The sequence below is a fragment of the Agelaius tricolor genome, unplaced genomic scaffold (assembly GCF_023055355.1).
Source record: "Agelaius tricolor isolate 1412-34295 unplaced genomic scaffold, bAgeTri1.0.p SCAF_38, whole genome shotgun sequence".
Lineage (NCBI taxonomy): Eukaryota > Metazoa > Chordata > Aves > Passeriformes > Icteridae > Agelaius > Agelaius tricolor.
In genome coordinates this window covers 3819404-4031047 of record NW_027269298.1, presented here as the reverse complement: position 1 = coordinate 4031047, position 211644 = coordinate 3819404, and the positions used below count along the sequence as shown (strand labels likewise).

At 51.8% G+C, this 211644-nt stretch overlaps 8 protein-coding genes and 3 long non-coding RNA genes across 32 annotated transcripts; 5 read left to right on the top strand and 6 right to left on the bottom strand.

Annotated features, from left to right (window-relative positions):
• The first annotated feature begins 2135 nt into the window (after window positions 1–2135).
• On the top strand, window positions 2136–14370 carry TRAF1 (TNF receptor associated factor 1). 3 transcript variants are annotated; one of them, XM_071454090.1, is made up of 12 exons: window positions 2136–2645; window positions 2690–2749; window positions 4105–4324; window positions 4949–5033; window positions 6753–6851; window positions 7785–7946; window positions 10207–10278; window positions 10858–10923; window positions 11126–11530; window positions 12001–12178; window positions 12724–12872; window positions 13849–14370. In XM_071454090.1, the coding sequence occupies exons 1-12, from the start codon at window positions 2267–2269 to the stop codon at window positions 14062–14064; spliced, it is 2091 nt and encodes a 696-aa protein (XP_071310191.1). In that variant the 5' UTR covers window positions 2136–2266; the 3' UTR covers window positions 14065–14370. The 3 variants fall into 3 exon arrangements, with proteins under 3 accessions (XP_071310191.1, XP_071310193.1, XP_071310192.1); XM_071454092.1 differs by having other exon boundaries at window positions 2536–2638; window positions 2724–2749; XM_071454091.1 differs by having other exon boundaries at window positions 2559–2638; window positions 2703–2749.
• A 686-nt stretch (window positions 14371–15056) lies between these two features.
• Window positions 15057–17448, bottom strand: LOC139603252 (uncharacterized). The gene is made up of 2 exons (XR_011683629.1): window positions 16440–17448; window positions 15057–15618 (listed from the first exon to the last, which is right to left on the bottom strand). It is a non-coding gene; the product is annotated as an uncharacterized lncRNA (long non-coding RNA).
• An 8-nt stretch (window positions 17449–17456) lies between these two features.
• PHF19 (PHD finger protein 19) lies at window positions 17457–25606 on the top strand. Of its 4 annotated transcripts, XM_071453904.1 has the most exons (16): window positions 17457–17630; window positions 17720–17747; window positions 19144–19329; window positions 19601–19682; window positions 19786–19881; window positions 19967–20067; window positions 20180–20328; window positions 20843–20938; window positions 21219–21287; window positions 21643–21763; window positions 22165–22232; window positions 22478–22648; window positions 22746–22827; window positions 23054–23139; window positions 23242–23337; window positions 23627–25606. In XM_071453904.1, the coding sequence occupies exons 1-16, from the start codon at window positions 17578–17580 to the stop codon at window positions 23964–23966; spliced, it is 1824 nt and encodes a 607-aa protein (XP_071310005.1). In that variant the 5' UTR covers window positions 17457–17577; the 3' UTR covers window positions 23967–25606. The 4 variants fall into 4 exon arrangements, with proteins under 4 accessions (XP_071310005.1, XP_071310004.1, XP_071310003.1 ...); XM_071453903.1 differs by lacking the exon at window positions 17720–17747 and having other exon boundaries at window positions 17464–17537; XM_071453902.1 differs by lacking the exons at window positions 17457–17630; window positions 17720–17747 and adding an exon at window positions 17905–18030.
• On the bottom strand, window positions 25436–34383 carry LOC139603251 (protein CutA homolog). Its single transcript, XM_071453905.1, has 6 exons — window positions 34234–34383; window positions 31774–31922; window positions 29074–29133; window positions 27740–27785; window positions 27326–27375; window positions 25436–26882 (listed from the first exon to the last, which is right to left on the bottom strand). The coding sequence occupies exons 1-6, from the start codon at window positions 34312–34314 to the stop codon at window positions 26780–26782; spliced, it is 489 nt and encodes a 162-aa protein (XP_071310006.1). The 5' UTR covers window positions 34315–34383; the 3' UTR covers window positions 25436–26779.
• A 1107-nt stretch (window positions 34384–35490) lies between these two features.
• On the top strand, window positions 35491–42718 carry PSMD5 (proteasome 26S subunit, non-ATPase 5). Its single transcript, XM_071453888.1, has 10 exons — window positions 35491–35697; window positions 35870–36014; window positions 36558–36671; window positions 37460–37588; window positions 38238–38347; window positions 38700–38842; window positions 39277–39468; window positions 39655–39764; window positions 40211–40351; window positions 40845–42718. Exons 1-10 carry the CDS (start codon window positions 35525–35527, stop codon window positions 41100–41102), a joined length of 1515 nt encoding a protein of 504 aa, XP_071309989.1. The 5' UTR covers window positions 35491–35524; the 3' UTR covers window positions 41103–42718.
• Window positions 42719–43616: 898 nt separating this feature from the next.
• Window positions 43617–45234, bottom strand: B3GALT9 (beta-1,3-galactosyltransferase 9). The gene is made up of 2 exons (XM_071453939.1): window positions 45229–45234; window positions 43617–44717 (listed from the first exon to the last, which is right to left on the bottom strand). The coding sequence occupies exons 1-2, from the start codon at window positions 45232–45234 to the stop codon at window positions 43617–43619; spliced, it is 1107 nt and encodes a 368-aa protein (XP_071310040.1).
• A 6030-nt stretch (window positions 45235–51264) lies between these two features.
• On the top strand, window positions 51265–133063 carry KCNT1 (potassium sodium-activated channel subfamily T member 1). 12 transcript variants are annotated; one of them, XM_071454175.1, is made up of 32 exons: window positions 51265–52146; window positions 64552–64731; window positions 106138–106217; window positions 107729–107828; window positions 109533–109589; window positions 109876–109924; window positions 110072–110131; window positions 110842–110916; window positions 111261–111344; window positions 111748–111842; window positions 112693–112873; window positions 112951–113115; window positions 113787–113923; window positions 114823–114886; window positions 115253–115361; window positions 115507–115615; window positions 116531–116680; window positions 117485–117723; window positions 119462–119672; window positions 120688–120793; window positions 120876–121048; window positions 121245–121316; window positions 121585–121719; window positions 121937–122048; window positions 122301–122402; window positions 122473–122556; window positions 123419–123547; window positions 123871–123891; window positions 124680–124983; window positions 126554–126616; window positions 129077–129161; window positions 129554–133063. In XM_071454175.1, exons 1-32 carry the CDS (start codon window positions 52025–52027, stop codon window positions 129672–129674), a joined length of 3774 nt encoding a protein of 1257 aa, XP_071310276.1. In that variant the 5' UTR covers window positions 51265–52024; the 3' UTR covers window positions 129675–133063. The 12 variants fall into 12 exon arrangements, with proteins under 12 accessions (XP_071310276.1, XP_071310277.1, XP_071310279.1 ...); XM_071454176.1 differs by having other exon boundaries at window positions 51278–52146; window positions 119456–119672; window positions 124686–124983; XM_071454177.1 differs by having other exon boundaries at window positions 51279–52146; window positions 119456–119672; window positions 124704–124983.
• A 418-nt stretch (window positions 133064–133481) lies between these two features.
• LOC139603377 (uncharacterized) lies at window positions 133482–134778 on the bottom strand. The gene is made up of 2 exons (XR_011683666.1): window positions 134612–134778; window positions 133482–133946 (listed from the first exon to the last, which is right to left on the bottom strand). It is a non-coding gene; the product is annotated as an uncharacterized lncRNA (long non-coding RNA).
• Window positions 134779–137478: 2700 nt separating this feature from the next.
• CAMSAP1 (calmodulin regulated spectrin associated protein 1) lies at window positions 137479–170687 on the bottom strand. 5 transcript variants are annotated; one of them, XM_071454422.1, is made up of 19 exons: window positions 170261–170686; window positions 161221–161383; window positions 152589–152851; window positions 152241–152402; window positions 151518–151598; window positions 150538–150570; window positions 147250–147391; window positions 146149–146288; window positions 145951–146047; window positions 145354–145531; window positions 144672–144766; window positions 144239–144323; window positions 141444–143877; window positions 140618–140754; window positions 140321–140529; window positions 140134–140236; window positions 139692–139807; window positions 139308–139426; window positions 137479–139012 (listed from the first exon to the last, which is right to left on the bottom strand). In XM_071454422.1, the coding sequence occupies exons 1-19, from the start codon at window positions 170351–170353 to the stop codon at window positions 138710–138712; spliced, it is 4953 nt and encodes a 1650-aa protein (XP_071310523.1). In that variant the 5' UTR covers window positions 170354–170686; the 3' UTR covers window positions 137479–138709. The 5 variants fall into 5 exon arrangements, with proteins under 5 accessions (XP_071310523.1, XP_071310524.1, XP_071310527.1 ...); XM_071454423.1 differs by lacking the exon at window positions 170261–170686 and adding an exon at window positions 169680–169887; XM_071454426.1 differs by lacking the exon at window positions 170261–170686 and adding an exon at window positions 162015–162211.
• A 15772-nt stretch (window positions 170688–186459) lies between these two features.
• Window positions 186460–189672, top strand: LOC139603375 (uncharacterized). Its single transcript, XR_011683665.1, has 3 exons — window positions 186460–188152; window positions 188822–189227; window positions 189581–189672. It is a non-coding gene; the product is annotated as an uncharacterized lncRNA (long non-coding RNA).
• A 446-nt stretch (window positions 189673–190118) lies between these two features.
• UBAC1 (UBA domain containing 1) lies at window positions 190119–205367 on the bottom strand. 2 transcript variants are annotated; one of them, XM_071454172.1, is made up of 10 exons: window positions 204970–205367; window positions 201109–201229; window positions 200800–200873; window positions 199985–200092; window positions 199335–199452; window positions 198580–198688; window positions 197186–197417; window positions 195875–195961; window positions 195055–195193; window positions 190119–194387 (listed from the first exon to the last, which is right to left on the bottom strand). In XM_071454172.1, the coding sequence occupies exons 1-10, from the start codon at window positions 205105–205107 to the stop codon at window positions 194272–194274; spliced, it is 1242 nt and encodes a 413-aa protein (XP_071310273.1). In that variant the 5' UTR covers window positions 205108–205367; the 3' UTR covers window positions 190119–194271. The 2 variants fall into 2 exon arrangements, with proteins under 2 accessions (XP_071310273.1, XP_071310274.1); XM_071454173.1 differs by having other exon boundaries at window positions 199335–199437.
• Window positions 205368–211644: the final 6277 nt, after the last annotated feature.

Sequence of the window (211644 nt, the reverse complement as noted above, 5' to 3'; positions counted from 1 at the left end):
CTTGTAGGAAACCATCAAGGCCACTGTGATAGAGAGAAACACTTTTCATTTTCTCTCTGCTCTTCAGGGCGATTCCTTGGCTTGGCTTGTGGAAAATACTTAATGAGTGATTGAAATAAGCAACACACATAAATATATACATAAATTAAGTGTCTATTTTTGGGTGCTTTTCTGCTGTCAAATGCTGGAGAGGTGTTCCAGAGCATCTATTCTTTGGAGGAAAAAATTCCTATGATAATTCTGTCTTGCAGAGAATATGATCTGGGAAAAATCCTGAGGCAGAGCAGGGATGAGGAAATTAAAATTGATTCCTGATGTCTCTTTGAGAGTTACAGTCCAGATTTATGGAACCTAGTGGGAAACTTCCCTGCTCTTGTAGTGAGGGCTGGGCTGGTCCTTGGGGTATCACCATAACAAAGCAGAGCTACAACTGGTAGTAGGCACAGACAGATAAAACTGAAACATGTAAAAAGATTTAATTAGAGACAGGAGGTTGAATTGTGGCAAAGCTGTTGAGTTCACCGAGGATAACAATAATCAGATTTAATGATTCTTCTTTTTCTAATCTTGAATTGGTAGAACCTCCCAGACACTGTGTTCCATTCAGAAAATAAGTAATAGTGTGGAAGTTACAGACTCCTTCACATCAGAGCTCTGACCTGGCAGAAACCTTGACTTGAAGCACTGAGCTCCAGTTCCTAGGAGAACTGAATCTCATGGGCACTGGATTTGCTTTTACTAGCAAATTTTCCTTCCTGTGTTTTACTAATTTTTCAGGTTTTTCTAGAACATGTGCACAGTTCCAGCTAATTTATACTAATTGAAAATCATGTTTTCATCAAAGGAGACATCCCTATCTTAAACATCTCTCTGAAATGCAATTCTCCTTTTGACTACAGTCTTTAAAACATGGAGCATCTGAACCTAAATTCCATTTGCAATGTCCTAGGAAATTTGTAGAATTAAAAGTCTCAACACCTTGGCTTGTTTTTAAAAGGTGATATTAAATATAGGAATATATTCCCTTATGCACTTTTCCCCTAGGGTATAAAATGGTCATTCCCCCTAAATAGTAACACAGTGCCCTGCAATGCTGAGCACTGCTGGAATGGCTCTACAGTAAAACTAAGCTTCAAATTTTAATCTCTCTCTGAGCCACATCCTGTTTTCAGTTAACTGATCTCATATGGGGGAAATTTACCACAGGAAATCTCTCTAGTTTGGAAAGTACCAAAACCTTATCTTTAGTTTCTTTGTGTAATTCAGCACCTTTGGAGACAGGGGTGCAGCAGAATCACAGAAACTTTCAAAAAGTCTCAAAGCCAGAGGAAAGGAGTGAGGTAAGGGCACAGGGAAGAGGTGGAGCTGCCACTTCATCCCTGAACCTGACCCTGTGATCATTCTAAAATTAACGTCTTACACCTCTTTGTACCCCCAAAGTTGGAAAAACCACATCCAGAAATCTTTCAGTTTCTGAAAGAGGTTTTAACTCACATCCTGGCAGAAACCGCCTGAGCCAAATTAACTTAGGATGAATTTTAACAACCCAAACAAGGGCAAATGTGTCAGACCAAGGCCTCACTGGGGCTGTGTCACACTTTCCTCTTAGCTTTGAGTTAACACCCAGCCCTGATGATCTGAACTGCAGATCTCCATCAGATCAGCCCAGAGAGGAGGGAAGTGGAGCTGAGGTGTCTGTTGTGTCTGTCTGTGCACTCCCAGCAGGGGAAGGTGCCAGACTCAGGCAAACGCTGTGTGAGGAATCCCTCAGCAGCCGCACACCCACAGAAGCTGCGCGGGTGCCTCCTGCCAGGGCAGCGGTGCACAGCCAGCCAAGCACCCAGGGAAACACCTCTGCTTTTCATTGTCGGTGCTCAGCAGGGCCTCACCCCCGGGGATATTCCCCACAAGGAAGGGTGAACAGATTTGCATGTACAACTCTTTTTCTGACTGAATCCTTTGTCAGAACTAGAGAGGGTGGCAGGCCGTGCCAGGGCTGAAGAGAATCTCCTGCTGATAATGAAACTTTGCTTTGTAGAATCTCCCCTGCACTCTAAGAAGGCTTTGCAGCCATTGCTGAGCTCCTGTGTTTCCCTGCTGTGCCATCCCGGGCTGCGTTGGCGGCTGAGCCCCAGCGGGGCTGCCCCGCCGAGGTTTCCCGGAGGCTCCGGCGGCTCGGGGCTCCCGCACCGGGCAGGGGCTGCCCCGAGCAGCCGGGGCCGTGCGGGGATGTCGGGCTCGGGGCGGGCAGGGCTGTCAGGGCACCATGGCACACCCGGCACGGCTGCGCTTGCAGGACCCGGCCGCCACATTCTCCATTTCGGCGGCCCGGGGGAATTCGCGCCCGGCGGGGCCTTTGCCCTGGCAGTTCCCGTGCCCGCGGCCGGGACGGCGCCGCTGCCCCGAGCAGGGGAAGCTCCGCTCCCGCCGGCCCCGGGGCGCGGCTCGGGCTCCCCGCTCCTCCCGGCCGGAGCGAGGCAGCATCGCCGACAGCCGGCCCAGCCCCCGGCCGCGGCCCCGGTACCGCAGTGAGAGCCCGGTACCCGCGGTGAGAGCCCCGGTATCTGCGGTGAGAGCCCCGGTACCCGCAGTGAGAGACCCGGTATTCCCGCTGAGAGGACCCGGTACCCGCGGTGAGAGCCCCGGTACCGCGGTGAGCGGCCCCGGAATCCCCGGTGACCGGCCCCAGTACCCGCGGTGAGCGGCCCGGTACCCGCGGTGAGCGCCTGCCAGGGCCCGGCGGGCTCAGGTACGGGAGAGGCGGGGATGCGGGGAGAGATGGAGGGGAGCGGGAGGGATTGAGAGGAGCGGGAGGGATGGAGGGGAGCGGGAGGGATGGAGAGCACCGGGAGGGATGGAGAGCACCGGGAGGGATGGAGGGGCGCGGGCCCCGCTGCGGGGAACGGCCCGCGGCCCCCGGACACACGGGCCCGGTGCCCGAACCGCGCCCCGGGAGCGCCCGGAGGGCAGCGGGGGCTGGCCGGGGCTCCTGGCCGCTCTCGGCTCCAGAGCCGGGGTGGGCTCCGTGCCGGGGCCGCGCTCCGCGGGCCGGGGGAGCCGTGAGCGCCCCGTCCCCCCGGCACCGCTGGAACCCCTTCGGTTCCATGGCGTTTGTGCTGCCGGCTCTAACTCAGGGCTCTGGCAGGCCGGGCAGCCCCTGCGGTCACTGCCGAGCTCCCGCTCCGATGCTGCAGAGGGAATTGGCCGAGCCACGCCATGGAAAACGCTGCTGGCTCCCAGACAGAGCCTCCAGCCCGGGCTGTGCCCTGCCCATCACGGCGGTCACACCGCCAGCCCGGCCTGCCCACGGCAGCCTGCAGTCATTTATTTTCAGATTTCTCAGTCAGCGTGACAGCTGGTAATACTGAAACAGGTTATGGTGCATCAGTGCTGTCATGGCAGGAAAAAAAAGCCTTAATGAAGGGGTTATTATAATCAAACTGCACCGGTTCCCTGGGTGAAAACCTTCCTTGGACTTTCCAAAAAACACCAGAATCAATTTTGGCTGCATTTCCAAAAATATCCCACGGCACAGCAAACCAAACCGAACTGAATGTGCACAACACCTTGGCACATGTGGCTCCAGGTGGGCCTGGCCAGAGCACAGCATCAAGGGCTTGTGGCCTTGGGATTTCCTTTGTCATTTCACCACAAGTCTTATGACTTCGGGAAAGTCACTGTCAACACACCAGCTGCTCAGTTCCTGTGTGTATGAAGTGAAATCACGAATTTTGAGAATTGATGTGGTTGGGGATTTACTCTGCAGAAACAATCCTGTGCGATGAGGACTGACAGGACTGTAGCTCATCTTTCTATAAGCTAAAAACTCTTGAAAGAAAACCCCAACCCGCCCTTTTTAGGACACTTTTAGGTCTATTTTTGTGTTGTGTTTGAGGGAAATTTTAAAGGTGCACAGTAATTTCCTGCTGGTGGCAGGTCAAACCCCACTGTGACATTTGGCCGCGCCTGTCACTGCAGACCCAGCTGAGCACAGCGAGGTGACTGCTCAGCCCTGGGGCTGCTCGGGGGCTCTGCTGCATCCTCCCACATCCCAGTGAGTGTGTGCTGTGTTGGAACACCTGGATTTTCTCTCCTCTCGGCCAGAGCTCGCTGAGATGGCTGAGAGCAGCCCCAGGAGCCTGCAGGACCCCCCCAGCTCTGCCCCCGATGAGAACGAGTTCCCCTTTGGATACCCCACCAGCATCTGTGAGGACGTGCCTGGGCAGAAGTTCCTGTGCAGCAACTGCCACAACATCCTGAAGAAAGCCCTGCAGACACTGTGTGGGCACAGGTACTGCTCTGCCTGCCTCACCTGGATCGTCAGGTAAGTGCTGGGCTGTGCCCAGGGGCTCCCTGGCCTGCTGGCATTCCCTGCTGCCAGGAATCTCCATGGGGGCTGCAGGATATTCCCTGCCTCCTCCTGGTTCGGCCATGGGAGTCTCTGAGGCCTGAGGGAGCTTTTCTGTCTGTGATAAAATCTGATTTAACCTTGAAGGCTTCCTTGGCACTTCACAGCCCTTTGATAAAGGATGCTATGGGGTTTTGGTGAATATAATGTCATATATATCTGTATCTGTCTGGACAACGTGGGCATTTTCTGTGTTTTAAAAGACTTCAGTTTTCACATTCTCTTTCCTACTTGGAGTTTTTGAATCATTCATGGGATAAATAGCTTTACATCTTTATTCCTATTTATGGTTCAGGCTGCCCTTCTTTTCCTGCAATACAGATAAGATTAATGGGCATAGTCCTGATCTTGAACAACAGAAGAGCAAAACTTTTTTGACACCGGTGTTTTTTCAAGAATTGGCCTTTAGTGAGCAAGGACTATGGATTCTGAGTGGAAATCACAATTTTCATGGGTTTATTTGTGGCAGTGCCTATACAGAGACCTCCTAAACTGCAGTGCACCGTGGGATTGGTATTTATTTATTTTTTCTTTTACCAGAAACAATAAAAATGCAATTTGCCAGAAATGTAAAGAGGAAGATCCCAACACTTTAGGTGAGGAAAGCCTATTGGCAGAAGACAGGGTAAGTTGTAGTTCACAGATCATTAATTTATCAATAACCATTCTCTGTAGTCATCGTTGGACTGGAGCTCTGAAGGGAATAATATAAAATGCAATAGCAGCTGATAGTACACATTTTAACTTAAGCTTTAATAACTTGGATTTCCCAGAGTTTTTGATTTTAAAAAGTGTAATGGCAGCCTCAGGACTTTCCAAATCCAGGTTCTGCAATGTAAAATCCCAAACCCTTCCATATGATTAACTTTTTATTGTCTCCAAGTAAGTGGTGCTTTCCTACTTGTAATAATGTGTCTTAACTGTTACTTATTATCCTCAGGAAGTATTTTAATGGATTTTCCAACCTCATGGTTTCTTGTACCCTTCAAACATGAAGCCGAACATAATAATTGATACAAACTATGCCCTGGCCAATGTTTCATCTGTAATCTAATGGTGCAGATCTCTTCTTGTGTGATTTTCCTGGCAAATTGCTGTGTTGTTCTGTATCCCAAATGCAAAGTGGGCCCTAAGGCCCAGTCCCAGCCTGTCCTTTCCCCTCCTCTCTGATTACACGCAGGGATATCAACAGACACATAATTTGTCTACATTTTTGGGGGGAAATGAAAACAAACAGGCAGCTAACAGTGGCATAAGAGCCAAAGTTTAGAAAGCAGCAAAATAATGGATCTGCTGCTGATGCTGAACTTGGTGATATCCCAGAAAAAAAAACCCCAACTAATTCTCAGTTCTGGAATGAATTTCCCAATGACAGATTTCCTGCACAAATGGGTGCAGCTGAGCCCTTCTGAACTTTGCCTGTCAGTTTGGGGTTTCTCTGCTGTGGGGTTCTCCCCATGTCCTGGGGGTTTCTGCAGGTGTGGTTTGGGAACTGAGCCCACCCGGGGCTGCGGATCATTCCCCACAGATGCTGGGTGGATTTTCAGGAGCTTTGAGATGTGTTTGTAAATACTTTCCTGCCTCTATTTGTAAAGCTTTCCCCTCCCAGTCCTTGCTCTGTGTTATTCCGTGTGGAATCTGCATTTCCCTGCACTGTGTTTACCTGCAGACCACCCCAAAATGCCTTTAACTGCGGCAGGGCTTCTTCCCGCGCCAGGATCCCTATTTCAGTGCGAGGTGTAATATTAAAGCGAGCAGTACTTCATCATTACATAACAATTGTACAATTCCTCGTGTTAGAATAACACAGTAATCTCTGTAGTGCAAAGAGCAAACCCCTCTCCCATCTGGTTCAGATTTTTTTAGCACTCGGTGCCTGCTAAATGGAAGCAGCCCGGATCTGAGCAGTGCTCTCGGTGCAGAGACTCCCAAGTGCTCGCTGCAGCACGTTTAGGAGGTGTTAATGACCCCGATAATGAAATGCATTCATTAAGGGACCCCACAGGCAGGGTCCTGTCGGCACATGGCTGCATGTGAAATATTTCAGGCTCCTGTGAAAAGAAATGCAAAATAAAAGCTGTAGTCGGGCTTATTTTCGGTAAATTAATATCGTGTCAAATAAATTATTTTTGAGTGCTAAGAAATAAATTATTTCATAATTATTTGGGCTTCTACTACACTAAGATTAACTGGGCAGGTTGCAGAGTTTTATGCAATACAGTAATTTTTTTAAAAATTAAAGATTTATTAAGGTGTGGATTTCTACCACCCTGTTCCTATTCCAAGGATGCATCCAAAAGTGCTTTCTGACCAATGTTTTTTTATTACTTTGTTTTCTTTCCAGGCTTTTGGTGATGCTGCCATTAATAAAGAGATTTCTGAGCTCAGAGTCCACTGTGTGACCCCTGGATGCAGCTGGTCTGGTATCATGAAAGATTTTGAAGTATGTTCAAAGAGAGTTTATTCAGATGAATGTGGGGTGGGGACAGAGAGGCAGTGAAACCAGGGTATCAGCAGACACAAATTAATGCAATTAATTAGAATCAGTGTCACTATTGTGATTTATACCAATGTTTTTGTCTAAAAAATATGCCATTAATCTATGGAGATTAATGTGCCATTAATCTATCCCTGCCCATGGCAGGGGGTTGGGACTGGTTGATTTTTAAGGTTTCTTCCAACCCGAATCATTCTGTGCTTCTGTGATTAACTTTAGTGGGGCTTTGGCCAAATCCAGAACATTCTGAATGAAACTCACATTGCACAAACTTAAATCAGCTTGATATTTTATCCAGTGGTTCCTTGTTATTTAAATGCAAGGCTGCTACAAGCAGGTGGTGACAGGGTAGTTCAGTCTCCAGGACACTGTTCAGGCAATGTCCTTGGCATGTTTTATTGGAGAAATAATTCCCTCCTCTGTCAATGTATTGATTGTATTCATCATTCTTTTCAGACTGATCTCAAATGCCTCAGTTAAAATGTTTATTTTAATGGGCAAGATTTGGCAAATCTGAGTAATGAATACAAGGGAGAGAGCTGGGACCAGGATCATGTTGTTTTTAAGCAAAAGCCCTAAGGGGCTTTTTAAGGGAGACCTCATGTTTGAATTTACCAAATGTAGTTTGCTTTTGGTTTTGGTTTTGAGATTTTTTCAAAATTAATAATTAACCAAAAAAAGCCCCGGTAAAGCTGGTGAATTTTTCACCAGTAATCTCAGTAACTCTGTGGGGTGGGACTTTACCCAAGCTTAGAAGAAATGCAGATCAGAGCCCTGGGCTGCCAGGACAGAGACTATTTATAGATAAATGTGAATATCTATTTATAGATAAATGTGAATGAGCACTTCACAGGTTGCTTTATAACTTTGTACTTCCAGGAGCATCAGAGTTTATGTGAATATGCTTTGATCCCCTGTCACACTGGCTGTGGGCACGTGGTGATGAGGAGGAAGCTGGCAGATCACTTGGAAAATGGATGTGTCAATAATGTGACAGTGTGTCAGCAGTGCCAGTGCAGCCTGGCTAGCTCTGAGTGCCAGGTGAGAACATTTCTCTCTCAAATAAAGGCTTTTTATTGATGCTTTCAATGATCTGTGGTGCCGTTTTCCCATCCTGATTCCGTTGCACTCAGGGAATATTTAATTTTCCTGAGTTTGATCATTTTCCCACACAAGCTTTGGGGGGAAATGGATGTGATAATGTGCTGGGGATGTGACAAAGGGCCCTGGTGCTCCCCTGGCTTTGGGCAGCCCAGGTTTCAGCTCCTGCCTCAAAATGAGTCCTGGTGTGAGGCAAGAGAAAACCAGAAAAGCACAGACAGCAGCAGGAGGGGATCTTGAAAGTGGCTGAAGTTTGTTCAGACTAAAACTACCCACAAATGTGTAGGGCAGGATTCTGTCAGATATTATTTCTATTAGATCTGACCAGGTGCAAATCTCCAAATTATCAGCAGTGTCCACAGACCAGGAAAATCTCACCCTGAATCTACCACAAGTATCTCAGTGCCCATTCAAACATATCTGCTTTGTATTTTTTTTTTTATGTTATTTGCTCAAAACAATGAATATTGTTCCCTCCAAATGATTTCAAGAGGATAATTGCCAGCCTTGCAGTTGGGCATGGTGATTAAAGACCCACAGGAGAGGAGGGCTCTGAATATTTCAGAGATGTAAATAGTTCTGAGTGTCCAAAGTGTCACAAATTGGTGCCTTTCAAACACTGAGCTGAGAGCTTTGCAAGGAATATGAGTCCTCCTGGGGTAGGAATGGGCTGCTCTGCTAAAATCTGCTCCTTGGGCAGTCCTGGCTGCTGAGAATTTTAAACTTTCTGTGCTGAAGGGCCACAGACTCACAAGCAAATTCTGTATTTGACCTGAGGCCGTGGAGAAGGCTTCCAAAATAGATTGCTAGCACTGGGATTCCGGGTGTGGAGTTGGATTAAAGTGTGGGATATCTCAGGGCGGGAAACAAGCGCCTTCAATCCCGACAGAGGAACAAGTACCTTCTGCCTCAACAGAGGTAGAAAAAAGAAGCCAAACCAGCATTGCTCATCCTTTAGTGACCTGCAGAGAGAGGAGAACCCAGAGCCAGGCTCACCCTGCCGGTGCTAAACCCAAATCTGAGAGCACCAGGAGGTGGCAACAGGGATTGCTGCCAGCCCTGCTGGGCTGGGGCTGCAGGGGAGCCTGAGCCCGGCCCCTCCTCTGCCCGGAGCTCCTTTCCTCCCACTCAGCCACCACCTCTCTGATATTTTGGTTGGGAAACCTTGGTAACCGAGCCGGGGGTTGGCCTTGAGGTGGGGCTTTTTCTCGGCCTCCTTTAGTCCGTGTAGAATTCATTATCTGCTTTAATGAATTGGCACCGGGATCAGCATTGTGATTATTTGTGGGTATTCTGTGTGCCCACAACCCTCTGGGAGAAAATAGTAAATTTTGGGTGCTGCTCTTGCTCTCTTCATTTTATTCATTCAGTTTAAGGTCTGGTGATTTTTTTTGTATTGCTCTATTTTTAAATAAACTTCTCTCCTCTGAAGGAGAGTCCCTCTCCCCCTCAAGAAATCGGTGAGCTGGAGGAGTAAAAGAGCAGAAATGAGTAAGATCACTGGCAAGATAAAAAGTGTTAAAAAATGAGTTAGAGAGTGAGAAAACCCCGTGGCTGCATTTCTGAGAACTGAAAGGGAAACCTCAGAACTGGTGTGCAGAGGAGCTTGTGAGGATGAAAGCCACCCCCTGTGCAGAGTGAGGGGAAAGCTGGCAGTTGCTGTGTGAAATACAGATATTACAGAGCCAGGGGCAGGGATCACTTCACCCTTCCTGCAGGCAGAAAAGGCAGGAAGCTCCTGCGAGTGTGGTGCATTTTCTGTAGCACATCACGAGGGAGAATTTGGATTCCAGCCTCCAAAGTGCTCATGGCAGGATGCAAGAAGGGTCTGCACGTTGAGCAAAGTGTGTGGAGTCAATGCAGGAAGAGTTCATATCTGAGTTATATTTGAATTTGAATTTATATTAGAGTTTCCTGTGCTGTAACCTGTTTATGTTCATATATATTTATATATATATATATATATATATATATATCTGTATATATTTGAATTTCCTGTTCTGCTGGTCATTGTTGCTTCCTGTTCTGTAACCCCTTGCTTGTCACTGCACGTGTGTGAGTGCACATTTTTGTGTGTGTGCACATAACTTGAACCTGGCAACACCTGCACATTGCCAATCTTGCATCCAATATCCCAGGGTGACCTTTAATTCAATAATTAAATAAGGTACTGATTTTTTTTTCCTTGTTTTAATGACAGGAGCATTCATGTGAAGGCAGTTTATGCAAGGAACAAAAACCTGTGCAAACAGAAACAGCATCAAAGGAAAAGGTGGGTGGAAGATAAAGGAGTGCAATGCAGCTTTATTTCAATTAATAAAATTATCTCTTGTTCATTTAGATTAAATAAACACCTGAGAACATCTTCAGATCCAGCAGTTGTTTCTGGCTGCTCTTTACATCCCAGCAAACCCTGCTGACTGCCTTCCCTCCCCTGCTCCCACAATTACCTTCAATAATTATCCTCCCAATTAACCTTGTAAAATGGGCAAATATTTGTTTCCTCTCATAGCTTGAGTGAGAGCCACCTGACCAGGAGGTGCTGTACAGCATTGCCAGCATCTTTGTGAGGAATTGGCTGCTCCCTGTGCTCATTAAATTGTGTTCTGTCATTCTGAGCTCTGGGAGATGGGCACCTCACTGCCAGGCTTGTGCAGGACACTTGCTCTCACCACACTCTGAATTGATTTACCATCCATTTCCAAAGCAGCTTGGGCACTGGAAGCTGTGGAATTACCTTGACTTGAATTAATCTGAGCTATAGCTGCTGGGTTTGTGGCTTTTGTAGGGAAATAAAAGAATTCCCTTCAATTGGTTTTGATTATTCCCTCTGCTTTTTTTTTTCCAACAGAGCCACTCTACATCCTCAGCCAGCAAGGATGGCTGTTGTTTTTCTGAAGTTGGCTGTGCATTTAGGGTGAGTGAAACAGGTCCCTTCAGGATGCTCCAAACCCTAGTTTGGACAATCCCTTCAGGGAGGTGTCTCCCAGAACAGAATCAGCACTTCTGCTGCCAGGTGATGGAGCTGCACCCGCACCCTGCAGTTCTCCATCTCCCAAGGGGCTGAAGGGTGGCTGGGGTGGCCATGGAGGGGGCAGTGACAGCTTTGTCTCTTCCAGGGAAGCAAAGAGAAGATCCAGGAGCACGAAAAATCCGCGGTGGGAGCCCACATGCTGCTCCTGCTGCAGCACATGAGGCACCTGCAGGGATCCCTGTGCCCCAAGGGCTTCTCCCCACGGCCAGAGCTGAGCTTGAAAAGTGCAGGGAAAAGCACCTGTGAGCTGCAGATGCCAGCAGAGCCAGAGCTGGACTGTTTCCCTGCTTCCTCTGTCCCTGGGGATGAGTCTGTCCTGCAGCAGCTCGTGAGGGAGAAGGTGATTTCTGAGCTGGAAAATAAGCTGCACGTGTTTGAGAACATTGTGGCAGTGCTCAACAAGGAGGTGGAGAGCTCTAATTTGGAAATCCTGGCCTTCAGGAGACAGAGTGAGCTGGACCAGAACATCATACGGGGCCTTGAGCTGAAGGTAAAAATGACAGCAGGGATTGTCTGGGTGCTTGTTCTGTACACAAGAAATGCTGGCACACATCAGGGAGCTGGGCTAGGGACCAGAACAGGAGTCTGAGCTGGGCAGGGCTCAGTTCTGGACACATATTCAGGATCCTTTTGTTGTTTGATCCATTTTCAAACGTGGATCTCTAATATTTGTTCTCTAAATCCACGCTTAGGTAGTGAGATAGTCCTGAGAGTGTTGAGTGTTAGTTTGCCTGATCAGACTGTGAGCAGGCAGCAGAGCTGTTTAATTGCCTGATCCTCTCACAGCAACATTTTGCCTGGAGGCCCAAACAACATCTCTGGGTATGTTTTGACATATTGCTGTCACTTAGAAAGGAATCAAAGCAGAGCTCCCAGAACATGAGGACTCCAGAAGGATGCAGCCACCCCTGCAGCACAGCCTGGAGCAGGGGGAGGCTGAGGACTGGATTTTTCTCCCAGATTGCAGAGCTGCACCAGTGCCTGATGCAGAAGGATGCAGGCCTGAGCAGCCTGCACAAGAGCCTGCTGTTCTCTGAGCAAGCCTCCTACGATGGCATCTTCCTCTGGAAAATCACTGAGGTGGGCAGGAAGCTCCAGGACTCTGTGACTGGCAGGACAGTCAGTTTGTACTCCCCAGGTAAGCACAGGATGGAGATGTGTGTTCACAAACCCCAACCCTTCTGAATCCCCCCCACCCATTTCTCCAAAACTCTGCTCCTTTCTGCTCGTGCCACAGCTCCTTAAGCCAAGCTGCTGTTTGTGCAGAGATCTGTAATCCAGGGCATGGGATGTGCTTTTCCAGAGGGCTGTGCTTTAGTCTGGGCTCTCATCCTGCCCTTGGTCCCCAGCACAGCTGCCTGCAGTGGCTCCATCCCTCCCAGCCCTCAGCTGGGACCACGTGGCTGCAGCTCCTTCCCATGTGGGAAGTAACTGGTTTAGGTAAATTACACTTGTGTGGCTAATAACAGGTCATTTTCACCAAGGTTTGAGGCACTAAAAGGATTCCAACCACTGGGTTTTCATTGCTTGTAATCTCCAGGGGGTGCTGATTTGTCTGTTCCCCTTTCTGTGAGAGCAAACCACGTCTGTCACACATTGCCTTTTCCCATATGCCAGAACACACATTATGCCTTATTTCCCCCCCCCGAAACAGCTCTACTAATGAAGAGTTCTGATTTTCAGCTTTCTACACTGCAAAGTATGGCTACAAGGTGTGTCTGAGGGTGTACCTGAACGGGGATGGCACAGGGAAAGGAACCCACATGTCCCTGTTCTTCGTTGTCATGAAAGGAGATTACGACGCTTTGCTCCCGTGGCCCTTCAGGCACAAGGTAAGAAGGGAAACCTTCCCACATCTGATCCCAGCCAAAGGTGACTCTTTCCCTGGAGTTTTCTGGAAGCTGAGTGCTTTTCCACGTCCCTTTCCAAAGGTGAGGAGCTGCCCTGCAGCCCTGGGTAGTGATTTGTCTCTGACTGGAGTCCCTTGCAGGGAAAGCTGCTCCTGCTGATATTCCAGACTTTGCCAGGCAGGATTTTCACCACCAGAACGTGGTGTTTGGAATATTCCAAACACCTGATTTGGTGCCTAAAGGCATCACAAGGGTGAGGTGAGAGTTCCACTTACAGAGGTGCCACAGATGTCTGATGTGATCCTGGGCTGATTTTTCCCCTAAGTGTGATCTGATAATGGCAACAATGGTTAGGAAAGCAGTGAAACCATGGCAGGGCCTGACCTGTGCTCTGGCACTTGCCTTTGTGGGGTAATGATTCTGTAAACCTTTCCTATAAATACTTTTACTGCCAGCTAACAGCCAAAAAAAATAGAAATCAAAATTCCCAATCCTCACTGTATTAAAAGATTGTTACAGATCTTTTATATTTCAAGCTATAGAACAGTGAGTAAATAAAAGGGGTAATGAGGTGGGGATATTTAGGTTGTATCCTTTACATATTTGTGCATGGGCAGCTGAGCTGTTTCTTCTGATTCCAAAGCACAAAAACAGAATAAATGCAATGACTGTAACCAAACCCAGGGGCTGTTCAAGTTGTCAGGAGAGAGACACTTTGGACTGTGCAGTTCTCTACCAAGGAATAATTCCTTACTTGATTAATTTAATTTCATTTTATGGGTAGCAAAGTTTTAAAAACTTCATCTGGGCGTTCACATGAACCGACCTTGCAGGTTGGAAACCTTTGTTACAGTTTGTATTTAACTATCAATGGAGCATCCAGCTGCTTTTGCAGCACTTCTGTCCCTGGTTTGTTTTCCACCCCAGTAACTCCTCACTGCCACATTCTGTTTTTCAGGTGACGTTTATGCTGCTTGACCAAAACAACAGGGAGCACGTAATCGATGCCTTTCGCCCAGACCTGGCTTCTGCTTCCTTCCAGAGGCCAGTGAATGAGATGAACGTGGCCAGTGGCTGCCCCCTGTTCCTGCCCCTGGCCAAGCTGCAGTCCCCCAAACACGCCTACGTGAGGGAGGACACGCTTTTCCTCAAGTGCATCATAGAGACAAATTAGCAGCTCCTGAAGCGTGGCTGGCCTTTAAAATAATTAGCTGTGATAAAACATGGCGTTTCAAAAACACCCACCCCATAAACAAATGTTTATCAAAGTTTGTTTGGGAAGGAACTGGATATTCTGTGTATTTTCCTCTATTCCACCTTTCAAATGTTCTTTCAGGGGTAGAGTGCTGGAGTAATTTACCTAAACAGATTATGCTTTTCCTCTCTGTGTCACTTTGACAAGTGCTGTATTTATTACAATCATTGATATTTTTCTTATGATTTTATTTATTTCCTAAATAAAACTCACTAACTTAAGAAAGGCTTGGTGTTTTATTTCACTGTCAGATAGGAAATTGAGCAGCTTGGAGATGTTACAGAAACAGCTGAGCTGTGCTACGCTTTTCCTTCCTTGCTGTTTCCTTTCCTTCTTTCTGGGAAAGGGAGATCCTTTTGGAAATGCCCAGAACATCTCTCTCTATTTCCCTCAAACCTGCCTGGCTGGGAGAGCACTTCCAGGCTCTTCAACAGAGCCCACAGAGAGAGCTCAGTTTGAAAAAAAGACGGATATGGATCAAATCCATGCTAAATAAACAAACAGACACGAAACCCGATGCCCAGAGCTCCTCCTTTCAAAGGCACAGCCGGCAGAGAGCAGCCAGACCTCAGCCTGATCTGCTCTGACTGAGAGCACCCCAGGCTCTCTCCCGAGGGCATTTCCAGCCCTGGAGGGGCTCCAGGAGCCCGGGCTGCCCTGCGAGGCCCGGCCGGAGCCGGAGGAATCCGCGGTTCCCCTTCCCAGGCCCGGGGCTCCGCTCCCAGCCCGGCCCTTCCCGATTTTCCTCTCCCAGACCCTCAGCAGCAGAAGCGTCTCGATGAGGAAGCGGCCGGCGCTGAAAGGAGCTGGAATCGGGGCCGTATCAAGAGTTCTCTGATCCAGCAAATCGTTTCTGTGTGATTTTGTCTGGATCAAAGCAAACGAGGCAGAAAAATCACGGAGACTTTGAGGGAGTTAAATCAGCAGCATTTATTCTGTGTTTAATGGCCAGGTTGGCAAAGAGTCAAAATGCTCCTACCGCTAAGATGGTCTGAAATAGTCAAGGACAAGGTTTGGAGGGATTTTTAAATTTTTTTTTTAATGGACTAATAAAGCTAAAAAAAAAACCCACCAGGCAATTTTTTGGCTTATAAACCCTTGTTCAGCCCAGAGAAAGAACTCCAACCTTGCACACGATGGCTTGAACTGGTTGTGTTGGTCACTCAGGTGGCTCCAGTGGGGTCGGGACCCTGTGAACAGAGGGAAGAGGGGAATGACCAACTTGTGGGAGCCGCTCCTATGGCCAGGGCTGTCCCATGGAACCGGCTGCTCCTCCGGCTGGAAGCGGCCCCTGGGAGCCGCTCTGGGTCGCCCATCCTGGGAGCCCCCGGGGCCAGCGAGAGCCGCTCCCGCAGCTCCGATCCCCGCGCCAGGCCTGGAGCTCCCGGGAGCTCCGTGTTTGGGTTTCCATTCAATATTCCTCGGCTTCGGTCTCCAAGGCTACACGCCAACATCCAACCCCTCCTCCAACTCCTGTTTTCAAAGAAAGAAAAACACTGTGAAAAGAGGCTGCAGCGATTTCTGGGCAGTTTTCAAAGCAGAGGCAGCGCTGGGAGCTGCTCGCCCCGCTCTCCCCAGGCTCTGCTCCAGCCCGGGCCGAGATTCCCGGGTGCTCCATCCCCGTGAAAGAGGGAAAGCACCTCCCCTCGGCCAGGGCAGGGTGTGGGGGAGCGAGCAAAAGGTTTTAAGGAAAAAAAATTGGGAGTTTGGAGTAGGTATCTACACGGGGCTTCATTCAAATCCTTCTGCAAAAGCTGGGTGTTTTGGGAATTCCATAGCCCTGCCCTGGAGCTGGGCTGGCCCCACTCGCTGGCGAGGAGGGCGTGGGGCTGCTGCCCTCAGCTTTGGCCGCTTTTGGGGCTCTCGTTCATTTCTGTTCCCGTGCTCACAGAATAATCTGCTTTTACCGGCCGGGTGCTCCTGCCCTGCCCCATCATGGACAGCGGGGCAGCCTCGGGTGCCGAACCAGTGTCCAGCTGCTCCAGCTGCTGCGACAGCCCCAGCACCTGCCAGGGACCGCCATCCCGCAGTGCCACAGAAATGGGATACCAGGGCATAGCCAGGCGGGTGTGCAGAGGAGGAAGAGGAGGATGAAGAGAAGGAAAGAGGAGAAAGAAAGATGAGGAGGAAGAGGAGAAGAAGGGCAGCACCCAGTAGCTCACTGCAGGCTTGCTGGATGCTGTGACAGAAGCACCTGCAAAGAAACCAGAGTTAAATCTGCTTTATGTTGCTGTAATTATGTTACTAGAAAATACAGAATACATCTCAAATTCTGGGTGGTTTTTTTTTTCCACTTTTGTTGGAGACTTTTGTCCCAACGCGATGTTCCCGTGCTCTCTCTCCGTGTGGAAGGGTTTCAGTCAGGTTCTCCCTGCGTTCACCCCCGGCGAGCTCGATCCAGCTCTGATTTCCGTGTCACTCCATCCGCATTCCTGCGGCGAGCGCCCAGCACGCTGCGAACACCGCCCGGGGGGCCGGGAGGAGGGAGCTGCTCCTCCGGTGCCCCCGGGACAGGCTGCGACAGGAACGCTGGCCCGGGAGCGCAGCAGTCCCGGGCATTCCGGGCAAAGGCAGCAGCCCCGGGGCACGGAGCGAGGAGCGGGGCTCCTCCGAGGGCTGTGGGTTATTTTAGACCCGAGGTGACTCACACGGATCCCGGTGTGACTCACGGGGAGCTGGGGCCCGGGGCTGCTCAGGGGCACGGCACACTTGGCACACGCGGCTTTTCTCACGCAGCCCCGCACAGGGAGCAGCGGGGCGGCCGTGCCCGACCCGCGGCTCAGGGAATCGCCTTTCCCGACCCCTCCGCAGGTGCAGCGCTCTGACACCAGTGTTTTATGGAAAAGTTTGATTAAATAAATGAGTCCCGAGTGCCGGGTGCCGAAAGGGAGGCTCAGCCCGGGCCGTGCCGCTCTCCCCTGGCGCTCGAGCTTTGTGACACGTCTGAGCCCCCGCTCCCGGGGCCGCATCCATCACGGGCAGGAAAAGCCGAACGGGCTCTGCTTGGCCCAGACCCCGCACTGGGAATCGGCTCTCCTATGGCCCGAGCAGCCTGGAAAACATTGCTTTTCCAGCATCGCTTTCCAACAAACACCGAATCCTACAGATTTCTTCTTGGCACCGACCGAAGCATTTTTACAGCGACTGATTTTTCTCTGTGAGATTCAGAGAAAGGCTGAAAGGCTGCTCCCGTTTCCAGGAATCCCGGCGAGCACAGGTCGTTCCCTCTCGGGGCAATGCTGCGCAGGCACTGCCCGCATCCCACCCCCTGCCCGCCCCCGGCCCCGGGGCACCGGGGGAAGCCCTTCCCCGGCCGCAGCCACGGCTCGAGGGGACAGGCGGGGACGTCCCGCGTGTGGCAGAGGGTGACGGTGCCTCTCCACGGGCGGTGGGTGCGTGGCCGACCCTGGGTGCCCCGTCCCGGCCCCGGCGATGCCGCCTGCGCTCTCCGGAGCACCGGGATGTGCGGAGCCGGGATGCGCCCTGCCGGCCCGGCCCGCTCGGTTCCTATCGATGCCAGTCCATGCCGATCGGTCGGTGCCAGTCCGGTCGCTGCCGGTCCGTGTCACGCCAGTGGGTCGGTGCCAGTCCGGTCCGGTCCGGTTCGGTCCGTGCCGTGCCGGTCGGTGCCGCTGTGTGCCGTGCCGTGCCGGTCCGTGCCGTGCGGTGCCGGTGGGTGCCGCGGGGATGCGCTGCGCTGCGGTGGGACCGGACCCGTGGGAGGCGGCGGGGGCGGCCCCGCTAATTGCATAACCGGGACGTCAATGCCGGCGGGAGCGCGGGGGAAGCGCGGGAAGATGGCGCCCCGCGCCCGGCCCCCGCCGCGCCCCGCAGCGCCCCGGGCCCGCGCCCCCAGCGCCCGCTGAGCGCGCCGGGGGCACCGCGGTAAGGGCGGCACCGGCCCCGCCGCGGGCACCGCGCGGGACGGGCGGGACGGGCGGGACGGGCGGGCGGAGGCGCCGCGGCCGCCTTTGAATGAGCCAATGGCGGCGGGGCCGCGGCCGCCGCTCGGGGCTGCCCGCGGCCACCCCCGGCAGGTGCCACCGGGGCGCGGGGGACCCGGCCGGACGGTGCCGCCGCTCGGTACCGGAGCGGCGTGGGCGCTCCCGCACGTGTCCGCGGGGCCGGGGGGGAGAGCGGCGGGAGCCCCGGGAGGGCAGCGGCGGGGGCGGAGGGAAGCGCGGGGCTCTGCGGGAGCCCCGGGGGCGCGGAGCGGAGCCACGGCCGCGCTCGGACGCGCTCCCACGCGGGGACCCGGCGGTGCCGCGGCTGGGGAGCGCCGGGCTCTGCCGGGAGCGGGATCGCTCTGCCCGTCCCGGGGCTCCCGGCGAGCGGGAGAGTCCTCACGGATGGCAGGGCCGGGCAGGGCGGGCTCGTGTCGCGATCCGCGGCGCCGGGACACGCGTGGTGCCGTGAGGCCACACGTGTGGCCGTGACGGGAGCGCCAAGGGGAGAAAAGTCCCTTTCAAGTCGTTTCCGTGGTGTCCTTGGGGATCGCAGCTCTGCTCTGGGTGGTTTCTCTGCCTCCTGCACCCCAAACCTCGTGGCGGTGACATTTGGCCGCCTGGGTTCGCTCGCTGTGGGTGGTGCTGGCACATCCCTGCTCCCGCAGCTGTCCCGCTGCTTTGGGAGCCCGCAAAACTGCGCGGAAATCGTGATTTTAAAATCACAGTACATTTAAAGCTTTTATTCCTTATGTGCCCCTTCCCAAAAGGGAACCACGCGGACGCGTCTCGCTGCTGTAGGAGCCTGTTGGGGGTTAAATCCCTCTTGTTCACCAGCAGCAAAGATTTTGGCTGCTCCCTGGATTTCGCGGAAAGGAACGGTCTCAGCGGCTCTGCTTTGCAGCGTCCTGAGCCCCTGCTGGTGGGGCTGAGCCGCCTCCGGCCTCGGTCCTGCCAGGCAGAACGCTCGGGGATGCTGCGCCCGGCCGATGCCGTGCCGGGAGGGCGGGTGACAGCGGGTGACAGCGTGTGACAGCGTGTGTGTCCCCTGCAGGCTGTGCCGATGGAGGGCACGGAGCTGAGCCCGCTGATCCGGGATGTGTACGCGGCCGCCGGCCGGGTCCCGCAGGCAGCGCGGAGGGGCAGCGGCTGCCCGGAGCTGATGGTGCGGCTGAGCGAGGGGCAGTACGTGCTGTGCCGCTGGACAGACGGGCTCTACTACCTCGGCAAGATCAAGAGGGTAACGTGGGCACCCCCGGGCAGCGGGAGAGCCCGAGGAGGCGCCGGTGCCAGCGGAGCCGGTGCCGTTCCCCGGCTCAGCTCGTGGTTCAGGGGGTGCTGGCCTGGGCTGCAGTGTGTCCTTGGGCGTTTTGGGTTGGCATCCTGCCCCGGGGTGTCGCACCCCAAACCCGAGTGCCCGCAGCCCCGAGGGACGGGATCAGGCACCAGGGAAAGCAGGGAAGTGCTGGGAATGGCAGCTGACCCACAACCGTTCTGCTCTCCTCTGGCAGGTGAGCGGCTCCAAGCAGAGCTGCCTGGTCACATTCGAGGATAACTCCAAGTACTGGGTCCTCTGGAAGGACATCCAACATGGTGAGTGTTGCCCCAGCCCCCCTTTCCCGCTGCAGGACCCTGCCCGGCAGCGCGGGGACGCGGCTGTGCCACCGCTGTCACCGCTGTCACCCTGCTCCCACAGCCGGCGTCCCCGGGGAGGAGCCCAAGTGCAGCATCTGCCTGGGGAAGAAGTCGGGCCCCAGGAACGAAATCCTCATCTGCGGGAAGTGCGGGCTGGGTGAGTGCGGGTGTCCCCACCCCGGGCCCTGCCGTGCCCGCCCGGGCGAGCCCAGCCCCGCGGGCTGATGCCGGCCTCTCCGCAGGTTACCACCAGCAGTGCCACATCCCGGTGGCGAGCGGCGGCGAGGGCCCGCTGGGGACGCCGTGGTTCTGCCGCCGCTGCATTTTCGCGCTGGCCGTGCGGGTGAGTGCGGCTGCCCCGCGCTCCCGGCTCCGTGCGCGGCCCCTGCCCCGCACAGGGGACAGGACGGGGTCCCGGGGCGGCCCTGCTGACCCCAGCCCTGCCTCTCCCGCAGAAAGGGGGTGCCCTGAAGAAAGGAGCCATCGCCAGGACGCTGCAAGCCGTGAAGATGGTGCTGTCCTACAACCCCGAGCTGCTGGAGTGGGACTCCCCACACCGCACCAACCAGCAGCAGTGCTACTGCTACTGCGGGGGGCCCGGAGAGTAAGGGCAGCCTGAGTGTCTCCAATGCCTTTGTGGGGACAGCAAGGGCAGCCTGAATGTCACCATTGCCTCTGTGGGGACAGCAAGGGCAGCCTGAGTGTCACCAGTGCCTTTGTGGGGACAGCAAGGGCAGCCTGAGTGACACCAATGGCTTTGTGGGGACAGCAAGGGCAGCCTGAGTGTCACCATTGCCTTTGTGGGGACAGCAAGGGCAGCCTGAGTGTCACCATTGGTTTGTGGGGACAGTAAGGGCAGCCTGAGTGTCACCAATGGCTTTGTGAGGAAAGGAAGATGGGGTCAGGGTGGGGATGTTTGATCCCAGGCTCGCAGGGCACTGCCCTGGGGCCAGCAGCTCTGCTCCCCATGCTGCCTCTGCCCTCTGGGTCTCTGTTGGCACAGAAACATGAGTTAGGGACACGCTTTTTCCCCCTGGCTGGGGGTCTGTGTCTGGAGGGGGACTGGGGCAGTGGCTGCCACACGCTGCCCTCACTGTCACCGTTCTGTCCCTGCCCAGGTGGTACCTGAAGATGCTGCAGTGCCACCGCTGCCGGCAGTGGTTCCACGAGGCCTGCACCCAGTGCCTCAGCGACCCCATGATGTTTGGGGACAGGTATGGCCCTGCTGGGTATGGCTGGGGTGGCTCCAGGGGGGACCCATGGGCACACCTCAGCTTGGTGTCCCTGACACATCTGACACTGCCATGGATCAGGTGGCCCTGTCCCACAGAGCCCCACTCTCCATGGCCTTGCTGTCACCATTGTCCCTGTCCCACAGAGCCCCACTCCCCCTGGCCTTGCTGTCACCATTGTCCCTGTCCCAGCTGTCCCATCCCTGGGCCCTGCATGGCTGTGGATGTTCCTCACCCCCAGCCTGTCCCTGGTGTTTTGCAGGTTCTATGTGTTCTTCTGCTCTGTGTGCAACCAGGGACCAGAGTACATCAAGCGCCTGCCCCTGAGATGGTGAGAAACGGGCTCTGCCTCCTCTGGGATGTGCCCTGGTGGCTCTGGGACACTGGGATGTGCCCAGGTGGCTCTGGAGCACCAGGATGTGCCCAGGTGGCTCTGGGACACTGGGCTGGCTGATCCCTGCAGTGCTCAGCTGCCGGCCATGTCCCACCTCTCCCCGAAGCTCAAGGGATGCTGTCATGGCTGTGGTGTCTGCTGTGATGCACCTCTGGGCTGGGCTGCTTCCCCTGTGAGGTGTGGGAAGGTTCCAGTGGTGGTTTGGGAGGATCTGGGAGCTGTAGTGGCACTGGCAGAACAGGGCATGGTGGTGGCACCAGGGCTGCTGACCCTGTGCCCCTCTTTGCTGCAGGGTGGACATCGTCCATCTCGCCCTCTACAACCTGGGCGTGCAGAGCAAGAAGAAATACTTTGACTTCGAGGAAATCTTGGCCTTTGTGAACCACCACTGGGACCCTCTGCAGCTTGGGAAGGTACAAACACACCTTGGGTTGGGCTGGAGAGCAGCCATGGGAGTGAGAAATGTCACCCCAGCTTGTGCAGCACTCAGCACGACAGCTCCTGCTCCAGAGGAGTTTCATAATCCCCTTCCTCTGCGCTGGGATTTTCCTCGGTGGAGTGTCAGACCTGACACCTTTCCCGGTGGGAGCTGGAGCTGGGGGAAGCACTCACATCACAAAACCTGTCCCGGGGCAGGACGGGGCCCTCCCCGAGGGTGGCACTGCCAGACCCGGGTGGCTCCGGCCGCTCCCTCCGCCCCTCCCTCGCTGCCCGGCCTCGGGCAGGAGCCGAAAGCGGAGTTCGGGTTCCCCCGTCTGTTTGGATTTTGCATGAGCAGGGCGGGCACTGAGCCCTGCGTGCCCCTGTCCCGCAGCTCACGGGAACCCCGGTCTCGGAGCGCGGCCCCCACCTCCTGAACGCCCTCAACAGCTACAAGAGCAGGTGAGAGCCGGGCGGGATGGGCAGGGAGGATGCGGGATGGGCAGGGAGGATGCGGGATGGGCAGGGAGGATGCGGGATGGCTCAGGATGGATGCGGGATGGCACAGATGGATGCGGGATGGCTCAGGATGGATGCAGGATGGCTCAGGACGGATGCGGGATGGCACAGGATGGATGTGGGATGCTCCCGTGCCAGCCCCGCTGAGGGCTGAGGGCTCTGCTCCCTCCCCTCCCGTCCGCGCCCAGGTTTCTGTGCGGGAAGGAGATCAAAAAGAAGAAATGCATCTTCCGCCTGCGGATCCGCGTCCCCCCGAACCCCCCCAGCAAGGTGCTGCCGGAGAAAGCCCCCGGCGAGGGCGAGAGCGGCTCCTGCGAGCTGAAGAAGAGGGGGAAAAGCAAATACGCCCATAAGGACAGGTGAGCGGCCCCGCTGGCCCCGCGGCAGCAGCAGCAGCAGCCCCCAGCCCCTGCCCCTGCCCGAGCGCCCCTCACTCCCGGCCTGTCCCGTTCGCAGCCTCCTGCCGCGGCAGCTCCAGCAGCAGAAGCGAGCGCGGCGCAAGAGGGCCAAGTTCCTGCTGGAGGATGCCATTCCCAGCGTGAGTGCTTCGCCCCCTCCTCTCCGCCCAGCCCTGGGCTGCCCGCAGCTTTGAGAGCTCCTGTCCTCGCTTCGGGCGGTGTCTCAGCCCTGCCGCCTCCAGGGCAGCATTAACTCCCCGCTCCTTTGGGAAGGATCGGGGTGGCCCCGGGCAGGGGGTGCCAGCCGCGGGGTGTGGGCAGCACCCCTGTGCCAGGCAGTGAGGACTGAGCTTGTTTTTGTGACAGAGCGACTTCACCTCGGCCTGGAGCACCAACCACCACCTGGCCAGCATCTTTGACTTCACGTTGGACGAGATCCAGAGCCTGAAAAGGTCTGTGCAGCCAGAGCAGGGCTGTGGGGGGCACGGGTGCTGCTTGTGCCAGGCTGGGGGCGATTCTGCATCCCAGCCTGTCCCATCCCACCCCATCCACAGTGCCAGCTCAGGACAGACGTTCCTATCAGATGTGGACTCCACGGATGCCACCAGCACCTCAGGCTCGGCCACCACGAGCCTCTCCTACGAGTCCAGGTGAGGACTGTGCCCCTTGGCCCCTTCTGGAGGAATCCTGGTGGCATGGCCAGGGGGGTGAGGGCCTGTGTGTCCCCTCTTCATGTCCCACCCTGGGAGCTTTCCCTGCCTGTGCCCCAAAACGGGCTGGGGGTGCCAGAGTGGCGCTTGCAGGGGTGCAGGATCGGAGCCGTCAGTCCTTGCTGTGCTCCCCCAAATGGGAGGGAGCTTTCCTGGCTCCCTCCAGAAGCCAGCCCGGTGGACACATTCTGGGTGCCGCCCTCACTCTGCCCTGTGCCCTCCCCGGCAGCCGCAGGACCGTGGGCAGCCGCAAGCGCAAGCTGGCAGTGCCCGCCTACGCCTCGGGGGCCAAGAGGAGAGGAGCGGGCGAGCGGGGCGGGCAGCGCCCCGAGGGCAGCGAGGCCCCGGCCGGCCCCGACCGCCCCGACGACGGCATCGACAGCCACACCTTCGAGAGCATCAGCGAGGACGACTCCTCGCTGTCCCACCTCAAGTCCTCCATCAGCAGCTACTTCGGGGCGGCGGGCCGGCTGGTGTGCGGGGAGAAGTACCAGGTGCTGGCGCGGCGGGTGACGCTGGAGGGCAAGGTGCAGTACCTGGTGGAGTGGGAAGGCACCACCCCGTACTGAGCCCCGCCAGCCCCCGAACCTCTCCCGGAGCCAGAGCAGAGGAGACCGGGCTGCTGGGGAAGCCCGAGGCACAGGAGAGGCGCCGGTCCCTCCCCGCGGGTGGAGGCAGCGCCCAGGCCGGCAGGGCTGCCCAGGAGTGAAACCTGAAGCCCTGTTTTTTTTAAATGTTAACGATTTTTAGTTCCTTGGCTGTGTTTATGCAGAGCGTGGCCCCGCCGTGCCCTGCTGATGCTCACAGAGCACTGAGGGGGTCCGGCCCTTCCAGAAGGGTCCCCCTGGCACAGCTGGAGCAGCTGCTCGGGGGGCACCCACCCCCTGCTCACACAGAGGGACCTCGGCCTGTGCCTGGCACAGCCTGACCGAGCAGCCTCGAGGGGCTCCTGCTGCCCAAACACCAACCCCTCCTCATCCTGGGCTCCCAGAGCTGCTCGTCCCTGTGCCCACGGGAAACTGGGGACAGCTCCCGGGCTTTTCCACCTCATCCTGAATCCATTCATTGAAGGAATGTGGTTTGCTTTATATGGGAGGAAAATGCCCCAAACCCAGCCCAGGTGTGGCTGCTGCAGCCGTGGGCAGATGGGCTCTCACCCCACAGCCTGGACTGAGTGTGCTGCTGCACCAGCTTCATCTCCCTGCTCTGACAATCATGATCTTGGAAGAGATCATCCAAAAAAATCCTCCTTTGCCTTAAAACCACCATGGGCACTGCACAGAGCAGAGCCCAAGGCCTTTGTTTCTACAGGAATCTTCACCCCAAATGTGCCAAACCAGCAGACAAACCAAAAAAGGCTGAGGAGGACAGGGGGGCAGGGGCTGGACTGGGGTCCCTGTGTCCATCCCTGTGGCCTCCTGGCTGTGCCTCTCTCGTAGTGCTGATGTTTGTGAGCACTGGGCTTGATTTGTCTGCAGGAGAGAAGGAGCAGCCCCTCCTTTAAGAAAGCAATACTGCCAGCTTGGGCAGGAGCAGGGCAGTTGGCTTTTTGAAAAAGATTCCAGTATCAGATAGATGTGTTAGATTTTTATCCTTTAGAGAGACAGAGAGATATTTTTAATGTCCTCCTCCTCTCTCCCATCCCACTGTGGCTGTCCCAGGGGATGGAGGTTGGGCCATGCTGGGCTGTGGGGTCCTGCCCTACCTGTGCTTGTGGGATCTCATCCAGAGCAGTGTCCCTGTCCCTTTGGGAGAGGAGCTGCCAGGTCCCCCCATCCCGGGCAGGGAGGGGTCCAGCAGCTGGAGAACTGCCTGTCCTGCCTTAGCTTTGTCCTTGAAGGATCACTTCAAATATTTCCCTTTCTTAGTGCCTATGGAGCCCTTCCAAGGGGCTGCCAAGAGCTGTGCCAGGGCTGAGCAGGGTTGTGCCAGTGGGAGCACCCACAGGACCTGGCCCTGGCTCCTCTCTGCTCCCTCTCTGTTCCCTCTCCTCCTCTCCTGGCTTCTTGCAGAGAATTGAATGTGGAGCCTTTAAAAGTATTTTTGTTGCAGAGTATATTTTGCATTCGCTGTAATAGAGATTATAACAACTCTGTGCACCTTCTGATTTCTGAGTTCAGGTTGCTGCTTGTAAGCACCTCTCGTTATACCCGAGTTGTAATTAATATGTCTGATGTACAATTAAAAAGGGAGGGTTTTTTCAAAGTCACTGGTTTTCTGTACTGTGAGGATTATTGGGTTGGGGTGCCCAGTGCCCAGCACGGGTTGTGCTTCTGGGCTGTGTTCTGTGCCAGGTGAGGTGTGCAAGCCCAGGACAGGCCTTTCCTCCTGCCCAGGTAAGAAACTCCCGTTCATTCCCTTCCCAGTCACATAAATACCCCAAAAATGTCCCTTCACTTGTGTCCCAGAAACCACGAACATGAGGATCCTTTTACAAAGCCCAGCTCAGGTGGGGTAGGGACACAGAGCCAGGGCAGTGCCATGGTCCTGCTGGCACCTGGGCTCCCCAGCCTGGCCCACCCAGCTCTCCCAGCTCCCTGGGACAGCGAGAGCGGAATCCTAAGGGGCTTTGCTGGGGTTTGCTGGGGTTTGTTGGTGTTTGCTGGGCTTTGCTGGGGTTTGCCAGGGTTTGCTGGGGTTTGTTGGGGTTTGCTGGGTTTTTCTGGGCTTTGCTGGGCTTTGCTGAGGTTTGCTGGGTTTTGCTGGGTTTTGCTGGGTTTTGCTGGGTTTTTCTGGGTTTCTATGGGCTTCTCTGGGCTTTGCTGTGTTTTTCTGGGTTTTTCTGGGCTTTGCTGGGCTTTGCTGTGTTTTTCTGGGTTTTTCTGGGTTTCTCTGGGTTTCTCTGGGCTTTGCTGGGCTTTGCTGTGTTTTTCTGGGTTTCTCTGGGCTTCTCTGGGCTTTGCTGGGCTTTGCTGTGTTTTTCTGGGTTTCTCTGGGTTTCTCTGGGCTTTGCTGGGTTTTGCAGCTTCCCCGGGCCCTGCAGGGCTGAGCCGCCAGGGGAGGGCAGTGCCCGGTCCGTCCTGCGGCCCCGGCCAGGGCACATCGGGCAGGATGCTGGGGGTCAGGGCCGGCGGTGGGGACACACGGCACTGCCAGGCCACGGCTCCCGGCTGGAATTCGCTGCTGACAGCCCGAGGCAGCCCCGAGCGTCCTGACAGGGGCATCTCCGCATCCTCACGCACAGCTTTGGGTGCAGGCAGCTCTTCCCCAGCTCCTCCCGCGCCGGCTCCGCGCTGCCCAGCGCTCCGGGGCAGGCAGAGCAGCGGAGCTTTCCCAGTTCCCGAGCTCCCGTGTCACAGCAAACCCCAGAAGATAAAAGCTGCCTCGGCGCGGCTCCCCAGAAATGAGCCGCTCCCCAAAAATGAGCAGCACTTCGTGCCTCTCAGTGCCGTGGGACGCTCTCCTCCATCCACCGGAGGTAGGCAGGGTTCCCTTGGTCGATGGGCAGGCTGATGATCTCGGGGATTTCAAAGGGATGGATGGATCTAAAGTGGAAACAGGCGCGGAGGAGGAGCGCAGTCAGGAAGCCGCTCCAGCCCTGCCCGGCCCTCCCGCACTTCAAAGCCCCCGCGGGTCCTTTTTGCCACGTGGGAATTTCGCTGTGAGTTCGGGTTTTACCGCAGACTGCCGGGGCCTGGCCCCAAGCTGAGAGCGGCCCCCGCTCGGGAGCTGCAGGAAATCCTGTCAGGGAATGATAACCCCGCGAGGAGGAGAATCCCTCCTCCAATCCAGCCCAGCAGTTGGTATTTCTGCCACCTTTTCCTTTTTGCTGGTGCCATCTCTGGGGTTTTCTGGCTCGTGAGATACAGCAGGAGCACTTAACCCCTCCTGGGTGGGATGGGGCTCAAGGAACCCCCAAAGCTGGAGCAGGAGGTGACAGCCTACCTTGGATGGGACACCCCGTGCTCCCCTGGAGCCAGAGCCTCACCTGACGTAGTTGGACAATTCCCCTATTTTGGACGTCCTTGTTTTCACCAACTGTGGAGAGAAAAAAACCAGAACAAACCCAAGGGAGATGTGAAGGGATGGAGGGGTCCTGGTGTGCAGCTCCACTGTCCCCACCCAGCACAGCCAGGGTGTGACAGGAGCTCCCCAGCACAGCCAGGGTGTGACAGGAGCTCTCCATACATGGCCGAAGTGTGACAGGAGCTGTCCCAGCACAGCCAAGGTGTGACAGGAGCTCTCCATACATGGCCAAGTTGTGGTTTGCCCAGTGAGGTGTGCAAGGGGATGATCCCAAACCCAGTAGGTTGGTGCCACCCTCCCCAAACCTCCCTGCAGCCCCTTTCAGATGGGGCATTTTGCAACAGGGATTGTTGTGATGTAGGGAATGATCACTTACTAGCAGTATTTCAGTGGATTCTTCCAGTTCCCCTTTCCAGAAATACCTGGATTTAAAAGAAAAGCAGCATCAGCAAATCCAGCTCTGCTGCAGCCATGCCAACGCTCGGGTTCCTTTCCCTGCTTGGTGCTTTTTGCACGAGGCCATTTCTTTACAAAGTGGCTCAAGAAGCATTGCTGGCCCCAAAACTGCTGAGCAGATTGAGTGAGCACCCCAGATTTATGGACAGGAGCCTCCTGCAGAGGATTTGCCCAGGGGGACTGGCAGGGCAGATTGGCTGGGCCCTGCCTGCAGGGAGGCTGAGCTTTCCTCCTCTCTTTCCCTGCAGGAGAGGAGCTGCACTTCTCATGAGTCAGATGTGACCTTTGAAAACATTTCCGCTGCCAGGAGCTGTCCTGATCTCATCTGCCTGCAGGGGAGGGCTCCGGGCAGGGCAGGATCCTGGAGCAGGATCCAGCTGGAGCTGCAGGAGCAGCTCTGCTCTGCCCCTCTGGGCTTGTAGGACATGATGGATCAGGGGAAGAAGGGAGTTACTGGGTTTGCTCTCTGGGTTTGTAGGAAATGATGGATTAGGGGAAGAAGGGCATTGCTGGGTTTGCCCCTGTGGGTTTGTATAAAAGGATGGATTAAGGGAAGAAGGGAGTTACTGGGTTTGCCTCTCAGGGTTTGTATAAAAGGATGGATTAGGGGAAGAAGGGAGTTACTGGGTTTGCTCTCTGGGTTTGTAGGAAATTATGGATTAGGGGAAGAAGGGCGTTTGTGGGTTTGCCCTCAGGTGGGATATGGGTTTGCACTGTGGGATCCCCTCCTGAGGGAAGCTGGGGTGGGATCTGCTCCTCACTTCTGCCAGGGGGTTTCTAGGAGGAAAAGCTGTTTTGGGGCTTTGCTCTTGAGCCTCTCCAACAAGTGCAGTCCCTTTGCATGGACAGCTGAGGACACCTGCAGAGCAGGGCTGGGCCTGGTCCAAGGTCAAACCTGCTGTTCTTCCTGCCTGAAAAAGCTGCTGCATTTTGCAAAAGCCTTTTCTGCTCCCTATTTGGCTGCTTTTTAGAGTCTCTACTAACAGGCACCACGTCCTCAGGACCACAAACCCTAAATTGCTGGATGTCTGTGTAGCCAAGCACCCAATAAATGAACGAGCCCCAGGGGCAGTCAGAGCATCTGCCCCCCTCATGAGCTCTGAGCACAGTGAGGCTCATCCCCACCATCTGCAACAACAAACACACCCAGCAGCCCTGGGAACCGAGCTCTGTGTCCATGCCCTCCTTCCCTCCCTCCCTCCCTCCCTCCCTGCAGGTTTGCTGCTCCCTCGGGGAATGCCCAGCACTACTCACAGGGCCGAGCTCTTGGGCAGGATGCTCACACAGGCAGCCAGCCTCTTATCCATGATGGCCCTGGGGGACACAGGAGGGCACTCAGAGCCAGCCCAGCCCACAGCTCACCCCCAGCCTTGGGGACGTTCCCTTGGCAGCTTTGACACTGGAGACACTGAATTTTGGGTTACTTATTACCCTGAGAAAACAAAGGTGAACTTTGGCTAGAGAGAGTCCAGATCAGGCCCTCCTGGGAGGGTTGTGGGACCCTCCCTGTGCTCAGGAGGGACTTTGGGGGTTGCTCCTGGCCTGGAGGACCCTGCCCAGTGCCAGCCCCTCTGGCTGTGGGGTCACCAGGGCAGGGGCTGGAATGTGGGACCACAAAAACCCAGCCTGGGTTTGTCTGCCCCTGTCCAACTGTGCCCCTTCCTCCAAGAGCAGCCTAAATGTGCATCTTAAATTAAAAACATCAAGGCTTTTCAACCCAAAATATCCTAGAAAGCTGAAGGCCAGACAGATTCCCTCCCTTGGGCTGCCTCCAGAGCTGAGGGCTGGTTTGTTATTGCAGAGCTGCTCAGGAAGAAGTGACCCCTCAGAGATTACAGAGCACTGAAGCAATCTCAGGGAGGAGTTTTAGAAGCAAGGGGGCAAATGTTGTGCTTGGTGACCAGAGCAGAGTCTGGCCCCTCTCACAGAGGTGGCAGCTGTCCCTCCAGGCAGGGCACCAGTGACCCCACCCTTGGTTTGCTTCTGCACTGGTGTGGGGAGACCATGGTGGGGAGAGGAGCACCCCGGGAGGCTCAGGGCTGTTTGCTCCCACCATGTGCAGGCAGTTCCAGGCATTCAACGCTCCTGGAGCATCTTGAGTTAATCTTTAGAGCAACAAAGTGCAGCAGCACGAGCAGAGCCACCCCTGCTGTGCCTGTCATGTCACACATGGCACAAATCAGTCTGGATTTGCTGCCTGCAACTTGCAGTTCCTTTAGCACAGGAACCTTTTGGTTTCAGTGCTCTGTCCCAATAAATTGAGATCCTGAGATCCTGAACTTGGTCCCAGCAGGCTGAGCAGCAACAAGAGGCCACCAGGGGAACAGAGAACATTGTGAGAAGCTGAATGTGATCTGTGGAAAATGTCTGCATAATACATGATAGCTTTGGGTTGGGTACTTAATTGTGTGTTTCTTTGCCCTGAAGTGAGACAGATGAAATATTAATAAGCAGAAAAGCAAAGAAAATGATAACACAAATCTAAGGCAGCAGTGGGGGCTGGCGGGGTGCTGGGCAAGTTGGGTGAGGTGCAGTGGCCAAGGGGCTCAGCTCCTCCCAGGACAGGCAAGAAGGTCTTGAGATGCTGAATTCTACCTGCAGCTCTTCTGCTTTCCCAAAGCTTGAACCCTTTTTTGTGGGGTGGAAAATTTCCTTGCAGACTGATCCATCTGAGTGAGGGCTCCACTGAGCAGTGCAAAGGAAGAACAAACACAGGAAAAGGAGTGGGGGAAAATGAGTGTAGAAGCCCTGTGTCATCCCCTGCAATCAGGGCTCAGTGCTCCCGGTTCCAGAACAAAGGAACAATTACTCCACCAGTAAAACCACAACCAAAGTACACATATCTCAGCACGGGGGAGTGATTTATCTCCTCTCCCTTCCCTGCAAGATGAGGAACAAAGAGTGGAAAGCATTTGCAAAGCTGTTAAGATGAGGCATTTTCAGGAACTGAGGCTCTTTTCACCAGGTACAGTTGCTCCTTTTTTTTATAGGAGACATCGAGCAGAGCAGACATAATTCTATTTGAATTTCTCAACACAGTTGCAGTATTTAAGGTGACACAAACTCCCTTTCAGTAGCCTGTCAGTTCCTGAGCATGTCTGGGAGCCCTTTGCTGAGATGGAGGGGTTTTGGCAGCAGCAGGAAAACAGCACAGGAGGTGTTGCAGGAAACTTCATGGTCCATCATAAACACTTCCCCAGGCAACACGGGTTCAGTTCTTTGAACAGACCATCCATTGAGGCAGGGACTGACAGATGTGTGAAAAGAACTCTGCATGCAAAATATCACCCTAAGTGTCTCATATATTAAAAAAGAAGAAGGGAAAAAATGGAGGAAAAGCCCTCATTCCCTGAAGTTTGCCTGGTGAGCAGAGTGGTGCCTCAGAAGTGTTTGTTGTGGACCCTTTTTCCTTTATTTTCATGTCAGAGCACTGTGCTTGGTCTCTCTCTATAAATATCCCCCCTGGCATTTTGTTGTCTAGAGAGGAATAAAGACTGTGGCAGACCAGAGAACATCAGGTTGGAGCTTAATCCATCTGAGAACCCAGAAATTCAGGGCCATGAAAACGGGTCTCAAAGATGCAAGGCAGTGACATGCACGGAGAATTGTTTGCTGTTTCCATGGCATTGACTTCAGAGGCAAATGTCAGCTTTCCTTGGGACAGAGCAGCTCTTGGCAAGGGCTTGTGGTGCACTCAGTGGAAAGGAGCATGGATGGGGTGAATCCCAGAATGGTTTGGGTTGGGAGGGACCCTAAATCTTATGTCACTGCCACGGTCAGGACACCTTCCTCTATCCCAGTTTGCTCCCATCCCAATGTCCACCCTGGCCTCCAACCCTGCCAGGGATGGGGCAGCCCCAGCTGCTCTGGGCACCCTGAATTGCCAAGGCCAGAGGAGAAATTCAGCTCCGTTGCAGCCCCTGCAGCAGCCAGGCAGGGGCGGCGTGGCCGTACCTGGCGATGTCCCTGGCGATGTGCTCGTTGAGGCAGGTGACAAAAACCACCGAGTGCGTCCCTGGGACGTAGCTGCCCGTGAGAGCCGAGTGCAGCTGCAGAGCCAGGCCCCGGAGCAGGGGGTGCAGGAGCACCAGCAGCGCCAGCACCTCGGAGAGAACACCAGGGGTGGTGGGAGGTGAAATATTGCACTTGGGAAAACAGCACTCGCATTGTCTGGGGCTGGAGGGACATTCCTCAGCACTGCAGGAACCGGTTAAATTCAATTAACTAATTAATTAATTGAATTAATTCAGTTTAACCGGTGAAATTGGGTTAAGGTGAGGGTGCTCAGGTGAGTGCATCAAGGTGAGTGCTGCTAGGGGGATATAAATGGAGTGCTGCTGGAAGACTCTGGGGGCTAAAAATACAGCTGAAAGTAGCTGCAATGGAGTAATTTGCCTCAAAAGGCAACCTCTGGCATTGTGCTGAGCGTTTACCAGGGCCCTGAGGTTAAAGGAGCTCTGTGTGACTGGGGAGAAAATGCAGAATTCAGCAAGTGTGGGGGTGCCCCTCCTAGAGAGCCAATCTCATGCTCAGGGCAGGAGAGGGGCACTTTTGAGGCTGTATCAGCCCAGGCCTCGACTGTGGGAGGTCACCCCCAGACTCGTGGGGGTTCCAGACTCCACCACCCAACCACAGCAGCCAGGACTGGTTTTCTGCAGGAGAATAAGGAGGTAAGACGTGGAATGGGGAGGTTAATCTGGAGTGCTGAGGAGCAGCTGAAGGATGGTGCCACTCTGGGCTGCAGCAGTGCCTTCCCTTTGTCTTTTGTTTGGTTTTTGACATAAACAGCATCTGGCCCTGGTTCAGCTGCAGTGATTTAAAAAAATGCAAAGAATATATTCCTTTTCCCCCCTTATTTCCACCCTCCTTTTTCCTCTGAAAAACCTGCCATTACAGCACTAATGTAGAAATCTCTCCTTTTATTTTTTCTTTTTTTTTAAATTGAATTAAAAATCTCTCTTGTCACCACAAAGCCAGGAGCTCCTTCCTATTTGGAAAATGACTGATTGCTGTATTGCTTGTCTCCTCTTTCCCAATCCATTTGTGAAAATATTCTTTATTACCACAAGACTTCTCATCATAATTTTTAGAGCTCCTTCTGTGCTCCTTTTTTCCCACTAAGCCATTTAACAAATATTATACAACAAATCCCAGAAGCTACTTGGTGAGTTACAAGCCAAACAGAGATGTGCTGGTGTACCTATTTTTCCAGATTAAAATGTAATCATGCTCCTTGCTCGGAGAAAAAAAACAAACATCCAACCTGTTCAGCCTGATGATCATTAATCTTCTTGTAAGATGTACGTGCATGTGATGAGGAAATCCCCAGGATCATTTGTGATTGAATATTAGTACAAACATGAACACTACCCTGTTTTTTTTTTCTGGTGTTTCCCCCCCTTTTTTTTTTTATGAAAAGGAAGATTTCCCACCCCTTTTTTTCCAGAATAATTGCATTTGCTAAGGGATGGTGCAAAAAGGAGTGAAACATCAGGATTCCTGGCCGATAAACCAATTAAACTCATGATTGCCAAAATACTGAAGTGAAAAAACTGAAAACACCCCTGTGAGGATTTTTAAGAAGTTCACTGAAAAGCACAAAATGCCAGTTTAGTGCAGAGAGACTCAGATTTCTGTAACACTTCTTCTGGCTTTGGTGAGCTATAAACAGCTTTAGGTTTAGAATCACCCTGCCAGAACTTTTTGCCTAGTTTTGATGAGCTTCCATTAAAAATCCCCGACTGAACACAACTTGTGGCAACGCTGAGTGTAAAAAAACCTGAACGTTTGCTTTTCTCCCAGCAGATACAGGGAGTCCCCCCCTCCTGCAGGATGGCTTTGGGAGAGCTTTGCTAACAGAGGCACAGACAGATATTGCCATGGTTGCTTGGCATGGGTTGGTGTCTGTTGTGCTCCTCGGGGAGTGTCCCGTGTCCTGCATCCCCATCCATGTGTCCATCCCAGAACCACGTCCATCCTCAATCCACCCCTGTGTCCATCCCAGCCCTGTGTCCATTCCATTCCTCTGTCCATCCCATCGCCGTGACTGTCCGTCCCTGTGTCCATCCACCCCCATGTCCCTCCCCGTGTCCGTCCATCCGTCCATCCCCGTGTCCATCCATCCCCATGTCCGTCTATCCGTCCATCCCCATCCCCATGTCTGTCCATCCCTGTGTCTGTCCATCCATCCATCCATCCCCGTGTCCATCCATCCCCATGTCCGTCTATCCGTCCATCCATCCCCATGTCCATCCGTCCCCATGTCCGTCCATCCATCTGTCCATCCCCATGTCCATCCGTCCGTCCATCCCCATGTCCATCCGTCCCCATGTCCGTCCATCCATCCGTCCATCCCCGTGTCCGTCCATCCCCACGTCCCTCCCCGTGTCCGTCCGTCCGTCCCCCCGCACTCACCAGCAGCGCGGTGCCGCGCCCGGGCCGGGGCCAGCCCTGTGCGGCGGGGGGCAGCGGGCAGCGCTGCCTCGGCCCCTCCATGCCCGCCGGCCCCTCCACCCGCTGTGCCCGAGCCGGGAGCGCCGCCGGACAGCGCCACCGGCTCCTCCTCCTCCTCCTGTCCTTCCTCCCGGCCGGGCCCGCCCGCTGCGGGCCAGGACAGCGCCGTGTCCCCTCCTGCCACCGCCGCCGCTGCACCTGCCGGCCTGGGGGGACAAATATTGGCACCACAAAGTGGGCACAGACCCCCGAGCTGGTGCCCAAGTTTCCAGGCTGTCCCTCCAGTGCCAGCCCCGGAGCCCTCCCAGCGCCGTCCCGGTGCTCTGAGACGCGCTGACCCCATTTATCCCCTTTGCTTCTATTTCCCTGTCTATAAAATTGTTATTTCCTCAGATTTCATCTGTTTGGGGCTCTCTGGATAGAAACCGCCGGGCAGGGGATGAGTCCCGGCGGTGTTTGTACCCAAAATCTCCTGGGGGCAGAGCCGAGCGCCGTTTGTCCCACGCTGTAACTTTATTGTCCCCCGTGTAACTTTTTACTGTCGCCCTGTCTGTCCCCAAGATCTCTCACAGTTCCCTCCTCGCCAGCCCGCAGGACCCCCCTGTCTGTCACAGATTTATCTGGGGGATGGAATCCTGCGCAGAGCTGGAGGCACAAAGTTACAGGAGTTATCTGACAGCATCGGTTTGTTTGTAAAAGGTGAGAAAATGAGGGGGTGACACGTTCTCCGCACCGGGAGCCGTCCCGGGCAGACACCGGGATGGGGCCGGCTGTTCCTGCGCTCTCGGGATCAGCGCTTTCCCTTCCCGAACCACATAAACGCCGTTTATCGCAGTTTTGCCAAAAAAACGGCGACGCCGTGCACCGACCCCCGTCCCCGCTCAGGGGATGGAGACCGGCCATGCCGACGGGACCCCGCCCCCTTCTCATTACCGGGACCCCGCCCCCTTCTCATTACCGGGACCCCGCCCCCTTCTCATTACCGGGACCCCGCCCCCTTCTCATTACCGGGACCCCGCCCCCTTCTCATTACCGGGACCCCGCCCCCTCAGCGCACAGCCAATAGGGCGGAGCCAGGGGGGCGTGGCGCGCGGACATTTTGTTTACATTTTGCCAGACGCAAAGGGCGCCCTTAGCAACGGCGCGGCGGTTGCTATGGGCGACCCGAATTCTCGCGATATGCCCGCCCGGCGGTCGCTACGGGCGACGCGACTTCTCGCGAGACTCGCGGGAGAGGGCGGAGGCGGCCAAGATGGCGGAGGCGGCGGCGGAGCTGCTGGAGCGGGCGGCGCGGCGGGACGCGGCGCTGGAGGAGCTGCGGGCCCTGCGGGTCGCCGTGCAGGCCGTGCCGCTCGCCGCCCTCCGCTCCCGCCTCGCCGAGCACCACCTGAGGGCGCTCTTTGGCCTCCTCGCTGTCAATGACCGGTGAGCTCTGGCGCGGTGCCCCGGGCCTGCCCGGCCCCGCTGCTGTTCTCCCGGAGCGGGGTGGGGGGGTCCTGCCGCCTCCCCGGCTCATTCCTGGCCGTCTTTCGGGGCGGGAGGTGGCACAGTGATGCTCCTCTCCTCAAGGGCTCGCTTTTCTCTCCGTCCCGCCCAGGGAACAGGTGTCCGTGTGTGTTTCCATCCTGGAGAGGCTCCTGCAGGCCCTGGACCCCCTTTACGTGATCCAGAGCCTCAGGGAAGAGCTGCAGAAGGGCCTTTTCCACCCCGATGACTCCGTGAAGATCCTCACCATGTCCCAGGTACAGGCTTTCCTCCAGGAGATGGGTTTGTCCCCATCTGCTCTTTCCTGCCTTTGTGATAAAAGCAGGAATTGTGTCCTGCACTTGTGCCATTTGGGATAATTACTGTGCACTATGTATAATGCTTTGTGATATGTCAATAATAATGTCCAAAACTATGTCCTGACAAAAGCAGGTTGTGATTAAAATTTCTGCCACATGTCCTGGTTAAAGCTTTCCAGGCCAGCAGGTGATGGAAGAATTAAAATCAACAACATTTTGATATTCAGGATACTTTACACTATTGTGGAAACACCAATCAGGCTGTGGGAGCTCGACACTTGCTGCATTAAATTCAAAGGAGAGGATTGTGGGATGTTGTGGTTTGGGGTGGATTTCTAGAAGTTCAGCTAAGAGCAGCTGCTCAGTGTTGTCCAATTGAGTTTTGATCCAAAAACCTCAAAAATTGTGACTCTGGTTTCTGTTCATCTGTTCCAGTGCTTGAGTATCCTTGGAGTGGGAAGGAATTTGTTCTCATGTTGTTTTCTGTGTCTCTTTGATCAGGTTGGGAGGATTGTTGAGGACTCAGCTGCTGTCCCAGAGATTCTGCACAGCCCTGAGCTGATACAGCAAATCATAAACTGCATTGGTGGGGAGAAAATAGCAGTGGCCAAAGAGGTAAAGGTGCCTTTATTGTCCCATTCCTCTGCCAGCTGAGGTGGTTGGGTGGCAGTAAAAATGAGCTGTCATCAGTGAAAAGTGAATTAGAATTGTCTAGCTGTGGTTAAGTAGTTGATAAAGAACTAATACCATATAATCTTGGATTTTCTTCTCTGTGTGATTTGTTCCTTTTTAATAATGTGAAAAACGCCAATCACTTGTTTTTAAAATTTTAAAAGTTTAATAGTAATAAAATGGTGATAAAAATAGTAATACAATTAGAGTAATAATAAATTGGACAATTTGAATTAGGACAATATGAGACAACAGAAACAAAGAGTTACAGACGGCAGCACAAGCCTGAAAAAGGCCCCACGTTAACAGAGGATTAACCCTTAAAAGCAATAACCTGTTGCATATTCACACATCTCATAAATTATGCATAAATTCCATTCAAATACAGGATTCTGTCTGGGCAGTGTCAGCTTCTTCCTCTGAATCCTGACGGGAAGAAGTTCATTTCTCCTGATAATGGAGCAATAAATTCTCTTTCTCTGAGAGATTCAGGTGTGCTGTGGCTGCTATCTCACTGCCAGTCCTTTCTTTAGAAAAAAGTACCCTACATAGCATAGTTTCTATTTTAACATTTTGTTATAACCTAAAACTATATTTAACACACTACTTTAGAGAATTATTACAGCATTACTTTCTAACACAACACGTATAATATTCACTTTAATATTTGTGAAAAGCCAATCATAAAACAGGCATTTTTCACAATAACAAGCTCCTGTTTTTGCTTGCAGGCCATCAAATCTCTGTCCAGGATAGCCCAGAGCCAGGAGGGGCTGGAGGCTCTGTTTGGGAGCAGCTTGCTGGGTGACCTGAGGAGGGTCATGGCCACCAGCGATGTCGTTCGCTACAGGGTCTATGAGGTACAGGGCACCTCCTCTGCTGCTCCTGCTCTCAGCCTGGCTTTTACTGCTTTTACATCATTGTTTCTCACTGATTCACCCGCTTTCCTTCATGTCTGTGTTGTACTCAAACTAGAAAGGAGTAGGGAGATGACATCATGAGAGCCCCCATGCTGCAAGAACTTCTCTTTCTCATTTCTTGGTGTAAAAGTGTGAATTGCTGTTCATTTTCTAATTTGTGGTGCCTAAGGCATCGGAAGGGCTACACAGAATCACTAAAGGCACCAGAAAGTATTTGTTTCTCTGAAAATAGAAGTAAAATAGTTAACTGTAGCCTCTTGATTTATTGATGTGAAGTGCTGCTAAGAGCTTTGGAGAGATGCCAGCTGTCAGTCTTGAGACGTTTGGCAAAGGAGGAATAACACAATTTAATCATTCTAGAGCTTAATGGGGATAGCACAGGAGGAGCTGATTGTGAATAGAGATCAAATGCATGTGCTGGAAACTTGGAACTCTTTATGAAGTTGCTTCAGGCAGACATTTGGGTTAATGATAAAAATGTGATTAATTCCATATTTAATATATGTAAGGGTAATTAGCACAGAAGATGTATTTGGCTGTTGCAGTGAATTATAATGTTTTTATAAACTGTCCTTTTGCTTTTATTTAGTTAATTGTGGAGATTTCATCAGTGTCAGCAGAGTCTCTGAATTACTGTGCCAGCAGTGGGTTAGTGTCTGAGTTAATTGGGGAGCTGACTGGAGAGGATGTGCTGGTCAGGTATGTTGGTGAGTTTGCTAAGGACATTTCCACCATTGTTAAATCTCTAACAAATGTATTTGTGTGTGTTTCTGTAAAAAGAAAAACGCTGTACCTGCCTCTCCTTAAACTGTCTTGGGTGTCAAATAGTTCATACCTTAATGGAGTGATAATTACCGTGTGTAGCTGCAGCAGAAACACTTCAAGCCCTTTCCCAGATCTAAAGAGATGAATGAGCTGAACTATTGGGATCATTTGGGTTTCTTTGCTAGGCTTGTGTCTTATGGGTGTGGTTTCTTTTTCTTAATCACTGAGTGCTTCAAGCCCCACTCAAACAAACCAAAATCCCTGGGGTTTTTTTTTGGTGTTGCAGGGCCACGTGCATCGAGATGGTGACAGCGCTGGCCCACAGCCCCCAGGGCCGGCAGTACCTGGCCCAGCAGGGAGTGATCGACAGGATCTCCAACATCATCCTGGGGGCACAGTCTGACCCCTTCTCCAGCTTCTACCTGCCAGGTGCCACCTGAATTCCTCCTTGCCAGGCTTTGCTGCTTGGGTTAAATTGGCAGCACTGCCAAGCCTCTCTGCTGAAAGCTCAGGGGAAATTTTGGAAATTAGATTGTCCCTCAGCACTTTTTAAATATCCAGTATTGTACATATCCAGTCTGAAGGATGTTCCTCAGTAAGATCTGGGCAGGCTGTGCTGTAGCTTTAAAGTTTGTGTTATTGTAGCCTTTTTTAGGAGTACAAACATAATGAATTAAGCAACAGTCAAAATATTTGGCTTGTTGCTTAGTTCTGTCTTTATTTTGAGCTTTTTACCAACACTATTCAGCCTTAATACCACATGTTTAGGAACAAATCAGTCTCACATTAATGTACATTTAATTTTGCCACTGCTGAAGTTGTTGTTTTCCCACTCAATGCTTTTTTTGGTCTTGTTTTCTCAGGATTTGTTAAATTTTTTGGCAATCTGGCTGTTGTGGACAGTCCCCAGCAGATCTGTGAGCGCTACCCTGTCTTTATGGAAAAAGTCTTTGAAATGGCAGAAAGTCAGGATCCAACCATGATTGGAGTGGCTGTGGACACACTGGGAATCCTGGGATCAAATGTGGAAGGCAAACAGGTTTTACAGAAAACCAGTTAGTATCTTCTTTATTTAATAATACTTGATAATATAAGAGTGAATTGGTTTGGGGTGATACAGAAAGGAATTGAAAAAAATATTCACTTACCTAATGAATAAATTTATAATGTAACTGTTGGGTAACTATTCCTGTAGAGATCTGGCTGAATTAATTAAAAGCACTTTGTTTTTGTTTTGAAAGGAAGTAGATTTCAAAATCTCTTAAGCAAAATAGGGCACCAGGCCAAGAATGCCCCCACTGAGTTACGGCTCCGGTGCTTGGATGCCATTTCATCCCTGCTTTACTTGCCTGTAAGTTGGGCTTTTTGTCTTTGGTTTTTCTTTAAATCTCCAAGAATGAAATCCTCACACACCTGAGTAACTGTGAGAGACATTTTGCAGCCTCTAGGTTGGGTGGCAGTGGTGCTTTCAGTGTTCTGAGCCATTGATTTACTGGTTTGGCATTGCCTGATTGGTTTGCTAAAGGTTTGGGTTTGTTTGTAAGGTGCCAGGTGTTCTGAAATGTTAATAAAAGGTGAAGTCAAGATTTCATTGATGAGGGGGTGAGAGTAAGCAGGTTCATATCCTTGTGCTCAGAGGGATAGGGGCAAACTGCTCCAGTCCCTGTGGTCTTTGGATCCAGGGAACTGAGTTAAGAGTGTAGCACTAAAGGGGTGATTAAACCATTTGAACACATCCCAAAAACCTGAAAGCTTTTCATAATCCTAATCAAACTCTCATTTTTGTGATTTATGCAGCCAGACCAGCAGACAGAAGACCTTTTAAGAATGACTGAATCCTGGTTCACATCCTTGTCCAGTCAGCCCCTGGAGCTGTTCAGGAGCATCAGCACTCAGCCATTCCCTGATCTCCACTGTGGGGCTCTACGGGTGTTTACTGTGAGTGCTTTTGGTTTGAAACATCAGGGGGGGACTTGTGGTGCCATTCAGTCTCAGATTTATTTATTTCTTTAAAGTGAAGGAATTCAGCTTCTAGTTGAAGTGGTCAGAAAAAGTCCTTTTTCCTCAGGCCCCACTTGGCTTCCCCATTTAAATGATGCAGCAGACAGATCATGTCTGTAATGCTAATTTTTTAATAAATTGGAGGGGGGGGGGAAAAAAGGCAAGAGCTGTGCTCTAAGGTGCTGCCTCTCTAGCAGAGGCACTGCTGTGATAATTCCCTCAAAACTTTGAAGATAAGCACTGAGCTCTACTTGTTCTCCAGTGTTAAACCCTGCTGCTTGATTTGAGTGGTGGTTTCTTACTTAATTTCTTACTTAATGTTTCTTACTTAATTTCTCCTGTTCCTTGTCCCTGTACTAAAACCCTACTGTGTAACTGCTTTTTCAAAAACGTTCCCCCCACCTCTCACATCTTTTGTCTTCCTGTTCAGGCCATTGCAAATCAACCATGGGCCCAGAAGCTGATGCTGAGCAGCCCAGGGTTTGTGGAGTACGTTATGGACAGATCTGTGGAGCCTGACAAAGCTTCAAAGGATGCAAAATACGAACTGGTGAAGGCCCTGGTGAACTCCAAAACCATTGCAGAGATCTTTGGCAATCAGTACTACCTGAGGCTCAGGGCTTACCTGCTCGAGGGCCCCTATTATGTTAAAGCAGCTTCTACTACAGCTGTGGAAGGAGCAGAATAATGTCCTTGGTGTCTGGGGTGCCCCTCTTGCAGAACACAGTCCTGGCACAGGTGTTGAGGTACAAGGTGTAAAAACTCTCCACACTGGAGGTGTCTCTTTAAAGGAGTGTGAAGATATTTTGACTCTATTTGGAGTGAGTCAGGAGAGTAAATTAAAGGTTGTTTGGTATTTCCCCCTAAAATGTCATGGCAGAAGTTCCCTGTGTGCTTCATGAGGCAGGTAACCCAGGTGAGCACTTAGCAGCTGCTGACTGTGTTTTATTTGGCAGAATTTATCAGTGTTTGTTTAAATTGTTCTTGGGTCTGGATTTTCTATTGTGTTTTATCAGTAGGTTACAGTTCAGTTAAAAAAAAAAAAAAAACACCAAAACACCTCAAGGTTTGTAACCTCAGATGCTGCCATAATTTATATTCTTTTTTAATTCCTTTTTTTACCTGCCAGAGTTGGCACTTGCATGGAACTCTGTGTTCTGTCAGAATCCTGTTGCTGAGTAAGTGACACTGTCCACATGAGGGAGTATGGACTGGATTCTCTTGTTTTCAACTTGCTGGATGTGAGTCTTGCTGGAATAAATAATCCTAAATATTGTTTACATTTTCTGCTGAGGATTTAAAAAGAAAAAAAAAGAAGTTTTTAGCCCTTTTAAAAACAAATCATTGCACTCTGTAGGGATCAAACCCACCAGGGAGCTCTGTGTCCCTGGTTGGCCGTGCTGTGGGGTGGCAGCTCAGTTTAGTGGCTGGAGCACTACAAGGCTTCTTCAGAACCAAATCTTGAATTGTTTACACTATTTTTTAACAGAGATAGAATTTTTTAAAGTGTTGAAGAAATGTGGTATTTTAGTTACCTGAGTTAGATCATTGAAAGGGATAAGAACACGGAGCTCTTGTGTGAAGGGAGTGGATGAAGTGGGAGTATGGAAATGTGGCATCTTAGGAAGTTGGAATCTTCTTTTGCAGACGTCAGAGCTGTGGCAGGGAATCAGGAGTGGCTGGGCACTCCATGGCATGTGGTGTGTCTTTGCCCATAAACAGACCACAGGCTGCTTCCTATCAAAGCTTTGTATTCTTTTCGTTGAGGCAGAGCAGAATAAAACAAGAAATTACTGCTCTGGGGCTTCTTTTAGTCAAGTGTGACTGTGGGGAGTCCTGCCCCCGTGTCCCTGTGCTGCCAGGGGAAGCAGCAGGGTCTGTCCTGCAGGAACTGTGGCATTGCCTGCCAAAAATTGCTGCCAGGAGAGCTCAGAGGAGCTGGGGGAGATCCCTTTGTGTTTGCTAAGCTGTCTAAATGCAGGTGAGGTGCCTTGTTGCCCAAGATGTCCCTGAGTTGTCATCCTGCATCCCAATGCTGCTGCTTTTACCCTAAATGTGCCCAATAAAGATCTGCCAGTGAGAAATGCACTGCAGTGTCTCATGGAGCTTCATGGATCCTGCATCCAGCAAACACATGAAAGCACTAAAAAGGAAATAAAGGAATGTACAAGTCCTTAGCTTGCTCTTGTTCTGGGCAGTTCAGCTCTGTTATTTTAGGTGGCTTTGTGTGCTGGTGCCTCTGTACGAGCCATATGCTGAAATGTCAGTAAAAGAAATCAATATATAAACCTGTTCTGCAATTCATGAGCCTCTTCCATGTGTGTTTTCAGCTGGTGCTTTTGAAGGCTACTCTGTGTGCTGAGTATTTAGCATCTGCTTTGCATGGTACATTTGCCAAAGACAATATTTTAGAATGTGCAGAGATGCCAAACAAGGGGATTTTTTTTATGTATACACATATGCTTTATTTTGTTGAGCTTTGAGCTCAGAGTTGATTGATTAATTGATCACTTTCCCCTTATTACTCAGAGGCAGTTCCCTGGCCATGCTGTACATTGCCATATGGATTACATGCTGCTGCTGTATCTGATATAAATGACAATTTTGAAGTGTGTTGTTTTTGTCACCCCCCCTTAAAGTAACAGGTGGAAATAATTGAGGAAAACCACAAAATGGAATGCTGGAGAACTGAGGTAACATGCTGAACATTTGGTTTAAAAAACCCAAAAATCCCAAACCAAACCTTGTAATTTGATGGATGTTAACAAACAGCATTACTTGAGGAATTTCCATGATGGCTCAGTGTCTGTTCCTGCTGGAGCTGCTCTGTTTCTCTCTGAACCAGCCTGCTCAAAATCAGCTCCTTTTGTGGATGGAAAGCTTCCCCTTTGTTCCAGAATTCTTTGGAAGTAGGTGATGCCTCACTCATATAAAAAAGGAGTTTTGAAGACTCAAAAATCTGAAAAACCTTGGATATAGACAAGTCTGTTGGAATACTCTTTTTTACTTCCATGCATGCACTTGTAGGTACTTAGAGAGGCAGAGGACATCCAGTTCTGCTCTGTCACACTGTAACAGTGAGAATTCATTTGCTGCTGAAGGGAAAAGAGCAAACTTTGGGAGGGCATCCTTTGTACTGAGTGTTAACAGGATAACATAGCTGATGAAAGAAAATCCAGCCTCTTCTTGCAGGAGTTAAACATTAATTGACAAAATGAAGGAGCTCATTTTTTATCCTATCCAAGTTGAACTGTTTGAACTTATCAATGTAGGTCAGAACCTTGCAGGACACCAGGCTGTAGTAGGTTTCCAGTAAGGAACAATCCTCCCCATCGCTCGTTTCCTTCCAGTCCTTAAATAGCTCGTCCTCTCTCATGTCAGAAGAGGTGAAAATGAATTTATAGCAGCAGGGGTTGTAGCTGATGTGCCTGTCCCCAGCGAAGCGGGAGCTGTGCCTGGCACTGATGCCAGCCCTCTTGGCACAGATCCCTACAAAGGCAGCGGGGGGCAGTGCCAGGGGCACCTCCCTGGCAGCCACGAAAACCTTGCGAGCCACGTCCTGGGACATGAGGAAAGCGCTGCCGTGGCAGAAATCCGGGTAGAACTCCTGGGGGTACTGATGGACGGGGACAAAGCCGGGGCTCTGGGGGTCCCTGTCAGGCACTGCACGGTGAACCACCCTGCCCAGGTAGATGTCCTCCTGCTGGGTTAGGCTCAGCAGGTACCCAGCCAGGCTGGCAACACCCACAAACACGTCCTGGGCTGTGTGAAGGATGTACCTGGCACGGGGACAGGAAATCACCGTCCACTCCACGCTCATCAGCATCTTCTGTGTCTGTGTCTGGGGGGAATCGATGAAACTGCCTTCAATCATGTCTCTGTGCCTTTGAGCCTCCTCCTGGATCTCCAGCTGGGTGCTTGCTGAGGCTGCCTTCCCCACAGCAAACACAGTGAGCACACTGTAACCCCTGGAGGCCGAGCTGTTGCCCCAGGTCTGCCTGATGGCGTCGCGCCTTGTCCTGTTCTCCGGGCTGCTGCAGACAACAATGAGCAGAAATATCTCCTGGTTGGAGCAGGTCACTGCACTGCTGCTGCTGTAAGAGAGGTTGGCCTTCAGAGGCTCCAGATCCAGCTGCCTGGCCCTGTCCCTGATCTCCAGAGCCTTTGCATCGGTGTAAGAGAGAGGCAGGGAGTGCAGGAAGTATTGCTCCAGTAAATCTGCCCCAAAGAGCAGCACGTGGAAGAGCAGCACATTGCAGAGGATGAAGCACCACTGGTGTGTGCGGAGCCTGCAGAGCGTCAGCTGGGGAACAGCAACGTGGACACTGAATTCTGCTGCCTCTCAACCCAGGGGATTTCCCTCAGTTTACAATATAGCCATGCAAAGCAATCACAGCCCCTAGACCGTGGTCTTTGTATTATGAGTGAGGCTTTTTTTCTCCTAGAAACTTAAGAAATCTACTGGAGGCACAGTGAGATCCCAAACTGAGAAGGATGTTACCGTGTTGGAAGCTCCTCTCTGTGCATCCATGTGTGGAAATACTGAAATATAACTTGCTATGAATAATTTTTGACTATTTTTAACCTGTTACTGAAGGCTTGAGGTGCCCCTTAATATGTCCTTGAAGGAGAACTTTTGCTATTTGGCCTGACACTGCCCTATGAGAGCTGTCAGGGTTAGAATGCAGAGGGAAAGGCCGGGTTGGATGGGGCTTGGAACAACGTGGGAAAGTAGAAGGGAGTGGAATGCAATGATCTTTAAGGTCCCTTCCACCCCCAATCCTGTGAAAGCTGTGAGGGGCTGCAGCACTTACCTGCATGGTGCTGGGAGCTGTCCCTGCAGCAGGGGCTCTCAGGGCAGTGTCTCCTGGCTCTGGCTGTATCTGGGTCTGCAGGATCCAGTTACTGCCCAGTACCTGCAGCCTGTGGCTTCCACCTCACCTGCCTGGGCACGGGAAAGATGATCCCCAAGGCTGATCATGTTGCAGGCACATAAAACACAAAGCTAACAAAACCCTGGCCTTGCCCTTCTTTAATTTCTGGCACTCTGAGGAATAAGTGAAGCAAATGCTGGGGCTCACTTGCTCAGAGGAACCCCTGGTACTGCTGAGTCTGTCCTTGACCTGCTGGCCCTGGGGCTTGTGTTTGTCACAGCTGTGCCATTGTGCTGTTGGTCCCCCAGTCTGGGGCAGTGCTGGGCTCTCTGCATCTCCTGAGCTGGAGCTTTGGGATGGGAACTTGTGGGTTTGCCTCGTGTGGGGTGGTGGAGGCCACCCCGGGGCCGTGGGTGCTGCTGGGCCCTGGGGCTCTCCTGGGCAGGCTCTGCCTTGGGCTGCTCCGTGTGTTGCTGTTGGCTCAGCCCTGGCTGTGCTGGAGCCACGGGGGCTGGGGAGCCACAGGGGCCTGGAAGTGCTGCAGGGGGAAGTGCCAAAGACACCACAAACAGGATGGAGCTGTCAGCAGGGGACAGTTGGCTTTGGCAGTGGGGCTGGGGAGCACTGAGGGGAGAGGGGCTTTGGGATCCCAGCAGGGCAGGGCAGGGTTGGGTGCTGGCAATGCTGCTGTTTGAGGGGAGGGTTGGGGTGCTCAGCCTTGTGGGAACTCCAGCCTCCTTGGGAGAGCAGGGAGATCATGGTTTCTTTTAATTCTGAGATTTCTCAGAGGTCAGGGTGCATTTCTGTTCTGCATCCTTGGGTGAAAGGAGAGCACAGCACTGCTCTGGTTTGTCTTGGCTGGACCATTGCAAGGCTCCCTGCAGCATCCTCAGGGCAGCCTGGATTAGCCCAATGTCCCAGGGATATGGAGAAGAGCTTTGATTTCTGCCTTGAGGGGTCCAGGGTTAATCCCCAGCTCTGGCTGAGCTGCTCAGCTCTCCCAGCTGTGTTGATAGAGGGAACAGAGGAATTACAGAAGAAGCCAGGTTCCCAAAATCTGCTCACAGTTTAGAAGTGTATCTTACCCCACTGAAAAACCCCAAAACACTCACACTGTGCAAGTCCCAGCGTGGATTTCTGCTTCAGGCTCTCCAAAAAGAGGGAAAACTTCCCCAGGGCTCATGTGTCAGCTGGGCCACAGCTTCATCCAGCCCAGCCTCACACTCTGCAGTCCTCACAGAAGTTGTGCTTTGAAGCTGGGTGAGCTGTCAGCACGGGAAGTGTCAGTTAAATGTGTGCCCTGAAATAAAAGGCTAATAAGGGAATTTTTTTTAATGTACAATAATTCAGCTCTGCAACTCCAGATACCCATTCTGGGGGGAAAAAAAATCCTTCTTTGAAGATATTCTGTCTCCAGCTGAATAATTTAATTAGCAAATAAATACCAGCGTTTGAAACCTCTTACATTAAAAATGGAATATCTTTAGAATAATAAAATAATAGTAATAATAAGCCCCACGTGTGTATCATCCCTGCTGCAATTAGGCCCAGCGTGGTGCTGGCAGCCCTGCTGAAGCCATTCCTTTAGCACTGCTCTGTGGTGGCAGCAGCACCTTTGATACCCAATATATAAAATTAACACTCCCCAACCCCAGCCAGGGCACAGGCAGCTCCTGGATGTGGGTTTTTATTTTTCCACAGAGCCTGGTGGAGTCCCACTGGGAGAAAGCTGAGGAGCAGCAAGGCAAGGACTGCTGAGGGGGAAAATGAGGGAGTCCCTGAGCTCCAGGAGGTTTGCCTGGGGGTGATCCCTCCATCACCTCTAGCCCCAGGTTTCAGGCAAACACAACACCAGCAGCTCATGTGTGACCTTATCTCACTTTTCAGGAGGGTGAAGTGAAGCTCGTTTGGGGAATCTTCACTCCCAGGGAGATCCAGGAGTTTCCTGGAGAGGAATGAATGCAGGACCCTGGAATGGCTGCAGTCAGGTCAGTGGGGATGGGAACCCTGTTCCTAAGCTGCACTGAGACCCTGCATAGTCCTGGGAGTGTAAATTAGGCAGTCAACCAGGAGAGCAGATTTTCCTGAGCCACAGGGCTGGAATTTGCTGTCTGTGAGATGTTTTCACATTTTCATTAAATTTTATGTCCATGAAAAACCTCATTACAGGAGCAGGGACGTAACACTGAGCAGCTTGAGCTGCCCTAAAGCTGTGAGTGCTCAGACTGAAGGATGTTTGTGTTTGATTTTTTGGAGAGCACTTATTTTGTGATACCCAAAGGTCAAAGCAGAGCTGCCAGGAGGGTGGTGGGAGAAGCTGTTGAGCAGGAGGAGCTCAGGGCAGGCAGTGGGTGCTGCAGGGGAGCAGCCCAACCTGCAGCTCCTTAAAACATCTCCTAAAGCCTCCTGGCTTCCCTCCCAGTGCTGGGAACATTTGGAAGGGGGAGCAGAGCCTGGCTTCCCTCAGCTCTGCTCCACTTCACTTTGTGAAAATGCGAAGGCTTTGGATGACGCAGCGTTCTCAGGAGATGGAGCAGGAGAGGGGGGATGGATGGGACTGATGGATGGGGAAAATCCAGAGAAAATCAGGTTTCCCAATATGAATTTGTTCAAATGTGAAAGCTTGAGCTCAGCCTGCCCTAGATGCTCTTCTGGGCATCCTCTCTGTGCCCACCATGGTGCCCATGATGCTCTCAGGCTCTTCCCAAAGCCAGCTTGATCCCCACAGGCAGGTTTGCAAATTTTCACTTGCTGCCTCCTGCTCCAGGGCCAGCTCAGAACCCCTCTAGGAACCCCCCTGGCACAACATCCCTTTCCACAAGGCGTTCCCTGTGCTCTCAAGGATTCACTTGTCTGATTCTAGGGCTCAGAGATGCCCCTTGTCAGCCCAGCAGTCCCCAGCCAGGATGCTCTGGGAGCACCAAGCACTCCCAGGTTTCCAGAGTGTTTTGGATGCTGCACAAAGGATCCCCTTTATTCCAACCTGCCTTTTGCAGCTTCACCAGCACACACAGTCCTGAGAGCACGAGGGGCTGCAGAGGGACCTGTCTGGTTTTTAATAACAGCATCAGTTGCAATAAATAGAGATGGCTGTTTAGGTCTTAGTCACCTAATAGCAATGTTTGTGCTTGAAGACATGATTCAGCTCTTGCAGGCAGTTCTTCACCTCACATTCTCCATGGGGTTTGGGAAATGATGGAAGAAGAGGCTTTGTAAGAGTTCTACAGTGTGTGTTTCACTTGTCACTTGATATTTAATGTCCCTTTGGGCATTAAATAAAAGTAGGAAGCTGAAAACCGAGCCAGCAAACCTGAGCACTGACACAGCAGACAAACATCTCTGTGGCTCCCAATGTGCAGATGAAGGTGTCTTTGCTTCTGATTTAATGGCTCAGTTGATGAGACTAAATCTATGTCTTTATAGCCAAGCTTCCTGCATTCTTCTTTTTGTTTTGCATACATCAGTCTAGGAGTTACAGAGCTCTCTCCTTTTTTATGGTAAGTTTGATTATTCCTTCTTGAGATTACTGACAGCTTTGACAATTCCCTACCTCTGCATTCCTGGGTAACATTCCCGGGCAACGACAGCCTCAGCCCCCTGTGTGTTCTGCAAGTGCTGCACTCAGCCTCGGGAACGCTGAGGAGTTTAACAAGAGCTGAGTGGAAAGAGCAGAACTTGTGTGAAACGCTGAGTTGTGAGGCCACAGGGCCGAGCAGGTTCCCCAAGTGCTCTCCCTGCCAAGATGTCAACTTGACACTAAAGCTGCTTACTTTGCAGTGGGCCTGAAGTTTCCTTGTTGTTATTAATTCTCAGACTGTGCCATGTGAGTTGCTTTTTTGATGTTTTTTTGGTGCTTTTTGCCTTGTCCTTTCATTCCCTGCAGGCTGTATCTGTGCCTGGCAAATGGAGATTCTCATGAAATTCATTTGACACGCACAACATCCGCAGCGTCGGAGTCTCGGCGCGGGCTCTGCTCTGATTAAATTCACTCCACGCTCTGACAACATTTCCAGCTGGGAGCAGATCTGGTGTTGCTGTTCCTGACGCCTGTGGCTGCTCTGCCCTGCACTGGGCATTTCTCCTGGGGGAAATGGGAGAAGTTTCAGCTGGAGCATTTCTCCTGGGCACCTCCTCGCCCTGGGGTGATGCACCCAAAAAGGCCAAGCTTGCCCAAGGTCGTGGGGGGAAACAGGAGCTGGATGCAGCTCCTGGGGCTCAAGTGATGCCCCAGCCCACCCTCTCCAGGTGCTGGATGGATCCAGCTGTGCTCCCGGTGGTGCCCCAGGGCTGGGAAGGGGCTGCAGCCCCCCAGGCACGGCCGAGGCTCCCGCTGGTGGGGCTGTGCCCATCGCCCTCCTGGCAGGGTTATCAGGGGGTGCAGCCGGACAGGGACCCCCCTGACACGAACCCCTGGAGCCCTGTGCATCGCTGGACACGATGATGTGCTCTGTGCATGACGACTTTCTCTCGCTCCTGCCTCTGACTCATCCCACTGGTGCCTCCCACAGGTTTATTTATTGTTCTCCAAGACGCAGGAACAGCAGAGTTGAGTCTCCCTGCCCTGTGCCAGGCCCCTCCTCGGGCAGCTGGGCTGGGATCTGTCAGAGCAGCCTTCAGCAGGGCCTTCCCCTGCTCCCAGCCCTGGAGGTTCTCAGACAGGGGCTTTGCCTTCCCTGGGAGCCCCCCTGTGCTGCCCCCCGAGCCTGGAGAGCAGAGAGCAGAGAGCTCTGTGTTCACACACAGCTCCCAGCTGTGGAAACAGCACTCGGGGTGTGCTGCTCATCCCCTGCCCGGGCAGAGAGCAGCTCCTGCTGAGAGAGTGCTCTCCTGCTCAGGGGCTGGCAGAACCAGCCCCACTCTGCCATTCAAACTCCAGCATTTGGATGGGGATGTCCTCTTCTTCTGGCTCTTTCTCTTTCATTTTTCATTTCTCTCAGCATCTGACTGTTTTAAATAATTCCTCCCCCACGCCTGTGTTATCACCCAGCATGTCAATACGCTGCTGTGCCACCCACCCCTCTCCTCGCCGAGCTGCACGTTGACACTTTGCACCAGATAATGTGAGGCAATTAGTGAATGGAGAATAACCTTCCCACTTCAAAGCAGGATGGGCTGGGAAGCATCACACGGGTGGATTGCACGGGGAGCATTAATTGCTTTTCTCTCCAGTGACTCCTGGTGTAGGAGAGTCCATATGGAGAGAGAGGAGGAGGAAGGGATGCTGCGGGAGAAACAAAGTCTGCGGTGCTGGGGAGAAGCGCAAAGCCCAGCGCATCCGAGCGGGGGCACTTCCCTCTGATCCGGGGGCTGTGGCACGGCGGGGGCTGCGGATCCGCCCCGTCCCGTGGATCCCACGGGCCCGTGCGAGGGTGGGGGACCCGGGCTCAGCGGGTCGGAGGGAAACCAAAGCTCTGTGAGCAGCGGGACCCCAGCATGGCTGGTGTCACCTTGCCCGGGTGGCACTGAAGCGCTCGGGTGACTGAGGTGGCGCTCTGCACAAAGCACGAGGGGCTGTGCGGCCGCTGTGGGAGCAGTTCCTTTATTGGGGTATCTGCTCACCAGCGCAGCGCCGGGATCCCAAAAATGGCACCACAGCGAGTTCCCCAGTGCCCACACAACGGCCTGGGCTCGGAGAGAGGAACGAAGAAAAAGGCAAAAAGGAGAGGAGTGGAGCCGAGCGGGGGCAGAACGCGCTGCCTGTGCCGGGGGCGCTCAGTGGAAACCTGCTCGGAGCCGCTCACATCTGCGAGGGGACGCGGCTTTGGGGCACTTCACATTTGGCCACATCATTGCTGGTGGCACCTCCTGGCACATGGGGCTGAACTTGGCCGGGAGGCACCTTGGAGCCCATCCCGTTAACCCTTTCCTGGAGGCGGCCGGCTCGTTTCCAGGCTGCCCGCGCTGTGCCTGGCTCGGGGCCATTCCCCAGCGGGGCCGTGTTTTTGCAGCAGGGCCCCCCGGGAGGATCAACGCTGCCGGCCCGGCCGCGCAGCACGGCACAGGAATGGCCGGGGCTTGGCCGCGCTGTTGGCTTTCGGCACAACCCCGAGCGAGGCGCAGCAGCGCTCAACACAAATATTTGTGTGGGTAGTGGAAAAAAAAAAATCCGACCAAATAAAAAAAAAAAAAGAGGAAATAAAAAAGAAAAGAAAGGAAAGAAAAAGAGGAGAAGAGAGGAGAAAGGAAAGGAAGAAAGGAAAGGAAAAAGGGGAAGGGAGGAGAAAGGAAAGGGAAAATGACGGGGAAACGATAGGGGAAAAGGAGAGAAAAAGGAAAATAAAGCAAGCAAGCCGCCCGAAGGTCGTGCTGACAGAGGCCAGAGGCGAAGGGACGCGGCCCGGGTTGCTGTCCCAGCCCGGGGGTGGCGGGGGCCGGGGCGCGGCCGGCGGAGGCAGCTCCGGGGGAGGAGGCGAGCGCGGCCGCCGGTGCGCGTTGGGCGGAGCCCGGCCCCGCCCGGTGCGGCCCCGCCCCGCCGGCCCCGCCCTTCCCCGCCCATCCCCGCTCATCCCGCACCTGTTGCCGCCCGCTCCCCGCCGCGCTCCCCGCGGAGCCGCCCGGCCCCGGCATGCGGAGCTCCCGAGCGGCCCGCGGGCTGCCGCGGCGGCGGCTGCGGGGCGCGCCGTGATGGGCGGCGGGCAGCGGCCCCGGCAGCGGCACCGGGACGGCGGCGCTGGCTCTGCCCGCGGCCGGCAGCCCCCGGCCCGCGCCCCCGGCTCTGCCCCGCCTCGGCGCTCCGATGCCGTTCTCGGGCGAGGAGCGGAGCCTGCAGGGGATCTACAAACCGGCCGAGGGGCGGCCCGTGCGCTCCGAGTGCTACACCAACCGCTCCTTCGTCTACGACGATGGCAGCGCCCACAGGTACCGGGGCTGGGGAGGGTCCCCGGGGCTGCCGCCGTGGGGAGCAGCGGGGCCGCTGCAGCGCGGAGCTCCTGGGGCAGCCGGGGCAGCCCCTTCCCTTCCCGGGGCAGCCCCTTCCCTTCCCGGGGCAGCCCCTTCCCCTCCCGGGGCAGCCGGAGCAGCCCCTTCCCCTCCCGGGGCAGCCCCTTCCCCTCCCGGGGCAGCCCCTTCAGTTCCCGGGGCGGGCGGGGCGGCCGGTGGGACCCCCGTGCCCCGTCCCCGCCGCTCTCCCCGTGCCCCGAGCCTGCAGCAAAGTTTCTGCGGCACTCGCAGCCCCGGCCGGGTCCCTGTGGATGCCCCTGGGGGCAGCGCCTCCGGAATGAGCAGTCGGGAGCTGCCTGGGGATGGGGAAGGGGCGCTTGGAGACCCCCGAGCAGTCCCATCCCTGTGGGAAGAGGGTCCGGGCTGATCCCTCCGGGGGGTGAGGGTGAGGCGGGGCTCGGCTGGGCCCTGGAGCCACCCCAAGGCCAAGGGGCACCCAGGGAAAGGCTGCATTCCTGTGGGTGCTGCCCAGCCCCTGCTCCATTTCTGGGCTGGTTTTGTGCCAAAGTTGCCGTGTCCAGTGTGAGGGAGGGGCTGCTGTGGGGAGGGGAAGAGCTGCTTGGGATCAGGGGGGCTCAGTGCCGCCGTCCTCTTGTGCCTGGCAGCAGCACCTGTTCCTCACAAGTGGTCCTTGCCAAAGTATCCCCGTTTTTCCTGAAAAAATGCTGTGTACTATCATTGTTCTGGTTAAATTTACTCGTGTGGCTCTTCTGACTGTCACACTCATCCCGTGCCAGCTGAAGTGTGCAGATGAGTCGTGTGTATCCATTTGTGTTTGCCAGATTAGGACCTTAGCTGGGTTTGTGCCCTGGGCTGCCCAGCTGGGATTTTTTATGCCTTCATCTGCTCGCCATGATTTAGGGAAATGATCTTTTATTACTAAAAACCTAAATGAAAAAAGAAGGAACACCCTGTTCTTTAACTCTCAGTACATTGCCACTGAGGTGGGAAATTAATAAAATAATTGAATGTTGTTTTTTTAGGGTTAAGACCCTCATTACTTTCTCTCTGTCAGTGACACACTGTCCAAGGCTCCGTGGTGCCTCAGGACCCCCATTCTGGGTGACACCGTTGGGTTATTTTGGGCACAGCAGGGTGGCTGCAGAGCACAGCGCTTTCCCCAGCCCTCAAACTGCCTCATTTTGCAGCTGTGCTTGATGTGTCTGCAGAAATGCCACCCTTGAGGGGGTTCTTGTGTCTGTGAAGATCAGGGATGGGGTTGGAGACAGCAGCTCCTGGAGATTTCCAACCTCAGCATTAGGGGAAGATGAGGAGTTGCTCCTCATTACTGACACCACAGCCCTGCTAGGGATGATTTATCCTCACCTAATGCACTACAAAATCCTTGCCCAGAGATCCTCCTGCCTGTCTCTTTCAATCTGGACAGAGGAACTTTGTTTCCTAATTATTGCTCTGCAGCTCGATGTGTTCCTAACCCCCTCAGGCTCCGGAGAGGTTGAAATGCCATTGCTTGTCTTGCCTGCCCTTGTGCTCAGCCCTTTGCTGCCCTTCTGGAGATATTAAACAATCTGCCTGGAGCCCTCAGGACCCTGCAGCTTCCCCAGCTCCAGCTCGGAGCAGACTGGTGTCTGATGCACTTTTCCAGAGCTGATCAGCTGGAGAAGCAGCAGAGGATTGTTAGAGATGGGCTGAAGAGAAAGGGCAGAGCAGGCAATGAGCACCATTAGACCAGCCCAGGGGGCCCTGCCTGCTCTGCTCTTTGCTTTCCTCCTCTGCAGCTTGGGCTGGGGGCACAAATCCTGTCCCAAATGGTCACCCACGTTTAACCACCTGCTGCCTCCCAGCCCCTGCCTGCTGCAAGGGCTTCTCCCTCACCTCCCATGGGTTCCCCTCCTCTCCAGGTGGGGTTTGTGCACAGCCCCAGGGCGGAGCAGGGCTCTGCAGCCCAACACCATCTCCTTGTGTGCTTGCAGGTGTGAGGGCAGACAGGCAGAGCTGTCACAGAGATGTGTGTGAGGGATGTGAGAGCCAGGGTAGAGCAGCAAAGATGCAGAACACATCCACTGAACCTTCTGCTGAGTGCTCAGGGGACCTCAGCTGGGCTGACCCTGCTGAAATAAGTGGGAAACTCAATTATCCCTTCACTTAGCAAATCTAGAGCTGGCTTAAAAGCTGTTAAAGAGAAATTCAGTCTGCTCGGTTTCCTGAGAGTGGAGAAGTGCATGGAAATGTCTGTGAGCTTCCTCCTGGCCCTCTCCATAAAGGGACAATGATCCCGAAAGTCCCTCCCAGGTGGAAAGCAAAGGGTTAATTGTAAAAGCACTTGAGAGTTTGCTTGGAGAGGAAATACACATTTCTGGCGCCCAGAGGGTACAAAGAGCCTAAATTTCCCTGTCCTACGTCGTGGGAAATGTGGGTGAATGTTTGCACAAGGATCCGGCCTGTCACTTCGGGGAACTCAGGATTTCCCCCGCCTGCCCATGTACGGGCACGGTGATGGATGGGCAGCCAGATGGAAGAACTCACACAAAAATATCCTGCCCGAGGCCGGGGGCCGGCGGGAGAGGCAGGGATGGGCGGGAGCAGGTTCAGATTTCCGTCCTCCTGCTCCCATGGCTCGGCTGAGCGGGAGCGGCTGGAGGGAGCGCCCGGGGCTGCCTGGAGCTGCTGCTGGGGGGCCCATGGCTCTGCCCTAGACGTACGTGCCTTTTCTCCTGCCTGCTCTTCGGGGGGATCTGTGGTGGCTGCTGCTGTTTGCAGGCCGTGGGAGCGGGGGTTTGGGCGCTGTGCCGGGGGTTTGGGAGCGGGGCGTGCAGGGGAGGGGAGTCCTGGCTGCCCCGGTGCAGAGAGGCTGAGCTTAGGGCTGGACAGAGCAAACTGCCAGCCTCGGGGTGTTCCTGGGGGATGGCAGCTCCAGGGGGCTCTGCCCGGTCACACCTGGCTGGGACAGGGCTTTTGGCCCTAAAATTCACAGCAGGATTTGGAGAAGTGGCAGCCAGGTTAAGAATGCCCCTAAGGCACCTTCTGCCACTCTGGTTAAAGCCTCTGCCTGAGTCCAAGGGCAGGAGAAAAGAAAAAAAAGCACTGATTAAATGGGATTCTTGCTAAGTGTGAGCACTCATCCAGGTCCAGAATGGCTCTCCTGCTCATCTTTTGATGAATCCAAGGAACTGTCTCAGTTTAGCACAAGGATGGTCCCTGCAGCTGACAGCCTGTTGTTGTCTCTTAAGTTTTCAATTTTCTGCAAAATGGATGAGAAGATGCTTCTTTGGCAGAGCTTGCACTGACCCAGGCTCTGTAGCTAATTAGTAATCAATTCCTCCAGGCGTGATTACTAGCTTGGACATTTGTCAGCTTCCAGAAAGTCAGCCATGTGGATTGCAGCAGCAACTGTTGCTTTGGCTGCCCATGGGCATCTGGGCCTTGCTGTTCCAGGAGAAATTGCAATGGGGAGCTCTAAAACACAGGGCCAAACATCCTGTGTGTTCAGGGTGTTTATGTGGCAGAGATGAGATGGAATTCTGCTCTTGTTCCCTTCAGATGGGTAGGAAAGGGAAGTGGGAGGCTCTGGACTGCTGCAGGGGAGCAGCCACCAGCACACCTGGCTCAGTGGGAAGAGGTTTTGGGAGCCTTCCCCACCATTCTGTCCATAAAAGGAGCCCCAGTGTGCTGAATGTCCTCCTCAGGAGCTGCCCTTGGGCTCTGGCATGGCCATGTCACCCTTCACTGGAGAACAGCAAAGTAGGTCACTGCCTGTGCTCAGGGCTCTTTCTGCTCTGCAAAAATATTTACAGCATCGCTCTGGATCCTGCCCGTCCTGCAGCAGCGACCTCTCCCTGACCCCACGCCTCGTTCCCGAGTGCTGCACGCAATTTGTTTTGGAGCCTTGAGCGTTTCTCTTGCATCCCTGCCAGGCTGGGCTGGAGTGGGGAACATCTCATTCATCCTTCTCATGAATCAGCCAGGCCAGGAGCCAGGAGAGCTCCGAGCTCAGGTGCCCCTGCCCTGCTGTCCCCTGGCAGCGCCTGGTGACACAAACTGCAGCAGGGGAGCTCTGGAGGGAGCTGGGGGAGGAATTGTTCCCTGTGAGGGTGGGGAGGGTGCCCAGAGCAGCCCCTGGGTCCCTGGCAGTGCCCAAGGCCAGGCTGGATGGGGCTGGAGCAGCCTGGCACAGTGGGAGGTGTCCCTGCCCTTGGGAATGAGGGGATTTAGGGTCTTTCCAGCCCAAACCATTGTGGCAGGGACAGAGGGCAGGAGGGCTGGAGGCTGTGCCAGTGGCTGTGCCAGCCTGGTGGATTCCCTGAGCATTCGCCTGCTCCCTCCTGAAGCCATTGGCACTTTCTGCTCCCACAAGGGATGGGAGCCCTGTGCTGTGACAGGACATGCTGCTGCTCCTCTGAGCTGCTGCCTTCCCTGAGCTCTGGCAGCTCCTGTGATGCTCCTGCTCCCTGGTTGTCCTCTCTGGCTTTATCTGCTTTTCATCACGTCCCTCTCCAGGCTGGAGACTCCTCCTGGTCTATTTGGCCTTGCCTTGCACAAATCACTTTATAATCCACAGTCACCTCTGGTGCCCTTCTCTGTGCTGTTTCAGCTCTGAGGAGGGGAGCCAGAAGGGTGTGTGACTCCATGGTGAGCTTGTCTGGAATAAAAATCCTTCCCTAAAATTTGGGGTTTTGATCACCTCTGAGAGGGGTTGGCTTTGTGGCATCTTCTGCTGTGGCTCTTTGCTGAGTGTTGATTTCCAGAGCTCTCTGTGTGCAGGAAGATGATTGCTCCCCTCTCCCTTTGGATCAGTTGGAATTTATTGATGCTAATTTTTGTCTGACATTTTATCACGAGGTCGGTCAGTGCCACAGCATCTTCCTGTTTGCAGTCTGGTTTTGGTTTGACTATAGTGCATAATTTGCAGTCACCCCCATCCCCTCTGAAGCCCTGCAGTCCTGAAGAGCCTGGTGGGACCCCACTGATGTTTGCTTCAGTGCTCCCCTTCTGTTTGTCTCCTGCCTTCCCATCTCCCTTCATCCCATCACGTCCTGGCCCGGCAGGTGTGGTGACAAACCTGCCTCTGGGGGCTTATTTCTGCAAGACTTTGTGGTTTTCAACAGTGTGAAGAGACTCTTCCTCCTCCCACATCCCTCTATTATTTTCTGCTTCCATAGCAGGGACTGTTCTGCAGGAGTTTGGAGCATAAAGAAGTTTTTTTCCTCCATGCTCCAACCCTTGCTGCTTGTAGCAGCTTGGGGCTGGGCAGAGGGAGGATTTTCCCAACAGTTTATTAGCAAGAATTAGCACTTTCCCCATCTTGCAGACTTTTTATTTTCACATGAGCCTGAAAGCTGCTGACAAATGTGGCTGAGGATGTCGTGGCTTGGGGTGAGGGGAGTGAGATACTGCCAGGATTGTGTCCCTTGGGATGGCACAGGCAAGAGGGGAGGCTTGGCCATTGGCTCTCAGGAACAGCTCTGGAGGTCATGGCAAGGGAATTTATTTAAATAATCTGTTAAGGTTTAAGATCTGTGGTGGTTGGTTGGTGTGGATCATCATGAGCCTGGTGTTGTCCCTGCAGCACCCTGTTATGAAAGGCTGGGTGGTTTTCCTGAGGAATCTGGTGTGCACAGCCTCCAAAATTCCCAGTGGGACTGGCAGGGCCTCCCTGAGGGAATATTTCTCCAGCAGTGAGTCCTGGTTCCTTCATCTCTTGAGCACTGGGGTTGATTGAGCTTTTAGAAGAATTTGTGTGTGCTCCCAGGCCACCCTACAAACCCAGGAGCAGAAAGGGGTGATGTCCTTGCTGGGAAGGGCTGGACACTGGAAATCTGCTCCTCAGCAAAGAGCTCCCACAGCAGAGAGGGCCTGATGCAGTCCACAAATAGCCTGGAGAGAGCTGAGTCAGGAATTTCCCGGCAGGGCCGGTGACCTTGGCTCTGCAGGCTGGGTCTGCTCTGGGTCTGCCCCTTCTCCAATGCTGCTCCTGGAGGAGATGCTGGGAATGAGCCCTGGGAGCCCAGGGACATGGGATGGGAGCAGAGCTGTGTCCTCAGGCAGGCACGCTTGGGATGTTGTGCTGCAAGCGCTCCCCTGAGCTAATTTGCATTTGATTTGCATATTCACACAGTAGAATAGGCTGGTTGCAAGTCACAGAATCACAGAAGGGTTTGGGCTGAAGGAACCTTAGAGGTCCTGCAGTTCCAGCCCCCTGCCATGGCAGGGAACCCTCCACAGCCCAGGCTGGCTCCAGCAGACCTTGCACTACTCCAGGCTGGTTTTTCTTGTTAAAGAGATGAGGAGGCCCCAGCCCAGGCCTGAGGAGTGGGAGCTGCTCCCCTCACCTACCAGGAGCCCAGGATGGGCAGGATGAGCTTTCCCTCCCTCCTTTTCTCAGAGTTATTTGGGCTTTGCAGTCCCCAGGGACACCAGCATGGCCTGTTTGCCTTTGTGCCTGCTGGGAACCAGCTCTGCCCTTCCAGGCAGGATGCTCTGGACAGAGGGGATGCCTGTGGCTCGCTCCCACTGGATCTCTGCCCCCCTGGCAGGACCAGCACTGGAAAATTGCACTGGGGCTGGGGATGCTGAGCTGCCTCTGCCACTCACGTGCTGCTGTGGGATCAAAGAAAAGGGAAAAAGGTTTCTCTGTGGGGCTGTGCCTCCTGTGAGCCTGTCACAATCCTGTGTGCAGCAGGACAGAAGGGATGGGGAGGTGTGGGGCTCGATTGCTGAGGCAGGGCTGCCTAACCAGGAAAGTGGCTCTGGACCTGGAAGGTACAATTTCTACTTCTATCTTCTAGAAAATAGCATTTGCCAGCGGGGGAAAGGCTTGTGGAGCTTTGCACTGACTCACTCTTCCTGTTCATTTTCCACGTGAAACACACAAAATGCTAATTTCTGTGTGAGGCCTGTGGTGCTAAATTGCCTGTGCTTGTTGGATGGATGGATTTGTCACAGGGCTCAGCTGCTCTGCACAAGTTCTGAGCAGCAGCAGCTCCTGACGTGGACAGTCCAGCTGTCTGTGGGGATGGGAACTGGGATGCAGGAATTTAATCTGGGAGACTGCACACATTGTGAGTGTGTGTAGAGATGGGTGAGGGTGTGCTCTGCAGGTCTGTACCCAAACCAGGGCTGGAGCCAAAGCTGCTCAGGCTGCAGGAATGATGGCTTGGGCTGGGATGGGCCTCTTCACATCCTCAGAGCTCCTCAAACTCTTTGAATCAGAAGATCTCAAACCCACCATGGGCCACTGTGGCACCTCTGGGGAGGGACAGGGGATGAGGGCCTGGGGCTCGTCCTCAACAAGGCAAGACAGGGCCAGCAGTGGCCTGGCTGCTGCTCACAGAGAGAGGAGGTGTTGGCAGAGAAATCAGCTCTGAAATGAGCACCCAGACCCTGCCACGGGGCTGTCCCTGCAGGGCTGGCAGGGGGATGTGCTGCCTCCCAGCCTGGCTCCAGGGACCAAACCTGTGTCCCCACACGTTGCAGCCATTAGGGGACCCCGCAGGGATGTCACTCAGAGGGGAAAAAAGCCCCAAACCACCAAGAGAGGGGAGAACAACTGTAACCTGGTAACCAGAAGAGCTGTGGGAGGAGAAACAAACACCAGATGATTGTATATATTTAAATAACTATAGGAAAAGAAAGGGCAGCGTTTCCTGTGTGCCTTGGCTCCCTGGAGAGGCTCGGGGAGCCTGGTGCTGGCTCAGGATGGATCAGGGTGCAGGACCAGGCTCTGCAGCCATGGCCGGGTCAGGGGAGACAGGACATGGAAGCCCTTGCTGTCCTGGGGCTCTGGAGAGGTGTCTGAGCCCTTGAGTGCAATCCAGATTCTCATCCTATGATGGTCTGGGCCAGCAAAGAGCAGCTGGAGGCTCCTGCCCAGCCAGTGCCCATTTCCTGCCCAGAGCTTGGGCCGTGCCAGCAGACTGTGTCCTGTGTTGGTGCCAACAGCGAAAGGTCAGACCCTGTGTGTGATTCTGCTGCCCTGTTTCAGCCAGGGATTGTCCTTTCCGTGCCCTCAGAGGTGACAGGAGGCACAGCAACAGCAGCCTGGGTGCTGCAGGGGCTGCTGGCTCCCAGCTGTGAGGGGGCTTTGCCTGAGGAGGGGATGTTGGTGCTGGACACGGGGTGCTCGCGTTCCTGGCAGCACATCCAGGCTCCCTGGCCATGCTCCTGGGGAAGGATGGACTTGGAACAGATGGTGCCAGCAGGGCCTGCTGCCTCTGGCTCCTTTTGCAGCTTGGAGTGGGAGAGGAGAGCTTCAGGCTGGAGGTTATGCAAGAACCTGCCCCAAATGTGGGTGCACCTGCTCTGTTTGCACAGCCCTGCCAGCAGAAGGAGAAGATCTCCTCCAGTAATTCTGGTGCTGACGGAGCAGAGGTGTCCCTGAGAGCTCTGGGGCTCCTGAAGGTGCCTGGCAGGTCAGGGCAGCTCCATCCCACAGCAGTGTGGGCTCTGTGGTGGCCCTGCTGGTTTGGGACTGGTTTGTGGTGGGAAGCAGGAAGGGGCCCTGTGGTTTTTGGGGTGTGCGAGGAAGCAGAGCAGGAACTCGGGTTGTGTCCTTCCTCTTTTTGACAGACATAGCTACAAATAAGAATGGAAATCCTAATCTCTATTACGAGAAGCTCCCTGCCTGTGGATTTTCCTGTGAGCCAGAGCTGCCTCTTGGATCTGGGGAGCTCTGAGGAACTCCAGGAGCATGTGGCACTGCAGAGCCACCCCGAGCTCCTCCTGGGCTCTCTCTGGTTCTGTGCTGGCATTTCCAGCCCAGGGCAGGAGGAGGCTGAGCCCAGCCCAGGCTCAGGGAAGGATGGAGGGAACTGAGGCAGGCGCGGCTCTGGGCTGTGTGCGCTGAACCAGGCAGGGCTGGCTCTGGGGCTGGCTGGGTCACACAGGGCTCAGCCCAGCCCCAGGAGGCTGGGAAGGGCCCTGTCCCCTCCCCAGGGAGCTGCCCAGGCTGGGAGGGAGACGCTGCTGTAGCTGAGAGTGAGGAGTGTGGAGGTTTCCATATGCTGATGGCAGCACGCTGTTTTAGTGGTACAGGGTTCTGGAGGAAGGAAGGAAAGGGATGATAAAAATAAAGCTGCAGATCTGTATTTAGCTATAAACCACTCCAGGATTTTTTTTTTTTTTTTGGTAGTATTTGAAGACTATGCAATAAATGAGCTTGTTCATGAATTTTTTATTTTGTACCACTACAGCTTTGAAGAAGTAGCCAGGTTGCTGTGGCATTTCCATAGCTCAGGATCCCTGTGTTTGGGAGGAGAGGTTGTAAATCCTCTGTGCCAGTGTCAGGGGATTTGTGTGCTGTGCAGGAGCATTTTTGTCCAAGACATCAATGTACAATATCTCAAAGTCACTGTGCAATTGATAAAGACATCATGACAAACAAGCAAATGCAACATTTCATGTAGTGAAGCTTCATCCAGAATAAACAAATGTGCCAAAATTTTAAAATTCTGAATGATTTTGTATGCAAGAGTAAGAGAAAATGCATTCAAAGTGTAGCTGTTACTGCCAATGGGAGAAGAATCTCAGATGCAAATAGCAAAAATTGTGTTTCCAGAGCTACTGATATAATTGGATTTTACTACAGATTCTAAGTGCTGATAAAGGACAGTGGTGAATATTTGCTTTGTTTCATGATCTGACACATGATCTGAGGCCAGGAGAGATGGATTAATTGAGTTGGAAAAGAATCATGTGGAAATAAAAACCAAACAGCACCCAAACCCCAAGAGATGTGTTTGATATCCAGGAGAAGGGCTGGGAACAGCTGTGAGCATCCACAGCTCCCACAGTGGGCAGGGTGAGGATGGCCCTGCCTGCCCAGGAGCTGTGGGCAAAGCTGCCCTTTCCACATGGCAGGCAGTGTGCCCAGGGCTGTGCAGCTCAGCACTGCTTCAAACAGGCACTAGATAACCCCTGGAGAGCACTGGGTGTGACAGCCTCCTTCAAACACAACTGCAGGCAGCCCCATTTGGAGCCAGGCACCTGCCTCCCCGCTTTAAACCGTGGTTATGAGAAGAGGGTGGATAATTTTTAAAAATTGCATTTTCTCACGCTGAAATTTGCCTTTCAGAGTGCTGTCCTGATGGCCTAGAAACAGCCTGCTTTTGGCCTCATTTATCATAGTTAAGCTCCAAGAGGAAAGACTTAATTGTGGCTTTCTTTTTCTCTTTTTTTTTTGTGCTTAATGTTAGATCCTCCTTTGCAACACGAGCTGGAGGTGGTCAGCAAACCTCGGTGTTTATATCAGTGGATCCAGAGGGAGTGCTTGAGTTGACAGGAGCTTGGTTTGATTTATCCTGAAGACCAAGTTTTGGATCAATGAGTAGCATAGAATAACCTCCCCAGTGCCCAGGGCCCTGCACAGATGCATTCGTCAGTGCAGAGCCCTGGCTGCTCTGTGCATATGGCAGCTGAAAGGAGCTGAGCAGCTCTGGGGGGGACAGAATTAAGTGGCAAATAACAGCAGTGAGAACCATCTGAAGCGCTGAGGGCGGGCTGGGCTGTGTGCTGGGGCTGTGCTCAGCAGAAATTCTGAAATCCTGCATGCTGACTGCTCTTCTGGAAACTCGGGAGCAGCAGCTGAGCAGGGCTGTGGGATCTGCTCAGCTGGGAGCTGATTTACAGGGCTGTGAGGTGGTGGGGAGAGAAGAGGATCTGAGGAGCCTCAGCTCCCATCCCTGCAGCAAATCCCTGATCTGTGCTCAGTGCTGGTTCAGGATCCAGCTGCTGGAGGCTCTTCTGCCTTTGCTTGTGCAGGGTATTCTGGAGGCAAAGCTGTGGGAGGATGCTGGGAATGGGTTGGAGAGGCTTTGGAGGAGACTCTTGGAAGAACATCAGACAGGAGTTGGAGCCTTTCAGCTCTTGGCTGCCTCACACTTCAGTTACATGTGAGGGACAAAGAATCAGCTCAGAGGCACCACAGCTCCTCTTCCAAGCCCTGTCCTCCCCTCTTCCCACCAAGAGTCTGTGAAATTGGTGCTCCTCTCATGGCAGGGATGAACTTCACCGATGGAGCCCAACCAGACAGGATCAGGAGCTGGGGTGCTGCCTTTGGGGTCTCTGCAATGCGTGGCTTTGCTGCTTTGTGAGGTTTCAGTTCAACCCCAATCTGCTGTGATGGGTGGCTCGAGCTGATGTGGGCGGCGGGGGCATACCCACGTTCTGGTTGGTAGATGTGCTTTGAGAAAAGAGACCAGAGACAGCCCTTAACCCTCTGAAACAACCTCCCGAGGGCTGGCTGGGCTCCATCTCCTCCCTGTGGGTAGTGGCCACATGCAGCTGCTGCCTGTGAGCCACCGCCTTGGGTCCCTCCCAGGCACTGCCCACCCCCTGATGGAGCCACAGGCATGCCGAGGGGTGGGTGATGTTTCCTCCTGGCCATGGCCATGCCGAGGGGTGGGTGATGTGGGTGATGGATCCTCCTGGCCATGGCCATGCCGAGGGGTGGGTGATGGATCCTCCTGACCACGGCCATGCCAAGGGGTGGGTGATGGATCCTCCTGGCCATGGCCATGCCAGGGATGGGTGATGTGGGTGATGTTTCCTCCTGGCCATGGCCATGCCGAGGGGTGGGTGATGGATCCTCCTGGCCACAGCCATGCCGAGGGGTGGGTGATGTTTCCTCCTGACCACAGCCATGCCGAGGGGTGGGTGATGTTTCCTCCTGGCCATGGCCATGCCGAGGGGTGGGTGATGGATCCTCCTGGCCATGGCCATTCCGAGGGGTGGGTGATGTTTCCTCCTGACCACAGACATGCCAGGGATGGGTGGTATGGGTGATGTATCCTCCTGGCCACGGCACTTGGCAGCTGGACAGGCGACTGACTCATCAGCCTTGGCGGTTTCTCATTTAATCCCGGGGCTGTTGGGATGATTTAAGTGCCAGCAGTCCGGAGAGGAGGTTGTGCTTGAGCTTCTGCTTCCAGCACGGCTGTGGAGCCATCGCCTTGCCCGCCTCCCATCCCCACTTTTCGCCGCGGGGGGAGGCTGGGGGTGGATCTGGGCTTGGCTCTCGATTATCTTGCGAGCACTTTGATTTCCTCCCGGCGATCGGGCTCTTCCATTGGCTCCTCTTGCTCTCCGTCGCTCTGCTGCTCGCAGCCGATGTCCTGAGCCCGGCGCCGCTGTGCGGGGCGCTCCGGGGGACCCTGCCCGCCCCGCCGGGCGCTGTGCTGAGCGGCGGAGCCCCGAGCCACCCATGCCCCCGGGGGGAGCGCTCTGCCGGGGGGGCACCGCCTGCCCCGCAATGTAACCGGGGGTGCGGGGGGGCGCGGGGCCGGCCCCGGAGGAGGGGCAGGGGCGGGCAGGGCAGGGCCCCCCGCGCCCCCCCATTGTCGCTGTCCCCTCTGTCTCTCTCTCCCGCAGGCTCTCGTCGCCCGGCGGCTGCGGCGGCGGGGACGGCGGCGGGAGCCGCAAGAGCGGGGTCATTCTGGACATCGCCTCCCTGAAGATGACGGAGCTGGAGTCCGAGGTGCTGCCGCTGCCGCCCCGGTACCGCTTCCGCGATCTGCTGCTGGGGGACCAGTCCTTCCAGAGCGACGACAGGTTCGGGGCACACAGCGCGGGGACAGCGCGGGGACACCAACCCGCCGGCAGGGACACACGGACCTGGGGCTCTGCCGGGGCTGGGGGGACACACACGGGGCGCGGGGACACACCGGGGACAGCTGCGGGACAGCGGAGGGGACACGGGCGCGGAGCTGTCCGCGGTGCCGCTCCCGGCGCGGAGCTCTCCGCGGTGCTGAGGGCGGGAGAGGCCGCGGATGGCCGGGGCTGCTCGGAGCTGCGGGCACTGGGATGCGCTGGAGGATCCGGCGGCTGTGGCACCGCTGGGGTGTGCGGGAGGAGGCCGCGGGTGCCCCGGGGTGCTGGATGTGCTGGGAGCGCCGTGGGTGCACTGGGAGTTGCTGTGGGTGCACTGGGAATTGTTGTTGGGTGCACTGGGAATTGTTGTTGGGTGCACTGGGAATTGTTGTTGGGTGCACTGGGAATTGTTGTTGGGTGCACTGGGAGTTGCTGTGGGTGCACTGGGAGTTGCTGTGGGTGCACTGGGGGTTGCTGTGGGTGCACTGGGCCAGCAGAGCTCTGTGGGCACCTGGCTGCGTCCTGGAGTCCCACCAGGGGCTGGCAAGCAGGAGAAGGGACGGATGTCTGGGGGAGGTGCGGGAAAGTGAGGGGCTGGTGGAACTCCCTGTGAATTTGTGTGGAATTTGGGCTGACAAGCATTTACTGAGGAGGGACGGCTCCTCCAGGCTGCCCTTGGATGCTGTCTGGCAGCAGGGTGGCTCTGGAGAGCTGCTGGGGTTGTGGTGCTGCTCTCCCTTCCTCAGGATGACCACAGGAATGGCTTTTTTGTGCTGAGCACTGTCCTGCTGTTCCTGCCTGGCTGGGATTTATCCAGTGAGCAACAGAGGGAATGCCGTGGGTGGCAAGAGAATTCCATGGGCAGAGCAGTTCAAGCGAGAGGAACAGGCACCTTCCCTTCAACTCTGCTCATATCATAAATGCCAGTGCTAATGGGGAGTCAGGTGTTTATCTTTCCCTACCAATTAATTGCGTGATGCAAACAAAGAGAGATGTAATTCTTGTTGGAGGAAACCTTTCAATTACTGGTTAGTCCTTGACTAGCTGCTGTGTGCCTGCTACACCTGCATCAAGGTTTTTTGTGCATTTCTCTTAAGAGATAATTTCTTTTTTTTTTATATGTACAAGTATCATAAAAAAAAAAAAAGTGAATTTGGCTTTGAGACTGTGAATGTGGGTTTTACAAATGTTCTCTATAAGTGTTCCTAACTTTTATCGCTGCATAAAATTGGTCTGGCACAAAAAGGAATCTGTGATCCTGGAGGTTTTAAAGCCCAGATTTCCTTAACAGACACTTAAACATTAATATAGTTTTATGATACTGAGTGAGAAGTTAACAGGAAATTCCTGCTGCAGAAAATGTCTGGCTTTCAGAATGGTTGTGATACGGCTCATTTGGTCAAGAGTGAAGATTTAATAGTTTTCATATTTAAGTATTTGGAAGCATCTGAAATAGGGAAGATGGCAATAGCAGCAGATTGTGTTCTTTATGTATTTCTCTGGTTACACCCCTTAACCTTCATTTTCCTCTAGATTTGAGTCTTTCTGATTCAGCATCTCTCTTTAATTTTAATGTGGAGATACTCTGGGTTGTTTTGTTAATTCATTAGCCCCATTTCTCAAGAATTCATTAGCATTGTTTCTCGAGATATCTCAGTTTCACTGGCTCTGTGCCGTTTCCTTGAGTTATTTGATTTCCCCTTTGTCTGGAAAACGCTGATAATTTCATTGTGTGGGGGCTTGCAGATCTCCGAGCCCACGTTTGCTGTTCACTGGAGTCCACTTGACTTCCCTGGGAGCTGAGATGAGCTGTGGGCTTTGGGAAATGTTGTTGTTAGGCCTAAATTCCAATCCAAGTCATTAATAATCGTGAGACCTTGTGGCTGAACCGAGCTTGCTGGAGTAATTATGACTAGTTCATTAGCCTGCTCCAAACCCACTGAATCAGGAGCTGATTTAGGAAGAAAAAAAAATGAGAAGCAGAAAGGACTTTTTGGCTTTGCTGTGCTTGTGGATGATAAGCAGCTCAGAGCTGTGCTTTGAAGGGCTTTGTTGCAGCCCTGGCAGGGATGTGCTGAGGAAAATCCCCCCACAAACTCTGCAGGGAACCCGGAGGGGTGAAACAGAGCTCCCTGGACTGGGAGATGTGACACTGAAGGAAAGCACCCATAATGCTGAATATCTCTTTTATTTGTCAAAGGAATGCTTAAATTCAATGTCTCAAAGGTCTGGTTTTGAGCATTACCCTGGAATGAGTGTGCTGCTGGAAGTGAGGAGGTTTCTGGGGTCAGCAAAGACTGAAAGGATGAGAGGCCAAAGGGGAGCCTGGGGTTTGCTGCTTCTGGAGAGTTAAAACTGCTCCTGCTGGAGATGAATTAGTGCATCTTCATCACAGGGGATGCTGAAGAGACACCAGCCCTGGAATGAGGTAATGCTGGAGCTTGAGGAGATGAGAGCTCATTGGAACAAGTAGGTAATTAGAGAGCTGTGGTACAGCAGGGGGAGAGAGTGGGTCCAGATAACCTCTGAAACAGAAGGGACTAATCAGTGAGTGTGAGGTGGGATGGGTAAATTAGGCTGCTCCTAATTTACTTTTGTTTTTGGGATGTGAAAGGTGATCACAGTCGATCTGAGCAGGGCTTGCTCCTTGGCAGGTGGACTGATTGACAGGAGAATGAAATAACACTCATTCTCCTGTGGTGGATGCAATAAATTGGCCAGGAAGCAAATAGGAAATGGCTGGCTGGGAAGGGAATGTGGGAGGAAAATGGATTTGTGAGACAGAGAGAGAAAAGCCTAATGACAAGCAAATCTAGAGTTGTCAAGCCCAAGATCTCTTTCCAGGATCATCTTACCATCTTCAGAGCTCACTGCCACGAAGGGTGGAAGGCTTTGGGCTGAGCTGTGTTTAAATTCTGGGCTTGACATTTCTGGCAGGTCTCTGGGCTGGAGGAGCAGGGTTAGGTGTCATTCACTCTGGATTCCCAGAGGCTACAAGCAGCTCTCAGGGCAGGAATCTGACTGCTGGGGCCTGGGAGGTGATTTCTGCCGTGGGGAGGGAAGGCTCTCTTTGGAGCCTTGCAGTTGCCTCTGTTATCTGGCATTAGTCCTGCCCAGTTCAGAAATTTCCTTCCCATTGGAAGGTGCTGTCAATGCCAATACTGGGAGAAAAATGGATTTGTTCTGCTGGCTCCTGGCAGTGCTGCCTTTCTTATCTCACTGATGTTTTGTGGCCATGAAAGCACCCAGAGCCTCTGCAAAGGCAGAGTTTGAGATGTTGAGCCTGTGACAAAGAGAAGGTGAAGAACTGGGGGCACAAACCCTGCTGGGGCCTGGCTCCCTTTTCACCTTCCTGGCATGGGAATCCTCTGGAAATGGGAACCCTCTGTGCCAGGGAGCTGTGGGAGCAGGGCCAGGGATGCTGGGGAAGGGAGCAGGAGCTCAGCACAGCATCCCCAGGGCTGGGGCTGCCCAGGCTCCTGTTCTGAAGGGATGCTGCCAGTGCTGATTAAAGGCAGCTGAGAAAGCACATCTGCTGGATGGATAAATATTGTTTCACACCCCAAGCTGTGGCATCCCTTTGATGTTTGCTGTCCTGGCTGGGGCAGTTTTTGATCTCCTGCATTTCTCTTTTCTTGGACAGTGCTGACAGCTGGGTTGGGGCATGTATAAAAAAAGCCCATAAATAAAATTAAACTGTATCTCAGAAAAGTGTTCATTAGGAGCTTATTTGTTGCCTAATTTGAATAGTCTGAACACTTTCCAGAAAATCATCGTCAGAAGCCACAGTCCTATTTACAGGAGCGAGAAGTAATGGATGTCACTTTGATTAAGTGCATTTTTCTGAGGCTAATTATCAGCAAAAAAATCATTTTGATGGATGAGAATGTTTGGAAAAGCTGCTTGTGCAGAAGAATTCAGAAACTTCTCCATAAAATTTTAACATCTCCTATTTCAAATCAAAGATATTTTGGGTGTTGCATAACCAAGAAAAGAGGATTTTGTCAACCGAGGCCAATTCTTTTAAATTTCTGCTTTCAGTTTTTTTAGAGTCTTACAACTTCTTTGTCTGTGATCTGACATCTGGTCTTTGTCTCTAATTTGTCACTAAGTGGTGGCTCTAACTCTTAGGTCAGAATATGCTTGGCATGAGCAAAGTGAAGTGCTGCAATATCAGCCTTGGAGGATCTTATCCCTGCAGTTTTCGTGCTAACATGCCCCAAGTGAGCTCCTCATCAAAATGCATCATTACATTAATGGAGCTGGGGAGTTTTGTGTTCCCCAGGCAGGTTCTGTGGCTGAGTCCTCACTTCATTGCTATTTGATTTAATGGGCAATTTTCCTCATTTTATTTGGAAGATGCAGATGCCAATTTGAAAATTCCAATTTGTATCCAGAAATTAGAGACATTTGTTTCTCTGCTGGTGAGGTAATGGCAATATTTTAAATCAGCGCACAGCCTGCTCAGGCTGTAGCCTCTGTGCCAGGGAAGGTTTGTACCTGGAATTAGGAGATTCAGCTCTGCTGCTTGTGTGCCACAAAATTCCCCTGGGGGAGGCTCTTCATCCCCCAGCAGTGTGACCCCTTGCTTGTAAAGCAGGATGGATATTATTGCTAATATCCCTTCCCTCAAAAATGGTGTTTAGACCTATTTCCACCATTCCTGGGTGCAGAAACTCTCAAGGGGCAGCTCAGTGATGATGCCTGAGCAAACCAAGTAACAAATTGAAGGTGCTGGGATCCCAGATGGGAGCTTGGGAGTGCCTGTGCGTCCAGCAGAGTTAAATTGCTTCTCCTCTGCTCCTTCCACCTGGCAAAGCAAAACCCAACCAGTTATTAATCAGATTAGGCTGTTTAATTAATGAAATAATTAGATTAGGCTGTTTCCCTGAGTCAATGCTTTATCAAGGAAGTTTCTGTGTGACAGCACAAGCAGGAGTTTGCCCCTGCCAGCCCTGCATGGTGTGGGCACCTCCTCACCCTTAACAGGGGCAAAGCCAACAGATGCTGCCTCTGGATTGCTGAGCCCAGCCCCAGGTGGGACACACCAGCATGAGGAGCATTGGAAGCCTGAGGCAGATTTATAAAATTGATTTGGGTTTTCTTGTGTTTGCAGAACTTTTTAATGATAGCATTCTTAATTGAGGTTTGTTTTTCCAGTTGTTCTGAAAGGCTGCAGGGATGATTCCCAGTGCTGTGGCTTAATTGCAGTGCTGCTTGGAGTTTTTTAATTGATGTTTCCTTGCAGCTATTGGTGTGCTCTTGTCTCCTCGTCTTCAGGCAGGTACCCCTGGACATTGGCAGGAGTATTAGGAAAATTATGAAAGTAATAGAGCAAAGAAGAAACACAGTTCTCTTGTAATTGTAACTATTATTTTATTTTAAAAAATGGCCATTGCTTTTTTCCAGGGATATTGTTTTCACTGTCAGCAGTGGGCCCTTGCTTGCAATAAAAGAAAGTGCACGTAGCAGGCTGGTGGAATGAGCAGAGGTGTCCCAGGAGTGCTGCTGTGTATGGCTGTGCCCTGAGGAAAAGGAAGAACAACATTGATTTTCAGTTATTTAGTGCAATTTAACACCGTGGGCTCAAATTTCCGTCCCTCCCTGGGGTGGTTTTCTTTTCCCACTTATTTACTTTCCCTTTGGTTCCTTTTCTATTTGTTGGGGGAATGGGTTTGAAAGAGAAAAGAGCATTTCAAGGTACCTGAGTGAGGGAGGAGCATGGGCAGGGGCTTGGTGAGGTGGGCACATTCCCCCTGGGCTGCTGCTGAGCTCACTCATTTGGGCAAAATGAATTGTTTTACTCCCCTCAAGGTGTCGTACAGGACACACTGCAAGTCCTAAATGAGAGATTTCCTGGCAGGCACAGTGCAGAGGGCATGAGGAATGCTGGAGTCCTGGCTCCTGCTGTGGTAAACGGGACAAAGCTCCTTCCACGTGGTCCTGGCGTGGCTCTGGAGCTGCTGGGGCATCTCTGGTGGCTCCTGGGGTGGCCCTGGGGCGTCTCCCTGCCAGGGGAGCTCCTGTGCCACCTCAGCCTGCTGGGAAAGGGCAGGGGCAGCTGCAGGGGGAGCCAGGGGAGAAGCCTGGCTGGGTGTGAGAGCTTGGCAGGGCCTCCAGCACAGGGATGTGCCGGGCTGTGCACACACCACGCTGCTCTTTGGCAGCACAGCAGGGCCCCGTGCCTGCAGGAGTCCCCAGGAGGGCTGTGCAGCTTCAGGTGAGGCTGGAAGGTCGGGCTGAGCCCAAAGCTGTCACCACTGCTGCTGTGGTGACAGCACCAGAAACAACTTGGCAGCTGTAGCTGTAATTGCAGAGAATGCATTAAATTTTACTGCTCTGTTTTCCCACCACCTTCTCTCATCGCAGTTGCATCTTTGTTCCCAAGGGAAATAATTTATTGCTGCTCTGAAGGTGTTGCTCACTGCTTTTCCTGTGCACAGCATGTTCAGTGCCTGGCAGCTCAGGCAGCCCCTCTTGGGGGACACAGAGGTTCCTGTCCCTCTGTCCCAGCCCTGTGGTGATGCCAGCCCTGCTCAGGTGTGAGCTGCTCTCCCTCAGACCCCTGTGTGGCTGTGAGGTCACCAGCAGAGTGAGTAACTTGGCTGGTAATTGCTGCTGTGCATGTTCCTGTGAGGCACCTCACTCATTTTATTGTGGTCTGTGCAGCAGAGGGGCTGAGACAGGAATAAAAGGCTGGAATTTGAATCCAAGCACCTCTGGTTGTGAGAAGTGCCACCGACAGACAGGAGCAATCCTTTTCTATTCTGGCCCTGCTTACTGAGAGGGATGAGAGCGCGCTGCCAGGGGAGCCCTGCAGCGAGCACAGATTTCCCTGCCATGCTGCATTTGCCTCTGCTCCACTGGCACTTGTCTGGATCCAGAGCAGAGGTGGAGGTGTTCTTGTGCAAATTAAATCCCTCATCCTGCTCCTGGCTGCCAGCTCAGAGTGGCTCACACAGGCTCTGGGCAGGGCTCCTGCCAGCTGCTCTCAGGTTGCCCACCAAGGGTTGGCAGTGCAGCCTCCCAGTCCCCAAACCTGGAGATTTTCTCTATTATCAGTCCATTAATTTGCTGCATTGCTGCAATTAAAAAAAAAATTATCTTTCAGAGAGTTTCTAGTTTAGATTCTGCTGCTCCATCACACTTTTTATCAATTAACAGCATGGAATTTCATCGGCTCCGTGACCTCATTTCCTCTCTTTGTGAAGCTTTTTGTTGCCATTTTAGCAAATTTCTGGCTGCTGTTTTACTGCAGGGAGAGGATCAAAGTGCAGCCTGCTGGAGCAGGCAGGTCCCTGTGGTGCCAGTCTGACTCTGCTCTCTGTTCTGTCCCCACAACCTCATTGATGTTTTAAGATCTCCCCTGCACAGCCAGAGGGCTGGAAGGAGGATTTCAGGGTTGCAAATCCCCTGGCAGGTTCAGCATTTCCCCTTTAATTATTCTAGGTAATAAATAATTGATAATGAAGAAGTTTGTGGTGGTAGAGTTGAGATGCAAGGCCTTGGTGAGAACAGGAATGCCATGGGTGTCAGCACGTTGCCAGCAGATTAGAGGAATGTTTTCCAATGTTCAACGTTTTCCAAACTTCTCAAACTCAGCAAACCTGTCCTTTAAAGCAAGTAGTGGGTGAAGCAGTGCTTGGAAGCATTTTCAGAGTTATTTTCTGTCCTGAAACTCCCCCAGCCATGTGGTGCAGGGGCAGACGTGCCCTGCCAGGGCCATCCGTGGTTCCTGGAGGAGCTCCAGGAGCTCAGAGTTGGCTTTGCCTCTTTGGGTTGCACTGGGGCCACAATTGCTTGGTCTTGCTTCTGCCTTGCTCCAGACAGAGCATCTGCTCCTGTCCCTTCAGGAGACAGCCTGGAGCTGTTTGCTGGCCATAGAAATGGTGCTTTGTGAGAGGAAGGCGGGGAGCAAAGTTTATGGATGGGCACAACACCTCGTGGCTGGGACACCCCCGGGGCCATCTGTGGTCAGTGCCAGCGTGCTGGGTGCCAGCCCTCAGCGTGGGGGTGAAGGTTTCTGCAGCCAGGTGTATTTTCTGCACTGGTGTTTCCCCTGTGCTTCTCCTGTGATGTTTTCCCCCATGGAACGGGGTCCCTGTAGCCAAGGAGGGGGCACATCCTGCTCATGCTCTGCCATGCCCATGGCCTGGCTGGGTTCCTGCCTGCAGCAGGTGGGTGGGAGAGCAGGGATGTGGAACACCATGGACAGGCGACCATGGGGGGCTCAGAGCCAGGGGGAAGGGATGGAAGAAGGAGGGATGTGGGAATTTGGAAGGAAGGAGGGATGTGGGAAGGGAGGAAGGAAGGAAGGATGTGGGGAGGGAGAGCAGCACACTCTGCCCTGCCGGGGGTGGGTGAGGTCAGCAGGGTAATGTGGAGTGAAAGAGCCGTGAATTACTGGGGGCCTGTGACTGAAGTGTGGGGACACAGCCAGATGTCCCTCCGTGAAGCTGGGAGCTTCAATCACGTCTTTCCTTCGTGTTTCTGCTCTTTGGATGAACGAAAATCTTGCCTGGGGTGAGCTAAGCAATGGTGAGGGGTGGGTTTGTACCTGTGCTGGTGCAGAAATATCCTGGTTTTCTCCATGGAGCTGGGCTCTGGTGAGGTGCTGGCTGTCCTGTGTCACTGTGCCACCGTGCCCTGGTGTGTGGCACACTGGAGGGCTGGAGCTGGAGCTCCTGGCACCGGGGCTGCTGCAGGGTGAGGAGCAGGGCCAGGACTCTGCCACCAGAGCAGGGTTTGTGTCCCTGGCCGGGGTCTGGGTGTCACATGGAGGGATGGAGCAGGGGCAGGTGTCCCCTGTGCTCTGCAGCCCTGCTGCTGTCACTGGGGGTGTCCATCTCAGGCACAAACTGTCCCTTGTGTGACACCTCTGCCCCAGCCCTGGGGCTGTCGGTCTGTCCCTCTCTCTGCCCCGCTGCCTGTGCTTTGCTGGGCAGGCTCTGATGTCGCTGCTGTCACCGGCTCCTTTGTCGCGGGTGGGTTTTGCTGCTGCTCTGCCATCTCACTGCGGCGGGGCCCTCTGGAGGCCAGCGCACACATCACTGCCGTCCAGCTCCACAAACCCAGGGAAAATGGCATTTTCTTGTTCTCTCCAGGACCCTCTCTTGTCACTGTCTTTGAGCTTTTGGTTGTAGCTTCACATAAAGCTGGCTGCTGTGGCGTGTTTGTCCCTGAGGTGCTGGGTATGCGGTCTGTTGGGCCTAGGGGAGTGAGGAGTGGGTCTGTCCATGTCTCCTGTCTGTGCAGCCACCCATGGCCACTCTGCCAAGGCTGGAAGTTGGGATCCTCCACCCAGGGAGGGTCCTGAGGGAGGTGCTGCCATCCTCCTCTCTGCACATCCCAGCTCCTGGAGTTAAACATGGATCTGCAGGTTCCATGGAACCCCAGGTTCCCTCAGACCTGGTCCTGCTCTGCAGAGGGCTGTGGTGAGTTCCTCTCTCCAGGATGGATTTTGTCCCTCTCCTGCACTGCTGGGGATGGACACGGCTGCTGTGTGCTCTCAGCCTCTGCTTCAATAGCAGGATTCTCAGAAAAGCTTCACTTTGAGGTGAGGCCAACCCCAAGCCCGCCCCGTGTGAGTGAGTGACCATGACTGGGATTTGCAGGGGTTTGGGTGTGGATTTCTTTGGGTGGTGACTCCCCTGCCCTGTACTCTGCTGCCTGTGGCTCCCAGGGGAGGTTCCCCAGCTCATTCCCATTCCCATTCCTGGACTGTCGGGCTGGTGTTTCCCCAGCCCATTCCCATTCCTGTCGTGCTGATGTTTCCCCAGCTCATTCCTGTTCTCATTCCCATTCCCGGACCATTGGGCGGGTGTTTCCCCAGCTCATTCCCATTCCTGTTCCTGTTCCTGTCAGGCTGGTGTTTCCCCATTCCCATTCCCAGACCATTGGGTTGGTGTTTCCCCAGCTCGTTCCTGTTCCCATTCCCGTTCCTGTCAGGCTGGTGTTTCCCCAGCTCATTCCCATTCCCATTCCTGTCAGGCGGGTGTTTTCCCATTCCCAGACCATTGGGCAGGTGTTTCCCCAGCTCATTCCCGTTCCCATTCCCGTTCCTGTCGGGCGAGTGTTTCCCTAGCTCATTCCCATTCCCATTCCTGGACTCGGGCTGGTGTTTCCCCAGCTCATTCCCGTTCTCATTTCCGTTCCCATTCCCATCGGGCGGGTGTTTCCCCAGCTCATTCCCATTCCCGTTCCTGTCGGGCGGGTGTTTCCCCAGCTCATTCCCGTTCTCATTCCCATTCCCGTTCCTGTCGGGCGGGTGTTTCCCCAGCTCATTCCCGTTCTCATTCCCATTCCCGTTCCTGTCGGGCGGGTGTTTCCCCAGCTCATTACCGTTCCCATTCCCGTTCCCGTCGGGCGGGTGTTTCCCCATCCCGGAGCGCCGGGGCGGGGCGGGAGCGGCAGGGAAGCTGCGGGAAGCTGCGGGAAGCTGCGGCTGTGTTTGGATTCGGCGGCTCTGCCGCGCTTCCTGCAGCCCACGCAGCCTCCAGAGCAGCCGAGTGCGGCTCTGCAAATTTAGCAGCTCCCTCCAGGCGGGGAGCTCTCCTCTCTGGGCCGTGGGCAGAGCCACGGAGCTGCTGCGCGTGCCTCATTCCCCGTGTGTGACTATCAGCAAAGTCATTTCTTTCCTTGAGATTTGCTGCAAAGAGTTTCTGGCTGTAGAAATGGACTTTGCGAGAGCCCCCAGCCCTGTGTGAGCCTCGGCCGTGGGGCAGGGTCCCTGTGGCTCCAGCACAAGCTGGGGTTCGGGAGCAGCTGGAGCTTGGTGGCTCCATGCAGGTACGTGTCACCTCCCTGGTGGCAGCAGCTGTCAGGGAAAAGGTCTCCTCTGTCTGGGAGAGAGCAATGTTTCTGAGGAGCAGGTGGTGAAGATGTTCAGCAAATGTCAGCTTGAGACCTTGCCATCCTGTGGGCAGGAGTGACACTGCTGAGAAATGTGTTATCCTGTCAGAAAGCGGCAAAAAACGAAGGGAAAAAAAAAAAATCCCCCGGGGAAATGTTTACGAGCGAGGCAGGGCTTTGCCAAAAGTGGGCGTTTTTCCAGCACGGAGCCTCGGGAGCGTGAGCTCTTGGAGCAGTGGGAATCCTGCTCCAGCTCACACCACTCTGTGCGCCTGAGCCACTCTGCCTCGGTCTGAACGCCTCAGTCACTGCCCTGAGCTGTTTCATTTGAGAGTGGCATTTTCACTGAGGCACCGTGTTGGTTTGTAGGTGAGCAAAAAGCAGTTTAAACAGAAAAGGATGCTGCAGATGGGTACCAAACACAGCTTTTCAGAGCTAAAGCACTGCCATATCTCCTTTCAGATGAACTCTGCTGGTGGTGGCATTGCAGAGACCCAGAGACACTCGTTTGCCCAGTGTCCAGTACCAGTGTGTGAAGTGCATAATTGCATCTGGGCTGAGAGCTCCATATGGGAGTATTGTTGAAAATTTTCTCATTTAATGAAATGGGTGGTAATTGGCTCTTAGAAGAGAGTTTAATTGGAATAATTGGCATGGACACTCGTGTTAATTTAGTTTGGTGTTTCTAATGCACAGTCACGGTGTTTGCTCAAGAACAGAAGTGGGGATTAGGTGCTGCCTGTATTTCTCAGCAAGAAGTTGCAGCTGGGCTCTGGGAAGGCATTTACTGGAGGAAGCTGTTCAGTTACTGTTCTTGAAGTTGGATTTTGGAGATGGATTTGCTTCATTACAGTTTGATGCAATCACACCCACGCTGCTGAGAGTCGAGGCCTCCTCTGACGTTCAGTTCCCACTTCAGATGATTTGGGGTTGGACTTTCTGCTCTCCTGGAGCAGCTCCAGCTCCTTGGCACAGGGACATCCCTGTCCTGAGGTGCTCACACACACACACACACGTGTGCAGGAATGTGCTCACTCAGGAGACAGCACACCAGGAAGGGGAAGTTCATGTTCTATACCCAGCCTGTCATCCCTGCTTCTCTCAAGCCTCTCAAGACCCATCAGTTCCAGGTCAGTAAATCAGCACCATGAGGTTTTTCTGTGTGGAAAAAGATTTTACAGTCTCTTTCCAGCGTGGAGATGTCTCAGGCTGTCATCTCAGAGCTGCTGTTCAGGGACTGCCATGGGCTGGAGGCTGTGCTGCAGGAGCTGCTGCTCTGTGGGGTCACTGGGAGTGTGAGATGGTGACACAAAAGCCATTACAGCTCCTCAGCCTCCTCCAGAGCTGTAGTTTAACAATTTTTTTTTCCTTTTCATCTTCCTCCAAAATGCTTTTAAAGCTCGGTATTGTCACTTTGTTTGGACTCTTCCCACACAGTAACTGCACTTAGAACTGTCCAGTGCTGATGGGGAGATTTATTGCCAGCAGCTATTGTGTGAAAATTGAGAGGAAAAACAATTTTCTGTGCAGCTCTTGTTAGGCCTCTAATGGGAAATATTTCTTTCGAGCTAAGAACTTGTAAATGGTTTTAGTGGTGGATGCTGTGCTCTGTGCCTCAGGAATGTTCAGCCTTCCAGGGTTCAGCAGCACAAATGTTTCTGCTTGCAGACATGTGGTGACCTCAGCGTGCATGCACGAGGGCTGCACTCCTTCCCAATGGTGAGAATTTAAAAAAAAAACCTCAAAAAACCTCTGACAAAGAGCAAATCTTGTGCTGCTGGAATTTCTGTTCCCTTTCAAAGGAGCAGGATTCACAAGAGGCACAGTGAGTGCTGCTTTTCCTGCATGGGTTAGTGCTCACCTCAAGATCCTCTTTGGGACCTCATGGCTGCTTTTCCTGAGAAACTTTGGAGAGCTGGAACAATTACCCAAACTTTTAGGGCCTTTTCCCCCCCTCTGAGCTTTTTATGCTCTATTTCCCACAGGCAGATTTTAGGGAGAGAAAGGAGTACAGCTGAACATGCTGGTGAAGATATTAATCATGATATAATTCAATTTTAATTCCATTAGACACTTCTAGTGATCAGGGAGTTTCTCACTTGCTTTAATCGACTCTTTTCCAGATGATGAAGCTGCAAGCTCTGGCACTTGTTATAAATGTCTGTTTATTAAACCATCCTTCCTCCTAAAACCCTCTGCCTGGCCAGGATGGATACAGATGGAGAGGATGATGTTTGCAGTTCAGTCTTTAAGGAGACACTGTGTCAAAAATTGCAGCCTTCTCTTTTTCATTTTTTGTGTCTTTATGTGAGAGATGAGAACAGGCCAAGGCATTTTTTTGCTGTGCTTTTTACTGTAAATGTTCGAGGCAGCCAAGATCTGTGGAACAGCATTTGCTGTCACACCAGCTCCTGGAGTGGATGTTCCCTTTCCAACAGAGGATTTGGTCATGGCAGTTGAACCAAAAGCTGATGGGCAGATAAGGGCAATGCTGGTGGACAATTTAAAATCCTTTTGTGGCTTTAGTTCACCTTTGGCTCCTGCCCTGGCTGGGCAGGCAGCTCTGACAGGTGTGAGGCAGCTCTGGGGGCAATTCCAGGGCTTTTTGTGCAAAACTTCAAAACAGGGACACAGTTCACACATCCTTGCCTTTTCCTTTTAATGCCTCTGGGCTGACCCCTGCTTTTGGCTGGATGTGGAAAGAGAGATGGTTTTTGTCACATCCAGGACAGCACCTGTGTCACTTGGGCATTGCACTCACCTGGCTGCAGGTGGCTCTGAGCCCATCCCCTGGCTGCAGGTGCCTCTCTGAGCCCATCCCCTGGCTGCAGGTGGCTCTGAGCCCATCCCCTGGCTGCAGGTGGCTCTGAGCCCATCCCCTGGCTGCAGGTGCCTCTCTGAGCCCATCCCCTGGCTGCAGGTGCCTCTCTGAGCCCATCCCCTGGCTGCAGGTGACTCCCTGAGCCCATCCCCTGGCTGCAGGGGCTCCTGGCTCACAGCAGAACCCCCGGCTACAGCAGGATGTTGATGGGTAAGCAAATCTTTCCTCATTGAAGTTAAAATAAGAAACGTTCCTGGAGATCAATGGTCTGGTACAGCCCCCTGTTCTCGTCCTGCCCACACAGCCTGATGAGGCTGTCACAGACTCCATGGAGTTCATGCCTCATTTCTGCAGCACACTGTGAATTCCTCTTTAGGGGGACTTGCCATTTTCTCTGTCTTATATAATGCATCACAAAAAGAATGCTGAGAGAAATGAAAAAATGTATGGGAAATGGTACCTGGCATCATCCAGCGACCCTGGGGAGGGAAGAAAATGTCATTACCATGAGGCATAATTGGCAGTGCTGATGGAGAGCCCCAAAGCCAAAAGTTCTTCTTTGAATGTCAATCATTTTTCTTGGATTTTTTTAGAAGTTTTATGGAAGTTTTTAGATGCTAAAATTCTCCACGTTTTTCAGCAGAAACCCTTAGCACCATTTAATAGGCAGACACTGCTCTGCATCACATTGCAATTCCAATACTTTAAAGCAAAGAACATCATGCAAAAAAAAAAAAAAAAAAAAAGAAAAAAAGAACTTGGAGTCCTTTAAAACTGCAGAGTGGGAATCACTCTGGCATTTTGAAAGTCCCTGTGAAATTGCTTCCTGCTGAGCTCTGCCAGTGCTGTTTGCAGCAGCAGGAATGCCATGCCGCGGTGCCAGCTCCATCACCAGCTCCTCCCGGGCACTTTCCCAAATTCCAGAGGGGATCATGAGAGGTGCCACGAGGTGCCTTTGCAGCTCTGGCTGCCTGTCACATCCCCTGGGAGAAGCTGGGGTGAATCCCGGGGGAGCAGGGTGTCCCCTGGGCTGGCTGGGATGGAAAGGGGCTGTGGCTGCTGCCTGTCCTGCCCTGGTCACTGAGGGTGCCCAGAGCACTCCTGTGCTTCCCCCAGGTGCTGCCTCAGCCCCTGCAGCAGGAGACCCCAAGGGGGAATCCTGGCCTCGAAGGCACCTGTGGGACTCAGGCTTGGGAGAGGCTGGGGGGACAGGAAGGGATTGCCACGGTAATTCTGCCACACCAGGTGGATTTTCTTCCCCTCCTGTCCCACAGCTCGGCCTCTCCTGCAGTACCCAGGGGCATTTCCGAGGCGTTTTCAGATTCCCGGTGGGAAATCGCTGCACAAATGCTTAAAGCCATAAACATTTATGGTGCAAAGATCATCCCTGCTGGGAGGCAGCAGCTGCTGGCAGGGGACGGGGGTGCTTTGGGCTTGGGGGAGCCTGGAGCCCCCCCAGCTCCTCCTGGAGGGGTTTGGGTGCTGCCCTGGCACCTCTGCTCCTTCTGGCTGGGTTTGGGTGCTCCCCTGCTCCTCCCTGCCAGGTTTGGGTGCTGCCCTGCATCTCTCCAGCTCCTCCTGGCTGGGTTTGGGTGCTGCCCTGCTCCTCTCCAGCTCCTCCTGGCTGGGTTTGGGTGCTCCCCTGCATCTCTCCATCTCCTCCCAGCCAGGTTTGGGTGCTGCCCTCCCATCTCCTCTGCTCATCTCTGCCTCCCTCCCCGCCCTGCTCCTCTCGGGGCTGACTCACGCCTGCCCAGCCCTGCCTGGAGCAGCCGGCGCCGCTCCCATTGAACCTCGGGAATCAGAGAGTGACCCCGTTATGTACTCACCTGGAAAAGTGACTTGGCCGTGCCTCATTGCTGTGCTCTGCCTGGAGACGTCTCATGCTTCCCTTGCAGATGTATATTTAGATTTTACCCGAGGGCTTTTAAATTTCCTCGCTGGCTTGAGCAGCTGCGACAGGTACACCCTTACCTCCCCTTATTTCCTCCGGCCATTTCAACCTATCACCGGCTTTGTGAAGGAGCAGGAGGGGATTGGGAGTTACTGAAACGCTTCAGGGTCTCACTGCTCTGCTTGTGAGCCTGTCAAATGCGCCCAGGAGCGGGAGCAGTGGCTTTGTAGGGAGCTTTGTTCAGCAGCTGCTCGGGCGTGCTCCATTTCTCCTTCTCCCTGCCAAGCAGTCCCGGGTTGCCATGCTGGGTTTGCAGCTTTCCTGTGTCGCTGATGAGCCCCACTCAGAGAGGGAAAAACGGCTTTGCAAAGGCTGCAGTGATGACAGTTCTGGGATTCCGCAGTTACATAAGGGATGCTCTGGCTTAGGGCAAGGGGAGCTGCCCTCCCTGCTCCCTCCCAGCCCAAAAGAGGGGCTCAGTTTGGGAATCCCATCCAGCCCAAAAGAGGGGCTCAGTTTGGGAATCCCATCCAGCCCAAAAGAGGGGCTCAGTTTGAGAATCCCCCCCCTCCAGCCCGAAAGAGGGGCTCAGTTTGGGAACCCCCCCCATCCAGCCCGAAAGAGGGGCTCAGTTTGGGAATCCCCCCCCCCCCCCAGCCCAAAAGAGGGGCTCAGTTTGGGAATCCCCCCCATCCACCTGCAGCCTGCAGGGCACAGCTGAGCAGTGGAGCAGCCTCGTGGCTCTGGGTGGGAGGGGGATTTCGGGGCACTGCCCCTGTTACTGGGCACTTTCTGGAGTCCTGGGTCCTCTCCTCTAAACCCTAACATTGGAAGTTGTTAATATTTGGGATGTTAATGCAGAGTACACTGGCAAGAGGAGAAAAATCAAAGGCTCTTCTGGTACCAGCCCGTCCCCCTCTGGGCTCACAGCCTGCTGCAAGCTCTGGATGTGTTTTCTTACTTTACATAATTTTTCCATCTCTCTCCATCAGCCCAGCTCTTCAAAGGCTTCCTTCTGTTTCCAGCTCTCTTGCAGCTGCTAAACACACTCTCATCAATGCTTTCCGAGCTGTTCCTCCTTCCCCAGAATTCCGTTGCTCCAGTTTATTGCAGAACTCTCCCAAACTCTGCCGAGGAGCCGCTGGGTGATGCAGGAGCTGCTGCCTGGAGCTCTTTGGCTGTGCTGCCTGGTTCAGCTGCCAAGGCTAAACAGGGAAAGTGAGGGAATAAAACACAGGCAGTGAATTCTGCCTGTGCCATGCAAATCTTCCTGGTGGTCCTGTGACCGTGTTCCCAGGGGCCTGAGGATGAGGGAAGAGACGAGGATCTGACTCCATGTTTCAGAAGGCTTAATTTATTATTTTATGATATATATTATATTAAAACTATACTAAAGGAATAGAAGAAAGGATTTCATCAGAAGGATGGCTAAGAATAGAAAAGAAGGAATAATAACAAAGGTTTGTGACTCTCAGAGAGTCCAAGCCAGCTGGACTGTGATTGGCCATTAATTAGAAACAACCACATGAGCCCAATCCCAGATGCACCTGTTGCATTCCACAGCAGCAGATAACCATTGGTTACATTTTGTTCCTGAGGCTTCTCAGCTTCTCAGGAATAAAAATCCTAAAGAAAGGATTTTCCATAAAAGATGTCCGTGACAGTGGTCCCACTTGGCTGAAGGCTCTGTGGGTGTGTGATGGTGTCAGTGAATATTGATGTTCCCCCGCTCCAGGCTCTCTCCTGGGGGGTTTGTTTGCCTTGCCAGGATGCCAAGGACCCCCAGAAGTGCAGAGGGGATGGAGCAGCCCCCCAGGCCCACCGTGGTGGGAGCTGATCCCACAGAGATCCCTGGAGGTGAGTCCCCTCCAAAGGCTGGGCTGGCACTCGGGAATGGAGAGAGGGAATTTGGGATTTTGGCAGCAGCACTCAGCCCAAGCCCTGTCCCAGCCAGATGCTGTGATGACAGAAATCCCTGCAGTTTGTGAACTTCTCCTGAAATGCTTTTAATGACAGTTTAATAATAACACTCAGTGCTGGGTACAGAGCTTCTCGCCCCTGGAAGTGCAGGGCTGTGTGAGAAGGGTAAGGACCATTATCCCCCCCGTGAGCAGGGGGAATAGCTTTTATTTGTGAGCCTCATTAGAACAAGTGGAATTAATCAACTTTTCATATGAATGGCATTGCTTTTTAAAGACAAATGTCAGAAAGGAGTCCTAGAGGGCTCCAAGTGGTGCAGATCCATCTGATGGCTTCTCAGGGAACTCGTCAGAGCCTGTGGTGAGAGGCATTAACCCTGCCAAGGCACAGGGAGGAGGGGACAGAAAGGCAAAGCAGGACACAGGCTGGGTTTGCTGTGCCCTGGGTGCTGCTGGGTGGGTGTTTCTGGCCCTGGTGTGTGTTATTTGCCCTGCCCTTCCCCTCTGCAGCTGCTCAAAGCCCCATTGCTTGGGAATGTTCTCCTCCCTCTGTTCCTTGGTGCTCTCTGTGTAGTGCATGGAGAAATTCCATTGAAATAATTAATTCAGTCATTGATTAATTTCTTAGTGGGAGGACTCAGAGGCCATAACATCTTCTTGTGAAGTCACTGAATTTTGGGGTTTTTCCCCTCTTCTCAGTCCTGCTCTACATCCCCCTGGTGCATCCTGGCCCTCTCCAGCCTGCAGGGAGCCCAGGCAAGTGGAGGCTTGTTTTGGCTGTGACAGTAATGGGCAGTGAGTGGCCAAGGCCTGGGAGTGCAGGTGGCAGAGTCCCTGAGATGCTTTCAGTGCTGCCCTGCTGCTCACAGCCCATTACTGCATGGATTCGCCTCCAGGGAAGCCAAAATCCTGGGAAATCCTCCCAATACCTTTGGCACTCAGCTGCAGGGAGTGGGGAAGGCAGGACCCACCACCCTCGGGACAGGAGATCAAGGCAGGACTGGTGTGCAAGTGCTTTGAATTGCAAAGTGTGGCTGGGGCATCCTGTGGCCCTGCCCTGCTCCAGCAGCACCTGCCCCACAGATCCGTGTCTGTCCCATGGGATCGGCCCCAGGACAGCCCCAGCTCACCTGGATGCCCCACAGATCCATGTTTCTCCCATGGGATCAGTCCCAGCTCACCTGGATGCCCCATGCATCCATGTTTCTCCCATGGGATCAGCCCCATCTCACCTGGATGCCCCATGGATCCATGTTTCTCCCATGGGATCAGCCCCAGCTCACCTGGATGCCCCTCCTGGCACTGGCAGTAGGAGTCACCCTCCACCCTGCCTTTCTGAAGCCCCTCAGGAGGGATTTGATTTTATCCTCTGTGAATTTTAAATTTCATCTTTGGCAGAGCTCTGCTGGCTCTCCCAGCAGTGCTGAGCTCCCGCTCCCATGCCAGGGCCCTTCCTCTCCAGGCTAATGGAAAGAAAATGGAGAGAAGTTTTTTATAATTGACTCAGGATCAATAGGTAAAAGTATTTCCTAAAAGCACTTTTATTAATAAATACCTACATAAATCCCTTCCCAGGCATCTGCTGCACATTGCAATATCTCCAATCTGAGTTAATCAATGTATTGGTGTTGTCTGTTTGACTGTGGAAGGAACTGGAGCTCCTTGGGTTCAGCTCTCTCACTGACTGTAATTCCAGGAGCTGATGGAAGTCAGAATTCCTGGCAGAAGGATTTGTTTTGTTGGGAAAAGAGTTCCCTGGGGCTCTCTTGAGCAGGGTGTGCTGTTGGGGGAGCAGGTGGGGGGATCCTGGCTGTCCCAGAGGGCTCTGAGGGTGTCCATGCTCCCCGTGTGTGTGTGGGAGCTGCTCTGGCACTGCACAGGCATGGAAAGGCCAAGTTCTGCACAGAGGAAGAGGATGAAGCACCAACATTTTTTCTTTTTTATTTTTTTTTTCTTTTTGGCAAATTTACTGTTTTCACTGAGACAAATGTCAAGAGGAAAAAAACATTCTGGTGAGGAAGCAGAAGCTCCTTTTTCTGTGATTTTAACTTCCCATTGGGATAGGGAACGATTAGTGAACAGAGGAAAAAAAATCAAATCTTTGAATTTCCTCAGAAGCATGGACATTTGCAGGCAGTTCTGCTGCAGAGGGATGTTCCAGTGGTGTTTCCTGTGCCTTGCAGTTCTGCTGCAGGGGGATATTTCAGCTGCTGTTTCCTGTGCCTTGGCTGCAGGATCCTCGGTGGGATGGGGGGTGGTTTTTTCCAGGGCTCTGCCTGAGCCTTGGCAACCTCCAAACCTTGGCAGCTTTTGCAAAGCAATTTTGCAGAGTGCCTGGTGACAATGTAGGGCATTCCCTGGTGGCTCAGGGGCAGGGCTGGTGCATGTGCACTTCGTGAAAAACACCCCAGCAAGAGGCTGTGCCAGGCAGCTCTGTGCATTTGTCTGAGCATTAGTGGCCCTCTGAAGTTTATTGAGCTGATAATGTCACGCTGTGACATTTGTTGGGGTCCTGAAATACAGGAGGTGTTGCTGGCAGTCATAAATTACATGGGATCTTGTTTTTCCTCGGTGTTATTAAATGAAGGGAGGTCAGGGTTGCTCTGCAAAACACAGAGGGGCCATGCAGGGAAAGGTGATTTTCCTAGAGCTGCTTTCCAAGGCTGTCCAGGGGTTCCTGGAGGGATAATAATGAGCATTAATGGCTTTTTCAGCTCGGGGTCCCTGCAGTTAACATTTTATTTGTATGAACACAGCCCCTCCTTGGAGCAGCAGCTCTGGTAACATCTCCTGCGAGCTTCTGGCTGCTCATGAGCACAAGCTCTTCTTCCAAAGTGTGTTTTCCCATCCAGGTTACTCCTTGTGGGTTTGGAATGATCTTTGCAGAGCTGATTCCTTTTGAGATTTTAAAATACATTAACCTGGCTTTCCCTGAAGAGGTCCTGCAAGCTAACACTCTTGGGTTGTGTCTCAACAGAGCAGGTTTGTTTGCCAGAAAATGGGAAAAAACTCAACCCCTTCCTGTATCATCAACTACTTCTAATGGACAGGGTGATGCTTTATTATTAATAAGTTGGAGATGTGAGTAAAGGGAGTTTTGGCAGCCAGGACTGAAAGCGGCCTGGATAAAAGGGAGAATATTTAACAGTGCAGTTGCTGTGGATTCAATTAAGAGCAATGAAGAATCTGCTTCTTTCTTAATCTTGTTTTCTGAAATATTATTACCCCTGCAACTGCTGCTCAGCAATTCCCAGCCATGTCTCCAGCCCCCGGCACAGCAGTGGTCTCTGCATTATGAAGATGCTGAAATGAGAAATCAGCACTTTGTAATGGGCTCTCCAACTAAAATTAAACATCCATTTCCTGGCTTGCAGTCAGATGGTTGGCATTCAGCCGGCCTGGGAGGTGCTTCTGGACCTGAGGAATTCTGATTTGGGCTTTGCTGTTCCCAAGGTTGTGTTTGGTTGGTTTTGCCCCCTGGGAGGAGGTGCTGCTCAATCAAGGAGCTCCGCGTGGAGCTGGCTGCTGTGTCCCCTGGGCAGAGGCACAGGGGATGTGTCCCTGCAGGGCTGGCTCAGGTGACAGCCACGGCTCTTTCTAGGAACAGGCTGAGTGCCCTGGGTGTGCTGCATGCACGGGGCTGCCTTGGCTCAGCCTCTGCCTCACCCCTGCTCCCACTGCTCTGCTGGGCTCCGGGCCCTCAGGCGGAGTGGGGAACGCCCTGCCCTGCTGGGAGAGGAGTGTTTGCTGATGGAAGCACAGCACAGGAGCTGCTCTGGCTGCTCAGGGCAGGGCTGGGCGCCCCAAGTTGCCCTGGAGCATCATCCAGGCTCTCAGAGGTTCTGCTCAGCATTGAACACCTCTCCTCTCCCCAGAAAGGGAATGGTTGCTCTGACCCACAGCCCTTGCTGCAGTTTCTCGTGGCCTGGGGTCACATCATTCCCCTGTCTCTGGTTTTCCTCTCTTGGTTTGTGTTTTAGTGCTTGACAGAAAAGGCAACATCATGGAGAGGCTTCTGTGGGCAGGATCTGAGTTCCTCACATGGCTGAGTTCCTCACAGGGCTCAGGATCTGAGTTCCTCACGGGGCTCTCTGTGCTTTTTGTCACCTCCTGCACAGCACAACTATGACAGGAGGGTTTATATGTTCTGTTAAAATCCCCCAGATCTTTCCCCAATCCCTCTCCTGTTCCTGCTGCTGTGTGAGGGCATTAGTGCTGGGATGAATAACTTAAACCTAAGCCCCTTTCCACATCTAATCTCAAGCCTAAAATTAACATTCTTCTGCAGTTAGGAATACAATGGAATGTAGAATTCATCCAAAAGGAGACACATCTGTCTCTTTTTGGATGAATTGCCCCATCCCAGTGGTTCTGTGGTCCAGGAGGATTTATCAGGGCACACCAGCCCAGAGGGATGACAGATTATATTTGGTCATAACAGATTATATTTGGTGTTTGAGGACAACACCCCCAAGTAAAGAGATGTGGAACAATAAGTTGAAGAGTCTGAATCAAACCATGAAGCAGAAAGGAATGACTTGGGTGGGAAATTAATGTATTGAGCTAATGAATCGTTTCAAGGCAAAGCAAGAAATTAAATGTGTGCTGAAAGCTGGCACATTAAGAAAGGGGCTGTGGGTTTTTTATCCATTTTGCATTTCAAAATGCAGAAACAAAGTAGGGATGGTGCAATCCCATTAAGAAATAACACTGAGAAGGGAAACCAGGATTTGTTTAACAGGAAATGGGGACTTTGGGGACTGCCTTTGTGCCATGGGGTAAATGGTGGCTGGGTACTGATGGTGGGGGAAGAGCAGAGGGCAGAGCAGCTCCTGGCAGAGGGAGGAAGCAAAGGACTGCCCTTTTGGCCTTTTCTTCCAGCATTTGGCACAGGATGGTGATTCTGGGTGCTCTGACAGCCTGGCAGGGGGTGGAAGGTGTGGTTAGGGCATGGAGCTGTGCCAAAGGGAATTGTCAGCGTTTCACTCTGAAAGGAAAGGATTGGATCCCACAATTCCCATCCAGGGCAGCTCCTGCCCTGCTCTCCCAGCCCTCTCACAGCTGCAGGTCCCAGGCTCTGGCAAGACCCTTCCAGTCAATGCACTGACTTTTTGTACAAAAACATTTAAAGAAATCCTGTGGTGGAGCCTGACCATTCCCATTGGCTTAGGCCATGACGTGGTGACCATCAGTGAATTTATTCTTTATTTCCAGCCTGCAGAGGGGCAGCCCTGCCCTGCAGTGGGGCTGGGCCGTGGGGCAGCCCTGGTGTGGTGGGCTGGCACCACCTGGGGTGGGGTTGGCACGTTGGGGTGACACGGCAAGAGCTGTGGTGACATCGACGGCGCTGTGGTGACACTGCTGTCCATGGTGCTGAGCCCTGGGCCCCACCCAGGCTGTGGCACCTTCAGGATGCTTTTTGTTCCTGCCTGCCCACAAACACAGCTCTGGGATGGTGGCATTCCCAAAAGAGGGAAGGACACAGGACTCTTTCCCTGCACTCCTTTCCAACCCCACCTGTGCACTCAGGGGTTCTCTCCAGCTCAGCTCTCCCCTGAATTCCCTTTCCTGTTGGATATCTTGAGAAATGGATGCCAGGAGTGCTGAGGGGCAGCAGCTTTTGCTGTCACCTGTGGAGGGAAAGGTGAGTCAGCCTGGGCCAGGTGACACCATGCACCTGCCTGGCCAGGTGAGCAGGAACTGAGCCCTGCTGGCCCCTCTGGGGGAACAGCAGGAGCTCCTCTCTGCTGGCTCCCAGCATTCAGGAGGGGACAGAGCTCTGCTGCTGCATGCCTGAGAGAGCCAAAGCTGCTGAGGGTGTTCCCTGGCACGCAGCGAGCACGCTGCTCTGTACACGGAGGGATAAGATAAAATAGCTTCCTCCTCCTCGTGCTGCTACCAAAAAAACAGCAATGGGGAGAGAAAATAATCCTCCAGCCCCTGCCCTGCCCGTGGTGATAAAAGCTGTGCAATCCTTCTTTTGGCAGAGTCAGGCAAGGCAATTTCATTATTTAGCAAACAAAGCCTTTTCAGAGATTTCTGCATCGTGGACGTTTTCTCGGCGGTTTTGCACCAAATTTGTTGCGGCAGCAAGGCCGGAGAGTTTGCCTTGACTCCCCTCACTACCAAAATAAATGCACAGGGCAGGATTGTTCCACTGAGCAGCCGTGACTGGGGAGAGAGAAGGAGGAAGGAGATGGTACGTGCCGACAGCTCTAAAGTGATTGCGGTGAGGATTGCTATGTATGAGAGAGTTCAGGGGGGAAACAGGAGCAACTCTCACAGGCAGCCGAGGCTGGCAGGATGGCAAGAGCCAAGCTGAAGAATTCCCCTTCAGAGAGCAATTCCCATGTCAAAACCGTCCCACCAGGCACGACAGAAGATGTGCACGGGGTGAGCCCCTTGTTACCGTCTCGGAGGATGGGATCCATGGGGAGTGATGTCGGACAAAGGTATTGCAGGGCTGCTGGGGAGGCTGGGGGGGGAAGGCAGCACCTTTTCTCTTGGAAATGAGAGGGAAAGGATTAGTGCCTCCACGGGCTGGAGGGGTGGTGGATCAAATCCTATGTTAAAGAGCCACGGCAGCTCTAAAGTTGTGTTATGAAAGAGGGAGCTGGAGCAGAAGGAAACCAGTTCCTTTAAATTTTTTATAGGTGCTTCTTGATTTTTATTTTTTTTTTAATATGCCTAAAGCATGTCTGAATGGCAGACTGAGACCGTGGGGCTGCCACACACCACTGTTAACTTGCAGTGCACCTTCCCTGTGCAGCAGAAACCCCGAGCTTATTTACACTGCTAATGCCACAGTACCCACTGTGCCTTAGCACCATGTTTGTGTGGCAGGGGAGATGCTCAGTCCCCCATCTGAGCAATAATTCATTTGTAACTGCAATAAAAAAAAAAAAAAAGCTGCCATAGGAAATGCTGCAGCCTTCCTGCAAGCCCAGAGCTGAGTGTAGAGCGAGGAAGGAGCTGTTTTTCAGGAGGAGGAGGAGGATGCTCTGTGCTGCACTGGGATTTCAGTGATTCAGAAGGAGCCAGGTCCCCTAGTTACGATGAGGATGCAAATGTCACTAATTCAGCTCTTATTCTGTTCGTTCCATTTTCTGTTCCATTCTTTCCCACCATCTCCCCAGCCTTTCAGCCCATCCATGCTGCTCACCTGTGACTGTGTACTGTATGTCTTCCAGGATGTCATTTGCTGCAAATGGGCATGGCAGGGAGGCTCCTGCTCAGGCTGGGGGGAATTTTACTTGTTTGAGGCTTTAGGCTGGAATGAATTAATGCCTCAGCTCCTGCCTCTTGGCGTGTCTGGGGGGAGGGTGGCAGGGAGCCAGGAGCAGCAGCTGGGGAAGCCGGGGAGGGAGGTGTGTGCTGGGGAGCGCCGGCGTGGCCGCTGCCGTGCCGGGCACACGCTTCGGTCTGCAGGGCTGGGAGGCAGAGCCTGGCACACTGAGCACCTGGGAGTGTCCCTGGAGTGGTGTGACAGTGCTCCAGGTGGCTCCAGTGCCGGGGCTCTGGTGGGCAAACACTGGGAGCTGGTGGGGCACTGCCTCTGAGTCTGCCAGGCTCACACGCGTGGAGGCTGAGGTGGGCATCGTGGGGTGCAGTGGGACTAAATCCCTGGAGCTGGTGCTGTCTCAGAATGTTTTGGCAGTCTGGGTCTGCTCCCAGTGCTGGTCAGGCTGTTTGTGGTCTGGTTTTGTGCCTTGCTTTCATTGCTGTAAAGAGGCACCAAAGCTGGGGCTGTCCTGGGGGTACCTGAATCTCTGAGGGCACATCCTGGGCACCACTGTGGGCAAAGCCTTTGGGGCAAGACTGCTTCCTCTCTGTGCTCTCCCAGGTTCTGGGGGTGTCCCCCTCAGGACAGGGTCAGTGGTCAAACCAGATGTGTAGGGACCAGGAAAATACAACTGGGAGACTGCTACAAACTCATCCCTCTGATCAGCACTGATTAAACATCCAAGAGAGGCTTCTCCTCCCTGGGACCCCGGGGCTTGGTGGGTTCCTGCCCCAGTCCAGGGGACCAAACCTTCATCCCAGGGTTGATCCTCCTTGTCTTTTGTGGGAGCACAGAATAAAGTAGGGATGCTGCAAGGATCTGGAGGGCAGCAATTCCAAAAATCACATCACTACAGTGTTTTGGTGGATCCTCAAGAGAAGGTCAGTCCCAGGACTGTATAAAAACCCAATTCCCTGGGTTTCACAGGAGTTTTAAGTGGTTTGCTGCAGTCTTGTTGTGAGAGGCTGCTGCTGAGAGGTGCAGAAGTTGGTGGAACACTCTGACACCCCTGGCAGCCTGCAGGGTTGGATTCCCCACCCCAGGATCTCCTCCTTCCCTGGGCACTGCTGCTCAGCCACGAACTGGCAATTAAGGTTGAGGTTTCTGCACTTCTCTCCCCGTGCTGCACCGAAGGCAGGAAGATGGGTTTGGAAGGGATGAGCAGTGAGTTTGAGACGCTCTGTGTCTCCCAAAGCCAGACTCCAGCAGCGTTACCGACTGTCCCTGGGAGCTGGGAGTGAATTCCCAGGTGCAGGTGGAAGGGGGTGTGCGTTACAGGGTGTTCTCAGGATGCAAATGATTCCTCCTGATGATTGAAGCCAGGGAAATCTATTCTCACCTACTTGATTTACCTCCTTACTCCGTCTCTGAGTCACTGCAGCATCTCAAAGCTTTTAGGGGTTCCCAGTCAAAACAGGAGGAAAGGATTTGAATTCATCCGAGGGAAAAACCACTCCACAGCTTTGGGAGCAAAAAGGGGAATTCAGGGCTGCCCCTGGGCATCCAGCACAGGGATATTTTCCTGTGTCTGGTGACCTGCAGGTGGGATCTGGAAGTACCCTCCAGAACAGAGGCTTGGAGCTCTTTCTGTGTGCCAGGGATTGCCGTGAGATGGGGATGGAACTGGGAGCCTCCTGGCCATGCAGAGCGGCTGCCTGGGCTCTGAGCCTCCCCTGGCACCAGGTGAGAGTGGCTGGGACCAGCCAGGAGAGGCTGAGCCTCCTCCCTGCCAGCCAGGCTGTTCCTGAGGCAGGTTTGTCCCTTGTGCTGGGGGATTGATGGGGAAAGGTGTGAGGGGAGGCAGAGCTGCACAGAGCACTCTGTGCCTGGGAAGGAGCTGCTGGCAGGGGCAGGACAGGCAAACATCCCTTGGGATCCCATCTCAGGGGCAGTGATCTCCCTGCAGAGCCAGAGCTGTGGGTTTAAAAACACAAACAAAGGTTTTTACGAGATACCCATGTCCTGTTTGTGCAGCTCTGCTGGAAGCAGGGGAAGCTCTGGCCACTGCCTGTCCCGGGGCACACTGAGGGGCTCCGGAGGGATTGCAAACATTCCCCTTTGCTGGCTGGTTTGGATGCTCTGCCCCAGCCCTTGGCAGGGCTCTGTGTCCCCTCTGGGCCCCCTCAGCTGCGTTGGTTGAGCTGCTGAGCTTTGGGAGGAGGATTAGCATTGCAGAAGAGCTGGGCTTGGACAGCACCTGGAGCCAGACTGGCTTTAAAGCTGTCCCAGCTGGCTCAGGACCAGTCCTGCTGAATTTTGAACATCTCACTGGACATTGCTCAGCTCCTTTGGGTGCTGGGTTTGGTCGTTCTCAGGTGAATAATTGTTCCCTTGCTGATCCTGTGCCTGTTCCCTGTTGTCCTTTTGCTGTGTGTCCCACAGGAGCCTGGCTGCTCCTTTCCCCTGGGCAGCAGCTGGATCTGGATCCTTCCCTCCCTTCCTTTCTCCTTCACTCTGCACACTCCCACCCCCCAGCCCTGCCCTGTCTCTCAGTTTGAGATATTTTTGGCAGGAATAAATGGGACTCTGCCTCAGCCCTGTACAGTCAACAAGGTGCTGGAGTCTCCTCTGTGGAAGGAGCAGCTCTCTGCTAGGCTGAGTTTGATGTGAGGTTCTTGGAGGTAAAGCACTCCAGAGAGGGAGGAATTTACCCAAATGTGTCTGAAAATAGAATTTCTGAGCGATGGATGTTTGTTCCCCCTCAGGGCCAGCCTGGTATTAACAAACAGGACTTGCTAAATGTGGTGTTTTTGCCTGACACTTGCACACAAATGAACCCCAGAGAGGTCCAGTCTGGCCAGTGCAGCCCCTGCAGCCACCCAGTGCTTGCAGGAGCTCTCCAGGTGAGGCTCTCCACGGGACACAGTTCCCTGCTGAACCATTGCTGTGCTGCAGAATTCCCTCCTGCAGGGACAAAAAGTCAATTTATTTATTTTTAACCTTTCTTTAACAAAAGCTTCTTCCAGCAAAGGCCTTTCAGAGCCCTCTCTGTGCCCTCAGCAAATGCCACGTGCTGGTTTGCAGCCTCAGCTCTGGAAGAGGGGGTTCTGTGCAGGACAAATGCTGTGCCAGGGACATCCCCTGTGTGGGGTCTGCCCACCCCTGCCCAGCTCCAGCCTGGGGGATCTGATGGGTTCTGTTCATGGAGCTCTTTGCCTTTGATGTGCTTTGTTCTGCTGTGCTGGGCAGCCATGGCTGGGAGGTGTTTGGGGTGTTTTTGGGGTGTTTTTGGGATGTTTTTGGGGTGTTTTGGGGGCACTGGGCTTTGCAGTGGGCTGGGGCTGTGTGCTGGCAGTGTTTTGGTCTGTGCCCACCCTGGAGCATCTCCCAGCCTTGGGCTCCATCACCCAGCCCTCCCCTGGCTCTGTGCCTGCTGTCCCCAGGGCTGAGCCTCAGCTCTCCTGCCAGCCTTGGCTCTTCTGCCAGGCCAGGGAGGTGGCACTGCTGGTGCTTCTGGGCCAGGGAGGTGCCCAGGCACTGCTGGTGCTTCTGGGCATCTCTCTGGGGGATGCTGGGGGTGTTTTCAGGGCAGGAGTTGGGCAGGGGCTCAGCTATGGGGGCAATGTGCAAATGCAGGGGTCCTGGTGATCAGGACATTGTCCCAGACCCCGGTGACAGCGCAGGGAGTGGCAGCCACCATCCCTCACTGAGAGCAGAGCCCTTCATCAGCACAGCTGATTCCTGCCAGGGCTCAGGCCTGGCTGCTTCTTCTCCTGCCCTGGGGCTCTGGAGCTGCCCCAAGGGGCTGGAAGGGCCCTGAGCTCTGCTCATCCTCTGGCCTTGTGCCCTCTCCTGTGCAGGGACAGCACGGCCATGCCCCAGCCAGGCCCAGCCCTGAGCTCCCTCCGGCTTTTGGAAGTGTTGTGGCTGCTCCTGTGTGTGGTGCCCACCTCCCAAAGCCCAGGCTCACCCAGAAAGGGTTTGCCCTGTGGGCACGGGGCAGTGCCCGCCCCGAGCTGGGTGCTGGGGAGCAGGCTGAGCTTTGGGAGGGCTGAGCTGGGTGCTGGGGGAGAAGGCTGAGCTTTGGGAGGCTGAGCTGGGTGCTGGGGAGCAGGCTGAGCTTTGGGAGGCTGAGCTGGGTGCTGGGGGAGCAGGCTGAGCTTTGGGAGGCTGAGCTGGGTGCTGGGGGAGCAGGCTGAGCTTTGGGAGGCTGAGCTGGGTGCTGGGGGAGCAGGCTGAGCTTTGGGAGGCTGAGCTGGGTGCTGGGGGAGCAGGCTGAGCTTTGGGAGGCTGAGCTGGGTGCTGGGGGAGAAGGCTGAGCTTTGGCAGGCTGAGCTGGGTGCTGGGGAGCAGGCTGAGCTTTGGGAGGCTGAGCTGGGTGCTGGGGAGCAGGCTGAGCTTTGGGAGGCTGAGCTGGGTGCTGGGGGAGCAGGCTGAGCTTTGGGAGGCTGAGCTGGGTGCTGGGGGAGCAGGCTGAGCTTTGGGAGGCTGAGCTGGGTGCTGGGGGAGCAGGCTGAGCTTTGGCAGGCTGAGCTGGGTGCTGGGGAGCAGGCTGAGCTTTGGGAGGCTGAGCTGGGTGCTGGGGGAGCAGGCTGAGCTTTGGGAGGCTGAGCTCTCCTCCCACGGCCCTGGGGAGCTGCCAGGATCTCGGTGCCCTACATAGCCCTGACAGGCAGCCACGATCTCACCCAAGGATGCCACGCTCAGCACTCGCACTTGGGCTTCTGCTCTGGTTATTTTGGGATCCTCGTCCCCATCAGGTCCCATCAGGGCACAGGGGCTGGCATGTTCCCTCCATCAGGGGAGCCTTTCCTGCTTGCTGTAAGGGTGGCACCCCCCTGAGTGGGCCATGGGGGTCTGTGGCACCTCAGGGTCCCACATCCCACCTCCAAACTTGCCCACAGTGCTTCCCCCACAAGGATCAGTCACTGGGCAGGAGTGCAGGGACTCATTAACTCATTAGCAAGGGCAGGGAGCTGTGTGCCACAGCAGCCTGAGCATCTGCAGGGCCTTTTTGCCCAGGCTTGGCAGTGCCTGCCCTCTCCATCTACCTGGTAGCCAGGTGGGATCGGTCTCTTCTTGCAAGAAACAATCCTTGGGATCAGAGGAAATGGCCCCAAGTTGTGCCAGGGGAGATTTAGGTTGGATTTGGGGCAACATTTCTTTACCAAAAGGGTTGTCCAGCCCTGGCATCCATGCCTGGGGGGGTCTGAATGATGTGTGGCTGTGGGGACGTGGCTCAGTGCTGGGGGTGAGGTTTGAGGATGGATTTGATGCCCTTAGAGGTGCTTTCCCACCCCAGTGAATGCGTGGCTGATTCTGGGAGAGGCACAGCTCTCTGGAAGGGCCCCAGAGGCCAGGCTGGCCCCTGGGCTGGGATCAGCCTGTCCAGCTGCAGCGAGGCTGCTGCGGCTCTGGCACCGCTCCTGCTGCTTCCCAAACTTTGTGTGAGCTGTGAGCTTCCTTTTGCAGGGGAATGCCAAGGAAAGGAGCTCCTGTGACTGAAGCAGCAGCGCCCTGGGAGGCAGCTGAGCCCACTCTGCTGAGCTCTGTGCCCGTGGGGCTGCTCTGCTGGCCCTGCCTGTCCCTGAGGCACCTCTGCAGCTGCTGGTGGCTTTTCCCGGTGCCACCAGCACAGCTGGATGAGTTTCCCCACACCAGGGGTGCTGAGGCTCAAACCTTTCCCTGGGGCCATCCCTGCTCATCCCCCAGCGGGCAGGGGAGCTGCCCTTCCCTCCCCTCTCTCACAGCTTTGGGAGCAGACCTGCGCCTCTTCCTCTCGCCTTCCCCTTCCTCCTGCTCGTTCCTGCTCTCCCCCTCTTTACTTTCTTTTTTCATCTCCTCCCATCTGTCCCTCTCACATCAGGCTATTTTGGGCTGAGTTTCTCACTGTCAGGATGGTAGGAGCCGTGGTGCAGCTCCTGTCTCTAGAGGATGAGCTCTGCTCTGGGGAGCCTCCCCAGGCTCTTACCTTGCTTGGCTCATCTTCACCCCCCTGCCCTGACCCTGCCTCCAAGGCATTTCCAGAGCAGGGTGAAAAGGCATTAAATCATTCCCAAAGCCAGGGGAGAAAGTCATCAGATTTAATACCTTTCCACCTCAGTCTGGAAATGCCTCTGAGCCTTGCAAGTGGTTATTAAAGCAGCCTGAAGCCAGGAGCAGTGTTGGCAGGTCATTACTTGTGTCTGTAACTTGCAGAGGCTTCAAGTCAAGGCATGAATGTTTTTGTTTGTTTGCTTGGCAAGGATGGCTGTAAATTGAATAGGAAATGCACCACCAGAAGTGAATTTTTAATGCTCTTCATTTACCAAACGTTCAGGAGACAGAGGGGGAAGGAGCAGAGTTTGCTGGGAGGGAGCAGGGACCTGTGTGAGCTGGGCTGGGCTGCTCTGTCCCTCTGAGCATCCTGGAGCACACGGACAGCGTTTAGCCCCCAATTACCTGCATGAGGCACAGGAGGTAAATGCCACCCAGATCCTGCAGTGCCCTGGCAGAGGCCCCAGGGCCATCCCTGGGTGCTGTGGTGACAGCATTTCCACAAGGGTGGCTTTGCAGCTGGAACTGCCCTCCCCCTGGAGAGAAGGGAGCTGGTTCTGCTGGCCCAGTTCTTGGGGTGCTGTGCACAGCCCTGCCCAGCCCAGGGCTCCCTGCCTCTGCTGGAGCCAGAGCTGAGGAGGCAGGATGAGGTGGAAGGTGCTGCTCAGCCTCCAGCATGGGTGGGCAGGTGATTGCTCTCTCTTTTACATAAGCCAGCTTTATTATGGCTTTGTTCTAATAATAAATGTGCCTTTGTCTCCTCACCTTCTAACAGAGCCTTCCCCTTTTGTCAGGGGCTGGAGCTTGAAAGGTGGGGGCAGACCTGAAGCAGCCAAGAAGTTCCTTCCCCCCCCCTCTGCTCCTCTCCTTTCTGCCACCCTTCCCTGCTCTGCTCTGGTGCCTGGCAGCTGCAGCCTGTGCCAGCCTGGCACGGTGGGGGATGCTTGGCAGCACCAAGGAACCTCAGCTTGCCCTGTGTGGGGACAGCTCTGCTCTCCCAGCCCCTGCACCCTGCAAAGGTCCTTTGGCTGCCCGTGCTGTTGCTGTTTTCCATGGGAATGAGATGGGCTGAGCTTTGTCTGCTCTCACTGAGGCAGATCTGGACGAAATTAAAAGGTCAATTTGAAGTAGATTATCTAAAACACATTAAAAGCCAGAGTAACCTTTCTGACTCCATTAAGTGGCTTAGGTTCTGTAAATCATAAATCACTGTTAAAGTGGTTTTGGGATCTGGAAAATGGCTGTTTTCCAGATGAGATTTGGAACGATTTTTGGTTTTCTTGGAGAAATCTCCGTATTTTCTCAGCAGTTGGGCTGTTGGTGAGAATTTGGGTGCCTGGTGGGAAGAAGGAGAGGTTTCAGTGGGACACCTCAAATCACTTCTTCCCTCTGTGACCAGCACAACAAAGTTCACTCATTTGGGAGCCAAAAGCACCTTTTTGTAACCAAAAAAATGTTATTTTATTGCACGTGCTTTACCCACGGCACAGAGTGGCCAAAGCCACCCTTGGGGGGGTTCCTGTCTCTCCATGACTTTGGAATCCCTTTTGTTGCTGATGCCTCCATGTGAATGAGGTGTTAATTGTGGCTGATTCTGGGACAGGCACGGAGCCCATGGATTTGGGGGAGGACCCCAGTTCTCCAGAACCTTCCTGTCCTGCAGGACCCCACTGATCTGTGTTGGGGTTGCTGTTTTTGCTGTTTGGCTTTCAGGAGGGCTCCTCTGCAGCTGGAATTAGCTCCTGCTCCCCCACCCTCCCCGGCTGCCAGCTGGCACCAGATGAGCAGAAAACCAAATAATTTGCTGATTTTTTTTTCCCCATAAAGATCCCTGTGAGGCAGAAAAGGCCCCTGCTCCAAACCAAGGGCAGGAGGGGCCCGAGCAGCCCCTGTGCTAAGGGGGATAATCCAATTGAGCTGCAGGGACATTGCCAGCCCAGGCTCCTTCCCCGGGCTCTGCAGCTGCACAAAACCCAAGATGCTGAGCAGGAATAAATGCCAGGGCTGCTCCAAGGCACAGCTCAGCTGCAGAGCCACCCCAGGGCTCGTTCCTGCTGTGAGAGGTGGCACAAGAGAGCACTTTGGTGGGAGTTAACTTAGTGCTCCAGGAGAAAGCTGGAAATGAGCAGGGAAGAGGGGAAATGGCAGCAGGGAGCAGGGCAGGAGCTGAGCCCAGAGAGGAAAAGGCTCTGGGGAGATCCTACAGCAGCCTCCTGTAAAAAGAGGCTCCAAAAGAGCTGGAGAAGGATTTTGGATAAGGGTCAGGAGTGACAGGACAAGGGGGAATGGCTTCACACTGACAGAAAGCAGGGCTAGAAGAGATATTGGGGAGAAATCCTTCCTGTGAGGGTGGCACAGTGTGCCCCACCCCTGGGAATGCCCCAGGCCAGGTTGGACAGGGCTGGGAGCAAGCTGGGATGGAGGAAGGAGCAACGAGCTCCTCCCCGGGCTCTGCACAGAGCAGAGCCCAGGAGTGGGAGCAAAATAAATCCTGTCCCAGGGAGGCTGCTCCTCGTAGCTGAGGGAGGGATCAGCTTCCTCTTGGCTTGCATTCCTGCTGAAATGTGGATTTATTGCTTTTATTTAGTTTGAACTGTGCCGGAGTGCTGCAGACTGTAAAGCAAAAGCAAAATGCAAGAAAAATCTTTATGGTCTGCAGTGGCCCCTTCTTGGCTGTGATATTTCTCGGTGTCCCTGGCTCCCAGTAAATCAGGAAGGGAGGGAGGGCACTGCTGGAACAGGGAAGGGCTCAGGCTCAGGTAAAGATGGGGACTCATCCCTGGGTGTCTTGGTGGCAGCATCGTTTTCACAAGGGGACTTTTTGCTTTGCAGCTGGAATTGCTGTGTTGGATAGCCCTGTGCTGTCAGTCTGTCTGTCTGTCTGTCTGTCTGTGGGATGTACAGTACATGAGCCCAGGCCCTTTGCCTCCCACCCACTCTTGTTTTTCTCTGTGTTCTTCCTCCCCATGCCTTGACCCCCTCATCCCCCTCATCGTTCCTCTGTTCTTTGATTTGATTTTTGGTTCATTTTTTGCTCCATTTTCTTTCTCTGCTCATCCCTGGTGTCTGTGAAGCAGCCCAGGAGAGGCACAATGCTGATTCCTGAAAGCACCAAACCTTCACAGCCCAATTTCTGTGCACAGGAGTGGCCCCCATTAGAGGCAGAGCAGCGAGGCCGTTTGTGAGAACCCTTTAAAAAACAAAAGGCGTAAAACAGGCACAGAACCTGGTTTAATCCACAGAGCCCGGTCCTTGAGGGGCTGCAACTGGCAGAGCAGCACTGGGAGCTGAGCAGGGACACGTCCCAGGCACGGTGTGACCTTGAGAACTTGGCTGGCCTCTGGTTCTTGTGGTGCTGGGACAGCCCTGGTGGGGACATTCCCAGTGGGGACAGCCCAGTGGGACATTCCCAATGGGGACATCCCTGGTGGGGAGAGCCCTGGTGCCACATCCCTGGTGGGGACATTTCCAGTGGCACATGCCCAGTGTCACAGCCCCGTTAGGACATCCCCAGTGTCCCAGCCCTGCTGGGGACAGCCCTGATGGGGACACCCTGATGGGGACAGCCCTGGTGTCACAGCCCCATTGGGACATCCTTGGTGGCACATCCTCAGTGTCACAGCCCCAGTGGGACATTCCCAGCAGGACATCCTTGGTGTCCCGCCTCAGTGTCACAGCCTCAGTGTCACAGCCCCATTGGGACATCCCCGGTGTCACATCCCCGGTGTCACATCCCTGGTGTCACATCCCTGTTGGGACATCCCTGGTGTCCCAGCCCTGCTGGGGACATCCCCAGTGGGGACAGCCCTGGTGGCACAGCCCCGTTGGGACATCCCCGGTGTCACATCCCTGGTGTCACAGCCCCGTTGGGGCCGTGCTGGGGCCGCGCTTCCCTCACGCTCTGTGTGTGCTGCTCTCGCTCGTAGGCCTCACGCCGAGGATTTCAGCGTGGATTCCTCCTTCTCACAGTAAGTTCTCTGCCTGCATTTCCCGGTGCCACGGGGAGGGACAGGGGACCCCGGCCTGCCCTGGGGTAAAGCTGACCCTGCTCCCCACAGGGCAAAACCCCCTTGGAGTTTGGGGTGTTTGGAGCATGTGGTGAGCTGGGTTTTTGGGCAGCGCCTGCTGCTGGGAGCAGTGGTTAACCTTGGCTCTAATGAATGTGGATTAAAGTGGATGGTCCATCCATGGAAGTGTTCCAGGCCACGAGGGATGGGGTTTGGTTTCTGCTCTAGTGGAATTGGTTTTTGGTCCAGTGGAATTGTCCCTGCCCGTGGCTGAACCGGGTGACCTTTAAAGGTCCCTTCCAACCCCACCCAGTCTGTGGTTCCACCATGATCCTGCTTTTAAGGGAGCTGATAAACACAAAACTTGTCCTTTACTGCTCTGGGCATCCAGGAATTGTGTATGGGAGCAGCAAATCCTTCAGCAATTCCCACCCTGGGGAGGATTCCCTGCTCCCAGGGACAGACCAGTTGTGGTGGGTTTAGACACCAGTGCACCCACTGGAATTTATTTACTCATTTCCTGCTCTGAGATAGGAGTATGGCAAAGCAGGCTCAAAACTTTAAAAGGGTATAAAGAAAACTTCATTAACAGTAACTAAAAGAAAGGATAATAAGAATAAGTTTATTGAGGAAGAATTGAGAGCAGCAAATCAGCAATTATCCATTAATGATGAGCTCCATGCACAGCCCTAATTAAACAATGCAGATTCATCAGCACAAGCAATTACAGGAGCAGACTCATGAGTGCCACTCTCCAATGTTGCAAAAACAAATAGGCCAAAGGGAGCACAGCCTGCCATCCCATTGCTGCTTCCCTTTTGGGGTTTTAACCTTTAGTAGAAGTGTAATTATCTTATTTTTGAGCAAGTGGTGCCACTGCCCAGCCATGAGCACCATCTAAACCTTGGATGGGAGGTGCTGCCCCATCCTGGCAGTGCCCAAGGCCAGGTTGGACAGGGTTTGGATAATGGAAGGTGCTCCTGCCCACGGCAGGGGGTGGAACTTTAAGGTCCCTCCAGCCCAAAGTATTTTATTATCTACAGCTTGAAGCCCTGAGCGTGTCCCTGTTTCCTCCAGTGTTTGGTTTGGTGCCTGAAATGAGCTCTGCAGCTGCTGGGAGGGATTACAGCTGCCTTCAGGGAATGAGGAATCGATAAAAATCCCATTTCCATTGCAATGTCCTCCCTAATAAAAATTATATATATGTATAAAAGAACTAAAAGTCAAGCAGGAGATTTCTGTTACATTTCCTCAGGCCCATGGAGCCCTTTGCAGTCTGTGCCAGCCCTTGTCCCCCTGGCACACCAGGATGAGTTCAGGGCATGGTGAGAGATAAATGGCCCTGGAGGCCAAACCTACACTTGGGCAGAGTTTTTTCCCGTAGTGACTGCTTGGAATTTGCTTTTCATCCCCCAAAAATACAACTGCAGCATTACTGCTGGAGCCAGGATGACATTACCTGCACCCAGCTGGGTTTAATTTGCTGCAGAGTGCTTTCTTCGGGCAAAAAAATCACACTCCATAATAAAGCAGGAGGTTTTTTTCTGATTGATTCCCATTCTAAATGCATGAAACCTCGAAGAAACAAGGGCTTGAGGGTCAAGGTGTGCCACAGCATCCTGGCTCCCTGGGCAGCGTTGGTTGATGTGGGACTGGACCCTGCTGGTCATGGTCTGGGATGAGCCTCAGCAGGGAAATCATTCCTGGTGCTGCAGGGGCCAGGAGGGGCAGCTGCCTTTCCTGGCAGGGTTGTGGCAGTGCCATGGTGGCTGTGATGGTGGCACAACGGTGGCTGTGATGGTGACATGGTGGCTGTGACAGTGCCACAATGACTGTGGTGATACCATGGTGGCTGTGGCAGTGCTGTGGTCACTCTGACAGTGCCATGGTGGCTGTGATGGTGGCATAGTTGTGGCTGTGATGGTGGCACAGTGCCATTGCCATGGTGGATGTGACACTGCCTGTCCCAGGCTGGTGTGGGACCTGCTGAGCTCCTCGGGGCTGGGTGCTGCTGTGATCCCTGAGGATCACCTGGGATTCTGGGATGAGGGGGAGAGCAGCTTCAGTGCTGCCCCTACTAAGGGATGTGGGATGAGAAAATTCACTGACAGTGGGCAGATTTGCCCTGTTTGCAGTATTTGGCCTGTTGGACCATGCTGGCCCTGCCAGTGGTGTCCCCAGTGCTGTCCCATCCCTCCCCAGCACCTGAAATCCCCCCTGAGATCCCCCCCTCTCCCCTTCCCTCCATGGATCAGCAGCGTTGGCAGAGGGGCTCAGCACCCAAAGCAGGCACAGCCAGCCCCAGCTGCCCATCCCTCCCTGCCTGTTTTGTGCTTTTTTGTTTAAAACGTGCCCCAGATTCCCGGGAGGAGCTGCCGCAGTGGGAGCGCTCCGGGTGCTCCATGGTCCCTGAGAATCCGAGACATCCCCGGCTGCAGAGCCCTGGGCAGGGCTCCATCCTGCCAGGAGGGTGAGCCCAAGCTTCCCCCAGCCGTGAGGGACCTGGCAGGGCAGGAGAAGCCCCTGGAGCCATCCCTGCCTGGGTTTGAAGCTGTTCCTCCTCCTTTGAGTAATTGTTCAATTACTGCGGGGGCAGCTCTGCGCTGCCTGTGCTGCCTTTGGCAGGCGCCCAGGCTGTCTGTGTGCACACAGCTGCTCAGCAATTCCCATTCCTGTCCCCAAACCCTGCTCTGGGAGCTCTCCTGGGCAGGGCTGGAGCTGTCCCATCCTCTGCTCACTGGGGGTGGATGGAGGATGGCAAACACAGGGCACACAGCTCGCCCGTGGCACCCGTCTGGTGAAGCCCCTGTGTCCAAACACCATCACAAAAATGGTGGGGGAAAGGGAAAACCATCCCAAAGGGAAGCAGGAGGGCTGGATCTGCCTGGGAATTTCATCAGCAGGTACCTGAGCCCCGGCCTGGCAGGTTCTGTGGTTCATTTGGGAAGGATTTTGGCTGTGCTCAGGTTCCAGCTGGCACCGGCTGCTCCCGGTGCTGAGCGAGGGCTGGAGGCAGCCTGGCCATGGCACAGTGCCCTCAGAGCATCCTGCATAGCCTCCTGGGGCTGCTGGGAGAGGAAATGCTGCAGATCTGCCCTGCCAGCCCTGCTCCTCTCCTTCCTCTGAGCTGTGTCTGGTACCCACGGCCCGTCCCCAGGGAGCCCAGCTGGGCCAGCAGCACATTTCTGTAATTCCAGCGTGGTGCAGCCACATTTTCTGTGGGTTTGATCCGTGTGCATTTGCATGGACGGTGCAGAGCTGTCAGCTGAGCTCAGCTGGACTGGAGGGGTGAGGTGGGGTCTCACTTTCACTGCCTTGGCAGAGGTGGCTGCTGGCACCCACCAGATTGGAGATTTCTGGGGTTTTGCTGGTTTGGTAGGTACTTCCCCCCAGAAAAAATTCAGAAGTCTTGTTTGCATCCTGCTACATGATGGGAGAAATTCCTTGAGAAGCTTCCTGGGACAAGAAATCCCTGTATGGGTTCATATTTTTTGCGTTTTCCTCCTTTTTATGAGAACTGCCCCAGCTCTGGGGAAATGGAAAGGCTGGAGCAGGGGCTGTGCCCCTCTGTGCCTATTTTAATGCTGGTGGGCTGTGATGTGCTCCTCCTGCCCTTTCATCCTGCACTTTTCTGAACAAACTATTGTGTCTTTTTTTGGGAACTCATCATCTTACAACAAATTGCCTCTACTCTTAGATTAATAAAGTACAATAAATAACCGAGCGAAGAAAACGAAGTCGCTCAGGCATTATGAAGTGCATAATAGCAGTAATTACACTTCCAAGCAGAGGGCTGGAACTAAACTTGTACCAGCATCGTTGTTTGCATGGCCTGGGGGGGTTCAGTGGGGGCAAGGTGGGGGAACTGTGGAGCTGGGGACCCTTGGAGTGGTCTGGGATGAGCTGGCACCAGGATGGGGAGGATGCTCCAGGTGGGAAAAGGATGCTCCAGGATGGGAAGGATGCCCAGCCATGGCAGCAGGGAGGGGACACTTTGAGCACCCCATCCTGGCTGAGCTGCTGTGAAGGCAGAGCTGTCACAGTGTGTTTTGGGGTGGTGATGATGCAGTCAGAGTTTTGCTTGATTCTTACTCCCGGTTAACTTCCTGACAATGAAATTAAAGGGTATGTTTTACATGATATCATCTCCTTCCCTCAGCTGGAAATGGAGTAGGAGCTTTGATACTTTGGGATGGTGCTGCCTGGGAAGAACCATCCCTCATTCAGCTGTGGGGTGTTGGATTCACCTGCAGAGTGGGGCCCCACAAAGAGCTGGGGCTCTGCCTCGGCAGGTTGCCTGCACAGGAACATGTTCCCTCCACATTCTTTTATTTCCTCATCTCTCTGCAGTGTTAAACACCCTGTTCCCCCCAGTCAAGACATGGCTTTTTGTTGCTTTGTTGTTTTCCAAGTGTTCCTTCCTCCTGCAGCCATGGGATGGATGAATACGGGGGCCACTTTATCACAGAGAGTTAGATCTGATCATTTAGTCCTTTTATCCACCAGCAATTACAGACATTGTCTCGAGGTGGGCCACAGCTCTACAGATCAGTGAACCATCTGTCTGATGGCAGAGATTTATTCAGCTGTTTGTTGCTTTGATCCCAGACAAGTGTCTGGCAGAGGAATCGTGCTCCCTGCAGTCTGCAGCTCCTCAAGGCTCTCAATCCTCAGGGGCTCTGATGAATGGGGTGCTCAGCGCTGCTGCTGGAGCTGAAAGCCAGCTCCCAGCACTTCCTGGCCATTTTTAATAAGGAGAAGGAGCAATTATCTCGTGTGCAGCATTGTGAGCAGTTGTGACAGCTGATTTATGCCCTGGCACAGAAAAAAATGATTTGCGGCGTCTGGCTCTGGGAAGGATTAATTTCAGCAGGTGTAAAGGCTGGGCTCTGAGGCTCTGCATTGAGGCTGTTTGCTCCTCAAGCATCGTGCTTGTAAACTCTCCTGCAGCGGGGTCTGGGGCTGTCCCTTCTCTTGGTGACACCAGCCAGGTGTGGTGCAGAGCCCCTCTGGCCACCTCCCCTCCCCTTAGCCCAGCTGGGGTGGAGCCCAGGATGGAGATCTTGTGAAACCCCTTCCCCATTTGCTGCCTGAGCAGCTGGGCATGGATGTTTGGTAAATATTCATCCCTCCAGCCCCAATAAATCAGGATCTGGTCGGATCTGGCACTTGCGGGATGGGGTGGGATGGCAGCGATTGTCACCAGGAATTTGCTGCCATCGATCTCTGCCTGGGCTGGGGAACGCACCTGACTGATGAGGGCTCGGTGACCTCTTGCAAGCATTTAGAAAAGGAGCAACGACAGGAGCGCTTCCTTAGCCTTGCTGAAAGCAGCCAGCGGGGGAATCCACGGCTCTGAACTCCTCTGTGGCCGGCCAGGGAGGAGCAGGGTTTGCCGTGCTCGGTGTAAAGCCGGGGCAGGAGGAGCCGCTGGCGTTTCCCCGGCGCTCGGCAGGAGCAGCGCCAGCCCAGGGAGATGGATTTGGCTTTGCAAAGAGCTGCGGGCCATGAGAGAGAGCCAGGAGGGGCGGGTGAGCTGAGCTGGGGCTGCTTTACCCGCACAGCCTCCTTTACCTGCAGCATCCCAGAGCCTGCAGGGGCCCCCATGCAGCATCCCAGAGCCTGCAGGATCCCCCATGCAGCATCCCAGACCCCAGAGGGGCCCCCATGCAGCATCCCAGAGCCTGCAGGGGCCCCCATGCAGCATCCCAGACCCCAGAGGGGCCCCCATGCAGCATCCCAGAGCCTGCAGGGGCCCCCATGCAGCATCCCAGAGCCTGCAGGAGCCCCCATGCAGCATCCCAGACCCCGGAGGAGCCCCCACGCAGCCCCAGGGAGGTTTTGTCCCATCCCTGGGATGTGGGGCTGGCCGAGGGGAGGCAGGAGGAGCCAGGGGAGGCGGGATGGGAATTTCCAGCCCCACCTGCTGCTCCTCCCTGCCGGATGCTGTCAGTGCCCTGGCAGGTGACGCTCTGCCCTGCCAGGAGCCACCACCAGTGGCCCTGGGTGGCAGGCGGTGTTTGGAGCCTGTTGTCAGCTCCTGGGTTTTTCTGGAATGACCAAGAATGGTATCTTAGCAACAAAGGGAATTTTTCTCCGTTTACAGAGGAATTGGGTTTTTTACAGCTTCTGTGCTGATTGTTTCTCCTCCCCAGGCAGAGCAGGGCACGGACAGAGCCAGGACATACTGGGGACATTGGGGACATTGTCTGTGCCAGCTCCTGCTCTGCTGGAGCAGATAAATGGGGAGAGGCAGCTCCAGGGCTGCTGCTCTTCGGGAGGTTTTGGCCGCTCTGAAGTTGTGTGAAGGGAGGGGTTTGTGTCTCTGCTCTCTGGCTGTGTGTGAGCCGCAGCCAAGCCCTGGTCCCCAGCAGAGCCGGCCCTGGGGGGGTCACATCGGCTGCTCTGGGGGTCCCTGGGGCTCCTGGCTGGTGATGCTGCTGGCTGGGGACTGTGGGGACAGCCGGGAGCCCACCCGAGCCGGGGTCACTGTGGGATTCAGCGGGGTCACCCAGCGGGGATGGGGGCACCGGGGGGCTCCCAGGGGCTCCTGGGGGGCTCCTGGGGGTCCTGCCCGGCCACCCCACTGACGGCCCCGCTGGGGACTCTCCCCGCAGGGTGCAGGTCGAGTTCTACGTGAATGAGAACACCTTCAAGGAGCGGCTGAAGCTCTTTTTCATCAAAAACCAGCGATCGAGTGAGTGCTGCGGGCACGGGGTGCGAGAGCCGAGCCCTGGCCGGGCCGGGAGAGCCGCGCTCCGTCCTGCGGCATGAGAAGCCATTGCCATCTGCTGGTGGCCCTGTCCCCGTGTGTCCCCAGCCCGGGGCTGCCTCCTGCCCCTTTGCTGGCTGTTGTCAGCTTGGTTTGGGGGTGCTTTCCGTGGGGAGGAGAGGTCCCCTCCCGCTGTGACCGTGTTCCCAGGGGCCCGAGGATGGGGGAAGAGACGAGGATCTGACTCCATGTTTCAGAAGGCTTGATTTATTATTTTATTATATATATTATATTATTTTATGATACATATTATTTATTATTTTATGATACATATTATTTATTATTTTATGATATATATTATATTATATTATATTATATTATATTATATTATATTATATTATATATTATATTATATTATATTATATTATATTATATTATATTATATTATATTATATGAAAGGATTTAATCAGAAGGCTTAGCTAAGAATAGAAAAAGAAAGAATGAATAACAAAGGCTTGTGTCTCGGACAGAGAGGCTGAGCCAGCTGACTGTGATTGGCCATTAATTAGAAACAACTGCATGAGACCAATCACAGGTTTATTTGTTGCATTCCACAGCAGCAAATAACCATTGTTTGCATTTTGTTTTTGAGGGCTCTCAGCTTCTCAGGAGGAAAAATCTTAAGGAAAGGATTTTTCATAAAACATGTCTGTGGCATCCTGCCACCTCTGCTCCCTGGGGACAGCCACAGTGTGACAAACAGCTGGCTGGGAGCAGGGGGGTGTCAGGGAGCCAGTGTCCCCATCAGGGAGCTTGGCTGTGCCCCCCTGAGGCTCTGGGGACAGCCAGGGCAGGCTGTGAGTTACCTTCTCCTGCTCCAGCCATGGGGATTAGTCTCCACTTGACTAATGGTGTTTTTATTTTCTTCCTCCGAGATGTCATTAGCTGTCTGGAGGGGGCCTGCTTGTTCATTTATAAATTTGCCTTTTCTCCTCCCGCCTGCATCCTGTTGTCTTGCTAAAAAGCTGGAGTGCAGCACACCAGGGTGCCCACGGGGAAGTTTTTAATGAAAATGTGATGTATTTATCACTTGTAATCTGAGTAATAACCCCATGAACTGGCTGGGGAGGCAGAGTGGATGAAGCAGCAGCTTTTCCTCACCATCCCTGCTCCTGCAAGGTGATGTGGTCAGTGCTGCTCTGCTGCTTTTAGGTGGATGCCTGCTAATGAGGGGGGTACACTCCAGCAGCTCCTCGTGTCTCTCTCCCATTTTTGGGGTCAGCAGGGAGCTGGCTCATGGTTATTTATCTCTGTGTTGCCTCCTATGTCCATGGCACTGGGCAGGGCACGTGGAGCTGGGCAAAGCCTGGGCAGCGCTGCTGCAGCTCCCTGGGGGATCAGGGGGCTCCTGTGCTGTGGGGCTGGGCTGTGGGGCTGTTTGGGGGTCTGTGAGGATGCCCAGGAGCGCTGCCCCATCCCTGCCGCCCTCCCACAGGCCTGAGGATCCGGCTCTTCAACTTCTCCCTGAAGCTGCTGACGTGCCTGCTGTACATCGTGCGCGTGCTGCTGGACAACCCCGAGGAGGGCATCGGCTGGTGAGAGAGGAGAGAGAGGGAGAGCCCTGGCACTGCCCCAGCCCCAGCTGCCCCCAGCCTCCCTGGGGCTGTGCCACGGCTCGGGATGGGTTTTTCACCCCCCACAGCTGTCGCTGGCAGGGGGTTATTTACAGATCTATTAACAGATCACTAATGGGACAGGGCTGCTGTGCAACAGTGCCTTGAGCTGTTTTATCTTTCAGCATCACTCTCTGATTATGACAATGGGAAGATGCCAGCAGCTCACATCCCAGGCAGCAGACACAGAACTTAATGTTACAACTCACTTTGTAAGCTTCTTGACCAATCACACAAAGCAAAAAGCATATTGCTACTATCAACATGCTTTTGCTTTGTGTGATTGGTAAAGCAAAGCAACAAGTCTTTTTATCAGACTCTAACTGTGCAGTACTAACAGATTTTTCTCAAATTTTTTCTTGTTTCTCTAGGAGCTTTTCAAATTTGTATGTTGTGTTAGATGATTTTCTAATGTTTTTCTTAAGGCATTGACTTGTATGTTAGTAAATGTTGTGGAGAAGTGAGCTCACTGCAAGCTGTTAGCATCTGTGTAGCAGTTGGAGGCTGATCAGGCAAAGTTAAAATAATTTTTCTACTGACCTATCTCATGGCTGCTGCTTAGCTCTAATCACAGTTCTGCTGTCACTGAGGCCTGCAAAAACCCTCTAATTTTGTAGATTCCCACACACACAGCTGTTTAAATTGAGGCTTTAACAAAACTTCCCAGGCTGGAGGCCCCTGCTCACACCCCGTGGATGGGTGTGGAGGCATCTATTGAGCAGAGCATGGTGGAAAAATTCAGGTCATGTTCATTCCAAGTTCTGTCTGCCTCTGTCAGGGGCTCAGCGTGGCCTTCAGGCACAGGGAGAGCTCAGCCACTCCAGGGCATCACCATGCAAATATTTTCTGGGGGCTGACACCCTTGAGGACATTAACACCAAATCCCATTTAAGCACTTGAGAGGGAAATACGGTGTGCTGTGTGGATCCTTGAGGTGATGGATGATTCCACACATCAGCTTTGTGCTGGCTTTCAGTATAAGCCTATTTTTAATGTGTCCTTGCTTCGTTTAGCTCATGTGCAATGTGATTTTTTTTTTTTTCCCCAAGAGCTTGGATAATTGGCGATTTGATTTTCTCCTTGCAAAGGCTGCAGACTACCAAGCACATCTGCACGTTCTGGAAGTGCTCCCAGACCTGTGGGAGCGAAGCAGGACACGGATGCTCATCCCTGAGAGCCTCAGCACAGCTGCAGCTCAGGGAATCCCATTTTCCTGAGGGAGTGTGGCAGCAGCAAGGCTGGCCAGAGGGAGCAGATCCCTCCCAGCAGGGCAGGCAGAGCTCAGCTCGGGGCTGCTGCCTGCCAGGGTGCTGGGGGCACCTCCAGCCTCGTCCCAGAAGCTGCAGCCCAGCAAATTGTGCTGATTGTAACGTGGTAATCCTCAGTTCCCAGCTCCCTGCAGCACCAGGGAGAATCAGCGTTCCTCAGCATCTCTGGTAGGGCTGAAGCACCTGAGGGGTTTTGCCCTCCAGTAATGAGATGTTCAAGGCTGCCTGGGGGAGACTTTTCTTGTGCAAAGCCCTGGCTATAGGATCAGGGTGTCTGGATCCATGGAAATGCTGCCAGGGGGTCAATCCCAGCATCCCTGTTCCCTCCTGACTGCTTTTCCCTGCTCTTTCTCCCCAGCTGGGAATGTGAGAAGCAGAATTACACAGCCTTCAACCAGTCCACCAACATCAACTGGTGAGTGGGAGCTGCTCAGGGCCCTGGGTCAGCTCTGCCGGGCTGGGGGAGCAGAGGGATGGTGGTGGCTCTGCTGGCAGCTGCCTGAGGCTGTTTCTGGAGCAGCATCCCAGAACCAAATCCATTGGGTGCACCCTTGGGACTGGCTGAATTCCAGTGCAGGGGCTGCTTGAGCAAACTGCAGGAGGGAGCAGCAGCTCCTGAGTCAGGGATGGCCTCGGGTTTGCACTGGGGGTGGTGAAAACCCTGACAGCTGAGCTCAGATCCCCTCTGGGTTTCTTTGCAGGTCCCACATCTTTTGGGTGGACAGGAAAACCCCTCTGTGGGCCGTGCAGGTGAGCAGCCCTTGCTGGGTGTGCAGGAGCCCAGAGGGGCTGGGCTGGGGGCTCTGCCCCACCCGTGGCACCCCCGGGGCAGGGGGGGCTCGGGGGGCTCCCATCACCTGGAGAGAGCCCTGGAGCCCCCCGTGTGTGTCCCTGCAGGTCAGCATCGCCCTCATCAGCTTCCTGGAGACCATGCTGCTCACCTATCTCAGCTACAAGGTGAGAGCCCGGGCCGGGAGGGCTCAGCCTCCTCTGCAGGAATGGATTTCTCTGGCTGGAGCCCGCTCGTCCCGGCAGGATGTGTTTGTCTGCTGCCTCTGGATGTTTTCCTTTCTCATTCCCCCTCGGGCTGCTGGGTGTGCAGAGCAGAATCTCTTCTCTTCGTGCTTCCTCAGAGATTCGGAGCTGTTTAATGCAGGCTGGCTGTTCCTAGTGTCAGGCTGGCACATCCCAGGTTTCCCGAGCTCGGCAGGGTCGCTCCTGCCTCTGGAGGAAGTGGCACCGCTCCAAGGAGAGGCACAAGCTGACTCCTTTGGACCAAAGCCGCCTAAAATGGCCAGAAAAAAGTGACCTGGACAAATGGCATCTTCTCAGGGACCAGGGGAGGGCTGGCAGCAGAGGCTCAGACCCTGTGTCACCCCCTGCAGCTCTCACTGTCACTGCCACTCTCCATCCCTGCAGGAAGTGTTGCTGTCCCCCAGCTCTGGGTGGCTGCAGTGACAGACAGACAGACAGATGTAGTGGCTGTGGAGAGGACTGAGGAGTTTGGGAATATTTCCTGCTCCCAGCGTGCCTGCCACCACCACTGCACCTCTCCTGCGCCGTATTTCCCTCACCCAGCAGGCTCTGTGGCACGGTGGGATCACTTCAATTGTCCCCTGGGAAGTTTTTAAGGTTATCTCATTTTTTCTTTGGTTTGAATTCCTCAGGGGAACATCTGGGAGCAGATTTTTCGCATTTCCTTCATCCTGGAGATGATCAACACGGTGCCGTTCATCATCACGGTGAGTGTGTCCTGGTGACATTTAAAGCAGCTCTAAGTGTAGTAATTGCTGTATTTTGGTGATAAAATGAAGACAAATGGGTGTCTGGCCAAGTGGAATTTTAAGGCTGGCAGGAAATTTTCCCTTCAATATTTGACAATTTAATGATTTTCTCTGGAGTGTTATCCCAAACCCCATCCTCCCTTTCCAGCTGCTCTGCTGCAGCCAGGGAGGCAGGGCCCTGTTTGGTGGCAGCTTCTGCTCAGCTTGGGGTTGAATCCTTCCACACAGGGAGGATTGGCTGCTTATGGCTCCATTTTTTAAAAGAACGTGGATTTCTCTGCTAATAACCCTTGCTTTTGTAGATATTCTGGCCTCCTTTGCGGAATTTGTTCATTCCTGTGTTTCTGAACTGCTGGCTGGCCAAGTACGCCCTGGAGAACATGATTGTGAGTGGTCCCTTTTGTCCAGCTCCTCAGGGATGTGGAGGGCAGCAAGACTGGGAGGGGACCCTTGGCTGCCCCCAGCTTTGGGGCAGGATTTGGAGCTTGGTGTGTGCAGGATGGGGATGCCAGGCTGGGAATGCCAGGCTGGGAATGCCAGGCTGTGACCAGGAATCCCCCAGAGTCCAAACCACAGTGACAGGGGTGGTTGGGGTGAGGTGTTCCAGCCATTCCCCTGTTCCCACTGGAGCTCTCAGATCCCAGACCTGCCGATGGGAATGCACACCCCTTCCCAAGGGCTAAATCCAGGCTTGCCCTTCCCTGGGGAGGGCACTGCTGGAGCCAGCAAGGCAGCAGTTGGTCCCCCCAGGCTGGGTGAGTTGGTGGGAGCCCTCCCCTGTCTTCCCAGAACGATCTGCACCGGGCCATCCAAAGGACACAGTCAGCAATGTTCAACCAGGTGCTCATCCTCATCTGCACCCTCCTGTGTCTGGTTTTCACAGGGTGAGTGCTGCTCTCCTGTTCTCTAAACCCCCCTCCTGATCCCGGGAATCCAGCTGTGCCCACACTCCCCAGAATCCAGCTGTTCCCACCCTGGGAATCCAGCTGTGCCCATCTGGGGCAGCTGGCAGAGCTGGGCTCTTGCAGGGCTCACACCTTCCCCTGCTTTGCTCCATCCCCAGCACTCTGAGGGGGTTTCTAAGCCAAACTCCTGATGCTGCCTTGTTCTAGGGTTTGATCGGGGAGTTTTTAGTGAGGGTGCAGCCAGAGGCAGCTGGGGGATGTGGACACGAGGGCAGGGGCAGCAGCTTCCCCCAGGGCCAGGTGAGGGATGGCTCATGCACCAGGGATGGTTCATTCACTCCCAGGCTCCAGCCGAGCTCTTCCTCCCCCACACCTCGCAGCTCCTCAGGTCATTTGTGTAATTGGCCGCTGGGGCTCCTGCTAATTAACTGGGCCCTTTCCCTGCCATTGCCAGCATCAAGGGTGTTCCTTTGGGCAGGGGAGCAAAGCTCATCACTGGCTATTTAGCTCTGAATTAGGCTTTGAATTCTCCTCTGGCTCCCTTGCCCTGGGTTTGAGGCATATTAAACCATTAAGTTGCTGAATGGAGGGGAAATGAGGCTTTTAGGCTCATGAGTTTTTGGCAATAAAGACGATGCTCTGATGTGGATGACTAATGCTATTTCAGAGCTCAGTGGTGCTCCCAGCCCTGCTGCTGGATGAGTTTGGGGGAGGAGGGAAGGTACAGTTTGGGCCCAGCAAGGTTTGGGTGACTCTTGTGTGAGCAGGATGGCTTTGAGCTGCAGGTGTGTGGGGCTCTCCCTGCCGTGACGGGGCTTTTCCCTTCCAGGACCTGCGGCATCCAGCACTTAGAAAGAGCAGGTGAGAAGCTCTCCCTCTTCAAGTCCTTCTATTTCTGCATCGTCACCTTTTCCACCGTGGGCTACGGAGACGTGACACCAAAGATTTGGCCTTCCCAGCTGCTGGTGGTGATCATGATCTGCGTGGCCCTGGTGGTGCTGCCTCTCCAGGTGAGACCTGCACAGCCTGAGGGCGGGGAGGGGCTGCCAGCCCTGCCCTGGGGACATCAGCTCCGTGCCCCCTGCAGTTCGAGGAGCTGGTGTACCTGTGGATGGAGCGGCAGAAGTCGGGGGGCAACTACAGCCGGCACCGCGCACAGACCGAGAAGCACGTGGTGCTGTGCGTCAGCTCCCTCAAGATCGACCTCCTCATGGACTTCCTCAACGAGTTCTACGCCCACCCTCGGCTGCAGGTGAGCCCCAGGCTGGGCTCACACCGTCCCTGTAGGATACTCTCGGGGTCTTTGCTGGTCAGAGTGATCCCAAGGTGTTAGAAAGTCTCTTTTCCCAGAAGGAGTCGGAGCTCTTCAGTTCTCGGTCTCAAGGTTGTTTATTGTATCTTATCTATAAAATTCTTTCTCCTGGCCTGCCAAGGTCCTCTCAGCAGGACAGTTCCAGGCATTCTGCTCACCCCCGGGGCGGTATTATCTTTTTATACTAAAAACTCTGTGTACAATATTTGCAATTACTTTCCAATACCTATCACCTGTGTTAGACAGTGAGCTTCTACTCTAAACCAATCCCAAAGTGCCACCATCACAGCAGAAGATGGAGGCCAAGAAGAAGAAGGAGAAAGGCTGGACATGTCCAGATTCCTTGTCCCCTGAGCCCCCTTTCTAAAAACCTCTGTTTTTGTAAAGTGTTTTGCCAGGAGCAAGAGCACCCAGCACTTGGCTTGGTTTTTCTTGGTTTGTTATTTTGCCTTTTATTAAACCTTTTTGTTTCTAACGCTGCAACAGAAGCCATCCTGCTGATTTTTATGCTTCCAAAGGTAGCTGAGCTATCCTGAGTGTGTTGCAGACCTCCGAGAGCTGATTAGAGCTGGCTGGAGGAGGTTCCTCTGGCAGTGGCCTCTCTCCTGCAGGATTACTACGTGGTGATCCTGTGCCCCACCGAGATGGACATCCAGGTGCGGCGCGTGCTGCAGATCCCCCTGTGGTCCCAGAGGGTCATCTACCTCCAGGGCTCTGCCCTCAAGGACCAGGACCTGATGAGAGCCAAGTGAGCAGAGGGACACTGTAGCCATGATATTTTCTGAAAAATCCCCTTGCCAGGATCTTTCCTCCTGAGAAGCTGAGAGGCCTCAGGAACAAAATGTAACCAATGGTTATCTGCTGCTGTGGAATGCAACAGGTGCATCTGGGATTGGGCTCATGTGGTTGTTTCTAATTAATGGCCAATCACAGTGATCTGGCTTGGACTCTCTGAGAGTCATGAGCTTTTGTTGTCATTCCATTCCTTCCTTTCCTTTCAAGCCCACTGATGAAATCCTTTCTTCTATTCTCTTAGTATAGTTCTAATATAATATATATAATAAAATAATAAATCGGCCTTCTGGAACACGGAGTCAAGATTGCTCATCTCTTCCCATGTCGGGGCTGCCTGTAAACTTCCACAGGACACCCTGCACACCCCAGTGACAGTGTCACCCCAGCCTGTGCTGGGCCTGGGGGCTGGCTGGGTGTGCTGCTGTTCACAGGGGTCCCAGCAGGAGGGGAGAGATGAGAATCTTGACTCCATGTTTCAGAAAGCTGATTTATTATTTTATGATATATATTGTATTAAAAGAAAATGATATATTGAAACTATACTAAAATAATAGAAGAAAGGATTTCATCAGAAGGCCAGCAAAGAAAGGAATGGTAATAAAATCTTGTGACTGCTCACACCCTTGACACAAGTGGCTGTCATTTGTCATCAAGTAAAAACAATTTCACATGCTGGGTAAACAATTCTCCAAATCCCATTCCAAAGCAGCAAAACATGGAGAAGCTGAAGCTTCCCAGCTTCTCAGGAGGATTTTTCATAAAATATGTCTGTGGCAGCAGGGGCTGGTGGGGTGGGCAGTGCCCAGCCTTGTGGGCCCTGCAGCTCATGGGGTCTCTGCTCTCTCCTGGCAGGATGGACAATGGAGAAGCTTGCTTCATCCTCAGCAGCCGGAACGAGGTGGACAGAACAGCAGCTGTGAGTCCAGCCAGGGGTGGGCAGGGGCATTTCCCAGGCAGAAGGGACTGGGGTGCTGTTGATGTCACCTGTGCCTGGCAAGGGAGGGTGCTGGGAAGGGGCTGAGTGCCCAGGGGAACCTTGGGGATGCACAGAGGCATGCACAGACACTGCTGGCTGAGCCCCGTGGGCTCACCTTCCTTCTGATGGTTTCTCATCAGTGCTGGGTTTCAGGGAGCACCAGGGGCAGGAGGAGCCCTTGCTGTACATCTCCAGGGTGGCTGGGTGCTTTGCAGCCCATCCCAGGTGTAGAAGCCTTGGGGAAAAGAAACCATCAACCAAGAAACCGTCAACCAAGCAGCTCTTGTTGCTCTTGTCCCTGTCCAGGACCACCAGACCATCCTGAGGGCCTGGGCTGTCAAAGACTTTGCTCCAAACTGTCCCCTCTACGTTCAGATCTTAAAGCCAGAAAATAAATTCCATGTCAAGTTTGCAGGTGAGTTGGAGCAGCTGCGCAGCAGCTGGGAGCCCTCCTGGACTGGCAGGAGGAGGAAACACCCAGTGCCCAGCACCACCCCAAAACGACCCCATTCCCAGGCACTGTCCCCCTCCCCTCCCTGATGGTCCCCTCTGCCTTTCAGATCACGTTGTGTGTGAGGAGGAGTGCAAATACGCCATGCTGGCACTGAACTGTGTCTGCCCTGCCACCTCCACCCTCATCACGCTGCTGGTGCACACCTCCCGTGGCCAGTGAGTGCTGTCCCTTGCTGTCCCTGCCCATCCCTGCCCTCCCCTACCCCTGCCTGGGCCTGGAGGGTGGCAGAACTGAGGCCTCTGAGCTCAGGGGAGAGGGGTCTGGGATGGTTCTGGGGAGCCCAGTGGGGTCTGGGATGGCTCTGGGGAGCCCAGTGGGGTCTGGGATGGTTCTGGGGAGCCCAGTGGGGTCTGGGATGGCTCTGGGGAGCCCAGTGGGGTCTGGGGCCCCCCTCCAGGTCAAAAACAAAACCCGATTTTGTAAGGGGACCACACCACTGCAGTTGGGCTGGGCAATGCCAACTTTGCAGAGGCTGGAGGTAAAAATATCTTTGTATTGGCACGGTGCTGCTGGCAGGAAGGTGAATTCACAGCAGCCCCAGCCCCTGCAGGGTTTTTTGGTGGGTTTATATCCAGCATGGCTGCAAGGAGCTCTGCCAGCACAGGAGAGCAGTGGCGTGTGCCCTGCACTCCTTGGCCAGTCAGAAATGTCTGAATTTTGGGTAAAGTGCCATCAAATCAGTTCTGAAATATCCTTGCCAGATGCCTCTCGCCCCGTGCTCGGGGCTGTTTGCCAACACGGGCTCTGCACCTCCCCCTGCACTCTGCAGGGGCCCTCGTTAAATAAAAAGGCACTTAAAGCCCAAAGTGAGAACGAGCTCATGCTGGGAGAGCACCAGCAGCCCGCGGCCATGTGTCACTGTCACCTCCCTGCTGTCGGGCACAGGGGCACCTCCAGAGATTGTTGGTGCTCTGCCCTGGGATCTGGCTGGGGTTTGGGGACCTGTGTCAGAACCAAGGGTCCCATCCCAGCCTTGGGGGTCCCATCACAACTCCAGAGGTCCCATCCCACCCCTGTGGATCCCATCCCAGCCCCGGGGGTCCCCGCTGACGCCACTGCTGCCCTTGCAGGGAGGGCCAGGAGTCTCCGGAGCAGTGGCAGCGGATGTACGGGCGCTGCTCGGGCAATGAGGTCTATCACATCCGCATGGGGGACAGCAAGTTCTTCATGGAGTACGAGGGCAAGAGCTTCACCTACGCCGCCTTCCACGCGCACAAGAAGTGAGGGCAGGGGGCTCTGGGCGGGGGGATCTGTCTGTCTGCATGGCCGGGCTCAGGGCAGGGGCTGCTGTGAGGGTCTGTGTGTGGGGACAGAGTCCCAGAGGGGATGGATTCTCCTCAGATGGGAATGTCCAGCCCCTGCTCCCCCGCAGGAGGGGGTGACTGTGTCCACAGGGGTCTGAGGATGAGGGAAGAGATGAGGATCTGACTCCATGTTTCAGAAGGCTTGATTTATTATTTTATGATATATATTATATTAAAAATTATATACATAATATTAAAATATCTTTATTAAAATATAAAATATATTAAAACGAAATTTTTATATATATAAAAATTAGATATATATTATGTATTATGATATATAATATATACTAAAATATATTAAAATATGTTTTTAATATAAAATATATTAAAATATATTGTATTATATATATTATATTCATTTTGATATAATATATATAATAAAATAATTAATAGAAGTATAGAAGAAAGGATTTCATCAGAAGCCTAGCTAAGAATAGAAAAGAAGGAATGATAACAAAGGCTCGTGTCGGACAGAGAGTCCAAGCCAGCTGACTGTGATTGGCCATTAATTAGAAACAACCACATGAGACCAATCCCAGATGCACCTGTTGCATTCCACAGCAGCAGATAACCAACCATTGGTTACATTTTGTTCCTGAGGCCTCTCAGCTTCTCAGGAAGAAAAATCCTAAGGAAAGGATTTTCCATAAAAGGTGTCTGTGACAGGAGGGGATTTTCCCCAGCTGGGAATGCCCAGCCCCTGCTCCATCCCCCCAGGTACGGTGTCTGCCTGATCGGCATCCGCAGGGAGGAGAACAAGAGCATCCTGCTGAACCCCGGCCCCAGGCACATCATGGCAGCATCAGACACCTGCTTCTACATCAACATCACCAAGGAGGAGAACTCTGCCTTCATCTTCAAGCAGGAGGAGAAGCAGAAGAAGAAGGGCTTTGCGGGCAGGGGCAGCTACGACGGCCCCTCCCGGCTGCCCGTGCACAGCATCATCGCCAGCATGGGTGAGTCGGGGGGCTCAGGGGGCAGCAGGGGCCACCACACCCCCCTCCATCACCTCCCCCGCCTTTGGGTTTGTTTGGGTTCATTTGGGTTTGTTCCCTCCCCACATTTGGGTTTATTTTGTGATTTGCCACGCTCCCCCCCTCCCCCAAAACCCCTTTCCACGCTGTCTCCCAGCCATCTCACCAGTAAAACACACATTTCCTTGCACTCTGCATGCTCTCAGCAAGCTCGAATATCATTATTAAACCTCGTGATGCCCATTATCATTAAGGGTATTTGCATAAATGCCCCAAGCCTGGATTTAGGCCCCAGTTATTTCCAAGGCTGGAGGAAGAAATGCCGTGGGGCACATCCTAAATCACGTTTATGGTTCCCAAGCCGTCGTTCTCCCTGCAGCCAGCAGTGCATTTGTGCAAGAGAAAAATACCATGAGTCATTGCTTCCCTCTTGTATCTGGGGAGAACAAGTTTTGGAGGAGCTGAGCCACACGAGCACATTGTATTTCAAGCAAATAATTTATGTGTTTGTACTCCTGAGCAGCAATTTGCATAGATTATCCCCCAGCAGGCCTCGGAGCGCTTTGCTGAGCGCTGTTTGTCACAGCTCTCCTCGCACAGCTCCACTCAGAGGGACCTTTGGCAGAGGTGATGAGAGGGACAGACAGACGTGACGTGAGTGCCAGCAGGGCAGTGGTGTTTGGCAAGGCCAATGTCTGGGCTCTGCTTCTTGGGACACTCCATCAATGTGTTTGGTTTTTGGAAGCTGCTGGAGGACAGGATGAGCAAGTCTGTCTTGTTGAATATTAGGAAGAATTCCTTCACAGAACAGGCTGTGCACAGGGCAGTGGTGGAGTCACCATCCCTGGAGGGATTTAAATCACCTGTAGATGTGGCATTTGGGAACATGATTTAGTGACAGGTTGAGAGTGCTGGGGGAATGGTTGGATTCAATCTTAGAGGACTTTTCTATCCTTAAGGATTTTGAGATTCTAAGGCCTGGAGCTGCTCAGGAGGGATGTGGGAGGTTGGTGAGGGCATTGCTGCCTGCCTGCCTCTCCCTGGGCTGAAGGGACATCCACAGGGAGGGCAGTGCCAGGGCAGATGTGGTTCCTGACCTGGCTGGTGTCTCCCAGAGCCCGTGAGGAGCTGTGGGCAGGAGTTAGGCTGCAGGGCTGTCCTCTCAGGGGCACGTCAGCATGGCAAAAACTCCTGCAGAGCCTGGTTTGGCAGTTCAGGAAGCAGCAGGTGGGTGAGTGGTTCAGCTGGCCATGGAGCTGTGAGGGGAATGGAGAGAGGGACAGCCCCAGGGACAGAGCTCTACTAGAGCAAGGAAGGCTACTGCAATTAAGATTGGAAGGGCATGGGAGAGGGCTATGATGAGGTTGATTAAGAGAGGGTAGTTAGTCATGGGAGATGGTTTGGGTTAAGCTAGGGAGAGGATTTGAACCTCTGAGTTAAAGGACTTAAGCCTTTTGCATTTTCCAAGCTCTGCCACGCTAGCTGGTCCTTTTCTTGGAGTTCCTTTTCCTGGTTCCTCTTCTGAGCCCTGGGGAGATGCTGCACACAGGTGGAGGCCACCAGTGGGGGCTTCACCTGCGCTCCCCGTGCCCACCAACAGCTGAGCATCATCTGGGCTGTCATCCCCGTGCAGGGCATGGGGACAGGAGGCTGTCGTGACATTTCCCCCCCCTTAGAGCGTGTTTGCCGTGCTCCCTCCCCGGTCTGTGTCCAGGTACAGTGGCCATGGACCTGCAGAACACCGAGTGCCGCCCCGCCAACAGCAGCAAGCTGGCCCTGCCCGCCGAGAACGGCTCGGGCACGCGCCGGCCCAGCATCGCCCCAGTGCTGGAGCTGGCTGACACCTCCTCCCTGCTGCCCTGCGACCTCCTCAGCGACCAGTCCGAGGACGAGATGACGCAGTCGGACGAGGAGGGCTCGGCAGTGCTGGAGTGAGTCGCTCTCTCTTCTCTGTCTGGCTCGTTCCAGTGGGACCCGGTGGGATTCAGGTGCCTCTGGGTCATTGTGGCTGTGTGGTCACCAGTTGTTGTGGTGGTGTTGGGGTCCCCAGGGTGATGTGAGAGATGAGAATTGACTCCAAGTTCTCAGAAGGCTGATATATTATATTATATTATATTATATTATATTATATTATATTATATTATATTAATCATATCATACGATACTATATTATATCATATCAACTATATATATAAATATATACTATATTTATTATATTATATTATACCATATTATATTACATTGCATTACATTACATTATATTATAATTATATTATACCATATTATATTATATTATACCATATTATACCATATGATATAATACCATATCATATCATATTATATCATATAATATCATATCATATTGTGAAAATGATATAGTAAAACTATACTAAAGAATAGAGAAATGTTACATTAGAAAGCTAGAAAGGAATGAATACTAAAAGCTCGTGACTGACCAGTCCCGACAGAGCTGGACCGGGATTGGTCCTTAAGTTGAAACAATTCACATGCTGGGTAAACAATTCTCCAAATCACATCCCAGAGGAGCAAAACATGGAGAAGCTGAGGCTTCTCTTCTTGCCAGGAGAAGAAATCCTGGTGAAGGGATTTTTCATAAAATGTCACAGTGACATGGCTGCACCCAGTTTGCTCCAGTTTCAGAGGCTCTGGGACCATGGCACATGGTGCTCAGGGGTGCCAGGGGTGCTCAGGCTCAGCCCCTCCTGGCTTTTCCATGAGCGTTCTGCTCCTGCATCTTTACAACCTCATGGCCCTTTGCATAGCAAAAAATACTCCTAAATATGTAAATTCAGGGAGTTCCCAGCTGCTGCAGTAGAGTTTTGCAGGGCATTTGCCAGTGTTGCTGTTGAATGTTTTCCCCAGCATCTGAGCACTGGATAAATGGCAAGCTCTCCCTGTCCTCACACAGATTTCTCTCTGCTGCAGGTACGTGAAGGGCTACCCCCCAAACTCACCCTACATCGGGAGCTCCCCGACCCTGTGCCACCTCCTGCCCGAGAAAGCCCCGTTCTGCTGCCTGAGGCTGGACAAGGTGAGCAGGGGCTGCGGGGGCTGCCTGGGGCTGAGCCCCCAGGACGTGTCCACTGAGTGCTGGGCTGTCCCACCCCGCACAGGGCTGCAAACACAACAGCTTTGAGGACGCCAAGGCCTACGGGTTCAAGAACAAGCTGATCATCGTTTCCGCAGAGACAGCGGGGAACGGCCTCTACAACTTCATCGTCCCACTGCGTGCCTACTACCGCTCCCGCAAGGAGCTCAACCCCATCGTGCTGCTGCTGGACAACAAGCAAGTACTTCTCCAGGGGTGTTCTCCCTCCCACAGAGCCTCCCTGCATTGCCACGGGCAGCTCGTGCTGTGGGGTGGGAGTGTGAGGGAGCAGTGGTGCCGTTGGGTTCCTGGGCTGGCTGGCACTGGGGTTTTGTGTCTGTCTCTGCTGCATGGATGTGCTGAACCACCTCGCTCTCTGTGGCTCTCCCCCCAGGCCTGAGCACCACTTTCTGGAGGCCATCTGCTGTTTCCCCATGGTTTACTACATGGAGGGCACCATTGACAAGTAGGTGTTCCCACAGGTGGCTATCATGCCTGAATTGCTGCATTTACCCCAGCCCAGACTTTTCGGTCACCCCGTGAGAAGCCCCAGGGCTGGTAGCTTAGAGCTGAGCCCACCTTGGGCTTCTCGAGTTGTCAACCCCTCCCTGGGAGATGGGAGCAGGTGAAGAGCAGGCTGGGAGCAGCCTGGGCTCGCCGTGGAACCCCTGTGCTGCTTCCCTGTGTCGTTTCCAAGGGCTGACCCTGCGCTCTTCTCTTTGGGATCTGCCCAGCCTGGACAGTTTGCTGCAGTGTGGCATCATCTACGCCGACAACTTGGTGGTGGTGGACAAGGAGAGCACCATGAGCGCGGAGGAGGACTACATGGCAGATGCCAAGACCATTGTCAACGTCCAGACCATGTTCAGGTGAGGGTGACCACTGCTGGGGACAAGACCAGGACGGGTGCCAGTGCCTGGGGTGGTGGCTATGGACAGTGGGACACAGCTGGCACTGGGTTTGCTGCAGGAAGCAGCATGTAACCAGCTGTTTCTGACCTCAGGCAGCACAGGGATGACTGTGGTGTTCCTCAGGCTTTAAATCCTCTGAGACAGCTGCAGGACAAGAGATCTCTTTCCATTGCAGGCTCTTCCCCAGCCTCAGCATTATCACGGAGCTGACCCACCCCTCCAACATGAGGTTCATGCAGTTCAGAGCAAAGGACAGTTACTCTCTGGCCCTTTCCAAGCTAGAAAAGGTAAGAGGAGGCTGTTCTCTGCACGGGGGCCTGGGAAGTCAACACTGACAGTGACTGACTATATCCAGAAAACCCAATAATGTCTCACACATTTCCATGGAGAAAAACACCCAATTTTTCTACAGCACAAAGATGCTGCCCAGGTTTCCTCCTGCCGCACCCACCAGAAACATTACACCTGTGCCCTCCCATTGCCATGAGTCCTCTAATTTTCTGTGCAGTCTGAGCTCAAACTTCCCTTTTTTCTTGCAGAGAGAGCGAGAGAACGGCTCCAACTTGGCCTTCATGTTCCGGCTGCCCTTCGCCGCCGGGAGAGTCTTCAGCATCAGCATGCTGGACACGCTGCTCTACCAGGTGAGACACAGCCCTGCAGCTGGGGCATCCCCCAGGGAGCAGCTGAGCCAACCTTTCCCTGCTTTCCCAGTCGTTCGTGAAGGATTACATGATCACCATCACTCGGCTGCTGCTGGGCCTCGACACCACGCCGGGCTCCGGGTACCTCTGTGCGGTACGTGCTGAGTCCCTTGGGCTAAAACCATCAGCCAGGGGGGCCTGGATCTGGTGGCATCTGTCACCCTGTGCATGGGGGTGGGGGCTCCCCTCCTCTCCAGATCTGGGGGGAAGCAGTGTGGGGTTGTGAGGGCCCCAGGATGAGGTGAGAGATGAGAATTTGACTCCAGGTTCTCAGAAGGCTGATTTATTATTATATGATATGATATGATGTTATAAGAAACAATATACTAAAACTATACTAAAGAATAGAGAAAGGATACAGACAGAAGGCTAGAAAAGAATAAATAATAAAAACCCATGACTCCTCAGAGAGTCTGACACAGCTGGGCTGTGATTGGCCATTAATTTGAAACAATTCACGTGCTGGGCAAACAATTCTCCAAATCACATTCCAAAGCAGCAAAACATGGAGAAGCTGAGGCTTCTCATCTTGCCAGGAGAAGAAATCCTGGCGAAGGGATTTTTCAGAAAATATCACAGTGACAAAGCAGCATTGCCAGGTCATTGTTCCCCTCCATTTTGGGGAACCTCAGTGCTGCCAAAAGCCCAAGAGCTGCCAAGGACCAAACTCCTTGTTTTGAAGGCTGAGGTCAGAAATGGCCGCTGATTTTCTTGTGGAAATGACTTTTGGGATGGTCATGGATGGGCTGGGGTGGAGCTCAGGAGGAGCCTGAGGTGTAGTGGGGGTCCATGCTGTCCTGCGTTGGTCCATCTGTCCCTGCGTTGGTCCCTGCTGTCCCTGCGTTGGTCCATGCTGGCCCTGCATTGGTCCATGCTGGCCCTGTGTTGGTCCATGCTGTCCCTGCGTTGGTCCATGCTGGCCCTGTGTTGGTCCATGCTGGCCCTGTGTTGCTCAGATGAAGATCACTGAGGATGACCTGTGGATCCGGACGTACGGGCGCCTCTTCCAGAAGCTCTGCTCCTCCAGTGCCGAGATCCCCATCGGGATCTACAGGACAGAGTCGCACATGTTCGCCACCTCCGAGGTAGGGCACGGGCTGGGAAGGGGCTGTGGCACCAGCCAAGCTGGGATCCAGGAGGGTGCTGGTGCCTGGAGCACCTCAGGCCTGGCTGCAGCAGAGTGGGGAGGGGAGAGCAGGGGAAGGGGAATTTTTGTGTTGATTTCGTTCGAGCGGCTGCGCTGGGTGGTGCTGTCCTGGTTCCCCAGCTGGGTCAGGGTCTCTCCAGGCAGTGCTGGATGTTCTTGGCTCTGTCACACCCTGGGCACCTTGGGGAGCAGGGTGGGCACTGCAGGGCTGCCCTTTGCTGCACTGACTCGTGGTTTTCCCTTCCTCCTCCCCTGCTGCAGCCCCACGACATCCGAGCGCAGGTGAGTGCCGCTCACGCCCGGCCGTGCCCCCCGTCCCCACCCCTGGCTGAGCCCTGGGCTGGCTCTGGCCACGAGAGCCACCCCCTGCTTTGTGCCAGCACTGCCCTGCCTGTCCCCATGGAAGGGAGATATTGGCTGAGACTCAGTGCCCTGATGTAATTAACTGGGATCAGGAGCAAGGGAGGCAGCCAAGATCCCTTTAAATACCTTCAGTGTTCAACTTTGTAAGGAAGCAGTGACAGGGAGCTGAAAGTTGACATTTAATTAAATGCAACCCAGCTCCTTGAGAGGCTTTAAAAGGCTTTATTAATAAATTCCTGCTCACCAGTGGGGATTGCTGGGTCAGACATTGTGGCAGCACAGATGCTGTAAGAGGGAAGAGAGGGAGATGAGGGCACAGCTGTTCCTGGGGCAGATATCCCAGAGGTGATCCTGTGTGAGGTGCCCACAAGACTCCCCTCAGCTTATCCAAGGGAAGCTGTGGCTGGCCCATCCCTGGAAGTTCAAGGCCAGGTTGGACAGGACTTGGAGCAACCTGGTGTGGTGGACCATGGCAAGGAGTGGGCTCCTTCCAATCCAAACCACTCTGGGATTCTGTGAAATCTGCCAGCCCAGTGGTTCCTGCAGTGCAGAGACCAAGTGCTGGGAGAGCCCACTGGGGTCAGAGGAAGGAACCCAAAGAAACCCCAAAAGAAAATCCCACCCCGTGGGAGAGATCCCACCGTGCCAGGCACAGGCCAAAGCCCCCTTGGCCACCCCCCATCCCGCGTGACCTGCTGGGCTTCTAGTCACAGATCTCAATCAATGTTGAGGACTGCGAGGACACCAAGGACGTCAAGGAGCACTGGGGCATCAAGACGAGCCACCACCGCAACTCGTGCTCCAGCGACCAGTCCGAGCACCCTCTGCTGCGGCGCAAGAGCATGCAGTGGGCGCGGCGGCTCAGCAGGAAGGGCAACAAGCACTCCAGCAAGACGGCCGAGTGGATCAGCCAGCAGCGCCTCAGCCTGTACCGGCGCTCCGAGCGCCAGGAGCTCTCCGAGCTCGTCAAGAACCGTATGAAGCACCTGGGCCTGCCCACCACCGGGTACGGTAAGTGCCGCTGGAGCGCCGCTGCCTCCCGCCCGCGGGCTCCTCAGGTAACCCCGGCCCGGCCTAACCCAACCCCCCTGAGCCAGCCTAACCCCACGCCAGCCTAACCCCATGCCCGGCTTAGCGCCGAGCCCGTCCCAGCCGGGCTGCGCCTCATCCCCGGCTTGCTTGTGCTTGTGCAGCCCCAGGCTGGGGTCCCCCCACGCAGACCCCCCTCCCTCCCCTGCCACCCCTGGCCAGCTGCAGGCAGCCCCCCCATCTCTGGGCTCTGGGATGGCTCCAGGCAGGAGTTGGCAGTGGCAGAGTGGCCCTTGTGCCTGCAGCAGGGCCCGGTGTCCCCACACAGCCCCGTTTGTGCCCCACTTTCTGGCCATGCAGAGACGGTGGTTCAGGACAACCCGGCCCCAGGTCAGCACAACCCTTGTGCCCAAGAGCCCCCGTAGTTTGGCAGGGAGAGGCCCAACCCTGTCAGCTGGCGCTGCCCCCTTTTGTAATGGACTTTAATCTGTCATAAACTCTTTGTGGAAACCTCTCGGTAGCTGCAGGGCTGAGTTGCTTCATTGCGTGTGACACTGGTGTGTGGCTGTGACAGCCACGGCGCTCAGGGTCCCTCTGTGCAGCCACATCTCTCGTCAAGCTTGACCTGCCCGTCGGTGCTGGCATCTGTGTCACCCTGGACAGCTCCCAGCCCTTGGTTATGACAAAGTCTATAGCCCACAGCTCCCTTGGTTTTGTTGGTTTGGTTTTGTTTTCTTTTATTTTCTTTCTTTCTTTGAAGCCATCCTGTGCTGCTGCTTGTTTGCTCCATCCTCCAGGAGTGTCTGTCCACCCCCTGCCCACACTCAGGCTGGCAGTGAGCCCCAGTGGGATGGGAGCTGATTTTGGGGGTAGCATTCCTCCTTTCCCATCCTGGCTTTAGGCACAGGAAAGAGGAGGATGAAGTGCCCAGAAGTGCAGTGCAGGAGGGGTTTGGAGTGGTTTGGAGTGGGGGCCCAGGGGTGGTTGTGGGCACTGCCAGCATCCCCAGGGAGAGGGGCAGGAGAGCTGGAGTGTGGTGGGATGGGGCAAGGACAGGGACTGCAGGCAAGGCCTTGCAGTGGTGTACCCCTCTCTCCTTTTTTCCCTACATTCCCAATCCCAGCAGTTTCTGTTGCAGTTCCAGGGGGGCTGTCTGGCCTCACTGAGGCTTGGGGCACAGCTTGGGGTCAGGTCAGGGCTGGCATCCTTGTCCTGGCCCATCTGGCAAATTTTGGTTGAAGTAAACTGGGGGGAGCTCTGGCAGGAGAGGGGACAGTGAGGGGTTCAGGACAGGGACAGCGGGCACAGCGTGGGGACCAGCAGCTCCTTGGGCATCCAGAGGTGCAGGGACTGTGTGTTGTCACCTTGTGTCACCGTCAGTGTCTGGACACCCATGGAAATCGTTGCTCTGCCTTCTGCCCCTTTCCTTTTTCTTTTGCTCACGTTTTGGCTGCAGCGCAGGAGCTCGTCTCTGATATTTGCCAAACCATGGCTTGCTGACCTCTCTCTCTCTCTCTGTTTATGTCTGTGCCTTTCCCTGTATGTTCTGTAGAGGATGTAGCAAATTTAACAGCCAGTGATGTGATGAATCGGGTAAACCTGGGATATTTGCAAGGTAATTCCCTTTCCCTGGGAGTCCCGCGTGACTCATGGCGTGCAGCGTACAACAAGATCATGCCAGCTAAGCCCAAACCTCACCCTTGCCAGTTTTCACCTTAGATCCCCGAGCTTTCAGCACTAATTTGTTGGGTGGCGTTGGAAAACCAATCAGTGTCCTGTGGTGGTGGTGCAAACGCAGGGCTCTGCCTGATCAGGGAGACAGAAACATCAGGGACCCTTTTTTAGCTCAATTCCTACAGGGAAATCACAGCCCTTGGCTTTCATTAACAAAACCCTCCCTCCATGGCTCTGTGAGGGGGTTTTGGGCTGTACAGCCAGTGACAGCTTGAGGAGGGGTCAGGGAGGGGGACAAGTGCCCCAGAGCTGCCTGTGCATGCTGTGATGAGATGCTGGAGCTCCTGCTGGGTCAGCCACAGTCCAGGGCAAGGCAGTGCTTTAAAAATCCCTTTGCACCCCTTGGTTTGCCTTCCTGGACCCCTCTCCAGCATTAGAAGACCCCATTTTGTGACCAGGGGCGCTGGGCTCAGCATGAGGGAGCAACAGCAGCCACAGGGGCCACTGGTGCTGCAGCCACCCCGGGCACCTCGTGGGGCTCTGTGGGACCTACCAGGCTTTTCCATCTTTTTTTCACCTTTACACCAGGGTACAACATGCCCTGGAAAAGCTCCTTTTTACTGCAGCAGCCCCAAGATTAGCAACAACCCATCCCAGCTTCGTTTTTGGCTTCACTAGCCCAGGCTTAAGGTGAAACGTCGGCATTTTCCTTACAAAGTGTGTCCTCCATCAGCCAGGCAGCCCCAGGCCAGCAGAGTATATTGCCTGGGGCAGCGGAGGGGCAGCAATATACTCGGTGGGCTCAGCAGGGCCTGGCTTGGCTGCATGGGGTCAGGAAGCTCCCATGGGGCAGGGAAAGCTGCCCAGAGCCAGAGCCCGGCCCCACCTCCCTGTCACGTCACCCCCCGTGTGTCCCGTCGGGTCCCAGGGTCTGTGTGCCACCCCTGCCCTGGCATTGCCACCCCCACCCCTGTCTCCCTGTAAGGCTGAGCACTGGGATGGCCAAAACTCCCCTGGTGGCCCCAGGACAGGACAGGACACACCTGGCCCAGGCTGGGGGTCCCAGGCAGCACCTCCCCGAGGGTGGTCCCAGGTCCCCCTGGCTGCAGCACCTTCTGTGGTCTCAGAGGGGACAGGGGTGTGTGTGAGCAGCCCCACAATGGTCTGGTGTCCCCCTGCAGGCACTGCTGGACGTGGCACAGCCCCGGGGATGCCCTGGGGCTCATCTGGGTGTGCCCTGGCAAGGACACCTCGGGAGGAAGCTGTTTGTATTCCTGTGCTGGGTGCTTGTGGTGGCTGGAGCTGCATCTGAGGGCTGGAGAAAAGCAGTGCCAGGCTGATCTGGCACCCGCTGGCATTGCTGGGACAGGAGACCCTGGCTGTGCCCACCATGGGGCAGGGGGGTCCCCCATGCCAGGCAGGGATGGGGAGGTGGGAGCAGCAGGACAGGCCAGAGGAGCAGCCCCAGCCTGGAGTTAATGCCCATCCCAGGGCCGGGTCCCGGTGCACCCAGAGCAGCTCCATTTGCTCCATTTGCTCCATCTGCACCTCAGAGGGGCCTTTCCAAAGCCTGGAGAGGTGTCCCAGTGAGAAGCCTTGCAGTGAGCTGGTGTCCCCCCGTGCTCCTCATGCTGCCCCCGCGTACGTCTGTCCGTCCCCTTCCCACCCTGTCCATCCACACCCCATCACCCTGTCTGGAGATGGTGTCACCTGTCGCAGCTTCCACCCCCCCTGGCACCCGCAGCCTCGCACCCCCATCCATTTCACCATGATCTTGTTCTTGGCTATTTCGGGGAGCACAGGGGCCCCCCATCACTGAGACCCCCTGTTTGCCCCCGTGGGTGCTGCTCTTGGTGGCCCTGAGCCCCCCTGGGATGTCACTTGGTTCAGAGCCATCCCCAAAATGGAATCAACGGCTCTGAAACTCCATGGAGGTGATTCCCCCTGGGCAGGGGAAAGGAGCAATCCCTGCACTAATCCTGGGCCTGGATGGAGCCAAATTGAGTAACTGAGGGGGAGAGGTGGGCAGAGCACTGGGGTGGCCCTGGGGGGGTTCAGCTGCCCTGGGCCAGTGGTTGGACTTGTGCTGTACCTGACACAGCAGGACTAACCTGTTCCCTCTTTTGCACTGCACCAAGGTAAGACATTCACTTTATTTCTGGGGGGAGTGGGGACTTTGAAGAGTTACCCAGTCCCCTGGGCCGTGCTGTGGTGGGGAGAGCCTGGGGAGGTGACAAGGGAGGTGGCAGAGACATTCTTGGTGCCCTCCTGGTGGCAGGGGCATTGCCCACGGCTTCTCCTGGTGAAGGGACCCATTTGCCTGGATGGGATCTGTCACCTTGCCTGTTGGGGTGTCTCTGGGGGTGTCCCTCCCTCAGCAGCCCTGCCCCTGCTCTTGCAGATGAGATGAACGACCACCAGAACACCTTGTCCTATGTCCTGATCAATCCCCCCCCGGACACGCGGCTGGAGCTCAATGACATCGTGTAAGTGTCACCTCACCCTGTCCCCACACTGCCCCCATCCCGTTATTTCCTAGGATTTCTCATGAATACCCACGGGTTTTGCCTCTTTTCCAGCCCATTCCAACTCCCTGTGCTCCTGAGCATTGCCCAAACCACCCCAGCCCCATCTTAGCTCCCATGGGGCACTGTGGGATTTTCCTTTGGCTACTAAGCAGCTGAGGAATAACTCCCGATCATTTATTCTATTATTTTATGGCATTTACATGAACACCTCTTATCATTTAACACCTTTCATCCGAACAACTACCGTGCTCTGCAAGCACCGCATCTCCCCGGGGCATCCCTGCGCATCCTGGCCTGAATCCCGGGGGGAGCTGCGCTGTCCAGCAGCGTGACCAGGCTGTGTCCCGCAGGTACCTGATCCGCTCCGACCCTCTGGCCCACGTGGCCAACGACGGCCACAGCCGCAAGAGCAGCTGCAGCAACAAACTGGGCTCGGGCAACCCCGAGACGCGCGACGAGACCCAGCTGTGAGCGCCGCCCGAGGGCGGGCAAGGACAGCACGGCCCGGCCCGGCCCGGCCCGGCCCGGCCCGGGGGAGGCGCTGCTGCCCGCGGTGCCCCGCAGGAGGCGATGCCCAGCCTGGTGGGGGATGCCCAGGCCGGCCGTGCCCGCGGGAGGGATGCCCGGAGCCCCGGCACAGCCGGACGCAGCCGGTGGCCGTGGGTGCCCCCGGGGATTTTAACTTTTCTACCGATACCGCAACTAGTGAGAAAGCGTTCGCTGGTGCTGGCGGGACGGGGCTGAGCCCAGACAGCGATGGGAGCAGGGCTGTGGTTGGAGTCAGCCTGGAGGGTGCAGGTTGGTAAAGACGAGAGGAAAACTGCACCAAAACCCTGCTCCTCTTCCTCCTCCTCCTCCTCCTCCTTCACCAGGTGTCCCCCAGGGTACCCAAACTCCTGCTCTGTCACTCACGTTCTTTATCCTCGGCTGGGTCTCTGTTCTGGGTGGCCACGAGGACTCTGGTGGCCGTGGGACAGCCGGGATGGAGGGGACAGGGCAGGGCAGGGCCCCCGTGCCTTGGGGCACCTCACAAACCACAACACAGCAAGAGCGGGGCCAGCTCTGTGACAGAGCCTCGGGGCACCTCACAGACCCTGGTCACACCAAGCCCAGGGCACCGAGAGTGGGGCCAGCTCTGTGGCAGAGCCTTGGGGCACCTCACAGACCCTGGTCACACCAAGCCCAGGGCACCGAGAGTGGGGCCAGCTCTGTGACAGAGCCTTGGGGCACCTCACAGACCCTGGTCACACCAAGCCCAGGGCACCGAGAGCGGGGCCAGCTCTGTGGCAGAGCCTTGGGGCCGCTGGGTTTGTGTCCTGCTGGGGCTGAGCTGCCTGGGGCATTGGGGATGCTGGGCTGGGGGGGCTGTGCAGGTTTGGTGGCTCCACTCGCCCTTTCTGGCCAGGGCAGTCTGGGGTCCAACCTTCCCCCCGTGTGTCCTGGCCGTGTCCTGCTGTCCTTCCCCTCCCAGGTCACAGCTCGGTGACACCGCTATGGCAGCAGGTTCTGCCTGTCCCCCACAGCCACCCCTGGCAGCTCCAGCCCCCCCTGCTCGGCTCTGTCCCCTCTGTCCCCGTGGCTTCCCCTGCAGCAGAGGTGCATGAACGTCCCCCCCACCTGCAGGGACCTGGCACCGCCACAAACACCAGACGTGTTTCCGTTCTGCTTTTGCACATTCTACAACTTTGATGTGGAAAGGGTTTATTTGACTGCCAAGTGAATAACTGAGTTGTTAACTTTCTATACTTTCATGTTCATATCTTACAATTCCAATGTGATTCTTTTTTCTTTTTTTTTAGCAAGGAGCTTGTAAAGCACAACATGGCCATGAAATCCCATCAGCTTCCTGCACTCACTGAATGGTTTATTGCCATTACCATTCACTGTTTGCTCCCCAATGCACCCCCAATCAATGTTTACAAAGAAAACAAAAAAGAAAACAAACCAAAACCTGATTTCAGTGAGTTTTAAACAGCTGGGGAGCTGCCCCAACCTGTGGGGATGTGCTGCCCATCCTGCCCATGGCCCTGAGGGAGGGCAGAGATGCCCAGGGTAGGACCAGTGCCAAGGCTGGTATCACCTCGAGAGGGGGTTGAGAGAGACCTGCTGTGCCTGGATGAGGTTTGGGGTCCAGCTTTTATTTTTTTTTTTATTGTTGTTTTTTCCTGAAGTGCCAGGCAGGAGCCCCTGAGTGGTGGCACATCCCAGGCCCAGTGAGGTACCACAGGTAAAAGCCAAGAGTGCACCCCTCCCATCCTGCTGAGCTGTGGGCACAAACAGAACTGTCTTTAAAGCTTTTTGGGTTGTTTTGATGGATTTTTAATGATTAGTTTCGGATCTGTTTGGTTTAGGCAGGCACAATGTTTTATTTATTTCTGTTTGCAGCTTCACATGCCAAATATGTCATTTAAAAGTGGCAAAAAGAAATTATAGGCTAAAAAGTGGGTGTGGTTGAAGTACAAAAGGACACGTGGGCTCTGTGCTAACTCGAAGCCTCAGGATGCTCAGATCGTGGAGTGTGAATGTATTTAATTTTCTGAATTTAATATGGATCATTTTCCAAACCCCACTTTGCTTTCAAGGGAGAGTAGAGCAAAGCAGTATTACAGGTTAAAAAAACCCCAAGCTAGCAAACAAAGAAAAGCCCAGCCCAAATAAAACAAAAGGCGTGATTATTTGAATATATTTACTGAGAACATTTTTATTATTTTTTGTTTGTTTGGCTGCGAGCTGTGCGTGAGAGCACAGGGAAGTGAGTGCAGCTCCTCAGCTCAACCCTCCCATGGCAAGAAAATTACATTTCTTTTAACAATTACTTAAAATTTCACCCCCAGCCCTGAGCAGCCAGGTCAGCCTTGTGGCCAAACCCAGGGTCTGTGTTCCAGAGGCTCCACTGGCCACGGTGCTGGGTCCCTCCTTCCTCAGCGGGCACACACAGCTCCTCCCTGCCCTTAATCCGGGGAGAAAATGATCCCAGGAAGAAACCATGTGCCAAAAGGACTGAGGCCTCTGTGTGGTTTGTGATGTTATCAAATGCCCTGGATTTTCCTGTATTTTGACAATGCTTCTGTTTGTTCAGTGTACAAAGTCCCTGCATTTGAAACGGAAGCTCCGTGTACAAAGCCTCGGGTTCCTCCTCTGGTGTAAATTTCCAGCCGACCTTCCCATGGGATGGGGAAAACCCTGTAAATACTCACCTGTGGCCAATGCAAGTCTGAGAAGCAAGGGTTCATTTTTCTAATTCCTTAGCCTCAGTTACAATACTAATGTAAAAACAAAAGCAGTTTATTTTTCTAATGGTCCTGGAAACGTTGATGCAGCGACAAAGAATCGTTCCTGCCGCTGAAAGGGCCCACAAGGAGCTTCCATGGGAGCAGGAGAATGCCTACTGCTTCCAGCCATGGAAAAATCCCATTTTCTGCAGGAAATAGTTGTGTTCCAATGCAGAGACCTGGCAGGCCCTGGGGGATGCAGAAACGAGGACAGCGGGGATGTTTTGGGGTTTTCCAGCAGCGGCTCTGGCGCATGTTCCGTGTCCACTAACGGTTTGATATGGACTAAACCCACATATCCTGCATTAAACTCAACTACTCCAACCAATGTTATGAGCATATTTATTTCCTGTTATCCCCCTTTTTATTTAACCTCTATAGAACAGGACAGTTTTATTCCGAGCTCAGCTCCTGCATGGATTTTTATCAGCAACAGCGACTCCGTGGCTCCTCTCGGAGACCGAGCGCCGGGAGCGGCTCTGCTGGGATCAGCCAGCCAGGGGAGAGGGTTTTGTACAATCCTTGTGAAGATGCTTCACATTTCTGTAAAGATAAATGACAATAAAAGAGCTGCATGCAGCAACAGGAGACACTGCTGTCTGATTTTTCTGTTCCTTCAGGGAATCTGTTTTAAAACAGCCATAGGAAGGTGTGGTTTAAGCTGAGGCTCAAGGCAGCTCTTCCCAACTTTAATTTTTAACTTTATTTTCAAACTCTTTGTGCATTCAGGCACAAAGGGCCTGGTGTGGTAGAGAAGCTTTTAAACATTATTTAATTCATTTATTTAATCCTAATTTTTATGATTTAATAAATGCATTAAATTTTGTATGTATTTAAGGGGATTGTTTTTAACTGACGTTCAGCCAAGATTCAGTACATGTTCTTCTACCTCCCAGCACTTCAAAATTTGTCACTGGCTTCAAAGTTTCCGAGGTTTTCAGGGAAGATCCCAACATTTCTAGAGCATGCTACACTCACACACAAAGATTTTAGCTTGGACATCAAATGCAGGTAAGCAGAGATTTTGTTTTATTCAGCATTTTAGGCAAATACTGTAAAAATCGATTTATTTAAAATCCTACAGAAGGACACAGACAATATCCCTTAAATAGGAAAGATCATTCTGGGCTGAACATACACGTGAGGAACTGGAAGTAAAAGTACAGCAGGAAGCCAAGTCCCTGATAAATTACTTTTTAATTATTGGCTTTAAACCAGACAAATCTGTACGTGGAGAACAAAATCCTCTTGATTTTCCAGGACATCCAATTGCAATGATTACACCCAAAATAAGGTGATGTTAACACCAGCAAGAGCAGCTCTCAGTGGTTGAAAACCCAGCCAAGGCTGCAGAACAGGATTTAATGCTCTGCACAAGGGGATTTCAGCATTCCCCAGCAGTGGATTCTTCACTTTTTCCTCTTGTTCCACCTTCCACAGCAGCAGACAGAGAAAAGAAGAGGAAATAACTCTGCAAAATGAACCAAAATGCATTCAAATATTTGCCCCAGTTGAGGAAAATCAACTTCTAACACTACAAATTCCTTGTAGCAGATTAAAAAAATCTAGAGCACTAAAATATACATAAAAAATAATGGGGTTGGTGGGGCTGGGAAACAAAAAGGAAACAAAACCCAGGAAAGATTTTTTATTTTTGCTGTAAATTCAGTTTTTATGGTTATTCCCTGGGAAACAGAGTCAAAAGAAAGAGGTTTTCCTTTGCTAAGATTTCCAGGTAATGCCACAATAATTTGGGAAGGTTTATGGGCTTCAAACCATTCTTTCAAGTGCCTCATTTGAATTTTAACAAATGCTGGATATTGAATATTTCATGATCCCCGCTGCACACACTTCCCCAGAGGTTTTTTTTTTCCCCTCCACTACAATAAATGTGTTATTTCCTAACAAGTTCAGAGGGATGGATCAGAAAACTATGACAGGATTTCAGCACCAAGATAAAAGTGAATTTATATTTAGCACAGACAAATAAATTAAATCCACCCTGTAACTTTTACAACAGGAACGTACCCGTGCTCAGCACAGGCTGGAGAAGGAAGGGGCAGAAAATTCCAGTTCTGGAATGGCATTTTCCTTAAAAATTTGGGTTAATTTCTTTCAAAGAAGAGCTGAACTTACCACTTGCAGCAGAAGAGTAAAAAATGCACCTTTCATAGGCCCATGGGAAGCTTGAAATCTTCAAACCCTCTAAAACCAAACCAAGCCTCAACAAACCTGCAACAGAAAGCTCAGGGAAATATTATTTATATATATATATATATATATATATATATATATATATATATATATATATATATATATATATATATATAAATTTATATTATATTTATATAATTATAATATTTATAATATTATTTATATATAAATAAATATAATATATATTTTTATATATAAATATATATTATATATAAAATATATATAAATAAATATATATTTATATATATATAAATATATATTTTATATATATATATATAATATATTTATTTTTAGAGTAACAAAATTTAAAAACCTGTAATTATTTTTCACTTACTACACGGTAAGAGAAGTCTAATGTCTGAGTGGTAGCCTGGAATTAATTGTAAAATTTTTAATGCATTGTGGAAAATACACCTAATTATAGTGGACTATATGAATATTCCAATTTTCAACTGGTCTGAAGAAGTTTATATAATAAACTTTCACTTATCTGAGGCATACAGCCCCAAAATACTCCCCAGATTTCTTCAGTTCTGCAGATGAACAGCACTAAAATGGTACTAAATTTCTCCAAAATCTTTTTGGAGTGATGTCCTTGGAGAATCCCAGCACAGCTTCATCCCAAGGATGCTTGGCATGTCCTGACCCCCAAACCCATCTCCCTCAGCCACCTGCCTGTCCCTCAACTGCTGAAAGTTAATTACATTTAACCCCCTAATTAACTGCAAACCACTTAATTGGATAAGCACAGCAGCTTAGTCCACATCCACAAGGACTGCTCCATTCCAGGGGTGGGAGCAGCAGCAAATTCCCAGGAAAGTCGGCTCAGAGTGAACAGGAGACACCTCATTGTTGCTATATTTAAACAATAAATCAAATAAAATAGAAAGTGAAGGGGCTTGGGGTAGTCTGACACAGCTCCAGTCATCAGTTCTGGGATTTGAGGGGGGAAAAAAAGCAAAAGGAATGGAAAATTCAAGTCCTGAGATCACATTTCTGTCATTCTTACTTCAAATTGCAGCCCCAAACTCCAGAGATTTCTACACTCAACTCCCCAGTGCAGTGGAGACAAAAATCACCTTTATTTTCTTGGCACCCTCAGCCCTCCCAGTGTAGGTGAAGGCTTCCAAAGTAAATCAGTATTTTCCAAATTATTTTGGATTATATTGGCTTGAAACTCTTCCCCCAGCTGAGAGCAGGATGAAAATGGGACAAAACCACACCAAGTACAGATGCAAAGAGCACATGGAACACACAGACTGATGGACAGAGCTGGAAAGGCACAAATTGCACTTAAAGCACTTTAAAGATGTACAGTCTTGGATTTGTTAGGAAGAAACAGAGAGGGCTCCCAGACAGAGCTCCCACCTCCTCCTCCTGCCCAGGAAGCACAGGCAGAACCTCTGGGAGCAGCTGGAGGAGTTTTTATCCAGCCCTGCTTGTTTGGACAGAGCTGAGAGGGAGCAACCCTGGCTCTAATCCTGGGGAAAACCAACCCAAACAAGCAGCTTAAGCTGCAGGATGCCAATTTAATTCCATTTACCTGCAGGGATCCCAGCCCTGGGGCTGAGGGAACAGGATTCCCACACATTTCCCTGATTTCAGGCATTCACACTGTGCTCTGCAAGGACAAAACCCCATTTTCTAAGCAGGGATTTTTAGAAGTTAGCAGGGTCCAGATCACCTTATTAGGATTTTAGGATTTTATTATGTCCTTATTAGGATTTTCTGTGCTTGGCAGGGAAAGGTTAAACATGAGGTCACTAAAACCAGTGAGAAATCCTCTGTATTCAGAATTTCATAAATTGAACCCAAACCTCAACAGTGACTAGAAAATTACCAAAATTCTGCCACTGAGTCACTGCACAGATCAAACGAACCCCAGCAGACAGATTCAAGAGTCAGATGAAATTAATCCTTTAACTATTTCCCATTTTTCTGAGAGTTTTTTGGTCCCACTGCAAGCTCTTGTCACAAAGTCCTTGCAGGTCCTTGCAGGTGAAGCTTTACCAAACAGAACAGCACATCTTTAAAGTGTATTAGTTCTTGGAGGGGATGAAGTGTCACACCAACAAAAGTACACATGAAATAAAAAGGAAATCAGTTAATGATTTTTATTAAATTTCAGTGTTTCATAAAATAAATATGGTTTATAATATCAAACAGTGAGAAATAAAGCACAAGCATGAAAAGCATGGTAACAAAAGTTCCACTCATGACGGTGTTTAATACTCAGCACTTTAGAAACCATAAAGCCTTTAATTATTTACAAGCAGCAAACTATCTAACATAATTTACAAAGTTGCAGCAGCCTAGTCAGGGAGTCCTGGAAGGGGAAAAACCACGGGGAGACTGCACTGGAAGAGCTTCACTTTGCTCTAGCTAGCTTCACTTCATGCCATCCCCCAGCTCCCCTATGTACAATAACTCTCTGCACCTTCCATCATCTCCAAGGTCAAGAATCACTCTGGATTTAGAGATCTAGAGCTCAGTTCCTCTCGAGGACGGGCAGGGCCTTCTGCACTCGAGAGACACAAATTCAAGTAACACTTCAAAGAAAAGTAAACATGTGCAAACCCACGTCAGAACCTACAGGAGCTGCAGGTAGTAAGTGTCAAACCCAGGGAGCAGGAGCTCGTTAGCAGATTAAATTAATTAGGGAATAGCTACAGAAACCTGCTTGGGAACCAGATGGGGCCAAGAATGAGACATGGGAGTGGTTAAAAATAAAAACAAAAAAAACCCAAAAACCAAAAAACAAAAAAAAAAAAAAAAAAGAACTGCAAATGTACCCTGTTACCACAGACAAAAATTTAATCTGCTGAAACACAAAGACTTTTAAGGTCATAACTCAAGATTTAATATTTCAACATGAAAAGAAATCCAAGCCATTCGACTTATTTGGGCTTTTGAAACAAATGCAAATGTCTCTGTTTAAAAATTGCTTTCAAATGAGAAAAACAAATCAATATATATTAATATATCACCCAAAATAAAAAACATAACACACTCTTCATTGTAGAGCATGCTGCTCATTCAGAATAAAGACAGGACAAAGAAAGTAGAATTACATTTCATGATGTAATAAAAACATTAAAATCTGTGATCATTAAGTGCACCATCGTACAGGAGTAGCGTGCTCAGAGTGGAAATGTTCTATACCTACCAGCATCCATCTTTATTAAAGCAAACAAATCTTTAGGACACTACCTGAAACTGAAATCAGTAATCACTGGGCTCCATTCAGCTTGCCTTAAGTTTCAGGCAGGCACATTCCAGCTAGTAGCACCTGTTATGCTTATTCATGATTGTATTCCAGAGATCTTTACATTTGTGAACAATTTTTTATATTTGCTTTTTTTTTAGAAAAAGACTGGCTTTTTTTGCAATCCTTGCAATGCTTATCCTACACAGATCCTGCAAGTAAACTCTGTTCTGAGCAGCACAAGTTGGGGCTTTTATCAGAAATCTGAGAGCTGGACTTACGTTGGCAGTAGGTACAGTACAACAACTGGATGTATTCAACAGTTCCTCAAAAAGGATTGAAAGGAAGATTTCCCTAAAGACTGTTTAAAAAACCAAACCAAACCCAAAGCACTTCACCCAAGATCTGTTCAATCCTTCTACCTAAGTTCGGAGCTTGCCAACTTTTAAGAATGCCAGGAGAAAGGAGGGAATGAGGTGGAGAGGAAAGAGAATTAAATTATTCCCAATTTGTACCGATGAAAAGCTTCAAGTAAAAGGAAATCCACTTGTTCAAGATCTTGCTACATGCACAGTCCCTCGTCAGCTGAAAGCCACAGTAGTTAGCATTGGGTGTAACAGCAGATTCATCATTCATAAAAAACACTGGCAACGTTCCTTCATCCTCAAGAACTTGCATCCACGGTTCTCTGTCCCGAAGCTTCTTAAAAAATGTCTATGGTTCTGCACATTTCATACCAAACTGGAGGAAAATGGTAAACATGTCTTCTGTCAATGCAATCCCAGTGAGCCAACCTTCTCCCCAGGAGCTGGGTGTCATTTCCGAGTCTGGCCCTTCTTTGGCACCGCGGGTCGCTTGGCCTGCCACAAGTGGTTGTGGATGGTGAGAGCATCCACGCTCACTGACATGGTTTTGGCTGGGATCACGTTAAACTGTTTTCTGTCCGAGCTGTACTTATAGAGTTTATCAATCATTTTCTTGGTGATGCTCTTTGGCCCTGTCCCAGTGAGCTTGTAGATCTCCTCCGTGTCGGGGTAGTAGCAGTAAAGTGCTCGGAACTGGCAGCCGGCGTCGCGGAACAGGATGATGTAGTGGTTGGCATCACATTTCTCCAGCTCCTGCAGCAAAAACAACCAGGTACAGGGGCTGTTCACTGGGACAACCATGCCAAGCTTTAAGCTGAAGAGTTGCTCCTCTTACCAGAATTTTCTAGTCCCTTTATGAACCTAAAAGCAGAACTCTAAGTACAGAGTTCCCAGTAAATACGGGATCGCGTTTTCCATGGGGAAAGCAAAAAATGCTCTCGACAGCCACAGTATAGGAAATGGAATTCACACTGCACAGCAGTGGGGCTATGGAATCAGCATTACAGACCCATGTGATTGAGAGTGCATTAATAATTTTAGTGTTTACCTCTAATATTGAGTTCTTATGTGGTTCATTCACTTTTCCAGCAAGACAGCAGTGAGATATAGCATTATGAATAATGGGTTTGTTGGATTTGCTGCTGGGTTCCTTAAATAATTTTGGACCTAAGGAAGATAAAGAAGTCAAAATTATCTGCCTTACACTTATCAAAGCAAAGATTTTCATTCAAAGCAAAAAAAAAAAAGAAAAAAAACCCCTCATTATTTTTCTAGAATGACTTACTTTTAGAGATATTAAGCAGAACAAAATACACTTGACAACTTTTCAGAAATAACATGAAACACATCACAGGTTTTCCTGACCTGGTATTCATAATAAATGAATAAAACAAACTAAACAAAAGCAACTAAACTAAAACAAAGCAGGCACCTGTGTATTCTGCCACTGAAGCAATAGAAGAGGCTGTGGAAGCATTCTCCCAGTCTCTCTCTGTGTTTCTGCTGGGATTTCTGCTCAGAATGGGTAAGGACTCCATTGATTCAACTCTGGGAGGGAAATAAATAAAAAATTACATGCCAAGGTTTTGGGGTTTGGCCCTGTAATCTCACATAAATGCTGCTGTCCCTGAATGGAACAGAATATTCTCCCTTTTCCTCCCCAGAACAGTCAGATTCTCCTAGCTAGAAATCAAAGCAAGATTCTGACTCCTCTGGGAGAAACAAAACAGAATTACACGTTTGTAGCCACATAAACCAGATGAATTCAGCAATGCTGATTGTGCTGCTCTGCCAGTGAGGTGAAGCAAACAGCACTGAAGCCCAAATCTGTTCCATTGCCCGGGACAGAGAAACCCAAGAGAAGCTGGCTGTACCTCTGCGAGGGAGTGCCACCAGAGTGAACACTTTCAGGCTCAGTTGTTGCTGCTGAGGCCAAAGACAGACTGGAACCAGACTGAGCACTGCTCAAGTTATCAGCTACAAAACAGGAGAGAAAATGTCAAACACATTTGGTGACAGCAGATTGGAAACTCAGAGGGAGCAAACAAAGCCAATCCTTACGTGTAGAAGAACACTTGGTGCCTGAATCACTGTAAGATTCCTCACGATGGACCGACTTTGGCCTGGGTTTTTTGGGCTTGGATTTGGGCTTCCCAAGCCCTTGCTCCTCCAAAATTTGCTGCTGTTTTTTCCTCAGATATTCTTGCTTGATAAGCTCTCGCCGAGCCTTCTCCTCTTCTTTCCGTATCCGGTCCTCCTCAGCTTTGCGGCTGCCACAGAACACAAGGACAGTGCATTCAGCATGGAGCAGCCTCCTGACCTTGAAATACAGAGAAATTCTTTGCTGTGCATCATTACCGAGCCTCATCCCTTTTCTGCTCCACCTCAGCCTCCAGCTGCTGCTTCCGCAGCCGCGCCTCCTCGGCCTTGCGCTGCTGTTTCAGGAGGAACGCCGCCCGCTTCTTGGCCAGCTCGTCCTCTGCCTTCTGTTCATCCTGAAAAACACAAAGGGATGGAAAATTGAAGGAACAGTGGACAGTATATTAAGCTGGACATCACAAGATTGCTGATGATTCCAGGAAAATTTGAAGAAAAACTATTACTTTTGGAAATCTTTACATTTTTAGAATTGATGAGTGTAAATCAAATCCTCTTATTGTTCAAGAAACTATTAAGAGAGAGTTTTAGTGTTCCCTTATGTCTGTGAGGAGAAAAAAGGGGCTCATCTTACTCTGACTTGGTTTAAAATATCTTTAATTATCACAAAACCTTCCAGACCTGCAAAGTACAGTGCAGCTATGATGTGGGCCAGGATGGACGCCACAAATAATCCCAGTGAATGACAATCAGTCCAAATTAATCACACTACAAAGACCCCAAAAGTTAAATTCCCTGAGACTGAGACTAGTTTGACTTTCTTGAAAGAGAAATTAAAAGAGAAAGTATCATGTCAGCACGTTTGTGGTACTGACAATAATCATTGCTAAGCACAAATTAGGACACTAAATGTTTTGAGAGCTGATCTCTCTCTTTTTCCAGAAGTAATTGTTTTCCACTGCAGCTTTTTTATATTCAAATATTGCAACCAATTAGGGCTGTGCTCCATCAGGAGCCTGGGAAACACCAGTTCTAATGCTGGGTGAGTGTGTAACAGGAACCAAAGAGAGAAAGGTAACACATTTACCTTGAAGAAAAAACCCACACCAGACTTCTGATCACCTTCACTAATCATATCCGTGGAGCTATCCTGGTTTTCAAGTTCTCCTTCATCTGGAGCTTTTAAATCAGACAAATCTACTTCAATGAGATTGGCCTTGCTTCTCAGGGGCTCATCCACTGGGACATTTTCTTTTCCTGAGCCATCAGAAGAATTCAACCCTGTTTCCTTGAAGCTGCTATTCACCTCTTTGCTCATTTCAGACAGAATATTTGCATCTTTGGAGGTGGAAAGAACAAGTGCCCTTTGATTGCTCTCATCATGAAGTCTATAGGTATCAAAGAAACACTTCTCTTGGGAACCACTCCCATGGTCAGGGCTGCTTTCCAGTCCCACTTCTGTGGGTGTCTTTGCCAAGCTATTGGGTGGGAAAGGTCTCAAATGTGGAAGGTTTTCTAGGCTGGGAGTTGGGGTTTTAACACGTGCTGAATTCTGCTGCCTGTCCTTAGGGACTTTCAGCTCTGAAGGCCTTCCTGGCCGGGGAGTCCTTCCTTGGCCGAGGCGCGGCGGCTTCCGCAGGCTGTTCATTCCAGTTGGAGACAGGGGCTCAACAAAATGAATTGAAGGTTTCACCTTTTGGTCCTGAGAGTTACTTCTGGTTCCTGGGGATGGCACTGTTGGAGATTTCATGAGCAGCTCCTGCTGCTGGGATATCTTTAAGATGGCCTGCTGCAGGGTGCTGATTGTTTCATTCAGCTTCTCGATGGAAAGATCACATTCATTTATATCTGCTTCAGTCACGTTGTCTTCTAGGAGGGCAACAGAAATAATTTTACTTTTTTCCAGATCGTGTATAGCAGCAGGGTCTTTTGGTTTGTGTTGTTCAGCAAAAGCCAGGCTTTCCTGCATTTTTTTTGCTACTTCTTGAGAATCATTGAGCATTTCTTCTCTCTCCTCCTCCTTCACAAGAAACTCCTCAGATTTGGAACCCAAAGAAACTTCATCTAAATCTTCCCCATTGTGCCGGGAATATTCTTTTGCAAAATGTTCTGGTTTAAGAGGTTGTGGACCATCAGGAGACTTCCCTTTTTTAACAACATGCAGGAAAGCTGCCTTGCCCAGTTTTAGTCTCTGCCTTGCTGATAAGGCTTCCATCTTCTTCTTCTGAGCCTCTATGGCCCTGCGCTTCTCTTCCAGCTGCATGTGGAGCTGCACCAGCTCTGAAGCTAAAAGATTCACATTGTCTTTGTTCTGCCTGTTGGGGCTCTGCTCTCGCTTCTGTTTCCACGTGGTCAGTGGTGCTGGGCAGCTTTCTGACCCATCTGGGGTGGTTTTTTGGGAGCTGCTGGTGCTGGACTTGGTCTCGTAGCTGTTGAGCCTCTGCAGCTTCCTCTCTGCAAAGCTGGTCATGCGGACACTGCCGCTGGCCATGGACACGCTGCTCACCTGGGAGATGGTGCTCAGGCAGGGGCTGGAGCGCCCGCTGGCATCGTCCTTGTCCTCGTGCTCCTTCACCTTCATGTCCTCCTGCAGCTTGGCAGACTCCTCCTCACCAATGTACTTAGTGACTATAGGATGGTTGTCTATGGCCACCAAATCCTGGTCAGCATCTTCCATGTCCAGGAGATCTGGCTCTGAGTCTTGTCTCACCATGGTCCAGGTTGTATCCTGAACGTGCAGGCTGAGACCTTTCCCATAACTCACATTGACTTTACTTGTTACCTCATCATCAGCTTTAGCAGCATGAAGAAAGAATCCTCCAGTGGATAGCTCCTGAGAGGAAGGATCTAAACTGCTACTAGCCAAAGGTCTGGAAGCTTCTATACCTGCTTCCCCCAGGGCCATTGCATCTGCAGAACTGGCATCTGCAACTGGAGTGAAATCAGAGCTAGAAATGGGAGTAAAAGTCCTATTGAGGTCATGCTCACCATGACTGCTCGCGGCTTTCTTGCGCATCAAAGACAAGTGTCCTTCATTTAACCTCTTGGTTACAAAACTCCTCTGTTTCCCCTCCCCACACTCATCCTCTTTATTGATGACCTGTTTTTCCTTGGCTGGTTTCAGGACTGCAGGCATTAAAGGCTCCAGGTAAAAACTCTCAGCTTTGCTGTCCGCAGGGTCACTGTTTGTTTTTGGAGACCACGCTGTGGCCACAAGGCTGGGCACCCTGGCTGCTGCATTCTGCGCCTCAGGGTCACCACGGTTTGGCCTTTCTTCAGATCTGATGATGGCAATGAGCTCTTCATCTTCATCCTCCATTTCTACATTGTTCAGCAAACTCTTCCCATTGGCTTTCACCGATGGAGGGTGGGGCTGATTTTTGGGGGTTACATTGACAATGTTGGAAGCAAGACTGTCCTTGCTGATGGACCTGGCCAGGCTAATGCTGTCACCAGAGCCAGGGTCCACATCAGTACTGGCAGAATGATGAAGAGCAAATGGTGTTGGCTGAGACAGAGGCCTAAAAAAGATAAGAAGAATCTACTGACACTCAAGCACGACAAGGTACAATTTGTTGAAATAAAGACCATGATACAGAGAGCTAAAATAGTTGTTTTATTTTTAAAATGCATCCTGTACCACGAGTGACCAGCAATACCAAGCAGCAACTTCAGAAACTTCCATTTTCAAGAGCACTTGCTGAAAATCACGGCTAACGAATTTTCAATTGCAAATCTAAAATCAGTCAGCTCTGAAAGTGCACATAAGGAGAAAACAAAATTAAGTGACTGTCAGTGCAGTTCTAGGGCAGTGATACCACATTACCACAATCAAATTGTCCCAGTATCATTTCCTCAAGCAATGCTGTAAGAAATAATTACCTGGGTTTCTTCTCTGGCCATGCCAGAACTGCCCCTCGTGGCTGCCCATCAACACGGGTCAGAGAATTCGAACGATGCCGATGACCTGAAAAGGTTTTTAATTGGTAATAGTTTAGAAATGCTCTTTAAACCAGCACTATTGCCTCATTTAATAGCAAACAGAAACAGAGTCAACTCCTTCCCCAACAGATGGCAGCAGAAAACAGATTTGCTGCAGCTGCCACCAGACACAGTCAAAGCCTGAAAAAAATTAAAATCCACTATGTTTCTTAAAAGACTTTTTAGATTTACTGAAACTCAACATGCTCACCCACTTGTGTTACTGCAGATTAATTCAATTCTGAATCAGTTACAGAAATTACCTTATATTTTAATTAATTATTTTATTGACATTGACAGTCATTGTTGAAAGGCAAATTCAAGGCAGACTTACCAGGACTGTCTTCTCCCTGTAAAGATTTTTGTTGCTTTTGCCTCAAAGGCAGCAGTGGATGGGAAGGGCTGAAGGCAGGGCTTCCTCCTTTGCCACTAATTCAGAAAGGTAAAAATTCATACTTACTACAAAGAATTTTTTTTCTATAATCAGAAAAAATATCAAATTGCAAAGTCACACTGATAAGTTACCCTCATCCTCTTTAAAACATAATGAATTTTTAAGAAGTTCCTTAACAGGAAGTTTTTCGCATATAACAATACAAAAGAAAACTTATTACCTGAAATTAAACTAAGTTTCTAAATGCAGTAGATTTAAGACAATGCTTATGTAAATAGTAAATTCAAGTCTAAACAAAGGCTGAAATAACTTAGAGGTCACCATGAAATTTATGTCAGCTGAAAACTCTTTTCATTAATCACACCAGATCATGCTGAAGTTTGTTTTCACAGAACCCCAGAATAGTTTGGGTTGGAAGGGACCTTAAAGACTGTCCAGTTCCATGGACACCTTCCACAAGAGCAGCTTGCTCCAAGCAAGACCCTGGGCAGCTTTGGAGTCCCTCTGGGGACTCTAAGGTCACCCAGTTTGTGGCAAAATGACAACATTCAGCAGCACAAATCCCCAGATTATCCAAACAGAGGCACAAAGAGAAGGTGGAAGAAGATGAAGACACACTCACAGGTAGTCAGGCTCCTCGGGGTGCAGGTAGTACCTGCTGCAGGCCTCAGGGGCTGCCTGGGCTGGGGGCTGCAGCTCTGCTGGGCTGGGGCTGGCAGGAGTGGCCAGGAAGCTGCGCTTGGTGGCGTTGGAGATGGGGACAGGGGGCCGGCTGCTCTTCTGCTGCATCACTGCCTTGACTGGCACAGAGGGACAGCATCAGCACCACCAGGGGCCAGGGAGGGGCAAACAGCACAGGAAGCTCTCACATTGCACAGGGTAGAAGGGAAACTTTGTCTACACTGTAAGCTGAAGTACTGATCTTTATTTAAAATATCTGTCTTCTGGTGAGCGTAATGAAAGTTACAAATTAATACATTAATCAGTGGGTTTAGGGGGGGAAATTATATGTTCAAAAATTATCCATCCAAAATATCAGAACTCAAGTGGATCTAGGACTAATTTTCCTTCTACTTTACTGCTTTTCAAAGATCCCCAGCAAGAATAAATCTTGGGGAGAAATAAACCTTCTAAGGAAACACCACCAGGCAACAGTTTCACTGCAATGTAAGTATTTTCTAAATAACATGCTATCAGTTATCTGTGGTCATGAACTTACCATCCTTTATTTCCTGGATATCTCTGGGTTGTACAAAGTCTGGTTTGACATTCTCAAACCACCAGAAGAGTTCTGCAATGAACACCATGACATTAGGCTGAAACAGGAAAAAAAAATAAAATTACACCTCACATTAACAAAACACTCCTGATTTACCCACATTTTATTGAAAAATCCATCTTTTGTTATGTTTCTTACCTTTAAAACCAAAGGAGCATACAACATGTCCTCCAAGGTGAGGTAAAAGCATTTGTTTAGGTACTCATTTGAGAATTCTCTCAAGAGCTGAATGTTATAGAGGCTGTCTGCAATTGATGTCACCTCCTTCAAACAGATATCTGGGAAGAGGAAAGGGCTGAGTAAGTTCTGGCACTTTCCCAAGGGATCACCCTTCCACCCCCAGCTCACAGAAACATGAAATACAGGAACTTCACAGACTCTACAGCAGCACTGGATATTTACTGGCTACCAGTGACATTTCTCTACCTGCTCAGTGCCAGAGGGACAGGAAAAGGAGGCAGAAAACCACAGAGAGCAGTATCAGTTCTGCATTCATTTTGGAATCCACAGGGGATTCTGTCTATCACAGCCACAGAAAAGGTAAACAGGCTACAGAGAACACACATAATGACAAAATACAAAAGCAATTAAAACCAGACATCTTGATTTGCATATAATAAAGGGTTACTCCTAGGATTCACAGTGCTGGTTCCTTCTGAAAACACTCAGGAGCTCTGCAAGGTACAACATATCTGAGAATTTAAAAACCAATAGGAAATGTTGATTTGCAGAAGTTAATGCAACAAGGACATTGATTTATTAAAAAAACATTTTCTGGGGAAGAGAACTCAAGTTTTGCAATGCCCAAGAGTGACAATTTCTGCAGATTGAGAGAAACTATTTCATAATCTAGATTTTTAAAATGCCAAGTTATGCCAAGAAAAAAATGAGAATTATCAGCTAGCACTGGTGGACATGTACTCCATTTTTATGGCATTGAAACCAAGCTCAGTTATTTAAGCAAAGAAAGCCACATCATCTAAAACTGGAAAAGAAAGGATTCTTTTGTGGCTCATAAGATACAGAACACAGTCTTCTAAATACAGTAAGTAAAAAAATCAATATCCAAGAGAGATTCTTTTTAAAATGCAGATTCCATATGTGACCTGTCTCCAACCTGCCATACTCCACTACCTATTAAATGTGCTGCATTTTAAATTTTTCATGTATTTCTAGTTCAGCTTTCAAAGCCTGAAAGCCTGTTATTCCTTTGATTCCCTCAAAACCTTTATTACATACCATCTAGTTTCATTTGCTCTGGACAATAATAGTGAATCACAGCTAGAAGAGCAGCACCATCACTACCATCCTTCATCAGATCTTCCAGCACAGGGAAATAGGGTAACTGCCTGCTGGAGAGGTGGTCCCTTCTGTAACGCACCTACAGAGAGAAACAAGGGTTCACATCATGCTGAAGAGGCTAAAAGACAAAAAAAAAACCCCAAAAAAGCAAAGAAAAAGGAATCTGTGTTAAGCATTGAAAACTCTTTTCGCTGGATCCTTTCTGCCATTCTGCCCCAAGTCAAAGCCAGCTGGCAAAGTTGTGCTTTTCTTCCTGTGGAAGCCAATTCTGAAGGAAATGGTGTTTGCTTTTAATCCCAGAATGGTTTGGGTTGGAAGGGACCTTAAAGATCACCTAACCCAGCCCCCTTGCACTAGGGCAGGTTGCTCACCTGCCATTCAGTCTCCTCATGGCCAGGAGCAATCTGTGCTGCTGGATTCCTCACTTCTCTCACACATTTTAACTTATTATAAATCAATTTAACTCAAAACCCTTCCCCACAGATGCATGAATGCAGCAGATCCAAAGAAAGAGACACGGGGAACTACATGAGAACACTTAAAGCTTGGGAGAAACAAAACACAGCAAAAATAATTCTGAGGGGCTGGTGATCTCTCATACCTTACCCACATCCATGGGTTTGCTGCTGTGCCCACAGACAGCAAAGTTCTCTCAGAGGGAACCAGAGCATGGCACATCTGTGTGCAACACAGGTGTTGTGCAAAAATAAAAACCACCTTTTTCAAAATAGTCAGAGAGAAGGAGGCCTTGACATCCCCAGCAAAACTCCCCTTGATTTACTACAGATCAAAATCAAGCTCTGGTGCAAACCACCCTGCAGCCCTCAGGGAATCTGGAGCTGCCAAAGCCAGTCAGCTGAAGAACAAATCTTGGCATTGCTTCTTGCAAGTTTTGCAAGTTCCAGGGTTGCTGTTTCCTGAGCATCCACACACTATGGGAGGCTGTGTCTAAACTGAGCAGCAAAGCAGGTGGGAAAGCAAAAGCAGAATGCACTGCAGGGCCTGGCAGAAAGAGCTGGCAGTGCTGGGAAAACATCCCTTGGCCACTTCAGGGCACTGAGAGCACTGGGACTGAACAGAATCTCTTGTCTGCTCTGCAGACACCCCAATCACACACTGAGTCATCAGAGGAAAGCTGGGTTTTACCAACATCCTACACATCCCAGGCCAGCCTGGGAAAGCTCTACACACACACACATTCCTAGGTGTCAGTTTAGGATGGCACAGGCTGTGAAAAAATCTGTTCAGAGCAATGAAGATCACTTGGAGCAATGAGAACCAGTTTCTTCTCTTTATTTTGCATATGCTACCCCAAGTTTCCCAAGGAACTCAAAGCTATCTCTGCATGCTAATGCTATTTTTCCTGTCCTTTTCCCAGGGGCAAATTGGGTTTTTCCCCAGCCTGGAGCACTCCACGAAGATGGAATGGGATGGGAATCATACTGTACCACACGAGCATATTCCACTGGCTCCAGCATGCAGTGAGATAGGGCATGCATCAGATCAGGCTTACAGAGAGAAACAGTGAGATATAGGATGGTGATTATTCAAACAAGAAACAAATCAAAGGCATCAGCAACATCCATTATGCACTAGAAATGTGGTTGTTAAGTCTGGTAGAGTAAGTGTGCACACCAAGGGAAATTGGTTAGCTTGAAAGGGTCAGCATTTATCCACTTAAAGTAAGCATATTTAAAAAAAAACCTTCAGAAATTCTTTTTCAACTTTAATTCCTCCTGTAGTTAAAGTAGATAAAAATATTTCTCTTCCAATAGGCTTAAATGGAATTTAAATCAATGGCAGTCAATACCAAGAACTAAAATCTGTAAAGATTCCTTGTTTCTTTTGGCTTTAGTGAAAAACCCCACAAATTTATCAAAGAGGGTTTTTATGGATTTAATTCCTTTTTTTTTTTTCTCAGCTGTTATTCTCTTAACCCTCCAGTCTTTTACACTGAAAATTCTGAATTCTTCCTTATTTTCTAAGCCAAGTGTTGTGGTTTGTAACCCCCCTGTCCATGCATACAGTGAATGACATTTGTATGCAGTAACTGCAGAAACAGTGCTACTGAAATAGAGATTATTCTATTCCAACCAAACAAAAATCACAAAATAAAAAAGCACAGAATTGACAGAACCTGACAACAACTTTGAGAGATTTCAGAACCTGCCAGTAAACCACTAAAATCTGAGCAGACTAGAAGTGAGACAACCTTTGTTTACTCCTTCCTTTAATTTCAGATATTTAAAGTTTTGGCTCAAACAAAGGATTAGGAGGCTGCAGTGGGACTGAGCTCCCTGTGGGAAGGCAGAGGGATCATGGGGAGGCTGCCTGATCACACCTGCCTTTTCCAAGTGCTCTGCCCTTTGGAATTAACAACTGAGACAACAGCTCATCTTCCCAGAGAGAAAATGAACAACCAGCTCCTGCAAGGGCAGGAGAAAGGGCATCAAAGCTGAGGAAAGCAAAGGAACAAAGGAAAATTCTCTGCAAGATGGAATAAACCCAGAAAACTCTGACAAAAGAAAGCAGGATTTCTATAAGCACAATTTTGTTGGTTTGGGATTTTTTTTTTTTAATATATAGTGGAATTGATATTCCAATTTCACACTTCAGCAGAAAGAAAAATCAGTATTTTGTTCCACTGTCTTCCCTCCCAGTGTGCCAGCTCCAGGCTCCTTAACTGAGCACACAATCCCAGCAACTGTCCCACAAACTGGGCTGGCCCATCTCCTACCCCACCTCAGAGAACAGCAGTGCTCTGGCTCTGACAGATTCACAGATCTGCAGCAGAGCAGGTGCAGGAGCAGTGTAAGAGCATTATTTAAGCACAACCATCTGAGTATCTTAACTATGGATTCCAAGATTAGGCAGCCCTTTAAGCTGCCCAGCTTTTCCCTCACCTCAGCGCTGTGCTCAGTTCCTACTCACACTCAGCAAATGCAAACCATTTCAACTGGTAATTTTCTGGTTTTTTTATTGCTACTCCAGCTCCCTGACTCCTGCAGTGTGGAAGCAATTTGGAGATGCTGCAAAGGGAGTATGCTGTGTGCTGTACAGTATGCAATAAGCACGGCATGGAAGCAAAGCCTGATGACCCAAAAGCTCACACAGGTGTTTTTCAAAGAGCAGCTGAGAAGCATTGCAATGGAAGCAAACACTCTGAGGAAGTTTAAAGAGCCATGATTTTGTGGATGACAACTGGTGTAAAAGTAGTTCACTTACAGGTACTAATTTCCAATACCATTTGGAAGGAGACTGCTCAGGAAGCAAGGAAAGGAACGTAGGAATAGGAAAGGAACATCAGCAATGCAAGTTAAAAGCAGTAATACTTAAATGCACTTCAGCAATAAACACTTTCACATTTCAGAGGCCTTGTAGCCTAGAAATTTAGATTTAAAGAGACTCAATAGCCTATAGGATCAAATAATTCAAGAGATCCTTTAGATCACAGTTCAACTTGTAAATGAAGCATCTCTTTTTTGATGAAGGATATTATTTTCCATAAAAGGCACATAAAAAACCTTCACCACTAACATGAAAATTAAACTGTGCCTTGTTCATAGGTCACACTTTGAGCTCTTTGCCTAGTAATGCCAATCTGAGGAAAGAATATGTTATTTGTAATTTAAGGTTTTATGAAATCCCAGATTGGGAGTTCAGATAGATATTATGTTGGAGAAAGACTATTTGACATTCTCCAGAAATGAAAGTGTGCTATATTTTGCAATATTAGTGCATTGTAATATAATTTCAAGGGAAAAAGCTGGAAAAAAACTACAAACACACACATATAACATTTGAATGCCAAGAGTATCCTTCCTGGACAGAACCTGAATAAGTCCCTAAATACACACTGGAAAAATAACATGCAAAAAGAACATGCCCCAAGAGCTTTCAAAATATATAACATATATTTTGTGCTGTGAAAACTGAGTCATATTTACCCACATACAGTTGATACAGGTTATTTTAGTTGAAACAAGTTGTTTTCGTCCTACTGAAACTTAAAGGAAAGTCAGGAGATAACAATGGGCTTCAAAGGCAGGGAAGGGCACTGATGACAGAGACAAAACAAAGTGCATGCAGAAAACCTCACTTTTGAGGATTGGAGCCCTCACACTTCCCTGACAAAGAAAATACTGATATTTAAATCCATCCATCATCAACACACAATATCACAACTGAAGACAAATTTGTTTTACCTTTTGATGCCCTGGACTTTCCATTAGTTGTTGTTTTAATTTAATCTCTTTCTCTGTTATCTCTCTCATTTTAAGGTTCACCTAAAAGGGCATAGCAAAGAAAATTAATTAAAATACACCTGGACATGTTTCCACAAGTGTCCTTCTTGCTCCTGTTACTTAACAGTCAATTCATGCTACAAACATAAAAAGCTGATAGAAAAGCATGGTACAGCAGTTTTCTAGACCAAGTCTCTATTAGCAGGAGCTGAAATCACAATCCTGGGTTTGCAAGGACACATTCCCTTTGGAATGTGACTCTTGTCACTCAAAAGAATTAGAGTAACTTAACTGCTGCCCTTGGAAAAATTCCAGCACTTCTGTTAAATGTTCCATCTAGTCAGAGTTAAGTCCATCCTCTTATTTAGCATGAAACAGGGCTTCACCTAAAAAAAACCCCACCAACCAAAAAACACCTCATAGCAACTTCTCTGAAAAGAAAGAATCCAATTTTACAGCTTTTCTAAGTTAGCTCCTTATTATTGTCTTTATTTTTAAATTTACCAGCTTTATCCTTCCCTAAGAAAAACAAGTAGAAGGGATGCTAGGAAGTAGATGTTTGCTAAAGTAGAAGGGATGACAGAACTGCACAAGTAAGAAAGGAAGGCATGCATCAGAATCCATTTGAAAAATCTGAAAGCTGACAAGAAAAGACAGGCAGGCTTTTCCCAAAGTGAATTTTACCTTGTTAATCCAGAAAACCATGGCATCCTCCAGATCATAGGGCAGTTCTTTTGAGGCACTGAATGTAGAGAAACGCTTGACACTGGCAACCACCTTCTCAATGCTGATCATTTCTACAGTGTAGGCCATCATAAGGGCATCAATCATTGCCATATGAGAACTCTGAGAGAAGAAAACAGAGAGGATTGGCAAATAAAATCCCTTTTAAAAACAGTACCTTCTAACTGTATTTAAACCAAAACATTGCTAAGGTTAACGACCTAGAAATTAAAATAGTAAATGGAGTGAAGAGCTCTTAACTAGCGTTAAATAAAAAGAAGATGATTAGGTGGATTTAATTAAGCGAACCATTTTGATTGGTGCAGAGCCCAGATCAGACTCAGACACAGGTGTATCATCGCTCTCCATGACGTAAATCCCCTTCCGAGACAGCGCCTGGATCACGGACTGGTGGCCCTGCAGAGCTGCCACCTGGTCCCCCTTGAGGATGAGGCTGCAGACGCGGCAGTAGAGCTCGCTGGAGAGCAGCAGTTTGATCACGGGCGGTTTGATGTGCTCCTGCTCGTACTGGTCGATGTAGAACGGGTCCTTCAGCTCCTCCGGGACGTTGTCTGCAAGAGCCGAGAGAGCGGTGACACGAGGCTCCTCAGCAGCAGTGGGCAATCCCACGTGCCACAGGGATGCACATTTGATTTGGGATTATCAGGTTAGGGCACAGGTTAAAATGGGTGGCAGATGGGCAAGGTTCATCCATATCAGCACAGCAAAATCCCAAAGCATCCACGCACGGCAATTGGAGAACTGCAAGACTCCATCACCAACAGGAGTTGGTCTCTAAACCAAGCCACCAATTTTTTAATGGATTCTGGCAATTCAGAAGGAAAAGACCAAAATATCTGACTAAAACCTTGAACATTTTACAAACTAACCAGTGAGCTGATTATCTATTTTTTGTCAAGAGCATTAATCAAACTCTTGTAGCTTTCAGCCTTTAAATAATTCAAGCCTAGGAAGCAAAACCATTCCATTTGGATTAAGCAGGAACTTTAAACCAAATCTAAAATTGAACTTCTTCTGCCTTGGCCCAATTTCCACAAGTTGTGTTAGGATTTTTATCAAACTGATCCTAGCCCCTGAGTGTAATAATTTAGAAGAAGCTAAAATTAGCAACACAGAGGGCCTCACCCTTGCACACCACCAGCCATAAACACATTTTTACTACTCCCAGCACAGCTCAGAGCTGGCAGGAGAGAAAAGCACTAACAACAACCAATATTCCAATCACTCTAAATATGTCCAAGACATCTCAAATCCATCCCTTGCTCTATATCCCAAAATAAATCCTTCTCCTCACATTGGGTAATCAGGCTGGAAGCTATTGATCTTTCTAACAACCAAGCAGGAATAATGAGAGTCTGCAGCTCCAAGAAAAATATTTTCTAGCCTCAAGTGTATTGTCTTAATAGAAGCCTGACATTTCCTAAATTTCAAACATAAAATTCTATCTGATGCTATCCAGTCACTCTGAATATTTTTCCCCAAAGTCACTTAAACAGTTCATTTTAAATATATACATCTACACTTAAAAGAATTATTAATTTGGCAGCATATTTACTTTTCATTCAGCTCATTTCCAGAATAATTAAATTTTCCCATTCCAAGAAACTCCTACCCATATCTTTGAGCTGCAAAATAAGGCACACAGTAATTGTATGCTGCAGAGCACTTGATGTTCATGAAGAAGAGGGATGGAGACAGAGTGCTACTGCATGAGCTACAAGTACATCTCACTTAGATAAAAATATGCAGCAAACCAGTGTTGTCTAACAGCTCCTGTCAGTCAGACAGTGCTGGTCCTTTTTCAAAATGGGAAGAAAGTTTAAAAAGCTTTCTAAAATTTTTAAAAATTGAGATAACTATTTTTCCTTTCTGACACTGAATGTGACTTTCCACTGAAGGTGGTTGGAAGAGACAAAATAAAAAACCCACTGGCACCATCTAAGTAGCATTTGTTAACATGGCTGTCCATTTTTAGTGAAACACAGAATAAATTCAGATATTTTTAATCTTCTTAATATTAGTGAACCTGACCTAAAATCAAAGGCTGTTGAAAGCTCATTCCAGTTAATGGCCATTTCCATTTCCAGATAGAGAACTCCAGCTCCCATTTCTAAAGACTGAGGAAAGATGCAAAAATCCAAATGCAAAGCAGCTCGTGCAATTCAACATTTTAGTTCATCACAAGCAGCTACACCTTTAACAACCAAAGACACGTTGCTTTGTACTGGAATTATTTGTGAAAGGAAATAATACAAGCTCATAAAATATCCATGAAGTTGTACATCTCTGGCAGAGCACGAGCACCACTCCAAATTTTAAAGGCTTTTTTTTAAAACAACACAAAAAAAAATGCAAATCCCAAAAGTCTGCAATCTGAAGCACTTGGATGAGGGGTTTTGTTCCAACACCTGCTCTCCACCAGCTCAGGAACTGAGGGGACTGCCTGGAATTGGGCTGGAATGGTGGACAAAGAGCCCTGAAACCCCTCCTGCCCCTCAGCCTGGATTTTCCTGGGGATTTTCCCTTCTCCACAAGGTAGAGAGACTGGGATTGTTTTATAGACTGTAAGCACAGCAAGGAAAAAGGATTCTCTGCAGCACTGACATGCCCAGGAGGGAAGCAATCCATAGGACTGGGGTCTTTACACACATTACTGACACAGGAGAGGCCATGGGAGCTGAGCCCCCTGTGACAGGGACAGGCAGAGCTCCCACATCAGTTTCTGATTAAACCAGCTCCATTTCAATGATTTTTAAAAGCCTTTTCTAGCACTAAATGGATCTAGTTCTTAGTGAGGAGATTCCATGTCACAGAAATCAATAGGTTAAAAAAACCACAAACCCAAACAAACAACCCAAAACACACAAACAAAAAAGAAGAAAATAAAAACCCCAACTTGCATCGTGTCATTCAATCTGAATGCCCAGTCAAGAAACCTGAAATCTTTTTCTTTTATACTGAAGACTCCTCTAATTTCATATTTCTCATCTCCATATAACTGCTTAAGGACTGAATGGATTTGGATTGACCAGGATTAAGGGTAGGGCTGGGTGGGAACAACTTTTAGTACCAGGATTAATAATTTCACTTCCTACTATCCCAGGAAGTTATTAATCAACATTAATCCTCCAATAAATGCAATTTATTTCACTGTAAACACTTGCCCAGGTTTATTTTTCACATTAGTACACAGAACACTTCTGTCTGTCACACACAGGAACAGTCCTGTAGCTGACTTATGTCCTGCCTAATGATCCATAAAAAAATTAAAGATATAAAAACCACATCAAAGCCTAAGAGTGACAATACTAACTTAATTATTTCAAATTTATTTATGCTGGGCATAGTGGCAGGCACAAATAAAAGAGAAATAAATGGCAGGAAAACTTCCAATGCAAACAGGATGCTAAATTAGTGTATAATTCTGAGTTGGGAAACTTCCAAATAGAATTGATGTCCTGTACTCAATGCACTTGTCTCAAAAGGGGTAACACAGAACAGACAAAAAAAGGCTTTAATTGAGAGGTGTCTTCAATATTTGAAATCTGCATCTGAAAGTGCAACTGAAGACACTGATCTCACCTTTCACACCTGTTAATTATCCTTACCTGCAGCACCAGGGCTGCTCCTTCTCCAACCCCTTAAAAACAACAGAATTCCCACACTGCCAGAAATCCCAGAAATGCTCTGTCACTTTTAGAACAGCTCCACCCCATCAAATTTACCCAGTGCTGATTTCAACCACTCACCATGGCCACATGAGCAGCCCCTGCTATCATGGACACCTTTTCTCCCCCCTTTTTATGGATCAGACAAACCAAAGGTGTCACAGCCTTTGTGCTGGTCTCACTACAGAATGTGCCAATGCTCTTTTGGAAGAAAATGTCCCAGGCTTTCCAAGCCCCAGTTTCTATCAGCATCTTTTCCAGCACCTTCTTTCCATGACCTATAACTGAACCTGGAGGTTGGAAAAGTTCTGTTCATTAAAAATTGAGTTTTTTACACATTTATGCCTTGGATTTTGGAGAAAATCGACACAAAAAATTCACTCCTGAGAAATTAACACCTAAGCTGTAGCTACAAAAGTTTCTGCTCTAGCAGTTTAACAAATCATACTAAAAGAAACCAAATTAAATCATGTCCTTATTTTTTGCTTATCAAGAAGCCTCCAGTACAATTTTTTCATTCAGCCATTGTTTTGGTCAGTTCCATGGTATCAATGGGTTCTAATATCTCAAAAACTGTCAGCTGTGAGTATAAATCTTCAAGTACAAAAAATCCTTGAGAGGATTACAAAAATAACTTAACTTACAACAACTGTCAGAGAGACAATTATTGCCAGACTCTCCTTGCTTCAGGGGAGGGAGCATTTCTTTATCATCTCCCTTACAAAAACCTGTTCAAAGACAACCACCTGATTCTGACTTGATAAAGAAAAATACAGTAATCTGAACAAATTTGACTTATCCCTTGAACTGAGGAGGTGGATCCACCCCAGATGTTATTTTACCTGCAGAAGATGAAGAACTGGTTTCACCTGGAAAGGGAGCCAAGCTGTCCTGGTAAACAGCACGAAGCTTATTCACATTCTGAGCAGGATTTCATTAGTATCAGTATCTGTTCCCAGAATTATTCAGCACTGCTGAATGTCCAGGCTGAGCACAAACTCCACCTTTTCAGCACTAAGACCACCAGAATATAAATATTTTGTGTTGGTTCTCATGACAGCACTGAATTCTAAAGCCTGTAAGTGATCTGGAATAGGACACGTGAAGATTTACATACAACAGGCAGGAAAACCCCAAGCTAAAGGCTTTGCAAACTGCTGGGAGAGTGACTGCACTTATTATCATATCTTTTGATCAAGGATAAAGCCACAATCCTGGATAAAGCAGAAGAAACAAAATAATAATTATGGGATCCTTCACCCCAGTAAACTTCACACAATAATACTCAGTGTTTATCAAACAGCTGCTATTCAAAAAACAAATGTTTAACTGTTAATATTTGCTAAACACAACAGCTTTCTTAAAAGGATTTTTTCTACCAGCCTGAGAAGAAAGCTGACAAAAGACAAGCAGGGAATCCAGGGATTTAGGGAATTTAGCCCAGGAAACATCCTCACACTGCCTCTACCAGCTGGTAACTGTGGGGAGCTATTACAGCACTGTACATCCTTATTTAGCAAGCAAGTTCTAAGTATTCCAAGACCAAAAAAACCAAACCTGCATTTCCCCTCCAATGCATTCCATTAGTCCTTGGCTCTCCTGCCTGCATCTTGCCAAAGGTTTCAGGCTACTGTCAGCTTTAAGTCTGGAAACTATGTAAAGCTCCCAGCCCTGATAAATAAGTAAAAACCCTTTTGAAAAATCTGAATTTTGCACACTGTTTTACAGAACCAACAATATCTGCTATGGCAAAGTTGGAACACTGAGACATTTCCATATCCTTCAATACCTAAATTTAATATTGCAGCCATGATGATGGAAAACATAATTTCTACACATAAATTAGTGCCACATTAAATCTGCTGAGAAATCAGGAGTGTTCATTGTCCCAAGTGGTACCAAATGAAACCATCCTGAGTTTGCTCTTTCCAGCTGCTGCTGCTCAGAGCCCCAGGGGCCAGTGGGGCTGAAGGGCCAGGTCCCCTTCCCACTGCTGTGCATGGCCTCATTCCTGCCTGGCAATCTGGATCATTCCAAGCACTGTGGAAAAGTGATCTCCCCATGGAGGGCTTGCCAAGGCTCCCCAGCCCTCCCACACTCACCCTCTGTCAGGTGAAGTTCCCCACTCTCAGTGGCAGCTTTGCTCCTCAATCCTTTAAGCATCAGGAGATCGAATTCCCTGAAGTGACTGGTTGGGTCTCATCAAAGTTTGAGGATGAAAAAAGCTAATTCTGGTCTAATTAAACTCCATTTTCTCAAACCACTGTCTCAGCTAAAGGGACTTAGAACCTTTCCAGGCCACAGAAGGTTTCCAGATGTGCTCAGAGTGAGAGTGATCCGTGTCAGTACTCCCAGCTTTATTTGGGGAGATGGATGACAGTGAATGGAGAGAGGCCTTCCTTCACTCCCAGCTTTATTTGGGGAGATGGATGACAGTGACTGGAGAGAGGCCTTCCTTCACAACATCCCTCCCCTCTGCTTTCTGGAATCCACACAAACAGTTGTAGGACCTCCCTCTGGAGCCCATCTGTGCCAGCCAGGAGCTGCAGGTTTCCAGGAACAAACCATCCAGCCCAGCTCCTGTGCAAGAGGAGGAGCTGTCTGCCAGTGTTTGTGTAGCTGCTCCGTTGTTTGGCTACCGAAATTCTCTTTTCATGGCCAGAAGGTGAAAAAAAGAAAATAAAAAGGAGGACTGCATCATCTTGTATTACCAAATAAAACAAAGCCCAAACTAGGACTTCAAAGTATTCATCATGCATGCTCCCAGTGATTTGTCCTTGAGGAAAAAAAAAACAAAGGATGAATGAAGAATTTTCTTATTTAAATGTCAGCTTAGAAGCTGAGAATTCAAATATCCTTTAACAGCAAAGAGGAAATACAGTTGCAAGTAGAACCTGAAGTGATGAATGACTTTCAGTAACATTCTACACCAGCATCAAATTCCTGTTCTTGACCCTTTCCACTCTCCACCATGACCTCAGCCTTACCTGAGCTCAGATGAAAACAAAATGCACCAGAATTTGAAGGATTAAGGCACAAAATTATGTCAATTCAAAAATCAAATCCAAATCTAACATCTCAGAAAAATGTTCATTCACTTGAAGGCAGTTATGGAGACCTGGTAAGATTTACTTCAGAACAGAAGTGTTTTAATGTTACAAACAGATAAGCTTTTTTTTACCAAATTAACCAGAAACAAGTCTAAAATAATAAAAAGTCCTCAAGGCCTTTAATAATAAAAAGTCCTCAAGCCCTTTAATCTGCATAGTGAGATTTTAAATAATAAAATCACAACTGATTGTAGCTGCCCAAGACTCGCTGAACAACATCCAATATCTTAAAACCAAAACACAGCCCTGAGAGATGACAAGTAATGTGTTAAATTCAAGTATTATTCCAAATTATAATCACACAGGAAAGCTTCTTAAACCCATCTCTCTATGAATTAAAGAGGCTTATAAATTTCTAGGGATTGTGCAATGTTATTCCAGCAGTAATGGCTAACATGTGACAGAGACTTGCAGGAGCCATTTCAAAAATCAAACTACATTTCCACGGGCCACAGTCCTGCTAAGACACACACAGACACCAATCCTCACTCACTGGAGAAAAAAATGACTTTTTCCTATTGTTTGTGCCATTTAAATGTTGTTCTTTGTAATCTGAAGAAGCCTAAATGCAAGGAGAATAACTGGCAGAGGCTGCTGCAGCCAGACATCCCAGCTCTGCCACGGGAAAAGCTGATTCTTTGTAGCTTTTAGTCACAGGAAAGCCAAATACTTTTACAACCTGTGTTGTCAGGAGCATAAACAGACTTGCCATTAAGCAATTAACTGGTCCAAGAGGTTCAGACACAGCCCTGAGTGCTGGAGCAGCCACCACCCAGCACACGAGGCCAGAGCTCTCTCTGCAGCGTAGGATCCGTGCCAGCCCCTTCCCATTTAGGATCAGCTTCCCTTGGACACAAAGTCACAACATAAATAGTGCATCCCCAGGTCTGGAATAACTGTTTTATCAGGAATGGCTAAAAAGTTTCAGGAAATGTTGCAAACAATTCCAGTAACTGAGAAATATTTACATCAGGAAGTGGCTGTTCTGTTCTTTTGAGTTATCAATGTTCCACTGACAGCCTCCCCAAATTCCCACATTTTCAGACGTCATCTGATCCGTGGGGGTTTTTTTGCCTCTTGTTGCTGGTAACAAAATACATCAAACACTGTAAACTCCATTTTTTTTTTGCCCACAATCACCAAGATGAGGGAGACACTGACAGGGCTGGAAATGTTTAAGGAGAAAAATAATTGATAAAAAATATTCCAGCAAGGATTAATATTTAATGGCAGGAATGGACCACTTTTCTTCAGCCTTGTCACCAAGTAAGCCAGTGCTAATCCATTAAGCATATTATGAGTTTGGAGAATTAGACTTAGATTAACAGGGCCACCTCATTTTCCAAAACAAGACTCTATACATGTTTTTATTACATCTTTTGTTCTGAGTATTGCATCCTATTTCTTCACAATGAAGCTGCTTAAATTCGAGATGCATCTTGTACATCGAGACAGATCTAGTTCAAAACAAAAGAGGATATTTCAATAGCTGCCAGGAAAACACTGTACAAATATACTCCAAGAATATTTATTTTTCCACGTTTGACAGTAAAAGTTTATGACAATGTGAGGGAAGGAAGAACTCCTCTATTCCCTACAACCTGCTCTTTAATGTCACAGTGCCCAAACTACAGCTGCTCATTCAACACTTCTTTCCACAAAGGAAAAATGCTGCTGAAGATAAACAGATGATTTTTTAGAACATTTTGAATGTAAAACCATAATGTGATATAAAAGAAGTTCTAACTGAGCATACAAAGGGAGTCAAGGTCCCAGCATCTGTTGGCCAAGATGACCAGACAAGGAAGAACCCAAAGCCTGGAGGGACTTGGGGCCTGCAAGCAGTGACATAAAGCCCTGTGGAACAAAGTCTGCTTAGCTAAAGCAAGGATTTAAACATTTTGAGGCAGGCAGTTCTTGCCAAGCACCATCTGGGAGCATTCACCATTAGGTTTGCTGATTCAGGGCATCTCATACAGTCCCGTTATTCCTGTTTAAGGTACCAGCAAAGATACAGGAGAACAGGCTGCCATATTATTGATATTTAAAACAAAGCCAAATTTAATTACTCCTCAAACAGCAGGGGAGACAGAAAAAGCAAGAACAAAATCAAGAATGACTTCTTGACAGAGGTGATCTTACCTATTCCGTAGGCTTTAGCACAGATCCATTGTAGATTAGCAGCTATTTTTGCTCTGGCTGAATCATAGAGCTCCAAAGGGACAATCTCAACTGCACTATCTGTCAGAGCATCCATTTTTCTTCTGGTACTATCTCCACCCGCACAAACATCAACATCCACCATCTAAAACAAAAACAAAAGGCAGAGACTTTTACACGAGCCGACGATTCATTCTAAAGGCACACAGGAGAGGGGCTGGTCACACAACAGGCCCGACATCCTTCGGGATTTCCATCGGCAGGGCTGATGTAGCGATTCCAAACCCGCTCGGAAATCAAAAGGCATCGGAGCCCGGGGCGAGCATCCCTTATTGTCAAGGGCAGGGCCTGGCTCGGCGAGCCCTGGGCCGAGGCAGCGGAGAAAGGCGCAGCCCCGTCACCTGCCGCTGGGATAAAGGGAGGACGGGGCTCTCCCGAACAATGCGGGCAGGTACCGCCGCCCCCTCCCCGCCCGCGGGGCCGCGCCGGGGCAGGGGCAGAGCCGGGGCAGCACCTGCGGCTCCTTCCCCCGCCGCGCCCCCGAGAAGCAGCAGAGGCTCCGCGCCCGCACGCCCATGGCCGGGCCGAGCAGCGCCGGGGGCCGGCGGCGCCCCCTCCCCGCATCCCCGCCCCACCCGGGCGGAGGCGGCGGCGGCGAGGGCGGGGGAGGCGGGGGGCGCAGCCCACCCGGCGCCGGCTCCGCGCAGGCCCCCGCCGAGCCCCCGCCGCCGCCGCTCCCCCCCGCCCGCCGCGGCCTGCAGGCCCCGCCGCCTCACCTTGCCGCGCTACCGCCGCCTCATCCCCGGCGCGAGGAGGGGGCACGGCGGTGCCCGGAGCCCCGGCGGGGCGGGGGTGGGGAGGCTCGGCGGGCCCGGTGCCGGTGCGGGAGGCACGGACGGAGCCGCCGCCGCCGCCGCCGAGGGGCCGCGGCTGCCACAGCGCTCGGGGCCGCGCGCGCGCGCGCGCATGCGCCCGCCTCCCGCCCCGCGCGCGCCCGCGCCCTCTCTCCGATCCCCCCCCACTCCCCTCCCGCCGCTCCCGCCGCTCCCGCCTCGCCCGGCCCGGGGCGCGCGCGCGCGCGCTCGGCGGGAAAAGGGAGAGGCGGGAGGGAGCGGGGAGGGGAGGCGGGAGCGCCTGCGCGTGCGCGCGCGCGCGGGGTGCACGACCGCCCGCCGCGCGCGCGCGCGCGCCAGGCAACCGTTGCCATGGCGACCGCGCCCGGCCCGCGCGCGCGGGGAGCGCGGACCCGCCCCTCACGGCCCCGCCGCCCGCGCGGCCCCTCACGGACACACGGCCCCTCACAGATCCCCGAACCCTCACGGAAACACAGCCCCTCACGGACACACGGCCCCTCACGGACCCACATCTCTGGCACACCCACGATCCTTATGGAGCTGCCCCACCTCACGCACCCACAACCATCAGGGTCTTCCTGCCCTCACAGCTCTGCCCTCTACACCATCTTGAGGGCAGGTGGTGACCAGGGCTGCTGGGGGAGCACCGGGGTCCAGCCTGTGGGACTCATGGTGGAGAAAGAGCCCCTTTGGTTAAAAATGGGGTGAACAAGAGTGACTTGAGCTGTGTCCCACTCCTGTGACCTGTCAGGCAGGTCCTGGCTCTCCCAACCCACAGCCCGGGGCAAGTGTGGGGTCTGCAGGGCAGGAGGTGGAATTGGGGCTGCTGAGCCCCCATCCCCATCCTCACCCTATGGAGTCACATCCCAGCCTTCTCTCTGGATGCAGGGAAGCACAGAAATGCCAAAGAAACTGCCTCTCCACAAAACCCACCACTGTGGGAACCTTTAGGTGCCTGATAGATTCCTCTGTACCAAAGCACTTGTTTTATTAAGTGCGGGAAGGGTTGAAATTTCTTTCAATAAAACATTGGGTTTGTATCAAAAAGTACCAGCAATACTTTTCTTCATGGTATTACAAATAATATCCTTCAAGATTTGCTAAGCTACTCCATGCTCACCATCAAAGGATGTCAGATGGTTTTCAGGCCGAAGCCTGACTTACACATCTTATGTTTCTCGGCAAAAAGAGAATTTCTTTCCCTGCTTTATGTTGTGATCTGTAACAACAGCAAGAAATGTGTGACAGTTTCAAGTTGTGGGTTTTTTTGCTGTTAGACACACTCTTGTCTCCCAGCCCTGTCTCCTGCTGTCCTGCAGTCCACACAGCAAGCAGAGGTCACAGAGTCCTAGAGGAGAACCATGGAATATCCTGAGCTGGAAGGAACCCACAGCATCACTGAGTCCAGCCGTGTCCCTGCACAGACACCCAGCCATCCTCAGGGCCTCCTTTGGATGCTCTCTGACAGCTTTAGATCCTGCTTATCTTGTGGTGCCCAAAGCTCTGTGCAGTTTTGGCCACCACTGTGTACCAGGCTCGTGATCAAAACTGGATCCTGCAGATTAGCTCACTTGACAAGAGACTTTTAGGGCTCGTCTGAAAAGTGAAGCTGCATGATTGAGCTTCGAGCCTTTAATGCCTGTGCTGGCCAGATGAATTATCTTCATATCCATCTACTGAAACCATGATTATAAGTTTAGCTGCACAACAGCGATAGCAGACTGACCTTATTCTACCTAATTTTGTTATGATTCTCATAAATTATTTTCCTGCTGCATGTAACTGGTAGATTATATGAATATTTCAGAATCATTAAAGATTCATTTGGGTCTGTCTTAAGATTTAATGTTTACTTCCCTGTGTCTTCTCAAAGTGCAAGGGGAGGGCATTCTTTGTTTGTGTCACCAGGAAATACAATCTGGTGTCCAAAGGTTATTCCAGCCTCCATCACTCTTCCATATTGCAGGATTGTGTGCAATTAAATTGTCTTTGCAAACAACTTGCTGGTTGTTTAATAATCTCTGTTTGAAGGGTTTGGTTTTCAACACAGTGGTTACAGGCTCTCGATTTGTGGTGTTATCATCAGAACAAGCTGCTCTTGTTTTTAGATTAAGCTTTAAGGCCGAATCCAAATCCCCTTATATTTGAGAAGAATGTTTTCATTTTCCTGGTGGATTGGGCAATAGGAACAGAACAGCCCTTGGATTCCTGGAGCAGGTGACCCGTGAAAGGTGAAGGTGTAAGCCGGAGAAAACTGACCTGCATCTTCCTCTGACATATTTTTCCTTGAGGCAAGGAATGGATCCAATTGTCAAACTTATCAGGAACAAAAATATGCTCTAAGAAGGCAGCAGAAAACCCTCACAAAACCAAGCCAGTATCACCTCAAATCCTGAAACTCTTGGAATAAAAAAAAATGGAAAAAGTACAAAGGGGAGCGCTCTCCTTTCCCAGGCCTCTGCTGCACAGAGGATCCTGGCCCTGGAATTCCCTCTTGCTCTGCCCCTTTTTCTCCTCTCTACACCTCTTCCAGTCTGGTGTGGAATGTGCTGCCACTTCTTCCTCTATGGTAATTCCCTGAAACTCTGCTATTGAGGGCATTTGCATGTCCGTAAGTGGAAGCCAAAATTGATGTTTTGGGAATCTTTCTGGGTGATGATGAAGTGGTTTGTCAGGAACTCGGCATCATCCCACACCAGCGTCCTCAAACTTGTCCTGGAGATAGAAAGCCTGCATTTTAAGTGGGAGGGTCACCAGTGAATTGCTAAGTGTATTTGGCTTTTCTGTGAGAAAATAAATGACTCTCCCGTATTCAGCAGCAACAAATTCATCTGCAATTTGCATGCTGCTTGTTTCTTTCTGTGCTCCAAGGCTTTTCTTCTGGAAAATGGTAATACATTGCTTTTCTACATGAAATAATTTTCCTATTAGTTCTCCTGGATTCCTCACGCACTGAGAGTGGGTGTACACGTGAACTGACACAACTTGTCTTCCAGCAGTGCTCTGAGGTTAATTACTAGCAGGCAATTCCTTTGAGAAATCACCATATTCACACATGACACTTACTGCAGGTAGCAAAGCTGGACCCTTGTGCTTGTTTTCTGCCACACTGGATAAAAGCCTGGGATTTTGGTTTCTTCCACCTCGTTTCAATTATCAATACTGGGAGACTACAAATAGAATAAGAGTATCAGTTCCCAGAATACCTGATGTCCCCAAGGACAGCAGATCTAAATTAATGTTGTAAAAAAAAAATATCTTCTGTAAAAATACAAATGTGCTGTGGCCTGGGACTTACAGGCTGAAGATGGGTCCTGGGTATGTAGGGGAAGAATGGTTTGGGTTGGAAAGGACCTTAAAGATCATTTTGTTCCAAATCCCTGCAGTGGGAGGGACACCTTCCACTATCCCAGGTTTCTCCACGCCCCATCCAACCTGACCTGGAACATTTCCAAGGATGGGCAGCCACAGCTTGTCCTCAGCAGCCAATAAAGGCATGTGGCTCTCTCTGGGAAGAGATTTTTTGCCTTCAATCTTGCCCAACAGCTGCTGCCTGTGCTCTGCAGAACAGGTAGAGAAACATTCAAATGAATGAACATTTTTATCTCTTACCCTTGCAAAATTTCCAAGACAGCCATGAGAGCTGGGGGTGGCCCCAGCAGAGCAGCGAGCAGCTCATGCACACTCACAGCCCTGGCTGCTTGCAGCTCTCCTCAGGGCCCTATTTTCAGCCTGGACTAATTTTGAACCCTGCTGTAGCTGCTTCCCTGTGCTTAGTTCTGCAGGGCCTCGTTTGCCCCGGTGCTGAGCACTTAATATCCCCAGCCAGGATTGACTTAGAGCCTGGGCACAGCCCGAGGTCACAGCGTGGGGCCAAGGCTGGCACTGCCTGGGGGGCAGAGGGGTCTGTCTCCTCTGTGCCTATCAGATTTGGTGTCCTAAACATATGCACGTAGCACAGAGATCAAAACAAAAGTTACATCTTACTAGAAATTCCAGAAGGAAAAGGAGATGTGGTCAAGAAGGCACTTAAAATATCTCCTGACTGACAGGAGCCTGGGTCCCATCACACGAGGGGGAGTGGGGGGCTGGCAGCCTCCTCATGCTCTTGCTGCTCTGACAGCTCCACGTGTCTTTTCCTCCCTTGTACAAAGTAGTTTCCTGTGACAGCCCATCAGGGAGGCAGCCTCAGGGAGCAGAGAGCAGGACATTATTCTTAGTAATGGAGGCGTCACTTCAGTGCCATTCCCAGCAGCACGGGAACCGTTTCTGAGGCACAGCGCCGCTGTCAGCAGCTCCTTATCTCCACTTCTGTGGCTCGGCAGGAATATGCAGTGGCAAGGCCTTGTGCATCAGGGAACCACAGGAAACGAGCAGCATTTTTCATGTAAATAAAGAAAACAAATGAAGTGCAGGTAGTAGGGCTCTATTTCATTCATGCTTTTGTGTTATTTCAAAGGTAATGTATATGCAACTCAGCTGTTATGCTGATGAGTGCAACAAGTTATTCAGATTTATTTCTTTTTCCGCTGCTTGGAGTGTTTGATGTGTATCAAACCCAAGAAATGGGATGGGCAGGGAGCACAGGCAGCTCTGCTCCTCACAGAGAGGGGCTTCCCCCCAGCCAGGGACAGGCCCCATCACATTTAAAAGAATACTTGTGTTCAGCACTTATCTTCAAAGTGCTGTGCAAACATTAATTAATGACTCTGTTATTGCCAGGGGGAAGAGCTGGCAGAGGGAGGGGTGACAGCTCACCCTGCCTGCCCTCCTTGCTGGGAGCCAGAGCTTCCTTCCCCAGCTCTGAGGAGTGGGATGCTCCATCCCCAGGCCTCCAGTTACCTCCAGCAATTACAGCTCTGGAAGTGCTGCTGGTGGGTTCTGAGTGCCCGCATCAATAACAGGAGGGGGTTTTGCCTGTAAGATATTTTTATCCATGAGATTATTTATTTTTAAAGTCCCTGGACTATGTTTAGGAGGATAATGGGTCAATAGCATTCACAGCCCAGCAGGTTCTCCTGGGAGTCTCATCCCACCATGCCTTGTCATTCCTCAGGCAACCCCAAGCAGGGAGACCCCAGGGACGAGCTGAAATGTTGTCATGATCTAATTAAGGAGCAAATGAGATGTTTCTATCTTTCCATGTATCTTTATATTCATTAAAGCACTTTTAGCAACTACATTTGGGTAGTGCTCAAACAAATCAGTTTCAATGGGGCCTGTTGATTTTCTTTCCCCAGATGATTTCTTTATAAAATGCATTTTTTTTCCTTAGGACACTTTGAGTAAAACTATATTTACCACAACTGTACTACTATGCAAAGACAGAATGACTTATCCCTAACTTTTTCACCACTTAAACATTACAGGAAATCAATGAATAAGTGAAAGACAGGAGAAAAAAAAAAACAAGGAAATAAAAATTGTATTACAAAATACAACATCTTCCCCCTGCTCCTGGCTGTGCAAGGTGCAGGAGCCTAGAGCAAAATGGAACATACTCAGCATCACCATCCCAATAAATGCCATTGGGATTGTGGAGCAGCACAAATCCCTGGCACAGGAATAGCCTGGCATCCATCAGCATGGCACAGAGCCCTCCTCTTGCCATGAGCTGGCACGTGGTTATCCTCAAAAACAACATCCTGATCCCCTGCTAAGCATTACCTTTGGGAATTCACAGCCAACTCAGCCAACCCTTTCCAAAAAGCTGTTACAACACGGTGATTTCACCAAAATGTTCTACATCCATCGCACAGAGGGAGGGAACAAATCTGGGGCTGCCTTGTTCCAGGTCCCCCAGGGGATGCACAAAGGCAAGCACTGCCTGCCAGGTGCTGGAAAATCCATCCCAGCCACAGGAGGGATGTACCTGACCCAGCACTTCCCATTCCCTGTGGCAGATATGAGCTATGGTCTTGCAATACAGAGGATATTTTGAGGACAGGGCAGTCATTTCTGGATTTCAAGGCTTCTTCTTCCACAAATATAAACCTGGGGCCAGCACAGAAACTCGCTCTGGGTGATTTTGATGTGCTTCAGTCCAGCAAAAACTGCCTCAAAAACAAAGCTCCTCTAATTCCCCAGGGAACAGCAGGGTCTGGCGGGGGTGGGCAGTGGCTTCCCACTGCATTTTGCCTCATTCCCATCATTCCCATTCAGTATTTTTAGCTCCTGGTTTTCTGGTGGGATGCAGCTCCCGGTTTCCCTTGCTGCCAGCTCTGTGCCACAGCCAAAGGCTTCACCTGGCAGCCCTGTCCCCTCCTGCCCTGCCTGCAGGGAGGTGCCAAGGCAAACACTGCCCTCCTCACCCGCTTGGGCCCCAGCCAGCTTGCACATGCTCCAACACTCTTAAATCTGTAGCCAGACAAATATGGGAATGTAAAAATTAGTCAGAGGAATTGAAACATCTCCATCCTGCTTGTCCAGGTCTGATTTACAGCAAGAACTTGACGAGGGTAAAATTGAGACACCGAGCAGGAAAGCAAACCATGCCAGAGCCTCTGATGCCCTGGCAGTGAGCTCTGGCTGAAGGACCTCAGAGCAGGATCCCAGGATCAGGGGTGGGCGGTGGCCAGCCTGGTCCCCACACTCCTGGCAGGGATGCCAAAGCCCAGGGGCACACAGTGTGTCCATCCCTGCTGCAGAGCTGGGCACAGAGGGGGTCCTGCATGCCCTGGGGTGCCCATCCCCAGATTCCCCCCGCAATCCCTCCCAATGGCCGTGGCACCTGCCGAGGTTGGCAGAGATGTGGGCAGGACACAGCCCCAGAGCAGGGGGGGTCTAAGCAAGGAGAGTGACCACGACACCATGAGCAGTAGCCGGGCATGAACACAACATGGCTCGTGATGGTCCCGTCCTGCTGTGACACGGGTGGCCCCTCTGTCCCCATGCACAGTGCTGCTGACTTGGGCCATCGGCTGTGGGTGCTGCCTACACGTGTGGGGCTGTACAGCCCTGGTGCCACCATGCTGTGCCATCCCAGCCCTGGTGCCACCATGCTGTGCCATCCCAGCCCTGGTGCCATCCTGCTGTGCCATCCCAGCCCTGGTGCCACCATGCTGTGCCATCCCTGCCCTGGTGCCACCATGCTGTGCCATCCCAGCCCTGGTGCCACCATGCTGTGCCATCCCCGCCCTGGCACCATCATGCTGTGCCATCCCAGCCCTGGTGCCACCCTGCTGTGCCATCCCCGCCCTGGTGCCATCCTGCTGTGCCATCCCCGCCCTGGTGCCACCATGCTGTGCCATCCCAACCCTGGTGCCATCCTGCTGTGCCATCCCAGCCCGCTCCCCACACGTGCCAAGGCTGCTGCCAGCCCAGCGCTCCCTGTCTCAGGCTCCATTCCCTCCCCGGGGTTCGGAAGTGGCCGAGAGCAGCCCGTACCCCTCAGCTGGTCCTGGAACCGGGGTGATGAGACCCACAGGAGCACGTGGAGAAGGGGGTGCTGCAAAGGACGCCCCTGTCCGCGGGGCTGGGGCGCTGGGTGCCGCTGTCTGTCCTGCCGGGCGGACACACGGCAGCTCCGAGAGCCCGAACGCCCCTGAGCAGCCCCTGAGCGGTGAATCCCCGGCAGCCCTGACTTACCGCCGCCCGCCGCCGACATCCTCGCAGCCTCGGGGGTCGCCGGGGGCTCTGGGCAGCTCCCCGTGGCATGGGAGCCCATGGCACGGGCCGGGCTCAGCGCCGGGGGGCTCGGTGCCCTGCGCTCCCCGGGCAGGGCTGGGGGCAGCGGGGCCGCGCTGCGCTCCCCGGCATCGCCGGCATCACCACGGCAACTGCGGGCTGACTCACGCTCCTGCCCAGTGACATCAGAGATGCGGAGGAGGGGGCCGGGGGCTGCGGGGCGATGCCGGCAGCAGATATTTCCGCTTTGCTTTTGGTTAAAGCTGCAAGGTTTTGTGCGGGGAAAGCGCTCAGATGCAGCCCCGCAAGGCAGTGCCACGCCGGGATCTTGGCTGGGGTTTTTTTGTTGCAGGTGAGCCACGGAGACAGGAGGGGGGAAATGGTGGAGCCCATCGGCTCTGAAAGCTGCTCCGTGCTGGTGGCGTGGTGGGACTGGGACAGAGCCAGAGGGACAGACGAGATCCCGCTCCCCCATACTGCCCTTGGAGCTCAGTTCTGTTCACAAAGCCCCAGGTTAAGAAAACAGTTGAGAAATTACTTACTTTGGCTTCCCCTGGCACCAGGACTGGGTGAAGGTCTCTCCTCAGAGGGGATGCATTGGACCCCTCGCGTTCAGGCCCGTTTCTCCTGCACATCCTCCCTCTGGAACACTGCCCTGCAGTGCCCAGCACTTGTGTCCGGCATGGTGGGAGCTGCAAAGGGACCTGGCTTGGAAACCAGTCAGGAGCAGGCAGGAATGTTTGCTGGGCACACACACAGGGGGCTCAGCACCAGCACAAACCAATGCTGCACATACAGAGGTTTTTCAGAGGGATCTGGCAGCACATTTTCTCAGAGCTGGGCCGTGCGGGGTTTCCTCACGTGCCATCTGGTAGCCACAGCCAGGAGCACGGATGCCTCCATCCCCTCCACTCACAGGCTCTGCTAGACTGAGCCTGATGAGACAGAGGAAGTATTTTTAGTGGGATGAGAGTCCTGCACGAGGCTCTGTGCTGAGCAAGAGCAGGCAGTGATGCAGCAGCTCCATCATCTCCAAAAAATAAACTTCTTTCAACCCTCCATGGGAGCAGCTCCCAAGGCATCACAGCCCCAGGCAACATCCCCCACCAGACCCCTCCTGGGGGCTCCTGGGCATCCCTGATTCCATGAGGCTGGAATCAGGGAACCCAACACTTGGGGCTTTTATTTTTAGCCCAGCAAACTATAAATACAGCCCACGGTAACCCACGGGAATCTGAGCGACTGCTGGGCCCGGGAAGTGACAGCACCAGGGGAGCCGAGGCTGCCAGAGCTGCAGCAGCAGGGCTCCAACAGGCAGGGCTCTGCCCTACTCCAGACACCTGGCCTGGATGGAAACACCTCCAACCACTCATGGATTGGGCTGCACCAGGCATGGGGCTGCTGCAGGGGGGACGGGGGCTGGCAGGAGGAGTGGGTGCTGCTTGTGGCTGACAGGAAAGGGGAGAGGAGGGGTGGGGAAGGTTCGCTGGAGGCCAAAGCACAGATTTCAGGGGGAACTGTGCATTTTTTCTTTTTTTGGTGAATGTTCCCAATGTGTGGGAGCAGGGGAGTTAAGTGCCTGTCTGTGAGGATGCCAGGAGTAGGGGGGTACAGGCAGAGAGCACCCCATGATTCATCCCAGGCACCCTGGCAACCAGCTCCTGTTAGGGGAAAACACAGATGGAACAGGGATGCTGCAACACGGATCCAACAGCATGGCAACAGCCACCTGGTGTGCTCTGAAGGATGATTTTGATGGTGTGAACTATTCCCCTCTCTTGCACACTTCATGGAGGAGCTATGTGGGGCTTCTGGGGGTCCAGTAGCTCACCCCCACTAAAGCCATGGGGACAGAGTGAAAAATCTAATCCCATGTGCTGAGAAATCCAGAGAGTTGTTAAAAACTCCTCTCCAGCCCTTGCACAGCGGGAAGGGGCTGAGGTTGTGCATGGCTGAAGCAGCAGGGTCAGCACAGCCCTGGGGCTTCACAGTTCCAGGGGTTGTCCTGCACAGCCACATCAAGGAGGAGCTCAATAAATAATTCAACCAAACCTGGGGTGCGTGGGAGCTGCTGTGGGTTTGGGACTCCCGGGCACAGATTCCCTGGGGAGCAGCCCTTCCTCAGAGGGCAAAAAGAGGCTCACAGCTACATAAATGTGGTTTATGCCCGAGCTACAGCTCATAAGAACCAAGAACCAAGAAACCACATCATGCATAAGCACAGCAAGTCTGCCATGAATAATTCAGTCTTGGGGTGCAGCAGCAGCCAACACCTGCACAGCCCCAAGAGGCTCCAGCAGCCCTCACCAGGATTAGGGGTGAGGCCTCTGGAGCCACTGCTCACACCCTGCACCCAGAGCTGAACCAGCTCCTGCTCCAAGCTGCTTCCCAGAGTGGGAGAGCTCCTTATGCAACTGCTGATGGATGGGTAACAAAACCTGTTGGAGAGCTGGGACTCTCCCTGCAACACTGGGGAAGCTGCACTGCTGCACCCCAGGGTGCAGGGCTGGTGCAGGGACCCCACCACATGGGGTTTGCATCCCACCTGCAGCCCACAGCTGGTTGTGCTGCTGGAGCCCCTGGCATCTGAACTCAGCCTTTTTAAATGGGCACCATCTCCTCTGCCAGGCATCTGAATCACAGCCCTGGTGTGATCACAGAGCTGGTCACCTCTCCAGGTTTATTTCAGTCCAGCGTGGTCTGGTCCAGCACAGCTCGAGTTACTGGAGTCCCTCCCTCAGCCCCAGCAGTGCCCAGATTCCTGGTGACACAGGATCTGCAGGGCTTGGGCTGTGTCACACTCACTGGCACTCAGACTGAGCTCACACACGTACACTGCAGCCCTGCCCTCCTTCCAGCCATTCTGCAGGACCCACATCCAGCTCACAAGTCCTACAGTTGAAGTGAAAGCTTTTGAATTACAAGAGAAAGTAATTTCTCCCTTAATTCTGCTCCAAACCCAATTTCCCTATACCAAATCATCCCCAGCAGCTTCCAGAGCTGCTGCTTCCTTTGGCCAGTTCCTCTTATAATAAAATCAATTTCAAAGAAAGGCATGATCAAGCAGAGAGCACATGACAGGATTGTCACCAAGGGGACAGCAGCCTGGTCTGAGCTCACTGGGCTGTCAGGGCACAGAGCTCCCAGGGGGAGCATCTGCTGCTTCCATCTGTTTCACAGAATCACAGAATGGTTTGGGTTGGAAGGGACCTTACAGAGCATCTTGTTCCACTCCCTGCCACCAGACCAGGTTGTTCCAAGCCTCATCCAACCTGGCCTTGAACACTTCCAGGGATGGGGCAGCCACAGCTTCTCTGGGCAGTTGCCGGAACCCTGTCCAGAGGAGCTGATGGGTAATTGTACAATATTCTGCTCCTTTTAAGGGGCAGTGTTGACCATGACCACCAATTCATGGGAGTGAACACAGGGAAGGAGAAAACCCAGCCCAACCCTGGGATGGCAGTGGCACAGCACCCATGGAGTGCTGGGAACCACTCTTGCCACACCGCTGTGCTGTCAGCAGTGGCTCACCTTGCCAACACCAAGCTGCTCCTCCACAGCCCAGTGCACCCTGTGCTTCCCTTCCCCGCCCTCTGAGATGGATTTGGGCCCTGCTGGAGGCAGCTCCCGGGCTGGAGCTGCTGCTCTTCCCTGCTGGAGCAGCCCGGGACACGTCCCTGCGCCGAGGGCGCTCCGGGAGCTGCCAAACACACGCCAATTCCAGCCCCTCCTGGCACTCACACAGCAGCACCTCTTCATTTTGAAGGTGTGGATTTCTGCCCAGACCTGCTGGACCAGTTTGGGTTCACAAGTGTCATTATCTAATGATACATCCCCAAGCTGCTTTAAGGTAATTTTTTTGTTTTGTTTTAATTGTAAATTAGTGGAGAGCCAAACCTTTGAATTGTCCTGCTGCTGTGCTGTGCATTACAGCAAACCTGAGTTCGGGCCTGACACCACAAACACCTGCATTTAACACCACCACATTTACCAACGTGACCTGAGCAAGCAGCATTTTGATGTCTCACACTCTAATCCTCCATCTCTCGTGGGACACAATGAAAATCACTCTGAACTCCTCAGCAGTTGCTGTAGCTGCTAAATAAACAGGCTGCTGGCAGGTTCCTTGCCCTGAACATGGAAGAAAATGCTAGTTAATTAAAAAAGCCCAAATGAACTCTACAGATTCTCTCTCCTTTACAGAAAGAAGCTCACACATTGACACCCCCATCAGTTACCTCCAAGGCACCCACGGAGAGGGCCAAGGCTTGGAAGTGCTTCCCCATCTCCCACAGCAGCGCTGGCACCACGACTGCCAGATGGGAATTTTGGTTCCGGCACGTGCAAGTTGCTGCATCCCACCAGCTGCTGCTTGCTGGAGCTGTTCTCCTTAATGAGGGTTCCCTTGTTGGGAAAGAAAAGATTTCAATTTGTCATTCAACAGCTGCCAAGATAAATCCATCTTCAGTGGCATCGGAACATCCCAGGGGATCACCAGGTCGTGTTTCACAAAGCCCTTACAGTCAATCTCCCCAAGTGCAGCTTTTCCTGAAAAACAGAGAAATACCTTCCAGGTGCAAAACCAGCTGCTGAACCAGGATTTCCTGCACAAACTCTGTATGAGCAGCTCTCATACCCCACTTTCTGAGAGACAATTCCAGCAACCTGCAGGAACAAGGACCATTGAACAACGTGGATCCACAAACCTTTGCTGCTCCTGCAAATGATGGTTCCAAACACCTTGTAATAAATCAAAAAACTTTATTTTGAAGATATATTATAAATGTACAGCACACACAACATGGGTGTCTGGGGTTATGTGTGAGCAGGTTTAAAGCCTCAGCATTCATTCCAGCCCCGGCCGCGGGTTCCACATCTCCACACAAAACAATTCCAGGCTGAACAGGTCTGGCCTTGCCAACACCTCCCTGACTTGCAGGAATATATTTCAGAACAGCAACTGCTCAAAATGATCACAAATTAGCAGCATTCCTTGCTTTTGGCCGGGAGGATTTCTGCAGGGAGCAAATGCTGCTGGTTTTCCTGCTCAGGGAGAGGTCGGCGACCCACGCGAGCGTGGCCAGGATGAATCCCGAATTCCACAGGCTCAGGGATGTCTGCCCTAGTTTAAGCTTCAGAAAAGTAATGTTACACCTTAGGAAGAGCTGTGCATGCCACACACCGGCATCAGAGCCAGATCAAAGTGATCCTATGCAGTACCTAATTGCTGTATACACAGGTGAAATGAGAAAATGTGAAGTCAGTACCTTGCAATGTAATTTTACTGGTGCTGCCTCGTGGGAAGTGCTGGGTAGCAAATCACATTCGTGTACAGTTCATTAAGCCATGATAAAAATATGCAAATTAAAAATCTCTACAGGCCTCTGTTACCTGCTGCAACAGAGACATTTGGGTTTGTGGGGCTTCGTTTCAAACGTGATCCAATTTCCTCCCTCTCCCCAGAGCTCGATAGAAAACTATACCCAAATTCAGTAAGAATTTAATGCATTTACATTTACTGAAGTTCACATGCTGCAAACAGGATCTGCAGTGAAGAGCTTCAAATCTAGGGCAAGAGGTCCTTAAAAAAACCCTTTTGCTACACTGGATGTGGGGATGGAGGCGAGAACCACCACGAGAACACTCACGTGCATCTAACACCCCGTGCAGGGAGGTGGGGACTGCCCCCAGTGCCCTGCCACAGCCAGCACAAATCCTTCCAAGGAGCAGCTGGCCCAGAGAGGGGGATCCAGGCAGGATCTCCAGCCCCAAAGCTCCAGCACTCTCAGCTGGATGGAAATACCAGCTGGAAGCGCCGCTGTTCTGTTGGTTAATAAAAATGGGATTAATATTAAAAGTAGAAAACCAGGATGGTGCCTTTGGATGAAACACTGGCTATCCTTTGCACAAGCCTTTGGGAAAACTGCCACTGGAGCAGAGCTCACAGGAACCTGTGCCCCTTCCCCAGGCAGTGTTTGCTGACAGTGTCGCTGTACATTCGTTTGGTGCGATGCTTGTTTTGGTGTGAACGCCTCATAAAAGTAACTGTAACAGTCCTAACTGAAAAGGATCTCAAGAACCACTAAAGAGATGCTTGGATATGAAAACCAATCTCTGAAATGGAAGTTTGGTTCCAGGAGAGAAGGAAGGGGGCCAAGCTTTGGGTCAGGTCTGTGACAGGGGCTGCCAAGAAGCAGCCACGAGCTGGAGGCCCAGCACCTCTGATGTCTGGATCAATTCCTTCAACCTCATCAGGGGAGTTTTTGCTGGCTTTAAATCAACTCCTGGGCCTTGCTGCAAACACCACAGCTCCTAAATTCTGGTCTCCTTCAGCTTTTGCCCACTGCAACCTTCAGTTCTCACAAGCAAAGCAGGGCTCTGTTAAAGCCATCCCAAACAACACCTCAGCTGTGCAAGTGTTGAGCTCTGCAATAACAAAATCCAGAAATAACCACATCTTCTCAAGCCTCCCAGCACCCTAAAATGTGGAATTCCTTTATCCCTGGGGTCTCTCAACTGCTGCTGCTGAACCTGGGCATCCTCACCTCCTATCAATAAGGATAATCTGTTTTCCTGGTGCTGTTCCCCAGCCTTTGTAACAGCTCAGTGGCACTGAGGGGTGCTGCCATTCCAAGGGAGGCATCTCTGAGCTCCTGCAGTCCAACCATGGACTCCTGACATCAAACCCAGCATTTCCCAAGCCTTTACATTCTTCAAGAGCCACAACTGCCCCAAAGGATCTGTTTGCTCATTCTGAACCTCTCCTTATCCATTCAGAAGCCAAAAAAACCTCCCACCAAACTACAGGGTAGTTTTCCCCAACCTTGCCTTCTAAAAACACACATTAAAAGGAATATTAACCACAATCCTGACCGTAGAGAGGAACATTTCCTTCTAACATTAAGAGCTTCAAGTAAAAAATCTTCTGGTATTATTACAGGTAAAAAGCTTCAGGAGTAAGCAAAAAAATAGGATTAAATGATCAAAACCTTTCATAAGACCACAATATTCAGTCACAGCTACTCATGAGTAGCTGTGCTGAGCTCACTGGGGTGCAGGATCAGGCTCCTGGCTTCAGTTACAGGACAAGGTTATAATTTCATGTCATGTCAGTCTATTCTTAGCAAGAGCCCACAAAAATGGTTTTACTGTCCAATTTGAACAGAAGAAACATCTCTATAAAGCTTGGAATTTCCAAATGTAGAAGTAAATATTTCAGCAGTCATCAACTGTAAAGCTTAATACGAAATTACAAAATTAAAAAAAATAAAAGAATCCTGGGATAGTAAGACAAGATAAAATCTCAGGCTGTTTTGATTTCCCCACCCTTCTTCATATTAATTATGAGAAATTGGCAACTTCAGTGCCTCAGCTGCATAAGAGCACAGAGCAGATGCCAAGTTCAGGCCAAAACTTGTTGCAGGGTTTCGGGTTGCATCTTGCTGCATTTTTGTTTAAAAAACCCCAACTGCACCTAAATCCCTCCCACAGCTCAGAGGTGACTTGCTCAGGATCTCCCTGTCTGGCAGGACACCTTTGTGCTGTTTAAGCACAGGGTCTCCACCTGCTTTCTCTGCAAAATTTGCCTCTTCTGCCTTTCCTGCAGGGCTGTGAAGCACAAGGCATGGCGGGGATGATGACAGATGTCAATCATGTTGCACTAAGTTGAAAAATAAACCTCCTTTTTTTAGCAGACTGCTAAAAATGGAACACCTGCAGAGCCCAATCACAAACACCAGCTGGATATTCACACTGAGTTCTGCTCTTAATAGCTCAGAATTCCTCTCTGAAATCTCAAGTCACTCTTCTGGCAAAATAGGAAAGACCCAGCCTGACATTCTTGGGATGACCATGGTAAGAATAAGTATAAAGAAAAACCCACTTCTAACTCAAAGACAGCAATTTCAAGCGTGCTTTAAATACCTTAAACAAGATAAAAACCTGTGTGGTTCTGCTGCTTTACAGAACCCCAGCAACCTCCCCATGCAATTCAGCTGCTTTTTGTTTGTAAACAGAATAAAACCCCCACAAGCCCCTTGCCAAAACTGTGCACATAAAAATGGGAAAAAAACCAACACTGTGTGAACATATCCCTCCTTGCAATGGGATATGGCAGAGTGTGAGCTTAGGACTTGCAGCCACTTGGGAATCCAGGTCTTGATGTGGTGAATTCTGTGGTGAAAGAGATCCTGCACCTCTATGGTACCTGACAGAGAACCCCCTGCAAGTACAACCCCAGTGGGACTGCAACAACACTAATGCAGCAAATAAATAGGAAAAAGTAATGCTATTTATTAGAATTCCATCTCTGAATGATTCTGCTTAAATTAGAATGCCAGATAAACAAGCTTGGATAGAAATGTGCTTGCTCTCCCAAGATTTGGGCTTTTAAAAAACATTTCCTAATCAATTTTTTCTTTTTTTAAAAAGCAGTTTTGATAAGAGCTATAAATTAATACTGTATGGAGATGATTAATATCCTATGTTAGTGGTCAGTGACCTTTTGTAAACACCAGCCAGATCCTAGCAAAACTGGCCAGAAAACTGTCACAGGCCTTTTGAACGAGCAATATTTCTTTCCAACAATCAGATTCTTAAATGTTTGCACAAAACCTTTTTCCTATTTTTTTTTAATATATATACTTTATTTTAAACCTAATACCTGAAAACATGAACAAATCCTCAAAGCTCTTCCACTAACACTAAAATCCACAAGGCAACTCACTCCTGTTGGCCGTAACTACGAACTCTCTTGTGTGAGAGACCCCTCCAGCCAGGATTTCCCCCTTCCCTCCCTTCCCTCCACCCCTTCCCAACCATCCAGGCAGCCTCCCGTGGAGGTGGAGGGGGAGTGAGGCCAGGGGGAAGTGGCACAGTGCACTGGCAGCTCCCTCTACGTGCGGTTCAGTGTCTGGAAGATTCGGGAGATCTGTAACATCACCGGCCCCGTCTCGGGATCGTTCATCCACTGAGTGCTGTTCATTTTCAAGCATATCCTCGAAGGCTGCCAAGAAAAAGGGATTGCAACTGTCAATGTTTGGGAGGTTTCCACAGCAGGACAGTGAGGAATAACTGCAGCTCAAAGGCAGTGCCCAGGAATGCTGGGGATACACGTTGGGCATTCCCAAGGGTCCAGAGCCTGGGCTGATGCCACAGGCTTTGTGCCTTCCTCCCTTCTCAGCACTGAACTCACTGCAGACAGTGATTAAATGCTCAGCCTGGATTACAGGCCAGCCCACAAAACCTCATGGACATGAGGCTGAAAAGGTAAAGCCTTAACAAATGAGGCTGAAAAGGCAAAGCCTTAACAAATGTGTTCAGGCCTCTGTCTCCAGGATCGTGCATGAAATTCATCCATTCCTGAACACTCTCCTGCAGCTCCACTCCTCTGACCAAAGCTTTATCCACATCCCAGCCTGGATTTATTTCCTCCCTGCTACTTAACCAAGACAGTTCATGGAAAGCACGGCCACCCCTTGCCTGTTCCCTGTGCTAAGTGGTCCAAATATTTCATATTCTGGCTTTACAATAAGCTTGGCTGTTTGTTTGCCTTTCTGTTGTTTTCTTTGACTCTTTCTAGTTTTGACTTTTCTACTCATGCTGAAGGAACCAGGCAGCCCCTGCAAGAGCTGAGCTGCCAATCTGGCAGAAGAATGGGCCAGGCACTGACTGAAGCCCTTGCACAGCCACTGAGCTGGGCTCCTGGACATTTGGAGCCAGTCACCACAGAGCGGGACAAAAAAAGCAGCTGCACACCCACCAAAATGTCAGTGTTGGAAGAGCCTGGCCCAAGGTCAGGGTTGATTTTCCCAGGAGTGTCAGTGCACAAAGCTCAAGGGCCATTAGTGGGAGCTGGAAGTGCCCAGCACCTCTGAAAGGCTCCTCATTAATACCTTGCTCAAGGTCATGCAACTTGCCTCCAGGAAAGCCCAAAATAAAATCCAAATCTCCCCTTTCAGCACCTGAACTATTTTCTTTAACACAGACTCACAAGGTTAAAACTAAAGATTTATCAATATTCTGTAAGGAGCTCATTCAATGCAAAGCCTCATTACTAAAACCTGTGACATAAGCAATTTGCAGATGTATCATTAGGAATTTATTCTCTGATGTTCATCCAAGCTCCATGAGCTCCTATAATGGCATTTCATTTTCTATTTATATTCTGAGCTGCAATGTGGAACCCCTGTTGGAAATGAAGAGACCATTTGTTCAGAAATCAAGAGTGGGAAGGTTCTGCTCTTGAATTATTTAAAGGCTTGCAAACTCTCCTAATTACATTTAAAGTAGTATTTTTAAAGGCTCTCTTGAATGAGCTGTGCACATAGCCTTTCTTTAAAAGCATTGCTTCAAATAAATTTTGAAGCCAAAGATTAAATGCAAAACCTTTTCTATCTACATGACAGAGCCAGTCATTGTTCTGTGTTGTCAAAAAGAACAATTCCTGAGGGATTTGGGGCTCTGTCAGTCTCCTCAGCTGGGCACACACTGTGCCCACAGCCTTTCTGACCCTGAGCACACAGACTTTGCCACAGAGCTCAGACTCAAGCAAGGGGAATTTCCCATTTGATCTCCATTTTGACAGGCAAAGCCTTAGCTCAAGCTTCTTGTTTGGATCTTTTTCCACAAGTTCCCCTCTGTCTCAGTGATCAGGCCTCACACACAGGGGCTGCACAGCTGGAGACAGCCTTGCTTTTTCTGTGAGATAGTCAGAGTTCTAGACAGACATTCCTGACTTTTCCCCTCGTGGCCAAAGGGAGCACACAAAAGGTCTCCTAAATCCACAAAGCACTGCAGCCAGCAGCTATTCAAGTTGTGAGTTCAGCAAGTGTCATCCTGGGGAATTACAACCATTCCTGGGACAGCCCCCAGGCCTGCTCTGGGCTCAGCTGAGCTGCAGCATGAAGCAAACCAGCAGCAGAGCTGCTGCAAGGCAGGAACAGGCTCAGAGCTGCCCTGTCCCCCAAAGGAGCTGTCACCATCATCTCTGCTTGGAATTCCTGGCAAACCCAGCAGGAACCCACACAGGACTTACCTAGTAGAGTTTTAGGGTTGGTGAGCCCTAATTGTACCACTGGGTTTTCTAAGATGGCTTGGAAGAGAGGGCTGTTGATGTCAATGCCCTTATCTAAGTCCTCTGGAGAAGGTTTTCTGTCTCCCAGCAGCCACTCACACTGAAAGAAATCAGCAGGCACATCAGATTTCATTAGAACCAAAGTGGCTCTACTCCAAAGTTTTGCCAACGTGGCATTTTAAAAATACTTTTCCATCTCCCAGATAATGCCTGAGCTCTACATTTCTTTTCACACATTCATTTGTGCCACCCAACCCAATATCCTCTCTCCAACAGCAGCCAGCACTGGATACTGAAGAGAGGCTTCCCTGGCTGTCAGCTGTGTCCACAAAATTATCCTTAATATACAGCAGGGAACTAATTAATCTTGGAAAAACTTCCTGTTTTCTGATTGCAGAAACTGTGGAAGCATTGCTGCTAAAGGGTAATTTACACATTATATGGCTCGAATCCATCCTGGATCATTGATTCCTGTCCTAAACCAGTCATTCTTGGGAGTATCTCCTCCTTCCTAGGACAGCACAATCTCACACTGTGGTGAGGGAGTTTCTCAAAGGCTTTTTTGACAGCCCAGCCTCAGCCTCACAGACCCTGAGCTCTCAGAGGAGGAGGAGACTCTAAGGAGCCTGGTCCCCACACTCCTGGCAGGGATGCCAAAGCCCAGGGGCACACAGTGTGTCCATCCCTGCTGCAGAGCTGGGCACAGAGGGGGTCCTGCATGCCCTGGGGTGCCCATCCCCAGATTCCCCCCGCAATCCCTTCCAATGGCCGTGGCACCTGCCGAGGTTGGCAGAGATGTGGGCAGGACACAGCCCCAGAGCAGGGGGGGTCTAAGCAAGGAGAGTGACCACGACACCATGAGCAGTAGCCGGGCATGAACACAACATGGCTCGTGATGGTCCCGTCCTGCTGTGACACGGGTGGCCCCTCTGTCCCCATGCACAGTGCTGCTGACTTGGGCCATCGGCTGTGGGTGCTGCCTACACGTGTGGGGCTGTACAGCCCTGGTGCCACCCTGCTGTGCCATCCCAGCCCTGGTGCCATCCTGCTGTGCCATCCCAGCCCTGGCGCCGTCCTGCTGTGCCATCCCAGCCCTGGTGCCATCCTGCTGTGCCATCCCCGCCTTGGTGCCATCCTGCTGTGCCATCCCGATACCGCGGAAGGATACATGCGAAGCGCTGCCGCTTTCGCCCGCTGCGGTGCCGTGTACAGACCTGGTGGAGGCGGAAGCGGCGTGACAGGGCAGAGGCATGGCAGCCGTGGCCAGACAGCGGCATGCAGCGGCTCGGAACCGGGACCAAGCTGCACCAAAGCTGCGGCCAAAGCAGCGCGGGGTGGCGGGGTGGCGCGGCGGCGGCGGCGGCGGCGGCGGCGGCGCGGCGGCGGCGGGGCGGCGGGGCGGCGGGGCGGCGGCGGCGGCGGCGGCGGCGGCGGCGGCGGCGGCGGCGGCGGGGCGGCTGCGGCGGCGGGGGGGGCGGCGGCGGCGGCGGCGGCGGGGGCGGCGGCGGCGGCGGGGGCGGCGGCCGCGGCCGCGCCGTGCAAATAGAACTGCGCATGCGTGCGGCTGATCCCGGAAGCGGCGCTGTGGTTGGATGAGCCGGCGCGGAGTGATATCGCTGGTGCGGGAGAAGGGGGGGGGGGGGGGGGCCGTCTCTAGGGCAGCCGTAACGGCGGCGGGGGGGCCGGGGGGGGTGCGGGAGGCGGCGGGAACGGGAGACGGGGCTGCGGCCGCGGCAGGGAACGATACGGGACGGCCGCGGTTGCAGGAGGCGGCGGAGCCGCGCCATCCAGCAGCTCTGAAGCGGGGGGCTGCGCTGGGGAAGGCGCGGCTCGGCCGGCCATGCAGCGGCAGCGGCAGGAGCGGCAAAGCGACCACGGGCGGCGGCGGGGCGGCCTCGTCAGTGGGAGATGATCCCGGGGTGGCGGGAGGGGGGAAGAGCGGCGGGGAGGCGGCGGGGGGACCGCGGCGTGCAGCCGCTGGGAGCTGGGGTGGCGGCTGGCCCGGCTGGCAGGGGGGCGGCGCTGACGGGAAGCTGGGCAGGGGCGGCGGCAGGCACGGCAGAGGCAGCAGCCACCGGTGCAGACGCCGCGGCGCCGGCACGGGGTGGCTCGGCGGGCAGGGGCGCCCCGGTCCCAGCGCAAGCGGTGCCGTGCCGGGACCGGGGGATTGCGCCGAAACGCCGGCAGGGACTTGGTCTGCCGTGGGCGTTTGCCCCGCCGCGGGATCCGTGGGCAGCTCGGGGTGCGCTGCAGGCGCTTGAACGCCAGGGTGGGGGGGCGGCAGCGCGGCCGCGCCAGGCGCGCTCGGCACCGCAGATCCGGGAGCCGCAGGGAACTGCAAAGATGCAGCAGCAGCGACGGGACTTGGGCCAACACCGGCACCGTGTCGGCAAAGGGGGCGAGGGCAACGGGGGCGGGGCGGGAGGAGCGGCCGCACTCGCGGGTAGCGGGGAGAAAGCGGCAGGGGCGGCAGGGGGCGGGGCCGCAGTGACGCCGGTCGGCGGCTCGAAGGGGCGGGATTAAGGGGCGGGGCCGCGAGCTGGGCGAAACCGGGGGCGGGAACCACGGCAGCCGGGACAGCAGGGACCAACGGGATGGGTGGGGCAACGGCTGCGGGCATCCCCCTTGCGGCAAAGAGCTCAACCAGCGCCCTGAGAGCTGGGACCGGCTCCAGGGCAGCCAAATCCCGGCAGGAGATACTAATAAAGAGTCTAATTCCCACTGTGTCCCAAGCGTCTCTTTATGACAGTGATGCTGTAATGCACCTTTTACGACAGTTTTGCTTTACGACGCCTTTTACGACACTCGCACTTCACGACACCTTTTACGACACTCGCGCTTTACGGCACCTTTTACGACAGTCGCGCTTTACGGCACCTTTTACGACAGTTTTGCTTTACGGCACCTTTTACGACAGTTTTGCTTTACGGCACCTTTTACGACAGTCGCGCTTTACGGCACCTTTTACGACAGTTTTGCTTTACGGCACCTTTTACGACAGTTCTGCTTTACGGCACCTTTTACGACAGTCGCACTTTACGGCACCTTTTACGACAGTTTTGCTTTACGGCACCCTTTACGACAGTTTTGCTTTACGGCACCTTTTACGACAGTCGCGCTTTACGGCACCTTTTACGACAGTCGCGCTTTACGGCACCTTTTACGACAGTTTTGCTTTACGGCACCTTTTACGACAGTTTTGCTTTACGGCACCTTTTACGACAGTTTTGCTTTACGGCACCTTTTACGACAGTTTTGCTTTACGGCACCTTTTACGACAGTCGCGCTTTACGGCACCTTTTACGACAGCCGCGCTTTACGGCACCTTTTACGACAGTCGCACTTTACGGCACCTTTTACGACAGTCGCGCTTTACGGCACCTTTTACGACAGTTTTGCTTTACGGCACCTTTTACGACAGTTTTGCTTTACGGCACCTTTTACGACAGTTTTGCTTTACGGCACCTTTTACGACAGTCGCGCTTTACGGCACCTCTTACGACAGTCGCGCTTTACGGCACCTTTTACGACAGTTTTGCTTTACGGCACCTTTTACGACAGTTCTGCTTTACGGCACCTTTTACGACAGTTTTGCTTTACGGCACCTTTTACGACAGTCGCACTTTACGGCACCTTTTACGACAGTCGCGCTTTACGGCACCTTTTACGACAGTCGCGCTTTACGGCACCTTTTACGACAGTTTTGCTTTACGGCACCTTTTACGACAGTTTTGCTTTACGGCACCTCTTACGACAGTCGCGCTTTACGGCACCTTTTACGACAGTTTTGCTTTACGGCACCTTTTACGACAGTTCTGCTTTACGGCACCTTTTACGACAGTCGCGCTTTACGGCACCTTTTACGACAGTTTTGCTTTACGGCACCCTTTACGACAGTTTTGCTTTACGGCACCTTTTACGACAGTCGCGCTTTACGGCACCTTTTACGACAGTTTTGCTTTACGGCACCTTTTACGACAGTCGCACTTTACGGCACCTCTTACGACAGTCGCGCTTTACGGCACCTTTTACGACAGTTTTGCTTTACGGCACCTTTTACGACAGTCGCGCTTTACGGCATCTTTTACGACAGTCGCACTTTACGGCACCTTTTACGACAGTTTTGCTTTACGGCAGCTTTTACGACAGTCGCGCTTTACGGCAGCCTTTTACGACTCTTGGGACACAGTGGGAATTAGACTCTTTATTAGTATCTCCTGCCGGGATTTGGCTGCCCTGGAGCCGGTCCCAGCTCTCAGGGCGCTGGTTGAGCTCTTTGCCGCAAGGGGGATGCCCGCAGCCGTTGCCCCACCCATCCCGTTGGTCCCTGCTGTCCCGGCTGCCGTGGTTCCCGCCCCCGGTTTCGCCCAGCTCGCGGCCCCGCCCCTTAATCCCGCCCCTTCGAGCCGCCGACCGGCGTCACTGCGGCCCCGCCCCCTGCCGCCCCTGCCGCTTTCTCCCCGCTACCCGCGAGTGCGGCCGCTCCTCCCGCCCCGCCCCCGTTGCCCTCGCCCCCTTTGCCGACACGGTGCCGGTGTTGGCCCAAGTCCCGTCGCTGCTGCTGCGTCTTTGCAGTTCCCTGCGGCTCCCGGATCTGCGGTGCCGAGCGCGCCTGGCGCGGCCGCGCTGCCGCCCCCCCACCCTGGCGTTCAAGCGCCTGCAGCGCACCCCGAGCTGCCCACGGATCCCGCGGCGGGGCAAACGCCCACGGCAGACCAAGTCCCTGCCGGCGTTTCGGCGCAATCCCCCGGTCCCGGCACGGCACCGCTTGCGCTGGGACCGGGGCGCCCCTGCCCGCCGAGCCACCCCGTGCCGGCGCCGCGGCGTCTGCACCGGTGGCTGCTGCCTCTGCCGTGCCTGCCGCCGCCCCTGCCCAGCTTCCCGTCAGCGCCGCCCCCCTGCCAGCCGGGCCAGCCGCCACCCCAGCTCCCAGCGGCTGCGCGCCGCGGTCCCCCCGCCGCCTCCCCGCCGCTCTTCCCCCCTCCCGCCACCCCGGGATCATCTCCCACTGACGAGGCCGCCCCGCCGCCGCCCGTGGTCGCTTTGCCGCTCCTGCCGCTGCCGCTGCATGGCCGGCCGAGCCGCGCCTTCCCCAGCGCAGCCCCCCGCTTCAGAGCTGCTGGATGGCGCGGCTCCGCCGCCTCCTGCAACCGCGGCCGTCCCGTATCGTTCCCTGCCGCGGCCGCAGCCCCGTCTCCCGTTCCCGCCGCCTCCCGCACCCCCCCCGGCCCCCCCGCCGCCGTTACGGCTGCCCTAGAAACGGCCCCCCCCCCCCTCCCGCACCAGCGATATCACTCCGCGCCGGCTCATCCAACCACAGCGCCGCTTCCGGGATCAGCCGCACGCATGCGCAGTTCTATTTGCACGGCGCGGCCGCGGCCGCCGCCCCCGCCGCCGCCGCCGCCGCCCCCCCCCGCCGCCGCCGCCGCCCCCGCCGCCGCCGCCGCCGCCCCCCCGCCGCGGCCGCCGCAACCGCCGCCGCCCCCGCCGCCCCCGCCGCCCCCGCCGCCCCCGCCGCCGCCGCCGCCGCCGCCGCGGCCGCCGCAACCGCCGCCGCCCCCGCCGCCCCCGCCGCCGCCCCCCCCGCCGCCGCCGCCGCGGCCGCCGCCCCCGCCGCGGCCGCCGCCCCCGCCGCCCCCGCCGCCCCCGCCGCCCCCGCCGCCCCCGCCGCCCCCGCCGCCCCCGCCGCCCCCGCCGCCCCCGCCGCCCCCGCCGCTGCTTTATTGCAGCCCGGTCCCGGTCCCGAGCCGCTGCGCGGCCACGGCCGCCATCCCTCTGCCCTGGCACGCCGCTTCCACCGCCACCGGGTCCGTTCACGGCACCACAGCGGGCGAAAACTGCAGCCTTGTATCCTTCCGCGGTATTGTTTTTAACGGTTATTGTTTTTAATGGTTAACCCTCTGTTAACGTGGGTCCTTTTTCGGGCTCGTGCTGGCCACAAAAAGGTATCCGGACGTCCATAACTCTTTGGCTCTATTGTCTCATATTGTCCTAATTCAAATTGTCCAAATTATTATTACTGTAATTGTATTACTGTTTTTATAACCGTTGTATTACTATTAAACTTTTAAAATTTTAAAAACAAGTGATTGGCGTTTTTCACGGGGAGGGCGGAATATGACAGCTGCTTTAATAAATACAGGACAGACAGAGAATTATTTTGCCCCTGCAAATGCCAACCCTTTGCTCCCAACACAAAAGAATTTCGAAAAAGAACTGTTCCCAAACAGCTACAGAGTCCCCCCAGTGTTTGGGACAGATTTCTCGACCCAAAATGAGACATTAAACCCTGAAAATTCCCCAGCATTAATCCCAAAATTAGAAAACTCACAAAAATATTTTGATAATTTTCAGCTAACAGACTGGGATGAAGTCAGAGGCCAGATTTGCAAAGAAGAAAGTCGAAATCCTCCGGTGAACCTTCCCTATCCCTCCTCTCCCCTTTCCTGTCAGCCACAAGCAGCACCCACTCCTCCTGCCAGCCCCCTGTCCCCCCTGCAGCAGCCCCATGCCTGGTGCAGCCCAATCCATGAGTGGTTGGAGGTGTTTCCATCCAGGCCAGGTGTCTGGAGTAGGGCAGAGCCCTGCCTGTTGGAGCCCTGCTGCTGCAGCTCTGGCAGCCTCGGCTTCCCTGGTGCTGTCACTTCCCGGGCCCAGCAGTCGCTCAGATTCCCGTGGGTTACCGTGGGCTGTATTTATAGTTTGCTGGGCTAAAAATAAAAGCCCCAAGTGTTGGGTTCCCTGATTCCAGCCTCATGGAATCAGGGATGCCCAGGAGCCCCCAGGAGGGGTCTGGTGGGGGATGTTGCCTGGGGCTGTGATGCCTTGGGGGCTGCTCCCATGGAGGGTTGATAAAAGTTTATTTTTTGGAGATGATGGAGCTGCTGCATCACTGCCTGCTCTTGCTCAGCACAGAGCCTCGTGCAGGACTCTCATCCCACTAAAAATACTTCCTCTGTCTCATCAGGCTCAGTCTAGCACAGCCTGTGAGTGGAGGGGATGGAGGCATCCGTGCTCCTGGCTGTGGCTACCAGACGGCACGTGAGGAAACCCCGCACGGCCCAGCTCTGAGAAAATGTGCTGCCAGATCCCTCTGAAAAACCTCTGTATGTGCAGCATTGGTTTGTGCTGGTGCTGAGCCCCCTGTGTGTGTGCCCAGCAAACATTCCTGCCTGCTCCTGACTGGTTTCCAAGCCAGGTCCCTTTGCAGCTCCCACCATGCCGGACACAAGTGCTGGGCACTGCAGGGCAGTGTTCCAGAGGGAGGATGTGCAGGAGAAACGGGCCTGAACGCGAGGGGTCCAATGCATCCCCTCTGAGGAGAGACCTTCACCCACTCCTGGTGCCAGGGGAAGCCAAAGTAAGTAATTTCTCAACTGTTTTCTTAACCTGGGGCTTTGTGAACAGAACTGAGCTCCAAGGGCAGTATGGGGGAGCAGGATTTCATCTGTCCCTCTGGCTCTGTCCCAGTCCCACCACGCCAATTTTTAACGGCAATTTAGCGACAGTCGCGCTTTACAGCACTTTTATGACAGAAGCTGCAGTGCTGCACCCCAGGGTGCAGGGCTGGTGCAGGGACCCCACCACATGGGGTTTGCATCCCACCTGCAGCCCACAGCTGGATGTGCTGCTGGAGCCCCTGGCATCTGAACTCAGCCTTTTTAAATGGGCACCATCTCCTCTGCCAGGCATCTGAATCACAGCCCTGGTGTGATCACAGAGCTGGTCACCTCTCCAGGTTTATTTCAGTCCAGCGTGGTCTGGTCCAGCACAGCTCGAGTTACTGGAGTCCCTCCCTCAGCCCCAGCAGTGCCCAGATTCCTGGTGACACAGGATCTGCAGGGCTTGGGCTGTGTCCCAGCTCAGGTCACACTCACTGGCACCCAGACTGAGCTCACAAACGTACACTGCAGCCCTGCCCTCCTTCCAGCCATTTTCCAGGACCCACATCCAGCTCACAAGTCCTACAGTTGAAGTGAAAGCTTTTGAATAACAAGAGAAAGTAATTTCTTCCTTAATTCTGCTCCAGCCCAACCCTGGGATGGCAGCGGCACAGCGCCCACAGAGCGCTGGGAACCACTCTTGCCACACCGCTGTGCTGTCAGCAGTGGCTCACCTTGCCAACACCAAGCTGCTCCTCCACAGCCCAGTGCACCCTGTGCTTCCCTTCCCCGCCCTTTGAGATGGATTTGGGCCCTGCTGGAGGCAGCTCCCGGGCTGGAGCTGCTGCTCTTCCCTGCTGGAGCAGCCCGGGACACGTCCCTGCGCCGAGGGCGCTCCGGGAGCTGCCAAACACACGCCAATTCCAGCCCCTCCTGGCACTCACACAGCAGCACCTCTTCATTTTGAAGGTGTGGATTTCTGCCCAGACCTGCTGGACCAGTTTGGGTTCACAAGTGTCATTATCTAATGATACATCCCCAAGCTGCTTTAAGGTAATTTTTTTGTTTTGTTTTAATTGTAAATTAGTGGAGAGCCAAACCTTTGAATTGTCCTGCTGCTGTGCTGTGCATTACAGCAAACCTGAGTTCGGGCCTGACACCACAAACACCTGCATTGAACACCACCACATTTACCAACGTGACCTGAGCAAGCAGCATTTTGATGTCTCACACTCTAATCCTCCATCTCTCGTGGGACACAATGAAAATCACTCTGAACTCCTCAGCAGTTGCTGTAGCTGCTAAATAAACAGGCTGCTGGCAGGTTCCTTGGCCTGAACATGGAAGAAAATGCTAGTTAATTAAAAAAGCCCAAATGAACTCTACAGATTCTCTCTCCTTTACAGAAAGAAGCTCACACATTGACACCCCCATCAGTTACCTCCAAGGCACCCATGGAGAGGGCCAAGGCTTGGAAGTGCTTCCCCATCTCCCACAGCAGCGCTGGCACCACGACTGCCAGATGGGAATTTTGGTTCCGGCACGTGCAAGTTGCTGCATCCCACCAGCTGCTGCTTGCTGGAGCTGTTCTCCTTAATGAGGGTTCCCTTGTTGGGAAAGAAAAGATTTCAATTTGTCATTCAACAGCTGCCAAGATAAATCCATCTTCAGTGGCATCAGAACATCCCAGGGGATCACCAGGTCGTGTTTCACAAAGCCCTTACAGTCAATCTCCCCAAGTGCAGCTTTTCCTGAAAAACAGAGAAATACCTTCCAGGTGCAAAACCAGCTGCTGAACCAGGATTTCCTGCACAAACTCTGTATGAGCAGCTCTCATACCCCACTTTCTGAGAGACAATTCCAGCAACCTGCAGGAACAAGGACCATTGAACAACGTGGATCCACAAACCTTTGCTGCTCCTGCAAATGATGGTTCCAAACACCTTGTAATAAATCAAAAAACTTTATTTTGAAGATATATTATAAATGTACAGCACACACAACATGGGTGTCTGGGGTTATGTGTGAGCAGGTTTAAAGCCTCAGCATTCATTCCAGCCCCGGCCGCGGGTTCCACATCTCCACACAAAACAATTCCAGGCTGAACAGGTCTGGCCTTGCCAACACCTCCCTGACTTGCAGGAATATATTTCAGAACAGCAACTGCTTAAAATGATCACAAATTAGCAGCATTCCTTGCTTTTGGCCGGGAGGATTTCTGCAGGGAGCAAATGCTGCTGGTTTTCCTGCTCAGGGAGAGGTCGGCGACCCACGCGAGTGTGGCCAGGATGAATCCCGAATTCCACAGGCTCAGGGATGTCTGCCCTAGTTTAAGCTTCAGAAAAGTAATGTTACACCTTAGGAAGAGCTGTGCATGCCACACACCGGCATCAGAGCCAGATCAAAGTGATCCTATGCAGTACCTAATTGCTGTATACACAGGTGAAATGAGAAAATGTGAAGTCAGTACCTTGCAATGTAATTTTACTGGTGCTGCCTCGTGGGAAGTGCTGGGTAGCAAATCACATTCGTGTACAGTTCATTAAGCCATGATAAAAATATGCAAATTAAAAATCTCTACAGGCCTCTGTTACCTGCTGCAACAGAGACATTTGGGTTTGTGGGGCTTCGTTTCAAACGTGATCCAATTTCCTCCCTCTCCCCAGAGCTCGATAGAAAACTATACCCAAATTCAGTAAGAATTTAATGCATTTACATTTACTGAAGTTCACATGCTGCAAACAGGATCTGCAGTGAAGATCTTCAAATCTAGGGCAAGAGGTCCTTAAAAAAACCCTTTTGCTACACTGGATGTGGGGATGGAGGCGAGAACCACCACGAGAACACTCACGTGCATCTAACACCCCGTGCAGGGAGGTGGGGACTGCCCCCAGTGCCCTGCCACAGCCAGCACAAATCCTTCCAAGGAGCAGCTGGCCCAGAGAGGGGGATCCAGGCAGGATCTCCAGCCCCAAAGCTCCAGCACTCTCAGCTGGATGGAAATACCAGCTGGAAGCGCCGCTGTTCTGTTGGTTAATAAAAATGGGATTAGTATTAAAAGTAAAAAACCAGGATGGTTCCTTTGGATGAAACACTGGCTATCCTTTGCACAAGCCTTTGGGAAAACTGCCACTGGAGCAGAGCTCACAGGAACCTGTGCCCCTTCCCCAGGCAGTGTTTGCTGACAGTGTCGCTGTACATTCGTTTGGTGCGATGCTTGTTTTGGTGTGAACGCCTCAAAAAAGTAACTGTAACAGTCCTAACTGAAAAGGATCTCAAGAACCACTAAAGAGATGCTTGGATATGAAAACCAATCTCTGAAATGGAAGTTTGGTTCCAGGAGAGAAGGAAGGGGGCCAAGCTTTGGGTCAGGTCTGTGACAGGGGCTGCCAAGAAGCAGCCACGAGCTGGAGGCCCAGCACCTCTGATGTCTGGATCAATTCCTTCAACCTCATCAGGGGAGTTTTTGCTGGCTTTAAATCAACTCCTGGGCCTTGCTGCAAACACCACAGCTCCTAAATTCTGGTCTCCTTCAGCTTTTGCCCACTGCAACCTTCAGTTCTCACAAGCCAAGCAGGGCTCTGTTAAAGCCATCCCAAACAACACCTCAGCTGTGCAAGTGTTGAGCTCTGCAATAACAAAATCCAGAAATAACCACATCTTCTCAAGCCTCCCGGCACCCTAAAATGCGGAATTCCTTTATCCCTGGGGTCTCTCAACTGCTGCTGCTGAACCTGGGCATCCTCACCTCCTATCAATAAAGATAATCTGTTTTCCTGGTGCTGTTCCCCAGCCTTTGTAACAGCTCAGTGGCACTGAGGGGTGCTGCCATTCCAAGGGAGGCATCTCTGAGCTCCTGCAGTCCAACCATGGACTCCTGACATCAAACCCAGCATTTCCCAAGCCTTTACATTCTTCAAGAGCCACAACTGCCCCAAAGGATCTGTTTGCTCATTCTGAACCTCTCCTTATCCATTCAGAAGCCAAAAAAACCTCCCACCAAACTACAGGGTAGTTTTCCCCAACTTTGCCTTCTAAAAGCACTCATTAAAAGGAATATTAACCACAATCCTGACCGTAGAGAGGAACATTTCCTTCTAACATTAAGAGCTTCAAGTAAAAAATCTTCTGGTATTATTACAGGCAAAAAGCTTCAGGAGTAAGCTAAAAAATAGGATTAAATGATCAAAACCTTTCATAAGACCACAATATTCAGTCACAGCTACTCATGAGTAGCTGTGCTGAGCTCACTGGGGTGCAGGATCAGGCTCCTGGCTTCAGTTACAGGACAAGGTTATAATTTCATGTCATGTCAGTCTATTCTTAGCAAGAGCCCACAAAAATGGTTTTACTGTCCAATTTGAACAGAAGAAACATCTCTATAAAGCTTGGAATTTCCAAATGTAGAAGTAAATATTTCAGCAGTCATCAACTGTAAAGCTTAATACGAAATTACAAAATTAAAAAAAATAAAAGAATCCTGGGATAGTAAGACAAGATAAAATCTCAGGCTGTTTTGATTTCCCCACCCTTCTTCATATTAATTATGAGAAATTGGCAACTTCAGTGCCTCAGCTGCATAAGAGCACAGAGCAGATGCCAAGTTCAGGCCAAAACTTGTTGCAGGGTTTCGGGTTGCATCTTGCTGCATTTTTGTTTAAAAAACCCCAACTGCACCTAAATCCCTCCCACAGCCCAGAGGTGACTTGCTCAGGATCTCCCTGTCTGGCAGGACACCTTTGTGCTGTTTAAGCACAGGGTCTCCACCTGCTTCCTCTGCAAAATTTGCCTCTTCTGCTTTTCCTGCAGGGCTGTGAAGCACAAGGCATGGCAGGGATGATGACAGATGTCAATCATGTTGCACTAAGTTGAAAAATAAACCTCCTTTTTTTAGCAGACTGCTAAAAATGGAACACCTGCAGAGCCCAATCATAAACACCAGCTGGATATTCACACTGAGTTCTGCTCTTAATAGCTCAGAATTCCTCTCTGAAATCTCAAGTCACTCTTCTGGCAAAATAGGAAAGACCCAGCCTGACATTCTTGGTATGACCATGGTAAGAATAAGTATAAAGAAAAACCCACTTCTAACTCAAAGACAGCAATTTCAAGCGTGCTTTAAATACCTTAAACAAGATAAAAACCTATGTGGTTCTGCTGCTTTACAGAACCCCAGCAACCTCCCCATGCAATTCAGCTGCTTTTTGTTTGTAAACAGAATAAAACCCCCACAAGCCCCTTGCCAAAACTGTGCACATAAAAATGGGAAAAAAACCAACACTGTGTGAACATATCCCTCCTTGCAATGGGATATGGCAGAGTGTGAGCTTAGGACTTGCAGCCACTTGGGAATCCAAGTCTTGATGTGGTGAATTCTGTGGTGAAAGAGATCCTGCACCTCTATGGTACCTGACAGAGAACCCCCTGCAAGTACAACCCCAGTGGGACTGCAACAACACTAATGCAGCAAATAAATAGGAAAAAGTAATGCTATTTATTAGAATTCCATCTCTGAATGATTCTGCTTAAATTAGAATGCCAGATAAACAAGCTTGGATAGAAATGTGCTTGCTCTCCCAAGATTTGGGCTTTTAAAAAACATTTCCTAAGAATCAATTTTTTCTTTTTTTAAAAGCAGTTTTGCAATTTGATAAGAGCTATAAATTAATACTGTATGGAGATGATTAATATCCTATGCTAGTGGTCAGTGACCTTTTGTAAACACCAGCCAGATCCTAGCAAAACTGGCCAGAAAACTGTCACAGGCCTTTTGAACGAGCAATATTTCCTTCCAACAATCAGATTCTTAAATGTTTGCACAAAACCTTTTTCCTATTTTTTTTTTAATATATATACTTTATTTTAAACCTAATACCTGAAAACATGAACAAATCCTCAAAGCTCTTCCACTAACACTAAAATCCACAAGGCAACTCACTCCTGTTGGCCGTAACTACAAACTCTCTTGTGTGAGAGACCCCTCCAGCCAGGATTTCCCCCTTCCCTCCACCCCTTCCCAACCATCCAGGCAGCCTCCCGTGGAGGTGGAGGGGGAGTGAGGCCAGGGGGAAGTGGCACAGTGCACTGGCAGCTCCCTCTACGTGCGGTTCAGTGTCTGGAAGATTCGGGAGATCTGTAACATCACCGGCCCCGTCTCGGGATCGTTCATCCACTGAGTGCTGTTCAAGGGGTTTTCAAGCATATCCTCAAAGGCTGCCAAGAAAAAGGGATTGCAACTGTTAGTCCTTCAATGTTTGTTCTGTGTTGTCAAAAAGAACAATTCCTGAGGGATTTGGGGCTCTGTCAGTCTCCTCAGCTGGGCACACACTGTGCCCACAGCCTTTCTGACCCTGAGCACATAGACTTTGCCACAGAGCTCAGACTCAAGCAAAGGGAAGGGTGTTTTCCCATTTGATCTCCATTTTGATAGGCAAAGCCTTAGCTCATCCTTCTTGTTTGGATCTTTTTCCACAAGTTCCCCTCTGTCTCAGTGATCAGGCCTCACACACAGGGGCTGCACAGCTGGAGACAGCCTTGCTTTTTCTGTGAGATAGTCAGAGTTCTAGACAGACATTCCTGACTTTTCCCCTCGTGGCCAAAGGGAGCACACAAAAGGTCTCCTAAATCCACAAAGCACTGCAGCCAGCAGCTATTCAAGTTGTGAGTTCAGCAAGTGTCATCCTGGGGAATTACAACCATTCCTGGGACAGCCCCCAGGCCTGCTCTGGGCTCAGCTGAGCTGCAGCATGAAGCAAACCAGCAGCAGAGCTGCTGCAGGGCAGGAACAGGCTCAGAGCTGCCCTGTCCCCCAAAGGAGCTGTCACCATCATCTCTGCTTGGAATTCCTGGCAAACCCAGCAGGAACCCACACAGGACTTACCTAGTAGAGTTTTAGGGTTGGTGAGCCCTAATTGTACCACTGGGTTTTCTAAGATGGCTTGGAAGAGAGGGCTGTTGGTGTCAATGCCCTTATCTAAGTCCTCTGGAGAAGGTTTTCTGTCTCCCAGCAGCCACTCACACTGAAAGAAATCAGCAGGCACATCAGATTTCATTAGAACCAAAGTGGCTCTACTCCAAAGTTTTGCCAACATGGCATTTTAAAAATGCTTTTCCATCTCCCAGATAATGCCTGAGCTCTACATTTCTTTTCACACATTCATTTGTGCCACCCAACCCAATATCCTCTCTCCAACAGCAGCCAGCACTGGATACTGAAGAGAGGCTTCCCTGGCTGTCAGCTGTGTCCACAAAATTATCCTTAATATACAGCAGGGGACTAATTAATCTTGGAAAAACTTCCTGTTTTCTGATTGCAGAAACTGTGGAAGCATTGCTGCTAAAGGGTAATTTACACATTATATGGCTTGAATCCATCCTGGATCATTGATTCCTGTCCTAAACCAGTCATTCTTGGGAGTATCTCCTCCTTCCTAGGACAGCACAATCTCACACTGTGGTGAGGGAGTTTCTCAAAGGCTTTTGTGACAGCCCAGCCTCAGCCTCACAGACTCTGAGCTCTCAGAGGAGTTCAGACCCTTTGCAGTCATTCCAGTTGTGTATCCAACTTCGAGGAGGCACAGAATTTGTGCTCCTGAATCTTCAGTAGGAGTTCACTGTCTGACAGATCAAAACATGACTCAGGCAAGGCAGAGAAGCATCAGTGGGACAGACCCTTGGAGCAGGAAGGATGTTGTACTCACAGCTGCATTTTGCTGGTTGTTGTTCACTCTGAGTGCATCCACCACTTCCTTTTCATCAAATCCCATCTCCATCAGGGCAATGACAGCCTAGAGCAGAAGCCCACAGCTTAATAAATCTTACATTTAGATCACAAATGAGAGCAATCATTTCCCTTCACCTTCTGTGCACAGCTTTATGTGAGGTAAAACCCCCTCATTATTTCCACATGCAGAGCACTCAGTAATTTTATTAACAAAGTTTTCAAATATTCTATATCAAAAGTGTCATTACTATGGAAGAAGAAAAAAATCTTAGGACTGATGGTAGTTCCTACCCTCAACACTGGAAGCTGAATGCAAGGCAAAGAGCAAGTGTACCTGGGGTAGAAAAGAGAAGGAAAATGAGGAAAAACCCCTCATTTTGGAGCTCCTCTCCTGTCACAAAGCTCTTGTTCACATCTCAGTGACAGATCAGCCTTGATGTGCATTTGTGGTTCTATTCACCCCATTTATTTTCACTTCCCAGATTTACTACACTGCTGGTGATGTATTCAGACATATCCATGTCAGACATATCTGGTGCCAACTAATGGCACCAGAATGTTTCATTATTTAGAAATTGCACCCAGGCTATCAAACCCATCTGCAGCTCTTAACCCAAATCTCAGAGCAGCCAGTTGTAAACCCAAGGTGCCAGATGTCACAGGACCCCTCCTGGTGTGCTCCCAGTGGGAGAACAACACATTCCCACTGCAGGTAATGCTGTGCTCTGAACAAAGGGCAACTTCTGTCCTTGCTGCAAGACTTCAACCTGCTGCTGGCACTTTGCCTTGTTCCCTAAAACAATAATGTCCTTCTGTCCTTTCCACAGAATCATGGAATGGTTTGGGTTGGAAGGGACCTTAGAGATCATCCAGCTCCAACTCTCTGCCAGGAGCAGGACACTTTGCACCACCCCAGGGTTTTCTACATCCAGCCTTTTCTACAGCCAAAGGATGGACTCCTGTCCTGCCACCCTTCCTTCCCAGGCTGCAGTGAAAACAGCAATGCCAGGGGTCTGGAGCTCATGTCAGTCCCCTCAGAGAGTTTCCAGGTGCAGAATAACAGTGCCTTTCACGTAGATCCTGCTATCCCAGACAGTGATGCATTCCTGAGGTAAAATCCCTAAATTTAAACACTCCCTCAACACCTCACTGGAACACTGCCAAGCCAGCACAACACCCATCTACCCAGAGGGCCCATTTCATTTATGAACGAAACATTTGGATTTTATGGTGCCCATGAGATCCCCTCCCAGTCCCACAAGCCCCACAGGGGAGGAGCAGCACCCACCCGTGGGTCTGGACGAAATTCTCTTTTCCTGCGGATCTTCTTGAAGATTTCAGTCAGCTCATCCTTGGCCTCCTCCCCGCCCTCCTCCGAGCTGGGCCCCGCAGCTGCCTCAGCAGAGGAGGCAGCACCTTCAGCTGGGGCTTCTGCAGGAGCAGAACCTGGCAGAGGAGCATCCACAGAAGGGTCATCAGCGTGTTCTATCAACCACTCCATGGCCTGGGTCACGGACATGCTGCAAAACACACGGGAACAGCGCTGAGGATGTGACACTCGCTCCATGCGCGCTCTTTATTACCATGCTGGATGCACCTGCAGATTAATTAGCACCTGAAAACTCATTAAGAAAGTTTTGGAGCAAACAAAACACCTCAGTTCTATGAGTATCCACAGGCTGAATCTGGGAAAAGAGAGGCTCCAAGTGCAGCTTGGACCTGCAACCCAGATTCTGAAAGGCATTTCTGAGGGGGTCACCTCACCCTCTGCAGCATCTACTGAGTTTCCCAAAGAAGCACTGTCTGCTTGCAGCTGTGGACAGAACTGCCAACAAAGCACGTTCCAAATCTGCACTGCAGCCACATTTCAGGGACCAAGGGCTCTGTTCCTCAGAACACCATGGGGTGACACCATCACTGGCTGTGCAGTGTCACTGCTCCAGCTAAGGGAGCCTCAGAGCTCCCAAACACCTCTCCCCAAGAGGGAGAAAAGAAAGAGCCAAGATAACAATAGTGCAAGGAATGTGTGATTCCATTTGACACAAAGGAATTATTATTGCATATTCATGGAAGGAAGGGAAAGCCTTTGCCTAATGGCTTTTCTGTTACAACACGAAAGCTGCAGAACAGCAGGGGAGAAAGTCTTCCTGAGATACTGGAAAAGTGTGATTGGAATATGTTGTGGACTCTATCACCAAAATTTTTCAAGAATGGCCTAACAAACCCCTCTGAGGAGTGAGGCAGTACAGCTGCCTGTTCTTGGGGCATGAGAAGAACTACATAACCCCCTACTTTACTGCAGTTGCTCTCTGGACCTCACAATATTCTTGGAATTTTTTAAAGATCAGCACAAAGTATATTTCTACAGTTGAAAGGTCAGTGTGTATGGGCTAAGTCTGCCCTTTCCTCTGTAAAATCTGACTTTGAAAGCTGAAGAAAATGTGAGTTTGATTTTTGGAAACAGTGCCAGCCTGGCAGCCCTGTGACCCCCAGACCTTGCAGAGCACATCCAGCCCTGATCCCCCTTCCCTGCACCACCTGCACCGTGCCTGAGGCAGCACTTCTTGGAGTTCAGCCTTTCTCCAGCCCCCACTGAGGTGACCCATATCAGGAGACCAAAAAGATGCAAATATGCATTAAAGCAGATCTGGGTTAAAGTGCCAGGCAGTGCTGGCCACTCACTGGTTCAGCCTGAGGGCTTTGACAGCTCTGCTCTCTGGGAAGCCCATCTCGGTGAGCTGGCGCAGCGCGATCTCGTCCACCCTGTCCTCCTCATCCTCATCCAGCATGGCTGCACACACACAAACAGAACAGAGCTCACATTCATTCCAGCCTCACATAAACCCCTGTGTCAATGGAAAGGCATGTGTTAAGTTCAAGCCCCATTCTCTCTCCCATCCCCTCTTTTGTTTCTGCCCCCACTTTGCCACCTCATCATGTAATTTGCTGCACTCAGCTCGATCCAGCTCAGATTGATTCTTCCAGGACAAAGACTTTGTCCAGATGTGTTCAAGATCTCAAACAAAAGGCCACTAACTCTCACATGACCATGGGATTTCCACACAATTAAATATATGAAGATCTATTAAGCATTTCTCTAGAAATTAAGTTGGATGTGGCCATTGCAGATCTCAAGGATGGGCATTTCCTGCCAACCTGATCAACAGCCACAATTTCTCCTCATTTTACTACATCCTTGTGAATTTTCAACTTTTCTTTACCATCCCTACTAATAATTTTAAATGGAACTTCTCACCCATCCCAAAGTGACATTTTATATCCATAATTTTTTTATCCACAAGGTGAAACTTTTGCCACAAAGTTTTCAGCAGCTTTACTGCCACATCAGTGTCTGAACTTCACTCTGAGCCCATTGCTATGCTCCAAAAACAAACTCCCAGGATTGAACCAACAACTCTATAAAGATATGTTCATACCATTTGCCTTCTTAAATAGTTCAACTGCATCTGGGTTCAGTGCTAGCAGTTTCTGTGCAACTTCTATGAGAGACACTAAAATCTTCCGGAGCTCTGTCTGGAACTGCAAGAAAGGAAACTGTCAAAGCATTTAGACAGGAAGTTACCAGCCATCGTTGAATCTTAATGTATCTATTGTTAGTAACACAGCAGCAGCCTGGCCCTCTGTATACTAAGTTGCTTTATTAGGGCTTGATTTTCATTGTTTAGTCTCTCAGGAGGTCTGGGACCTTCCTGTGAAGTGTTACATGGAAGCAAAAGCTCCTGGGCAGAAAGTTCCTTTTAATTTCCACCACACCCCATGGGCAGCGGTCAAGGAAGGGAAATAAACCACAGGAAACCCCTGAATTAGTTAAGACTGAAGAAACAAAATAACTTCACATTTTCCATATCTTGAATATGCTCTAAGGCTTTTTCCAAGCACAAACAAAACGTTTTAAATCATAATTTCGGACGGTATTTTATTACCGTGAGCTGTGTCTAAACCTTAAGCTGTTTAATATACATTACAGACATCTAAATTTCTCTTATAGAAAAAAAGAATTATATAAAATAAATAGAAAGCAGCCTGTTGGGCTGTGGGTGTGTGAGTTCAGAGATGCAGTACTCACATCCCTCATGTTGTGGTGGGTCACGCTGCGGTCCACGCTGCGGGCAGGCAGGTTGGCAGTGGCTTTGAGGATGGCATCCTTGTCAGGAGCCTTCTGCTCCTGCTTCCTCTGCAGGGAAGGGAACAGGAGCAGGTTTCATAACCCATTAGGCACAGCACAGAGTTTCATATTCCTCCCCAAGACACCAAGCAGAGCTCTGTCACTTGTAGTGCCATGGATTAACAGCTCCAGTGTCATCCTGCAATTACAGAGCTCAGCTGGGCTTGTTGGGCTGCCCCACTTTCAGTCCTTACACCTAAACAAGCTGGGAAATTCCAGCACAAAGAGGGACAGTGATGGATCCCAGAGAACTTGGAGGCCTCTGAGTTTATGTGATACATCAGCGTGCATCAACACCATCCTGACCCTCAGGAACAACTCCAATAAAACAAAATAAAACAGTCAAGGGCAACATTCCAGCTCCAGAGGCTGGTTAGAGGGTGACAGAAGGCAACCTGACAGCAAGCCAACATATTTCTTTGGGTTTTCTAACAAACTAAGGCACTTGCTGAACTGTATTTTAGTTATTAGACATTTGTTCAAAGATCAAATCTATAACATTTTCACAGAGTGTATCTGTGTGTCTTATTTTAAGGCAAATGTTCTCAGAATGACAGCTAAAAATGCAAAATCAGCTTCCTCTAAGTTTGGAAGAAATAGGAAGCGGTTCCTGTAGAATTCAACTGGCAGCATGTGCCTCTCCAAGGAGAGTACATCACAGAAACCCTGCCCCACACCATCAATAAAGCAGTTAATCCAAAGTGCTCCAGACTCACTTTCTCCTCTGCAACCACATCTGACATCTTGGGGAGCAGCATCGGCGCGCGCTTCTTGACCAGCAGCAGCACATCTGTGAGAGAGAGAGAGAAGGGCACTGCCACAGGTTAGAGAGTCTGGGAGAGCAGCTCTGCAAGATACCCCTCAAATTCAACTGCTCCTGGAGATGAATTTTGTATTAATTCCATTTATTTCGCTTCCTATGTCAAAGCAGAGAGAAAAAAAATCTTAAAAACGTTTGGAACGTGCCAGATGAAACCCAAGCTCCTCCTTCCAGACTGGTAAAATTCAAAGCCAGACAATCTCACCTCTGTCCTGAATGTTCTCCTCCAACACTGTTTTTGTGTCTGTCAGCACCTTCTCAGAAGTAGCATGGATCAGCTTGTGATGTGTCACAGTTTTGGGATCCTCCAAGCTCCCAGGAAGACACTGCAGGAGACAACAAACACTGCAGATCAGAAAGAGAAATGAGGCTCCTCATGCACTTGGCACTCAGGATCCTCCACATACAAACTCTGCATCATTTCCTGGCTTCTCAAGAGCTTAAGCCAGAGGTCAGTGCACATAAAGCATTTTATTAAAGAAAATGAGGTTTGATTTGTGCCTGTGTGGGAGGATTTGTGCTTTCTCAGGACATCTCTCTCACACTAAACTCTGGAAGTGCTGGAGATTTGGAGCAAAGCAAGGATGCTCCAGGACCCAGTGCTACATAAATTCTGATCACTGAGGTCCCTCAGAAACTGGTTTCACAAAGTAAAAATGCAAATCTACCAGGAGCAGCAGTGTTTTACAGGAGGGAAGGCTGGAATGATGCATGTCCTCATTTGGAGTGTCCAAACAGGACAGATTCCCTGCCTCACCTCGTAATTATTATTTACTCTGAGTAAACAAGGCACTGCCAGCAGAGATTTTGGTTTCTCTGACCTTAAACTGGACAGTTTCTGTGCCTTGTTTCAAGCTGAAATAAAGAGATTTGCCTGCTGGAGCCATAACCTAGGTTCCTGCTGAAAGGGCTGAACTAAAGTTCCATTCACAGCTCTTCCTCCCAACCATAAATAACCAGATTACAATGGAATTTTTTTTGTGCCCGTTCCCTTATTGCAATTCTAAATTGCATGTCGATTAATTCACCAGGAAATCAGTTCAAATCCTAAAAAAAGAGTGCTCACACAGGCCTTGAGCTGCCTCCTCCTCACACCAGAGTGGCTCCAGATGCACAGTGAAAGATTTCAGGAACATTATTCCATCAGTGCATCTAGAGGCTTCCAATTTGTTTGAGTGCAAAGCAAAGAAAGCAAAGTGCTTGCAATTCCAGAAAGGCAAGATTAGAAATAACAACCTGAAATTGCTGCTCTCACCACAAAACAGGACACTCCATACTGACCTTGCCTGCTCTGCCCACAGCAAACAGCTTTTAATGCCACTTCCAAATGTTCCTACCAAGCCACTTCCACCATGTCTGCAGAAGAGAATGTTCACCTTTTGTGCAACAGAAATCCCACTGAAAATCCTTAATTCTGGTGCTGTTCATCACCAGCCTCCTGCAAAGGAGCCTTTTCACTCCACTGCCACCTTTCCTGCTGCCTGCAGTTGGTGGAAACAGCTCCCTGCTCTTTGTCCAACAAAACATTTCTGTTGCCAACACAGATTCCAGGATTCCAGCCCCTCACCTGAACCTGGCTGTGGCTCTGATGCCTCCCTGAGATTGAGGTGAGAACATCTGAGTGCTGCTTTGTCTAACAGGAGCCTCTCAGGGAGCCTCCAACCCAAGAAGTGCTGAACCCAGGCCAAAGAACACATTAACAGCTGGGAGCAGCTCCTGGAATGGAGCTGATAAGGAGCCCCAGATGCCTGGGGACATCAGTGGAACATCTCTGCAAAGCAGCTCAGAACATTCCTGGTATAGATCCTGAGGTAAGAGGAGCTGGCAGCTGGTTTTGGGGTGGACACACAGACCTCCTGCCATTTCCCCCAGCACATATTAAAAAAATATGTGGGGACAATCACATAATAAATGTGGGCAGTGATTAATCGTAAAACTAACCAGGTAAAAGTTTAAGCAAAAAAAATTAAAGTTCTGTGGTCATCAATTCTTATTTCCTGTTCTTCCAACCACTTTAGTAACAGCTGCAGAGAATAACAGGGCAGATAAGGGCACTGGAGACACCAAAGAGGCTGCTGAGTGAAACTCCTGCCTTATCTTCACATTTCAAATGCCCTGGAAATGGAAAAACACCTGACCAGCACTGCCTTTACTCATTCTCACCTTTGCTTTTTCATTTTGGAGTTGCCAGCAGGCTGCTCCAAACATTTGTCACAGGTGCCTGAGCAACTGCTGAAATCCTAATCCCTGGTGATGCCAAACACCTCTTGCAAAGCTTGGAATCCTGGTAAACCACAAGGCTTTGTTTGTTTTAAAATACAGAAAACCCTTTTTTTTTTGTTTTGTTTGATTTTAATAACAGAAACATTTGAAAATAGCCCTGACACTCCCTCCTATTAAACTTGGGTGGTTTAAACCATCTGTTTAAACAAATATTATAGGTAAGGAGAAAAACCAGTGGGAGAGGTTTATTTCTTTGTCTAACAAAAGAGCCCAAAACACCAAATCTGGGGGAAATAAAGACATCAAGAGTGGCACTTCAGAGATCAGACAGCATCTGAAGGTTATGGAGGGAAAAGTGGCCACTTCCCCAGCTGCAACCTGTTACAGACACCTCCCTCTGCTTCCTGAAAGATTTCAAATTTCAGAGACATCCAGGAACACAATCATCAGTCTCTTGGAAGAGCTGCCTGCAGAAATTACCTCAAGGTGTTACCAAGATTCAGTCCATGAGCAGGAGCCATGATCTCTCCAGGTCTATCTTCCCCCTCCAAAAACTATTTATTATCCATGATGGCTATGGAAATCCACCCCAGGATGGATTTTTGCACAGAGCAGCAGAGATTGAAATCAAATATCACCCTGAGTTATCAAATTGTGCCTACACCTGCTCTGTGTCTCTGTGAGAAATGCCTTCACCTGTGTGAAGCAATTTCTCCTTGTCCTGTAAAACTCCATCCCTCTCTCCCTGTTTCCTTCAGGTACTGGAAGGGCTCCTGGGCACCTTTATTTCACCCAGGAAACAAAACCTTTAAGCCTTCAAACAGGAGTTAAGCGGTTACAAATCACAGGCATCTCCTATTGCACAGGTTTTATGTAAAAAAAAAAAAAAAAAAAAAAAAAAAAAATCCTTTGCAAGCCTTTAAAGGCAAACCCCTCACCATTAAACGAGATTTAGTGAATTGAGCTGGCAGAGGGAGGGGCTGAGGCTGCAGCTTTTGCCAGCTCTGGGGCTGCAGTCCCTCAGAAAGCCATGCTGCAGGTCAGGGGTGCAGCTGCCAGGCCAGGCTGAGCTCCTGGCCATGGTCACCAGCCCCAGGCTGCTGCTGTCACTCAGGACAGCAACCCCGGCTGTGGCTGAGCCTCCTCTCAGCCCAGGGGCTCCGGGAGTGACCAGGCTGTGCTGCCCTGCCCTGCTCCCACTGCCTGCGCCCTCCTTGGGCACCTTCTCCCTTCCACAGTGCCCCTCTGGCCACCTCCACCAAGATCACGGGGAGAGCGTTAGGAGAGCTCTGATCTCCCCCAAAAACACCTCAGCTACTCCAGTGCCAGCCCAGGAGAGGCTGTACTCGGATTTTAACAGAACAGGCAATTTCTCCTCCTCAGTTCCTACCTTCCTTCTGTGTTCAGACACAGAAACAAACCAGGGCAGAGTCCAGCTCCCACAGCACAGGCAGGAGCTGGGCACCTCTGACACTGCTCCAAAACACACCCCAAACTCTGGAACCAAACATTCCCAAGCAATCTCTGCCCAAATCCTCCTTTACCAACACACAAAACTCTCCAAAAGGGGGTTTTATTTCCGTGTGGAACAGTTTTACAGCAATTCGGGGGGACGGCAGACACAGCGAGACAGGACACAAAGCCACCTGTGCACCCGAGCTGATTCTCCCCTCTTTTTAAAGTCATTTACAGGGCGTTGGAGAAGTCAGTTTTCCTCACGGGACAGTTTTCCTTTCCCCGGACTGTTAATGCCGGTGGTTCCCTCGGTCCCCGATGATCTCCAGCCCCAGCCCCGCCGGGTTCCGGGCGCTCCCGGTGGCCCAGCCCGGTCCCCGCTCCTTACGTGCTTCAGGCACCGCTCCTTGAGCTTCTCCACCGTGGTGTCCTCGGGCACCTCCTCCAGCCACTCGGCGCCCTCCATGGTGCACACATGGAGCCTGAGCACCTTCCCCGCAAAGATCTTCTCCTCCTGCACGAACATCGCTCCAGCTCCCGGTGCCGCCGCTTCGCCACCGCCGCCTCAGCAGGCCCCGGGCAGCTCCCGCCCGCCCATGAAGGTGACCCCGCCCGGCCCGGGGGAGCGGCGGCCCGGCCCGGGCGGCGCAGGGAGCGCGGCGGAGGCTGTGCCCGGCGCGGCCCTGCCCGCTGTCACCACCGGTGTCACCGCCCGGGCCCCGCCGTCCCTCCGGGGACACGGCGGCGCTCCCGCCGCGGCCGGAAACGGAAATCCTGGGCACGGCAGGGGCATGCTGGGAAATGTGGTTCTACCGCGGTGGGCTTGTCCGGAAGTGAAGGCGTAAACCCCCCCCCCTCCCCTTCACGCCCCTGGGCGGGCAGTTGAGTTTTCAATCTCTAATAAGCCTTTAATAAACCTCCAATGAATTATTAATGACACTTAATGACGTTTAATGACGTTTTAGACCGTTTATCAACGGCTCCGCAGCGCCGCAGTTAACGTGGGGTTGCCCCGATGCATTGTGGGATCGCGGTTTCTCCCCGTGTCCCGGTGCGCGCTGGGACTGCGGCGCTGCCCGGAGCATGCCGGGAGTTGTAGTTCCGTCCCGCGGGGCTCGGGCGCTCTTTAGGCTGCCTGGGCAGGGCTGAGGGGTCGGGGACACTACGGGGACACCAGGAGGCACCGGGGCGGTGCTGCTGTCCCGGGCGGGGGGGGACGGAGCGGCCGGGGCAGCGGCCGTTCCCCGGCGGGCCGTTAGAGGGGGCCCGCGGGCCGCCGGTGCCCGGCCCGCTCCCGGCCTGCCCGCGGGACGCAGCGCCCGGCCAGCGGGAACGGTTTCCTTTTATATTTCATTATTAAAACTTTAAATGTGTCATCCAAACCGTGTTGTTTCCTACGGCTCGCGCCCGAGCTGCGCCGATCGCTGGGGTTCGGGTTTACAAGCGTTGGACAGTGAAGTTTTCACGAGTTTAAAGCACCAATTTATTTAAATTAAATCCGTAAGTTCACTCCAGAAATGGCTCTCCTGGTTTGCAGCTGCAGGGGTTGAGACTGTGGGTTTCTGGTGGAGGCATTTTGGGGGTCTGACAGCCCCAAAACACATCTGTCCCACTTGTGCCATGTGAAAAACGCCAATCACTTGTTTTTAAAATTTTAAAAGTTTAATGGTAATAAAATGGTTATAAAAATAGCAATATAATTAGAGTAATAAAATTTTTGGACAATTTTAGTTAGGACAATATGAGACAATAGAAACAAAGAGTTATGGACAGTCTGGGTACCTTTTCTGGGCAGCACAAGCCTGAAAAAGGCCCCATGTTAACAGAGGATTAACCCTTAAAAACAATAACCTGTTGCATATTCATACATCTCATCCATGATGCATAAATTCCATTCAAACACAGGATTCTGTCTGGTCAGTGTCAGCTTCTTCCTCTGAATCCTGACGGTGCCCTCGAGGTGGGAAGAAGTTTGTTTCTCCTGATAATGGAGCAATAAATTCTCTTTCTCTGAAAGATTCAGATGTCCTGTGGCTGCTATCTCACTGCCAGTCCTTTCTTTAGAAAAAAAAATGCCCTACATAGCATAGTTTCTATTTTAACATTTTTTATAACCCAAAGCTATATTGAACACACTACTTAAGAGGATTAATACAGCATCACTTTCTAACACAACACATATAATATTCATTTTAATATTTACAAAAAGCCAATCATAAAATACGCATTTTTCACATGCCACATCTGTCCCAGCTGTGTTGGATGGGGAACTCTGCAGAGCAGCCCCAGGATCTGTGTATGCCTGGCAAGAACAACAAAAATCCCACTGAAAGGGGCTGGCCATGCTCTCTCTGCACCCACATATACTCTGACTTATTTTCCCACTCTTTCCTGCACCTGACACGCTGTGGGGTTTTTTAGTGTTACATACACCATTAAAGGGGGGCTTGAAATGAAAAAAGGGCACTGGGGGTTGATGGATTTATGAGATGGAGCTGTTCTTGTTTGAAAATAAAAGGAATCTGTGGTTTATTCATCCCTGAGAGCGAGCCCTGCACTGTCCATGTGTGGAGTTGGTTAAACAGCTGGAACAGAGATAAATCCTGCTGGAATCAGGCCCAGAGACAATAAAGGCAATAAAGTGTAGTGCAAGGAGGAGCTGAGAGCTCTGGAGAGCCAGAACTGGAGCCCATGAAGGAGCAGGGTTAATTTGGGGCTGCCAAAAGCTGTTACAGGGAGCCCCAGCCCAGGGCTGCCTGTCCCTGGTGTTTGTCCTTGTTCTGTGCTGGAGCAGAAGCTCCCAGAGCTCCAAGGGGACATTTCCCATCCTGTTTTCCAGCCTGCCAAGGAATCCCAGCCCTTTCTGCTGTGCCCAGCCCCAGAGCCCACGAGAGGGAGCAAATTCCTGCTCTGCAAACTCCTCCAGCAGCAGCTCCCGCTGGGAATAATCCCATGAATTTCCCTAAAACCACAGCCCTGGAGCTCCTGGGTGACCCCAAGTCCTTGTGATGGGCTGAGCATGACACCAAACCCACCCTGGAAACTTCTCTTTCCTGCTGATTCCGAGTGGTTTTGCTGCTTCCAACCTTTCCCTGCCCCATGCAGGGAGCTGAAGTCTGGGGCTGGCTCGGGAGGTGCCACTCAGAGCCCTGGAGTTGGGGACAAGCAGGGTAAAGCTTTGCTGGGAGTGGTTTTAAAGCAGCCAGGGAGCAGGGAGGGATGTCCCAGCAGGAGAATTCCAGAGGTCTGGAGCTCTTGGTGTGCCCAGGACCTTCCACAGCCATGCAGGGGCTCAGCAGCTGCTGCTGCAGAGGAGAAGCAATATCTGGAGATGAATCTGGAGCAGAGGCAGGGGAAAATAAAAGAGATTTCTGCTCTCTGGCCATCTCTTGCATTGAAGCAGCTCTTGCCTAACAGAAGTGGAATACTTTATTTCTGTGCTTTGAATGCAGCTCTAGTGTGCTTGATAAAATGAACCCATAAAATTGCAAATATGAGGCAATTTGACTACTGATGGCTAATGCATCACAAGGGCCCAGGGAATGGGAGCATTTAAAAATACCCCATCTAAACACTGGGCACTGCCTCCTTGCCTTGCTCTACAGCAGAATAAATAAACAATATGTGTCTATTACCTTGGCATTGTCCAAAGCCAAAGAATGAGTGCACACTGTGCTACTTGCTTTTTATGGCTGATCCATTATGCCCAGAGACCAACGTGGGAATGAGGAAAGGGGGAATCAACAGCTCTTTCCCTTGGAGGAAAGGCTCCTCTTGTTTGCCTTCCCCAGGGGAATTATTTTCTGTGGTTGCATCCAGCAGCAGGATCCAACCTTGGCCTGACTCTCCTCCAGTTTTGGGGGGACAGCAGAGCCAGGGGAGAGGGGACAGAGCCCACAGCCCTCAGACACCCCCTGTAGTGCAGGGAAAGAGCGAGGGAGCAGCTCAAGATCAGTGTTGATTCCTGCAGGAAACAAAACACCAGGGAGCTGACAAGGAGCACAAAAAGAAACTTTTCACAGGGGTGGATGCCAGGACAAGGGGGAATGAATTCAGACTGACAGAGAGCAGGGTTAGGTGGGATCTGAGGAGGGAATCCTCGTCTGTGAGGGTGGGCAGGCCCTGGCAATCCCTGGCAGTGCCCAAGGCCAGGCTGGATGGGGTTTGGAGCTCCCTGGGACTGTGGGAGGTGTCCCTGCCATGGCAGGGGTGGGATGGGAGCAGCTTTAAGGCCCCTCCCTACCCAAGGAGCAGAGGTGTGGGAGCAGGACCTGTGCCCTCCCCAGTCCCATTGCTGGGCTGGTTTCTTCTCCTGCAAGGACTCCGAGAGCCGATTCCAAGGCAGGCAGTGCTGGGAACATCCAGCCTGGGGGAATCCACGCCAGCACACCCCGTAATCTCTTCTAAATTGTCTGAGAGTGGGAGGAATAAAAGAGAGTGAAAATTACACACCTTCCCCCCCATCCCCAGCTTTTCCTGGGCAATCTCAGAATTTATGGAGACAACTCCTGTGGGATGCTCCATCATGTCATCCAAGACTTGAGTATCGACTCCTCTCCCGCTGCCGCCGAGGGAAGAAATATGATAACGGGTGGGATAATGAAGCAGACATGTTTGCTCCAAATCAAAGCTGCTCTCTCTTCAGCCAGGAGAAAAGGGTAAAGAACTTCCCCTTCACGATATTTTTCTCAGTAATGTGTTTTGACAATTTAATTTAGAAGTCATAGAGTAGCGAAGACAAAGTCACCCGGTGGGTGGACACCGGCGAGTTCAGTTGCCTTTGTGATGAATTGGTGATAGTACAGAGATGACAAAACAACACAGGGGGACAAGGAGGAGGCTGGCAGCACTGTCGAGAGCAGGCACAGGATAAATTGAATGCTACACTTCATCCAGGAGCTTCAACATTCCCAGGCATCCCGACGTAATTTATGAATCGCAATTAGCATTTTATTACGGCTCGTGCCCGAGCTCTGCCTATCACTTGGGTTTAGGTTTTGCAAGAGTTGCAGAGCCAAGTTTCCCTAAGTTTAAAGCACCTATTTATTTAAATTAAAGTGGTAAGTACTCCCAGGAGTTGGCTCTGCAGTTCTGCAGGTGTGTGGGTTCCTGGTGGGGAGGTTCTGGGGCTCTGGCAGCACACGTGTGTTCTGCTGCTGTTGGACAGGCTGTCCCAGGAATGCTGTGGGATCATCAGCACAGCAGCCCTGGGGAGCAGCAGGACCAGTCTGTGCCCCACAGCCCCAGTTTGGGATCTGAACTCTGCCCCTGCTCCCCACTGGGCTCTGACTCTGCTCTGTGCAGCTCTTGCAGAGCCCCATCCTGATCTTTTGGGTCTGATGGCTCCCAGATTTATTTCTCCTTTACCTGAGAGGTAGAAACTTCTGTCTCTTGCCCTTTGGTGACTTCTCCAGTCGGCCAGCAGAGGAGCAGCCACTGCTGCTCCCTTTTCCGTCCTGGGTGGGGACCAGAGCCCATCTGCTTCCCTTGCCCTGCAAACAGAAAATCGTCTTAAAAACCTTTCTGAAAAGGGTGTTTGAAGCTGGAAACTGGAGGACTTTGTGGGCAGTACCCACCAAATTGCCAGCCCTGCTTCAGGACCCAGAGCACCCCAGGAGGTGCCCAGGCAGGGTCAGGGATCCCTCTGCCCATCCAGCTTTGCCTGGAGCTGCTACCCCCATGCAGGGACACAGATCTATTGTACAATTTAACTCCAGAGTCACTCTGAAAGGCCCCTGACTGTGTTCAAAACGACTCTGCAGGTTGTTATAAATATACAAAGCTTTTTGTGGGGATATTCATGAAATTCTATCACCACTTACCCTGGCTGGTAATGGCCTTGTTTATGTATGGGCTCTCTACCTGGCTTTGCAGCCTCTCCAAACACAATTCCATTACAGTGTTTAACTGCTCTATCAGTGTAGTACTTAGCTCTCCCTGCTTCCCAGCACAGCTCCTTAATGGCCAGGGAAGGTATTAGGCACTGCAGTTTGTGAGTATTCAAAAGAAAGTTCAAATCTCACGATTTCTTTATTTTAAAATTCATGGAATTTCTAAGTACCAACTTGTAAGCCATGACCAAACAGTCATTCCTTCCTTAAACAGCTTTTTCTCCCCCCCACCCCTCCTCTTTCTCCTCCAGCAGTTAATGTGATCTCAGCACAGCTCTGCAGGTGCCAGTCCCTCCTTGTCCCACTGGAGTGTCCCCAGCACCCTCGGGGTCCCCACGGGCTCTTCCCTGCCCAAGAGCAGCCACAGCCCAGCCCAAGCAGGGGACACCACTCTGGGGGCACTGTGGGCTCACTCTGGGGGCTTGCAGGGGGTGTGGGGCAGGGAAGCAGCTGTGCCCTCCCCAGGAGTGCAGGGGGGAGCAGAGCAAGGGAGGGGAACAGGATTAGAACTGAGGAGAATATTGAAAAGGATGTGCAGTACCTGTGTGAGAAGGGTGGCAGCATCATCATCACCCTGGTGGTGCTGGGGACACAGCAGGGCTGGGAATTGTCCCTCAAGTCCTTCCTGAGCAGCAGCTGTGGTGGGGTGGCCCCAGGTGCCACCAAAGCTGCTCCATCACTGCCACCCTCGCAGCCCTCCACCCCAAACCCTTGCCCCACAAACCCAGCACATCAGCCTTCTCCTTTTTGGCACTGCATGGATCCAGCTCCCAGATTCCTCCCCTGAACTAAGAAAAACCTTTCACCTTCATGTCTGGAGTCCCAAAATCCCAGTTCCCACAGGGAAGGACGAATCCCCACCTGCACCAGGCACTGCCTCATCCATCAGCTGCTGCTTAACCTGTGGCTGTCACCGTGGCACGGGGTGGCAGGAGGCAGCTGGGAGGATTTGCCTTCTCTTTCCAGCTGATTGAGAGCATTTTCTCCTTCCCTTGTATGTTTTGGCAGAATGTCACAATTTAATTGTTGGAAACAAGAGCAGGAAATATTAGCAGCACTGGCACAATAGGATTTTAATTTAGCTTCAGGACAGAAATGGGTCTCTAGCAGAGTGCCAGGCTCCAGGATTGCCTGTGACTATGAGGAGCCTGGAGTTTGCCTAATAGTTTTGC

Bases quoted from the DNA above. Each gene is read 5' to 3' on its own strand.
- TRAF1 (XM_071454090.1), top strand. From the start codon at position 2,267: ATGGCACACCCGGCACGGCTGCGCTTGCAGGACCCGGCCGCCACATTC. The intron at 4,325-4,948 runs GTAAGTGCTGGG...TTCTTTTACCAG, and splicing joins TGCCTCACCTGGATCGTCAG to AAACAATAAAAATGCAATTT. The intron at 5,034-6,752 runs GTAAGTTGTAGT...TTTTCTTTCCAG, and splicing joins GCCTATTGGCAGAAGACAGG to GCTTTTGGTGATGCTGCCAT.
- PHF19 (XM_071453901.1), top strand. From the start codon at position 18,121: ATGAGCCAATGGCGGCGGGGCCGCGGCCGCCGCTCGGGGCTGCCCGCG. The intron at 19,882-19,966 runs GTGAGTGCGGGT...GCCTCTCCGCAG, and splicing joins CTGCGGGAAGTGCGGGCTGG to GTTACCACCAGCAGTGCCAC. The intron at 23,140-23,241 runs GTCTGTGCAGCC...CCCCATCCACAG, and splicing joins GAGATCCAGAGCCTGAAAAG to TGCCAGCTCAGGACAGACGT.
- LOC139603251 (XM_071453905.1), bottom strand. From the start codon at position 34,314: ATGGAGGGGCCGAGGCAGCGCTGCCCGCTGCCCCCCGCCGCACAGGGC. The intron at 29,134-31,773 runs GTACGGCCACGC...TGTGTCCCCCAG, and splicing joins ATCGCCAGGGACATCGCCAG to GGCCATCATGGATAAGAGGC. The intron at 26,883-27,325 runs GTGAGGCTCTGG...TTTCCACTTTAG, and splicing joins GAATTGTCCAACTACGTCAG to ATCCATCCATCCCTTTGAAA.
- PSMD5 (XM_071453888.1), top strand. From the start codon at position 35,525: ATGGCGGAGGCGGCGGCGGAGCTGCTGGAGCGGGCGGCGCGGCGGGAC. The intron at 37,589-38,237 runs GTACAGGGCACC...GCTTTTATTTAG, and splicing joins TTCGCTACAGGGTCTATGAG to TTAATTGTGGAGATTTCATC. The intron at 38,348-38,699 runs GTATGTTGGTGA...TTGGTGTTGCAG, and splicing joins GGAGAGGATGTGCTGGTCAG to GGCCACGTGCATCGAGATGG.
- KCNT1 (XM_071454174.1), top strand. From the start codon at position 52,025: ATGCCGTTCTCGGGCGAGGAGCGGAGCCTGCAGGGGATCTACAAACCG. The intron at 111,345-111,747 runs GTGAGTGGTCCC...CTGTCTTCCCAG, and splicing joins ACGCCCTGGAGAACATGATT to AACGATCTGCACCGGGCCAT. The intron at 122,557-123,418 runs GTACGTGCTGAG...TGTGTTGCTCAG, and splicing joins GCTCCGGGTACCTCTGTGCG to ATGAAGATCACTGAGGATGA.
- CAMSAP1 (XM_071454422.1), bottom strand. From the start codon at position 170,353: ATGTGCAGGAGAAACGGGCCTGAACGCGAGGGGTCCAATGCATCCCCT. The intron at 152,852-161,220 runs GTAAGATCACCT...CGGCTCTTGCAG, and splicing joins TGCTAAAGCCTACGGAATAG to ACAACGTCCCGGAGGAGCTG. The intron at 140,530-140,617 runs GTAATGATGCAC...GTTCTGTGGCAG, and splicing joins CAGAAAAGGGATGAGGCTCG to CCGCAAAGCTGAGGAGGACC.
- UBAC1 (XM_071454172.1), bottom strand. From the start codon at position 205,107: ATGTTCGTGCAGGAGGAGAAGATCTTTGCGGGGAAGGTGCTCAGGCTC. The intron at 199,453-199,984 runs GTGAGTACTGCA...ATGCTTTGACAG, and splicing joins CCCACCACAACATGAGGGAT to TTTCCTTTCTTGCAGTTCCA. The intron at 194,388-195,054 runs GTAAGTCCTGTG...TTTTCTTGGCAG, and splicing joins CAACCCTAAAACTCTACTAG to CCTTTGAGGATATGCTTGAA.